This window comes from Eleginops maclovinus, chromosome 20 (genome assembly GCF_036324505.1).
Source record: "Eleginops maclovinus isolate JMC-PN-2008 ecotype Puerto Natales chromosome 20, JC_Emac_rtc_rv5, whole genome shotgun sequence".
Lineage (NCBI taxonomy): Eukaryota > Metazoa > Chordata > Actinopteri > Perciformes > Eleginopidae > Eleginops > Eleginops maclovinus.
In genome coordinates this window covers 20,307,288-20,595,645 of record NC_086368.1, presented here as the reverse complement: position 1 = coordinate 20,595,645, position 288,358 = coordinate 20,307,288, and the positions used below count along the sequence as shown (strand labels likewise).

Genomic DNA, 288,358 nt, shown 5'->3' with positions numbered 1-288,358 from the left:
GTTGCTTCGCCCAGTAAGACATCCTGGTTGTTTAAGTGAAAAAGTATCATCTTAACTTGCTACAGTTTATTATTTTAAAAGGCCAAGTTTTCATCACCTATTTCTATACACTGCACATCAGTAATTTATCTGTAAGCATCTCTTGTCTCTAAGAAATGAACCTTCCCAGGCCTGCTGTGTGTTTGCCAGCTCGTGTTGAGGTCCATTGTGTTGAGTCTGTGAGGCAGCTGCTGAAGCATGATAATTTAGAGAGTGAACGTGCAGCTCCTCATCAACACTCTCCAGCCCTGCGTCAATGATGGGAATTGTTCAGACACATGACTGTTGAGGTAAGCCTTAAATTACGAGTGCTTCATTTGTTGCAGGGTGCAACTAAATATGAGAAACGACCGGTAATCTTAAAAAGGATTAAAATTGGTATTAAGCTTGCAAATATTGCTGTCTGTTCAGGTAAGACTAAAAACAAACATCTCATTTGCATCAGCTGTTGGTCAGACAGTGAACAATCGCACCAAACAAATACTTCCTGCTTTCGCAATAGCATTTCACAATTATGTCATCTGGTGTTAAAACACAGAATTCTTGAAACTATTCACAGTTAAACCCCTCAAAACACAGAGTACATGAGAAATGCCCAGATGTGTTCTGTCATTAGTCTGTAGACACTTTTGATCGATGTACTCAAGAGCCCTAAAATGCATTGGGGCTCTTGCAACTTTCCAGTGGTGGACTGAGAGGTAGACATTCAAAAATGATTAACCATTTGATACATTAATTACAAATGATTTTGTGTGAAATGAATGTCCATTTTAAAAGAAAAGCTTGGGCGATGTAGAAGACTTATTTAACACTTTTAAATCATTTACATTTGGATCCTAATTGTGAAGGAAGAAATTTGATTCAGTATATAGAGTAACGTTGACTTGTGTTATTCAACAGTATAACCCTAACCCCTAACAGGAGATTTATTTACCTCAACATAAACACTTAATTCAGTAGCTTACATATTTATTATTATTGTTTATGTTGCAGAGAAGAAAAGTGGGAATTGTTCGTAGAGTGGACTTCGGAGAACACACGGTAGGTCTGTTTATCAAGTCAGGACTTTTGAAGCTTGGGGATTTGGTTGAGTTCCAGACGCTACTGGTTGTGTTCGGGGCGAGGAGCAAAGTATTACCAGAACATTTACAAAAATTGTTTGTTTTTAGTTCGGAGGATGAGGACCGAAGAAGGAAATTTCATTTTAAGCATCAGTATGCACGGACTACTTTAAAGCAGATGTATATTTCAGTGGTTGGAGTCAAACTGGGGAATTGTCTACAGAATGATTTAAAGGGTTGTATAAATATTTTTCAGTTCAATAAAATGTATAAAAAAAGAGTAACTAAACTTTATGAAGTGGCAGGTAATCTGTTTCCTTAGTTGATTGTGAATTAGTGTACATGTCGCTTGTTTCTTTTCTCACGTTACTGTCAGTATTTGTTGTAAGTAACTATAATTGACAGATCATCTATTTTGATTGTTTACTTATGTTTTGAGTAAGGGGCAGGAAAAACAAGATGTATTCTTCTCCCTGCTCCTTTTCGCTCATGGAATGTGTAAAGAGTTGTGTTTTTGAATGTGAATTGATTTTCTTTTCTTTTTTTTTCTGATGTTGTGCACCATCATGAGCGGAACCCATAAAAATAAAATGAAATGAAATGATGTAGTATGCAGAAAATGTGAGTATGCACATTCTAACAGTACCCGTACCAACCTCTCGGAACTACATTTTCCTGTGAGACTTGTTGCCTCTTCAGGCTTTGGCCAGCTCTCACTTATCTATATGAACACAATTTATTTTATGGGTAAAAGTTGAATGGAAAAGTGCCCAAAACTACAGATCAAACATGTCTCTCAGGATCATCATGGCATGGCTCCAGTCATCATCCGTACAGTTTGTTCCCCTGGTATCTCCCATGTGTGCTGCATCATGGGTAACAGCCAGATTCTGTATGCCTTCAGGAATTCCTCCCCTGTTTTCCTACAACTGTAAAAGCACAGTCCAACCATAAGCTCTTTTATCAGGTAGTCCTTCAAGGTGTTGTTACTCACAAGTCAATATGTTAACCTCTTCTTTTAGTTAGAATTCCTTTTCCATGAAAACAGAGATAGTTCTTTCAGCTGAAAGTATATACTGTCACTTGTTTGATATGAAGAAATCAGAAAACTATGTTTAAAATATGGTCAAGGGAAGATGGTGACACAATTTCCTTCCAAAAAATCGGATCGAATCAAACCAAATGTCAGAACTGTTGGAAAATTGTATTTCTGGCCTCTGTCCTGATGAAGGCTTATGAGTTTTCCAGAGAAACATATTTCAGTCCCTTCTGGCTTCGTAGAAATGTTGATACCATCAGAGGGAATAGACCAAGCACATAAGGGTTCTCTCTTCATTTTATTTACATCTCTTTAATTAAGTCTATTCTTGAAGACATTTTATATAAATAAGACACAGCTTTGTCTCCATCGCACTTTATCTGACAAGAAACTTATAAGACTTTAACTGTTGCACAGATTAAACACAGAGCAATATTAAAGGAGAGGAGGAATAGCTGGATTCAAGTGTAGATGGAGAGGAGATTGAAAGTGTCTGAGATGGGAAGAGTAAATAGCTTCAAGGCAGATGGTGAGAGAAGGGATAATCAACAACAGATGCCCAAACCTTAACACTTCCTGCATACAACGAGTGTAGAGCCACAATAACTGTTAGCCAGGTTAAATTAAATCCTATTTTCATTTGAGTTTCGGTCCATTAGACCCTGGCAGTGCGGGTGTGTGCTGACACAAATCAAAATATTTAGTGATGCATGAACTGTTCAGGCAGGAGAGGCTGGATAATCCTGACAGGAATGTCTGCTGCTCACATGATAGAAACGCTCACTCCAAAATATTACATACATGAAAACACTCACAGTAACGCTGAGTTTTATATTTAGAATATTTTTGTTGATTTTAAAGGGACAGTCTTTGTTCTACGACCCTTAGTCAGAAATTCCACACTTAATCACTTTCTGGTAAGAAATGAACAAATCTACAGATTTAAAACAAAGTTAGGTTGTTTAATAAAGAGTAGCATTTAACAGAATCAATCTTATTTCCAGCTGGAAGGCCAGATGTTGGCAGCAGCTTTTGCTACAAGATCTTAACCTCGTCTCACAGAAACCAAAAGTTATTTATACAGAGTAGCAGTAAAAAACAAAGGGGCTGACAATGGTCCAGTGGCACCCTCCTGTCTGTCAAATGCTAGCGAACAGAAGGTAGTGTATTCAAACTGCGAGAAAATCAACCCAAGATATAAAAATGTAAGTGATCTACTTAATCATGTTCAGTTGTTCAGTTGTTGCCGACACTGTCAAAGTGGTGTATCTTAAAAAGGTCATTGCCTTGATGTTTAAATGCTTTATATCTGGAAGTGTTTTTAGTAATTCTTCCCTAATATGGTGGATATTTCAAAAGCCGCATCATAAGCCAGACAGTCTGTAGGGCTATCAATACTGTTCTGCAACTTCGCCTCAAGTGGAAAAACAATATTTACTGCTCTCAACACCACCATCATGTAACCCTTGCTTTGGATAGGATAAAACTCCCTAAAAATAAAATGTGAAGAAACCTCAGGAAGAGTAACCGAGGAGAGATGTGCAATAGAGGTAGAGTACAAAATAACCACCACAATACAATTACAATCAAAATGACAAAAAGGGTACATATGTGAAGGAAACGAGGATGTCAGGTGTCTCCAATGGAAACTTTAAAAGAAAGCAGGCTGCACAATCACACTAAGCTAAAATGAAGCACACTATCCACACAGGTAAAGGAGAATAGACAAGCACAGAGACCAGGGGAGATGCTGAATCTCCTGGAGGACTGAGATCTAGATTCAAATATGAGAAATGTTGCACAGACACCCCAGAGAGTGAGAGAAGGTCCCAAGGCAGCAGAGAAGCCGGAGCATAAGAAAAAGGGAGTAATAGAGAGAGGCAGACAGCTGTGCTTCGGGACACAAACAAACAGAGGGTTATTAAGATGCAGAGAGCTTTCTGTGTCCCCACCACGCATATTCCTTTCGCATTAATAATCTGTGTTTAATTCTGGAGAAAGGTTGTTATGTTTGCATTTGGGGAAACAAAATCAATTGGATAAATAAATAAAAGTACCTGCAGTAACTGTATTTTCTCCTCAGAGGTTTGCTAAGGCGGAAAGAGGATTTCTTCATAAGGCTTAGCCGGGAAGCAGCTGGTTTACAGTATTACAGAGATAATCTTACCTTCTTTCAAGTTTGAGTTTTTAATTTGATTCTCTACTTCAAACCTTAATGAAATGACTGGCTAGATATCCTGAACTGCAATTTGCTTAGGATGATGAATAACATTAAAAAAAGAAGAAAATATGAGGGAAATGTTTATTAAAATTTCTATTAGATGTAATAAATGGACTGAACATATATAGCGCTTTATCAGATTGTGAGGCATTCAGACACCTCGAGACACAGTTATTCACAGACAGTGAAAGGAAGGAAGGGGACATGGTTAGCATCTTGAATAGTCAGTGAATTCTGAAGTGATCTTTTTAACTTACACAATAGGACTTTGCAATTCAACTTCCTACTTTGCAAAGAATTCACAGTAAACAACTTCGTCTCGTCAATAAGATCTGTGGTGATTACATTTCAGACATAACCACAGTCAAAGAACCCCACCTAAAAAACAGAGCTTGCAGACAATACTTTCGTAATCAGAAAAACCCTTTTGGAAGGTCAACAATAATACACCACATCTCTTATTGTAATGGACAACAACAGTACAGAATTTAAGGAGGTTGTCTCAAGGGAGAATTACAATAAGTACAACAAAGATTAAATTGTGTTGTTTGCAAGGGATTAGGATGCCCTTTGATAATGCATTTAAGTGCTGGTGGCTTCACAAGCAGAATGCATTAAAGAAAACATTTCATTAGCACATTTCTAACCATTCTGAAGGCTTTGTGATAGTGTACTTACTTTAGAAGTAGCTAAATGCTAACATCGTATGCTGACATGCTCCCATCACAACACTATCAAGCTGATTAAGCAACAATATTTGGGTCTGATGAATGAAGCCAATGTATTCAATGTGACTCCACATATACAATTTACTGTATGATGCTGGTGTTTAGCAGGAAGAATGTTTTAACCTGCATTAAGATATATCTCTCTTAACAAGTTAACCCTCTAATTAAAGATGGATTCTCAGGGGATCACTAAAGGAATCTTCCTTTGCAAACAATGAATATCAAAATGTTATACAAATCCATCTACTGTTTTAGAGACAAGTCTAACAACTAAGTATATTACCATCATAGCGGCCTGTAGATTCCAGTAATAATCCTAAAATGTTTCAGTAGTAACATCTTATAGCTTTAATGAGTTAAATACCATCTCCATCTGTGTTTATCTGGGTGCGCCGCTTTCCTCCTGCTGTCCAAAGATATGCGGTCTTACCTGGAAACTCTTAATCACCCGTATCTTAACATGTTTGTTTGTGTTTAGATGCTTTTGATTGGACAGTAGGGCTTTATCATGTCCATAAAATCAGGAATGTGGTGAAACAGTGAGTTAAAAAGGAATGTGGCTGCATGTGTGGGATTGTGTTTTCTACACTGCATATATCACTTTAATCATCAAACACTGTTGAGCAATTCAACAGAAACACATTCTTACAGCACTGTCTAGTTGTGGGTTTGAATCTGTTTGGCTGCAAAAATCTATTTGGCGTTATCAACAATGCATTTCACGCATGAGTATTTTTCATCATCACATATCATTTCTCATTAGACCCTCTCAGATACTGCCAAACAACATGTTAATTACATTGTTTACCCCTGCAGTGTTTACAGTATGTTTCAGCAGATCCCACATACCTCATAATAATGAGTAAACACTAGCTTCCTAACTAGCTTTTACATAAAACAAGTAAATTGTCAGTGTGTGTGTTTGTCTCACGTCTCCTTGCAACCCTGTCTCCTTTCATATGCTACTAATTTGTTTTGCAGAGTATATTTCAAGGAGACTGGGTGACATTGGTAGAAGCCTTGGTCACATAACATCATTACCAGAGAGAAAGTGGCTGATAAGACAAAGCAGGACGACTACTATACCTCACATTTCATCTCACATTGGAGAATCTTTGAAAAACAATAATTATCCCTTGTAACACGGGGTAAGTCATGCATTTCCGTTGATATGTAAATATTGAGCTCTGAGTCAAGGTTCGGTTGGTGTAAGTTCTGACTCGTTAATGACATTCACTGGATCTCTCTGTGGTCCGTGAAGCTAATGCTTTGGATCAATGGACTGTGAAAAGCTGATTTTTAAATCCCTCTTAATCTGTTTTCACTCATCAAGTGAATACCTCCTGAGAAGATAAGCAATATAAACACAGATATCTGCTCAGTATAGTTGATCAATTACCCCAAAAAACACATCTATGTTAAGAAAGATATTAGCAGACGACATTTTAAATCACAATGGAAATTACATTTCTGTGGTGTGTAAGATATTTGATTGAATCACTTTCTCTCTAAATCTAAGCATGGAGATACTAAATGAGTGAATTTAAATATACAGTGGTATGCAAAAGTTTGGGCACCCCTTAGGAAAACCACTGCATCAGTTTGTCACTTGCTGAGCTTTTGAAGCAGCAACTTCATTTTAACATATGTTATACCTTATGGTAACAGAAACATCTCAGTAGTGAAATAACTTTTATTGCTCAAACAGAAACATGTTTATGTGCATTCAAACAAAAATAGGCATGTGCATAAATTTGGGCACCCCTAAGAAATAATTCCATTAATATTTAGTATTGCCTCCTTTTGCTGCAATAACGGCCTGTAGACGCCTCCTGTAGCCACAGACAAGTCCCTTAAGCCTGGCAGGTGGTATTTTGGCCCATTCTTCCACACAAAACGTCTCCAGTTCAGTCAGGTTTCTTGGCCTCCGTGCATGGACAGCCTTCTTCAAATAAATCCATACATTTTCAATGATGTTAAGGTCTGGGGACTGGGATGGCCATTCCAGAACATTGTACCTGTGCTTCTGCATGAATTCCTTGGTGGATTTTGATCGGTGCTTAGGATCATTGTCCTGCTGAAAAATCCAACCCCGGCGTAGCTTCAACTTTGTGACTGACTCTAGAACATTCTTGTCAAGAATCTCCTGGTACTGTAAGGAATTCATGTGGCCCTCAACTTTAACAAGTTTTCCAGTACCTGTGCTAGCCACACAGCCCCATAACATGATAGATCCTCCACCAAATTTTACAGTGGGCAACAAGTTCTTTTCATTGAATGCAGTGTGTTTTTTTCGCCATGCATACCTGTTCATGTTATGACCAAATAACTCAATCTTGGTCTCATCTGACCACAGTATTTTGTTCCAAAATGCTTCTGGCTTGTCCAGATGTGCTTTTGCATACCTCATGCGACTCTTCTTGTGATTAACACTCAGGAAAGGCTTTTTGCACATCACCCTTCCAATGAGCTCTTCCTGGTGCAAAGTACGCTGGATTGTGGAACGGTGAACAACTACACCATCAGCAGCCAGATGTTGTTGTAGTTCTCTGGAGGTGGTCTGTGGCTTCTCTGTGACCATTTTCACCATCCTTCGCCTGTGCCTTTCCCCTATTTTTGTCGGCCTACCACATCTTTCCTTCACACGGACTGTTCCTGTGGCCTTCCATTTCACAACTACGTTTCTGACTGTGGAGACAGACAGTTTAAACCTGTCAGATAATTTTTTGTACCCTTCTCCTAATTTATAATGTTGGATTATCTTAGCTTTCAGGTCAGTGGAGAGTTGTTTTGAGGTCCCCATCTTGCCACTCCCTAAGAAAGAACCTAGGCCAGGCACAGCCAGCTATTACCTATGTTAAATAGCCTTTTTCATGATTGGTTCCACCTGTCTTTGTAATTGAAGGTCTAATGAGCTAATCAAAGCAATTTTGTGCAGCAACCTGTCAGCTATAAATCCGTACAGGTGTTGAAATGAATGCTATTTATAAGGGTGCCCAAACTTTTGCACATCCCATTTTTTGCATTTTATTTTATTATAATAAAACTATGTAATGCTACCCTAAGAATTTTGGTCTGGAAAACACTAAAACGTCTACATCTTTGTAGGAAAACAAATGTTGTTGCTGTGATCTTCTATTATAAAGGAAAAGCAAATTGTCATGAAATCTCAGAGGGGTGCCCAAACTTTTGCATACCACTGTATCTTTAAAACTTGTTCTGATTCTACACTATAGTACATTTTCTTCATAACTTATATGGTCTCTAAAATCTCTCTTATTTAGTAGGTATATTCATTGTGTTTGCTATTTCCATTAGAAATAATACACATTTTCTCATATTATAGAAATGCATGTGTACATATTGCACAGAATCTAATTACTGCCTGAGTTCCTTAGAGTCATCCTCTTTCACAGCCACAATGACAGAGCTTTGTGCTATTGACACAGCTGAGCCTACACCTGTCAGCTCTACTCCTGGTGCAAACGAGGTGCCTTTGGGTGTGTGTGTCCTGTCTCTGTTGTTTTTCTCCCGGAGTACTGTGCACCTCTGGAGATCTGTCCATCAGTCTACATCGTCTCAGTCTAACATGTGTTAACAACAAGCCCTGTGGAAGTGATAAAGCCCCAGTGGAGGAAGAGGGCTACATAATAATCAGACTGATAGTCTCAGCAGGACCATGCAGGATATTTGCAGCGGGACTGCTTGGACATATTTCCATGTAAGATGTCACACAGCAGTTGGGAAATCGCATCACCGTTATCACTGTGATGAGAGAGATTGTTGCTAAGCCTGAGATTTCAAAGGCTGCATACAAAAAAGTATCTTTGTGGGATTTATTGTGACAGTTGGACTGTTAGCATTGTGTTGTGAGACGACTTACATACAACTGTCAGCAGTGTGTGCACCAAGCAAACTCCAAACTCTAGAAACCATCTACTTAAGGTTACAAACACTACTGTATACCCTTTAATTATTGTGAGGGAATTTTTGGCTTGGGTAGTTAAACTTTGACACAGTTCCTCATTTTCTCCTTCACTGTGTATTTTCCCATGGTATGGGCTAACGGCCTTGGGGTGCTGTTATCTCCATTAAGAAGGGGCAGCCCGGGCACCTTGGAGTTGCCAGTCTGTGACCGAGCACAAGCTTCGATTATAATAGTTTATTGTTCAGGGATGTCTAGAAACCCTCCTCTTCTGGAACGTAGGTTCCCTGGCACGCATTCTTTTCTATGGACGACAACTTTAGGTAGATTCAGGGTCCATATTTGTTTAGTCTCGCTGATGAGAAATGTTGATTATACAGTTAAAACCTCAAGCAACAGAAGAGTTCTTCAAAATTTGGTTTGGCAACCGCAGTATCACCTCGTGTGCTGCAGCAAATGTCTTGTCAATTCTCCGGCCGTAACTTCAAATAAACCATCAGTGTTTGCCATCAAGTTCCAGCTCTCCTGTGTCTCTCCTGAGTTTTGTCTCCATTGCTTCGGGAGTTTCCGTCACAATTATGTTGAATAAAGATGCATGTTGTGTTTATTTATTATCTGCATTTAATTTCACTTTTCACATAGTAAGTACTGCCTGCCTTACATTCCATTTTATCATGTAAAATATATTTTAGCTAAACAGAGTTTTTAAAAAAATGTTGCGATAGCAAAAGAAACCCCAGCCAACAAGATAGCTAACTATTGCTAAAGAGTTGTATGAAGTGAAAGTGAGATGAAGCTACTGCCCCAGCTAGCATTAGCTAAAAAATAAAGATTGATCTGCTGTTTTCTCATTTGGTCTCTCTGATAAATATTTGTGACAAATATATTAGAGGATCGGTTTGGTTATGTCACATTGTTAAATGCAGCAGCAGCTAAATCAATATGATAAAAAAACAGCTATATAAGTTGGTTGAAAGGTAACTACTAACCTAGGTTAGTTATCATGCATTACAACCATCCAGCCTGAAAACATTGAACCCTTTTTTAGTTTTACCCAACTGTTTAGTGAATACAATGTACAATTAATTCAGAGATGAAACATGCCTGATGGACTGCATGCACTTTGTCAGTGAACATAAGCAGACATCATAGAATTACATTTTTTTGTTATCAGATTCAATATTGTAGAGTCATAATGAAACCACCCACACACACACACACACACACACACACACACACACACACACACACACACACACACACACACACACACACACACACACAAACACACACACACACACACACACACACACACACACACACACACACACACACACACACACACACACACACACACACACCTACTGTAAACCCAATTCCTTTTGCCGCCGAAAAATGCGACTTGCCCAGCACACTGTATGTCGCTGTGCCCCAATTAAGATGATAGAGAAAACACTACAGCAGTTCTCTAACAATGCTGGTTTTCATGATGCCCATTACATCATCTGTGTTTGGCTCATTGGTAAGGGAAGGTGGCCGTGGACAATCAGTCGGCACTGCTGGGTTTTGTAAAGCCTCTTTGGCATCTGCCAGCCTGTTTCGTGTTTGTAGTTACAGCAAATATGATGTCTGCTCCTGTGCTGTGTCCTGGAAAATTAAACGGCTTCAGAACCTGCTTCTGGTCAATAGTATAGCTGTGATTGGTACACGTTTTTGAAGGGGGAAAAACAATGTTTGGAGAGGGATTTATTCTCTGTGTCGTGAGCATTGGCAGATGATATTTGTTCCAATGAACCACAGCAGATGGAGACCTTAAATGTAAACATAGTTAACAGGAATGGAGAAAAGTGTTTGTTCTGTCTGCTTGTTGGTATTTAATGTAGCTTTGGATTTCAAGATTTTCTCATTTCAAATTTTACTTTTGATTCTGTGTTATTGTTAAATCTTAATTTCAAATAGTTTAATAATGCTATTATAATATTTGTTACATTTATACATATAACGTTAGCTTAATAAAATTGTTCAACCTGGTGAAGATTTAAAGTGTGCACCATTTCAAACCATATCGCTTAGTTATGCATAAACTTTATTTATAGTATCATTATCAAAAAATCCTGGATAACCCCTTTAGGTTAAAAAAAATGTGTTGTAAAAGTAGAGGATGGATTGATAAATGGATTTAGTGAAAAATAATACCCCATAGTATGTGTCTTTATAAATGTAATATAACTGAGGGACTCCATGCTCAAAATAAGACAATAATGCGTTATCAAGCTCTGCAAATGCGAAGCTCTCACTGGAGCCTATAAGGTAAATTACTTTTAGACTACAGCAAGAATTTTAAAATAGTACCCGCTGGAGGGAAAATGTGTTGGTATAAACCAAGAAATATTCCTTTCCTGCCTCGCGGAGCTTATGCTTTTGAATTCCTTAAATAGATGTAAGATTTCTTGATAAATTCTGTACCAATCCTCTCCCTTACACCGTGTTGAGTTATGAGTTTGTTGTTTATCTTGGCACCCTCCATCTATCATTCAGATGAGTCTCCAGGGAAATGTGTTCACTCACAATGACAGGATGTTGTGCATTAGTGGTTGGATGTAAATAGATTTATTTTTTATTTATTTTGTCACATTTCTTCACTTTCAGCTTTTAATCTCCACAAGGCATTGAAATTCCAGCCCTAGTCATTGGCAGTTCAGATTGCTCAAAGCACTGCTATTCAAATAAAAATGATGGAAAATTAGCTATTTTTTTCCCAAGAATAAATGTATACACAATTAAGCAGATTATCTTTGTCAGCATTGTAATTTGTGTTGTAATTTCAAATGGTGAGGTCTGAAATTGTAACCGACTGAGTACCCTTCACTTTCCTCTCCTTTCCAGGTTTGCTGAAAACCTGCTGAAACATCATCTCTAAAGTTCGGTTTGTCCAATCAAATCTACTGAAGAAACAACTCAGTAAAAATGACCTGCCCTGAATATATGAATCTAACAAATAAACAAATATTCTTAGGTTAAGGTGATTATACACTAATGCCAATAATATTGTATTGCGAATTTCCCTGCTGTGGAACGAATATAGGATTTCTGATTTGTAATCCTATATTCCAATTCTGCAATAAATTTCCCTAAACAATATACACTGGACCTTTAAATAAAGGTATGACTGTCTTAAAGATGCAACTCGTTTACAATCAAACAAATAATTTATCCATTCTCTAAGCTATTGAAATACAATGATTATATTATGTAAGGAATTCTGGTTTTGTTCAGTCCCTGTCAAATAGATACTTCAAAGATACAGACTCTTAAACTCTACAAATTCTATATAAATATCACACTGCGTCATATTTCTAAGCTCACTTTGCCACTTTAGCATGAACTCATCTTCCAGCCACTGTTCAACAGTTAATTCATAACCCAAACATTGGATTGAAATTGATGCCCTAGCCAAGCAGACAAAGTAATGTAGCTACTTGAAAAACAAATGAACAATTTTCTAAGACAACCAATCTATACTTTTGGTAGTTTTGGGAAAAGTTTGCCTTCTCATCACTGTGTAATAACAAGAAAGGCAATCATTGTGATCTAATGCTGGTGTGATTTGGCTGCAGTTTAGAAATAGCAATTTACTTCTCCCTAAGACCAAATCGCAAAATTGCTCCCTCTCAGTGGAGTACTTTTAGAGATGCTGCACCAACATATTGCCTGCTGGCTTATTGTGAAATCCTACTGTGACCCTTCTCCTCAATGTCACATTTTTCTCCCTTAATGATAAAAAAAATCATGTTTTTCTTTATGGAGTTGAAGTGGGCAAACTACAGTTGAATTGTATTGTTTTACTGCTATTCATGAGGAACCTCTGACAACATGATTACTGAGGCTATAGCATACTTGACCGTTTTATGTTGCCGACAACCTAAAATTGTCTAAAGATCAGTTTGAAAGAAGAGTAATTTGTGGCCTCGAGAAGGAAAGAAAAACAAAAGCAGATTGTTCTTTAAAGCGCTTCTGATACATCGATTACAGAGAAACTGGTCAAAGGCATTCAATAACAGCAGTCTTCTAAACTAAATTCATAAAATAGACACAGAGACAAGCTTCTAATTTACCAAGACAAATCTTTGCTTCTCTCATTCTTAGACTAAAAACACCCACTGGCTTTCCATTTTAATCACAAATGCATTCAAATCAAGATGAATCAAAAGCAAAATCTCGCTCTGCATTAATATATCTCCACTCAATCACTCCTTACAAGGTCAGTCTGCACGTCATATTTTAGATAAATACAACCAGAATATAAATGAATTAAGCACCCACAAGAAAGCCTTTGGCATGATAGTGCCCTCTAAAAGATATTGCTGGGTATAATCAGGGTGCGATTTGACAAAAAAACAGAGGGGGGGATGTTTTTTTTTATTTATTCATAGACAAGAACATTGGACTTTTAACTTGCATAACTAGGGAGAAAAAAACGCAAAAAGTAGACAGGCCCTTTTTTCGGGTCCGTGGATTAGTCCCCATCACAACATGGCAAAACTTTTAATAACCCATAGCCTACATGTTTCTATTCAACGTCACAAAAACATGCGTACGCACTAACAGGCAGAAAGCACCATAGAACAGCATCAATGCTCTCCATGAAAAGACCCTCCAATTAACTTAAATCAAACACTCAAAATAATTCACTAAATAGCACAACGTGCTGTCAACACTCAGGGACAGGTCTGGAAAACTAGACAAAGTAAACAGTCGGCTCTGGTGACAAATTTGTGGTGGCTTTTTCGTTTTTCCTATCGGGGCATTGTCTGCAGCATTTCGGCCCTCTTCTATCCACAATTCTGCAAATGGGTCCTGTAAAGTAAGATGATATGCTGCTCTGAACGCGTTTCATGTTTGGTTCAGCGCTGTTTTTCCTGCGAAGTTCCCGCACAAAAATGTTACAATGTTTTTGTGTTCGATGACGTTCAGAAATATGCACCGTCTGCCAGAAGGCTGCTGAATAGCCTACTCTGATGTAAAGACACTGAAGATCGTTAGATTTCAAGAGTTTAAGTAGGCTAGCAGTTAAGTTGCATTCATCGCTATCAAGGGGGGGAAATCCTTGTCCCCACCGGAGATAAAAAATAATTTAGCAGAGGTAGGGATAGGAAAACCAGAGGGGGGGAAATCCTCACCATCCCCCCCTACAAATCGCACCCTGGAATAGTATTTGAATAAACTCAACACTCTCATGATTATGCATTTTTAGTATACAATGTGACATTCACTTTGATTGCTGTAAAGGTTGTGCTCCAATCAAAACGTTTTAATGGTCGGACCTTTAAACGCTTCACCTTCTTTCACCCTTTTTCTCTCACAGATTTTCAGGCTTTTGTCGGCCAAAACACATTTTCATAACCAAACACATCACAGATATTAATTTTCTAGGTGAAATCCAGGCTTAATTGTAGAAGGTTCTCGTAAAGAGAAACTCGTTGAGGGTAAAGTGAGCCATTGTGGGCTAAAAATGTGGTTTGAATGCCTGAAAGGGCTATCGAATTAGTCCAAAGTGAAACCAATCACACCTGATAAAACTGTTTGTGTGTATGGCTGTTTATTTTCTAATTTTCAAGAATAGTTTGACATTCTTGGAACTATAAAGCTTAGTAAAAGCACTGGAAACATAATGAAACTACAACCTCTGTTGTAATTAAATATGCCTACAACACCTCTATAGCTTACCAATCGAGGGCCACAGCCTTGCATCTGATCCACTGTCTTGTAACTCAATCCACTCCGCCTTTTAGCATTTATATTAATGTTATGAAAAGTGTATTCCTATGTCCTACTTATCATAGTATTACTAATGAATCTGCAAATTACCAAATATTACAACTGTTTTCTGAAGTCATTATTCAGTTTTCCTTCAAAAGGAGGCTCACATTTCGACCAAATTACTAGAAAATCTGCAAAAGCAAATGTGAATTAATATTCATTGGTGCTATGATTTGCTAGAGTCTTATTGCCTCTGTGAGGTTTACAATTAACCAGAGGGGACCAGGATGTCACTGCCGATGGACAACAATAACTCCTGCACAATATCTCCAGTATAACCACAATGTGTCGTTCATGCATTTTTTTTACCATTTTGCTGAAGGTCAATTTCATTAAGAAATGTGCTGAGCTATGAGGAATCTGGTAATAGCACTCTGATGTGAGATTAATTGTGAATTGCAAACGCACCCACACAAGTCTGTGTTGTCAGCGGATAGTTTATATACTTTGTTATGGCGGCACGCTACATTCTGCTGAAGAGTCCACCCACCATTATGACTCCGTCCAAGCTGGCTGCACATGTATTAGAATCCCAGACAATCAGTGAACTGAAACATGCTTTAGTTTCAAAAAGAAAATGCTATCAAAATATGTTTCAATGAGAAAAAAAGTATATGCATGATAAGAAATAAAAATCAATAGGATAAAAACATTGGTAAAAGTCAGATGGAGGATAAACAACATGATTTCCACAGTTGCATTCTTTACCTCTCACTCTCTCAGTGTTTTCACTCCTAATTTACCTTTTCCTCACTCACCTCTCAACCCCCATGCTTTCATTTTACAGCTCCCTTTTTACCTCTATTTCTTTCCTCTGGCTCCAGTATCGACTCAGACAGACACAGAGCTGAAGCTCATTGTCATGCTGCACATTGCGGCACTGCAATTGAACAATCTCTCCTACCTGAAATGTTAGAGTGACCTCCACATAGATCTGTGGTATATAGGGATGTCATTTGTTGTTTTGTCCTTAACTTTTTAGGCCAATTCCCACACAGTCACGACTTTGCAGTTTTCCTTCAGGTCTAGACAAATTCTCACCAAATGTTTTGCTGAAATAAACTGTAATGAGGTTTTAATTATGGTTTTGCCTCACATATTTCCATCCATCCATCTTCTCCCGCTTTTCCGTCAGGGTCGCGGAGGTAACAGCTCCAGCAGAGAGCCCCAAACTTCTCGTTCCCTGGCCACATCAACCAGCTCTGACCAAGACGCTCCCAGGCCAGCGAAGAGATATAATCCCTCCACCTGGTCCTAAGTCTACCCCTCGGTCTCTTCCCAGCTGGACGTGCCTGGAACACCTCCCTAGGGAGGCGCCCAGGTGGCATCCTCACTAGGTGCCTGAACCACCTCAACTGGCTCCTTTCAACGCGAAGGAGCAGCGGTTCTACTCCGAGTCCCTCCCGGATGACTGAACTTCTGACCTTATCCCTAAGGGAGATGCCAGCCACCCTGCGGAGAAATCCCATTTCGGCCGCTTGTATCCGAGATCTAGTTCTTTTTGGTCATGACCCATCCTTCATGACCATAGATGAGGGTAGGAACGAAGATGGGCCGGTAGACAGAGAGCTTTGCCTTCTGGCTCCGCTCCCTTTTCGTCACAACGGTGCGGTAAAGCGACTGCAGTACCGCTCCCGCTGCTCCGATTCTCCGGCCCATCTCATGCTCCATTGTTCCCACACTCGAGAACAAGACCCCGAGATACTTGAACTCCTTCACTTGGGGTAAGGCTTCATTCCCTACCTGGAGTGGACAGTCCATCGGTTTCCTGCTGAGAACCATGAACCATGGAGGTGCTGATCCTCATCCCAGCCGCTTCACACTCGGCCGCGAACCGATCCAGTGAGTGCTGAAGGTCACAGACCGATGAAGCCATTAAGACCACATCTTCTGCAAAAAGCAGTGGAGCAATCCTTAGCCCACCGAACTGCAGACCCCCTCCCCCACAACAACGCCTAGAAATCCTGTCCATGAATATCACAAACAGGATTGGTGACAAAGCGCAGCCCTGGCGGAGGCCAACCCTCACCGGAAATCGTTCCGACGTGCTACCGAGGACCCGGACACAGCTCTCGCTTTGAGAGTACAGAGATTGGATGGCCCTGAGTAGAGACCCCCTCACCCCATACTCCTGCAGCACCTCCCACAATATCTCCCTGGGAACCCGGTCATACGCCTTCTCCAAATCCACAAAGCACATGTACACCGGATGAGCGTACTCCCAGGCCCCCTCCAGGATCCTTGCGAGAGTGAAAAGCTGGTCCGTCGTTCCACGACCAGGACGAACACCGCATTGTTCCTCTTCAATCTGAGGTTCGACAATCGGTCAGACCCTCCTTTCCAGCACCTTAGAGTAAACTTTCCCGGGGAGGCTGAGTAATGTGATGACTCTTTAATTGGGACACACCCTCTGATCCCCCTTTTTAAAAAGAGGAACCACCACCCCGGTCTGCCACTCCTTCGGTACTGTTTCCGACTTCCACGCAATGTTGATGAGACGTGTCAACCATGACAGTCCCTCAACACCCAGAGCCTTCAGCATTTCTGGGCGGATCTCATCCACCCCCGGGGCTTTGCCACTGTGGAGCTGTTTAACTACCTCAGTGACTTCCCCCCGTGAGATTGGAGTTGATCCCCCTTCATACTCCAGCTCCGCCTCTAACATAGAGGGCGGAGTTGTCGGATTCAGGAGTTCCTCAAAGTGTCCTTCCACCGCCCTAACACACTATCAGTTGAGGTCAACGGCGTCCCATTCTTACTGTACACAGCTTGGATGGTTCCCTGCTTCCCCCTCCTGAAGTGTCGGACGGTTTTCCAGAACAACTTTGGTGCCGACTGAAAGTCCTTCTCCATGGCTTCTCCGAACTTCTCCCACACCCGCTGCTTTGCCTCGGCCACGGCTGAGGCTGCTGCCCTTCGGGCCCGTCGATACCTTGTCACTGCGTCAGGAGTACCCAGGGATAAAATATCCCGGAAGGCCTCCTTCTTCAGTCTGACGGCTTCCCTGACCACCGGTGTCCACCAGGAGGTCCGAGGGTTACCGCCCCTTGAGGCACCTAAGACCTTGAGACCACAGCTCCCCGCCGCAGCTTCGGCAATGGAGGCTTTGAACACCGCCCACTCTGGTTCAATGTCCCCAGCCTCCACAGGGATGCCTGAAAAGCTCCGCCGGAGGTGTGAGTTGAAGGCCTCCTGGACTTGGGACTCCTCCAGACGTTCCCAGTTCACCCGCACTACACGTTTGGGCTTACCAGGTCTGTCCAGAGGCCTCCCCCGCCACTCGACCCAACTCACCACCAGATCGTGATCAGTTGACAACTCCGCCCCTCTCTTCACCCGAGTGTCCAAAACATGCGGCCTCAGGTCCGATGATACGATAACAAAATCGATCATGGACCTTCTGCCTAGGGTGCTCTGGTACCACGTACACTTATGAGCATCCTTATGTTCGAACATGGTGTTTGTTATGGCCAATCCATGACTAGCACAGAAGTCCAGTAACAAACCACCACTCCGGTTTAGATCAGGGGGGTCGTTCCTCCCAATCACTCCCCTCCAAGTGTCTCCATCATTGCCCACGTGTGCGTTGAAGTCTCCCAGCAAGACTAAGGAGTCCCCTTCAGGAGCCCCATACAGGACTTCTTTCAGGGTCTCCAAGAAGGCCGAATACTCTGAACTGCTGTTTGGTGCATAAGCACACACAACAGTCAGAGTTTTCCCACCTCCCATGACCCGCAGGCGTAGGGAGGCGACCCTCTCGTCAACTGGGGTAAACTCCAACAAAGCGGCGCTCAACCGGGGGCTTGTGAATATCCCCAGCCCACTCGGTGCCTCACACCTTGGGTAACTCCGGAGAAGAATAGAGTCCAACCCCTATCCAGAAGTAAGGTTCCAGAGCCGACGCTTTGCGTAGAGGTGAGCCCCACCAGATCCAACTGGTAACGCTCCACCTCCCGCACAAGCTCCGGCTGCTTCCCCCCCAGAGAGGTGACATTCCACGTCCCCAAAGCCAGCTTCTGTCGCCTGGGTCTGGTCAGTCGAGACCCTCTGCTTACACTGCCACCCTTCTGGCAGCGCACCCGACCCCATCGTTGTTTCCCGTAGGTGGTGGGCCCGCGGGACGGAGAAGCGGAGGTGTTGCCCACGTTGCTTTTTCGGGCTGTGCCCGGCCGGGCTCCGTGGCAAGCCCGGCCACCAGACGCTCGCTGACGAGTCCTCCTTCTGGGCCTGGCTCCAGAAGGGGACCCCGGGCTTCCTCCAGGCCGGGTATCCTCGCTTTCAAGTTTGTTTGTCATGAGATCTTTTGAGCCAATCTTAGCCCTTTACCTGAGACCAATTTGCCATGGGAGACCCTACCAGGAACACAATGTTCCAGACAACACAGCCCCCAGGTTCATCGGGGCACACAAACCTCTCCACCACGATAAGGTGCTGGTTCTCGTAAAGGTGCCTCGCATATTCAAACATTAAAATTAAGAATTACATAGAAAAACCTATCCTCTTGGGAGAAAAAACAAAAAAACATTCATGTCACTCACTAAAGAGAGCTTTGCTGAGAGCATGTCATCACCTATGAGTGTCAGCGGTCGAAAGGCCTGTTATTTATAAACTTCAAAGGACACTCCTAAATGTCACTATAGAAGGACTCTGCTCAGGCCCAGAGATCACAAGCTAAGTGGATTGTTGGCTTGTTGACATTTCTACCACATCGTCTGGCAAAAAAATGTCAGAATTAACACAAAAGGACAAAATGCATTTATTGGGGTTTTTTTTTGTTACTGAGAGTTAGAGAAGATATTAAAATATGGAATGCTAAGTCTCTGTCTTTAAGCTAAGCTAAGCTAAACATCTCGTGGGAATTGTGTTGTCCTCACTGCAGTGTAGCAACTGTAGCTATACAACCAGCTAACTCTGATGCAAAAAGACGCCGAGTCTTAGTGAGCATTTTCTTGCTGTTTACTGTGGCTTCCAACATCATCTTTCATGACAGAGTGAAAACTGTAACAAAAGAATAAAGTTTGACTGTTGTAGCATAAATCTTGTAATGAAATATACCTGTAAATATATGTAAGTAAAACGTTGTAACTAAGTGTATTTTAACATTAACTTATTAACCTAACAATGAATTTGTACGACATTGCCTCTAGTGCTAACAGCAGATGGATTTCACGTGCATACATTCAGATTGTTCACTTTCCACTCTAAAGGTAATGGCCGTTCTAACCCCAAACTCCCAGAACCAATCTAAAGCTTGTCAAATTAAAAGTCCCTTAAACATTTTGCCTTAATGGCAACACAGGAATAGCTTTTTTACTTAGCATACAGACATGACACTGTTATTGATTTGCTCGCCTAAATCTCAGCAAGAAAGAAAATGCTTAAAGAATGGTATGAATGAATTGTGAAAAGCGATACTGTTGTTAGTTTCCTTTTATTTTCCTCAGCCTCCACTGGCTTTGATTCTGCTGTGAACATAATTTTGCTCTCAGTGTGTTATGATTGTTATGTTCTGTTGAACTATTAGAGAGCTCTCTCTGTTTTATTCTGATCTGTATACAGCCATGGGGGTCTGATGTTTGTTGAATATTTTCGATACCAGGGTAGCTGAATTCAATTTTCATATTTTCTGCATTTCACCTGATTACCATTATAATGGCGGTGAAACCAAATGTCCTGAAATTGTCTGTGCCCTTCTCTCCCCAGGTTGGTCATTGTGTCTGTAATACAACTGTATACAACTCTTTTGCAGCGACAAAGGTCAGCTCGGCAGGGCTCCAGACATTATGTTGGTTATAGATTGCAGGTCATGAAATATTCTAACAGGACATGAAGAAGGCATAAGAAGGCCTTCATGTAACATCCATCCAGGTGACGTTTAGATTTGAAAATGTTGATTAGAGAAAGTTAAAAAAAAACATGAATTAGGTCTTGGTTTATCTAAACACATAGAAAGGCGTATCTCAATCCTGTGACTAATTCAAAGCAAAAGAAAGTGCTTGGAAATCATACAAAAAGGTTTATTCACTTGTCATATTGTCTCTCTCTGCAGTGCATTTCACCAGTAGGGAAATTTGGAGCATATGAAAGAAAAGAGTGATATTATTGAGAAAAGAGTGAGCTGAAATGTTGGCGGTTTGGGCAGCTGCGGGCTCCAGCGGTGTTACCACTGTGTCGGTGCTCTGACATTTTTCGGATTCGTCACTGCCTCAGAGAACAGTCTTACCATTCATGCAGAAACACACCACCGTGACGGACTGCTCCTCTCCAAGGAACCAGAATCACATTCTCAAAGACTCTTCAGCTTGCTCCTGTTTTTGACATTTTGATAAATCTATCTCAGTGACTGACTGTGTATTGTATATATTTTCCTCTGAGGTTACGCCAAAGGATATTTGTTTGGATGTGACCTAACATTCACTGTTTACAAGTTTGTATTTTCTTTGTCAGCTTGTCATGTTTCACTATGTGCTCATTAACAAAAGGCTAGTTTTAAAATGTCACAAAATAATTTATTAAGGATGTTTTGACAGCTATTTTTGTCACATTCTGGGTTTGATGGCTGATGAATCTGACAGGATAATCTGTTTGGTCCTTGAAAAAAAATGGTGAATATAACATTGTGAAATGAGTATTAAAATACGTTTTTGTCATATGGAGATAGGATATATTTGCTGGGAACTGAAACTCTCGTAACAATGAAAATCCAAAGAAACGAAGTTGACAAAAAAAAAAGCCCCCAAAAAAAACACCTGCAAATATATCCTATCTCCATATGCACCACCAAAGATAATTTAACAGATACATTCACAAATACATAAATTATATACAAATGATACGTTTTCAGTCATATGCCAACACTTTCAAAAATAAATATATATTAAAACATATGGTGGTTCATATGAAGTTTCAGCCATTAAGTGGAAGGAAAAGGAAGAAGAGAGATCTTTGCACACAGATAAGTGACACGGATGAATCCACTTAGGTTGCTTTAAGACTGTGTCCTGAGCCAAGGTCACGATTACTTTGTTGTGAGTGAGTTTATCATTTTAAAAGATATCTCTCCAGAGCTCTTATACAGCAATGTATAATAAAGCAAAAGGCTTTTGAGTACCTGGACATTGTGCAGTGCACTTGAGATGAGGATGAAAGACATCTTGATGGCGAGAGGAGGAAGAGTGAGAGCTTTGACTGAAGGGTTGGTTGATCTTATCTGTTGTGTTGAACAGCCTCTTGTTGCATTTCCTACTTCCCAGATGTATGACTTCCTGAACCCTCCCTGCAAGCTTTATACCCAAGTAAGTGTCGTTAGTGGTCGTCTCAGCTGTCCCTAAAAAAATTGTTAGTATGGAAAACTATTCCTAAAACTTAGAAATTAACTGTGAGTTTCAAAGTGTTAGATGGGCCTAGTTTTAAGACAGGTATTTCCTAATGTTATAAGAATGCTAATTCCCTCAATTTTACATACATTTCCTTTAAAGTTGAAAAAAGTAATACAAATGGCTTTGTGTACATTATCAACATTGAACAGAACATTGTTTTCTATCAATGAGCTCAGCCTTTGGCGCACGCCGGAGAAACAGTCCAGTATATGTCTTCCATCTATTATTATGTGCATAAAACCCTTTATCCTTTCCTGGACCGAGGCCAGTTTGTCTAATGGGTGATTCCATTAATGTTACTGATTTTCAGGGGAATGGTTTCATTTAGAAAAATCCTATCTAGGAGGGTAAACAACAGAGTAGCCCCAGGGACCGGAGTAGGGCACCTCTAATCCTGATGTATTCATCCAAGCCTATCCTCTCTGGACCCCATTGCCCCCGTTGGCTAACCGAGGTCAAAGCGCCGGGTTGTTAGTGAGAATCCGCTATTATGAAGCTTCATCTCTAATGAGGCCCACTAAACTCACTGACCAGCCAACCAAGACTCACTTACCCTCTGGTTTTCTCTCTTCTGCTCCTTTTCTCAAAACAGTGTATTTGCCAACTAACAATCGGGAGTATTTTAGTAAAGCCAGTATTTCAGCAATTTTCAGGAACTCCCTTACAGTATAATCTTCTAATAAATGCCAAAAGTCAATATGAACTTATTCATTTATAAACACAGTAAATATTTTTGGGTTACTTTCGCAGAAATGTCACCAAATTGTAAACATCTTAAAAAAAACAGATGTTCATTTTGTAAGTATCTTTTCAGTTAATGAAAGTATGGGTTCCTGAGAAATATCTTGTTCAGTGTTCAGTTTTATCAAAGAAGTGCGACGATGAAAGTCGGTAGCCTACATTTAGTTTAAAGCACCTTGCAAACAAGAATAGCCGGTTTTTGCAGGTATTGTAAAACATGGTCACCTCGGGCTACAAAAAAACAAGATGGCGACAACCAAGGGGGCAAACTTAGGGCATAAAAACTGTAGTTGACAAACCAATGGATAACATCATGGTGGCTTAGTTGAGTTGTGATATGCAGTCTATGTGAAATCTGCAGTAAACATTCCTACCACTATTGGTATTGTTTCAAAAAGAATTACAACAATGAAAAAAAGAAAACATTCAATTGCTTTTTAGTATGACTGATATTACAGTCCCATTGGCACTCGTATGAAGAAATCCAAGCTTGACAGGCCATCAGTGCCTAGTTAGTGTCTAGTTGCTAAGCTACCATTGGAAACCCATCTTTCGGAGGGCAGGATTTAAGGAACAGTCAATTGCAATGAGGTTCCCTGATGTAATGCCACGTTCAATATACCGTATATGTTTTAATAAGTAATATTTTATAGTTTGTTTATTTTTGAGTTGTCATACACAACCAATATGCTTCCGAAGTGTTTGACTTGTTTTGTGAGACTACAGGTAGTTCTAAGGAGGGCCAACAACGAATTTTGTCAATCCTTGTTGATTTGCTATCGCTCTAAGCATCATAAAACTCTAAAGCTGGGTTATTTATTTTGCCACTTACAGGCGATCACTGGCAGCAGGTGGAAAAGACACACATTTCCTTGTTTGCCTGGATAGGGGGATCAGAATTACAGCTGTGCCAATAATCCCAGAGATTTATGGCAGTGTATGTGCACCAGGCACATCAACATTAAAAGACTGTTGAGATATTATGGAAGGGCAAAGAGTGGATAGGCTGCAAGAGAGAGTGAGAAAGGAGGGGGAAGTGATGGATGGGAGAGAGGTGGAGCAGGGAGAGCCAGAAAGGTGAAAGGGGGACAAATAAAAATGAAATTATGAGGAAAGAGGCAGAGATGAGTTGAAATAGAAAGAGAGGGGGGAAGGGTGCACAAGGACAGTAAGATCAAACATGATTGTAGGCCTTACAGAATGGGTGCACGTTGCATACAGTTTATAAGGGAAACCTAATGTGTTGTTGACAATGTTCTAGAATTCAGAGTTCCTCCATTGTCGGTTTAACATATTTGAGAAAGACAACCAAGACCTGTTTTGCTACTCTTGCACAGAAAAAAACCATTATCCAGATTGTCCCTTACTCTTACTGTTTCTTTCTAACAAACAAACACACACACACACACACACACACACACACACACACACACACACACACACACACACACACACACACACACACACACACACACACACACACACACACACACACACACACACACACATTTCCATTATTTTGTTTCTTTGTATTTGTTTCACCTCTGTGCACCTTTGGACAGCTCAATAATTTCTAGAAGCATTGTAGATCCAAGCACTTGCCCCCCACCCTTTCCAAAAGCTGGCAGTAAGGGAAATAAACAAAAGTGGGTAATAGAGTTATCACTTCACATTTTGTTTCCTTCATTTACTGTTGATGGTATTTGTGACTTGGGTCTTTAATCCTATTACGACAAATTAATTTCCAGTGATGCTTATTATGAATTTCCGAGAGATTTAAGGTAATAATTAGTCCACATGGCAAATCACATTAGTGTAAGGCCACAACTCTTAATAGCACAAGAGATTTTGCCCTCAGTCACTCAAGAAAAACACTAAAAGGAGGCAAGTACTTATTTTTAATTGGTCTTGGACCTTATGTGTGTGGCAGTAATGTTAATTTTAAGGGAGATTTGCACTAAATAATGAAATAATTACACAACCTATACCGTGTACAACATCCTCATCCTGTTCAATTATCTTCCAGCCCTCCTCAATGACCCTCTACATCACTGAGGAATATTATTCCTGCATCCACATCTCCCTAGCTGGCCTTGAAATCACTTAAACTCCTGCCAGCATACAATATATGCTTTCAATTCCACAGTCCTCCAGACGTGCTGTTGTATCTTGAGATAATACAGGGATCATACAGATCCAGGCATAATCCTGCCACCTCCTGTCTGTGAAGAACAAATCGATGAGTCATACAGCGATCAGACAGAGGCTGCAGGATGTGTGAAAAAATGGGCATATCATTAATTAATTAATTTTGTTTGTGTGTGTGTGTGTTTGTGTGTGTGTGTGTGTGTGTGTGTGTGTGTGTGTGTGTGTGTGTGTGTGTGTGTGTGTGTGTGTGTGTGTGTGTGTGTGTGTGTGTGTGTGTGTGCGTGCGTGCGTTTGTGTGTGTGTAATGTAGGGTAAAACCAGAAACCTGGAAAAAGGAAAACATCCAGACATCATGTTTTCCACTAGCCTACTATTAGATTGATTAGATTATTTTCAGAAGGTCATAACTCACCATCAGCACAACGACGTGATCGAAAAGCAAATTTGAAAAGCAGAACAGTAATCTGTAAAAATATGGTTTTCTATCAAGGTTTTCTCAAAATGTGATGTTTAAATAAAAGCCTTCTTAACATGATATATCACAGAGTTACAGACACAGTTGCGATATTCCTCTCTGCTAAACAGTAAGACAATGTGGAATGTTTATGACCTAAGATGTTCTGGCAATATTGATGCACTTTGTCAACGCTGATCTGAGTCTGCTCAGTTACTGGCAGAGGAAAACGAAAAAAGCTTCAGTCAAGATGCAAAAACTTTAAATCAGCCTACTGTGAATCTGAGCCAAACTCATAGGCAGCAGGCTGGGTCTTTTCTATAGACATCCCTCTTGATTAAATAAAAACTAACATACTTAAGTGTTCTCTACATTCTATTATTGTGAGTCTTTTTTGGCATAAACAACATTCAGTCCGACAACTCACATGTTTCATTGATATGTTTATTAGAAGCAGTATAGTTTAAGTTTGGCGTCTAGGCTCGGGCCTCAGCACTCCACATATTTACATGGAACATTGAGTGATGATTAGATAACTAACCCCCCTGAGTCTACAGGTGGATGCTGGGGTGGAAGCTGGGGTGGTGTTGGGGCAGGCGAGCATTGGCAACATGAACGTATTAGCAGCGAGGTAAACGCATTAGCAGCATGGAGGCAGAAGTAGCAGCCGCATTAGCGAGGCAGAGGCAGGTAGATCTGGCAGCTTAAATTGAGCGCCAGATTTAGGAGACTGTGTTTGGTTGGTTGCAAGAGTGGCAAGGGGCATTATGCGAATGTATCAGTAGAGCTCGAGACTGCCTGAACTAGCTCGCAGGCTTCGCCCCATTTGTGGCACCAGTTTAAAACGTTCCTGTTTTTTATTGGCCGATTGCCTAGCCCCTGGTATTTTTCGAGAAACTCCTCAACCACAAAACCTTATGGATACACATAATGAGTTTAGAGGAAAAACCCCAACTGTAATGTTATCTTTGTTCAGTCAAAGACAAATCCACAGGACATGATAAAGACTAAACAGCGGGCCTCACAGTTCAAATGCACCTGTATTAATTTACCATCACCTCTACAGCTCACTGATTATCATGTTGTATCATTTGTTTAATTTGCACAAAACTGACTTGTGAAGGCAACAAGCTACAGACTATTTTTGACCAGATTCAGTGATTTCCTGCCATCTCTTGTGTCAGCTTCCCAGTGACGTCACGGTAATCAGGCAAATGTGCATATTCCTCAAAATGTCAAACAATACCTTAAAGGCTGTTTTACATCTAAATGCAGTCAGGCAACTGCCTTCTCTCATTAGTCTATCAAATAACAAACTGTGCAGAAAACAGAGTAAATGACTGCCTTACACAAGGCAATGTTCCCATTTTATGTAATTTATGCAAACTGGCAGAGGATTTCAATTGATCCATTTTTGCTGTAATGGTAAGTTATTAGGTTTTCGTATACACAGTGTTCTCCAGTAAAGTACAGCTCAGACTGTGCTAATACTGACTATTTTCGGCTGGATGGGCCTGGAGTGGCTGCCTGCAGGGCTACAGGAAAACAGTGTACAGGCTCCCTGCAGTCTAATCTGAGGAGATGAATGCTGCTCCCCTGGAGTGAAAGAAAAGTCAATAGATGTCTGGATAACATGTGTATCTGACACATAAAGCTGACTCGTAAAACCAGGAACAGAGCACCACACTCACGTACAAGTGAAACAACAAGTGCACAACATACAACACACTAAAGATCAGGAACAGTCTTTAAATGACCAATCATAAATTATAAGACAGGCAATCTGCTTTCCTCACCATCCTGAACTATATATTCATTTGTTAAACCACTTCTTACAGATAACTGTCCTGAGGCTGAAATATATTAACCTGCCGTCAGAGACCTTTTTACAAATGGGATGTAGAAATAAAATATACACCCTTTGACTGATCTCCAGTGCCCTCTACGTTTAACAGCGTGCAGCTAACCACACACCATATTTATGAAACTTTATATTCTTGCCAGGCTTGTGTGTTGTAAACTGACATCTTACCTGAGTGCTTAAACTGGATATCCATCAACATTTGAATAAGATCCCAGGAGAAGACTCATCTCACAGCTCACTCAATCAATCACCTCTGAAACCTCCATAGCGCATACATTTCTGATGCTCTCTGCTCTATTTTTAGATATAAAGCACATGGTTGATTGATCACAAATGTTCCCTTAATGGGGAGTTAGGAAACCACTTTCAGTTCCTAGAATTATTTTTCATTAAATTGTCTGACAAAAGGAGGCAGCAATTCATTTTTGGGTGGACTTTTCTTAAGAATGCAATTGCAAAGTGGAATCAATAACCACCGGCTATAAAAAAAATAACAGCTCAAATTACAATTAAATGGGTTGGTGTTATTGCTGTGCAATTGCACAAAATGTGAATGTTGAAATGCCAAACACAGTCCCTTTCTATAAGAGAAATAGTCCAGATGGTAAGTGATGAAAAGTGCAAACGTCTGTTGAATACTCAACAGACGTTGAAAATGAAATCTGACTTTGGAATGACGGGTTGCTCTAAAATGTATAAACTTCCATTTATATCCTTTTTTGGCAGGATGGAGGTAGACATCTGAGAACCCAGGGTGAATATGGCTTCTGCTAGATATCCATAGCTTAAGGGAGAAGACATATTTTTAATTATTTTAAATTGAATCATATTTTCTTGGTGTCAATTACACAACAGTTTATAATTATGGACTGAAAAGCCCCGAGCTAAAACTCACTCGAAATATAATTACATTTTTTGACTTTAAATCATTGTATTTAAAAAATCAAACACAACTATACGGGGAGAACAATTTTACGTGAATAGATGATGTATAATTGTCCTATGAATCTCATAACACATAAGCATCTGATTTTGAAGGCTGATAACACATCGTACTGATACAATGGTAATAGACAATAACAGAGTAGAACGTTTGGTACATTGGATGGTCAGATTGATTCACCTACAAGGGATGTTAATCTTAATAACTACTGTTTGACAGCTACTGACATTTGATATGAACAAATGAAATGCTGCAAATGAACTGCTCTCATACCCTTAGTCTCTGGTTTCATAGTATTGGACCTCCTGGCTCTTCCTGTCGTCTGCAGCCACCATTTCCTGCCTGCCAGCACCTTGAACAGACAAGCCATCTCACAGCAAATCACAAGGCGATGTCCAAGTGAGTCCTGCTAAGTCTCCGTCATTCAGCTCAATCCATCTTTATTTTCGACATAGAAGAATACATTGTTATGACCATGATTAATATCACAGGACTGAGTAAACTGACTTGTGAATGCAGCAATCTACACAATATTTTTGACCAGATTCAGGGATTTCCTGCCATCTCTTGTGTAATATCACAGGACTGAGTAATACACTATATCTCAAAAGACATCATGAAGATGTCATTGTGATCATTTTTCATTCATTCTGCATGATTGACTGGTGTATAAAGCTTGTTAAGGCATTCAGTCTCTCTCATGGATCCACTCTCTTCTCAGATGTTAAGCTTGGAAGCTGCCAAGTGTTAAAACCTGTTCCAGCAAAAGGTTACACACAACCAAATACATTTACATGTAGCAGAAGACTGTGAATTTATTACGAGTATATTGGCTGAATTCACAAGGCTTATTATATTACCTATTGATGCCAAATGCTAATTCAAGTTATATTTCTTTATTTTTTTGGGGGTGTTAATTAAGATGGAGAGCCACTCATCTCGATTTTACCAGTTTAATTTAATCAGTCAGATAAATAAATAAAGTTACATTCCAGAAAATGTGCCCAAGAAGGAGGCAATTTCAAAAAAAGAATTGGCAAGTTCACTCATGGAAAACATTGACATGGGAACCACCCCATCTGGTGCTGCAATGCTGTTACTGCAGACACATAAGTTGTGGATCTTTTTTATGCACTGCTAGTGAAAATAATGTACTGGCTGGGAGCACATAATGGGTCTGAGGATTTTATGTGGTTTGTACATCACTGTGTTTTATGCAGAGCGGTATAATTTATAGTTAAAGGTCACCTGTTATGCAAAATCCACTTTTTCATGTCTTTTATACCTACGTTTGTGTCCCCTATGTGTTAAGACATTCGGAAAGTGTATAAGATTCTGTCTGTTTTTGTCATGATCCATCTATATATTTACCTGTCTGAGAATTAGCTGATCAGATTTTGGCCACCTTGTGATGACACAATGTTTGTTTGGGTTGTGAGATCATTGGACATTAACTAACCAAGGTAAAACTAACCACCTAATCACCTGAATTTCCTCCTAAAGCACCTTTGTTTTTGTTTTTTAAACCAAATATTTTGCAGAGGGACATCATCAGCAGCAGCTCATTAGTAGTGAAAGCTACTTTTAAAGATACTCTCCATTGGAGATTATACTTTGCTAACAGAAAGTATAGCTAATTTCCAATGGACTTAACTCACTGCAGTTTAAATTATTTGGTCACAGGGAAAAACACATACAATGGCTCTGTTTTATTCAAGTGTCCCAGTAAGTCATTATGATATGATGGATACTGGCTCACTGTCTCAACTAAGTGGGGCATCGTTAATGCTACAACTAACACCAGTCATTTTTCTAAATAGACAAAAATAACCAAAGTCTGACTGTATACCCCAGAAGAGACTCCAGGTTTTCCTCTGTATATCAAGTAGGTACTGTACCATTTCACATTGTCTCTGTTTGCATATAATACAAGACACAAACAATGGATATTCAATTGCTAGTTTATTAAAAAATAACATTTAATACGTCATGAGACAACACTGTACATTAGTGTGTGCAGGGGGAGCATAGGTGTTCCCGAGAAGACTGTGAGTGTAGGGTTGCTGGTCGGCTGTGAGGACGTGCTGTAGTTGTCTCATGCTGCATTCATCACGCATTAAGGGTTCACTGGTGTGCGACCCAGTGAAACGACTGAGCTGACACACTCTGAAGGTATTGTCACATTTTATTCAGTTCCTCTTCTTGCAGGACTTTCAGATGCAAATTTCTATTTTTCTGCAACAAGCCGGGACAGATTCCATGAGAAAACTCACAAACCCTGAGTTTCTGACTTTTGAAAAAGCTGTTTCAAATCAGACATTAGTATTTCTGGTATGCCCTCATGTTATGAATGCAGCATTAGTCCTGAGAGGAGAGAGGAGACTGTAGGGTAAAAAAGTATCAGTCCAAGGTGGGCAGTGGAAGTGTGTGATTCCATGACAAACCAATCATCTCGTCGGAAAATCAACCAAGGCAGCTTCAATAAATACCTCCCATGTGAATGAACATTGAGGTGGAAACACAGGTGAACATAAAACATTTTGCAGACTGAGACCCCTGAAGAACAACAGAAAGTTCAGCTAACACTGTACGGCCCTATTATAGAGTGAATTTCAGCACCGTCTTAGACAGATGCAATAGTGCGCATCAAAAAAAACAAAAACACCAGAGAATCCAAAATAATGGAAGATTTGGTGGTATTTTACAAAATATCACATTTCATAAAATAGTGGTGCCGTCTCACAATAGATCGATCCATATTTCAATGGACCACATGAAGAACTGACAATGTGAGATGGCAGTGTTTTGCTCTGCAACAATGTAACAGCACTCAACAAGTTCAAATAATGACTAAGAAAGGAGGTAAGTGCAAGGTCAGACTTCTTGTGTAATTCATTCAAGTCCACAGTTTCCAGCTGCATTTCAGTGGCCTTTTGTTCACCTGAATTTAGTGTCATTGTTTAATTGCTACATAAAAAAAACTACTGGCAGTTTTAGTCTTAACCAGATGACACACAGGTTACATTTGTCAAGTCATTAGTTCTCTATTAATTGAGAAAATGGGGATCATTCCATGTACTGACTTCTCATTTTAGGACCTAAAATAAGTATTACAAGAAAGATGTCAAATCAGCAGATTTAAAACTCAACTGTAGACTGATGAACATGAAATGACTGGTTAGTATTAAGCCATGACCGTGTTAAACATTGTTGCATTTCTTAATGCATATCAGTTTCAAGGCATAGTGGAAGACTTCATCATGCTAATTATGACTAAGGAAAGTCTACACAACTCAGAAAAGTCTAGCTAATAACTCAACTCTGTTTTTAGAGGTGTTATACTCCAGTTACAGATAAAATAATTAAGTAGATGAGATACTAAACTGGGTAATACAACTTGTATTGAGGGAATATGGTTTGGAGAAGTGTTAGATAAGAAACCTTTAGTAAGAATTGCAGAATCCCTAGTTCTTAAAAAGTAGGAAGAAAAAAGCCTTTTTTTATTGGCAGCGATTTTAGCTTTTTGTAGGTAAGTATCCCTTATCAATAGGAGTCACAAACTGGATAAACACTCTAACATCATTGCCCTGAAAAATACGTTCCCTCGCGGCTATGGGTCTGGAGATGCCTTTTGATTTTGTCAGAGCGGCTGAAGCATTTGCCACACACTGGGCAACTGTATGGCTTCTCCCCAGTATGGATTCTCATGTGTACCTTTAAGTGAGCCATCTGTGTGAAACCCTTTCCACAAATCTGGCAGCGGAATGGTTTTTCTCCCGTGTGACTACGCTGGTGCTCCTGGAGTCTGCCAGAGGAGCTGCAGCATTTTCCACATACTCCACAGCGGTAAGGTTTTTCTCGAGTGTGCACTTGTACATGCACATGCAAATGGCCAACATGACTAAACGCCTCACCACACACCTTGCAACTAAAGGAAGACATGTTGCCTTGTAGGGGAGATTTTTGATGAGGGCATTCTACGGCATTGGCTCCTTGATTGCGCATGTGAGAGGCCTGCCCTCTGTTAGCGCCAGTTCCATTTCCCTTAGCACCAACCATCTGTCCTCCATTGTCTACCCCAATAATGTCAATGTTGTTCTCATTTGAGCAGTTTGGGTTGACTGGTGCGAGTGGCTGGGCGCCGCTATTGGAAGAAGTAGAGCCTCTGTGAGCTCCTCCACTTTCCACCTTCACATGTCTGGAGGACCCCCGAGATGCAGGATCCCTCTCCCTGTTCTCCACACCTTGACTCTGAGGAAGGTTGGATGTGTGGGGGCCTTCCTGGGGATATTCATTTCCAACACGTGGAGGAGTAAACATGTTCTCTGGTGTGCTGCAAGAGCCATGGCCACGAAGCTGATCATCTCCTTGGTTGGCTCGGAGATCCCTTTTATCCTTAATCTGAATTGGGATGCGCTCTTCATGTCCCATGCTGGGACTCCACTCACGACGAGGATGCTCACCATCCTCCTCTTCCAACAGTGCCATGGAGGGACGATCTGAGAACACAACACAAGGAAAAGGCACAGATGAAAATATCCACTTCATTGCTTCTGGTAAACCACCCATTCACAACAAACATTTTTAAATCAAAAATGCTGAGCTGAACTTACTACCTTGTTAACTTAAACAACAACAAAACAAAACAAATATATTTACAGACCTGGTCCTTTATAGGTGTATGATTCTATGTTTTCTTTGAAATTTTTGATCCAGTTTCCAACATTATGTGATAGTTAAGAATATTTAAACTTTGAACAGAAATGTCCCATTGAAATCTGTAACAGTGGTGAAACAACATTTCTTAGTTCTAACTAAGCTGCCCAAGAAAGAGTACAGTATTAGTGTTTGCCCCAGCATATTGTGTAGTCTCCTGGATCAATTATCAATTAAGCTACAAAATCATGGGCTAAGCAATACTTTATCATTTAATGTGTTTAATGTTTAAGTCTTATACAAAACAGTCCGGGGAAATACCGGGGAAACACTTTGTAACGGTTGTGTACCATTATTACACAGAGGATGTAACTGTGATATTTAAAACTTCTCAAACAAAAGACAGATGTCAGTAAACATTTTGTACAAATGATCTAAACGTAAAAGTGATTGGCGTATTTACACTAAACAATGGCACCTTGGGCAACACTTGCAGCAGTTTCAGCCATAAGTTTACTGTGTGGTTAGAGTTGTACTATGTTGGAGTAAACAAAAACAAACACTGTGACACAACAAGTGATTATTGTGTGCCGTTGTGTGCAGTTGTATCTTTGAAATAAATCATGAATGAGCACACAGACTACGTATAAACGCACACTAGTATGCAGTTTTAGCTAAATGCTAAACCATGTCGGCTAACCTAGCTGGTTGCTAACGAACAAAGGTTGCTACGCGCTAGCCGCTCCACAACAACAGCAGCTAAAGTCAACTAGCTGGATAAAGTTAACTTGTTTGGAAGTGAGTCAACATCCTTCTGATAGTATTTGGTGTGTTGTGACATTTATTCTGTAGGTGGTCATTTTAATTTTACTACCAAATGCCACCACAAGACTTGGCAGACAGTACATAAAGGGGCGCAACTGCACTGTTAGCTTTCTGCGGAGCTAACCTGGCCATATTTCGATCCCAGCGTCTCGCAGCCTGCGTCTCAAATGGTCGTTCTCCCGCTCCCTGATAGCTATCTCCTCCTGGTATTCCAAAATCGTATCCTCGACAGATTTATATATCTCCTGTGCAGCAAGCATAAGACGCTCAGTCAAAAAGACGTTTAAAAACTGCAGTTTGGTCATTTTCTTGGGTTGAACGGAGCCCTCGCTGTTCTCCAAAATGGACCAAAAAAGATGCTCGACCCAATCACGTGACCCGGAGTTATGTCTTCTTCGTTTGCTCCTTCTTCATCGTACCCCCAAGATTGTCTCTGACCCATCCATGCTGTGTCCCCACTGATTGTGCTATATTTCGGTGTTGTAGAGTCGACTGATTTGGGTTAGTTGTGACTTTGAGTGGGGGTAACGTAACAGTACTTAGTTCACTGAATATGGTCTTACACCTGCTGCTATCGCCGTAACTTGAAAAGTACCCTTGTGTTGTGAACAACGTATTATGTTTTATACTAATGCACTATGCCCTTATAATAGGAACTTGTTGACATGTGGCTTGAAATAGTAGTTGAACATCAAAAGTCCTTTTTCAATAAGTCTATGTTATTATTTAACCTGTCAAAAGTATTCACATGGGCCTTTTAATATTATAATAATCTTAACAGATGGTTATCACTGCTGTGGTTCTCCTCCCAGTGCAAGCACCCGCTTTGAACCAGCTCTGATACACGAAGCCCAAACAAAGCATTTTATATCCTATTTTGAAAAAGTTCTATCTGAGAAATAAAAGACGTTTCAAATACAAATCATCACACTTGAAAAAAACAATTAACACCTATGCAATATTGAATAGCAACTGATGTAGCCAATTAAAAAATGTGGAAAATACGCGATTTTTTAATGTTACCGCTACTTTTGCTGTACATTAACCTGTATATTTCCTCTTTATATTTGATGCATTAAAAGTGAAACATCTATTCAGCAATGCACAATTTCCTGAGTCTGATGAAAAATAAATAAGAACACACATTGAAATGAGTACATTTAAGTTATAGATTAACATTTAAGTTATAGATTATTTTTTTTTATCAATAATTAATTATTTTGTTAAAGCGATGCCATGATCTGGAAGTCTTGCTTGGATTTGATTACATTTTTTTTTGGTTTTATTCTTGTTTTGTGTTCACACAATATGCAGGCTATTTAGAATTTTGCTTAGTAGCCCTATCTTTTTTAGTGACCTAAAAAATAGCAAACAAAACAACGTACAATAAAAAAAACAGCACAAAAAACAAACAAACAATGAAAAATACATGTTGAAGTATGTTTTTGTTCTTAATTTATTTTTAAAAAGATCTGTCTCTGAAATGATTAACATGGTTAAACGCTTAACGCTGGAACACTTGTACTCCTGCTCGCCAGGCGGCGGGACAAGTACAGTTGCGCTGACAAAAGCGGAAATTACGTAGCGTCAAACTTGCGCACTGCTCCACGTGTGAGCAGCAGAAAAGGCACATTGGCAGATCCGCATCTCCACCATGAAGCGACCAAGTAAGTGCGCACTGATAGCGATGTTAAATATATATGTAAGCTTATTCAAAAACAACCTGCTAATTCTGTAGGATTTGGTTGATTCTCCCAGCTGATAAACTATCTGTGTTGTTTGCAAAAAACAACGTTTGCCAGTCTGCTTTAGCCTCGTTTTAAGGTAATGTTCACTGACCGACATTTAACTATTTTTTTGTTTTCAGAGTTAAAGAAAGCAAGTAAGCGGGTGTCATGCTCCAAACGCTATAAAATACAGAAAAAGGTAAGTGTCTGACTTTAATTTAAAGATAGAGGTGGCAGCTTTTTTAGACCATGAGGCCTATGTGAACGAGACTGCTAACCTTAATGCTACTCTCATTTCTAACTCGTGTACATTTAAAAAAAGGAATTTAGTTACATTTTGTTTTGTGTTTAGGTCCGGGATCACACCAGAAAACTAAGAAAAGAGTTGAAAAAGAACGGAGGACCGAGCAAACGGCCGAAGAAAGATCCCGGCGTGCCCAACAGCGCTCCCTTCAAAGAGGAGGTCCTCCGCGAGGCCGAGCAGAGGAGGCAGGAGGTGGGCATCGTGCATACTATATTCACAATAAACAGAATATTGGCCAATATACAATATCAATGTGACATGAAACAATTACATGGAATACATACACTTCAACTAATGCTTAACCAGTATTTGTAAGTGTACCCTTCAGGTGTTCACATTCTTTAAATATAATTTAAAGATGTTGTATTTAATTAAAATAATTTCTTTCTTAAAGATTGAAGAAATAAAAGAGAGAAAAAAACAAGCTAAAAAAGTTCAGCGGGCCCAGAAGAGAAAAAGGGAGAAACAGACCGGAGAAAAACAAACAGAACCCACAGCCAAGAAGCCTCTGAAGGTAAATACACAAACATATTTATTCAGTAACACATTTAACCACTTTAATAACGTTCACCTAATTTTATTGTTTTGGGTGTTTTTTCTTTTCATAGGAAGTGGTTGAAAAACAGCCAGAGATACAGCCCAGCCCATTCAAGGGCACAAAACAGTACCTCTGTTCTGAATTAAATAAGGTAAGACTTCAGGATCCAGGCATTGTTTTTTACTGTAGAAAAAAGGTTTTGACCTGATAATCTTTAGCCAGATCTCCCTTTCAGGTAATAGATGCATCTGATGTCATAATAGAAGTCCTTGATGCACGTGATCCACTGGGGTGCAGATGTCCACAGCTAGAAGAGGCAGTGCTGCAGAGGGAAGGCAACAAGAAACTCCTATTGGTTTTAAGCAAAATAGGTAAATGGCCATTAGATGCTGCAATTTCATTTAAAGTCGAGACATGCACACTGACGAGTGGTTTGTGCTCTATTGTGGATTTAAACGAATGATGGCTTGTCTGGACCCTAAATGTTGTCTTTTAATAATCTTTTGTTGTAGATCTGGTACCAAAAGAAAATGTGGAGAAGTGGATACAGTGCTTACAGCTGGAGTTTCCAGTTGTGGCGTTCAAAGCATCAACACAGATCCAGCACAAAACAGTGGTAAGGGGTAACATTTTACACATTTGTGATCAATAACACCTGTTTAGATTTGCAGTGGTTGATCCCAGTTGAAAATTATTTTGGAAACAGGTTAGCTTTCGGATGCATTTACCAATACTAGTTAAAGTAGTACATCTACTCTTTTAACTTGCACATATTTGCTGAAATCAACTTTTTTTGCAGCATTTATAATTTCTATTGTCAGAATTTAAATGAATGGCAATGCAGATGTATGAGGGGTTTAGAACAAACTGCTGCTAATTTTGTTTTAATACCTTATTGTTTTCTGGAGGACTGAGAAGGTTGAACAGCCTGTGCAGTGCTGTTGTAACTGGTTATAGCCTCCAAAAGTAAAACACTAATCACTCAATTCAGTGGCTCTGTCATATAAACAGAGCTGATGTGTAGTGCGTTTGTGAACAAAACAAAGATATATTTTCCAATACATGCATGCTGTTGTTTTCACTGACTGCTTCAGCAAATGGAAACGCAAAGACAACTTGTTGATGGTACTTAAAAGTATTTCTTTTTTTTGTGTGTCATTAGCGAGCCAGGAAGAGCAGGATAGTAGCCTCCAATGAAATCCTGGACAGATCCCGAGCAGCAGCCTGCTGTGGAAACGGGTGTCTCGCTGAATTCCTGATTAGTTATGCTGCTAAAACAGAGACTGAGTCTTCACTCAAAGTGGGCGTAGTGGGTAAGCACAATAAAAATGGCGTATTTAGATCTGTGGTATAAATAGGCTTAACTGATTATAGCCATGTTAATTTCTTTACATTTTCTCAAAGTGCCTGATCTGAATGCTTATGTGACGCAATATCCTTTTTGCCTTCAGGTTTTCCAAATGTGGGGAAAAGCAGTCTCATCAACAGTATGAAGGGGCTCCTCGCATGCAATGCTGGAGTCACGAGAGGCCTCACAAAGTGAGTGACAAGCTCATAATGCTAACACAACTAAAGTTTATTTCTCTGGGATTAGTATCACCGTGCCTATTCAGCAGAACTATAAATTGCAAACATGTACTGCGTTAATGTGGTCTTATGTACAAAGTTGTAATTAACTGAGTGTATTTCCTGTTCCCACCCCCTCAGATCAATGCAGGAGGTGAGCATCCAGAAGAACATGAAGCTAATAGACAGCCCTGGAGTCATGGCAGCACCGTCCAACCCGCCAGCCTCCATGGCTCTGAGGAGCCTGCAGGTGGAGGAGGGTGAGGTCAGTGTGCTGGAGGCGGTCCGGACTCTGCTCAAACAATGTGACCATAGCCAGGTAATAAGCATTCCCATCACTGGAGACATTTATTTTTGAACAAACATTTTGTTTTTATACATTATTGTACTCTGGAGGACTGAGAAGGTTGAAAAGCCTGTGCAGTGCTGTTATAACTGGTTATAGCCTCCAAAAGTAAAACACTTACCACTCAATTCAGTGGCTCTGTCATGTAAACGGAGCTGATGTGTAGTGTGTTTGTGAACAAAATAAAGATTTATTTTCCAATACATAAATGCTGTTATTTCTCACATGCATGCTGTTTTCCAGTCAAGGGACTTTATTAATTTCAGTTACCTCATGGTTTCAGATCATGCTTCAGTATAATATCCCTGACTTCAGAAACTCCTTGGAGTTTTTGACGTTGTTCGCCAAAAAGCGTGGATTCCTTCAGAAGGGTGGAATCCCTAACACAGAACAGGCAGCCACGGCTTTCCTCGCTGACTGGACAGGGTGAGTTTTTGTTTGCTGAAGGATGATATATTGCATCAGTGTGGAAATGAGGACAAAAACGCAAGTCTGAATAATATGAAGACTTCTAATCCAACGCTGATCCCAACACTGTCGAGCATAATGACAACTATTTTAATGCAGAGAAGGGAGTGCTACTGTATGTCCATCTCACAGAGCCCTGTCTTTGTTTTGTTGTTTCCTCAGAGCTAAGCTAAGCTATCACTGTAAAGCATCGGAGAACCACACCCTCCCAGACTACATGTCCGCTGCTGTTGTGGCTGAGATGCAGAACGGCTGGGCTCTAATATTCTAAAAACAGGCAATGAGGAAACTCTGAAAGGTATTGGGCATTAAAAATAATAGGTAGACCATCCGTGTACTGTAGCTATAAAACAGTCACCTCTGCCTGTGGTGTTGAAAACAACTATTTGCTTTTTTTTCAGATGTGAAATTCCCAAGCCAAGCCGGCAGTATAGGGTTCACCTCTAAAGGTCCGACTGCCGGCCTACTGAGTATCGACGACGTCTCTGAAGAAAAACCTGCTGATGCAGTTTCAGAGAGAGCAGAGCAGATTGTTGAGAATAATCAGGTAACTATAGAAGTGATTTAGTTTTTTCTTTTAGAAACTGCCAGAATACACTGCTGCGTTTTAGTTGTGTTAGCTGTCTGGTCTCCTGGAAATGAGGACAAAAAACGCAAGTCTGAATAATATGAAGACTTCTAATCCAACTCTGATCCTGCTGTCAGGACTTTTCTGTGCATCCTGAGGTTTTTTGGACTTTACTTTTAACTATCTGCTTTTCTTACAGCCTGAACAGACTCCAGAGGAGGCGAATGAAACAAAAGCCGATGAGCCTCCTATTAAAAGTAAGTTCTGGTTTAACAATGAATATATTTATTACCAAAAGATCTCCACGCATTATGTTTATGGCTTACCTTGTCTTCCAGGAAACCCAGGCCGTGTGCAGTTCGAGTCTGTCCCCATTGATATCAGCCTCTCAACAGCAGGAGACGCCTATGACTTCAACACAGATTTTAAATGAGCTTTGCCTTCTTGGTGTGGATGAGATGGAGACCTTGACATGTTGGCATTCAAGGACAAGCTGACTGCAAGAGGGACTGTCGAGGTGCCTTTGACCCCATCCTGTCAGGCAAAGTTGATTCAGAATGAATTTGAAGTTTAAGTGGTTTTGCCCTTTCTTCAAATTCTGAATCTGGACGACATTGGGACAATGTCCAGGCGAGGACCGACCTTTTTTACCCTTGACGTCTTTCAGTTGTCTAGGACTAATAACTGCCCAGAAAATGGACATGAAAATATCCAGACTTGCTCTCCCAGATATTGTCTTAGAAGTCCAGAGGTCATTTGTAATAATGTGTGCTAAATATTGTATATAGACTATGTACTATAAATGTAATAAACCCTTTACAAAGCCGAAATAATTTATCACTGTCTGTCTTCCAAAACCTTGAACATACTATATAGCAGAATCATGCTGCGTTCTCCTTGTGACTTGTTTTTAATTACCCTTTTCAGGAAGTATTACTAAAAACATAGCATGAGCTGCAAATGGCTAATCCTGAATGATAAAAATGAATTCAAATGACTTTTACTACACACGATAAATATTTACAACAGCAAGGCAAATGCTTTTCAACATGTAAACAAATCAAGGGGATATAAGGCTCTATAATGAATAAATTCAACCTGTGAGGCAATACAATACAGAATTAGTGTTCATTTATAGAAGTTATAATTCATAGGTGGGAAGAATCAAAATATTGCAAATCCCACTAAATATTTTTTAAGTAACTTCAATGTTTAATGGAAAGTCTGCTCAACAGGGAAGGTCAGGGTGCCCTTGACCATATGTCAAGCAAAGTAGATTTCTGAATCATTTTAAACTTAAGTGGATTTGACTACTCGGTTGTGTCTTTGTCCTTTCTTCAATTTCTGAATCTGGGAGAACTTGGGACAGTTTCCAGACGACTAACCTTTTTATACTAGACCTCTTTCAGTTGAGTACAAATCAGTGCCTATCAAATGGACTTTATCTACTGTCATTATGGTGTAGTGGTCATGAAATTATCCACTGACCTCTCCGTCCAGATGATGGTGAAAGATCTACAATGTCTAGAGGTCATTAGCAATTGTCATGCAAAATAATGTATATAGACAATGTCCTATAAATGTAATAAACCCTTTACAAAACTATCATTTGCATCTTATTCAAAACCCAGAATTTACCATATCGCCTAACCCTAACCCTTCTTATTCTGTTGCTGCTTTAACTACTGAATTTCCCCACGGGGATTAATAAAGGTACATCTTATCTTATAGCATTTTCATGCTGTTGTACCCTTTGAACTCCATTCTTCTTGTGACCCCTATATCATACCCCTTTCTAGGAAGTAATGCAAAAAAATCATAGTATGATCTTAAAATTAACAAAATCTAAAAGAAAACATTTAAATGATAAAAATGTAAGTTTATTTCACGTTCTATACAAAGGGTGACAAATATTTACACCAGCTTGGCAAACGCTTTTCAACGTGTATAAAAATCCCAACAGGATACTACAATGCATGGTAACATTTGGTTAGTGGTCTGCATATAAGGTCGTATAAAACCAAAAGTGTGTGAGGCAATACAGTACAGAATTAGTGTTCATTTATGGAAGTCCTAATTGATAGGTGGGAAGAATCAAAACAGTGCAACTTAGCACTAAATTAATATTTAAGAATATTATAAAGAGGGGGATAGAATGAATGTTTGAAAAGCCACATACAACAGATCTACTATTAAAAGGATCTTATTAATGGAATTCATTTTAAAACAAATTATCCATAGGAAATATTGAATTGAGGTATCCACATGAATAATAAATTGCTACAAAGCTGCATGTAAACAAACCTCCTTACACCATCATTCCTTGGGACTGCCTCAGTTATACATAGTTTTCTTTGCAAATGTCATTACTGATGTCAGGGATTAATCAAGGGCAATCTCAAGGGCACTGGGTTTCTGGACCAAAAAGGGCAGTATTTGTGTGCTCTAAGTAGTTATAAGATGCAATGAGTATAAAAAAAAAGAAAAGTGTGCAAGGTGAGAGAACAGGTCCACATGTTTGACAGAAGGAGCAGAGTTGGTAAGTGAAAAAGCCTTATATAGTCCTGAGTTATTGCAAGGTGTGATCATGCCGGGACAGGGCGGGCTTGGCTGCTCAGAAATTCCTTAAAAACAATTTTTCAGTCTATTCCTCTGCATTTTTACGCACTGGATTAAATTTTCCTGTGGGGTCTGGTATGAACCACTTGTCCCACACATCAGAAAAGGAGGATGTTCTCCCCCAGGGCTTGTAGTGTCCATTCCAGTGGAGGAGTTTGGCAGCTCTCACAAACTGTGGGGAGTAACGGTTTCCAGCACCTGTAGAACCTGAAAAAACACGTTTTTGTCATCATATAAAAATATAATATAACAATGTCAATACTGTTGATTGTATTTTGTGTCCAAAAGATTTTAACCTGAAAACGTCCTAAAGAAAGAAACGAGCTGCAGTTTGCAGTATAATTAAACTGACCAGATCCTTATACCACAGAAAACTGCCTTAAAATGTAGGTTAAAGGATTAGCTCAACATTTTGGAAAGTACAAATAGTTTTCAAGAATTATAGGGGAAGATGGATGCCACTGTCTTATCTGCTGAAAAATGTCTTTAAAAAGCTTCTCAAGCACAAGTCTTGGGTGTTTACTCATATGCCCAGTGTTGTGATACACTTAACTCGGGATATTATTCCATTCCCTAAACTGGCTTCATAATATGATTAAAATAAATAAAACAGATAGACAGTAGATAAGTTACTGAAAAAGATTCCACTGTTTTTCCAGACAAAAATCTACCAAATACATTTTTTCTTTATCAAATTAAATAATCTTTTTTAGAGTAGGTGGACTCCATCATTTAGAAATCTTTCCCTGGGGCTGACAAGTCTTTGCATCTTGTAGTGACATACAGTATGTGGCATGGGACTACAATTAAGTTAAAAGAAGAGCCGTTTAAAAAGACACAATTCAGAAATACCAGCGCATTTTCTGTCCTCAAGCTATTGTTACATTCCCAGAGGACAATATGATAGATGGGAGTATAACACAAACCTTACAGAAAATAACAATTGGAATTGTTTTTGTGTAACATTTGATCTAGAACCTGTGCTTCATTGAGAAAATGTTCTAGTATCCTATCAGTGAATAAGCAAATCTTACCAAGGTGCCTGACGTGCCACATTGGGTCGATCATGGAGTGGCGTTTGTAGAAAACAAGGAGGAGTGGGGGGGTGGTGATACTCTCTGCCAGTGAGTTAGTGTACAGATCCTCCCTGAGGAAACGAAATAAAATGAGCCTAATATAAACAGAAAGAATCCACTAGTCTTTAATTCAGCCATCCTTTCACCTGTGTGAGTAACGTACCGTGTGTTCAGTTCCATCCAGTGCTCCAGCTGCTGGGTGATGTTCTGGTTCCTCCACTCCGTCAGGTTGGCAATGATGACCCCGGGGTTGAAGGAGCATGTGTTGGCCCTCATGCCAAGATTCTTGATAGCGTCTTTTTTGAAATCCAGGAAACCTATATAGTTATTCTTTTGGAGAAAATACCTTAAATAATCAATAATCACATTTCACATAGTGATACTCTTTGAATCTTTTTACACAACTGCAAAAACTCTAGGACTCCAAGAGATGGCCCACCTGATTTCCAGCCCCTCGAACAAAGCCCTTAGAAGATGCTGAATCACAGTCATCAGAAAAGGCAGCTGCGTGTCCTGGTTTGAGGTTGCTTTCATAAAGCTCCTGAATGTCCCCTGAGATACAGAACAACAGCAAAATGACACTTAATTTGTTTACAGAGGGTATTTTTCTTACTGCTTTGGCATGTATAGTTACTACAGTTAATGCTCGTAATTGTTGCATTAAAACCTAATTTCCTGAATTAAAAGTGGCTGTAAAATAGTCCTTTACAGCAACTTTACAGGTGGTGTCTTACCTTGTACAATAATATCATCATCCAAATAGATAGCTTTATCTGCCTCAGGGTAGGTATGCTGGTAGATAAAATCTGGCAAAAGTCAACTGAAAAATAGAACAATAACAATGTTTGTAAGTGACAAATATTCACAGTAACAACAGTGATAAAACCTTCCATTGGCTTACCGGTTTGACAGCTTCCAGCTTCTGATGATCTTTGGATATTTTCCCTTTGAGGAGCTCAGGCTTGAAAATAACAATCTTATATTTAACATTTTTAAGCCGTGTCTTTCCAAGCCACTCACTGTTGACAAGGAAGAAAAGGTAATGTAAGACAATGATTATTTATTTTTTTACAATTTTTTAACTAAAGACTTCTGCCCAAGCCAATATAAAGGGATGCAGGTAGCAAGTGCCATGGTCTTACTTTAAGTGATCCACTGTGTCATTCAGAGTCACTATGGTGAACACAACATTGGCTTTACTGTTCTGGTAGACACTGTTCATGGCAGCAACCACAGCCCCCAGTCTCTCCTCAGCAGCGGTGATGAGGACAGGGATCTCCTCTCCTGTCCTCACAGTCTCTAGTCTAAGGTCTGAGGACACCTCAGATTCAAAGGGAAGAACTATCCCTGCATCTGCAGAAAAAAAGACACATTTTGTATTTTACAAACTACTATGGTTTTATTTTGATGCACTGAATACGTTTGAGAAGATTTTCAAACAAAAACATACCTGATATTATGAGGCAAAGCTACAAAGCTGATCTGCATACACTTCACCAAATACAAAATAGACATACCTGGATTTTCCAAATGTAAAATGTCACTTAGGTTGAGGAGGTTTCGTTCAACTACGATCAGGAAGGCAACAGCAAGCAGCAAAAGGATGATCACGTTTACTGAAAAACAGATTAGCTGATGTTAATGATAGCTGTGGTGCATAACTCAATTAAACAGTGGCAGTGTGGTAAATGTGGTAGCCAGTTTGCCTCTGTGTTCATTTCTTTATTGTTTTTCATTCTCACACAACATGCTTCCCCTACACTGACTCACCTCTCCTCATTGTCATGAAAACGGCCAAAAAATAAAAGAAATGTATAAAACCTCAGAGTAGATCTGAGTGCAGCCCAGGATGCATTAGCTGGCTAATGAGGACTGAGATGAACCCGAATTGCTGCTGCACCGATGCGTTGTGTACAAACACACCGGGACCGTCAGCCAACTAGTAGCTTTTAAGCGGTGTCCTCTTTTGCTTAAATTTAAAATGTATCCAGTGGAGGTAAAGGTTTTTCTTTTCTTTTTTTTAAGAAGAGAAGACAGTAGAAGTAATACACGCTGAAGCCAAACTGCCAACTCAACAGCAACAGGTTTGTTCGCCAGCGCAGATGCACATAGTAATAGGTGCCCCTGCGTTTGCCTGATTGTAAACATGAATAAGCTTGCTTTTTCTAGTACTTACAAAACTAATTTTAAATGTAATGTTACGTGTTGATACTATTGTACGACATGGGATACAAGTTAGACATTGTATAATTAAACATGCATAGTTTTAAGTCATGAGACATATTTACAAAGGTAATTTAGGCAGGCAAAGCTTTTCACTAACAGCAAATCAATTGTGTTAACAACGCGCCACACTTTAGCCAATCCCCGTTTGTTATAGATCTGTGAAGCTGCGCAGACATTCAGGATGATTTTCTATATTTGTATTCCTTTATTTGTTCAAGAACTTATATGAACATCATATAATTTGTATTTAAAAAAGCAGACGTCAGGGGCAGGCATATAAAGTGATAAAAAAAAACATAAAAGAAAAAAAGAAGAAAAAAACAGTTTCATATTTCAGATGAAATATTTGTTATATACACAATTCGTTTTGATTGCCTTTTCATTCATACTACATAAATATTGATACTACAATGTTTTAATTATTGTTTAATAAATATTACAACACCCAGAAGTACTATGAGAAGTACCCGGATGGGTCCTTAACAACACGACGTATATTCTTCAAACCGGAAGTCATCTACTTCGGTTTGGTTTGCACCATATTTTCTCCGTTTGTGCTTTAATTTACTGTGAAAATATGCTGTCTATATTCAAATCCATACCGTCCCACATGGTAAGAAATGTTTATCCTTTTTGACGTGTAGAGATATTATTTTGCAAGTTATTAATTCATGCTTTTGTATCAAGCTAACGGTGAAAAATATTCCTAGCTAACCAGTGCATTGATAGCAGCTGCTAGAAAACGTTGTTACATCCTTCCAAATATATGTTCACCGACCATCCAATGTCTCTGATCCATTGTGCTAAACAGCTAAACAACGCTATTAAGCAACTCTCAAGTTTTGTCGGTTATTTATTCTACAGTGGTGGACCCACTAACTCCCTTGTCTCAATCTGTACTGATCTTTGGAATTTTGGGTTCTTTTAAGAGAATATTGGTCACCAGTTTTTGCTGCACATTTAAGGTTAATCTAACGAAAGCAAGAGTACAAAGACGTCAACAAGCTTGTTATGATGCTATAAGAAAATTACTTGAGCAATAGATGTAGTGCAAGTTAAATGTTTGTCTTAAATCTTGTGTTACTGTATTTTCCTTTAAAATAATGATAATGGGCTTATCAAACCAGGTTTAGTGCTTCCCATTCCAGTTCTTAAGATATATGTATACTTTTCTCTGAATATCATTTGTACTCAAATACTAAACAACATATCTGTTTAAATTATGATGGTCTTGTATATCCTTACTTGTCCTGATCCTGTAAAAACATTGTTTGATGCTTGATAAATGTTGCCTAAATGATGTTTTCCCCTCCCTGGTGTTACAGGATTATAAAGGCCAGAAACTGGCTGAACAGATTTTCCAAGGAATAATTCTCATCTCAGCGGTAACTAACTATGACACATGCAAACTAGCAATTTAAGGATTCCCACTGAAATTCTATTCATATTATTTTTCACTCATGTATTTTTGTCCTCTTTCCAGGTGATTGGATTTGTGTATGGTTTGATCATTGAACAGTTTGGATGGACAGTGTACATCGTCTTGGCTGGGTTTGCTGTATCCTGTGTGGTAAGAATCTTTCACCACTTTCTTTTTGCAAAGCAAGGACATATAAATGCGATGTTATGCACTCAAAATTATTTAACATGTTTCTGTTAAAACCAGACAACGCAATATAGGACAATTAGACACATTCCTTGCTGTTTGTAGCAATGTGTCGCAATAGATACCTTTTCTTTTAACTGCAAACCAAATCTACCTACGGGTACAAGTAAATAACCTCAACCTGATTGTTGGCTGCCTTGTCTCATACTGTGTGTACTTTTAGGGGGGCATAAAAACAGCCAACATTACATAATATATTTTTCTGTCCTTGACTGTAGTTGACGCTGCCTCCATGGCCTATGTACAGACAGAATCCTCTGCCATGGCAGCCAGCTATACCAGAGACCAGCGGGGAGCCAAGCCAAAAACCTCAGGAAACCCTCAAGAAGAAGAAGCATAAATAACTCAGAGCTTTCCTGCCCGGCGGTTAATACATCCTTTATATCAGAAAACATTTGGAATTTTGTTTTACAGTCCACATCTGAAACATTGAGGATGGAAACATTGTTACAGTGTTTTTCAGTCAATAATGAAATACTGTCCAAATAATAAACATCTGATTCTCTGTTTTATAAATGGATGTTTCATGTGTATTTTTCTACCTGTATTGAGTGTGTTATTGTACAGAACGATGCACTTTTAATTAGTGTCTTTCTTTATTTGTCACTTTAAATGAACAATTTGGTTTATTGTGGTTCTTGACATTTAAAACAAAATATCACATTTTTGAATTTATTAGAAAAAGATTCAAATGTTAATATCTACAATACATCTACATTACATTATGTTGTGTTCAAGAAAATAGAATACAGCGAGAACAGGGAGATCTAGTGTTCTAAGGAACAGCATAGTGAAACAATTATTGAAATTCTAGATGGATTATAAATAAACGAGTATCCACTACAGAAAGTAGAAAAACAAAGAGTGCTTTAACATGACTCAACATCTGCATAGACATTCTGCAAATTACAGCAGGAATTAAGAATTCTGTTTTTAAAAATGAGGTAAAAGAACTTGACATAGTTAGTAACAAAACATTGCTCACACTTGAGCAGCTGCATTGTGGAAACTCAATGACAAATCTACAAGCATCAATGCAAAAGCTTGTTGTTTGGGCAGGCAACAATTCATATTCAGGAACAACAGTAACAGAGTTGAAAGCTGAAATATTTCTCCCATTATTCTCTGTTGTATTCAGGAATTTCCTCTAAACCCTGATGGCAATATCCTCAAAGAATTTCAGCTGCCTCACCATCACAGCATAAGCTTGGTACTTCTCATCTCCCATCTGATCACGAAGGCACAGCTGCAGTGAGAAAAAAGGATGCTAATTTATCATTTTGGAAACAAAGGACCGCTGGATTACCTGGCTTGACGTCTCAGACAAACTGATTACACTGTCCATGGACAAGTTATTGTTTTCTAAGGTGTGATATGGACAGAATATCATACAATATGATCTTAAATATAAAACCAATTTGAACTAAGAAGTCAGTTTATGGATATCGGGACTCTTAACACAAAGAAAATGAATGCATTGACCTCACCAATGCATCATAAATCTGTTTCTGTATGTATCTTGTACAACGCTCTTCCATCTTTGGGACTTTTCTGGGGTATATTTTTCATTAAACCCTCATACCTATGATTTGATGTGATTTCTTTAAAATCATACCTCTCGTTTGGTGTCGTCCTCCACCTCCATGATTTCCAGGACTCTATCCAGCAGCTTGACCCCCAGGCCCTTCACCACATCTGTTCTCAGCTGCTCTATGGCTCTCCTGATCTTGGCTGGACCGGACGACGAGCCTTTACAGAGAAGCTGGTTAAACACAAAGAATCTACAGAATGCCTTAATGATAAAAAAAAATTGTGTTTGATCGAAATGTCTTACCTATTGGTATTTCACCGAGTGACAAGTTCTCCGCATCCTCTCGAGCCTTCCCATGAAGCACCAGGGTGTCTCTGTACTTTCTGTTCAGTTTGAATTCAGGCAACGAGGTAGAGCTAAATCCCCCTTTGTCCACCTCGATCACACCGTCTCCAATATCCATTCCCAAAGTTTGGGTCATCATGTGGACTAAATCCTGCATGTCACTTGAATCAGTCTTCCTGCAGATTAACCATGAATCAATGTTATACAATGTTAAAAGGCAAATATGTTTACATATTTATATGTAATATGTCTTTTTAGAGATTTTTTTTAATGAAGAGCCGTATGCTCTTACCTTTCCCTGCAGTCTCCCTCCAAGCGTTCTGTGGAACTTGTGGATGAGCTGCACTCGTCTTCATCTGACCTTTGCTCCGGTAACTTATCCTGCTGTAATAAAACACATCCCTCTATTGTGGCGGACATTTCACAAACACTTCTGTTTTAAAATCACAGTAAAACTATAATATTAGCCTCACGAGGGCACACGCAGCCTTTTTTCCCCATTCTAATCGTCATCCAGAAAGATGGTGTGTCAATACCTTACAGTTGATCTCAGTGAAAGAGGCTGAAACAGATCTGGTATACAGAGTGCTTTTGGTGCTCCTCCTTGGTAGAAGTGACATCATAAGATGCCCTTCTAACAGCACTAACGTCTGTAGAAACGACAGGAAAGTTAGTATTTGACTCTTTTTTACTATGATTTTTGTGTTTGGGTTTCAGGAAATCACCATTAGCTACCTGTATGGCTGGAAACCTCCTGGGACTGCCTCAGTCTTCTCCTCTCTCTGGCAGTGAGAGGACGATCCTGATAGTACAATTTACAAATGATTATTAAACTGCATTTATATATATAACCAATGTATCAAAGTCACAACAATAATCAGGGCAATAACAACGTTTTAATTTAGTTTGGTACTCCTTTGAGCTTTTATACGTTACAGTGCACAAGTGGAGAATAACTCTCACCTGTGGCAGCGGCAGGAATCCGTCCTTAGAGGAGCTCACTGAGCTGGAGGTTGCAGCTACACTGGATTTCTTGCTCTCTGTGCTCCTCCTGCTCCTCTTCGTTATCTTCACGGCTGTGCTCTTAACAGGAGGTGGAGGTAAAGGTCTCGGAGCAGCCACCTTGGACTTACAGGAGGCAAAAAAATAATAAATGAAAGTGTAATTAAGATAAATTAGCGTTGATTGTTTTGTTATTTTAAGTCTTACGTTTGTCATATTAACTGGTTGGAACTGCAGAGAAATCTACTGTATTTATTAAAGAGGCTATTTCAAATATGATTGTCAGTTTTAGAAAACAGTATATTTTATGGGGGAAACTTTTCTTTATGTTTACAAATGTTGTCCCAAGGGGCACTGGCCTCAGGAATCCTCTAACAGACATGCTGTGAGATATCTTGTGTTTTAATCCACAGTTGAACAATCCTTGCATTTATATATCTTTACCTTTTCCTGATCCCCATGTGTCCATCTAATGTCCCTGCCTCTGTGCTGCTGTGACACAGACGGTTCTGATGAGAGGAACAGGGGAGTTGGGTACTGAGGGGTCTGACCCAGCTTACTGGCTGGTAAGGGAGATTCTTCCCGAACAGGCTCCTAAAGAGACACAATAACCCTCTTTAGTCAGTGGCAAAAATCAACAGCAATAACTTCCCACATCTGGGAGCTTGCACAGCATTGTCACACAGTCAGCTTAAGGGCTTTAAAAGAGAGCAAGAAATGTAATGCTCACCAGTGTTGGAGGGAACGGCTCTAATAGCTTTTCAGTAGATTCTAAGCTTTCCTACAAACACAAATGACATACATAACACATATTAGAAAAATGGACAAGAATTATTCATGAGAAAAACAGCAAATATACTATATATTAACAAGAGCACCTACTTGTATGTCAGGGGTATTGTGTTTGGTCGGCGCTCCCTTGAGCAGGGTGATGGTGTCACTTTTATCGTCCATATTAACTTCCACAACAACAACTCCAAAGTTTTCTTTATTTGTTTTGTGTGCAGATCTCCTCTCGGGTGTAGAAAGAGCCTCCTCTCTCTCCGCTTCCAGCTTTGGGCTCTGCATGTCAGCCTCTTTAAGTAACTCCATGGTATCCTCCTTATTATCCACACCTGACATATGTTTCTCCTCACACACAGAAAATGTATCGGCAGGGTTTGGCGTTGCCTGTCGATGATTATCCAACAATCCATTGGCTGCCCTCCTCTCTTTTACTCCCTGACTGCTAACACCTGATACAGACTTCAGAGGGGGTTTAGCAGGGGAAGGAGGTGGGGAGGGATCTGGTTTCCCTCTTCCCTGGCTGTGCACACTGTGAGTCACAGGTTCATTACCTATACGGGGATGAGTCACAACGGATGGGGGACCCTGCACTTGTCTCTTCATTACGTCCTCATCCTCCTGACGTTGGACATCAATATTGATGTTGCTGATGGTTGCCATGGATGCAATGAGAGCGTCAGGGGAAGAGGGTTTGGGTGATGGAGGTTTTCGGACCGGAGAGCGATCTGCGACGCCGTTCCAAACTTTGGGTTGTTGTGATTTCTCATCTTTCTAAAATGAAAGAGAAAGAAACAAAAGACGTATAAACACTGAGAATTCCTTGTCTGACATTACAAGTAAAGTTATTAGAGCAATCTGCTAGATTCTGTCACAGTCAGGATAAAATCACACAAAGTTGAGCAAATGCAATAGAGTCCATGACAATAGTATATCTAAGCAGACAAATTCCATGAACAAGCATTTGATATCAAAAACTTGCGGTATTCTAGTTTGCAATAAAGCATGCTATTGGAAATGACAGGCTGCTATTCCTATCACAAAGTTCCTCCTCATACTGACACCTCCTTGTTGTGTATACCTGCATGTTTCTATTAATCTATTATATGATGTAGGAGGTATAACACAATTATGGGATACAATTCAATACATGACAACACAGTAATTCAATAAGTGGTTGAAAAACTGTGGGAATAATCTAAAATATTTGAATTTCATAGTTCAATTGTCTGTGTTAATTGCAATTCTCGAATCAATCACCCGTTTGGCCCTGGCTGGAGGTGCATGCTGGGGACTTTTCTCAGGTTTTGGCTGAGATGACACCACAGAAGGTCCACTGTTGGGTCTACAATCACCGATGCCCTCTACAGCTTTCTTTCTTGACTTGGCAGTTTTTCTGTTCGGAACCAAATTAAACACAAACATGTAAGAAAATATTATATTCTGCTCAGGGCTAAATAATAAAACATATATCTGACTGAAGTAGAAAATAGTTCTAGAAGATGTTTAGCAAAATGTGCATACAATGAACCGCTTTTAAGACATTAGAAATAACAATTGGGCAGTCTGCTGTCATTGCCACCCACTCTTTAGTGGCCTCGAGGAACATGGCAATTTGTCGTTTGATGTAGGGCTGCCGGAGGATCAGTTTGACATCAGGCCTGTCTTCAGGTCTCTTACACAGCATGCTCTTGATCAGGTCTCCCAGCTGGGGATCATACCTGCTGGGCATCTGTGGCAGCTGATGATAAAAACAGAGGGAAATGTTGTAAATCGTTGGGAATCTGTTGTGCCATAAATCATACTTCAAGATTATTACTATTATTAACATTCAAAAAATAATGTGCTGTATAACTGAGATAAAATAATACATTAAAAACATGAAACCTACCTTTCCTTCTACAATGCGATAAACCAGTGAGTTCATGTCCTTGGCATTGAAGGCATGTTTCAGTGTGGACATTTCATACACACAGCAGCCCAGGGCCCATACATCTGACTAAAGAAACAAATAACATCCATTTGTAAAGCATTACTTTGACAATTCACAAATTACCTACACAGAGTAAACACAGACAACCATATTACCTTGTGGTTATAGGGTTTATTAGAGAAGAGCTCTGGACTCATGTAGTAAGGGGTCCCTATGAGTGTGCTGGCCATGTCATTCTGGTTCTCTAACACTCTTGCAATGCCAAGGTCCCCAACTTTGATGATGTTGGTCTTCGTCAGGAAGATGTTTTGTGTTTTAAGGTCCCGGTGAAGAATGTTCCTCTCATGCAAGTACTGCAAAAGAATAACCACAACAGTGACTTCAGATGTCCCGTACTAAAACAAATTATATCTGACCTTGCATGATCATAAGTACCTGGAGAGCCATGGCTATCTGGACAAACCACTCCACCACCTGCCTCTCAGGTAACAGTTCACCCTTCTGCTGTTTGAGACGGTGGTAAAGGTCACCGCCTTCACAGAAACCCATGGCAATGTAGAGCAGGCAGTCATCTCCTTCCCAGGACTCCCTGTACGTCACGATGTTAGGATGTCGCAGCTCGGACAGAAGCTGTGCCTCCTGCTCTGCAGAACGCCGCTCCCGCTTCGACGATGTGGTTAAATTCAGCTTCTTAATAACATACTGTTGAAGAAAGAAAAGGCAAAATGACTGTCCCAGATGGATGGGAGCTATGGAAAGTACAGTATTTTTTTACACTTTTAGGAACCAAAATGCCTGGCATAAAATATGAAAAGTTACCATAAGGTGGGAAAACTAAAGCATTTCAAATCAGATTGCTAAATTAACTAACATCACCTTCAGTTCTCATTTACAGTACATCATGTCAAGTTTTGGCAAAAGGTCAAGAGAGCAATACACCAAGGATTTTTGTAATTGTTTTATAGCCTAGTTTTCAACTACAAACGTCGATTACAAGAGGGGGATAACAGTCCTCATCATGGTCAGGAAAATAATCATCCAGCTAACGTTTAAGTTAGATGGGTTATGATAAGAAAAATTGTTGTTATCAGAAATCCTTTAAGGACTGTAAAGGATTAGAAACAAAGACTTGAGACAGCTGTCATACTGAGTGTTATTGTCCTGTAATAAATAACAACATACATTATATGACATCTGACGGTTGTTGTTGTTGTTGTGTTTGTAAATATCAAACATAACGTAAAAGAGCGTAAACACATGTTATGTTTTAGCATACTTTAGCTAACTTTAAGCTAGTTGAGGCTTAGCTGAGTCTTTGTAGAGTCAGGCCTGGTGACGGTTTTTAGCAGCACCAAAAATTAAAGCTACGTAGCTTATTTAAATGGTGGTTGGCGGTATTGGATTCCACAAGCACACTTCATTTCTCACCTGTTTTCGGTCTGTTTTGTTTTTCACCAAGTTCACCTCCCCATAGCTGCCTTTCCCGACGACCCTGATGAAGACATAATTATTCATTGTTCTTCAGGAAAATCTTCATAACGCGACCAGAAACGCTGAAGACATTACACAACATGTCCGGGAACAATAAGGGTTTTATTTCGTCCAATACCCCAGCTGCACAGGCGAGATAAACCTGTGAAATATGTTGGTAAAACTTCGCACTAGGTCAGTGCCAGCTATGAGGTTTTGAACGCAGGAAATCAGCAGCGGATAGTTTTTCGTCACTAGGCAACTGTCAGCACCCTGCCGACAAAGCTGAGAGGGACCCACTGCAGCAGAAACAATGCCGTGTGCACCACAGCGCTCCCAGCGGCTAAAGATGAATACATACTTTATTAATCCCCATGGGGAAATTCACTGTCTCACTCTGTTGTTGTTAACATAACATTATCAGTGTTTGAGGAAGTATTCAGATGCTTTACTTGTGTAAAAGTACCAATACATTTTTCTCAAAATACTTAATTACAGGTTTAAGTCCTGCATTCAAAATCTCACTTGAGTAAAAGTACACATGTATTATCAGCTAAATTGACTTAAAGAACAAATACATTAAAAGTAGTCATTGTGCAGAAAAACTGCCTTCTATGTGTGTCATTATATTTGTATATATGAAATGTCTAGATAATATTGTTGCATCAAGTAGTATTTAACTGTTGTAGACAAACAAAGTTCTGATTGACTTTTGTAAAATATTAAAATAATTTCTGACTTAAAGAGTCAACCATTTTATATTTTAAAGGTGCATTTTGTTCAAAGTAGCTAAATTGGTGAAATAAATGTAGTTGTTTAAAATTACATTATTTAGTAGAAGTAAAAAGAATAGAAGTATGTGACTATAAAGAGGGTTTCAGCCTCCGATTCTACTTCTACTTCTAAAAACAAGCATAAAATGGACCTGTTTGTGGCCATGTAATCCACTAGATGGAGCACAAGACCAACTCAATGTGAGACAATCTATCTAAATTCACCATACCAAAGTCTGCTTGCAACTGGCAGGGTAAATGAATAAGGTCCTTTAGTATAAGCAAGACAAAACAAAATATTTAAAATGTTTATATTAAGTAGTTTTAAAATCAAATCAAAGAATTGAAAAAATAGAACAAATCAATGAGCCTAAAAGAGCTCTTTGACTGTTGTAGCAGTACCTCAAGAAAGCGTCAACATTGCTGCTACCAAAACTCTACTACCATCAGCCTACTATTACTAGTCTACCTCTCTTACAGGCTTATATTAGGTATGTGAACCCGTTTTGTAGCCTTTATCTTTGTCATTGTGTGTGACCTTTACCTCTGGATCAGGTCTAGATATTAAATAAGTGATCATGTGATCCAGAGTTTTAGAGATAATCCCTGCAACTGCGAAGCCATTGTCATTGTCACTGTGAATAATCATACCATAAATACTTTTCTACAACCACAATTCATTTGGCAGCTTCCCTTGATTTTCATCAATATATAACAAAAGTGCCAATACAAATATGCTGAATATGGGATATGTGATTAAGTGTACCAATCTGATTAAGATTCAAATGTAATAAGTGCCAGAGTATGGAAAAAGTTGACTTACTATTTTATAGAATATTTAATTGTTCTATCAATCTGCACAATGAGTATTTTTACTTTTGGTGCTTTAAGTATATTTAGATGCCAATCATTTTGAATGCAGGATTGAATTACTTGTCACAGAGTTTTACTACCCTTTGGTATTTTTACTTCTACTTAAGTACAGGATTGAACTGTGTTGAGTACTTCTTCCACCTCTGTTTAGTTTTTAGCATATGGCCACCGGATAAAACCATTAAGGCTGCTCACCGACACACTCGCCTCCTGTTATACTGTAAGTGCAGCCAGAGTGTCATGGGAAGGTGACCAATAGTGTGGCAGAAATGTTTACCTGTGTTTACAGCTCGGGCTCTTATTGGTCGGTCTGCCGCCCTGCCCTGAGGTGACGTCAGGAGGAGCGCTGCTGGTGAGGTTAGTACAGATTCCGCGTGAGAGCGCTCCGAGTTGTGGAGAAGGACAGACGGACGGACAAACGGACAAACGGCTGCTGGACATTAGCCACTGTTAAATTTCAGGTAGGAATGACTGCTGCTGCACTGTCATGACACAAACTTTTAACTCTGATTCTCAAAGGCTAGACGGATGTTGGAGCGTGGATCTTTGCCAAGGTTTTTTTGGCAGCCCGTCTTCTGGCAGCGTTTATCACTAGCTAACCTTAACAAGCGCGTAACATGCACTCATTTTCGTTTATAGGAACGTTTAACAACTCTCTGAGAGAGGTTTATTGACTTTAAAACTATATTTCACTGGAGGCTGCTGAAGTTTACTGGCAGTCTCGTTATGTATACTGTCACTCACATGCAGAGTTGTGTAACTGAAGCTGCAGTTTGTAAGATCATGGACTGTATGAGGGATTGAAATGACACTTTTCTTCTTCCATGCAACTAATATAACTTCATTGCTTTCTGAATTATTGTAACCTAAGGTCAAGCTTTTGTCTACAATATGGTCTGACCACATAAAAAGAGCGGTGGTGTTATCATCAGCCTTCATTGCAAAAATATCATGCAGGGTTTCTCAGTCAACATGACAGGATGTGTATTTTTACACCCTGACTTATAGCTCATTTCTTCTTCCCTCTTTCTGTTTCTCTCTTTCATACACAAACACCTTCTAATCTCTTATGGGAACTTGTAGGAATAAGTCTGCTTATCACTTAAAAAGGTCACTTTTAAAGAAGATTTACAGACTGTCTGTTAGTCCATTTCTCTGTGTTTGTCATTGAGCCAGTGGATGCATATGGAGCGTGGACCATGCAGAACCGATTATATAGGTAATCAATAGATAATAATGAAGTGAACAAGTTATTAAACAGAGAATCAGGAACTGCCTCTTCACTGCTATCTCTCTGTTTAAACACTGGCTCGCAGAAAACACACTCGCCCACCACAACAGAGACCTCAGTTCTTTTTCAGTTCAACCGTTTGACACAATGAATCATGTTTTGTTGTTGTACTAAATGTGTGAATGGAGTTTTTTTTTGTGCTGGCTCCAGCTGCATGCATTTCACTTTGATCGATGATGTGTTTATCTCCTTCTTTACAAAGAGAGAATAAAGCCATTAAAGGGAAACGTAACACTTCTCTGATTTAGAAAATACTATTACTGTCCTTCAAAAAATGCATTATACTCTATGGTACTTGATACAAAACCTGCCCAGCCAGGTGTGAAGAAAATGCTCAGCTTCAGGGCAGTTTTCAGATGATAATGAGGGTAGTGCCTTTAAAGGTCTGAAAGCATTAAAAGATTTGAGATGTTGCTATGAGCATACCCTGATAAAGCCCTGAAAAGAGTGAATACGTTTAAAATCATTACGCAAACTAGACATATTTGGCTTCCAGTGTATTCAATCTGCTCTACAAGGAAAGCAGTCCGTCGACAGTCTTGGTCGTCTTCTGCTGAGACATGAGCCCTCAAGTTCACACAAAACAAGTGATGTGTTCAAGAGCAGTTGCTTAAAGTTTGTCTGTTAGTATGTTCTAGGTTACTTCGTGTGTGTAGTGTTGCTGAAAGTTTTGACATCATTAAAAACACGATTTCACACTCACACATTTACCACATATGATTTTGTCACCTTTAACTGTGGTCGTGTGTGTGTGTGTCTGTGTGTTTCTTCTGTCTTCGGCACATCACAGGAATGGGAAACCAGTGAGTACTGCGACTATCTTTTGTATAAACCTTTGTGAAACGAATGAATGCTGCATGTTACATACTAGTCAGGGTTTGTGAATATAATATCATGCATCTTCTCCAGCCTTTTCAATCCTTTTGCTTCTTGGGTTTTGAGCAGCTCATCTTCACCCGTTGGCCAAAAGTCATGTCATCAGTAGACATGCATCGGCTGTTTTTGGCCTTTTTCATTGGATACCTGCATGTGTCTCTCTCCTCTTCTCACCCAGATTTTTAAATGTGCCCCTATCTGCCCCTGCCTGTCAGTAACTTGAACCTTAAAAAAAACAGATCCTTCTTAATGAACATTGTCCCTTGAGCGCTGATTGCTTGACTTGTTTTGTATGAAATGTAATCTAAAGTTGCATAAAGTTAAACATATATGGATGTTTGAGCCATTGAAGTGAAATCCAAGTGTTTTGAAGAATGTTTAAGTGTTTGTCAGTACATTTCTTGTCGATTTCTGAAATGAAAATACCCAATGACGATCAAGGTTTGATGCATTTAGCTAGATTTTAAAAGACTATGATGTTAAAATGAATGTGATGTTCAATATCAGCTGTTCTCAGTGCATGAATTCAAGTGAATCTCTACAAATCTCCATATGAACAAAGTGAGATGCTACAAACAAGCAGTATATCAGAGATGGTTTGACAGTTTCTCTGGCTTCAGTATTTTCTCCAGTTGGTCTTGTGCAGTTCTTTTTTGGCCTAAGGTTTACAAGGCCTACTCTGTTGTTTGCGACACGTCTTCAATTTGTGAATTGAGTCTGTAAAATGAAGCTGGAGTTGGATTTGAAAGTCTTTAAACAGGGTAGTTGTGTTTTGAGTGACATCAATTGGAAATGAAGAAAGTAAAACTCAACTAAAGAGGCTGTAATCAGGGAATGATTGATATTTGTTCTTATTAAACCATTAACAAATGATTGATCAGCACATAATATGTATCTGTTGACCAGCTAGTCAATTAGTTCACCACAACTCATCTTATTTGTCACCAGAAAGAACCTCAACATGCCAGAACATGCACAACTGTCCTGTTGGGCAGGCATTGACGCAACATTTGGAAAAATAAATCATGCTTGGTAATGGATCCTCAATTCCGAAAGAAAGAGACTGGTGTCAAGTTGAAGACGTACTGAGGACTAGAGTTACAGTGCGCTATGTATTGTTGGTTGGGCCCCTACTGTAGTTATTACCTTCCAGCGACAGAGAGCTTTAATTGTGCAGATTTACCAGCAAACATTTGACTGGACTTCCTCTTACGGCTTCCTCTAAGCACGTTGCATGCTGCTTTACCATGCCATGTTTAGAAATACTTCCTTTTACTTAAGTTGCTTGAAATGGCATGCAAAATGCAGTAGAGGAAATGATGAATGATAACAATTTGAAATGTAATCCACTGTGCAATGGTTACATTGTTCAGATGCTGTGTTTACCTGATAAGGTTAAATCATTGCTTTGTGTGTGAGATATGCTGTTCTTATTCATATCCAATAACACAACATGGATGCTCTTGTGTTTTTGTTGTGGTTTTTTTTATTATTATGAATCAACAGCATTAAGCCATTCAAGTGACCAGAATGAATTCCACCTAAGCTGCCACCTGCCATTAGACACTAACGCAATGTCGACGCTCAGATACCATAGCAGCTGCTTTTGGTTTCCATGACGACACGTATGAAGCTGACTTCTGACATTAGTGAAGGCGCGAGAGGGCCAACGCGTGTGTGTTTGTGGGTGTGTGTGTGCACAGTAATCAGTGTCTGCCGCTAGCATAGGTCCTGTCCTGTTAACATTCATTCTGAGATAACAGCAGCCCAGTGCCAGTCAGACACACACTTCAGCATTTTAATGAGTCGACTCGGAAATAATAGGAAAATGATTAATTGTGCTATTATACAGTCTTTAACAAAATGGCTCTTGTACAGTTGAGAACAATACGTTACATCATCTCATGTAGACAGACCGTGAAGTTGCCAGGCAGGCAGCAGGAGCAGAGGAGGAGAGAGGCGCGCTGATATGAACAGGGCTATTTTAGTCCTTCAGGCCTCCAGTTAAAGGCACTTTCTGGGTTTAGATGATGATAGCTGTGACAGCAGAGAATGTCATGAGGACAAACATCTGAATGTTAACTTCCTCTGAAAAACATGAACAAGGGAGACAAAAATAATTATCATTCTATTGGGTTTTTTTAACTTTTAAAAGGTGTTTTTATGCTTTACACATCCCCTCACCTAAGCTTGAGTATTATTCAAGCTCAGTGAAGTCACACACATTACAGATAAGCTGACATTTTATATACTGATAAGCTTGAATCTTATAGAACTGTGTGTGTGCCTCTGACAGACACACAATTTGGTCTGTTTCAGTCATTAAACGTCTGACAATACCGTTATTACATAAGGGTTTTATGCAACGGTTAACCTGCCTGGATGTGGTAAAAAAAAAATGGATCACTATATTGTTGAACTGACTCCTAAACCTATTAGATAGTGACCATGACTTTTACCCTCTCTGCCATAAATTCCACTGTACTCTGAATAGGTCATAAAGATACTTGTCAGAAAACAGAGAAAAATCACATACATTCACAGCAGCTCTTCTGCACTCTCGGCCATGGTGCAAACCACTTTGCATTATGCTGAAACCCAAACCACCCAAAGTGTCATGACTTGCATTGACAAGTATTTCTGTAGAAATTCCTGTGACTATGTTGGTCAATATCCAGTATCATACGATATGTTCTGTGTGCGTTTGAGACCGGAAACTGGATTTACCACAGTCTTTATGTCACATCCGACCCATGCAGCGGTGTACATGTACAGAAGTAAGGTGCTCATGGGTTCCCTCGACAAAAAAACAATGCGATTCCTCCATAGGATTTTGGAATATTGTAAAAAAAAAAAAGAGTTGTGGAAAACGAACCTGTTTGATAAATGGACATTTTGTTCAGCCGGGTAATCTCCAAATGTCTACCTTACTTTCATAATGTTGAAATCATAAAGCAAAAATGCTAACGTTATTCTATAAACGAACTACAGACAAGTACAGCAGGGCCGCACGACTTCAACGTCACGCCAACTTAAGATCATTTCAACTGACTTTCAAAAATACAGATTCAAATTGTACAAGTTGAAGCGTTTGTTTTAAGAGTCTGCAAGAGCGAAGGTACTTGCTTTCAAGCAGAACATGGGCAAACAAACTTAGCAGGAGTCTTTACGTGTTCGGCGTAATGACGTACACGTCCTCGACAACTTCTGTAGCCATTTGTTAACAACCATCGTTTTTCAGACACATAAACTCTTCAAAAATCGTCAGTGGGGGGTCACTGCTGATGGATTTAATGTTGTAGTACAAAACGTGATCCGTCTCTTAAATGTTGTGTCGACCACAGACCTTATTTCAAGCTATTTTCCAAAATCTTAAGGAAATCCCTTTGACTCTGAGACGAGAGAACCGGAAGTGGTAAAATGCTAACTCACTGGGTTTTAGGACTCGTTCCTGCACCGCTCTATGATCTGTTTGTCTAGCTGCTAAACTCCCACCTTGTATGTTTAGACCACATCCTTGCCTGAACCGGTTTTTAAATAGTACACTTTTTGGCATAATGAGGTTTAATTTTGCTGAACAGTTGGTTGTTAAGTTCTGTTCATTGTGCGACATGAAAATGAGGAAAGTACTCTCCTACAACGCACTGCAAACACCTGCCCACAAAATGAAATGCCTGCTATACAACAACATAACAATATTGAACACAGAAATGGGACCTGCTTCTATCTACATTTTATTTTTTACAAATGGTTAATGTACAGTACTTTGAATTACCTTTATGTCTGAAGATGCACTGATCATAGGTCAGTGTTTTCCAATATGTTATCATGCATTGTATTATTAGTCTGACATCACAAGTGGCAACAACGGTAAGAAATACACTGATGTCAGTAATCCAAGTTGTAAGAAAAACACAAATCCAATTCTATTCACTGCAATAGAATCAACCAATTAAGAAAAGTGAGCAGCAGTATCAGCAAATTGCTGTATTTCATGCAGGTACGAGGGGGAAACAGATCAACTTTTGGTATTAATGAGCTTTTCCTCTTTCTCTTTTCTTCACTAGTATTGTCTCGGACCGTAACAACAAGAAGATGCCACTGGGTGACGATTGCCATGCCTGGAAAAAGAAGACCACAGATGTGAAGGATCAGTATGACTTCAAAGAGATCCTGGGAACGTAAGTGTGTCAGTGCCAGAGGCAAAACAAAAACCTCCTTATGTTTTCAGCATAGTATGATGTCTTTTTCACACTCTGGGAAACATTGTGCACTGTAATGATGCATTCAATGCTCATCTGAAAGTCAGATCGACAAAAGACAGAACATTTGCATTTGTTTGACTCATCCCAACACTTTTTATAAACTGTAATTCTAGTATTAACGTGTGTGTGTGTGTCCCTACTGTACAGCAAGTACAGGAGAATGTGTGTGTCCCCACTATGCCACAAATACAATCTTACTGGGTGTGATACCTGCATTTATAACAGTACCTGCTTACAAGCTTCTGTATTTTGTAAACGAGTTACAGCTCAAAGTACATTTATGCTGGGCTGCTCCTGTCAGAGTTCCTAAAGATGAACAGCTCAATGCTTAATTGGACAAAAGAGCCTCTAATGATGGGAAGCTGATGTTGTGCAAGCAGCACATATGTGGTAACTGTGTCAGCGCATAGCTAGCAGTAGCACCAACGCTGTTCTTCTCATGGCTCTGTAAGTGTAGTGGCCCTGAGTTTGACTCCTAGTTGCTATATTAACACAAAAAGCTAAGTTTTTGCTTAGTAGAAACACACAAAGCTCAATAACATAAAAAACAAACAATATTTACAGCAAAAAAAGGCACGCTCTCCATGCATTTTTCTCTGTACTTCGTTTATACACAACAATACAGTGAATTCATTGTTTAATGAGCACCACGACAGATCCTGTGATATTATTTTTGGGAAAACCCTTTAAAATCAATAGGATAGTTTTTGTGATGTATTTAGTCTAAAGCAAATGAATATAGAAACCCAGCAGTAGCATTTCAGTAGAATAAGAGCACTGCAATGTATAGTGAAGCTTATGAAGCCAGAACTTTGTTTACACTGCTTCATCAGAAAAACCTTCTCCAACACAATGTCAACAAACCACGACAAAACAGTACGTCCAGCGGCTGATATTCCCCTCCCTGCATGTAGACGAAACATTAGTATCACCTCTTAAGGAAGGCAGTTCCCAGTTAAACAGCACCACTAAATATACAGTCCCATAAAATACCGTACAGTTGAGTCAACACCTCTGACACTGTGTCAACGAAACTGGCCCTTATTGATAGCAGTTATTGAAGGAGACATTAAATTTTACTTGTGTACTTAATACAGTGGTAGCTCTCAAGGATATGTCTAAGGACTTGAATACAAAGGTCTACTACAGCTAAACTTCACAAATCGTCAATATTTGTGATGGTTATGGCCAGCATACTGCATTTTTCTACATGTGGAAATATACAGACATTCTTAGTTGTTCGTTTTCCTTGACATCAGTTCAAGCTTTAACTTCTTGCTGGGATGAGTCATGCTACAGGTTTGTTCAACAGTAGAGCCAAAAACAAGGTCTTTGTATAATCTTTCTTTTTTCTTCACTTCAGGATCCATTTTCATGTTGATATAAAGTATTTTAAAATGTAATATTAAATGTCTATAGCCCTATTTCATTATTTTCCCCATTTTAACTGACAATGCCTTGTTGTGAGACACAGGCAGGTTCAATCCCACATCATCACTTTTTGAGAGGACCATTTACTGTGCAGTACTGTTAGGATTTGTCTCTGCTGTGTTGCTTTTCTTACTTGGGGTTAAAGTGCACGAGGGTATTCCAAATGATTATGATTTTTAAAGCTGTAACTCGTTTGCTGCATCTCTCGAGCCGGACTAATATGGCAATCTATTTATATTTATGCAAGATAGCCGTAACGTAATTCCTGTAGCTATACAGTACACTTGTCCAAACCCAGATGTAGTTTAGCACTCTCCCCAATAGAGGATATTCGGTCTGCAGGATCTTTCTTGCTCCCTCAGGGGGTTGACTTTGACAGGAGATATTAGAACCTTAATTGGCCCTTGATGAAGGAATTGCTTTGGGTGTGAAAGTGCGATATTAATGCTAAGGCTCTTTGAATTATCGCTCATCTATCATAGGTGCTAAGTGTCATAAGACAGGATGTTTATCCAAGGTGTCTCATTTTATGCTCCCTTCACAGTGCATACACCAACATCCTTGTTAGTCTTGGATTAAGTTCTGTGAACACAGACTGAATCCTGGATTGCATTTGAGTGTGTTTTGTTGGTTTATTAAATCCAGTCTTACCCTATTTAGTCACTGATGCACAGAGGGACCTTGCTACAAAAGTATGTTGAAGAAGCGTACCCTATTTCCTGTCTGCAACACTCCAAGATAAAATCCCACTCAACAAAAAGAGCTGCCAAAGCAAAATAATTTGATGCGAAATGTGCAATAACTGGCTAAATGTGCACACCAATGACAATTTTTGGCTCCGTCTGTTCATCTGTAGCAGGATAATGTAAACATTTCCGGCTTGATGTTCATCAAAAATGGTGGAAAGTTGTAGCATGCAAGAAAGAACTCATCAAATGTTAGAGCAGATCCGAGTCATGGGGCAGATTCACTTCTTATCTTTTACTTTGGTTAACAGGTTGAGATAGGGTAATCATGAATGATGTGGTGTTGGAATAATCTGGAAAATGACTGAAAGTTTCCAGTCGTCCACCTGCTCCCAGTTTTGCGCTGAGCTTGTTTATGGAGAGATCACCAGCTCACCGCATCACTCAGCTGTGCGCCACATTCATTTGCTGTTGCTGGATTGTTGTCTTGGTAACAACAGGAGACACTTTCCATAATGGACTCAAACAGTCACTATGGAAACAAAGTTTTTGATTTGCTATTAATAATCCTCCAACGGGTGCATATGTGTGCATTGTGCAAGAGATGAACTGGCTCTCTCTTTGACAGGAAAACGACACACATGCAGTAATTTCTCTATAAATGTGTTTCTGTTTCTGTAGCCTCCCTCACTGATATTTGGATCATTGAGGAGATGTTTCGTAGGTGCTACAAACCATGTTAAAAAAACCACACAAACAAACAGTTTAGCCTATCAATTAATCTGTAATAATGTTCATTCAAAAAAGTGTCTTTACTTGAAAGAATTGACTGATTTATTATCTTGTATCTTTGTTAATATGTAAAAAATACATACATAGAACATGTTGACATTTGACATATAAATAAATAGTTATTATATTTGACTATTTCTTACAAATGTCTGACCTTTGTGACACAAGTTGAAGGACACAGGGGCTTAAAAACAGACAGCGGCGGGATGTTCTATGAGTCTCCAGCCGCTGCCACGTGTTTTTTAATCAAAACAGATGGGAATTAATAATGCACACCCTGTCACTGCAATCCACTCAAATCCTCTTTTGTCTTTCTTTTTTTTCTCAATTCTGTTACTTAATGTTAATCTACCCCTCCAACCCCTCCTCTCTATCCCTTTCTGTTTGTCTATCTCTGTCCAACCCAGCCCAAATCCACATCCCTGCTGTCACAACTCCAGCTCCCTTTTGGCTCGCCATCCCAGTCACCTTTTCTCTGACTGCTTACTGGTTTCACTCTGGGTTCCTGCCACCGTTTGATTAGCAGCTTAAGTTAAAGCTTTTATTGTACGGGACTCAGGACACGTAAGGCTGAAACAATCATTTTCAGAGTTATCATCACCAATAGTATACAGTCAAATAACATTCTACTCGACAGTTAAATTGATAAAACTCAGAACCTCTTTATCACAACCGGCTACTATTTGTATAATTACGGTTGTTCACCTTTTATACCCTATCATACAAACACACACACACACACACACACAGACACACACACACACACACACACACACACACACACACACACACACACACACACACACACACACAGGCACACACATCCATCCAGACATTCTTGCTTGCAAGGTTTGAAATCTATATTCATATGTAAGCTTTTTCTATTTTTATCATCTTATCTATGTCTCGCTGCTAAAACCAATTGCCCCTCAAGGACAAATAAAAGTTGATTCCCTTGGATTCCCGGCGCACTGCTTGGCTTTATTTCAAATATTGATTAACCCAGCACTCTTCAGCATACAGTTTGTTGTTCAGTATATCATCATTCAAGCCTGACAGCTTATTGACTCACAGGTCATATATTTTGAAAATGAATATAGATATTGTGTGTTTTTTTGTTGTTGCTGCAACTCTGTTATATTAAAGCTAAATCTATTTTTAGCATGTTTTCATTTCCATCTCAAACAACCAGCCCACAGGTCTATGACAGATGTTGTCATTAGGAATAAATAATATTCTGAATCTTCATGTCCTGTGATGTGGATATACTGTGGAGAACATTATTATAAAGAGACTTATATTGTATCATTTAATAGTTCCCACACTCTGCTGCCAGCTTTTGTGATTTTTCTGCTGATAAACTGCTGATCTTTCTGTCATTTAAATCAATGATGAGAGCAGAGAGGGGAAATTCCCAGCATACAGACCAGAATATATCACAAATAGAGACATCGGGTATGGGGGGAAGTAGAGTGTAAGGGAGCGTGATGTAATCATCTAAAATCGTTTGCGCTGATGGATTGGCCTGCGCCTGTTTATGTCACTCGTGTCGAGCGGTGACCCAGTCGCCCTGGACCTCGCTGGCCGTATGATCATTTCATTGGCCAATATTGATTTGGGAGGAGTGGTGTGTGGATGAACATGTGGGCGAGGGACAGAAAAAAACTTGTTTTGTTTCTAGTTGTGTGTCTGTTCTTTTCTGCACTTTTTTACTGAATGTCCACGAGCGCCTATGTTTGTAATTGCTGGTTTGTAATTGTTCTGTTTGTCCTTCCTGTGGGCTTCTCTTCTTGGTGACCTTTGGCTCCAGTGTTCCCGTCTCTCTCTCTCCCTCTCGAAATGAACAAATAACATCCATTCATCACACATGTTTTTTTTCCCTAAGCAAGGAGCCCTCTCGTCCACAAGCTGTTATTTTTATTTCCACAGACACACCGCTCATTAAAACATTTCTCAGGCGTTTTCTGTGCATCACGACTTCAGAGTGAGCTAACCTTCCACATTGCCTTTTTAAAACGTATTTAGTGAATAAAAGCCCACAGATATGAAATACCCCAAGCATTAGTGTTTTATATTTTCATTAGATATGTTTGTTGATGTTTCTAATCTTTTACCCCAGAATCCACACAGATTTGAGTTTTTTAGTGAATCATAATTTGTTGGGCTGGGATAAAATAGTTAAAAGAGGAGCCTTTTGCTCTGCTTGTGCTCACTCAGACTCTTAGCTACATTATACAGGTTTTAATGCTGATGTACCACTCGGGCTGAGGGCTCTCTGGTTGTGAGTGGAAAGGCTCAATAACTCCACACTCATTAGGGTGTGTGTGTGTGTGTGTGTGTGTGTGTGTTTGTGTGTGGGTCTGCATGCGCAAGTGATTGTGTGTCTACTTGTGTTTGCTATAGCACATGTCGCTTTGGCTTTGACTGTAGCCTAAAGTCAAACCTAATTCAGTTAAATTACGACATGAAAAGTAATGCAGATTCTTTGTACATATGTGTATATGTCTAGGTAATGTATCCTTTTATGTGCTGGAGAATCAGAGAGGTATACTGCACAAACAGCCGAGTGATGGATGTTACCGTTTATAAACAAGGTGAAGGACGTGATAGCGTACGCAGTGAGTCACTAATATATCTAAAGGAGAATTGTAGATGTTTGATGCAGCTGGAGACTTCTTTATCCATCTTTTATCTCTATTATTAATAATTGTGCTCTGCAGGACATGAGTACAATTTAGGGTACCACTTCAATGAAATGTACATGTTTTTTGGTCTGAATATTGAAGATTTATTTTCATTATGAAATAACTGATGGTTATAGACGAGCCGTAACTCCATAAAATTCTTACATTGAGACATACTGTAACAAGCGAGGCATGCTTTGTTTGTTTGATAAATTAATACAGAATGGCTGTTGGTTCTCTTCTCATGCTAAGCCTTCATGTCACTCACTAGAAGACAAGATTAGTAATGGCAAACGACAACTGTGGAAGTTTTCCTTTTGAATCAAGCGTCAAAAAAGCTTTAAGCATGATGTGACCTGCCCTTCTTGAGTCCTGGAATGTGACTATAATGCAAATGCACACATTGCGATGTAGATGCTGATACAACATATCTTGCAGCCCTGTTATTTACAGTATGAGCATTCTACATTGAGAACTTATTTATTTTGACATTTTACCAGAAAAGGCTTATTGTGACAAAAATAAAAACATATATTCTTAAGCATTGGTATAATCAAACAAATCATCCTCAACAACATCATAGTGTGTTGTGCATTTTTCAATCATGCAAATAACACTATACATCATATTACTGCTATGACTGCCTGATACCTAAAAGACAGACTAGACCTTTCATTTAAAAGTACTTTTGTAAAACTTAATTTTCTCCATTGCTGTGATGTCTTACCTACCTGATAACCAGATATTCGATAGGCAAAGCAGCCTCTGACCACCCACCCATCTGCTACCTTACTTTAATGTTGGCACGCAATTCCAAAATTTAGACGAGTTGCATTCTCGGCAAGAAGCCCAGAAATGAGGTTAGAGGGAATTTTAGCCCAGATTGACTTTTCGTGTACTATTTTTGTTGCTTCTACATTTTTCAGTGTTTACGAGTCAGGGTCAAATACATCAAAATGACGTTTAACAAAGAGGTTCCTCCGACAAAAGGAAACAGCCACCTTTATAGGGCGGATGAGTCTCCCAGCATGAGAGCTGTCCCACTTCATCTATTTTTCATCTGTGTCTCTCTCCATGCTTCTCTTTTTCTTTATGTCTCCTCCTCTCTGCCCATGATTTATATCATTTAAATGTTCAAATTCATCCCATAGTATTACTGTTTTATTACACTCATCTTCACTTTTGTTAATCATTTTCTGTTATTCTAAAAGTGTCTCCCAGATGCGCACTACTGGCCTTTCTTTAAAGGACTGAATGATTTTACTTTTCTTGCTAAGCTTTTCTTTTGTTAAACATTTGATTGTGTCCAAGCTGTAGGATTAGATAGTGCTAAGACCTTCCTTCATTAAAGGGGAGGAGGCAAACATGGTGTCCTCGTCCTCATGTGCTGGAGCTCTTTGCACATGCAGGACAACACGTTACTGTGTCTGTCTTTGTAACGCTATCTCAGCCCCTGATAAGACCATATAGGAGTTATGAGTAAGGCTTCTGGCATGCTGCTTTGTCTGTTCATCTCTCTCTGCATCCTTTTTGATTCAGAGCTTGGACATTTTTTGGTTACATTTAAGCTAATATGTCAACCCTAATAAGAAAAATGAAGGAAAATAAAATAAAGTAAGCTACGGATTCCTTTTGACACTCTTTGTATTACAGTTTAACCTTTATTCTTACAAATGACAACTTGAAACGATTCCCAACCCAATCCTGAAAATCCATCCCTGCTTATGGCACCATCAGCCCTTCAGCCCTGCCCTGACCTAATTCGAACAGAAGCCTGCGTCTCAGCACAGCACAGCTCAGCATGGCATAGCCTGCAGTTCCTGGAATACACACAAACACACACACACTCATGCGTTTATTTCTACTGTCTGGCCCACTTATGCATCTCCATCTGCTCACAGCAATATATCCCCCCAACAGTTTTAAGTACACTTGCAGGCTTGTCATGTTCATCTTCCCACAGTCTTTTGCAATTTGTATAATCCTTTTTTGCCCATCTTCTTCTCATTAAAAGCTGCCCACATATCAGCAAACTGGCTTGAGAAGTCTTTCCTTGTGCTTTTTATCTCTGGTCGTAGAAGTCCTAAAGGAGGCAAGTTATTGGCTTTGCAGCGTAATTACAATCCACTTTACCACAGGGATATTGGTTTTTTCATGTCTGTATTTCAAAGCAATTCCTTTCATCATTTGGACTTGCATCAGTGGGAAGTTGGAGCCATTCTTTCTTTACATCCAATATAAACCACTTGAAGTTTGGTTTATTGAGTCGCTTAATGGCTAATGTGTGAACATTGAATCATGTTTCGGAGTTTTTGTTACATTTCCTCTGCTTTAAGCTAAATGTTTTCCTATAGAGGAAAATGTGTGTTAATCTTGCTAGATCAGTGGTTTTCAAACCTTTTTTGTCCAAGGCACACCAAAGACCAAACCGAAATCTCAAGGCACCCTCTATAATACATAGTATCACTGTTGTAGCAGCCAAAATCCTATAAAAATAAACTTCAAATAAAACGGCCGCTGAGGCACCACTTAGCGAATTGTACGCAGAGGAAGGATGCAAGTCCAGACAACAATCTCCATTTTGTACATTTATTTCCATGATCAATGAACACACTTTCCTATTGATTCCCTTTCTCCTTTCTTGCCCGAATAACCCTGGTTCAAACCATGTGCCTACTGGTGCCCTATTCCCACCACCCCCTGTCTCCATACAATTACACCAGGTGCCCTGATCACCCAGTGCCCAAACGTGCCTTCAAAATAAAAGCCTGGAAACTACAACAAATAAATGTTTGACTATAATATAAATGAAAATATAGCTCCAACAACTGTTATCACACTGACTATTTTTTCTATATTGTGAAATAAGTGTGTAGGACAAAGTACCGATAAAGTAAATTCAGAATGCACTAGGCCTAATTGTTTAAAAATCCCACGGCACACCAGGAATTGTCTCACGGCACAACAGTGTGGTGCGGCACACCGTTTGGGAACCACTGTGCTAGATAATCAAGGCAGACATGCTCAGTTGTTCTTTCCTTGGTGTTAGGCATGTGAGGCATGTTGTCAAAACTTCTTTGCACAAAAGACTGGCCTATAATGCTGCTGGAATGTATATTGTTTATAATTTTGGGACTGAAATGATAGATTCACAGACCATAAACCAGAAATAATGAGTTAAACATGGCTAAGAATCTTTGTAGACATTCAGAGTGGATTATAATCCTCTGTGTACATGAGCGTCTATGGTTTCTGCTGTCTTGTGCATCAGGAGACTTTAGATGTAAGTCTCGATTTTTTTGATCCCGTTAAACAACCACAATATCTGTCACACACTGGCCATTCAAAAAGTCAAACATGTAAACCTAGATTTAAAGTTGTTACATATTTGCAAATGTGAAGTTCTCTATAAAACTTTTGAAATATTGCTTGTTTGTAATGGTTCATGGTGTCTGAGATACACACCAGATGTCAAAATGTAAATAGTTAGTTATTCTGACATTCAGACTCACAGATGGTCAGAGACGTTTGCGAAGTACTTTGGGGAGTCAGAGTCAGAGATATCATGGAATTCCAGCGATGCTGTCGCATTCACCATACTCTCTACTGGATTTAATGAAATAACTATTTATGTTTCATGTTTCATAATATAGTCTTGACTTTTCCTCTTGGGGAGCCATACTTTGGAGTGAACAGAGGTCGGAGATCAGCCAAACTATACAACTACAGAGTCTAACGCACCAGCATCATGGCAACACTCTATTCAAGGGATCATTTAAATGTGAGTTAGCATAACACAAAGGTTGAAGTTGTGCAACGTTCTTCAATACCAGTATCAGTGGCTAGATTGTTTTCATAATAAATATGGCCCGACCAGGCAATGTTTTTTTTAAATCAATAAATTAAACTAAATTCACTTTCTTGCTTCCCAGAGTATATCCAAAAAAAGCTATGTTTAACCCCACTATATGTATTAATAAGAATACTATATGATAAATAATTAAAATAACTTAGATTAGTGTTTGACTACATTAGCTTAAACCTGCATTTGCTGATTTATTTGGCCACTAGGGGCAGTATAAAGAGGTGTAATCACAACGTTGATATATTATCAACATAAAAAGATGATGTTGCAACAGCTTTAGTTTGCGAAGGCTCCATAGAGCTGAGGTCTGCTGCTGAATGGGGCCATAAGTCTTTGAGGGGATAGACATATGTAATTTAATCCATCTTTTGTGCAAAAAGAGCAGCTTTAAAGTCTCATTTTTTTCACAAAGTGGTCCAAAAAATCTTGTGCTCTTAAAATCGCTCACCAATATTATGGATTACTTAATTTAGAATAGATATGGCTCTTTTATAGAGCGTTTGAGTGTTAAATGTAACTGTAGTTGTTATGTGAAGTGTTAATTCTCAGATAAGGAGTGTCATTGTGGTTTGTCTTTGCAGATCATTGTGTTTGGACGGCCCGCAGAGCAAATATGGTCTTTTTATGTTTCAGGGCCAGAATCTCAGTTGGGTGTCTTTCTCGTTCTGATTGGACCAGATGGTCCATCCCTATGTCTCTCTGACCTTTCGTCAGTTACCATTTTGTCATCTGTTACATACCTTATTGACCAACTTCTCAGCAGGAGAGATGGCACAATTGGTTGGAGTTTGAAAATGTGTTTTTTAATAACAAAAACATTACATGGCAGATAGACGGGGAAGCTCCATTTTCTCAGAACACCAAAGCATACGAGGAAAGCTTCCATTTTTATTTGTATAATTAAAATCATTGGCAGAAACATCTATATATAAAACAGCAGATGGTAACAAAGCACGACATTTTCTTTTCCTCAAAAGATAATTAAAAGAGAAAAGAGTCAGAGCAAGCCACAGCTGCAGCAGAAAATGGCAGTAACAGCGTATCGAGAGAGGGCCTTGCTTGGGGGAAAAAGCAAGAAGACAGTGCAGATTGTGTTTATCTTGACGGCATGCAAATTGTGTCAGTAATAGTCTTTGTTGATGGTATCTATGGAAATCATAGAGAGCCTGCATGGCTTTATCTGTTTAGATGTAAGTACCGCCTTTTAAATTAGTCTGCTATTTAAATGTTTGCATCTTATGTCATGCGACCGTGTATGATGGCACGTGAGATCCTTATTCTTTGTTTATTAATTATGTTGATGAAGTGATACATGGGATACACACACAAGAAGAAACTAAGCTGGGATATAAGATTTTTATTGCCAACATATACGTTGTATATGCTGTGCATATGACCAATAAAACCTTGAAACCTAAGCACACCAAGTCTGCATCTTAAGCAAGCACCTTCGTGGCAGACATAGGTGAATTAACTGTGCTAATATTTGAAATTGTTGCGTCAAAATACATTTTTGTGGTTGTTCATAGTACAAAGTGTTGTGTAATTTTTGCACTACAACAATGGAATATATGTTTTAACTGGCATGCAAATATTGAATTTATTTGAGGCTGCACATGTTTACATTTTGTGGCTGCCTGTCTGTATTTACACACATCTGTAACGTATTTGCACAGTGAATTTCTGCGAACACGCCTTACTGTTTGGATAGTGGCAGTAAGCGTGTCTTTATTAAGGGTTTAGTGGCTAATAGCTGCGCTGTGAACCTGGGTGTGTATTTGTTTGTGCATCCTCTTCCTGGACACACACTGGTCTCATGATGGTGATAAGAATGTCCTGTTAGGAACAGGAACAGCTCAGCAAACACAGTTGTTTACTTTATAATCCAGTTGAAACCATCCCCAGGATTAAGCTCCCAGCAAACTCAGCACCCATCAAATATTCATCACAATTATGCAATTTTTTCTGGGCCTGCACTGTGTCACTGCCAGGGTAGAAATGTACCTTTTCCCTCGACTTTGCCCTTATTTTCTGTTTCTGTGTGGAAAAGTGTTCACAGGAAATATTTATTCCTCAGGATTCAAAAGTGTTATTGCTGTGATATCTCAGCATTTTTATCAAACTTAACACCTGAGGAGTATCTTCCCCATGCTTCCCAAGTGCTAATGAAAATTGTTGTAATCTCCGCTTTTATAACTTAGATGATACAACAATGTGTTGTAATTGGAAGCAAGTGGTATTGGCAGTAGAACTAAGCCGAGCACTGCCAGCTGTCAGCTTTATATAGTTATTGCTATTATGCCCATACCTTGTTGTATGGCATGTGCTTCATATTCCACAAAATACAAAATTCAGCTTGTTGTGTGAGAGTGTTGCTCACAACGACGAAACTGATATGCTGCAGTTCTATGACAGAAAGCAGGAAGTATTATTATTTTACTCTTAACCATTGTAATGTATTGTTTTTATTTAGTTGGAGGCCAAGTATGAATGGGGCGCATAGTTAAAATGTAACTTTGCTGCCCTCTTGGCCTGGTCACATTAAAAAAAGAGATTTTTTGAGAACAATCTCAATTGTTTTTTATCGGATTATATAAATAAACATGAATAGATGTACAAGGCCATTTGGCTACAGGAAGTTGGGGGTTGAAGACTTCTGTTTCTGATAAACAGACTTAGTCTGCAGCTGATCTGATCTGGGCATGTGGTTTCACTTCATTTTGGGAATAATTTAAGGGGAAACATGTTGCAATGTGCCATCACAAAGCAACTATATGCCACCGTTAAGGGTTTGCTTGCACACAACCAAACAATGGGACTATCTACAGTCCAAAGACGCATTAGTGTTCTCAGATCATCTAGTGTTTGTGTGAACCACTGTGTGACACTTCCCCAGAGCCCCTCAGTGGGAGCATGGAGAATGTCAGCTAAATCCTCCAGATGCTTTAGAGGAATTTGCAGCACTGACAACCTCCTCCACACAGCTGGATTTCTGCCAAAGCTAATGGCCTTTCTGTGACAGTTTTACTTTCTTGTTGAGATGTGACCACAAGGCCTAACTCCCAGGATAATAGTTACTTTGATCAGTAAGTGGGTTCTGTGTTTTGTTAGCTTTGAGGTGAATAACACCAGAGAAGTTGTATGTGGGTTACTCTGGATCACGATTGCTCAAGGAGCCAGTGTTTAAATATAAACTGTAAATGAAATCCTACTAGTAGTAATAACTGAAATACTAGGAGTAGTTACCACTTGTTAAACTAGTGCACCTTTTGCTATATCTATCTTTCTGGGTATGTGCTTTATTTCTGACATCATTTACAGTTGGCTTGAGTTTCAAAATGTTAGGGTTGGGGTCCCTTGTGAGATCTCTTGATATCCAGCCAGAGTCAGGGGTGTATTGTACAGTATTTCTTGGAAATTGTTGCTGCTTTTCCAAATAAAACCCATTCATCTGCTGTGGCAAACTTTGGGAATCCCACGATGATTGTAAAATGTACAAATTCAAGTTGGTATGTATGAACATATAAAATGGAATCATCAAATGCACCTTGTTGGTTTTTGGTTAGGAAGCCAATGTAAATACTGCAGCACCAATATAAACATTTACAAGTCAGAAAGTGCATGCTTGGTGCGCTTTCAAAAGACACTCACTTATTTTCCTGTTAAAGCTCTCAGATTGTCTGCCTGAGGAGAAGAGACATTTTTCCATTTTAGAGCTAAGTAACACAGGCGTTGACGTTATGGGGGAAAAGAAAAATCAATAAGCATTAAAGTACCGCCAATGTTTCTTACTAATTTTGGAACAAGAGGAGGTTCTTTATTGTTGTTTTGAAAATGCATTTACAGCATGATTAATACAGATGTTGTGGTCTGTAGGTCATGCACTTTCTTTTCTGCTCACTGTGGCCTGGAGGACACACGCAGTCCTTCCTTGTTTGTTCCGTAAAGCTGATAAAGTATCTACACATCGAGTGACTGGATGTTTGAGGTTCCTCTCTGCCCACACATACAGCTATATGTGGCCAAAGAGATACTGTAAGACAGCTGACATTCACCCCCCCAAAGCTGTTTACATTACATAACCTGAGGGGATGTTATTGAATTTAACAGTTGTCCCAAATCCACCAGGACTCAGTGCTGTAAGGTGGTCTGATTCCCAGCAGTACTGCAAAGAATCCGACTTAAACTTTCCTGATTTGTTTATAGATGCAGATGCTGCCAATGTTTCTTTGGCAGCGCTGTAAGTATAACGATTAGATAATTGCCTGTTCCAAAACAAACATGCGTATGTTCACCATGAGTTCCGTGGTAGCAAAACATTAGAGGAAGTATGAGTAAGATCTGATGCAAAAACTTCCCTGTAAAAATACAACCACTTTCATCTACAAGTGATGCTCTCTTCACATGAGGTTTGAATGGTGTTTGTTACTGCATGACACTCCTGCCATCTTCCGAGCTTTGAATTACAAAGAGTGTGTGCCTCCTGCGGTTAGTTGGTACATTGTGTGACAGCCAGGGATGTAACGATACCTCAGCTTTTTAAATGTATCGACAGCAGACTCGTATCATAATACATAACTGGGAATGTATTCAACTTTGACATTTGAACTTGCTAACTCTGCAATCACAAAAAGTCTTGAGTTGTCTGGAAATGCTGACCACTTTTAAGTTACACACGAGAGTCTTACACTTTCCCATCTCCACACAGATGTTTTGCATCGGGGCTAATTAATTGAATGCCGACTTTATTGATGATTATCAGTGAAGTAAGTTGAAATAAATGAAAGAAAGTGACCTCTTACTATTAGAGCAGAAATGAATGGAAAACATTATAGCGACTCATTTTTCATGTAAAAGATGGAGATTACCTGCATTTCACTGTTTTACATATTAAACTGAATACCTCTGAGTTTTGGACTGGCCTAATAACTGGAATGCCTACTGACTTTTCTCTCTTTATATATATATTTTTAAAATGAATTATTATTTTTCTGACATTTATTGACCATACAATTAGTCAATTAATAGGGCGATCGGTCAAAGTTTAAAAATAATCGTTAGTCGCAGCCATAATAGGAAGTCATCACAAGACATGATGAAGTGCTTGTGTGTTATTTAAATGTGTCACACACAAACATTAGACAAACTGAAACCCACAGTGGCAGTAAGTTATGTTGGTCCTAACTTGTTCTGTGACTGCAGCATTGTTTTCAAACTTTGCTCCCACTTCAATAGATCAGTGTTTGTGTTTTCTGTCATGCCTGTACCATGTCTCATAATAGTTTTTGTACTAATCTGCTAGTCTAAGGTTCACTGGAAATGTATAATTGTGGGTCAGGATTCCACACAGTTGTTATAGAGTTTTGGATCTGAGTCAATAAATATCTGGACCTCAGCCAAAATGCTTGTGGTTGTACGAAACATTTGCCTCTACTGTTAAATGGGCCATGGGAAAAGGCAAATCTAAAAGCTGCTAGTTTCACTTCTGCTGCTTTATTTGTTTTACATTATTGATTTCAGTTTGCAGCGAAACACTCAGAGAAAAAGAGAAAGAAATGTGGTTGTTTATAATACATGGCGTCAGGGCAGACTGAGACGCTTTGCATACTTCAGCATGTCGCACCCTAACATAAAACTGTTGAGCAGTGTTGTCTATGTACACATATAACATACAATAATAGATGGTTAAATTGGTTCCAAAATGCTGGATAAGTGATCAAGTTACTCTGAAATGTAATAATGAATGGAGTTAGCTACTATGTTATAGTATTTTATCTGAACCTTTCTCCAGTGAACTGTATGATACACATACCTTTGTCTACAGTAACAAACTGAGCTTGCCAATAATTCAGTACTATTATATTTTTTAATATCTGTTGCTATTAAAGCTGAAAAAAATGTGCGCTTACTTTTTTGAACTGAGTCATTTTTCATGTAAAAATGTCAAAAGATATGGAGATTGCCTGCTCTTCACTGTTTTGTAACATATATTAAACAGAATATCTCTGAGTTTTGGACTGACGACAAAAGATATTTAAGGGATTTTGAAAAACTGAGATGAAAATGTTCTTGAAAAAATCCTAAATTGTAGCTCAGATACCACACAGTCTGTTCAACAGTGGCCATCCAATTGATTGATGGGTATCAGAAGTAAAAGCTTAAAATGTCAAACAGTTTTGGGCCAGTATAACACAAGCGTTTGTAATTGGTGCTTCAAAATCATCCCACAAAGTTGTCCCCTTTCCAAAACTTGATTCATCAGCAACCCAAAGACTTCAACAGCAGACTGAAGTTAAAAATAAACACAATCTGGCATCAGCAAGTTCGACTTTCTACCAGCACGTAGATGCACAAACGTTTGGACCAATTAACATCAAAGCAGGAGGTTCCCCGTTTTTTGTCCACTATGTCCCAGAAGTATATGAATAGCTCTGCCTAAACACAGGAAGATGAATGGACTGAGCGCTTATGGACTGACCTGTGTGTTTGTGTTTCAGAGGAGCTTTCTCCGAGGTGGTCCTGGCTGAGGAGAAGAGGACCCAAAAGTTGGTGGCAATCAAGTGCATCCCCAAGAAGGCTTTGGAGGGAAAAGAAAACAGCATCGAGAATGAGATCGCAGTCCTGCACAAGTAGGTGGACTTTAAGCATTCCGCAACAATTGACCCTCAACTTATTTTTAACCTGATGATTCATGTTCTTTTTAAGTTCATTTTTATTATATTGTTATAACATAGACATGCACTTCTAAAACAAAACCTGGGCATTACCTCACATCTGAAATGTTAGCCACAAGTTTCAAGATGGTACATTTTCACTGTATCTCCATTACTGTATAAAATAAGTTGTATCACATTACTAGATATCATATACTTCATCATATATATCATGTATGCGTCATATTAACTAACTAATCTAATTTCATTTGATCACTGTAAGACTTGGATCCACATTATTAATCCAAGTATTTAATACAAAAAGGACCAGTTCACTTAAGGTACTGAAAGTAACTCAAACTGGTATCAAGCCATCAATGAGAAATTCAACACCAGCTTCTGTTTCAGAAAGCAATCACCTGGTTAACCTGGAAAAACGCCACAACTGAGGTTGAAGAGTGGTTTCATTGGAACTAGCTTCTACTTAGGAAAAAGTTTCCGTAAACCTGTTTAAACATGTTCTGTGTAATAACCCGGAAAAAAACGTTTTTTTCTTGTAATGTTACGACCGGCTCGCAGGCCGCAACAAACGTGGGACACGCACACAGGTTTTAGCGAGGACAACCTCAAATTTATTAACAACAAGTTACAAATGCATGCTGGTCAAAGGCACAGGGTTCCAGGGGAACGTCAGGAAGATAGTCATGGAGCGACTGTGACACCAGGCAGCTGGGCTAAAGTAGGTCCTGGGGCACTGGCCAGGTTTCCCCAGTTAGGGTGATTGGCCTCCTCTGCTTCACCCCCCTCCAAAGACCTGCAACGCACAAACACAACAAGCAACACGCAACAGGCTGTGTGGCTGTCACAGTAGTTAAGGTGAAACAACCCTTTAACTTCAGAACACAATAATGAAAAAAAATCAGTGAACTTATTTAGAATATTCTATTGAAGATGACAGTGTTCTGTTTTTATGATCCTAACACAGAAAAGCAGCGTACACTTTTTTTTTTGTTGTTGCAAAAACAAGTGTTTGCGTAGTTACGATGCCACCTACAAAAACCTCACATGATTCCTCCTCACCCAGCTCACGCTCTTGTCCTCTCAAAAGATTCTCTGTTTCATCATAAAGACAAAGCGAAGTGACGATAACGCTCCTTGTAACTGTGGAGCGTTTCACACGCAATTCTCTTCAGATGCGGGCAATTACAGGCCGTGGTGAAAATGGCTGATCTACATCGGGTCCCAAGTTATTTTTAGAGCTCTTGTTGCCTGGGTTACAGGAGACACAACTCTCGCCAATATGCAGCTATGATCCCTCCCGAGGTGAGGCTGGAGGAATGAGAGTGGTGGGGGTTAGTTAGCAGTTATTATTTTGACAAATGGAGTAAACTGAGGTAAAGTTGACCTGAAAATCGTGGTTGGATTGCTTTGTCTGAAGTTTTTGTGGACTCGTACAAAGACTTCATTACTCATCCTCAACTCCCCCTCGGTACTCAGAGCACAGGCACGATCCGACCGTGGAGTATTATATTGAAGCTGCTCTAATCAATGTTTTAATATTAACAATGGATCAAATGACTACATGTAATGGGAAGGGCATGACTCAAAGTGATGAAGCCACAGAGATGTATCAGTCACCTTCAGCTCTGCAGTCTTTCAGATCATTGTGATGTTCAGACCGTAAAAGCCGTCTTACGGTCTGAACATCACTGTTTGGATTCACCCACAGCTCCCATCCGTCTTTTTCCCAGCAGCATTCAGGAGTAAGTTACTAATACTTTGAATACCCTTAATTGTAAGAAAAAATCAAGTTTGTGAGGTCTTGAAATGATCTCTTTGAAAATATTCAGTCATTTCAAAGGTGTTATAAGCAAGTTGATTCAATACAACAGCAACATTGAATTGACACTGTAACCCCCTTACCCCCACCACCCCTCATGTTTTTTCTGTTAGTAATGTTGGTGAGCATTGTCCATGTGCTTATATATGTCTAAGAAGAAGAAGCAAAGTTAAACCCAGCTAACAATCAGTCCAAGTATTGATAACACTAATTATCATGTGTATTTGTTAACATTGAATCAAACTAATCTCATGTATTGAAACACATTTCTAATGTTTTCGTATCCCTCCCCACAACCATGAAGGTTTACATTGAAATAAAGTTTTGTTTGTTTATCTCGTACCACAGCAGATAGTGGGCACACAAAAATGTATTTCTGTTGTAAACACGCTGAGAGGGAAAGGGTTGCAGAACATCATACTGGCCATGTCATGTCCATCACCTATAATTCCTGGGATCAGCCAAACCTGTCGTCATCACTGTCTTCTCTTGTAATTTCTCTCACTATAATTGATCTGTGTTTATTCAACAGTTCCTTGTGACAATGTTTCGATAAGAAACAAGTTAATTTGTTATGATTCATAGTTTAATGGCCCCTGTTGTGTTGGGTTAGATGTTTCATTGCTGTTTGTAAAATGGTTTTCCAGTCTGATGGGAGTTTGATATACCGCTATTGTAGCCATATGATACCATTGGTTAGCTGGCTGTTCATCCTCTTCCCATTTTTAGACCAAATATTTACTCAAACATAGACATGTGCAAATATAGTGAGTAATCGCACCATGCTTAGTCATTTGTAGCCGAGCCAATTAGAGGAGTCGGTGTGAAGTTGCTGTGAAAGCTCTTTCGAAACTCTGCAAATACTTTTTAACACTTTTAAAATAACATGGCTGTATAGCAAATCTGCCTCTAAAACATGGGCGCTCTTAATCAATGCATGACTCCAAATGATTGAGTGTTTCTGACCACCAGCCGTGTGTGTGTGTGTCCATCCCATCATTCAGATCCATGTGTAAAATGTAATTAATTTGTCCTTGAAAGTGTCGTGAAAATCCAGCCAGGAATTTTTTTCCATAATTCTGACAAACAAAGAGAGCTGAAAATATAACCTCCTAGACCACTTGTGTCAGAGTTGTGAGAACCAAATACAAACGCAAACTAGGAAAACGCAAATCCTAAAGCTTTGTCATATAAATAAACATTTTAATTATTTAAGCAACACATTCTGGATTAAAGAATCAGCAGATCTTCACTCAGATGGTAACTCTGTTGTTGTTGACTATGTTCAGATCTACCAACCCTTAAAAGTCAGCATTTAGACTAACTATCCAACATAAATCCATCACAAACCCACCTGCACAGAAATTCAAATTAGATGCACCTATACTATTGTATATTTGAGCACTTACACTTCTCACTAGGCAGGTTCAATCCTTCACTGGGTCCATCTCTGCTTCCAGACAGAGCTAAGCTGGTGAATGAAGGTGTCCATGTACTGTTACAATCTGGATAAGAGTCATTGCTGTAATCCAGTATGAGCTCATGCTGACTCATACAGCGTTAGATACAGTGCAGTGCAGCACATGGCTTTGTGTAGTCTTTGTTTTCTTACCTAGTCAACTCAATAACCCTCAAGCACCCAGTCCTACTCCAGATACTGACGTTAATTGAAAGATATATTAACAAAATGTTTAAAGAATTGGCTTTAATGAGTTGTATAAGACCTAAGGAAATGCATCTACCCTGTTGGTTAAACCTAGCACTTGTAATTTGACAGTACTAAATTTGTGAATGACATGATTAAACAGACACATATATCCAGGGCTGAGTATTATTTGTTATATTGCATGCCAATATAACACCTGAATTATTGTATGATAACAAAACAATGTGATAACAGCTACGTAGAACAATAATAATTTCTCAATATGCACTACTGCCCCTTTCAGTAAGTCCAAAACACTTCAAATTTACCAAAGCTGTACAATATCGAAAACAAATTGGTGACCCTTTCATCCAGTTTGTTATACATACTACATTGAAACATGTTTATGAGTCACAAAGCTATAAAGTCTACTTGCTTAGTATTTTCAAAATGCAGAACTGTTGTATAGGACTGGATCGTACAGGTGTTGCTAATAAAGTGGTCACTGAGTGTAATACATGTATTAAACACACAGTTACCATACCAATCTCCATGTGGTGAGTCATCTTTCCACCCCTGTCACACTACCCATGATTCTTGAGGGGCAGCAGAGCACCGAGCTCAGCCAATTAGGAAGCTGAATGCCAGCACACATGTGACTGCTGTTAGCTATGCCTGAGACACTAACCTACTGATCCCTACCTAAGAAATCTTTCAAATACTAATTGCGAAATAAAATGAAATGTCGTTCCTTATTTCTCATCTCTTCTCCTTCGCAGGATCAAACACGCCAACATTGTTTCTCTGGAGGAGATATTCGAAAGCAAATCACACCTCTACCTCGTCATGCAGCTGTAAGTATTCACATGTGTGTGTGGGTTTGTGTCATTCCCTTTTGTGTGATGTGTGTGTTTCTAACTCGCTCCCACACACTGCACGTCACATGCCATTAATTGCACTCTGTAACACACACACACACACACACACACACACACACACACACACACACACACACACACACACACACACACACACACACACACACACCCAGAACGTTGTACCTTGCTTACTCATGAGCACCAGTGGGGAGTTCGCCCTCACACCTGCAGCCTGTCAGCCTCCCACCTACCTCAACCACTGAAATGTCAGAGAGAGAGAGAGAACGAGAGGAAGGACCGATCAGGATCAGAAGCGCTGGTAACTGTGAGGCTCCAGAAAACATCAATCATTTATGCATTAATCACCGTCAATGGCAAATCAGAGACAGAAACGACAGAGGGAGGGGTGTAGGGTGTACATTCAGGAATTTATCTTACAGTAAGCATTTCCCCATTTCCCGGCAACCTATTTTTTCCTTTCATAAAAAACACAATGCCACAAAACAATGTTAGCTTCTACTTTGAGAACAAGAAATGCCAGAACGATAAATGCCAAAACAATGCTTCATTTCTTTTTTTGTGTTCTTCCTATTTATTTTTGCTTCCTCAAAGTGTGTATGGTGCGTGTTTGTTTTATGTCTGTGCGTGGGAGCGCGCTCTGCTCAAACAAACTGCTTCAGATTTCTTGGAAATAGAGTGAAGTCTCCATCTAGTGGCTTCTTTTAAAACATATTTTTTAATTAGCTTTTCTTTTAGAAACTCTAATAAATACAAGTGATACATATGTGCCAACTGGACACAACTCCCATACTCCGTCACAAACAATAACAGCAATTTAAACCTTTAGCTCTCTCAGTTAATCAGTGGGCTCCATCCAATATTGCCCATGTTGCAACTTTTTCTGTATATCCCACAAGCGTCTCCTTGTTTTATTCAATAAATCTCCCTCTCATGCTCCAGGGTGTCTGGAGGGGAACTCTTCGATCGTATCATAGAGAAGGGCTTCTACACGGAGAAAGATGCCAGTAAGCTCATTCAGCAGATTCTGGATGCCGTCAAATACCTCCACGACATGGGCATTGTGCACCGTGACCTCAAGGTCAGTCAAAAATATGATTGGAAAGATAGCAGACACTTAAATGTCACTGACAATTTTTAATAAAGAGTGCATTTCTGTGATAAGAAATGCATTATTTCTGTATTTGTGTCAACATTTCTGGTTTTGTCTCTCCTGATGGCAGCCAGAGAATCTGCTGTACGACAGCATGGATGAGGACTCCAAGATCATGATCAGTGACTTCGGTCTGTCTAAAATCGAGGGCTCTGGCAGTGTGATGTCGACAGCGTGTGGAACACCTGGATATGTTGGTAAACACATCAGAGACTGTCTGATATTTGAAAATCTGCTTGAATGAATCATTTTGGGAACACTGTAGCATGCAATATTAGCACAATGTTGGTACTGTAATGCATAATCTTTCATTAAACGCCATCCACAGCTAATTCGAAGCTCATAGAGATATTCAAAGTCATGAATCAGTTTAGCTCAGTTAAAATAAATCCAGTTTAATTTGGAAATTACTTTTGCAACCACAGCCCTACTCTGATTTGACTTGCATGCTTAAATACAAAATGACATACTAATAGTGCTGCCCTTGCATCAGACATCATTTAACATGTGGCTTGTTTTCTTCTTTCAGCCCCTGAAGTGTTGGCTCAGAAGCCCTACAGTAAAGCAGTTGACTGCTGGTCCATCGGTGTCATATCCTATATTCTGTGAGTTTTTAAAACATAAACCTAGCCAAACACAGGAGGAATATACTGTATCTCTTAAAGTTATGAATGTATAATAGTCATCCGTTAGTTATGTGTGCTGCTGACTGCTTTTATAACTTCATTGAATGTCATTTAAATCTCCTAGTAGGAGTCATCTCCTTGACACCTGTGATCTGCTGTGTGTCTCAGGTTGTGCGGCTACCCTCCGTTCTACGATGAGAACGACGCCAAACTGTTCGAACAGATCCTGAAGGCAGAATATGAATTTGATTCCCCTTACTGGGACGATATCTCTGATTCAGGTACAGTATTTCTATCAAGCTGTTTTTTATTGACTTTTATCATAAAAGCAATTTTTACAAACGTATTATGTGCATAAAGATCTTTATTAGTGTATTTTTTTTCGAGGGTTATAACCTAGTAAAGGACAAAACAATGATTCAAGCAGCATCATCGTTTTGAAAACAACTTTCCAGGTCTCAGGTTAGCTTGTCCTGGGTCTGTATGCATCCAGTAATTAACGGTTGCTACAGTAACAACCATTAATCTAAGATCATTAATACGGAGTCCTCTCCTGCACCTTCTCCTTTAAGACCACTAAATACTTGTAACAGCTGCTTGGCCCATTACTGCGCAATCAACAATGGAGTTTTCCTGTTTGCAACACACACACCCTCTATAGGAAGCCAGGACTCTTTAGTATTCACCTGACTCTTATTACTTTGAGCGAGTCTTGAAAACAACCCAGAGACCACCCCTACCCAAGATTTTGTTGCCAGACTCAGTTTTTTTATGTAGTAAATGATCCAGACCCTGCCTTTTGACCTCACAGGTGGTTAGCCCACAAGCCAAGGCAGTGATCACGTGTTTCTCCCCGTCCTGGCTCTTCTTGTTTCCCTGCTTTGGCAAGGATATCTCCAACATTAGGAACAAATTATACAAATTATGCAGCGTTCACTTTTTCTGTCATATTAATTACCTCAAGATGTGTTTTTCTTGTTAATACAATTGAAATATGATTACATCAGAGCAACAGGTATCTTTTTTAGTATTGACTTTTTTCAACCTTTGATTACAGCTAAAGACTTTATCGTCCACCTGATGGAGAAAGACTCCAACACGCGTTACACCTGTGATCAGGCTCTGCAGCACCCCTGGTACTGACCGTCCTATAACTCCGCTTACCATGATGCTGTTTAAAACCTGGATACTCCAACTTCAGTGATTTACTTGTTTAAACTAATCCAGGTTGAGAGTATTATGCATCTTGGTGCTTATGAATATGTGACTTCTACCGTTGGCACACACACTCTTTATGTTTCCGTACCCCTTTGTTTTTTAGGATTGCTGGGGACACTGCTCTGGACAAGAACATCCACGAGTCTGTTAGTGCACAGATCAAGAAGAACTTCGCTAAGAGCAAGTGGAAGGTGAGGCATACCTCTAGTTTATCCTGGATCCAATCTTATTTGAAGTGTATTACTTGAGTGCACATGAAGTTAATAAGCGTTAACTACAATAAACATTCCAGTCTTGTTGTAAACCTCAGACACTACAGGGAAGTACAACACATTTTTTTATACACACAAGTTTACATTTTAAATCGCTAGAAACATTATTGGTCTGTCACAAATATTAGGCCAGTAGTGTCAAACAATGGGACCCCATCAAGGGTCGCATTATGAATCCATGGGGCCAGGAGATGATCTCCAGTGTGGAAAATAAGAGAAAACAAACCCCAGACATTAGTTGTTGGTGTATTATTACATATTTTACTTTAATTTTTGCAAGTTTATACCAAAATAATGTACAGGGCTGGGCCCTCTGGATAATATTCAAATTAAACACTCTGAGAAGGTATATTTAGATTTCTTTGTACACAAAAATATCAGCAACCACTGCTTTAGTCTGCTATGTGAATCCCAGTTAGTCGACTTTCAGTTTCAGATGAATGTGATACTACAGTTTTCTCATTTGAATTCTATGTGTGTCTTTTTCTCTGCAGCAAGCATTCAATGCCACAGCAGTGGTCCGGCACATGAGGCGTCTCCAGCTGGGCACCAGTAACGAGGGACCCAACCCCACCCTGCCAGGTACCCGCTGTAGTTTAGTTTCTAGTGTTGCTGTATGACCTCAGCAGCAGAGTTATTTGCTTATCTCACACACTCACTGTTAAAAAGCAACAATTTAGCCACATATTTGATGGCTCGAATGACAAACGCTGATGCTGATAGCATGTCCTCTCTCCCTCTCAGAGGATTGTTGTGAGGGAGGGTGCCCCCATGACGCTGATGGCGATGCTGACGCTCTGTCTACATGCACCTACCGCTGCCACCCGACCAGCAGGGTTTGATCCCAGCGGCCGCTCCACTTACTTGCCCAATAAATCCCAGTGACTTTCCAATTTTAACCCCCATTGGTGGAACCGGAGGCACCATCTCCCCCTTGTCTGGTTGGGAATACAGCGTCGTTCCAACCTCTTGCCTGCAGGGGGAGCACGCCTGTCCAGCCTGAGAATGAAGACCTAAAATAGGATGAAAGGAGGAGTAAGGAGAGGTGATGATGATGCACAGGAGGATTACTTTTTAAGACGGTGCTGTTAGTTTGGGATCAGTTTAAAAGGGGGAGAGGGTACAAAGAAAGGAGGGGAAAATAACCTCCTCAACCAGCATGTCAGGGGGGATTGTTTTTGCTGAGGCAGGACAGAGCTTGTTGGACACTGTTTACTCATGCTTTTCTGTTCAACCTGTCTCTTTGTTTGTTTTATTGTTTTATATGTTTTTGTGTTGATGTCTTTTTAACCTCCTACTGTGGAGTGTAAATCCAGAGACGATATCTGCATGATCAGGAGAGAGTTTTCCCCATGCATGTTTTAGAAATATACCCGCTTGCAAAAATGCAGTACGATGCAAATTTGTTTATGGTGGAAAGGATTTTTTCATATGTTCCCATATTTAAAATGAATTTCACAGGAGTAAATTGTATGTCTTTAAGTGATGCTTTTAGACAATCACTAACAGAATAGTTCATATGCAATGAACACTCCATTTATCTACTATTACACCTTTCCTGTGGTGATATAGTGTTTCCATGCAGCGGTAAGGCTTCTTGAGAGTAAAGGGCTTCTCCCATCTCTGTTCTCAATCCCAAACCTTTCTAACAACTCAAGCACAGGGATATATCTTTGTCTAAGGTGCCTTTAGGATATACAGTATGATGAGTTTATTTTTGGGTAGCTTCTGAAATGTGTTGTCTGTTCCTTGAAGCACAGGCTCTTTAAGTAATATTTTCTATGTATCACATTGTAAGCTTATAAATGCAGTTCTATGCTTTTTGCTGTGTTGTAAAGTACTGTAAGATGAGATGAAAATAAAATATGTGCACTGACTAAATGAAAATAACATCAACAATACTATATAAAAAAATAATAGTGTTTAAAATCCTTAAATTCATGTTTTTCAGGAATATTATTTTTGCCAGCCCAGTCACATGACACATTCAAGAACTATGTGTGTTCATTTGGATATAAATCCTAAAATATAGTTTTTGCAAGCCTGAAAAAGCATTTTTAATGATTGGGTCAACCAGACAAGGCAAAGGCAGATTGTGTGAATGCAAAAAACTAAATTTAATATGCATCCGTCGCCATGTACTGTAATCATTTCGTCATTCCTATCCTTTACTTCTTTCATTCTTTCACGGGCACGATTCCTCCACATGCAGTCTGTTAAGAGAGGAAACCTGGATTAAAGAATGTGAATATGCATCAGATTGACTCATTTCATCTTTACTGTACATCCATCAGTGCTTCTTATGTTTGTATGCGCATCAAGCATACACACATTATTCTTTTTTCACTCATCCAATCATTTAAAAACCTGTATAAACACATTTACAGCAGTGTTGGCTCCTTTAGGATGCAAATTGCTCACTGGAGAATAGGTCTGTAAGAATCAGAAGTATTGGAGCTTTATTTACATTGTTCAATCGTCTTTAACTTATTTTGAGCCTGTTAGTCAGGAACTAAGGGATTGTCCAAGATGGCTCACAGATTTCTATTCATTCAGTGAGGTGATGCTGAAATGTTCCACTGACATCAGCTTCATTTGTCCTCTGATCACTCCAATCACATGTTTCTTATTAATCGTCTATTTTTCCAAAACAGCAACTTACACATTTGGTATTGATGTGATTTGCATGATGTGGCTTCAAATGTGCCAATCCTATGATCAATAATGAATAGTGTGTACACTGATTGTGATAATGTAACAGTTGCCATGAGATGAGTCTAAACGGAGAGATTTAGTCTTTTAAGAAGTTGAGCAGGCTTTTCCAAAGTTTGCCATGCAGATGGGTAAAAAGCAAAAAAAAAATTGTTATTAACATTTCAACAAAGCTTCAAGCAACACGTTCAATGTGCTGCTTCAACATGTTGGAACTTTATTCTGAATTTCTATTGTGTTGTTGTATATATTTGGACAGTAATGTAACTTGTGACTCCAAAACTGTAAAGCATAAATTGGAGAGTGGTTTATTCATCTGGGATTTACAGTGTGAACTGTACTTGTTTTAGCGTGACAGAGGATGACCCAAACAAACACAGGAAAGCTGATGCATAGTGTCTGCAGATTTATTAACGTCCGCAGGCAGACAATATCACAATTTATCTCCTGATAATGAAAACAACTCTGCTAATGTGACATGCAGTCACAAACACAGTTGGATTTAATTACAGCTCCTGTAGTGTGTCTACTGATGAGGGTTATTGTTATTAATATACTACGTTGAAAACATACTCCAGCTCCTTCGTTCAGCACACCCAATCCCAAAAATACTGAAATGAAAATGTTTCCCACAAACTGTAAATGAAAAACCTTAAACGAGAAAAGTGTGTTATAGTTGAGCAGTGAGTGAGGATTAAACAAACAAGCCTGACACAAAAGTGATTTTTTTTTTTAGGCAAGGAACCCTGGAAAAGGAAAAGATTTTGAAATTCCAATCTAATGAAATAAGTGACGATGAAACACATAACCAAGAACTGTCCTATGACCTCACCACTCAACCACCCTGTAGGAAAATAGCAGAAGTGATATGACGTGCACACATTTCATTTATGCATGAGACAGAAGAAAGAGTTGATTTGTGTGAAAGCTTCTTCTGTAGAAGATGACATGTGTAAGATAGGATGTGTCGTGTAAAGAGGAGTATTCGTACCATAAATATGTTGCCTTTTAGCAAATGCTGTTTCGGGCTACAGTCTGCTGTTTAATATTCATGCAATGCATCATGGGATGTTGAAAAGTGACAATACTGCTCAGTGTGAAATCCTGCTTGAAAAAGATTTATAAGTAAAACATACATTAAAATCCTTGTCTATGCATAATGAATCTGTCTGAGTCCATGTTTAGGAGAGAAAGAGCACATTTTGTAATGTAAAGCCAACCTGGGCACCTTTTACTGCTACTCTGCTAGGTTAGCTACTCAGCTTTGTTAGCAGGAGTAATTTAGCTGTATTTATTCTCCATGGCTAAATTTGTGATGCTGCCTTGTTAAGGTGGGAAATAACTTAATATGAACATTATTATTATTTAGTTCACCAAAATGTATACATTTTGATTAGTACAGGAGACAACTAGTAGGGGAATCAAAGTGGCTCATATCAGTCAATGCTAACTGTGTCTAGCTCCTGACTAGCTTTGTTCTGTTACACTGTTAACATAACAACAACATAACAAAACGTGCTGCTGCCTTTAAATTACATCTTATTATGGCGATAAAAACATGTTCAAATGGTAAAACAAATGTCTACATTTAGACTTGTGTAGTTTTAGCTTTGTAAGGCAAGATCACAATTTCTTTTACTACTGTCCTTTGTCAGAAACAAAAAAAGAAAAGCAAGAAAAGTTAATGAAATAAAAGGAGGGATACTTTTCTCAATGGTAAACTTCATCAACTATTGCTTTCATGAAATTGTGTTGTGGCTTTAGAGGTTTGTCTTGAATGTTAATTTCATAGTCTGCTACATGCGTCCTCTCCAAGGAATGCTGGGTAATTGAGGCTTGTGGTCTCGAGCATTTGCGCTGCAAGAGACCAGAGAGCAGAACGAGATCGTAAGTCTGGTGGTCAACCTCATTCAGGAGACAGTAGACAGAGTAAAAATGATGCGGTCAAACCAGAAACAGGGGCCTTATTCAAAAATAATGGGAAATAAATTAGGTAGAGAGATGTGGTGTTTAGATGTGGACAAATGGAAAAAAACAAATTGAAACTTTACCAAGAGTGAAACTTGGCACTCTTTAGAGCACTAAATCTAGGATGGGACCAGAAGACATTTTAGGGTTGACAAATATCTTTATTCTGGGTTTAATTTCCCCTAATATTATTGCAGATAAAGATTGTGCTTACTTCACATCCTGCTCTTATCATGGAGCACTGTCGCCTATGCATGCATGGAATGTGAAATAGAGACTTGATACTGAAACAGCCAGAAGTACACTCTTGGACTACGCCCGACTCGCAGCTTTATCATTTGCATAATAGATTTATGTGAGCGAGGTCAGCAATAATTTAAAACCTTTGTCTAATGAGCACCGTAAGCAAATTCCTAGTGTGCTGAGAATTGAAATTGGCTGCTTTCAAATAAACAATGCACAAAATCCCTATCATAGCTACTTAAATTGAATGCAGAATTTAGAAATGTAAGCAAGTACGCTGCCATGTTACTATTTGGAAAACACTGCAGTTGTTTATTACTGGCAACAATCTTACTTTGTTTATTTAATCAGCCATTTGTTACTTGAAACTAAATGCTAACGTCAACATGCTATAAGGTTTACAATGCCAATGCAAAAGTGCCAATGCTAGGTATAATGTTTGCCAAGTTCACAATCTTAATTTAGTGTAAGCACATCCCCATTGGTTTGAAATACAGATAAACACAAAGTACAGCTGAGGATGAATGTCATTTTGAAGGAAGTGAGTCATAAACACATTGATTTTTTGACCTGTTGATGACGGTGCTTGATAAGAGTCAGTGGAGTATAATTATCCTTAATGGGGACGTCAATGTCTCTTAGCAATCAGTCCAACATTTAACTTCAAACCTAAATGTCAATCTCATGGTGGAACTTGAGGGAAATTCAGAGGATCACTAAAGTCAATCGAATTCATCCTCCATAGGCTGAATCCTAACACAGTTTAATGTTAATCCCTTCAATAGCTGTTGATATAGTTTGGTCTGGACTAAAGACGTGGACTGATGAACAGAACAACATCGCCACTCCTGCTAGCAATGCTAAAACCCCTAAGCACCTGCTGACTGTATTCTCAAAGGTCCACAAATCTTTGACCATCCCATCCAAGGTGACCCACTGCACCCAGTATAAATGTATACTGTATAATTATGAGATTGACACCGTGGTCAAGCTGTAAGGTAACTTATAATGCCATCTTTTCGGGAAACCCTGTATTAACCAAGTATTATTCAAGGTTACCTGTTTCACCTTCTGTCAAAGGTTAGGGTTTGAATTGAAAAGCATTGTGTGCAGAGCGAAAGAGCGAGCACACACACAACCCTCCTGTCTGTCAGCAGGAAACCATTGTGCTTCTGTCTGTCAGTGCTCTCGGGAGATTTATGTGTCTATTATATCTACGTCGTCCTTCAACATTTGTGCTGTCCTAAAGGTGCGGAGAGATTTCGCTATTGTTGTTGGGCTTTTCCATTTTTTCCATTATTTTTTGTGCAAAAATGTTGCGTGGCTATTTTGAAAATCTATACTGACCTCCCTCTATTCGTCTAACAACAGATTTGAGAGAATAAAAAACTCCATTCATGCCATTAAAACAGTTCATATTGAAATTGATCTTTTATTCATAAAAGCACCTGAATCACAATTTTCTCAGTTCTGCCTCGGCTCATGGCTGAACTTCATAAAACTCTCAATGGAGAAGCAGACAAATAAAAAAAACAAAAACTGTTTCGTGGAGGTAACAACAAATTAAATGACATGCCACGTCTAGTCTAATATTCAGTTTATTTGCAGACGAGAGGAGAACTTTCAACATTTTAGATGAAATCTCATCATGCTGCACAAACTGTCATATGACATTTTGGTAATGTAGGTAAAGCAGTGTGCGCTGATTAAGAGAAGTTTGAGGTTTTGCAGGGGCTTGTAATGATAATATAATAACATAAACAAAACACACACACACACACACACACACACACACACACACACACACACACACACACACACACACACACACACACACCTCTACAATTTTCACAGTTCACCGTGAACTTTTCCTTATGTCTCAGCTTTGCATTTGTTTTGGATGCAGCATCAGATAGCTACGAGGATCTTGGCAAAAATATTTTCTTTGGACCAAAACACGGAAAAACAGACAAAAATCATTAATGTTAAAAGATTTTCCAGTTCCATTTCTCCTCGGCCATTTGGCCTCGCATTGTTTTAGGAGCAGAACCAGGTTGTTTGAGTTTGAGCAAGTCAATGTCCCCTAAGGTGCTGGAACAAAGCGGAGAGGGAGAGACTTAACTACCCAGTGAGATCACCCTCCTCTCTGTGGCCCTGGAGATGAGTGACATGCAGTTTGTGAACAATTCACTCGCTGTGAATGACTCCTTTTAGTAGATCTGAGTGGGTGAGACGATGGGAAAGAGTTTTGCTACAAAGTCCCAAAGATTATTTCTTCAAAGTTTGCCCAGAAATCTCTTCCTGAAACTAATGGACTCTTAGCCTTCTCCGAGGATTACTGCAGCAGCACTCCTGAAGCCAAAGCATCGCAGTTTTATGAAAAGTTGCAGACCCTCAAAGTTCTGCATGACTGTGCAAACCACAGTGGGTAATAACAAACAGGATTCAAAGCACGATGGAGAGTCTCTGGCAATATGAGGATAGCCACTAATTTTCCACTTTTGGAGATATTCAGCCTGCAATTAGGGTCAAACATTGCCAGGAACTTGATATCCATGTTACGTGCATTAGTAATACATCTGATACTGGCCTTTGCTGGAAGTTCACCCCCAAGTCTGTCCGTCAGACGACCACGACAGATGAAAAGGAAACACAGGGTCAGGAAGAACACATGAAAAGAGCAGCAAAGATGGCGAGGAAAATCATGAAAGAGTGTTTTTTTAAAACCTTTACACATCTAGAATAGGATTTGACTGATTTATTTTGGGAACAATGGATCAAAGCAGACATCAGACAGGATGAAGAGCGGAATTCTAGGTCATCTGAGGTCACATTGTTGGTCGCGCAACATGTGAAATGTGTTTGAACGACTTCCTGATAACCAAGTTTCATTCCTTAGCTTGATCGTTTGCCTGGATCAGGTCATTAGTCCAAAACAGCTGTTACTTTCATGAGTCATTTTGTTTCTGTTCACATTTCACTCATTTATATTATTGCATAAGTAAAATTTTATATTGCTAAACTTGTTATTCAATCCGTGATGTGGAGATAAGAGCAGTTCTTTCAGCTTTAAGATTAAACAACTTCTGCTCCAAGTCTGTGCTTCCAACTTTCAATAAAACCAGCTTGAGAAATACCACCCAAAACTTTGTTAAATTGATTTCCAGATGCCATATCTACCAATCCTTTTCATACAAAAAAACACCTATCCTGCAGGACTGTGCTTTTTCAGGAAGAAATGTAGTATGTTTAACTAAATGCCCAGCCCTATTTCAATGATGGTTTTGAACCAAGGTGCAAACAGTGCTGCAAATTAAATCTGCTTTACTATTTCTATTAAGAAAAGGATTCAATCCATTTAAATTACAAACAACAAATACATTATACACTCCAAATACTTTCAGTTGAGTTGATATGATGACTCTTGATTGTTCGTAGGTGTGAATGTATCTCTGTCTAGAGTTTCGCCCACCTTTCACAAAATACCTGCTGGGTTGTGCTCTTGAGCAACCATAATCAAAACATTAGAGTTTTTATATGGTAATAATTGAAGGGTGTTTAAAACCTGTGTCAATTTATTGGAAAGGAAAGTTTCTTTTGGGTAAAAACATCTTTGTTTTATCATGTGGTTGTCCAAGAAAAAACATATGACTTCAGGTTATCGGGTCACCCCTTTGTTAGAATCCCTGCTGGGAAGGGTGATGAGATTTCCTGCCTGTATGGGCAGCACCTGGCACTGGGATGTGTTTTATGGCACAGAGATGGTTTAATGGTTTTGTTTGTTCTACTTTATAAGGCTGTATGTAACTCATTGTAGGGAACTGACTTATTTAAGGCGCACCATGTGTTCACTCATTAAATATTTCTAAGAGGTTGATTGAGAATAGTGTGTGTGTTGTCTCATCAGTCTGGACAGCAAATGATCTTAAGATTGAAGTTGCTGTAAGACACCCTACAGCCTGATCTTATTCTTTGAAAACTATGAGAAAACATCACATGCAGTGCCTAAGGAAACAGAAAAAAATCCTCCCTAATCACTCAAAACGCCGTCAACATTCAGACTGGAAAATACAGCATCATAAACGCAACATACTCTGAGTCGAACCATTAGACATAAAAACAGCCAGGCAGCGCTAACTACAAACACATGAAGTGAAATTCCTCCTGCTTGTCTTGTAGACTTTGTCAGCAACCCAGACAAAGAAAGGAATAATTACATGTGAAAGATGGAGGCAGAAAGAAAGGGGGAAGGGAAGAAAAGAAGTATTTTGTTTGTGAAGCTAAAACACATTTGCCTTTATGACAAAATGAAATGCATACACATTTAATCCTGAGGTGAATTCAAGCCCAAAATAACATTTTTTGTGTCAAGTTTTTAGTCAAGAACTGTGGTAATGACAAATTGTGATCCATAACTTGGCTGTGCAAAAAGAAAAATACTAAGTTCACATTTATTAGCTCCATAAATTACTGCATTTCTCCCCATATGGGCTCTCAAGATGTAGTTTACACTATGGGGCTAAGGCTTGTGATTTTAGTTTGAGGGGAACCGCCATGGTCTCTCGGGGCAAACACACACATCAGTCATCCTTATTGAAACAGACGTGGACAGGCAACAATGAAAAATCACCTCCTCCTCGCCAGAGTACGGTTGGTCAAGTATGAAAAAATGATGAGGAAGCGTTTCCACTCAAATAAAAGCAGTGTGTACAGAGGTGCGCGGTAATGTTCACTTCATGAAGCAGAAGACCTGTGCCATTACATGCATGTCTCATCTTTTGTGTGCATCCCTTTGACTAGAATGAAATGAGTATAACAGGATTTTAGTTTAGTTAAATGTATTGCCATTAAAAAATATGGTGCACACATTCACATGCTCCTACGGATGGCTCCTAATGACATTGGTGATCCATTTACCATCAAGTAAACATCAATGCCATCAGCCTCAGCTTTACTTAGAGTGTAATTAGCAATCTCAGCATGATAACACACTAATCTCAGATTATGAACATGGTTATTTGTAAACTGGCTTTAAAATGTGAATGATAGCACTGCCATAGTGAGCCTAAAGTGCAGCAGTACTCCCTTGTGTGATAAAGGATGCATAAACCAACACTTTTGGCACAGACCAGCTGCTTATATAGTAATACTGTAAACAAATGTGGCATCTGGAAGCCCTTTGTATCCTATAACAAACATAAAACACACTTAACAAAAACAAAGTTACTGAAAATAACCATATCAGAGTAATCAGAGTAATCTATGCCCCACAACACACAACAGACAACAGACAAGGCCTAGTACGAAGAAATAACATTATAAATAAGATGGATAAAAAAAAAACAGTACACTTTATGGCAGTAAAACAGAGAACCCCTTTAAAAAATATATATTATCAGAAGAAAGAAGATATTGAGGTGGAATAACGATATGTTAGCATAAACGTTTACCTTTTAGCTTGAATCACAACTGTGCAGCCTCACAGAGCAACTCGGAAGGTTGTGGAGACTTTTTTTTATTTAACAAGGGTGACTAATTGAAAACACAAAGTGCAGGTTTTCTTTTCCTAAAGGAAACACCAGCAGACCGGAGTAGGCCTGTTACCTACAGAAACATTGGAGCCAATGGCAGGTTAAAGATTTCAAAGTAAGAAAGGTCTCTGGTGGATTTCTTCATGTGGAGTGATGAATGACAGCGGAGTAAAAGACTTAGGTGTAGCTGCTTGAGAAAAACATGAACAGAAACTGAGGTTAAAGAAAAAAAAGAAAATATATAATGTATTGACCAGTCAGATGCACTGGGATTGTCAATACCAAAATAAAAATGAAACCAAAGTAGGCAGAGAAAGTAACGGCATTTGAAAACATAAAATAAGGCTAGATAAATAAACTGTGTCCACAGATAGCCGGTCCTGTGGAGGGGACCACCACTGTGTCGTGGTAGTTCCTGACATCTGTTTTGCAGCTTGGCTCTGCACAGTGGTTTATGTTGAGAAGGCAGTGTGTGTATATCATCTTTGGCTCCGGTCCATGGGATTTTGACAGTTGACTGCAGGCTAGGTTGTCTGATGCAAAGATTTCACAGGGAGAATAAAGAGCTAACTAGGAGACAAGACGAGAAGCTGTTCGCTGCAACACTTTCCCGCTTCGCTCCACAGGTCAAACGATGCGCGAGAGGAAAGCTTGTAAATGTCCGCCTGGTGTCCAGCTTAACTGCAGTATAATCCTGTGAGAGTTCCTGATGTAAAACATGTTTGAAATGTGTACATTTTTTTGTTTCTCAGCAGCCATACAACCCTGCCTCTCAATCCCCTCACTTTTATGCCACCATATGGAAGACATTTGGTTCTCTTGGAAATTATGTGGAAATTTTCATCTGCCAAGACGATTTTGCATCTTAAATGTTTCTGTTTTCTCTCTGAAAGTCCACCGGACGTAAAACTGGATAAAAGTTTGAGTAGAGAAGGTCAAAATAGGGCCGATTCATCTTTACGATGTATGTTTCCTCTAAAACTTGCACCAGATCTCTGAAAAGGATTGATTTATTAGCACTGAATCACAGAAACCATATTGAACATGTCATACAGCATCAGACTGGAATACCTGGAAAGCAGGATCGAGGTTAAAAACCTTTACTACTTTGTTTTGGTGTTTTGCTCGACGCATTTATTCAGCTGAAAATATCAAATAATGTTACACTGTTGTTGCACCGTGACCAGACAAACTGTTTCAAATTGTTTCATGAAACTGTAGCTGACTTGGCAGATCTGGAAATGTCATGAAGCAAAACAAACAGGCATAAAGACACAAGTTTAATTCATAATGAAAGGTTTGTATATTAAGAGGCTCTAATTTGTGGATGTATTACACTGTGATGTTATGAAGCCAACCTCAACTGCAAAAATAAAAAATAAAAACCAACCACAGAGGAAGTTTTATAAAATGTCATTTATTTAGTGAAGAAACTGCAATAACTGTTGGACAAATGAGGATGCTATTGGCAGCGCAAACCATATGTCTGCTATTTAGAGAAAGCAAAAGTTATAATAAAAGTAACTACTAAAGTTGAATAATATAAGAAACATTTTCATTTCTGACGCAGAAAAAGCCAGGCTCACTGGCTGATCTAAATGAGTGCTCAGCACCCTGTTTTCAAATACAAAAATGACACTTTCCTTAAGCATGATGTGTATGAACACACTTGAATAAAAGAAGAACTTGTGGAAAAGGCACTTTTGGAAAGAATTCACACAATTGTAAAAAGCATACACTCTGGGATAGTTTGGGTATGAATAGATACAAGTAAATGAAAAGCAGGTAGAAAATAATGATGTGACGTAATGTTTGGTAGTGCAGCTTTTTAAACTTTGGCACATCTGCTACTCTGTAACTCATATAAACACTCATAGCATATGAAATCATCGTAGCATAATGAAAAAGACCCGGCATGTTTATATCACCTTGTTCTGGTCAAAAGAGCTGATGAGAACAAGATGATATATAAAGAGCTTGAGTTGGAGCATTTTGATGATGCTATTTCTGAAGTATGATACTAATTCTAACATGTACGCAATGCATAGTGTGTCCAGCACAGAAACAAACAAGATATCAAATGTATCAATGCTTTGAAATTGTCCACTTAAAGTGCAGCTGCCAGCTGAGAGCTCTGTCCAATGTTTGGAAAGTAATTGTGCTGCCACTGAATTGAACTAATAAAAAAGCCATAAAAGGCAAAAGTTGCGGGGTTAACATAGAATTAAGTAATTCAGAAAACATGGTGAAATTGGAAAAAAAGGGGGGAAAAGAATTAAGAGTTGAGGAGAATTACATGAAGAACTCTTTACTCCTGTGAAGCCATTTTAATCCTTTATCCTTAATCTAAATCCTTAAAACAGGTCAAGTGAAAGCCCTGTTCTTCCAACACACACACACACACACACACACACACACACACACACACACACACACACACACACACACACACACACACACACACACACACACACACACACACACACACACACACACACACACACACACACACACACACACTTAGACATGGATATTCTCTTCTCTTTGTAGGTGACATTCTCAATGGCAGAGGTCACTTCATCAGGAAATAGACTGGAGTAAAAACATTTGGTTTGTTCCTTTTGACTGCGCATATTAATGATGTTAAAGATATACAGAAGGTAATGAAGTGCTCTGTCTTTTTCCATGTCAATTGTACTGTTTTTTAGTGGAGAGGACCTTTTTTAGTGGCTGGTCCCTCTGGTCCCTTGCAGTGTCCTGATCTGGGTGAGTTTGGGACGTCTTTGACCCGTAGAGCTGTTTGAGGCTGAGGGTCTGCTGCTCCTTGGTTGTTCCCCGCTGGGCTTGGCGTAGCAGACGTTTCATGGTCTTCACCTTTTCCCTCAGGTGGTCGTTCGCTTTCTCCAAGGAGCGCACCTTCTGGGAGAGAGCCCAGGCCTTCTCCTCCTCCTCAAACAGAGCTTTCTGCACCGCAGAGCACAACAGCTGTGAAAGGAAGGGAAAATGTTCTTTGTTATACATTTTTTAAAACAAATACATGTGAACAAAAAAAGCGTTCGGATCATTTGATGAAGTGCACTGCAGGCAAAGGTATGTTTAAAAGTTCATGGTGAAGTACCGTGCCACAAGCTTTCAACAGGTTAGTCCCAGCGGGCTTTTGCTGCTGAAAATCACCTTAGAGTTTGAAGTATTTGCAGTATTTTACTGTTTTCAGGCAAGGTTTTATGTAGGAAAAGAAGCCAGTAAAGTTGGGTTTCTATTTCTTTTTTTTATACTTTCTGTTAACAAAATAGATTGAGTTCTTACCAAAAAGCTCGGTCTAAAGGTACATTTAGCAAAAGCCTTCTGCAAGACTGACGCAGGCATACCGCATGAGAGCTGCACGCCGCCTAACTGACGTGCCATCAGACGCGATTGCTGCAAGAATCCTGGTGACTGTCGCACAAACTTCATATTGCCAGTGTGCTATGAGTATGACTTAAATTAGGCTGTCGAGGTCTTCAGAGATGTGCATTTTTTTAAAGGATTTGACCTTATCTTTTGCAAGACTTCAAGAGGATTTTTGCTCTTCCTTTTGAATTGAATCATATACAGAGTCTGTGGATCATCTTAAATAGTAGTACCAGATTTAGTATGTTTTGCTAAGGTTTATCACGTAGCACCTAACAGACCTGCTGTTTTTTGATGCTGGATTTCATTTGGATAAGTCATATGAGAAAATACATCTGGCATTCTCCTTGGACTGACAAGAGCTTTCAGCATTTTTTACCGTTAGTGTGTGAGACGGTCAAATAAAGTGACCTTTTTTTGAGTGCTTGTTGCGTAAAATGAAAGAAAGGGAGGGGGGGGGCGGGGAGTCAAGATATTCAATAAGTATGTTTATTTAAGTGATAAGTCATGGTAATATATAGAGTTCAAGAGTTTGCATACTGTACACTCTTTTTGTAAGGGTGAATTTATAAAAGCCGTTGACAGCACATTGTTGCTTTAGGAAGGGACCAAGATAACTCTGAGTGAGAAAGGTTGCTCAGTCTGTTTCAGAGAGACACCACTGCGAGATTAAACCCAACATGTCTGCAGTCTCGACATCCGATCCAAAGGCCGGAACCTTTTCTTATAGGTGGAAAAATGAGTTCAAGCGGCCTCTTTCTGCATGCTTCTCTGCCTGAGTGTGGATTTCCTCCACAGATCCTAGTACTTCCACATGGGGCCAGCGTGAAACACTGATGTATATTCCCCCTGCATAAGATAACAATCACCGAGGGTTTTGAGGAAATGTTAAAAATGTGTGGCTGGCTGCCGGCCCACATCACTGGTTAGAACATTACTTGTTTTAATATTAGCTATGGATTTTTCCCATGTGCTCCCACTGATGTCCCATAAGTGATTTAAAGAGGTATGAAACTTTCTAATGTAAATTATGAAGTTCACGAGCAGAACAATCAAGTTATGTAAAGCAGGAGATGTGCCACCCCAAGTGTGATTATCACTCAAACACAAAACATCTTTATTTGGTCCCTATGTCTACGTAGGGTTATTTCAGGCTAAGTTACTAGACAAATACTTAGGTAATTGCCCTTGAGAAAGTCTGGAGCCGAGACATAGATATACCATTAAACCTGACTCTGGGTGGAAGACTTGTGATAAGCTTTAGTGTTTTCAACATGACATTCACAGCAACAGACAAGAAAGGCACAGGTGTAATATTCCCTGTTTAATAAAGGGGTAAAAGTAAACCATGAGACATGATTGACATCTAAGAAAATACAATAAATGTTCATGCTCTATGTTAACTGACTCTTTATGAGCAGCAATCTGATGTGCCTTTGTTTCCAGCCATCAAGTCAGGACAGTGGAGTCAGACAGCCTGCTAAAGCTTATATTTCTGCCAACGTGTTTGGACCACAAAACTGTGGGAAAATGCTTAAAATAATGTTTTTGTTGCTGATACTCTTCGATAAGAATTTGAATACATGCCATGTGATTTACTTTGGTTGACTGGATTATGGGATGCGTAAGAAATGATCCGTTCTAATGTGATTTTAGGTTGGTTGCCTAAACAATGGTTGCACAGTACCATAAAAAACAAAGTCTGTTTTTATCTGGCTAGGAGGAAATCTAATCATGAGAATAATGTAAGACAGCAGCATTGATATCTAAATGTTGCTCTGTAATTATAATCACAGGCCTGACCCAAAAAGTTGCTATGAATGGAAATAAAAACCATGTTTTCATTCTCTTAATCCATGAAAGATTTTTGCTTTTATGAACAAAGTAAGCAAATGATTGGAAACAGACAGAAGAAGACTGACCTAAATTAGGGGGATAAGGCAAAAGGGTTTAGATTCATTAAAGGGGATAAAGCAGTGGCAATTGACTGGAAACCATTTATATACTGGCACATGAACTCTGGGATGAGATGCAGGAAACTTACAGAGTCAAGGAGCACCAGGTGTTAATGTTGCCAATAGTGTTTATGTAAAATGAGCTTTCACCAATTATACATCGGAGCTGAAGTTTATTGATTCAGGTCATTTTTTCATCAGCATTGAAAAGAGCAGTGACCTTTAGATACTTTAGCACTGCAATCAATATGCATTGTCCTGCCTAATCCTCCAGAAAGTGTTTTGTGAAGGATTTACTTTTACGATGTATCCACTTTCCCTGGTTTTTCTTAAGTTAGTAATTTTCTAACTTTCCACAAATTCTTTTCAGTATCCCTCAGAGGATGGACATAAAAAATACTGTTTACATAAAAAGATAGAGAGCTGATTTTTCCAGTCCAAAGAAAGTGATCCAAGTAATCCTCGTATTTATTAAAAAAGTATTATTTATCATATATTTTGGCTATACTTGTGTTCTGTCCAACGAACCTTCACAATTTCTATTTAATTCCACCTAACTCGATTGTTGAACATTCATTTAAAACAGCATTTGGTTTTTGATTCTGTGTGACTGAGAAAATGATCCATTAAATAACAAAATGCCAACGAGCTGGCAAAAACAATGTTGTTTAAAGTAGTTTTCCTTTCGACAAAGTAAGTTTTTGCTGCGCCAAAACCTCAGGAAATGTGTGTTTGGTTTCTCTTGCATTAATAACATATTTTGCTTGCCAGCTTTTTCACAGTATTCCTTTGAGAACAACAGGATGTAATATTGAACCCTTTTATTTGTTTACCACAGTACTTTGGGCTATTGTGGCAATCTGTTCCTTTTTACCAAACCATTTTTCTATCAAAAAACGAATCCAAACATATGTCCTTATTACTGAATCAGTTTGAAAAGATCCTTCAAAACAGACAAACAGCACCAGGAAGCTGTTTGTGTCCTGAATGGGCTACATACCCGGCTGTCCTCCTGGGCCTCCCACTCCGGGGTGAAGCTGTGGACCTGAGTACCGGACGTGCAGTTGGAGAACTGGAAAAGGCTGGCAAACATGCGATGGTTCTCTGCCGTGTCGGGGAATATGGGATCCTGGAAGTTTACTCCATGAGGGATGATGTTGTAGTTTTCATCCATCCTGCAAGACAGACAAGGAAGAGATTGTATTGGTTGTGAACAAAGGCCTAAATTAACTAAAGTAAAAAATTGTGCATGTGTAAAACAGTAGGGCTGCACCTAACTATCATTTTATTATGAATTAATCAATTCATTAATTATTTTGTCTTGTCCGAAAATACTCTGGAAAATGTACGTCCCAGTTTCTCAGAGTCAAAGGTGATGTCTTTAAATGTCTTGCATTGTCAGTCCAAATCCTAAAAAAATCTGTTTACTATGATAAAAATCAGAGAAAAGCAGAAAATCTTCAGCATTTTCTGCAATGTTTGCATTAAAAACTACTAACCAGAGTAGTAGGAAGGCAATTTATCTTATTGTCAATTGATAAATCAATAGGTTGACCAATGGCTGCAGCTCTAAAATAAAGTTTATGTGAACCTGTACCTGTCTTCAGCCGTCCTGTAATAACTTGATCACTCAATTGAAAAAGGTTTAAATGTCAAACAGATAGATTTTTACACATTAATCCTTGTAAGGTTGCATAATAACCTCTATGGAACATTGGTAGCAGACCTATTTTTTATGCATATTCAATGTAGATTGAGTCAAGCCAGCAAACTACAAGCCAACTGGATTTACTGTGCATGTTTCATATCTTCTCCTAGGATGTGAAGTGTGTGAGGGAGGAAGCCTTGGAGCAGCATGTATTCAAACATCTGGATTCCATCTTGCATCCCTCGAGGGACCTCAAAAGATGGTTGTCCCCATCAGAGACCATGTGTGTATGTGTGTGTGAGTGTTCGTGCATCTGTGTGTGTTGATGGAGCTCAAAGAAAGCTGATGTTTTGCTTCAACAGAAAAGGTCAACGGTCGGGTGTAAACACAGTGACCAGGAGGTCAGAAGGACTTGTGTTGATTCTACGATGATGGATACCTTACTAAACAGTCACATAAAACTCTTTTTTACTATGTATTGATAACTTTTTCTACATTTTTGGTACATAGGCAGCCAATGCACAACTCAAAGCATTACAAGAACTTGATTGTGAGTGTGTTTTTTTTTGAAAGGGAAATATAGGCATAGGTTTTTTTTGTAAAGCAAATTTATGGCTCAAGCAGAACAGTCAGCCTGTTTCATTTAAAGGTCCTGAGGGAGATCCTGAGTTGCATTTTTCTTCCTGCTAGGCTCAGATTTGTCCTGTCTTTGGAGCTTATCCTCATGATTGATTGAAAAGACTATTTTTGTCTGAGATAAGTGTTGTTGGGGCTTTTGTAACAGGAAATAGACATCCACTGGAGACTGCGATGTGAACTTTTCAGTTTTAGCTGCAACATACCGAGTCTGGGACTCAGTGTTTTGGAGCTGCCACAACAACACTCCTTTGAAACTCAACACTGATGTGTTTTAGGTTTACAGTTTGAGGTGGAGTTTCACTTGAGCCAGAATGCCACAGAACTGGACATGAGAAAACAATTTGTCAGGCCATATCTAATTTCTTTCAGTTTTAATGAAAGTTGACATGGTGATACATTGATGTTTAAAACCACAAGCTAAATTAAAATTTCAAGTAATAGTTCTGGCATTTTGGGAAACACTTATTTTGTTTGTTGATGAAACTTAAATGAGAACATTGGTAGGCGTACCACTACTTCAAATGTATAAATATAAAGCTAAAACAAAGAGATAGTTATCTTAGCGTAAAGACTGGAAACAGAGGGAAACAGCTAGCCTCCTCCTCCCAGTTTTAATAAAACTATCTACCATCACCTTTAAAGTTACCTGATTAGCTTGGTACATCTCATGTTTTTTTAATCCTGAAGAATAAAAAAAAGAGTTGGAGACCATCTGGGCTATGATTTCTTTTCCCATAGGGCGACATGACTGGTGGGCTAAAAATCAACTCAAAACGAAGAAATATGCAGGAGCAATTTTCAGGAGTTGCTCCTTCCATTCCCTGCTAAACACTGGTAAAAGATCTGCTTATGTTTACTGGAGCAATCATTGTGTCTTAATCATCATCTGGTCCACACTTAAACACAAGTGCTTCAGGAAGTTTCCGATGGTGGTCGCCGGGCTGATTAAGGGGATAACGTCCGGATGTTTTCAGCAACACAACAGGGGACAGCAAAGTCATCCCTGGAGGGGTAATTAACCAGAACCAGTGAAATCATCTAAAGAATCTTACAGCCGTCATTAGACACAACAATACACAATCACACAATGTGTGTGATTCAGTGAATATAATGTGCAACATATGCCATAATGAATACTATTGTGGTTGGCCCTGCTGCTGCAGACCCTCATTCGGCACAGCTGAACATTAAACTTCAGGAATGCTTTTCAGTGCACCCCTCTGAATATGTAACTCTTCATCTGTTTGAGAGAAAAAGCTGAAATATCGGTGAAGGCCTGTCAGCACACGTTTTTTCCTTCATCCAGCGGCAAACCAGTGTGTTTGAGCAGAACAAAAGGTGGTCCTATACCATCAAGCTTTTTGGGAAATGTCTGGCTCTGTAATTACACTGGCTGGAATGCAATAGACGTTTCCTGAGTAACAGTGTTGTTTCTGTCAAACACAGACATTTAAGTATTAACCTGCCACACACTTCTTTGAAATTTGAGAGTCTGAGCATTTGGCAGGCTATTAGATATATTAATAACCTAAAAACTGCTTTTGACTGCAAAATGTCTCAATATTGGCCAATGATTGATTGAATCCTCCTTGGGTCCTTTCGCTTCCTTCTGTGAGATCTTGAACAGGTCTGAGGAGTTCCTGGTTCTCATTGGACAGGAGGATGGGCCAGGAGGATGTGAGGTCAAATTTATGGATGATGAACATTGGACACATTGTTTGGCTCCACTTACTGTATTGTCAAGTGTGCAGAGGGACTGATGGTGGATTATTTGTATATGAAATCATCATCTAGTTTTGCCAGGGACAACTCAACATCTAATGCAAAAGATTACGTACCAAATTGCTAGGCAGTTCCCTTTCCCAGTTGGTTACTATCAAATCATTAACCTTGTGCAATTCAAGGATGCATTCCAATAAATGGAGGCAGTCATTTCATACCGCAGAGGGAAAAAACTGTAGTTAAAAAATGTATAAAGCTAATGGAGATTTTTTCAGCAACATTTTGTAAGCATTGTCTTTACTCTCAAACAGAAAATATGGTATAGTAAAGTAATACACATGGAAAAGAGAGTGCAAGTCCATGCCATGTCATCTCATCATATTTATATATTGAAACTTAACCCTTATGGGTGAAGTACATTAATAACAGGGTTTACATAAATGGGATTACACTTAGTGTGTATCAGTTGGAAATTAATGTTGAAGAAAAGTTTTGGGAATATTTAATGTGCTCACCTTAGAAAGAAGTAGTAGTTGTTGTTTTTAGTGACACTGTAGGAGAAGCAGGTGAAATAGCCCAGGCCAGTGACATTGAACCTGGAGCCAGCAGGGACCTCAAGCATGCTGCCCCACGCCTGGTCGCACAGCAGCTCAATCTCGGCGGAGAAAAGATGCTCGTTGTCGGATGGCAGGTAGTTATCATACACATTGTAAAACTCTTTGTGCAGTTCCAACACCTTGGCAAACACTATGATCTGTGCCATCTCCGCACGGCACGCTTCTGTCTGAGGTCTCCATTCACGGGGCAGCTGACATCCCAATCTCCCATCAGCAGCCACTGCTGCCACCATAATCGCCAAAATAATCCACATGATCCCACAGGAATAAAACGGCTGTGTCAGGCACACCGATGAAAACGATGCTGCAGATGAATGAAATCAAGAAAAAACGGCAGTGCTTCTACTCCATGTAGATACCTCCAGTAAACATGACTCAACTAATATTTACAGTGAATCAATACAAACAAAGGTTTTACACAACAAAATAGTCCAGGGCAGTTGGTAACTTCTCTGCTTTGTGCTGCCCCTCTCCCTCCTCCAGCCACAATACCTGCGATCAGAGGATCAGCCCATTCAGCATCCACTGTAGAAAATGTGCCTCTGACCTTTGAAATGACACCAGCAGGAGCTAATAAAGCGTATGCATTCACACCTGCGGGAGGAATTTCCAGATGTTCTGAAAATGTACAAAATCCTCAAGTTGCAATGTTGTGAGTTTATGCATTTACTGCAACAAAGAACAATCTTTAAGTCTCTATAGAAAACAACGACTAACAAAGACTCACTTCAGTACAAGTCAGTGGCGCCCTCTAGCGACAAAATGACACTTTGGTGGAGTACAATTTAATTTACAGCTTTTATACCGTTTTAATCAAATGGATGTTACTACTGCAACTCAGTGACTCCAATGCTGCTGATGGAATGGAAAAATCAAAAAAGTAACTTAGTCTACAGCTCATTTGATGGGAATACAATCAGGATTGTCTGTATTTTACATTTTGGCATGTAATTACATTCAAATAGAAGACTATGAGAACATCGTTTTTGAACACAGTCTAAAAGCTACAGAGCATTTGGATGTGATTATTAGGACATATTAATCTCATTGGGATATCTTGTTTTAAGCTGGTATAAAAATACTTGATTTAGTTATATAACTTAATCAACTAAATTGAACAGGAATTTGACTTTGATTATGTAGGATAAATATTGAATGTTGTCTATGCAGTTATAGTGCAAGGTGGCAGCATTATCAAGTATCAAGTTTTTAATGTCTTGAGCATAAAAGTATGGTCGGTCTCCATTAAAATAATATATTTTAAATAATCTGTTCAAATCTATTTACATTTTAATTACTTTGTGCTTCCCTTTACTCAATTGAACTATCACATAGAAAGCCTGATTTGCCAAACACTCAACAAGTGGGTTACAGGCGCAGGGAAAAGATTTGACTCGAGGATATCCTGATAATTATGTCATTGTTCCTTCAACTCTGGAATCACAATCCTTGCATGTATGCTATGGTGGCAGTCCAATTTAGTTGAGCAGTTTTGTTTTTTCGTTGTAGGGAATCAAACGACAAGAAAATGAACTCATCAACAAGTACTGAATTTTGAAATTGACCTTTAATAATAATAATAATAACTGTTCTCGCCTATTTAACATAGGCACAAAAGGTTCTCCTCACTCTCACAAGACCTTTAAAACACTGTATACTGATAGTCAAGGTATGTATACCTCACACTCCCCACTGCTCAGTACAAACCCATTGTCCCATTTGGAATGATCCTCGGAGCCGGGTGGGCGTGGGGATTTCTCAGGTGACAAACACAAAGTTCCCGGAGTTTTTAGTGGGCTCAACAGTCAAATTTGTGAGAGATGAAGAGTCTGCATGAGGACATGGCTGCAACAGTACTTACTCTGATGTTCATGATCCCCTACATATGCGAGGGAGGTGAGTTATTTTATGACACAGAATGAATGAGAAAATGCAATGTCTCTGCTATTCTTTGAACAATTATTACCATAATTGCATATTTCACCTGTTAATGCTTAAGCACTGCTGAGGAAATCGACAGCGATGGACTTCCTTCAGAAAACAAGAGAGAAGCGAGAGTCTGAGTGTTATCCCAGAGGCTGCAGCTCAGAGGCCAGTGAGTCTGGAGAACTGATGGAAACAGAACATGTTGGATATGTAAGTTTTTCATCTATCATTTGTATTTTGTTTCCCAATTCCCTTTTTTATATCATCTTAAATACTTGAATAATCTGCTGTTGTGCGGATGAATAGGCTATTAAACCAAGGTTTACATTGTTTTCTACACCGAAACCCGGAATTTCCACTTATGATTGAAACAGTTGGGTGGTCAATGTTGTAGCAAATTAGTCATAGTTTTTTTCAGGTTTGGGAGAATCACAATCATGTTGTCAAATGATGTCCCACTAATGTAATTTAGTGTTCAGATCAAGTAAACAAAAGGGAAAAAGTGCCATCAATCTTTTTATGTATCTGGGTCTTTGCAGGGAAAGAGATTATGCCTATGAAAGTATGAATAAAGGCCATGTGTGTCCAAAACCTGGACTCGAGGGATGAGAGGCGTTCCTCTGTTCGACAGGGATAATGTGTAACTCAATCAAGCAAGTCACTGAGGCATCGACCATTACCGTGTTCCTACTTAACAGGCTTGCAATGAGAAGAGAGAGTGAAGGCAGGCCATTAACATCGACTCTGTTACTAAGTGCACCTGCTACAAATATCAGGTGACAAGCATGAAAGCCAGCAGAGAGGTGGAATGTGATTAACTAGGATTTCTGTCATTTTGTAGGACATTAAGGTACATGTTGTTACTTTGTTGCAAACAATGTGTTCAACTACAGCCTGCCATTGTTGCAAGGAATGTATTAATAAAATGTATTTATAGGAGGAGAATTCAAGCCTGCTGTATAATGGAGATGCTGCTCAGGAAGGAATACACTATGTAAGTTTGGTTTAAAATCTCACCTACATTATGTTGTTATTTATAGATAAATATGAGTTATTTTACACGAGAAGTGTATGAATAAACCTATAACAACAAAGCCTAAAATCACTTTCATCTTGTAGGCCATCCCTGGAGGAGAATCTGTGGCGAATGACGGATCTGGGATGTAGCCGAGAGTGAAAGAGCAACACAACTATGTTGTTGTTAGTGTTGAGGGAAGCTCAGCTTTCCTAAAAGCTTTCGGATACCAAGGGCAACGTTGATTGATTGTATATTGGTGAACAAAGGGTACATACAAGTAACATGATTTGTTTAAGGATTAATTTGCATGCTCTATTTACTTGTTGTTTAATTTGTTAACTCCAATTGTTATTGACTTAAGTTTAGTACTTGCTGTCTTTAGTTATTACAGCTCAGCATGTGACTTGTTACTGAGATGGAAAGTAAAACGTAGGTATCCTTGTTAGAAATTAGAAAATGTTCTCAATAAAATATCTTTATCAATGTATCCATATTAGCTACGTTGTCCAGTATATTATAACTTTTGAAATATATTTGAGCAAACATAAAGCTTATAAACGTTTGAATAAATAAGATGTATATGTTATGCATGTTTTCTGTAACCTTTTTTTTATTAAAGGGTCTGGAAGAAATTAATCATTTATCTCTTGGAAGTTTAGGATTCTTTTTAGGAGGTTTTGAACCTGTGTGTAGTACTCCCTTTGCAATGTGGACCTGTATGTCTGGTATGCAGTCAGTGTCACTGTTGTTGTGTTGGTATTATTATTAATCCATCAAGTTAAAACAATCCAGGGAAATAGCACTAACCTGTAAGTCTTCACACACTGCCAGGAAAAAGAGCAGCTCGTTTCCTGACCTGTATCCTATATAATTGCATGATTATTTAACTGTGGATGTTCTCTGAAACAAATAGGCATAGTATTGCCCTCTGTGTAGTTTCTATTTATAAATCAGAGGAATGCACTAATCACACAGATGATCCATCTGTTTCTCTTGTTTCCAAGTGTTTCACATTTGAAGTACTCTTACTTAAAATATAAACGACATAAAGCTGTATTTCCTAAAGGATGTCACATGCTGATCACGGGCTTTGGTCGACTCTGTTTCCTCGTATAACTGGACAGTTGATCAAAACAATTAATGGAGGGAGTAATTAGTCAAATATAAGGAGTTAAATCTTCTTTATTTTAATGACTTATTTTCACATTTGCAATGTCTTCAAGTACAAACTCCTTTCTTTTATAATCTAATGTTATGCGTTAATAATTGTAGCTATGCACAAGAGGCAACAGGCTACTGCCTCTTTAATGCTGCCTTCAAGTTCTAATCGTACGATCAAACTTTTGCAACTCAAGCAGTAATTATTAGTACTTTCTATACAACATGCACCCAATCATTTAAGCTATTTTTGGATTATATTATATTTGGGAAACCTAGCAGCAAAGAGTTAAGTTGTGCACGATTATAAAGTGGATAAGGAATAATACACATAGAAATTATCTTTACAATTTATATTGTACATAATATTGTGTTAAAAGTTGTTCCATATAATACAATATCCCTATATTTACTGTCATCACATCATGATACACCTAAAAAACAAGAAAGTTATCACTTTACTATTTTTGCTAGTAAAACAAAAGTATCTGTAATTTCCATACGTGTCAATATATCCCCATTTTCCTATCGCACGGAAAGGCAGCATAATAACCAACGACAGTAACTGTTACGGCTTGACACTTTAGCTTTTAGCCTGCACACAAGAAACAGCTTCGGTCGTTTAAAGAAATTGCCTTTCACAATGTAAGTGATTAATGTTTATACAAAAAGGTTTTAAATTGCAAATGTTACACTGTCAAACTTGCGTAATGTAGGCCTACCGACCTTCCCGGTAGTTTGGTGAAACACGATCATAGGAAAAAAAGAAACGCCCAAAAGTTTGAAACTAGCAGCAACAAGTGCTATGGTCGTAGTTTTGAGAATTAAGCTAAGCTAACTATTGAGAGATGTGTTTGTTTTCCCTAAACAAACGATGTCCACTTAACTTAGCTAGTTAAACATCGCTAGACAATTAAAGTAAGAAATAAAGTGCCGGCTTGTATCACTTCCACAGCTGCGTATCGTTAAATATACATGTTAGCTTTATGCTAACCTAGCCTTTTCTCCGTGTTCAGGCTGTTTGTTTGGTGGAGCTAGCTACGTGGTTACTTTAAGTTTTTAAAACATTTCGTAGTTACATTTTAAATGTTGCAGCTCTGATTGGGAATTAGTACAAGTTAAAGTCGGTAAAATTAGTGGTGAAGTCCGTTTTAAGCAGAAAATGTATTGTAGCTAACCTTAACGTTTGTTTGTAACGTGAATTAACTGACGTTATATGAAGAGGTTATTTAAAGTGGTGTAGCTAGGACTTAGTGATGGCCTCTTTTTTAATCATTTACTGGTTATATTCATGTTACAATAGAAATAGAGAGTAAGAGAAATCAAAATCTCTTGTTTCCATTCACACCCAATTTAAAAGTACCACCCTTAACACAGGAAGTATGTCTAAAAATAAGAATACAACGTTATTTACAGTTTGCTCGTTATTTTACAGCCCTAATTAAATAGTAAATGTTTGGATAGTATTATTCCTTGCTGATGTTAGTTCCTGTTTTCAAATGTTTAACATATTGTACCCAATGCACTAGTCGTAGGCTAAGTCAATGGGAGTTATTTTTGGTTTTGTTTAATCAAAGCAGACTTGGACAGTGTTATCTTAGGAGACATGCGTTTATGATGTCAGGCTTAGAGGAAGCATTTAATCAAGATAAGTCATTAATTTTCGTCTGACTTTGCTCAGCATTAGGTGATGCAGTCAGCTAACGGTTCAGTGTGATGCACATTACACTCACTACACTACACATACATGACACGTGACCGTAAGCGCCTAATCTGTAAGCCTCACAGTATTTTTACAGTTCACTAAAGAAACTGCCAGTATAGCCAAATTGATATATTGTATATGTTTTTATTCTGTAAATAATACAGTATGTAAGATCTGTTCAGTCATTGTGTGTTAAACTCTCGAGTCATTTTTAAAAAACTGTGTTTACTAAAAGCCTGTTATCTCTGGATAGTTACTAGTTCTTGCTCTCATATTTTGATGGAAGAATATAGGCTTTTGCTATCATGCTCTTTTCAACAGGTTGAGTAACTTTTATAAGCAATAATGTCCTATAATACAACTACTCAGTCTAATTCTGTAACTTCGGTCTGTTTGTTTTACATCTTTGAACATATATGTCACCTTTATGGTCATGAATGCGAGAGAGTCACAAGAATCTGCTTACAACCATCACTGGAACCAAAGTGGCAGTCAATACGCCTTTACATGGAGGACAGGGCACTTTAACAGAATGAAGTCATCATCCATGTTAAATACACATTTGCTATTTGTTGTATGATTGTCTGATGTGTAAAATGCCGAATAGAAGATATGGTCATTCATTTGGAGTAGAAATTGTTCAGAAAAGGTCTGAGAGATGTATAAAATACAAGTTGCAGGGCTGGTGACATTACAGCAAGAATGATGAACCAGATCCGTAACAGACAGGCTGGGTATCACGAGAAAATGCCTATTTTGAGAATAGATTAAATCTGTTCTGAAATGAATATTTGTAAATCGTTTACAGGTTATTTACAGCTTTCAAATCTGGTCATTTTTCCTCCCCTATTTTTCTTAGTCTACTTTGATAGTGAATAAAAATGTAACTCTGGATTTTAGACTTTTGGTCAAACAATTTAAGTCATTTTGCGGCGTCTAGCTTTTCACCAACCAAAAAATGAACTGAGAAAATATTCTATAGATTAATCAATTATGAAAATAGTCATTACTTGCTGCCCCAATTGCTAGATGTCTGATGTTGAATATTTGTATTTGTACTTGCCCCCACCTCTTAATCATTATCCACCATAGCAGTGATTGTTTTTTTCTTACTTTTGAAAAGAGTTGTCATGAGTTGTTTTTTTCTTAATAATAATGTAATAGTTCATACATCAGCACAGTTTCCAGTTCAGTGTGATGTGTTCCTATGTCTTATAAAGCTAGACGGTAAGAAAGAAGTGACTTGAGCTCACCATAAAGTTCTTTTGTCATTTTTAAATCTCGGTCACCTGTTTCATACCTTGATAACATATGAGTATTTACGTTGGAAGTTGATACTTATAAGTAAAAAAACCATAATTAATGTTTTGGTTTTCTGATGTATTTCAGTATTCATGGGTGTGCCCGCTTGCTGTGTGCACGAACAGTTTTGCATGTAAAGGAGTGGGTTGGAGTGATTCATCTACAGCTGTCTTTAAATGTGGAGGTAGAATTTTTATTGGACACTGCCTCTTTCCCAGAGTCCAAAAAAATCTTGTATACGCTCTACAGTTTGGTGTTATCACCTCAAACCTATCTTTCCACTTCAAGTTTCCTATTGTCTAATTAAAAAAGAAGTGTAATTATCCGAGAGCAATTCTGGCTCATGTCAGGGGGGGGCAGTAGTAAACCATCAACATAAAAAAGAAGGTTTTACTGTGTAGCAGTGTCCATCATGGTGGTTTGAACATTAGACTGTAAATTGAATTGTAAATTAAATAAAAAAGGGATATAAGCTCATTTACCTATGATTTAACAATATTTAAATGGTTTTGAATGTGATTCAGAAATGAAATCTAAATATAGCTTAGAATAAGAATGGATAATCGCAGTTATGGTTAGGCTGTTTGCTTCCTTTATCACCTGCCTGAACAGTTTAGGTGCAGAATGAGTGAAATTGTATAGAAAACATTTTCCTGTAAAATCCAGAAAGCTAATATCTACTCTTAATTTGTCATCATCTCACCAGGTCAGCAGCCGGTCCAGAAGGTGCTGGCGCCGCGTCAGGCAACAAGCGCTTACAGCAGACCCAGGCCCAGGTGGACGAGGTATGGCACATCTCTGGTTTCTGGTCTACCAGATCCGGTTAAAGCTCCACACACTGGTTGATAATGAGGATAATGGCAAACTGTTTCAATTTAAGTATGTTTTATTATTAGTTATATGCAAATTATTGATTTTTTTGTTTATCCTTTTTAAGGAAAGCTCCAACATCAGAGACCACTCTTCACAATTTGATATTTCCAATTTCAGGGACACAATCAGAGGCAATTATATGTAGTCTGCCTTTCCCAGTGTGCGTCATTTATCTCACCTCGCCAACTGTTGTTATTGAACTCCTGCCCTCCCCCCCCTCCATCTTCAGCCACTATGTAACTGCCAGTAACTGCCAGCTTCCATAATGTCTGTCTGAAGACTTGCATAACCCTTGGCAACGGCGTTATGAATCATCACAATTAGGAATCGGTGCTCTCTGTTGCTCCACCTTCACATGTCCCCTCACATGCCAGATACATTTAATTGTATTTAAAAACCATGCCAGTGAGGCTACCCGGGGAGAAAAATGGCTGCTAAATCACACTCTTTCTGTGTTGTTAATCCACTTTACTGTTCTATTTGTCATTTGCGTCCCTCTTAATTTTCACCCCACCTACCCTGTGATTTAAATAAGCATGTCACCGAAAGCTTCCAATTGGCTGCCCGGGGTTTATATAATCAGTGCCACGGTTATGTAACACCTGCATGGCCCAGCACACTTCTCTGCGCCCCGCCTCTGTTTGAAAGGAGGGGCGGTTGTGAGGTTTGTGGATCAATGGAACATATAGGTTATGTGTAAACACAATACTGTTTGTGTGTGTACGTTCACATCTGCCTGGTTTTATTTTATTTATTTTTATGAAGCAGAAGGTTTTTAGTATCTTTCTTTTTACCTTGAACATCACTGTGTCTATATTGATGTGGTTTCAGAGGTTACTCATCCCTCACAGCAAACATGTCACCATTCTGCATAATCTATGGATGCGCTTAGACTCTATTCTTATATTTGTCGAAAAATGTTGTTGTTTAGTCAGGATTACCCAACATCCAGGTCAATCACACCAAGAGACATTTAAAACGTACCGACACCAATTGTTTTGTTCTTGTTTCTGTGTTTGTGTGTGCGAGTAGGTGGTGGATATTATGCGTGTCAATGTGGACAAGGTGTTGGAACGAGACCAGAAGCTGTCTGAGCTGGACGACAGAGCCGACGCCCTGCAGGCCGGAGCCTCCCAGTTTGAAACCAGTGCTGCCAAGCTGAAAAGGAAGTTCTGGTGGAAGAACTGCAAGGTGCCTAGACACTGTTTAGTCCAAAGAACACTCAAATCCAATTACAATGTTATCCAAATGCACAATTATTTCCCACGCAAAATAATAAATACATTTTTGAATTCAAAGTTAAAATGATATTGTTAAAGTCAGATTTTAATTGAATCTGCAATTATACATCCTTATCCCAGTTCATGTGTGTGGCACTGAACATGCTCTACCCTTACCTCTTGCAGATGTGGGCCATTCTGATAGCTGTCATATTGATCATCATTGTCATCATTATTAGTGAGTATCAAACCTGTGGTAATAGACGCTTCTTATCGACAACGTTGTTACACTTCTTGTTATTTTAATGAGTTGCCGCTCATCCCGCTTAATATGAAGTTGAACAATTTTACTGAGATTCGATTTAAACTGGGTTGTTGATGTTGACATCTAATAATAGTGTTAAGATATACTGTATATTACACTTAAATTCTAGATGCTTTTGTTAGTTTCTACACTAACATTCCTTGGTTAAACATATCTTCTTACTAGTCATTCATCTGAAATGTTTTTACCTACTTGATTCACAGTTTGGAATTGCTCCTAAAACCCCAACAAAAATGAGAAGAGGAGGAGGAGTGGAGAATACAATGAAGAAGAGGAGAACAGCACAGTTCATATTTAATCTCTGAGGAAGTCAACATGCCATTACTGGCAACTGAGCTCCACACAGTTTTTCTCCTGGCAGGAGATCTTCATTCCTTGTCCTGGTTTGCCCTCAGTGTGTGTGTGTGTGTGGGTGTGTGGGTGTGGGGGGGGGGGGTGTTCACAAATGTGCCTGAGTAAGTGGATGTCACCATACCAGAGTTTAACCCTGCATTACTACGACATACCAGACATCTTTAAACTTTTAATGGAGTTTTTTGCAACTTGCCAAAGACAGCAGAAACATATAGAAACAGGTCAATCATTGAACTTGAACTCAACAAAAACATATGAAAGAAAGAATAAATAAGCAATCTTCAAATGTATAAAAAAAAAAAAGCGCACACACATACTTCAAACTCAGGACTAGAATTGAAACTTGCGAATGTAAACTCTCTTCAACTTATATTGACTTTTTTATGTTTGATTAATAGCCATTGATTTGTGTGTGCCAGACTAAGAGAAGTGCCTTTGAGGATATACTGGTCTGTGTTAGTTTGTATTGTAACAGTCACCCTGCATATCAATGAATACATGATCCCTTTCAGACGCATACACATTTGTACTTTTCAGATGCCAATTTTTCTCCTCATTTTTAAACAAAATGTTTTGCTATTCTATCATGTTTTGATCTAGTGCTGTGCCCCTTCTAAATGTGCCTCTTGGTCTCTGGTATTGCTGCTTTCATCATTCTCAAGAACCAGTCATTCAAAAAATGTCACACTCAACTCTGTGTGTCTTTGGCTCCTGGGCAATACATCCGCCACGATTTATATAGTTTTATCCCCTAGCAATTTTAGAATAAATGCTTTATTTAGCTGCAAACGCTCACACAAATATGGACAAAAGAAGTTAGCATGCTGTTTCAAACACTACACAGTGTGTACATTACACACCCCCACATATATGTTCTTCCCTTGTCTCCCCAGAAATATGCCTTCCAAGTGTGAAGTCTATTGTATGAACGGTTTTTGAGGAAATTGAAGGACAGACAGACATTCTGACAGAGACTCCTTCCATTATAGTTAGACGTCTCAGTCAACCTGGGAATGATGGGATGAGTTTGCCTTATTTTATTTATTCACATGGTTAACTGTTAATACCTTTCTCTGTGTAAGATGTTTGATTTTTGGATTGAATAAAGAGGAATTTCATTGGTCACCCGACAACAAATAAGCTAACCAGTAACACACTGTTGAACTACCTGATCACAGCTGTCCATCTTCCTTTCACAAAGGACTTGGTAACCATGAACTAGTTTGAGCTTGTGTTAAGTGCCTATATGTTAAGACTCACAGCTAGGCAAGAGAAAATGCCACAAAGTTAAAAAGTGCTACACTGGTTTAAGAGTTGCAAATGGTATCAATCAGGTGCCATGAAGTTTGCCTTTGTTATATATTCAAGCACAAAACTTAGGAACATTTAGTGTTAGACTGATGCCTTAATAGGTTTCTCCAATGGAGAACAGCCATGCCTCACTGATCATATAGCAGCCAGTATACGAGTAGTGCCTTCTGAATGCTCCAACTGTACACACCTGCTGCTTGCTTTTCTAGCTGAGCTTATTAACGTTTTAATTAAGTCTTCTGTTTAGTCACACCGGTGTTTATTCCATCTGATCGTGTGGTATTTTAGTTTAATTGTGCCTCTAACTATAACTTCTTTTTTGTTTTTTTAGAACTAACCTTAGGGAGACAGTAGTTATTTTTCGGTCTCTGGGTTCACGGCTGCTGAGCATCGTAAGTGTTTGAGTGTAGAGAACAACTTGGCACACTGGATGATTGCGTTCCCTGCTGTTGTCTTCATCATCATCAAAATACATTCATTTTAATATTCACTCATGAATTGCATTACTGCCGGGACTGTTGAAGTTGCCTTTCCTGTCGTTTTTAAAACAGTGGTTATCTAGTTTTTACAGTGCATTGTTGTTACTATGGTCACTAAAATGAATGAAGACGGGCCAATTTTTTTGGGGTGATATATCCATTAAAGAAATCTTGAAATATTTTGGAGAGCCTCTGAAAATGCTTAAACACCTGTTTTTTATCACAGATGTGTGGAATAGTCATCATCCTCTCCTGTCTACACCAGTCATTTGAGTACCAGTAACATTTGGATAAGTGCCATCCTACTCTCTCCCTAAATGCCTTTTGCTTGAATAAAACGTTCAACTAAAATAACAAAGCTGCGTCTGTGTATTTATTTGTTTCTGGTAGCTTTACTCTTTCCAAAAGCAGCCGAGGGACTTGCATTGACTGAGTATTGTTTCATATTTATAGATGACTATATTATATAATGATGTACTTGATTCCCTTGTTGGACTCAGACAAAGGCATGTTTTCTCCCAATTTCAAAGATCCATTTGGTCATCCATACTGCTGAGCAGCGCATTGGCTTTCAGCTGACTTACTGAAAAAAAATAGTTGCATTATTGCTTACACCATCTGTCAACTGCAGGTTTTTTTCCTGTGAGCCTTCATCCTATTTATTATCTAGTCTCAAACAAACCCTGTATACCAGAGGATTGGCATTGATTAGTTGTCCTACTTATTTCAGTGGTCACTAATATTTTTGCACTTAATTATTTACTTAATAGTTCTCAAAAAAGCAGAATGCCTGCAATCAGTACAGTTGAATTGATCCTCATGTGGACCTGAGGAAAACATGTCAAGCGCTTTTAAAGATTAAGACCTTTTTAAAGTAACAAACCCAATTTAGGACTGCAAATAATGATGACACACTTGGTTTAGAAAGAAAACTGTAAAATGTCCATTACAATATCTGACCACTTTTTAAATAATGTTTTGTGTGATCAATTCTCCAAAACCAAAGGATAAACAAACTAATACAAGCCATGGTTCACCAGCACATGCACAAAAAGTAGCCTAATGATCATTTAAACTTAACACAATTAATAATGCCCATCTCCTTGTGATTCTTGACATTTGATAGAACAAAAACAAAGTTGTATTTGTCTGACAACCAATTAAGTGGTTGAAGAAATCAAAGTCAACATCTGGTCACAGAGGCATCAAGATCGGCCAAATAGCAAGCTCGATTCATTCATTCAGTGATAGACCGGTAGATGCAGCCTGCAGCGGGATTTGTGTACCCTGAGTTGTGTAACGTTGAGGTCCACGTGAACCGACTACCGAGAGCTGGATTTCACAGCCCGCTGTGTTAGCCACGCCCACTACCCCGTTCTCTGTCCAATCGCAGGACACAAGCTTTAATCGGCTGTCCAATCACCGTAAAGTAGGCGGGGTTAATTGGTGTGGTTTTCACGTTGCACAAATGTGTCAAGCACCACGGAGCAAGTGACGATTTAGCTAACGTATGTGACTGGGAAAGCTTAATCAAATAAACACAATGTATCTGATATAATTTAGGTTTGTGGGATATTGAAGCGGAGATACGCGTGCAGTCGTTAAGGTAAATATTTCATCATAGTGTGTTGTTAGCTTGTTGACTAGACACTAGGCTAGTTCACTTCGCCCACGGAGAGAGAAAAGTGGATGTAAACAAATGAAATCGTTGTCTTGCATTATTTAGTCTCACTATGATCGTGTGTGTAATATGTAGTTTTAGCTTCCTAAGAGCAAAATATGACTGACTGTACGTTATTCTCAGTGTGCATTGCTATATAAAGAGTGCAGAGCTGATTAAGTGTTTGTTGCATGTCAGGGTGCATAACTAATTACTTACAAATAGTTGCCTATGTTGCTTTGATACTCTCATCGCATGAATAACTAGTGCAGTTGTCATGTAAAGCAGATGACATTACAATTGGAAGCCCACTTACAGTCTTTGTAGAGCTAGGATAAAAAATGTACAATTGTATATGTTTATTAAGACTTCTTACTGAATGCCATTTGTAACTGGCCATGTGCATGACACTGTGCCTAATATTGTCATGTTATAAATGTCATAGTGGTGGTTGTATTTTACTTTTCTGTGGAGTAGTGGCTGTTTTAAGTCTTAAGGTGTATATGCTGTCACGTCAGTGGTGGTCACTGGGTTTCTTGAGGTAACTGGGTTCACAGATAGGGGGTTGTGAACTGAGAAATTAGTGTCAGGTTTGTTGTGAGTGGAAACAGGCAGTGGGCTGAGGTTCACGCTAGATCAGCTTTTCATTTTTCTAGTTGATGTAAACAACCAAAACAGGTACGCCATGTTGACTCTAAATCCTCTTTCATGTCTTTTGTATTTGTGCCTTTCCTTAATTGTACTGATAATCTTGTCTGTTGATGTGACCTGTATTAAGGAGCACTTAGTATATTACTTGAGATCCCTTGAACCCTAACTCAGGATAGAACTTGTTGTCAGGATTTAGGCAGCAAGTGTTTACACCTAATCTTCCTATGTATTGTGTTTTTAAGAAGATTTTCAACAACATTTATTGCCAAGTAGGTTTGGAGCATACAATAAACCTATTAAGAGGAAATAAACATGCATGCAAAGAACATAAATACAGGATAGAAAATTACATTCCAAATATTAAAACGATGCTATCAAAAATACATACAGTGCAGCATGTGTGCGTTTTATATAAATATTGACATAAAGGTTAAGAAAGACCACATTTGCCAGTCTATAAATATCATTATTGTGATTTAATAACCAAATGTTGATGCCCTGGAGATGTATAACCTACCAAGCTTTTATACCAATTTTGCAGGAATTGAATATTTGTTGTTTGTGCATACATGCAAGCAGGGCACAAAAATAGCAACAGCCATATGCTGGTAGATATGCATGCTCACCAAAAACGCAATGATCTGGTTTGAGTGGCTGGTAAAATTTGAACATTCACTAGACATTTGGTCAGTGGACAGAGAAGTAAATTCTGCACCCTGATTGCAAGTTTGGTTCAGCTGGGTTTAATTCCACGAGACAAGGTTTTAATCAGGAGATCTGAGTGTGTCTGAGGGGCTCTTTGAAATAACAAGATGAGTGCCTTAATTGTTTTTTATTCATCTATGTTGTTTCATCCATTTCCACTTTCATTTGACAGAACCAGAGAGAACATACTGAGCGATCAAACAAACATTTTAGAAACATTTTGGAGACAGATAGTTGACTTGAGGACATCCAAATCAGTGTTTATACCTGTATGTATTTGTGTACATATTTTCTGTATCTGCTTAATACCTATCTCTGTGTAAGATGTTCTCCTTTTTTGTTTTTTTCAACAAATAAACAAGAGTGCAGCACTGAAACAGGCGTGGAGGGAGAGACGAAGAGAAACAGTACATAGCTGTACTTTGACCTGGTGTTTCAATGTAGAAGAAGCTGTTTCAAATTCCCATTTGGCTTGAATTATGAATACTACGCTTTTATGAGAAAGCATTACTGATGTATACACATCATTAAAAGTGAAATAAACATAAATAAATGTAATTTTTGTATGTATGTTCTAATCAACAGTTTTGAGATTGGGAGAGAAGAAGAATTTAACTCACACTTTTGCTCTCTGCAAAATAAAAAAAAGTACATATTACAATGGCCTCAGCTCACGACCGTGGCCGTATCAGGTCAGTGTGTACGCTGTAAAACTAAGGCAAGGCCAAATCTGTATTCATACATCACCGTGATTAGGGGTTTGCGTCTGTACGTCGTACACACACACAGTTTCTCAAGGATGGCTTATACGCTCCAAATTGAGCAAGCTGGTTATGTAATCTTGCAGTGACAACCTGCTTGTTGACGCAGGATATTGTCACTGCCTCCTGGTTTTATCTCACAGTATGACTCCCTCCAATGTCTGTTTCTCACCTACGGTATATTGCAGTTTATTTTGTTTTGTTTTGTTTATTTTTTATAAATAAGATTAGGATAGCTTAGAAGTTGTAAAAGGCAGTTAACCAGAGAAGTATTTTTTCCTTGTGTTGAGTTGGATTTCCAAAAAGTACATTATGAAATATAAGAATTTGGAAATATGAAAACTGTCTGAATTCAAACCCATGTTTAATCGGTCACTCTATATTTACAGTGTAATACGACGTGTCACATCTGTGCTTCTGCGTTGGGTTTGAGGAAATGTAATTTAATTTGGATGAAAGATGTCTTTCTTAAAATGTCTTATATTGTGGTGTGTAAAGACAACAGTTGTACCTGGTGTTTGGGTTATTTATGGATGAAATGCGGCCATGTTTGTGAATATGATAGGAATGAGTCAAAAAGCAGTGAGACAGTGAGATGTTTTTTTACACTTGGAGTTTTTGCACCCCCATACATTGGTGTTAAATATTGGGTAATATTAATGATACCTCTGCGTGATAGCTGTGCCTCATACGACTTCCAGTTTCCAGGAGGATTAGAGTATTCAGTGTGTTCACAACACATTTGTTTTTCTTGGGAAAAAAAGTGAAAGGGTGAAAGAGGTTTCTTATGATCTCTCTTTATTACCTTTATCTCGAAATGCTTAAGGCAGCTCCCCACATCCAACGTGTAGCACTGATTATATTATCCCTTTTGTCAACAGATGGAACCCATCCCTGTTGAACATGTGAAGACCCCTACTGAGGACTTTTATTGGACAAATAACTATTGATGTGTGACCGAAGCGTGGAGATGGCTGGAGGTGACAGCGGTCCAGATGGGGAGGAGCCTGCATTACCATCATCCACAGGAGGAGGTGGAGAGGAGGCGCGGGGGCTGACAGGGCATCAGGGCGAATGGGATAGGATAAAGCGCCTCAGGGGGGAGGAGAGGGGAGATCCAGGTGGAAATGATGGGCAGGAAGATGAGGAGATGACCAGCGGATCGCATGACCTCTCTTCCTCGGCCAATCACAGCCCTAGTAGTGTGACCGGATCAACCTCTGTTTCAACAAAGAGGTATTAGCCTGATTACCTGAGCTCCTACTTACTAACCTATATTCACATCAAACCATATTGTGCCAAGTCGATGCCATGTCCCTTCATTAATCTGAGAGCAAGTTCTAAAATGCTCCTAACGACCACCAGTGTCTGTAATTATGGATGTGCTTCCTGACACCTTTTACTAACAGTTTATTCTAACTTGGGTTTTATTTTTGTTTCTCCGGCTGTTTTATCTATTATAACATGTTGTCACGAAGTTATAGTTAAAACTACAAATAATCAAAAATTATAAATCTTTTGAGCGTCCCACAGCGGAGAAATTTACAATTGTGAAACATATGACCAGTAAGATATTCAAACAGGTTGTAAAAAAGCCAGAATACTTACCATTTGTTTAGAAGAGGTCAGAAAAGCCATTATGTGACAGCATGTATTGATGTGTCTCTGTAAACTGTGATGAATATTTACAAACAGCAGTTTAGGTGGTAATTTTACCATTCACTTGATTCTAAATACTACCGTTAGCTTGAAAAGCTCTAAATGGTTTAAGGCCATTTCTGATCTATTGTCAAGAATAAACTCCCTGAAATCAGCCACAATTATCATTTGCTAAAACACATCTGTTTGCCTCTATAAACTCTGATGGTGTGTGCTGCAGTGAGATCACAGACGACAGAGGGCAGTCTCAGAGAGAGGTAATGGTTACAGTGGCTGAGATGAAGAAAAGGATACCAACAGATAAACGCAGTCGCAGCAGAGCCAGCACTGTGGAGACCCTGCATTACGCACTCAACTGTGTCAAACAGGTGCAAGGTAAAGTGGAAACCTTGATAACGCTAACTATGTGTCATTTATTTCCTTCAAAAATAGTATTTTCTTCAACAATGATTGACCTAATTTGGTGTTGTTTCAAAGCAGAATGTGTTGTTGTGTTTTTCCTCTGCAGCCAACAGTGAATACTACAAACTGCTGATGGGACATGGCCAGGATAAGAGGAGTGATGTCACTGTTTGCACCCTGGAAGAGTTGGAGAGAGTCACATCTGAACACACCCTTAAAAACATGGTATGAACTCTAATGCTACACAACTAGGATGTTTTCACAGCTGTTACTTTTTAAATCTGACTTTCGTTTGATTTCCCTTGTGCTGCTATTTGTTAGGGCATGTTTGAACACAGTAATCTGACTCTGGAATCACCATAAGCGTTGTATGTGTGTAAAGAAACAAAACCAAGGGGAAACCAGTCTAAGTTAACAAAGTAATCAACTGATTTGAACCAAAGCAAACATCTGTAGCTGTGAAAACGCCCTTACACTTGCATCTGTATACCTGCACATGTTTATTTGCCTCACACCTGAGCGTGTGTGTGAGTGTATGTGGGTTTACTGCCTGTGTGTGTGCGACTTGATTTGCTTGTGTGCGTGTAAGTTTTGGATGCTTGCCGATGTCAAGTTTCTTACAAGATCAGCCAATTCGCCTGTGCAACCCGAGTTTTGTATTTGTAATTGAACAAGTTTCCTAGCTTTTGTGATACACAAGGTTAGCATAAAAAAAGAAGTTATACTTTAAACAAATAATGCAAAAGGTGAAAGGATACAGACTTGTAATCAATACATAACATTAAAATATTCAAAACAGTATGTAGTATTCAGAAACTTGCTTACTTCCAAATAAAATGCATAGATGTCTGTGAAACTAATTTTAAATGTTGTAAATAATAAATATAATTAATAAATAAGATTTAAATGACCTTAATTCCTATCAATAAAAATTATACTTACAGATTTAGTCTTGAAAAAGGACTACGATAACACTTTCGCTTTGTTGAGCAGGATGCGATGTGAGGTCGTCTCTTCTGCAATCAGGTCAATAGTTTATTTCAGAACATCCAAACAACATTTGAAAGACTTTCATCCTTTTGGCTATACAGTTGCGATAGAACCCAACAGGCATCTAGTTCTATGTTGAAAATGCAGTAGATATGGTTCTCTGCATCATAAATAACCACAAAACAATTGTTATGTCAAACAAATGTATATAAGGAGAAAGGCTCATTTTTACATCATTTCCATGCAATTACAATTCATTCATGTCTTATGAGTGTAAGTGGGAATGCTTCACCCATTGTACACCTACTTCGTTCAGAATCGGAAGAGTGGGAGGAGAGGACTGTCCAAGCACTCTGAAGATCATCTGGATCGCTGTACAATTTCCATCAAGAACTGACTCATCTGATCGACTTCTCCTTGAGTACAGTATTCTATTCCTGCATTTCTCAACGATTGCTCTTATCCCTTGCAGGACCATGGAGGTCCCCCACAACTGGCTTGTCAGGTGATGACAGCTTGGTAACAATCACATCAATATAAGGAGGTTGTTGAAGTTAATGAGATAAATCACAGGTGGCATTGTTATATCCAGGATCTGATTGGTACATCTTTGACTTCTTCACCAGTGGGACAGGACCCCTCATGCGTCTACCTGGAATGTCAAGAAGGAAACTAACCGTTGTGACTTTGCTTGACATACAATCTGCATACTTAATTTTTCGCCCAATGACCCCATCGTTCACGAAAGGTATCATTGAACGTGCATGATGATGTAGGTTTCAATCCTTTCTGTCTTTTTTTCCTTCCAGCTTTCTCTTTCATGGTGAGTGAAGATCCGCACAGCTCTTGGCCATAGTCCCTGTGTGGGGCCCATATTGGGTTCTGGTCCACTTTACAGCATTTGCGAAGGGGAACATTACATGATACAGTATGAAAAGCCATAAGGATAGCTCATAACACAGTATTCATATCATACCATTGATTACATCTGTTGTCATTTGTATTTAGTTCAATGACGTTTTTTTAGCAGCAGACTTCAGGTGGTACTACCACAGGAAGTTATTGCCCATAAATTAATTTGTAATTGGTAATTAATGCACAAGCAATTAATATGCTTCTTAGATATTCCACTAAAAACCAAAAAATCATTTAATCCGTATAGTGGCATCAGCTGATGTTGCACCAGCCTGACATGTGCTACTACTAAAACACGTTAGCCGTTTATTGTACCAAAAACACGTTTCCCCCTCGCACCGATACACACATTACATGGCCTCACTAATCCCTAATCCTTAAAACGTGCACACACACACACACACACACACACACACACACACACACACACACACACACACACACACACACACACACACACACAAAGCTTACCGATGAAAGGGTTCATTTTTCTCCCTAGGATAAACAGTATGTTAAAGTAGCATTGCGCTAACAGTTGGTCAGCTAACGACAGCTTGACAACAAACTTCCCGGCGCTTCGTCCCCAGATAATACGAACTCTCACACTTGTAGTAACCTTGTAAACATACACACTCGCACAAACACACATTCTTGTACTTACCAATTGCAAGATGCAGCCTGTGTCCAAAGCACTGCAGTCTGGTCCATTGGTTAAGTCCCATTGCTTTGACCATATTTGAAGCGTTGTCTGTTGTTATGCACGTCTGGGCCTCTTCTTTTAGACCCCAGTTGGCCAAGCACTCCTTCAGCCCCATGGCAATATTCTCCCCGGTATGGTCAGTGGGGAAGTATGCTGTCTGCAGGCAGCGGCTACACAACTCGAAGTTGGCGTTGACGAAATGCACGGTCAAACTCATGTAGGGCTCGGTCGTTCTGCTTGACCACAGATCAGTAGTTGACGCATAAAACTCCGTGTTTTCCAGCTCATTTACAACTTTGGCATTACATTCTGCGTAGAGCTGTGGGATGGCAACTTGATTGAAGTATGTGCGGGAGGGCAGAACATACCTCTTATCCATTGTGCGTAGCAAACGTTTAAATGCGTCTTTGGTCACGGTGTTTACAGACACCATGTCCTTCGATATGTAAGTCGGGCAGTGGTAATCTCCTTGTGTCTTCGGCTAGTTCTTTCATAAGGCGTCACACTGGCGAACAATGATGTTATTGTTGGCTGTTTTGCCGAAGTATCGCTGCTGCTTGATGTTTCACAGTTCTTTTTCGCCATGCACTCATCATACAAGTTCAGGTGGTGAATTCTCAAGTGGCGATGTAAATTGGTGGTATTGCCACCCGATGTAGCCACTTTTACACGACATGTTTGGCACAACACCTGTTTCTGGTGTTCATCACTGGCCTCAAATCCAAAATACTGCCAAATGACCGACGTGCTGTTTTTCTTTGCTATTAATTTCGTCGGCTCCGCTTCTGCTCCTGCTTCAGCCATGCTTGAAATTGAATGACGAGCTACACACTGACTTGGGTGGCGAACACGTGATCTGGTCACGCGCAGCCTGCAGCTTTCTGATCAGTAGCTGACACAGAGCCTTGGGCATTCATGTGAAATTATTGACGAAATTATTATTATTGTTCTGCCCTCCATAAGCTTTTGGTAGCTTTGGGTTTTATATGTGGGGAAATACTGCCACCTAGTGGACAGTATTATTTACAAAGTCACACAGGTTTAGTTTCTTTTTCATTGACGAGTTGACCTCAGTTAGAAGAGCACACGGATTCAGCCACTGCCGAAATTCCTCCTCGAAGAGCTACCTTTTCACGCGTGAGCTTTGGACATTATTAGTCTGTAAGTGTCTATCATTTGTTAGTACATTCAATGCCATGTAAATAATTAGGAATATACGATGAATATTAGTTTCTACATGCTCTATGATAATGTCACTTAGCTATGCTAGCTCTCGTGGTATCATGCTATTATCTTCGTGAAATTTATGTATCCTTTGTTTCTGTTTGTTTTCAGTTTTACAAAAACGAATGTCCTGTATAAATACTTGCTTGGTGAACAAAGTAAACGGAAGAAAAACCAACACTTCTTGCCTCGCTTGAGTTCATCAACTTTATTTATTAGACGACAAATTGTAAGCTAGCTATCTAGTTCTGCAAGCTAGAGAACGCAGCACGAGGACTGCATAATTATTAATATGCACCAAGCAAAAACCGCAGCTTTGACGATCCCAAAATCGTGTTGTCTGAGATCGCGATTTTCGGTCCAAAACGATAGATCGTTCAGCCCTAGTGCGTGCGTACATCTGTGTGTGTGTAGGACTCCTTTGTGGTGGTCTTCTCCCTGTCGAGCGGCAGCGTGCTGTATGCGTCAGAGCAGGCTGCCAGCATCCTCTGCTGCAAGAGGAAGTTCCTCTTGTCGGCCAAGTTTGTGGAGCTGCTCTTCCACCGGGATGTCAACGTCTTCTACTCACACACCGCTCAGCCATATCTGCCGCCCTGGAGCAACTCGCATACAGGTGTGTTTGAACAATAGTTGTAGTAAGTTGTAATTTGCTTTTATTTATGTTTTTCTTTTTTTATGTGATTTTTCCATTTATGGTTTTATTGCATTTCTAAAATCTTTAAGGATAATATTTTGTTATATTTTATAAAACAAATAAGAAAAAGGTGAAGAATATTGGATACAGCACTTGTAATAATTAAATACATTTATAAATATTAACAAAACAGATACATGTTAGTATATTCTAAAGACTTCTTATTCCAGGATATATTTAAATTCATGCCATATTGATGTCTGTGATAACCTTAATTTTAAATCGTTTGTTCAAATATGTGAATATATATATATATATAAATATGGCATGAATTTAATATATATATATATATATATATATACTACCGTATTAGTAAATAAAAGGACTTGGACGATAACTAACTTTACTCTGTTCTTTGTCTCTGCAGCAGGAGTTCTGTTCGACTGTGCCCAGGTCAAGTCCTTCTTCTGCAGAATCAGGTCAATATTTCCATCCTTTCAGAACATCATCAAAAGACACTTTTTGAAAGCTTTTCCTGCATCCTTCCTACCCCACTGGACCTCATACAGTTGCAGATAGAACAACTCTGCATACAGATTTACTTTGTTGAAGAATAACATAGATATGGCTTTCGTCTGCATCCATTTAAATGAACTCCGGTTTTAAACAATTGTTATGTCAATACAGTGTTTTATATAAGTTGAGTAAAGTGGCTCATTGTTTACATCATTAATCACAGCAAGAATTACAATGTATTTACATGTTTTAGGGGTGGTAAAGACCGTGAGGGTGAGATGCGTTACAACCCATTTCGGGTAACACCCTACCTGCTGACGGTGCAGGGAACAGGAAGCGGTGTGGAGGAGGAGGAGCTGTGCTGCCTGGCACTGGCTGAACGCATCATCTCTGGATACGAGGGTACAATTATGCACATCAAGAACTGCACACATCTAACAGCCTTTCCCAATGAATAGTAAACAAGTTTCTTATCTACTTCCTTTGACATTTCTCCATTTCTCTGACATTGCTCTTATTCCCTCGTGCAGCACCCCGGATCCCCATGGACAAGCGCATCTTCACCACCACACACTCCCCCGGCTGTGTGTTCCTGGAGGTGGATGACAGGTTGGTAAACACAATCACAATCAGAGTTTATAATGTCTGAGAGTGTTGAAGTTAATTTGATGATTATAATCCACAGGGCTGTGCCGTTGCTTGGATACCTTCCCCAGGATCTGATTGGTACATCGTTATTGACTTGCATTCACCCGGACGACAGACCCCTCATGCTGTCCATGCACCGGAAAGGTAAGGAGGAAAAATATACCTCGTGTTTTGTGGATTTTGACTTTGAACATAAAAGTTATTGGTAGATTAACTTAATAATTGTTCCCCCTATATCTGATCCACCTCAGGTTTCACAAAGTGTTGTTTATATTGAACGGTCAATGATGCATTCTGCTACATCTTCATCCTGTCTTGACTTTTTTTTCCTCTTCCATTTTCTCTTTTATGTGTAGTGTTGAAGTATGCCGGCCAGTCTCCGTTCGAGCACTATCCAGTCCGCCTGCGCTGTCAGAACGGAGACCACATCACCTTGGATACCAGCTGGTCCAGCTTTATCAACCCTTGGAGCCGCAAGGTGGCATTCATCATTGGACGGCACAAAGTCAGGACGTAAGTACAAACAGCACAGCATTAAACCATTTTGTTAGGGGGAGGATCAAATCTATATGCTTCATTAAGGTCTGTGGGTCCCTTATGAGGATATGATTCATGGCTTTGATTCATGCAACGTTTACCAATTTAAAAAATGTTAGGACATTCCCAAGAAATATGTAAATGAGTCCTTCCATTTTGCTTCACATCAAAAAATCAGAAAGCCCTGCTCTGCTGCTCTGTAATATTTTTCAAAGCAGAATAAATAAATTCCACCTTTGTTCTGGGGCAGTTGTGATGTGTGAAATCTAATTCTTGGTTTCTGCTTTTCCATAAAAAGTTGAAATCATTCTATTCCGATCATTGAATTGTTTGGAAGGTACATCAACAGGCAGTGACTGAAAAACGACTGAATAACAGCCTGGGTAATTGAATTCATCTTTATAGCACCTATAGATTGTACATTCAACCTCAACCCTGGTTAATTGGTCTGCTTTAATCCGTGTGTGATTTCTTACTTATATTTTCCGACTACAGTAAGAAGGCTTTTAAAATGCATGGGTCTGTGAAGAAGAGAGAAAGAGAAACATTATGGCCATTGCAGAAAAACAAAAGCCAGGGAAACCTGTCTTCTGCTTTTGTGATTGTTGTTGTTTGTTCTTCAGTTTGTCTTTCTTGGTTTTATACAGAAAAACAAAACAACATGGCCATTTTTTCCCACTGTTATACAATTTGGTTTTGAAACAGAACATGACAAGAACGAACAATATGTGTAGGGCTATATAATTAATTATGGTACCTCCCATTTCAAATGCAACACCTTGAAGTGTTATGTTTTTCAGTGTTCATGCTTTCTCTGTGCTCAGGAGGAGGTTTTGTTATTTAAATGTCCTGACCTGCAAGTGCTGCTACAGCAAAATGCTGGAACAGCACTTGTGTTGCTCAGAGCAGCATTAAATTGAAATAAATCATGTCAAATTTGAGTGAACTTTATTGTCTTTCTTTACCAGGAGTCCGCTGAATGAGGATGTGTTTGCTGCTCCTACTAAAGAGGATGTCCCCGTCAACCATGAGGAGATTAAAGATCTACAAGCAAAGATCTATAAACTATTCCTGCAGGTACATTTTCTCAAGTATCATTATTTGATGCCCATTTTTGGCCTTTTTTAAGAGATTTTATTGCTAAAATATATACATGATATATTAATTGATAGACAAAGCCAGTTGCAATCCTAGACCATATGGATTTCTGTAGATGTACAGCCATTGTAACATGTACCAAAAAAAAATACTTTCATGTGATTTCTCTACTTCCAGTTCATTAGCATTTAGCACAAAGTGAGCACAAGTAACTCTCTATCAGACACATGCAACTCTTCTTGCTGTTTGACTTTTTCTGGTACCTTCACTTCTTTGTGTCTCTTCTCCGCAGCCGGTCCACAACAATGGTTCCAGTGGTTACGGCAGTCTGGGGAGTAACGGCTCTCACGAGCACTACATCAGCATAGCTTCTTCAAGTGACAGCAATGGGAACCTGTGGGAGGACTCGCGCCGGGAACCGGTGAGACATCGCAACGACATCACTCACCGGGAAGCCAGGGGAAATGCTGCTGCCGTGGATACTCACGATGATACATTGTCTGTATTTTTGCAGGTGACTTTGCACCAGATCTGTGCTGATGTAAAACGAGTCAAGAGTTGGCGCCAGCACGCTTATCTGGGTTACAATCACAAAAATGCTCTTCTTGGGAAACGAGCCACAGGTAATGCAGCTCTAATGACAAAACCAAAACATACATTTAATGTTGTAACAGGTTGAAGTATAGTAATATTGCCAAAAATGATTCTTTATGCCTGCAGCACGTCTGCCCCCTGCTGTTTCCAGCCCTGAGGTTGGGGATCACGAGCAAAGCAGGAAGCAAACATACATTCCCTCCTATCAGCAGATAAACTGTGTGGACAATATCATCAGGTATGTGGTAGCAGCATCATAATGCCAAGGATCCTTTGAGTTTATAACAAACTAAAGGAACTTTCTTTATTCAACATCCAAACAAATGTTAATATACCAAATCTTGCCTCAAGGCCAGTTTCCATACAGCTAAATAACATAAGTAGAAGAAAACAGCATAAGTACAGTTAGATTCAAAGTGAATACAAATAGCATCAGTGTTGACATTGTTGGTCCTCAAAAAGCCATTTCTTTACATTACACTAATATTATGAATCATATCATAGTACCCAGTTAATTGTGTGCCATTGTGTGTTCCAGATATTTGGAGAGCTGTACAGGCCCAGCCCTCAAGAGGAAGAGTGACTCTCATTCCTTCTCTTCCTCATCCTCTACCTCAGAAGACAACAAGCCTGCTGAAGCCACCGACACCGCTCGGGCCCGCTCGGATGGTAGAAACACACGACATACACCACACAGTTTACTACTCGTTAATCATTTTGGTAATATTTTTTTCAGAAACAACATCAACTGTTATACTTGTTTCCCCTCACTCTTCAGTGGTTTTGGACAGTGCGGCCTCAGGCACTCCGACATCAGCTGCAGTTGTTGGAACACCTCTGACAGACATCACAATGTCTACTAAGGCCATGAGTGTAGTCTCTGTCACCAGCCATTGTTCGTACAGCAGCACCATCGTCCATGTGCCACAGCCTGAATCAGGTACTACATACTGAATTTATGTTTTACCGTCATTCTCTTTAGGTATTCTTTAAAAAGGGACAAAAAGGACACATAAACCATCTTGAATGTCCTAATTGTTCTCCTCTCAGAGGCTACAGCACTGGAGGACACCCCAATGGGCAGTGAGCCAGCTGATGCTGCTCCGACCTCTGTCCGGCCCGCCTCGAGCCCCGCCACAGAGGAACCAATGTTAATAGGTCTCACCAAGGAGGTGCTGTCAGCTCACACCCAGAAGCAGGAGCAAGAGTATGTGGATCGATTTCATCATCGTATCCTGCAGAGCCCCTACAGCTCCTATCTTCAGCTGGACAACGGCTCCATGGCTCACTCCCACCAGCCAGGTAAGCATTAACTTATAAATGTCCTGTAACACGTGTGGATCTTCTAAATATTGTTTTTTAAACTAACCTCAGCATCTACAATAAAACTTATTTTGCATCCTTCTCAACTCAGGAGACTACCCACCTCCATTGAGCGCTGGAGGGATGAACCGCCCTCGGAGGGGGAAGCCCAGACACAAGCACCACAAACCCCAGGGATCCTCAGACAGCTACGCTTCCCTAGCTGGCCCTCCTCGTCGGGTCCCAAACTCCTCCTGGCCCTATTCAGAGTCCTCCCAGCCCAAGATAGGGGCACTCTACAGCCAAACATCCCCTCTCCAGGCGCAATATTTCCCCATGATTACCCAGCCTGGTCCGGGGCAAATTACCAGACTACAGCAGCTGTCTGGAGGAACCCCCATGGTGCTGCAGCCTCCGGACCAAACCCAGCTCTGCTTCAACATCATGCAGGCTGCTCAGAGCCTGCCGGGCAGTCAACCATTCCAGATGGATCATTTCCATAACCTGCACAATATTCCCAACTTTCCCAACATGCAGCCCATGGCTCCAGCACTGGGCGTCAACCCGTACATTACTCCGGTCATGGCTGTCATCTTGCCCAGTTACCCACCATTCACTCCAGGGTACCCCCTGTCCACTTCTACTTTGCTGCCTCATGCACCCATCACCATGGCAGGCTTTGCTCTTGGTAACATCCCGCTCCCTCAGCCCCCGTTCCAGGCCCAGCCAGGTCCCCTCACTCAGACCAGCCTCAGCCCTCTGCTTTTGTCACCCAGAGCCAGCTCCTCTGTCGGGGAGGAGGAGGAGGTGGCTGGGCCTCAAGCTTTATTCTCCAGTTCTCGCTCCAGTTCTCCACTGCAGCTGAACTTGCTGCAGGAGGAGCTGCCAAAGCCGAATGAAGGGCAGAGCAGTACCGGGCTCAACCATGCAGAAAGCCTCTGCCAACAGGATGCCAACCAGGTCAGTCTGTCATGCATACCCAGTATAAGATGATAAAAAGAACATATCTCTCCCATTGTTTTCTAAGATATACTTTGCTTAGTTCTGACGGTTCAACCTTTGCATTGATCAGGGTGATAACCCCAGTGGGTCAGGGAACCATGATGCCCAGTTAACATCCAGTGAGCTGCTCGACCTGCTGATGCAGGAGGATGCCAGGTCTGGGACCGGCTCCAACGCCTCTGGGTCTGGAGAGTCCAGAGGCTCCCTGGGATCTGGATCTGGCTCCAATGGAACCTCCACCTCACAAACTGGTGAGAGGGAAAACACAAAACTTTTTTTTTTTAAATCAATCAATTGTACATCTTAATACACTTGATGATAATGCTAGTCAGTGATAATGCTAGTCAGTGCTCAGGATCTGATTGAGGCAGATTATTCCTTGTTTTACAGGCAGCAGCAACAGTAGCAAATACTTTGCCAGCAACGATTCATCGGACACATCCCGAAAAGCCTGTAAGAGCCAGGAGGCACCGGCAGAGCAGCAGTGCAGCTTTGACAGTCGGGCGGAGAACTCTCTGTGGGGAATGATCCAGCACACACCTGAGCGGGTCATGATGACGTACCAGATCCACAGCAGGTACATTAGCATTTCCATGATGAACAAAACATGACCTCGAGCTTACCATTAGCATCATAGCTTAGTCTCTCAAACCTGGTTTTAACATGACTAGTAGTAATGGGCTGTACTTACAGTAGTCAGGGTAGCTGCTTAAGACGATGCTGAAATTTAGTCGACAGGTGCCCTCTGCTGACTTGATTGTGTAACAGTTTAATCCTTTTATGCAATTCCACCTTCTCACATCAAATTTTTTAAATGTATTATCTTCTAAGATTAATACAGTAATAAAAACAAAAGCAAATATTTGTATATCATCTTTCATATAAGAAACACGTCACAAAGTGCTTACCAATTAGTAGAAATAGGTATAAATGAACATAAAATAGAACATATTTAAATCAGTACCCGTATTTGTTGCATACAGACAGTATGTTGCCGTGAGTGCACTACCAATCCCAGATGTGACCTAACCTCGCCGTCTTTGCCTTGGATCTCGTCTTTTCTCTCGTCCAGGGATCAAAATGAGGTGTTGGCGGAGGACAGGGAGAAGCTGAGGGTGCTTCAGCCCCTGCAGCCATGGTTCAGCTCGGAGCAGAGACTGGAGCTGGCAGAAGTCCATCCCTGTATCCAACAGCACATTATCCCACAGGAGATAGACACACAGGTAGGGGCCTCCACTCACACACACTCATCAGCAACATATTACACTTTCTGCTCAACACATGTTTTATGAATCTTTGCGTCTTATAGGGTTGTGTGAGTTGCAACGCGGGACAAGGGGTCAAAGTGTCCCCTCCTCCTACTGCCAATGAGAGCCCATCCTCTCTGGAGATCCCACAGCAGGACTCAATCGTACCTGTACTGGACTCTTGAGGGAACCCCTAAAAAGTACCAACCAGCTCTGCCAGAAACCTTAAAAAACTCCCACCATGCGCCTCCCGAACCAGAGGAGTCGACCCCTATGCTTTAGTTTGATGTTTACCATGTATTGTTAAGGCTTTAGAGACAGGAACAATTTCTAAGGACCGGAGGAGATAAAGGAGCTTTCCTCTCAGCAAGCCTAATGTGACTGCCTTTAACGGACCATAAAAATGATACCTCTCTCTTTGTAGTGTTCATAGGCCCTTGTAGGGGTTAAGTTTGTATTTAAAACTGAACAGAAATCGGCACAATGAACCACCTGACACTCAATGGAGGAAGATGTTTGTTGACCCTAAGCATGAGCACTGTGTACACACAGACTCAGGTTGGATGTGTGACAAAGACAAAGACAGTGCAGGCCCTGTTTGAGGGTCAGAGCACACAACAGACTCTTCTTCAGAGACATAGAGTGCTGTACGGATACCACTTCAACTGCACAGAAACGTACCATGGTTGACCCATGGTAGACATTTTTGATGGACACTTACACAAACACACATGTTCTGCTCTGTTCATAATGTTCCTGTCCTAGTCCTGTTAAGTGATTGTATTTGAGATGTTTGTCTATTCCATAGGGTGGATTTTCTCATGTCTAGAACATCTGTTTTTATGTTCGTCCAACTCAGAAACAACATTAGGAGTTCAAATTGAATTTATTGCTACAACACAAACTCAACCCGACGTCGTGTACCAGCACCCCACAGTTACTTCAACTTACCTTTAATGTAAAGACACAGCTTTGATCCAAATGTCCTTAGATCCGGGGTTTACTCACTGGATTTATTTCCTCTTTAGACTCTGTTTCTGTTGACTGGCTGTTTGTTTGTTTGTGTGTGAAAGAGAAAGACAGAGGGGATTTAAATGACCCATTTAAATGTTGTTGCTAATTTTTTCATACTGGCTTCAGATTGCAAGTGTGTGAGGTTTGATTGAGTGTGTGAGTGTGAGCGTGCAATCGACGATGCAGTTATCCAAAAGCGCAAGACAGAACAGGGTTTTCTACCATTTTTAGATTGAAAGAATATTACAGTACAAAGTATTTTATAGAAAAAGGACACAAAACCAACTCCACAAAGAGTACAAAACCAACTCCACAAAGAGTTTAAAAACGCCATTTGTCTTGAATTCAGGGACTTTTGTTTGTGACACAAAATAATGAATAAATGATGTCGTAACATGCTCTTATGTGTGCCAAATGTTTTTAACATTGAATTGAAAATCTGATTGTGACCTTAAAATCAGAAGGCAGATCTGATCGTGGCCATAATTATAATTACAGCTACAGGTAAGTAGTAAACCCATTTATTTTTGGGTTGAATTTTCCATTTAATTTGACACATCAGACATACTGACCTTTCAACAGCTGCAGCTAACTACATTACAGATTGCTGCAGTGCATTGGCTTTACTGCTACCAAGCCGCAGTTATTCTCATATTTGTTGTGTAACCGGTCATTTTGGAAATAATTAACAAAACATGTCATTCAAATTCAAAATAATCCAAAGTATCTTTCTCTCAAATTGTAAATAATGGGCTGAAATTCAGTTTGGGAACCACCAAGTATTACATTGCCCTTCATTTGACATATAGTAGAAAAAACAGACGTAAATAGTAAAAGAATGATGGCTAAATTCCTATTATTGTGCATGCTGGCTCACTGTGATGAAATACTTGAATAGAGCAAAGCTTTTGTTAATATTATTTACATACTTGCTTTTCCTAGCCCGTTACCAAACGTTTATTGAATACAAAGAGACAAATTTAGCCCTTTAAAAAATCACGAATAACCAACATCAGTTAAAATCAGCATCACACATTGCCATTTTAATAAGTGTAAAAAGTAACATTACACAAAAAAACAGTATGAGCATCAAAACAAAACATTGTTTACATACACTGCTTCATTGGTCAGTTGGCATAAAGCATCATAGCATAGCAGGAGCTACTAAGAATACAGCTTCAGTTATGCTTCAGTCCAGTCAGTTAAGCAAAGATGGATATGTGAGTTAAAAAAAAGAAGAAAAAACTGTATCTTTTTACGCTTTAGGTATAATCATCGAAGCAGTATCAAATGAAAATGTACTCGATCACAACTTTATTTATCGTGTGCACACATTGCTGCTTTAACAGACACAGCTCTGTTTAAAAGTCCCCTCTGGGTAGCGCCAAAGGGTCCATGTCCAGATGTTGTAGTTTGATCAAGTAAAATGAAAGAAAATGTAACACATTTTTCTTGGTCTCTAGTACTTACAATTCAAACAACAAAAGGCCTCAATGTTGGCTTTTTAAAAAACTGATTTTTTTTGTGGTGGGGTTAAGTTTGGAGTGCAGCTTCTGGACCAGCCAGTGACTCAAGTTTCGCCATCTATTTGTCTCTTCCTCATTTTGAAAATTTCTGCATCTCTGGAAAGAAGTAAAGGCACATTTGAAGTTAAGGAAAATTGAAAATGAGACATTTGTTTTTCATGAATCTGACTTTGATCTTTGTTGTGTGTTACCTTTGTCAAGATCAATGACTTTAGGCTGAGTGTTAGTGTGGACCTTCTCTTTCAGCAGGTTGTTCTTGAATTCTAAAATCACACAGGAGGAAGTCAAACACACACAGTCCAGACAAAAGCCACTTTCTTCATCTTTCCTTACCAAGTCTTGGCTCTCCACCAGACTCCAGACTGCTCACATTGACATCAGTTATGTCCATCTCAAACTCTTCTGAGGTGCTTTCACTTCTGCTGGACCTATCACGGTATGATATAGACAATTGAGTGTGTTAAACAGTAAGACATTAATTATGTGTGTTTTCTGTGTTCTCACCTCGTGGATGGTTGTGAGTAAAACTCTGAAAGTACAAGAAGATAAGATGAGATTTACAAATGTTATTTCAATGTAAATTTACAGTCCGACTAAGATACAGCAGGTCAGACCTTTGGTTTTACGTCTGCGTGTGATGAGGATGATGATGAGTATAATGAAGGCCAAGAGCAGGAAGGAGGTGAGGACGTAGCCCAGCGGCAGCAGAAAGTAGTGTCTCTGGTCGGGCAGGATAACATTGATGACTCGTGGTGATTCAGCCTTAGTGGTGTCTGAGTAATGCAGAGTTTACAATAGTCACCATTTAGTAATGAAATAAACAATACCGTACTGTACATAGAACAGAAATGAGTAACACAGAACTTCTATTTACTTTTCGATTCTGGTAACAGTTACCATCTTGACACTACCTTAACTGTGGTCCAGACATTCATGGTTCCCTATTCATGCATTTCTAATTACTCTCATTTTCCTCAAGAACAACCATAATGCTGTGCGTGGAGTGAAATGTCTCTACAGCTTTTTGATGGGTTGTCATACAATTTGGGACATGTCCTAAAATGTTGGGACGTATCCTAAAATGTTGTGGTCCTATGCTAGATGAACTGAAAGGACTTCAATCTTCCCCTGATTTAGCATCAGGTGTAAGATATTTGTTTATTGAGATCTGATTGGATTCCATAATGGATACACGGCTTAATTTGTACTATTTATTCAAGGAAATCCTTTAAAGAAGATGTTGTATTTCTTGTATGAAATAAATAGCTGTTTAGTTATCATCAAAGACCAACTGTCACTTAGTATAAAATAACCCTTTTTGCTAACTATTTCTCTGTTACCTATTGCTTTTAGACACTAAGCACACCAAAGAACTGGGCTGTTGAACTCAAATTAATCTTGACTTTGTTCCCGAGGAAATCTGTAGTTTGAGTTTAATGTGTGTTTGCAGTGGAACACTAATGCTAGGAGATATCAAGCCCAACAAAGAAAAATGTCAGTGTGTGCATGTGGCTGCTTGTGTGTGTGTGAGTGTGTGATGCCGTGTAACCTTTACCACCTTGCAAATTATGAGGCAGCAAGGAATAATAACGATAGGTGATATGTGCGTTACTGCTGAGTGTTGAGATGCATGATGGGGTTGGGGGGTTAAGTATCTGCTTTCATTTTGTCTTGCTAAAAAAGTGCAAGGCAAGAAGCAGCTGTGGACCTCAGACTCAACACATTTAAGCCAAAATGAGATCAAGACAGAAAGTCATGCTGTGATTTACTTTTCCTGGCAGTAAAACACAGAAAAGAGAGGGGAGGAAGAGGAGTGAAGGAAGGACAGAGAGGGTGGAACAGAGGAGAGCCAAAGGGGTGGAAATGGACAGCAAGATGTTTCTCCAGAGGTTTGCCTTGAACAGTGAAGCCAGAAAAGACCTTTATCCCAAGAACACAAATTTAACATGCATTATATGCGGCTGTTCATCGCAAGTACATGAAAACAACATGTTCATTACAGTAACACTACAAATCCCCTGATCCTTTTGATTAGTTTAAAGACTTTGTATTGCTGACTCTTGCTCGGATGTGAACATGTGTGTTCTCCTTGCTCAATCTCTACTGACAAATAACTCTGATGGGTGGGAGAGACGGAGGGAGGGAGGGAGGGAGGGAGGGAGGGGTGACCTACATCTCCTCTCCTCTATTTCATCAACAAACTCCTCGCCAATGTCCTTCACTCTCTCTTTGTGTAGCTCCATCTATCTCAAAAACCTCATTCATCTCTGGCTCCAGCTGTTTGGGTTGCCAGCTGCCGCCTAGATGAATCAAACTTCTTGTTCTGGTCCGCAAAACTTCAGTAAACAGTTCTATTTATTAATAAAAAAAGATGAAAAATAGTGAGAAAAACAATGAAAAAGAGTGAGTGAAAGAAGCGGGATGAAAATAAACAAGCTGAGCATGTGGGATCCTCGAAGGTGGAGACAAACAGAAAGCTGGACAGGGGGAAACTTAGCCAAAGCCAACAAGGAAGCAGACAGTCAGAGAGGGAAAACAGTTAGACAAACTAATTCTTACACAGAGATAAATCACTTGTGCATCTTGTTTCTAACCAATACAATTACTGCATTATTACAGCTCGGGAGTAAGAGAAAGATTAATTGTGTGGGTAGATCTTCAGATACAGTCTTTACACTGTATCCGAGAGATTCCACCGAAATGAGATCGGAGTTGGCACGCTATTTTACACACACACACACACACACACACACACACACACACACACACACACACACACACACACACACACACACACACACACACACACACACACGCACACGCACACACACACGCACACGCACACAACCACACACACACACACAGATGGACTTCACCACAGGCATTTCTCATTTCATTTCTAAACCCCTCTCAATGATTTTCCCACATTGATGCATCTGCCGTTATGAGCTTTGCTTCAGTAACCTACTGGAAACACAGACTCTCTCATTCTTTAAGAATTTGAGGTAGGCAGCTGGCATGCCAACGTGCCAATCCTCTCTTCTTCTCTCTTTCCTTTCTTCTTTCTGAAACGCACTCGGAGAGACATTTTTTTCCGACAGGTCAAAGCACGGAGCAATGGGAACTTAACAATTCAGAAGGGAACAAGCAGGAAAGAAAACGGATAACAGACAAAAACATATCACTTTGAGCAGCAAGAAAGTAGCAATAAAACATGTCTGTTGAGAAAAAGTGGAGAGCAGGGGTGAGAAGAAGGTGCGAATTGCGATGAGGGAGTGTGAGTGGTTTCAGGGGCCTGGCGTCAGGCTGCAAGATGTAAATCTCACATGAAACAAACAGAAAAGTTTAAAAAACTGGGTTTTTCTCCCCCTTCTCCTCTAATGTTTCCTTACTCCGCGGAGAGTGAGGCTGAGACGAAACATAGCAAGGATAAATGCGGACAAAACGAGAAGCCACAGACGGGGGAATGAGGGAAAGAACAGATGTGTGTTACTTTATCCTAATTGTACACATGATAGTTCACATCCACTAAGTCATAAAACATCCCCTCGACTTAGGCACTAGTATGTGAGTGTGTGTGTGTGTGTGTGTGTGTGTGTGTGTGTGTGTGTGTGTGTGTGTGTGTGTGTGTGTGTGTGTGTGTGTGTGTGTGTGTGTGTGTGTGTGTGTGTGTGTGTGTGTGTGTGTGTGTGTGTGTGTATGTGTTTATACATAAGTGTGTGTTACCTTTGTCTTCACTTGGTAGTGCTCTGGCTGGCAGGGTGGCCTTAATCACCGGTGCTTCCACTGTGACCTGAAACTCTCTTCTCTCGTGCAGACCACAGTAATGGTGGTGGAGATGGCAGGAATACATTCCCTGGTCTGTGGGCTGTGTGTTAAATATACATAGACAAACACACATATACACACATATTATACTGAATGTGCCTTCATTTAGAAGAATATGTGATCTAAATGTTATCAACAACCACACCAGAATAGATTGGTTTGGATGTGCACACAATCAGAATTATTCTATTAAATGTAATTACATAGCATTATGTAATAATAATGTAATGTAATAATATAACAATCAGGGAAAAAAATCATGCACGTGAACTTTTTCATGCAGCTTTTCATGCATAGCATCCTGAAACAGTTCTTCACATTGCCAGCATCTAAAGGGCAATAGAGTAAAACAAGCCTGTGTTGTCAAACAACAAACAGGGTTTACATATGTGCTCATCATTGAATTAAGCAACCACTTTCATTTTATTCATAAAAGCTAAGAAATGATCTATTGCTGTCTTGCTAGGATCAAAGGGTTTCTGTAACATTAGAGCTAATTAAACCTACATTGATGCCTTCAAACATGATCAAGAACAGAAGTGGTGTAACAGTCAGCTGAGTGTTGCCTGAAGCTGACACACTGACTGGTGTGTGTTTTCTGATTTATGAGCAAAATCAGAAAACACCAGGATTCTGACATTCCAAAGATGTGAGTTTTTGCTATAATTACATACAACACCAAATGGACTGTTGTGAAGTCCTTTTGGGCAGATCTCGAATTGTTTGGTATGTTACTGTTGTTATTGTCTTGAAAAATGTATGCAGTTGCTCAACTTACTATTACTGCCAACCTCATTTCCCAACAGAGTTGTTAAGAGCTAAATTACTAATGGAGGTTCCATGTGTTTACACACACACACACACACACACACACACACACACACACACACACACACACACACACACACACACACACACACACACACACACACACACACACACACAGTAACATCTCTCCAATGGGATGTGTACTTCTTGCCATACGCTGTTTTTTTACTGTAGCTATGTACTGACACTAAAGCACTAAAGGGCTCCTGTGTTTACTCTCCTTTACACACCTGCAGTTCAGATATGGAAAGGGAAAAGTCTCCCTCTGAGAATGCTTGACTGCTGATGTTCATCTTCCTCTGGAGGAATAGCGTTCCGTAGTTGCGCTGCTCTCCGGAGGCGTACAAATCCACCAGGCGGTCGGCACGGTCGTGGCGGACTCCTGGGGACTGGCGGTCCCAGTGGACCACCTGGAGGCCACCGAGGTAAGAAAGGTTACATATTTTACGAAATACCACATGATCTCTTTAAATTAAAAGAAAATCTAGACTGAGACTCATACAAACAAACTCATGCACGTCACTCACTTGCTGGTCCTCCTCCTCCTCGCTCCAGTCTGTCCACACATTACGTCGGTTGATGCACGGCAGCACCACAGTACTACCAAGCAACACCACATACACCGCCTTATGTCCATCCCAGAAACGCTGCTCTTTACGACCTTTATGTGCAACAAAAGACAAATTGAGTCAGCTTTGAATCTGCAGCGTTGAAGATTGAAGTGCTGTGTGATGCTCACGTGATTTGGTGATGTTAAGCTGCACTCTGATTGTCTCGTACAGGTGGCAGTAGAGATGATGGAGGTTGCAGGAGTACAGACCTCTGTCATTCATCGTCACGTCTATGATCACAAGCACAAACACAGAATATTTATTATCTATTTACCTACTGTAAAATACTAGAAAACTCTGTTCATGAATCTTGTGTGCTTTGCATTGCATCCAATTTTTCTTTCAGCTGCTTGAAAATAAATCATGGCAGACGTACAAGAAGCAAGCACAGATGTTAAGAAAATAATCACTAACCCATTTCTGTTGGAAGCAACTCTCTTTGTTGTGTGTGAACGTTGCAATTGTCCCTCAAGAGTGCAATTTTTAAAAAACAGCAGGTTTCTGCCGCTTGTTTTATGACACAAAGACCACCTCTGGTAACCACACAGAAATAAATAACTGTTTGTGAAATGATTGGTATGTAACATTCAAACTAAATCTCCTGAGATGGGATGCATCGGGATCTGATCAACAAGTGATGACCAATTTCTCTGTTTGGAAAAAAAACTTAAACAAACAAATACATACATTTAGACAATTGTATGGTCACAGATGAATAACTAAATAATCTTTTCCTGTGTTTTCAATTTTATTCCATACTGGTATACACCAAAACTAATGGCAGGCTTGAGGGTAAGTTCATTGATCCTAAATATGGGTTTATTTAGTTCACTTAAGAGGGCAGCTGTGAAAATGCTAGACATAAATTACATGTGACATGAAGGTTGAACTGAAATGAATCAGACCGACAAAGTAATAATGACCGTCACATATTGAGACCAATTCACCAGCAGCTACAGACATGAGAGTGAAAGAGAGGTTGACCTTTGATGACCAGGGAGAAGTTTCCATCCCTGAAGGCTCTGGGGCTGAGGCCCACCCGGCCCTGGTTGTAGGAGTTGTAGATGCGCTGGTCCCCTGCAGAGTACATGTCCAGCACCCTCTCCATGGCGTAGTCTGGCCGAGTCCGGTACATGTCCCAGTGCACCACCCTCTGCCTGTCCCTCAAATGGTCCCTGGTCCACACCATACGGCCGCTCACACACTGTAGCAGCACTTTGGAACCAGCGGGGGCGCTCACATTGTACCCTGCCACCACCACACTGCTGCTGCTGCTGTCAGACTGACCTGACACTAAAGAGAGGGAGAAGAGTTTACACACTGCGACATACAGCTTCTAAGTCCCTAAATACAAATGCATTTATATGGATCTTAACTGCACACACAAAGAAAACATACCTGCAGAAAAGAGGCAGGCCACGACTGAAATAGAAACAGAGGTAGTGAATAAAAAAATCACTTAAACAGACGCTGTCAATCTGCCACTGCAAGTTGTGAAGAAATGTATTACTCCTGCATGTTGGAAAGCTCTTTAATGCAGAGTCAACTACAGCTCAAGTTGGTTGAATTAATAAGATCATTCTGGGTCATACAATTAAATCAAGTGCCAATTAACTGAAGCTTTAAAAAAAAAAAGTGCATTGTTAAAAACAACAGTTCAAAGCACACTCAAAGCTTATAATGATAATGTGCAGTAGAGCAAAAGGGTTTTTTGGACCCTGAGTAAGTAAAACTCATCTGACAGGAATGTGCTTGAAGCAGGAGGTGGACAGAAGGAAATCATCAGGTCAGGGCTGGCTTCAATATTTATCTCAAAAGACTCAAAACATTCAGTTTATAAATGTCAGCAAATTATATTTTTCAAATAAGCTGATAAAATTTTTTAAATATGCAGCTTTAAAAAAAGATATGGGAAAAATAGTACATTTTAATCTAATCCATCCAAGTACTGGCAACCAAAACCAATAATGATAAATTAAGAATGCAGACTCTTGGATGCACACACTACACATCTATTCAAAACAATGCTACCCTCACCAAACTCTAGTCTACTTACTGTGGATCAAGAAGAGAGCCTGAAAAATGATGTCCTCCCTCTCGAGCTTCATGTTGACTGCTGTAATGGTGAGCAGAAATGTTAAGGCGGTGCACCTGGCAGGCGAGCCTGAGGGTAAGAAAACATGCAACCTGTATCCATCCGCAGCAGCAGGACTTGATTTGGTCAGATATCAGTGTTTAAAGAAGAAACAGACAGCACCGCGTTTAGGCTGCCACACAGAACCAAAACAGGACCAAACTCAACTGATCCCACCCGGGAAATGAAACCCGACACCGGCCTGCATTTACATCCCCTCGCCTCACCGAACTTAATTTACAAAAGTGACTAAAGAATCTTCTCTAGGTTTATGAGCAAAAAAACATCAAATATTGCCAGACTATACCTTTTAATTGAACTTTGCTGCATTTATCAAGTATAAGAATATAGTCATAATAATACTACTAAAAATATGTTGTTGTTATAATAATAACACTAATTAGTTTTTATTTTATTATATAATAATCATTATTGGGCTGTTAAAGTATCTAAATAAAACAAGTTTTTTAATTTTTTTACCAATGCTTGATATCTGTAATAATATTTATAGATCTGGACAAATCGTCATCAAATACAGACCATTTTGAAGACCTTCATACCACATTCACTGTATTAATTCAATATTAAGCCATTTTCTCTAGTAAAGTAACTCACTATCCCAATATGTCCACCAAGGACTGTATAGTTTTCACTGCCTTGTTCAGCTCAGAGACGACCCTTAGTGGCTGATGATATGCTACGACTACACAGGTACTACATATTATCTAAGGGTGTCTTTGTAACAGTATTGCAAGGTGTATTTCTGCAAGGTGTTTATCAGTTTTATGCAGGATGTTGACGGTGGAAACATTAGAATATGTACTAGATTCTACACTAGGATTTATGCTATAGCGACGTAATGCTCATTTCTAAATTGTTCCTATCTTAAAACGGTAGTTCCCATACCGGGAGTCGAACCCGGGCCGCCTGGGTGAAAACCAGGAATCCTAACCGCTAGACCATATGGGACACATATATACTTAAGCTGGCAGTGTGAATCCAGAAGTTACCCAGTTCAACGACAACACTCAATAATATAATAATAGGCTTTGCATCAATGGGGAAACCATTCATTTTATTAAGATTATTGTTATTATCCTGCTCTACGTTAACTAAAGAGGACCATGTTTCTAAAAATATCTCAGTTTCTATCAAGGCCAATGGTTAGGTTTTACATTCAGTTATTTATTTTTTTAATCTGTGATCATTTTTGTAGACGTAACTTGCCTTATTTTGTAAAATGCAAAATTGATCATATCTTTTATTTTACATCAGAATCAACTTATTGTATATCAGGCAGTAAAACTCCGACTTCTAGCTGATAAAGCGGATATTTAAGATGTTATTATTGATATTCAGAGACAGCGCTGCACACGCGGAACTTTCGTTTCAGATTTGTTGACGTCCGGCGCGTTTGGATGTTACACCTCAGACGCTTCCCCTGAAACTAGCGAACTCATTCAAGGGTTTGTTACTGGAGGTAAATGAGTCTAACAACTACACTTATTTAAAAGAATGTTGCTAAATGGTCAATATATGTTCTTTTAAATTGTGTTATAGTCTCCGTAAATCAAGGTTAGACTTAAATAAGTTGTTTCCTGCGCAGTTTGAATGATTAGCTGCGTCAGTTAGCTAGCATGCTTGCTCGGTATCACAGCTAACTTTTGGCTAGCAATCACCCGGTGTCACGGTAAACTCGGAGCAAGGAATTGTCCTGATCGTTTATAATTGTTTTAACTATTTTTTATATTGCTGGATTCTCACATAGTACACGCTTCTCTTTCTGCAGGTCCTGTGTTAAACGTTGAACGATGTTTTTGACAAGATCGGAATATGACAGGTAGGTGCAACACAAACTGCTTTGTCATTAATTGAGCTCTTATCCATGTGAACAGGAACACTTACGAGGGCATAAGTGTGCTAAGATGTTGTTTGGCAGGTCGATGTTGATTTGTAGTGTACCAGGAAATCTGGAAATGTTTCTTTTTCATGCACTTGTTTTAACGTGCTAGTTGTTTGTTGGAGCTATGCGCTAACCTTAGCATCAAGCTAGTCACTTCGCAACAAGTTATCTTTCACTTTCGGTATAGCATTTCCTGTATTAAAACCCAACAACAAGGAAAGCCCGTTTTATATTAAAATGCTGTGTTAAAGACTATTCTTGTCATAGTAGGCCACAAAAACATTGCATTCTTGGGACTGAAGCCTTAAAACACTAATAACAACAACATAATGCTAAATAACGTTATATACACTTGTAGGCATCACAAGTTGTTTTCTACTATTGTAGAACTGATAACCATTATTACTAATAATAACAATATTGAAAATATTATATTATATATATATATATAATTTATATTTCTCTTACAGAGGTGTGAACACATTCTCTCCTGAAGGAAGATTGTTCCAGGTTGAATATGCCATAGAAGCCATAAAGGTGAGTATTGCATGCTGAATCACTTTAGGTGGCCTATATACTTTTTCTGTGTGGTATTTGGACTCAACTTTAAAACAATGTCAACCTCCTACGATCGTAAGTGTCTGGTCTGCTTTGCTTTCCCAGTTGGGCTCTACAGCCATTGGTATCCAGACATCTGAGGGGGTGTGTCTGGCTGTGGAGAAGAGGATCACCTCTCCGCTGATGGAGCCCAACAGCATCGAAAAGATTGTGGAGATTGATACTCACATCGGTAAGTGGCAAGACAGTCAGACAGACTTACTAAGCCTTGAACCTGGATGCTGAGCGAACTGCTTGAGTGTACTGCATGTTAACTTCAGACTGTCATTTTCTCCTACAATAATCATGAAGTAGACAAGCAGCCATGTTGGGAGAACAATCTCTCTTCTTCCAAATATTCTGCATTTTCAAAGTGTGTTTAATACATTTGAAATGCTATGCATGTTAAATAAAGTGTAATGATTTGTGAAAGATTGGGGCAAATTGAAACAGACTAAAATGAAATGCAGACAACAGAGATCTGCACTTTTTATTAAAAACATACGGTTTTTACTTGTCTGAGATCCAAACGATGCAACATAATGGATGCTTTATCAACAATGTGCAATCATTTGTTTGATTATTGCCTTATGTTTCAGTAACACATCTTTCTTGCATAATGTTATTCCCTTAGAAAATATGGAGAGACATTACATTTATTGTGTTTGATCATGCTGATTGATGCTTTAGGCTTAAACATAAACAGGACGGGCATTTCATACATTTTCTTTCTTTCCATCCAAAAGGTTGTGCCATGAGTGGCTTGATAGCTGATGCCAAGACTCTTATTGACAAAGCAAGAGTGGAAACACAGGTATGACTGCCAAGCACGGTAATCTATGAGCAGTTTACTGATTTTCTGTTTTAACTATTAAATAATCTGTGTGTATATATATTCTTCCACAGAACCACTGGTTCACTTACAATGAGACGATGACAGTGGAGAGTGTGACTCAGGCTGTGTCCAACCTGGCGCTGCAGTTTGGAGAGGAGGACGCTGATCCTGGTGCCATGGTCAGTCACCAATTTACAAATCATGGAAGCAAACAATTTACACAATCTCTTGTGTATGTATAAAAATGTGCAGGCATAATAAATATTTCATTCAACTTAAAGTCAAAAGAGTTAACCTATTTGACAAATTTTTGTATGGAATTCTCATCTACTCAAACTTTAATCCAGTTATGTTTTTTGTACTTCAAAGGCTTAATGTTTGGTGATATTCTAGTAAACTAGTGTAACGTGTTCTTCTCATCATCTACACAGAGTCGACCATTCGGTGTAGCACTTCTGTTTGGAGGAGTTGATGAGAAAGGACCCCAGCTGTACGTATACAATACTATTTGTGCATTTAACTTTAGACTCAGCAGGAGCATGGTCACTTTTAAATTCTTACTTCACAGATTCTTAACTGTTATTTGTTTATGAATGAAGGTACCACATGGACCCATCAGGAACCTTTGTGCAGTGCGATGCTCGGGCCATCGGCTCAGCGTCTGAAGGAGCACAGAGCTCTCTGCAAGAGGTCTACCACAAGGTACTGACCAATGCTTGTTTATGTTAAACAGCAACAGCTAAAATATCATGTTGATAAACTGATATGTTATTTGTGACTTGGTAAATTGCCTGATTGATGGGTTGTATATTTTCTGTTTGTCCCTCTCTCCCTTGCCAACTGACAGTCCATGACATTAAAAGACGCGATCAAATCGTCCCTCACTATTCTGAAGCAGGTGATGGAGGAGAAGCTCAACGCCACCAACATTGAGGTCAGTTCTTAGTTTCTCACAAAGCCAATGATAATTCATTATGCAATTCAAGGTGCTTAAAAGTGGGATTTAAAAAAATGGTGTAGTTGGGACAACATTGCCAATGCCCAGTGCAATTATTTTGTTGTTTGAAAAATAAAACAGTGCACATGTTAAATATGTACGGGACAGAGAGTGTGTAAATCCTCAGGTTTTAATTCAGGCTTTCTGTTTCTGTGTCTCTCCTGTAGCTCGCAACGGTAGAGCCCGGGAAGACCTTCCACATGTTTTCCAAAGAGGAGCTGGAAGATGTTATCAAGGATATCTAGAGCAGGAACACTCGGAAGTCCTGGTTGGAGTTCTGGGCAGGAGTGGAGAGGACATAAAAGTACATCTGGGCTGAATGTCACAACACAACCACAACTTTCCATCAGCACATTCTCCTTACTGCATTCAGATTATTTTTGGATTGCATGAGAAGTTTCTCTTTGTAACGTGCTAATTAACTACTTGTCTCTCAGTATCTGAACAACTCTGTACAGCAGTCTGACCAGTGCTTTACAACTGAGTGGCAGGAAAACAGTTTTGGCGGGTGGGGGGGTGGGTATTTTTTTGTTACGAATCAGTAAAATAAAACTGTTGTATTCAGAAGCTGTCTGACTCTTAATGTATTTCTGGTGTTCTTGTTGTTTTCATGTCATGGTCCCCCCCTCTAAGCTATGTATTGTTCTTTGTAAAACATCACATTACAAGTAACACTCATAAACAGGAACGTTTGGGTGTAACAGTGAGCTCTGGAAGTTTGTTTACAAACAAAAAAGCTTTTTGAGTCACTTATTTGAAGCAAAAGAATATTGTAAGGGTTTAAGAACCTGACCGTTTCAGTTACCCATATCGCTTTCCCATGGTGTCCCATCACTATACTATAAAAGTGAAAAATGGCCTCCAATAATATTTAAAAAGAAAAAAAATGTGTGTGTATACAAATATATAATATGTATATGCATATATACACTGCCTGGCCCAAAAAAAGGTCACACTCTAATATTTGTTGGATCGCCTTTAGCTTTGATTACGGCACGTATTCGCTGTGGCATCGTTTCCACCAGCTTCTGCAATGTCACAACATTTATTTCTGTCCAGAGTTGCATTCATTTTTTGCCAAGATCTTGTATTGATGAAGGGAGATTCGGACCACTGCGCAAAGTTTTCTCCAGCACATCCCAAAGATTCTCAATCGGGTTCAGGTCTGGACTCTGTGGTGGCCAATCCATGTGTGAAAATTATGTCTCATCCTCCCTGAACCACTCTTTCACAATTTGAGCCCAATGGATCCTGGCATTGTCATCAAAAAATCCATTGATGGAATAACCTGGTCATTCAGTATATCCAGGTAGTGAACTGACCTCATTCTTTCGGCACATAATGTTGCTGAACCTAGACCAGACCAACTGCAGCATCCCCAGATCATAGCACTGCCCCCACAGGCTTGTGACCTTTTTTTTGGTTGGGCAGCGTATATAGATGTTTATATATATATATATATATATTTTATATCTATATATATAAAGTGATTTCCTAAACTAGCTTTTCTTTTTTTGTGTTCTTTTTATACAGTCTTGTGTATTTCCCCCCTGAAAGTTTTCAAAATTCTAATTAATTAGAACTAGATCATTTTTTAAAGATGACTGAAACCCACTTACAAACACACGAAATTGAGGTAATGAGTAAAGTTGACTATTTAGGATCGTATTCTGAACTATTTTAATAGTTATATTTGTGCCTTAATTACAGTACTTCATGTTTAGGAACTGTTAAAAATAATGGCTAAAATAATCACATTCATAAATTATTTCAAACATTCCTAAAGGAAACGTATCCTCTTGTGAAGTAGGAAGCCTATAATCCAGACTTGTTGTTCTGCTTTACTTCAGTTTCTTGGAATTCAAATTCAAGGAATAAATTCTCCAATTAAAAAAATAAAACGTTTTCCCGTTCACCGCACAGTCTTTCCACTAGGGGGCAGCGTAACACCAGCAGACCCCTGACATCTCTGCTGTGGAAGATTCCCGCCGTCCAATCATCGTGCAGCTTATTCTGCCACTGACCAATCACCTGCCCCGGTGCATGGGCCGTTATTGAAGATGCATTTGGTGATGAGGGGGGACATGTGGAGCCAACTGTTGGGACAGAAAAGCTTCTCGCAAGTCCAAAGTTGGGCAGTCTTCTTGTAAACATGATCTCGGTGTCTAGCATTTTGGCGCTCGGACTGTTTTGGTCTGCTTTGGGCACAGAGGGAGAAAACTTGTCAGGTTTGAGGAGGCTGCAGAGGAAGTTTGGCAGTGATGAGGAGCGACATGGTTTAGAGAAGTCGGAGCTCTCGAAACGCAGCGCTGGACTGAATGAACAGACATGTACAGCCCTGCATGGAGTAGAGTCAACCCTGCAGAACAACACCCACTCTGTAAGTGACTTGTTAAGGTTTATTTTTGAACCACCATAACAACATTACACGTTCTGAAGAGGGGAAGTAGCCTAGTATAAGCTAGCTAAACTCACAGGCTACTTCCAATGTGCCTTTGGTCACATGGAGCTGCAAATAGTGTCCACACTTTACATTTTCAAATTACACCATCAAACAAACTAACAAGTTTAGATGATACAACATGAACTTTTTAACTGCAACAGTGAATGCTTCTGTATTCACGATATGAAAGCTATCTAATGTTAAAATATACACATGAATAAACCATCTGTATGACTACTGTTTAATTGACAAAACAAAAAAGTAGTTCCTAGCTGTTTTAATATTTGATTAATCACAAAGTCGAATTTGCCTCCACTTTGGGAGTTTTTGCTTCTCCTTTTAGTAAACTGTAGTCCAATGAATATAATTGGGAGGTACACAGATAGACAAATTGTCACTTTTCTTTTTTACAACATGTATTTGATTAAATATCTCAAATAATCAGAGGGAAAAAGTGAGTGATTGACGCATAGTTGAAGCTTTAGTCCATTTAGGAATGACTGAAAGAACATTTGCATATATTGGAAAAGGTGAAACTGGCACTTGTTTTGATAGAATAACTACACTGCTTTTGGATTGATCTGAATTAATGCAGGTTGTCAGTCTCTTACCTACTCCATTCTGACATTCTTCTAATGTTATAGGGTGTAATAAGGTTATTGTTAATTGTTTGGTCTTTAACCTTTCACACGATAATGAACAACAGCTGCTCAACGTCTGAGGAGATGTCTTTACCTTGTTTTTTTCCACAATATAATAGACCACAGTACACCTTCTGTTATTTTAGTACTGGACATGTTGTAATAGGAAGGACAACAACAACAACAACCCAGATGTCCAGAGGAATGTTGAAGAATAACAGGAGCAGACGTGGTCCAAAGCTTCAAAGCTCCACAGGACAGTCTTCCTGTTGTGTGTGTGTGTGTGTGTGTGTGTGTGTGTGTGTGTGTGTGTGTGTGTGTGTGTGTGTGTGTGTGTGTGTGTGTGTGTGTGTGTGTGTGTGTGTGTGTGTGTGTGTGAGAGAGTGATGGTCGAAGTGTACGTTACATCATCTCTGTGGCCACAGACACCTGGGCTAGCTTTGAGCATGAAAACGATTCGGCGTGAGAGCAGACCCCTCCTGTGTCCTCGGGGGCTTTCTCCCTCACAAACATTCCCCACGATTTTTCAGCTTGACTTGACCTGAGCGCCACTGTGGACTGAAATGTTCTGTTATCAGAGCTGCGGGGCTTGATCACACAAGGAATTTACTTCAGTCGCTTTCACTCCTTACTTTATTTTGTGTAATATGCCAGATCAGACTAATCTAACTTAGACTTCACAGGATGTGTTTTGTTAACCAGTCTGAGCTGGTTTTGAAAACTAGCTTGCTGTTACTTTACGATTATTTTTCCCTCCTCACTCCATCCCGTCCTCTATCCCCTCTGGCCAAAAGGTCCTAGAGAAAAAACATGTTCTGTTTTCAGGTTGAAGCGTAACTGGGTGGCAGCCAGCTGTGGGAGCACCAACAAAAGCAGCAGAATTAGTGTTCCACATGGTGGGTGAGAGATAGAGGGAGAGAGAGAGAGTTATGGAAAGTATGGGTTTGTTGATATACAGGGAGAGATATCCAACGAGAGCAACAAACTGGGGAAAACAGAGAAGCACTGTGAGGAAGAATTGTGTTTGTATTTTAGATTGTAGAAGTTAATTACGTTGTATTAATTGCATCCACACCAGTGCTAACAGTTGATTATCATCCATAAAACTAATAGATGTTTGTAAAGTCAAATGTTTCCATCATCAAAAATGCCATTTCTTTGCTGGTTCTAGCTTCTCAAATGTAACAATTTGTAGATTTCTTTCTGTTCTGCATCCATGTAGACTGAATCCGGGCTACAGGCAATTCATTTCTTGATTAAATGTTTGATGTATAAATATTAAAAAAACAGGACATTGAGTCTATAACCATGCTTGAATCTCTGTGTAACTGTACACATGCACACTTGTCTTGATAACATTCATATAAAGATATATCACTAATATGATCAGCACATGGCTGGTTTTCTTAAACAATATATATAATACTACCCAGCTTACCTAACTAACCCAGCATCAGAGGATTGGTGTACACAGCTTCATGTGTTTAGATCAGAGCCAAGAGAAGTTGACCTCCTCTTCTGAAGTTCTGTGTGTGTAAACATGGCGGAAGCAGAAAGGTTAAAACCCAGAGCAGAGGGAATAAGGAGCTCATTGTGTTGGCGTCCGACTTCTGAGAGGAACTCGCTGTGCTCCCACCCACCAGCAGTGTGTATCGCTGTGTCTGCATGGACATATGTGTGTGTCCGTTCATGTACAGCAGAGTGGGTAATATTCACTTCACTGAAGTTCATCTTTGAAAGTCGATATACTGACACACACCTGGAGTGTCATGAGCTTTTGAGCAGATGAAGTTTAGAGGAGCAAACCCTTAAATTAAACATGGGATGCAGCATGAGGTCATGTCTGGTTTGTGAGGCCACAGAAAAGCAGGGTCAGGCATTTATCTCCTCACTCTTTTCACTGACTAATAACTCAAGCATCTTCTTTTTTCTTCACTGTCTCCCTCTGTGCTTCTGCTATCCCCATTACAGAACAGGACATAGTGGTTAATAACTTTTTCCCATTCTGCTTAACCCTTCTCCAGCTGTTTTCACTCAGACACAGCTTTACCAGTCTTTGCTCCATCTGACCTTTTTTATCATGCAGTTGTTGGTTGTTTTGGTTTCAGTCTCAGTGAAGCTGTAGCCGGTAAAGCATTCAGCATTTGTCCAGTCGGGGGTTTCAGGGGAGCAGATGTGGAAAACATCCTGCAGGTTGGACTCAACACAGGTGTACAAGCTACTGACAGAAGCTTCAGCAAAGACTTTATCCTAAAACAGTCACACCATGAAACCTGCTGACTTGCACCAACCTCGACAGCCATGTTCAACAATGTGAGCACAGTCCATGCTTTTGCCAAGACAACTTTTGGGTTTATTTTCCTTCCTTTCTGAGTTGTTTGTGTTGTGATACTGTCCAGACTTAATGAATTTTCTATGTTGTTGTTGAATTTTTATATGTTGCAGAGTAGGGTTTAGGTTTGTTGTTGACACACATTTTTGACGTTTTAAAAATTTGATTGGGATACATCAGCCAGGAGTCACTTTTTGAAATAAATGCACTTCCATCAGTATGAGATGTTCTTTGTGTTTTCTAACTACCATATTTTACCATGCTATGAAGCTCAAATGTAAAGGTAAACGAGGTTCATGATACATTGGCTAAACATGTAGCATTGTAAGAATGATAGCATTGCTAACGTTAGCCTTTAGCACAAAGTGTACAAAATACAGCATCCCAATTCAGCTAGCATGGCTGCAGGCTCTTAGCGTTGATCAATATTTGTTCCATGTTTGCATTTCCTTATTGAAATAGTATATAATTTGAATGGTTTGACACTTTTTCGTAAAGTTATGATAAATAAAGAAACTCTTATTTATTTTGGCAGAAAGATATTTGTTCCCTGAATCAAAATCTGTTAGATTTGAAATTCTTACTTGCCTTGTACTTATAACAAACAAAATAGGTTTAAAAACCCAGTCATAGACTTAGATATATGTTAGTTGTCATTATAAGACCATGAAATTGCTTAGTTTATGATATAAAACTGTAGTGGTCATGGTTCTGTCACACTAATGTTGTGGTTATTGTCATAGTAGTATTTTTATGGTTGTTAATTATTATAATTATGACTCAAAGCCGGTTGGCGTGTTAAGATGGGATGACACAGGAGTATTCATGGTTTACCCACATTGATTTCTTAAATATTATGAGCAAAAGTGGATTTTTGTGCATAAACTTCAAGTATGACCATAACATTGACTTTTCACCCATATCTAAAACCCATAATAACACTATACTTTTGAAGGATTTTTTATTTCACTATAATCCTTTTTATTACATGGAAACAGAAAAGCAGGGATACAGGGAAATAGATCATGACATGAAACAATATTCCCTGAAAGATTTGAAGCCAAAACACTGATTTATTTGTGTGAGACTGTTCGGACGGTAGGACTCGTCATGCTTTACATTTCTAACTGAATACCAGATTGACTAAATGACTGCATAAGAGCGGAGGTTAAGTTGTCAGGCAATAAACCGATTGAGATTAAAGAACCGTTGGATGCAGGCGAGGGTGTGATGAAGTGATTTATGTACAGAATAGATGGAAAGTTGTGTTCACACACTTGGATAGCCGCGCCTGGCCAGCTTCCACTGGACCTGTTTACAAGGAGTTTCCAGCAGCCAGACCTGGCCGTCTCCTGTGGCTTTATAGAGCTGTGTGCAGACTCTTCGGGGCTCGGCTCACCTTGTAAACAGCTCTGCCCTGCGAGAAAAAGACAGGAGGGGAGAAACCTTTGGTGGCTAAATATACTGCTGAACACTTGAATGTCACTCTGGATGAATACACTGGAGTCTGGCAGTCAGTGCACTTGTTGTGAAATACAAAAGTTCAGGACCATACTTTTCCACCAATTACATCTAATATTATGTAACACTGAGGTTTGTTTTTAAATGTATTATTGAAAAAGAAAACTTCTGCACACTGCAATCTTTAGATAATTAGAAACATCACTTAAAAAGCAAATGCCTTTTTTATTAGCAGCGTTCCTGATCCTCATAGTGGAGTATTGTGTATATATATGTATAATCTTACATTTTCTCTTGATTGACATAAAAAATATTTTAAGTACAAAAATAAACTTAAACTGTTGGACATTCCGTAGTGTCAGACGTGTGTGTGTGTGTGTGTGTGTGTGTGTGTTCATGTGTGTGTGTGTTCTTGCTGTGCTCTGGCCATGGATAATTGTTTTGTTCTCTGGCCTCGGCTTTGTCATTTAAGCGGGAATGTAGGTCACACACGCAGAGTGCATCCAAATGGCCGAGTTACTTTGGACAGTTAAAACAATTCACTGTGTTAAAGGAGGGACGGAAACACACACACACCCACAAACTCTCTTGTGTTTTTTATGTTTTAGACTAAACTGAATTTCCTTCAGTCGATTACTTACTTACTGCCTGAAATATTTTCAAATAATCATAGTCAAGGCACATTGCGCAAGAATGCCTGGTTAATTGTTTCCTAAAACCTTTTTTTTTTCTTGCTTTGCAGTTCACTTTCAAAGTGAGCACCATGGGTTCACTGTCCCTGGCCTGGGTGGGAGACGGTTCAGGGGTGAGTTTGTTTTCATGACTGAAAATATATGAATTAAAAGGACAAATATGATGAGAGATTGTTGAGCGATCCTGCTTTTTCTCCCAGGTCCTGCTGGTGTTGACAACATTCCAGGTGCCATTGTTCATGATGCGTTTTGGCCAGTCTAATCTCTACAGGAGGTGAGTTAATACCCGGTGCAAATGTAGCAGTTCATTATTGTTAGTCATAGCTGTGGTCAGAGGGTCTAACTGCAACTGTGTCACTGTCAGTGAAGACTATGGGAAGACGTTCAAAGACGTGACTCACCTGATCAACCACACCTTCATCCAGAGTGAGTTCGGCTTCGCCATCAGTCCTGATCACTCTGGCAAGGTGAGCCAAGTGTTCACATACGGAGCTTAACTTGGCCTAAGTGAAAGAACATTCCTTTGCCTTTTAATAACACAGGAAATAACAACGTTCCAGTCTAATGTTATGTTATTAGTGCCTGAAGGACATTTCATCTCTGTGTTTGGTTTCAGGTGATTCTCACTGGAGATGTGTCAGACATCGGGGGGTTTAAACTGTTTCGCTCTCAGGACTTTGGCATCACCTTTGTTCCAACCGACCTGCCGTTTGAGCCCCTCATTCAGATGCTGTACAACCCCGGAGACTGCAACACACTTGTGACGCTCAGTATCATGGTAGCAGCTTTCAATCTTTAGACCAAACCAATCGATTTGAGTTTAAAACTCAATCTACGTTTCATAATTGGATTGTGGACTTACACAAAAGTCTATGAACACTTCTTTACTAACTGAGCCGTTTCCCTGCAGTTCGACCTGTGGCTGTCCGAGGACTTTGGCGTCACCTGGAGGAAAGTCCACGACAGTGTTTGTTTGGTCAGATGGTGAGAGTTGTCCTTTACATAATCTGTCGGTTATGTAATAAATTATAAATACACACAAGGTATTTGAGTTGATGTTGGTACTAAATATGTAACAGATGAAATACTGACGAACCTGGACTAAACAATAGGGAAGACAATGATGGGAGGGGCTGACCACGTGTTTGAAAAACAATAGGTTATTAGTCATTGGCAGTTAGTGATTGGTATTCATTTATTCCCTCTCCCTTGACAAACCTGATGATTAACGTCATAGCTACTAGAAAATAAAGCGCTGAGGACTTCATTGGCGTACTCTGCACACACACAGTAGTAAATCCATAAACTATGAATCCAGCTAGAACAATTTAAGACCATGCTTTTAAGGTCAGGCTGCCCTCCTTAAGTAAAAGAGAAGAAAACATAACATCTCCTTCTCTGACCCCACTCCTCTCCCTAATCCTATAGAATGTAATACTTTTATACATGTTTCATTAGTCCCAAAGAGTACTTACCTTCTATAAGTCAGTCATTTGTGTGTGATTAGTATCGAGTGAAATATAAATTGTGAAAGTGGGTCCTAAAACTCCTGACAGGGTGTGAATCAGCATATTTGTCTCCACACAGCCTCCTTGTGTCCACACAGCCTCCTTGTGTTTTATTTGTCCATTTATGTTATCCCAGCTGTTTTTCTCACCACAGTTTGGATCAGTCTCCTGACTCTGCTTTCATTTGGACACCTCGAGTTCATATGGTGTCAGCCTGTGGTTGTGAGCGCTGCATTGTGGGAACATTTTGATAGCTCTGTGTGACCACAGCTGTTATTTAGACCCCAACCTAAATTGACAGCAGAGAAAGGGAGCTGAGGCTGCTGTCAGAGTGAATCATGAGTCAGCGAAGGCATTCTTATTCAGCCCACAGTCCTTGAACCGGCAGAATCTTTGCAGTGTGAAAACCTTCGTCCCCTTTGGCAGCGAACACAGCCAGATTGGTTGGAGCACAGCCCGGGAGGGGGTTTGATGTTTGCACCGTTTGCAAAACACAACTATAATCTATGATCTCTACCATTTCTCAAAGTCATTTAAATTTGAACTCGAAGACTCTAGCAGTCATAAAAAATGTAAGCACAATCAGATCTTTTCTTCATTCCTAATCTGTTTCTTAATTTCTCTCACATATAGGGGTCCAAAAAACAGCATCTACTTCACAACAAACTACAACGGATCCTGCAGTAAGTGAACACAGTTTATTCACATATTTAAAATCCTGCATTACATGTACTAATTCCTCTTTCTTCCTGTTAGAAGATAAAGGAATGCTGGAGTTAAGGAAGACAGAAGACTATGGTCGAAGTTTCAAGACCATTGCGACCAGAGTTTTCTCCTTCGTACTGGGAGGGCGCTTTGTTTTTGCCTCCATCATGACTGGCAAGGTATGTGTGTGTGTGTCTCTGCAGGTAAATGTTTCGAAATAATGACTCAAGGGGCAGTTAACCCATATTACAAAACGTATCATAAAAACAAGCGGTAGCTAACCTTTGTGGACTCTAATCACAGATGCTGTTAACATGTGATTTGTATTTAGATAAGGAAAACATGTCATATCAGAATATGATTGATTCAGGCAGGCAACTAGAGGTAGTAGCTCAATTTGGTTACTGTAGCTAATCAAGTTTTCTCAGAATTAAAAAAACAATGAAACCTGTCTATGGCCTTGCTGTCTTTGGCGCTAACATTTTCCTCTGTGTGTGTGTGTTAGGGTACAAAGCGTAAGATCCACATGTCGGTGGACGGAGGGAATGTGTGGAACATGGCTCAGCTTCCTACAGTCAACCACGAGCAGTTCTACTCTATCCTGGCAGCCAATCAGGACATGATATTCATGCATGTGGATGACCCTGGAGGTCAGAACCAGTGAGGATGCTGCTGATAGTGATGATGGATGTGGATGAAGATGCTGTTTACATGATGCTCATGATAAACAAGAGTGTTGATAATGCAAAATAACCTCCATTTAAACAGCCGGTTAGATGTCCTTCAAAAATACCTAAGTTTCTCTGCAGGCGTCATCAAGCAGAAGCCTCTGGGCTGTCATACAGGGTTACATCCAAGTGTGTGTGTGTGTGTGTGTGTGTGTGTGTGTGATCAGACTCAGGTGTTGGAACCATCTATGTGTCAGATGACAGAGGAGCCGTTTTCTCCAAGTCTCTGGAGAACCATCTTTACACGACCACAGGAAGCGAAACCGACTTCACCGCCGTTACTTCACTCAGGGGCGTCTACATGACCAGCGTACTCTCAGAGGGTGAGTCCGCACACGGAGTTGTACAGTATGTGCTTACTGCTTACACATTTATGACGAGTCTTGGGGTACTTTTTTATCCACATTTTAAAACATGATATAATTTATTTTCATTTTAAGAAACAGTAGTTAGTTTCTCCTTGCCGCACTAGAACATCACAGTGATGATGTAATAGTGTGTTTGTAAAAGTTAGTAAACCATCCGATAAGGTTTCTTATCCTCAAATCTCTTTTCTTTTCTACTTTTTAGCTGACTTATTGTACTATACAACAATGTCACTTTATTCCAGCTGAATGCTTTTTATAGATACCCTTTTTATCGTGAGGTAAAGTTTGTCTGTGGTAAACAAAATGGATATGCACATTTTTATATATATTCAAACAAATTATTTTTGGGAGTTTCAATTTAGAATCCTTCCTTGCACTCACTATTTAATGAGTCCTTGCTAATCCCTATAATTGAAAATAAAGTAGACTAAATGTTCACTGCCATTGATGCCAAAGATTTTCGATTGGTTTATTTAGTCGATATTCAATTTTCTCACCATAGTAAAATACACTAACACCAGTTGCTACATAGAAGGCAGGATATGCGTCCAGGGATTGGGTTTAATATTTGTGTGCCCATATGGATCCTGAATTAAAGTGAATGTTATTGACTGCAGGTCTAATGGAGACAGTGATCACCTTTGACCAGGGAGCACAATGGCAGCCGCTGCGCAGACCACAGAACAACCAATGTGTAACCTCGCCCTCGACCGGCAGGCCTAACAGAGTGAGACAAACACTCATGCAAAATATTAAGTTTTATCTTTTGAGTATTTTTTATTACTTCTAGAGTGTTTTGTTTATTCACTTGGCTGTTTGAGTCTTTGTTATTGTATTAGATCAGTTCTGTTTCTAAGGACTTTAAGTGTGTGAGGGTCTTCATTTGTACCAACTGAATCCTGTCCTTACAGTGCAGACTCCACATCCACGCAGCCTACAGCATCAGCATGTTGATGAACGTCCCCATGCTGCCTCTCTCACAATCCAGTGCTTTGGGCCTCATTGTTGCCCATGGTAAATAAATACAAATGTACAAATAAATCATTTTCTGTATGGTTAGATGTTTACTAACACCTTTGTCCTGCATTTCATCAGGCAGTGTTGGAGATGAAGAGTTATCTTTCTCACCTGATGTGTACATGTCTGATGACGGGGGCTACTCGTGGACGTTGGCTCTCAAAGGCCCCCACCATTACGCTATAATGGACTCTGGAGGGCTGCTGGTTGCTGTGGAGCACACCAACTCTCCTGTCAACCAGATCAAGTGAATATACCTACAGAATGTATAATAATAGTTAAATCACTCCTAAATAAATTACAAATACTTATCCATCATCTAAAGCAGGGGTGTCCAAGCTTTGGCCCGGGGGCCAAATGCGGCCCGCGGGGCCTTTTATATAGGCCCTCAGCAAATTCCAAAGTATAATGGAATATGGCCCCAACCTGAAACTTCTGTTTTGTTATATTGTACTTCTTAAATACATATGTCAAAATACATTTCACAGTAGTATTGTGTGTGTTAATAAGCCCACTTTTCAAATAAATTATGTAAAAGTTGAAAACATTTTTTCTAACAAATCTAAGCAGCTCGTAACAAGACTAAAAAATACCCTTCCTAGTTCCTCTTATTATAACCAATCTGAAGATTCTGTTTTAGGGGTTAAGCTGCTCACAAAATAAATGAAACCCTATGGACAGCTATGTTGTAGGCCGTTGGTTTTCTTAAAGGATTTTCAAGTATCAAGAATAATTTACCTACATTTGATTGATTTAGCTAACTTATGAAGCAATATACCTCACCTCTAGTAAGTGGCCCAGCCCTTCGTATGTTTTTCTGATTGTGGCCCTCTGATCTAAATACTTTTATAATATAACTTTCATAATACTTTTAAGGAGCTCTGTTACGTGCCTCCATAACCCAAAACATTTATCTGGTTGCATCTCACTATTTATTTAATTTGTTATCTTAATAGTTATTATTAGATCAAACAGTATTTAATTGTATTTCACTGCACAATATTTAATCTTACATTCTGTTATTCTATATTTAATTCTATTTACATGTACATAGAATCCTGCATGTACTTTGTCACTTTTCAACATTCCATGCCTAATTTGGCTTATTGTGTTTATTTATTTTTCTGACATGTACTGTATATACTTCATCTGTAATACTTGTAGACTGGTCTAGCAACATAACCAAACACCATTTTACTCTCATTTAAACTACTCATTTCATTTAGCTGTTTTTTTATTTTTATTTTCTTATGTCCTATTAATAATATGTTGCATTGTTGGAAGAGCTCGGGACCCTAAGCTATATTAATATAAGATTTATAATGATTTTATAATGCATTATCTAATAGCTATTCTGAGGTATAGGCAGATATAATGCATTACAAGTACATAGTCATTGTTTGCTTTAATTAAAGTGAAATGAATATCAATAAATCAACACAGCATTGTAGCACTAATGTATTTGTTTAACGGGTCATAACAGAAATTGAATTCCTCAATTTTGCCTCCCACACCCTCAGGTTCTCAACAGATGAGGGGCAGTGTTGGCATACGTATAACTTCACCAGCGACCCGCTCCACTTCAGCGGCATGGACAGCGAGCCCGGCTCTCGCTCCATGAACGTCAGTCTGTGGGGCTACAGGAACGACTTCAGTAAATGGGTGGTGATCACCATAGACTTCAGGAAGATCCTCACCAGAGACTGTGAGTATGTGGCCGGATGAGGGTTTAACAGGAAGAGTTTTACCTCTTGACTTACTCGGTGCTTGTGTATATGTGCAGGTACTGAGGGGGACTATGTGCAGTGGCTGGCTCACTCTGCAGACCCCAGTGGATCGAATGATGGCTGTGTGCTGGGCTATAAGGAAACCTTCTCACGCTTGAGGAAAGACTCTGTCTGCTGGAACGGGAGGGACTATTCCGTCACTAAGAAGCTGTCCCCCTGTCCATGTACAATAGATAATTATCACTGGTACGTTTTTGTAAAATAATAAAAAAAAGATGAAGCCATCTTGCATTTAGTGTTACCGTAAGAGTAATGGAACCATAATTATTATTTGTCTCACAGTGACTTTGGATATTACCGGCCAGAGAACAGCTCAGAGTGTGTGGAGCAGGAGGAGCTCAAGGGTCACCCTCTGGAGTTTTGTTTAAATGGGACCACTGAACAGCTTCAGACCAGCGGGTGAGAAGGCCTGTTTTTATCTTACTCTCTCTTTCCTCAGCCCTAAATATAACCTTGTATGTTGACCTTTCCACCTCACTTCCAGGAGCCTGCTACAGATTATTAAGTTGGATGTTGTTCTATGAGAATGTAGTAAATAATAACATAATAAAGGGTTTCTTAGTTAAGTCACTAATAGAGTGTTGCAGGAATAAGTCCTTAACACTGTTAGCATTTTACATTTCCATGCCAGTTGCAATTACACTACAACAATGTCATAAAAGATGATCTTGCTTAAGTGTAAGTATCTTAAACGGTTGTTTTCCAAAGATCTTATTTTCTGCAAAATTTCAAAAACCAACAAATAAACTCAATTTAGTTTACCTGCTGTCTTGTCCTGCCCTGTGTCATTTTCTTTGCGATGTTTCCTGCCTCACATGTCTCTCTCTGTGTCTCTTCTTACATTTAAGCTACCGGAAGATTCCAGGAGACCGGTGTGAGGGAGGTTTTCAGCCAAAAAGGAAGGAGACAGACCTGGGGAGGATGTGCACCAGCAATGCCCTTAGTCCAAATTCTCTGGTCAGTTTGGCTCATTCTGAGAAGTACAGTAGATGGGCTGAAAAGACAGTCAAACATTAGCTACATGACCTGAAAATCAGAAGGGGCCCATCTGATCTTTGACATGGTCAACAAGGCATGTGTTAGTTATATAGTAAGGGTGTGGCATGACCCAATATTTTCTAATGACTGTTTGTTCACATGTTATGACTTGAGGAAGATTATTGTCTCTTCTCTGAGCTGAAAGACATCATGAATGTTTTTTTCATTGCATGATTTTCAACTTTTTTTTCGGCATTTCTTCAAACGTTCTGCCTTTTTCTGTTTGTGTAACTCATTACAGACTGAAGAAAGTTCACCAAACACTGCTGTCATAGTGATGGTTGTCATAGTGATGCTTCTGTCGAGTGCTGTTGGTGGCGTTTGGCTGGTTAAGAAATATGTCTGCGGAGGACGGTCAGTTAACTATGTTACTTCTTTCTACACAGAAATAAATGAACACTGTTAAACACTGTCTTTCATCTCTGTTTGTTTCTCATGTCCTCCTCAGGTTCCTCGTGCATCGATACTCTGTCATGAGAGAGCATGCTGAGGCTGATAAAATAGAAGGAGTCGATGATATTGACACACACTACATGGAGACAGGAAAAGCACAGTACAATGAAGACTCGGATCAGGTATCTGATTCAGTGTAAAATTACTTTTTCAGTTCTACTTTGTGATTATGTTCTCACTTATAAGCCTTGTTTGTGTTTCTCCACAGGACCTGTTAGAATAAGGCGGACATTTCTCCCTCAAAGGCTCTTCAAGACTAAATTTAACGCAGTCTTTCTGAAGCCTGGGCACTTGTGGTGCTCCCACAGCCCGATTAACACATTCTTTTTCACTTCTCGCTATCCCCTGGTGGCTGGAGGACGCAGCAGAATCTACCATGGCTTCCTTTAACCAGTTGAGACTTTCATAAAAAAGGTTGAACCGGTGGTTTGGGGAGGGGGACAAACCCAGTGCAGAACAAAAGAAAGCTTCTGGCTTCCCTGGAGAGCTTTTGTAGTTTCTGTCACAAAGAGTTCTGCAAAGACCACTGAGTCTGAATACATGCTCTGTATGTTCCCTTGCATGCTGACCTGAGAAAAGATGGCCTTTCATATCATGATGCACTGCAGAAGCATATTACAATGGCTAGATATAAAGGCTTACTGAACATTTTACACAATAAGAGTTAGGGAACTGCTAGGCAACAGAACACAGAAAGTAGTTATCATACTTTAGCTCAGAAATACAACTTCTACTTTTTTAGAAAATAAGAGACAGTGCTTAATTTAGACTAAATTGTAACTTTTATCAGCTTCCAGATATATAATGCCCAATATAACAATAATAAATTAGATGGCTAAAAGCAAATGTTGTCTTTGATGTTAAGTGCCTTGTGAAACTTTTGGAATAAATGTTTAAATGGCCCGCCATTGTAGTGAAGACATAAAATACAAACTCGTTTTTTTATACAGAGCAGCTTCTAACAAGCAATATTATTACTCCCCTGTATGTGTTGTGAAAAGACTTGAATATTTGCCAAAGCACTTTTATTGCGTAGTTTGTAGAGGAGTGAATTGTAGAGGTGAGGTTGTAGAGGTGAAACCTAACCTTAGCCCAGCATTATAAAAAGTATTAAGGAAATGCTAACTCATCTTTTTACTTGAACGTTCTGCTTATTATTTTTTGCTTAACAGGGTGCACCAATATGTTGCTGTTAAATATTCTGATTTGTCTTATTTGGCCGATATTTTCTCTACATTGGCAAATTCCAGCTTCCATGCCAATCTTCAAGATAATCAATCGTCCTCTAGAGAACATGTTGGTTTGTTCCTGTTACGAATATGACAGCAGAAAAACAATATTTAAAATAAAAACATTTCCAGAAATGTACTGATACTGCTTTTTTAAAGCTTTTATTTGCCAGTCTTATGATATATTGGTGCATCCCAACTTAATAATATAATAGATTCTGCAAAATATCCACAATAGCAGAACTTAATTTATCAGATCAATGTCTGGTTGCCATAAGCCTTTACTTTATGAAGTTTATTGAGTTGTATCATTTTCCCAGATGACATTTCACTGTGTTACATACATTGTTAAGATGATATGTTAGATTGCAATCATTTCTGTTTTTCTGCAATATAAAAACTGTAACTTTTGATGTGTGCAGGGCTTTTGGCTAATGCTTGTTTTCTCTAGCAGAGTCAATATTATCCCAGTGAATAAGCTATTGTAATAAACTGGCATTTTCTCAAGGACTGTTGGGTGGACTTTGTTAGATATGAAAGCAAATTCATATGCTTGATGCTTCTTTATTTACACAACTGTCAGTAAGAACAAACCCAGCTATTTACTGAATTCAATGATTTATTGTTGCACTGTATCAACAGATCTGTGAAAAGTTGCATTTGTGCCTCCTTGGTATTTGGGCAATGAGTTGTGATCTTCATTCCGTCTTGTTTTCTTGACTGTTTTCTAGAATATCAGAGAAAAGTATCTCTGAATAAAACTATTCTGTAGCACAAACTGTTTATAGCAATGTCTGCATTTTTTTTAAATGAAATTACACATTCTCTCTTACATCTGTTCAGATATGCTTGGGTGTTGTTAATGCAAAATGTTTATAATTGCAACAATACTTAAGCAACTTAAAAAAAAAGATACATATTTTTAGTAGTTTATATTATGTTTATATCAAAGTAAATCTCACTTAAATGTAATCTCTTTTATTTTGATTATTATTATTGCATAATAGGTGAGAAGTATTACAACTAGCCTTTCTGTTCAAAAATACTGCTGATGTAATTGTAAACTTGAATGGCTAAAACAATGTGCAAAGCTCTCCTTCATGTAGTCCCAACACAACTTTAGCTACAAAGGTAATAAAAGATGATGGAACAACCCCTATGAATTTATAAACAGGCCTATTAGTTATTTCCATTATTATGGATTAATCTGCTTAATATTTTCTCTACAAATAAATAGTTTGGTTAGAAAGGTGACTTAAATCATTCCAAGACTTTCAGCTGTACATGTATTGGCTGTGGGGTAGTTTAATTGATTTAATTTTTTAGTATGAAGAGATCTGAATGTGCATAGAATTTAGTGATTTAACCGTCTGTTAAATGAAGTGAAGTAAAAAGTAAAATATTTCCCTCAGAAATGTATTAATTATACCTTGAAACCTTGAAACCTACATACCTCAAATGTGTACTTAAGTAGCCTGCAGTACTTGAGCATTATTCCTCATCTGAAATATTGGAAATATAACTATAACAACTACAATATCTATGACTACCTCAACTAAAGTAAGCATTACTTACCTACCAGGTACTTCACACTTACATCTAAGCTCTTGGATAACTTGCATTACTCTCTCAATATGGATAGTGTTATATCAGACTGTCACTATAATGCTTTTATCAAACGGTAGGGGGCGCCACACTCCTGGTCTATTGTCTGAGCAGCCGGAAGTTCTTTAGCCGCATTCATCGTTTTGAATCTGTAGTTAACTATGCTAACTGTGTGTTGTTAGTTAGAGAGCGCTAGAGTTAAAAACGCCAGCCTCCTTAGCTATATACATATTTATATATACATTCACAGGGTGTTGGTGAGTTGTAAGGCGAGAGGAAAAATGTAACTAGCAGCTGGGAAGTCATGTCCACTCTTTACGGTGAGATAATTTTCAACGTTCAGGAAATAGCTCGCCAGCTAAGCTAGCTAACGTTAGCCCTGTCGTTAGTTAGCTAACTGGCACGTTTACGAGTAACGGTAGCGTGTTTGTCACCTGCCAGTGCTACACAGATGTTACAGTTCACATGCCAGTAGCTGACAAGGAATGCTATTGTTGTGTGTTTAATTAACATTTCACCCTTTTATCCAACGTTTCGTGACAATGCTAATTGATAATGTTGGCCTTGTTATTGAAAGACCGTTCATCTTGCAAAATATAACAAGTTATCAGTAGGATCCATCCAGGCAGCCGTCTGCTACGCTTGACATTTTGCAGTATATTTAGCTTCGATCACATGCAACGACAACATTTGGTAAAATATTTCAGCCTTCTAGGCGTTGCCTTTTAAATGTAACGGTATTAGTTAGTACACTAAAGCCAGAGGTGGAAACGGTACTTGGATATTGTACTAAAGTGAAAGCAAGAGTGTAGGAATTCTGTTACAAGTAAAAGTCCTGCTATCAAAATGTTATTTAAGAAAAGTATAGCATTAAAATATGCTTAGACTACCAAAGGTAAACGTACTCATTATGCAGCTTTTCAGAATAGTATATATTAGGGCTATATGTTTAGATTTTGAATTATTTATGCATTGAAGTGTTGGTAAAGGTGCAGCTAATTTGAATAACTTTGTATACTGCAGGGCAACATGTATATTTTAATTCCAGATCTGCTAAGTATTTAAAGGTATTTCATAAATGTAGTAGAGTAAACATACATGATTTACCTCTGAATTGTAGTGGAGTAGCAGTACAACATTGAAATGCTTATGTATATGTAAAGTATACGTAACATAAAATGTAAATAAGTACAGTACCTGAGTAAATCTACTTAGTTTCTTTACACCAGTGACTAAAGCCTACCATAGAATGACACAAAATAAACTTGGCCTCCTAGGTGTTAATGTTACATGTTAGTGAAGATGTTGGGATTCTTTAGAAGATGCTCGTTGATTTAAAGGCTGGTTTTTCTAACATGTTATAATTCTGTCTTCCAGACTTTGTTCGTTTACTATGAATTCCCTGTCAGCCGAGCCTCCGGCGTCAAGCTCATCATGCAGGACGCTGCCTGGAGAGGGAAATCAGGTACAGTTTAACAAAAACAGTGACAGCTTTATTTGCCAGTATAATTATCCAACATCACATGTATATCTACTTCATATTGAAAGCTAAATGGTGGTACTGCTTTTTCCTGCCCAGGTACAACCAAAAGCCCCTCTCCTGCAGATTCTGCGTGTTGCCGGAGCTCAGGAAGAAGTCTTTACACTCAAAGAGGTGAGCTGCCTGGTGAAATGTCAAGCATGTTTGTTAGTGTGCAGCCTGTTCATCTGGTGTTATTTGAGAAGTTGTTCTTGTGTTCAGCACTATGTTCCTATAGGTAAAGATGTACCCTGTAGGTGCCTTTTTGAGCTCTGATATCCTGTATTTTGTGTAGGTGATGCACTATTTGGGTCAGTACATCATGGGGAAGCAACTGTATGACAAACAGAGGCAGCACATAGTCCACTGCCAGGACGACCCTCTGGGAGAGCTGCTGGAGGTGGAGAGCTTCTCCGTCAAAAACCCGAGGTAATTATCCGCGACAGAATTTAGCTCTTGATTATACGTCTTTAAAAAGAATGGTCATTCTAATGTCTCATTCTTATTTTTCAGCCCGGTGTATGAGATGCTCAAGAAATATTTAGTTGTGCTTGGTGATTCTGGTAAGTTACACATTAGGTTTTGGCTTTATACATTTGTTATATGAAATGAATTTTCTGTCAGGGGGTTTCATGAAAGAACTAGGAATGTATGAATATATTTTGTACAGTACATTGAACATTTCTGTTGACCCTTTGGGTTGGACAAACACAGTATTTCATTTCTTTAACATGCCTTTATTTAAAAGGAAACATCCAGAGGTATATGGTGAATATCCACACATGTTTCAGCCTTCTTCTTACATACATTGTGAATGATTGTGATAGTTTATGCAACTCTTGGGCAATGCGTGGATCAGAGCAACAGCGTTCAAGCTTGCCCTAAAAAGCTACAGAAGAAGGCCTTAGTGAGAGAGTGTGTTATGCTATAATTAAAGGGTGGGGGTGTCTTTTTTCTGTTACTGTGTCTCATCTGAAATGCAGACGCTGCAGAGAATCTTTCTGTGGGCCGTGAATGTGTAGAGGGCGGAGTGGAGGATCGTGGTCAGGTAAAACCGAAACATGGTGCTCAGGAGAAACAGAGACCCCAAACCTCTCTCCCCTCGCTACACACAGCATTTGATACATAATAAATAATAATAAATGATACATTTTTATCATTCGCGTCGCACAACAATCCCAGTGTTTGATTGAGACCAGTAGGCCTTAGTGTGGCGGGTCACTCTGACGCTGAAGCAAGCTGCTTGTGTGTAATGAGGAGGGGGGGGGTGTAAGGGGCTGCTGTCTTCGCTGCTGTGAATTTGTACAGAGTGGCACCGTCTCTGTACAACCCCATGCCTGGTTTGGTGTGGTGGTAATATCTGCACTCTTTTGCGATCCACCAGCACCACCCAGTGGATGGGGGGGCAGAGTCACCCTCTCTGTCTGTCTCAGAGTTCTCTTCTCTGCTCCGAAACTGGAGGATCGCAGCTCCTGATCCAGCCACAGGCCCTACAATAACCCACCCCCCGTGTTCCCTCACCCTTTTTCCGACCCTTTTCAAAATCCACCTCAAAGCACCGACGTTGTCCAACCCTCGATGAGCTGAAGCCAGTTCTTGGTCTTTCCTCACTGGCTTTATGAATGAAATGATTTACTCTATTTCAAATCCAAACACGTTAAAAATTATGCTCTGAGATTGTCAAGTCTGATTCTGATACATAATTGTTTTTTCAAAAGTCCATATTTATTTATTAATTAGCTGGGATAGTGATCAATAGTAGACATGAGATGCACTCTTAATCCTTTATTTCCGTTTCCTTTCTCTTCTTAAAACATCTTCATTTCTGATGGATCATTTTTTCCATTTATATTTGTTCCAGTGTATATCAGTCACTACTTTAAAGGTGTTTTTTCAACTTTGACTCACTTGTTTCCTAACTGTGTATTTATGTACACTGGCTTTCCTCCCTCACCTGTCTCTATCTTTGTTAATTCTCCACATGGTTTTAGCCCCCATTTATCTTATACATTTGTTTTATCCCCTTCCCCACTGGCCCGTACCCTAATTGCCCTGCCCCCTTGTTCCCTTTACCCATACCCAGAGGCCAACTTGAAAAGGAGCTGCGAGTCCTCCTAGTGCCCAGTTATGGCTCTGTGTTCTAACTTCTGTCCTTCACATGTCCCCTCCAGATATGTGGAGGTGTGGTCAAAGCAGGGCTGGAGGCTGTCAGTGCTGCGCCTCTCCTGCAGACCCCCTCCCAGCGAAGACCTCGGGAGCCAGACGATGGTAAACAAACAGTCAATTTATAAGGTGCAATTCTCCCTGGACAAGACCCGCTCAAACTGCTAAATTCTGAACCTCTCCAGACTCCCTTGAAGGCCTGCCACGGTCAGCCTGCAAACGTCCAAAACTTGATGTTACTTTAGACGAGTGGGACCTATCTGGCCTCCCCTGGTGGTTTCTGGGTAATCTCCGTAGTAACTACAGCCGCAGGAGCAATGGCTCCACTGACATCCACACAAACCAAGTAAGAAACCTCATGTGTTGATAGAAAGTTCAACTCATGAGTAACTTTTAGTTCAGGCTAAAGCTGGGAGATCTCAAGCTTACAAACACTTTTCAGACACTTGTTGGAATATTGCACAGTTTGGAGTGTAACAGTGGTGGTCTGACTGATGTGTCAGCTGTCTCCTGCTCAGGAGGAGGACACGGCCATCGTGTCGGACACCACCGATGACCTCTGGTTCCTGACAGAGGGTGGGAGTGAACAGGTGAGCGTGGAGATGAAAGAGGCTGCACTGGAGGAAGGGAGCGCAGGAGAAGGGGAGGCGCTACCTGACGATGATGATGGAGTAGGGAAGGAGGAGAAAGCAGATAAAGAGGTAGCGTTTGTTTTATCTTTATTGCTCAGGCTCATATCACCTTTTTAATATTTTGATAATAGAAATAAATGTGACAAAATATGAGGAGATGTTTGACTTAATGTCTTGCTTATATTTTATTCAAGATGCAGGAGGAACTAGAGGAGGATACGCAGTGTCTGAGCGATGACACTGATACAGAGATCTCCACACAGGTTTCTATGGGTTTTTTTTCTCACTCTTTATTGTAGGTTTTGAATAAGCCATTGATTAAAACTCAAATATTGCAAATGCTGACTTTGGATGTCCCTTCCCCCTTTTAGGATGCGTGGCAGTGCTCAGAGTGCAGGAAGTACAATACGCCGCTCCAGAAGTACTGCGTGCGCTGCTGGGCTCTACGTAAGAACTGGTACAAAGATGTCCCCCGACTCGCCCATTCCCTCTCCGTTCCTGACATCCCAGCATGCAGCTCTCTCACCACCCATGATGATGAGGAGGATGACAGTGACGCAGGCATTGACGTCCCAGACTGCAGCAGGACGGTGTCCGACCCCGTCATCCTGCCCTCCCACTCCACAGCTGACCGCCCACTGCCCACTATGATTTTAGGGAAAGGCAAGGGGCCCTGGCCCTCCAGCTTTCTAAATGATGAGCCGCTTTCAGGAGGGGAAAGTCAGGAGAATCTGGGCATGGAAATTGAAGAAGTAAGGCCGGAGGCACTGTTGGAGCCTTGCAAGTTGTGCCGAGTGCGACCACGCAACGGAAACATAATACACGGACGCACGGCTCACCTGCTCACCTGTTTCCCATGTGCAAGGAGGCTACACAAGTTCCAGGCTCCTTGTCCTGGATGTGGGAAAATCATTCAAAAAGTTATTAAGATGTTCATTCTCTAGAAAGTGCTCACACATCTGCCATCTTCTAGGGACCCAACAACATAAAAATACAACACCCATTCGACAGTTCAGATGCACACACACACACACACACACACACACACACACAACATGCAACTTGCTTTAGAGATACAGATACAGAGTTAGTACAAGTATAGCACTTTGTGAAGCTTGCTCGTGGTTTCATGGTTTACTTTACATCACAGTGCCTCTGAAGTATTGATAGAAGAAATCTTGGACATGATAGTTTGTCATACCATATGTTTGTTTTGGAGCCACAATTTAAATAAGGAACATACAAAAGCTAAAGTATTTATTTATTTATGAGAAGATCACCTAGGTGTGTTCAGTTTGTGTGAGCTTTCTATTATATTTCATGACGCCTCGTTCTTCGGGCTGTGAATTTTCTCTTTTTTTTTTGTTGCATTGAATGATGATTGCTTACCTTAGTTCTGTTAGTTCTGTCTGATTTCTTTCCCCATAGATCCACTTGAGTCTTCATCTGGACAACATGGAAAGATCCGTGCAGGTATTAAACTACAAGAAACTTTCATTAGGATCTTCTAGGCCATTTTGGACCCATTTCTAAAACTCTTTTTATGTCCTTTTAGGTATTATAGCTCTTATTTCAGTTGTGAAGACAGGATTGAAGGAAAGAGTCCTGAAACCATCCTCACGCTTCTCTCTCTCTCCTCAGCATACTTGAATGTACAATACAGATGTGGTGGCTCAAGTCCTGTTTCTCAACATAATGTTTTAAAATGTAGAATTGAATTTAACTCGCTTGAGAATGCACAGCTGAAGTATTTACTGTAATTTCCACTCGGGCTAGTAATTTGATGTTTAATATGTATTCAATACCATATTTACAATTGCCAAGTCTCTGATGACAGGTATGCCTGCAGTAAGTTATGTCTTATAATTGTTGGTCAAATTTAAATGTTATCTTTCAGAAAGGGTACTTAACATCACTTCCTGAACGTATGATCATTTCCTGTATATTCAGTATTTAATTTATTTATGATTCAGTTTATAAGATGACCATCACCTCTAATGAAGCAAAAAGGCTGCATGTGTTACAAAGCTTTATGGAGTTGTACAGCAAAATATTCTCTGAAAGTTTAAGGAAACAGAATAAGTTACTAAATGTGCCCTCGTTAAATGTGTAGTCGGAGGTTTTATTTCAGCGTTACACTGCCACGTAATGACTCTGAACTTTAATTTGTATATTATATATTTTATGTTGATGGTTCTATTAGTGTGTGTGTGTGTGTGTGTGTGTGTGTGTGTGTGTGAGAATGAATAAATACAGTATGCTCGAAAACGTTCACAGGTGAATATCCAATGACAGTAAGCATTCAATTCTTGACTCTGCGTTGCGTAGAGGGAATGTCATAGCTCTTGGTCTGCTCTTTACATGCGCTTAATCTTTCAGCCAGCAGGTGGGGAAGTCTCATAAATGTAACTCGTGCCCACTGACGCTGTACAGTACCAGTAATAACTTGTAATGCATTAATAGAGCATGCCTCCCGTTGTGACTAGAGCCGTTGGGAGAGCTATATAAGAGCTATATTCAATTAATGTAACCTGTTGTGTTTATCGACATAATTGTGCATCGAGGGAAATAAAGCTTTGTCTATATAAAGACTGTAAAAAAAACAAAATTGGCTTAGCACGTATTATAGAGTTGATACTGGTTCTAAATGAGGACTTGCAGTTCTAACTAATGAGGGTTAACATGGTACAGCTTATATGGTTGTTTTTTCTACCTGTCGTGGAATAACATTAAGTTTCTTGAAGCAATAAAGAGTTGACAGCTGATGTACAATACCCACTGTGGCTGTGTGTGTGTTTTGGTTGAAGAGTAAGTCATTGTATGACAGGCCAGCTGTCATGTGTCCTCTCCTTCTCTAGCACCTGCAACTCTCCTCTGCTTACTTACTGTCTTGCTTCCTTATTTTTGGGATAGACACCCTATCCTCCAGTCCAAACTATTTGTTGCTGTAACACTTCTCCTTTCAAACGTGCATAAATACTGCAGCTATATTACCCCAGGGTGTTATATAGATAATATTACCCATTAGGGAATACCCTGTGTGTGCAAAGAGGCGTTCTTTGATTCTATCCACCTTCTGAAACAACACAAAGGTTGACGAGGTGTTTCAGGAAATATATTTCTATTAATACATTTAAAGGTGATTGTAAGCCTTTATTTAAAACACTTTTAAGCTGTTGTTTGACTCACAGTGCTTTAAAATGGACATGCTTCTTTGAAAGAGACGAGCACTCATAAACATTGAAGGGAGCTTTCAGACACTGGGTAAAAGTTTCAATACTAACTGTAAAAAATACCCAAATACAAATTAGAGTCATTTGGATATTATCAGTAAATTGTATTCGTGTATCAAAGTAATTGTACTTGCATAGATGGCTTTTGACAGTTACTAGTATATAGTATATAGTTAGATTATTATTCTTCATGCATTAATGTGTGAGCAGCTTTTACTGCGTGGAGCCATCATTGAACTATCTTTTTTTGTATATATGACTTCAACTAATGACTGTATGTTAGTTAAATCTACAGCAATAGATTATGTTATAACATAACATCCTAGTTTATGAAGTACAATGTTCAAACTGTTTTAGTGGAGACAAAAAATAGAAAAATAAAATGGAAATACTGGAGTGAACAATGTCCTTAAATAAGTACTTTAAATACTTAGTTGAATTCCACCACTGGCAGATATTACGTGCCGCCATCCTCCCTCTGATTTTCCCCTGAGTTATAAATGCTCTTGACAGGCATACTTGCTTCCTCTCACCCTGTATCTAAATCAAGAAAGGCATACTGCTTTGTCCGAACGTCACAGAGCGTACACACGAAGCATGGCATCACACCCCTGCATGGTGACATGGCAGCCTTACAATGGCACGGCACAGGGAGTGGTAAGGGATCTGCATGTTTCCATGGTGACAGTATCTCCATCCAAGAATAACTTCTCACTTTATCCCCTATGGCGTATGCAATACTTCCTAGAGGAAAATAGTTAGCATCGCTCCCGTGTTTGCCCATTTTTATCATCTTATTGCTCTGACTGGCTCTCTTGTTCTTTTGAAGCAGCTTTATATACACACAAGTATTTCTGTGTGACCCTCTTCCGGTGTCCTTCGTCTGCATACCTCCATCCTGTTTACTCTTCTTTGCTTTCTTCTAATTGTGTGTCTGGGTATCTGTAACTGAATCTTTGTAGACAGGACCTTTCTCTCTCACCTCCACACACACACACACACACACACACACACACACACACACACACACATTTTCTCTCTGTTGTGTCCGACTATTTTGTCGCTCCAGAAACCAGGATGCTAAATTAGTCTCCCTGCTGACATGGGAGAAGGTCAATAGAGCCAGAGATACAAAAAAGCAATAAAGTCTATTAAAAATAAGAGAATAAATAAGGGCGTAATGATAGAGATGTGACACAATAACAGTAGTTTATAATAGAAAACATTAAAGTGGTCTCCTTGTGCCTACAGCAGGAGGTCTGAAACAGAAGACGATATATGGTAGCTATGCTGAATGGATATGGGTCATAGCTTCTGCATAGCTACTCAGATCTCACAACATTGCGCTCATATACACATCACTCGCCTTAGACAGTTTCGGCGCGTCTCCTAAAGGAGGTATGCAGATTGTGGTTTACACTTGTAGAACATCAGGGTGTGAATTGCCTCCTAATTAAACTAAATAGATTTTATGAGAGCCTGGATTTAACCTGTCAGATACCTTTCTGATTTACCTCCAGCAGAACTTGAGAACTTTGAGTTATCATAGAACCCGTGGCAGTACTGGAATATATGTCATGTAAATAATCTGGTTTATGTGGAGCACAGGTTATTTACAGTGAATAACTTCAAGGGAATGTGCTGCAAAGTATGTCAGTGGGAAGTGGGTTATGTACGTAGGCATGAGTATGTATGTGTTTGTCCATGTGTGCTGGAGCCTTGCAGTGAGCGGGATGCCAGTGCAGGGAAGGGCAGCGGAGGGCTCAGGGGCTCAGTCCATTCCTGTGATTTAACATGACACCACTTGCACTAAGACTGCGACAGCTGCATATGCACATGCCGGCCATTCTGTTTGCTGTAGGGGATTACCCTCTGATAAAAGCCCCAGTGAGCAGCAGCATGGCTAGGCTACAGAACTACTGTTTCCCCCCTGACTTAGAAAGCTTTCTGCAGGCCTCGAGAGCCCTGTGAAAACACAGGTGTGGGCACTTCATTCTGAACTGCAATGAATGGGAGTATTCTCCCGATGATTAGCCAGGCCGTATAGTGTCACATCACCTTCAGGGTTCAGTCATATGGCACAGCACTGTAGCTTATGTAAGGTTTATTACTCAACAGAATCAGTGGGGCATATAAAGCAGGTATCTAATAGCTTCTACTCATTTACCTCAGAGAGATTGATTTGCTTTCATTGTGTATTGATGGGCGGGGTACGCTGCCCAGAGCCCTTCACCATTAAAGTTGTCCAGTGTATTTTTATTTTATTATTCGTCAGTATAGATCACCAGAATCTAAAAGAAGAGAGCTCTGTATGAAAGTTCAGTTATCATGGCGACAGTGTGGTAACAGTCTCCGGGGCGACACGGTGGGGCATCTCTTGCTGTCACTATGGTGACAATGTCCCCTCTGAAAGGCACTTATCCAGTCCACAATATTGTTGCATGAGTCTAGACTTTAAACACGACAATGCATCCCAGGATTAATATAAAAACACCTTTCCCTTCCATTTTCAATACTGTACACTCTTTAAAATCTGTATCCCATGTACATGTTGCTCCTATAGCAACCATCATTATGTACTTAGATGTTTAATAATAGAATAATGGTTAATCATTTTGTATGATGACAGTAAAGTGATTGATTTATATTAATTGCATTATGTACTGCCTTTTCATAAAATACTTATTCATTCAAAATACAAAAAAAAGGTGACCATGAGTCCCATTCGTCTTGTTTCTCATGTTTACAAGTTAATATATAACAATGCATTAAGATGATATAATGTATTTTGATACTAATTTGAGGGAAAATTGGAAATGATTAATTGGAACCCTTCCAATTCAGTAATCCTAAATAATTGCTATACCTAAGGAGTCGTTTCGTTGTGTTTTCGCCTTATTTTGTCTCATGGAAAACACATAACATAAATGGGTTTTTTAGATGAGAAATTAGTATTTATTTTTGTTCAAGTAGGGGTTGAACCTAAACCCTGATTGCTTTTTTTCCAATCGTCACACATTTTGCTTAGGACTTTTCGCTGGAGAACGAAGTTACTTATACATTTGAATTCAAAATAATAAAAGTCTCAGATTTTCTATATATAGGGAATCATCAAGTTGTCTCATTGAAACTCTAAGGTTATCAATAATAAAATACAAAAGCTGTACAATTTATCATCAAACACTCTTGCTCCTGTAGCACATGTAGTTTTGTGGATACTGTGTGTCATATTGGATCTCACTGGGTAGAGGTCCTTGTGTATCCCCCTTTAATCAACACTACTTCACTGTTGTTATGTTATTCTCCTCTTACATATCTGAGATTTCCCGACTGCGCTCAGATGACAGCTCTCCAGGTCAGTGATGATCTTGAAGCTAACCTGGGGTTAGGAGGACTGATCCTTCTCCACTCCTCCCACCTCCTCCCCCTGCTCAGCTGTCCCACAATGTGCTGCTGCTTGTCACCGAGGAGAAGTGGAACAGTGTTGCCAGTGACAGGGCAATCCCTGTCACATACAGGCACGCACGCACACACGCACACACGCACACACACACACACACACACACACACACACACACACACACACACACACACACACACACACACACACACACACACACACACACACACACACACACACACACACACACACACACACACTTGCAGAGGGGGATATTGATTAAACATTTTTTTTGTTTTTTTGCTTTAAATCACACTCTGGCCTTAAATCAATTTTGTTATTTGGTTTCTCTTGAATCTTTTATTGTGCCATCAATAAATGTTTGTGTTTTAATCAAAGTGATATCTGATTAATATTCAAATATATTTTAGGTTTTGTTAACTCGTTGGTGACCACGTACAAACTGTTAAAATAAATAGTATCGAAAACAAAAAAATTACACATCAAATCGATCATCTCAGTATCACTTGAGTTAAATTGTGTCTGATCATTACTTTGTTGGTTTGACTTCCTCCCTGAATAAAGGATTAAAGACAGGTACAGTATCTGCAAACAGTAAATAAACACAACCTTTACTGCATCTCAAGTGCTCACTTGAAAACGCTGAGAGGGGACTTGTTCCTCAAACAAGACACAAGTGTGTGCCAAAAACGTCTAAAAAACACGCACACGCGCAAGTTCTCTAGTTCTGCTGACAATGGGTTACGATGACAGAGGGTTATGAGTGACTCTGACACACTGCAGACCCCCTCCCTGCTGTCCCCCCGAGAGCAACACAGGCGTCTTTGTACTCGCTCCACCATCAGTGACTATCCATCACAGACTAACCTGACAGCCCACCGCAGTCCTGCGCCAAGCCTCCACTCTGCACTCTGCCTCAACCCCAACCCGACCCGAAGCCCAGGACGAGACCACGGGCCAGTCCTGCCAGACCGCTGCCTGCAGTCCCAGAGGGTTCCTGTCTGTATAACAAATCATTTTATCTTACATTGAGTGGGATACTTTCACTCATAGCTGACAGGCAAAACAAATAACATAATTTGAATTAAAAATTGAACATTCAACCTACAATACAAATAAAGAATGAGTCATATACTGGAATAGGTTATAATAGAATGGAGTGGTTAATTGAGAAATGTAGTGATTTACTTGCAAAGGGCCTACAGCTTAATCCCTCAAACCAGGCTCCAGTAGAATATAATATGCTGTGTGTTTGTCATGCTTGTTAAAACTGTTTGTGTGTTTCCTTTAACATATACTGTATGTAAGCCTCTTACACACCTGCCTTTAATAAAGCACGTATTACAAGTCTTATAACAAGATGTTAAAGGTCCTTTAAAGGCTTTTTTCCTCAGCAGAAATGTTCACTTGTGACAGCAGGAAAAGCACAGGTGTAATTCATTACAACGATTACAGCTGTACTGTAGGTGTGCCAGTAAGCTATTTCCCTTGAGCCAGCATGTGCCATACCATGACCCTGGAACTAACATATTAAACACAATGCACCTTTAATTAGCATTATTAATGACGCCTGCTCTTTTTTAATGTCAAAATGCTTGCCATGACGCATTTATTACAATGCTCTTTATATGGGACTTTGAGTGTTGGATGAAACAGCCCAAGATAAAATAACTCTTGGTCTGAAGAACTATGTTTTGTCTTACAAAGAAAAACATCTAGTAAACATCTGAAGCATTGTGCTGTATCTAAGGTGCAGCTAGTAATTAGGAAGTAATCAGTATATGAGAAAATACATGAAGTCACAAATATATCAATATACTTATAACTACGTACTTAAAGTTTATTTTCTAATTTCACTGTGAAGTGTAAAAAGGTCATTAACCAACAACATTGTACCGTTCTCGTGACAACCTTGTCGTTAGCAAATGTTACAACACTGCAGTGATTCTACAGCAGTGTACAGTATATGGATGAATAACATTCCCGCACTATTTACTATCTGCATTGACACTGGGAGATTTATAAACAAAAGCTGTAGCTATAAAGGCTAAGTGTAAAGACTGGTGCTTAGTGTGTATTTGAGTTTTCAGGGGAGCTACTTCCTCTCAAGCCCTGGTTAATTATGTCACTCTATGTGTAAGAATAAAGGAAAGCTGAAAATCTGGGACAGAAAATATTGGAAATGAGCTAGTGAAAAGGATTAGAGTGGAGGTTAAAGGTCAGATAGCTTCATACATTACTTTCCATTCCACTCTAAACATTACAGTTAAATAAAAAATGTTACTTATGCGTTTCACTATTCTAAAAATCTATCAGTGTGTTTTGTTTCAGTTTTGTGGCTCCACATTCATTCCAGCCTACAGAACCTCCTAGCAGTTGTGTGCCTCCACATACCAGTTTAGTTAAGAGTTTAGTTTTATGTCTATACAACATTTCCTCACTTCCTCATTTTATCTTTTATACATTTATGTGAAATTATCATAACTGGAATATGGATTCTTGACCTCTGGACAATTTATTTTTTAAGTGACCTTGACCTTTGACCTTTGAATTTTGGCCAATGACAAAATATATCTAATCAGATCAGTCTAAGTTGGTGCCACATTTGAACTAAGTCCCACCAGGCCTTTCTGAGATATTTCATTCACTAAAATGGGATGAAGGGATATACACACAGTAAACATAAAGCCTCCGGCCCCAGCTGTCACTGGCACTGAGGCATAAAACACATTTTGAAAATAAACATATGGTAGTAATATGGGATTCACAGGGATGCAACACATCTCACACTATGCCTGTCATTCCAGGCCACTTCTCTGCTGACAGAAGTGTGTATTTTGGATGTTTGTTCATGCTAGAGGAAGCAATTCTGAATTAGCTGCTGAGCTATGAGGTGAGACATGTCCTGGAAGGATTAACACCCGGTGGCTAGGCTAACACCGCCACTAACTGAAAGAGGTCAGGACAATGAAGGCCCCATACCACTGCATGGAGGTCTGATTATTGTCCCTCGATTTCTGAGAGTAACGGAACCCAGTGTCAACTCGGTTCTCAAATTACTGTAGCTGACTATACTCTTTCCATTCCTGCACAGGCCTGTCTGAATGTGAGTCTATTATTTTCCCAAAGGTCACTTGCATCACCCTGTGCAATCATCTAAAAAGGAAAGTCAGAAGATATGAATGCAGTTTCATAAAATCAAATGCCCAACTATGGCATGAGTTTTCATGGCAACAAAGCTTTTACATACTTAATTTTGAGATAGAAGATAACTCTGAACCTTCAACCACAATACATTTGTATCTGCGACCAAGTTTAAAGTAAACACTAGGAGCAAAACAACTTGTTGTCATTGCTTATCATTGTAGAAGCGACAGCTGTCTCCAGACTGTCCCCACATCCCCCTCCTCTACCCCCATGCCAGGGGACTTTATGCATGGTGTCATGGAGGGAGACGCGAGTCTGGGATTAGCTCATTAAGGCGGACATCTTTGATCCCAGGTTATCTCTCCCATTTCCAGGGCAACCTGATCATATTCTGGCCTCTTAAGACGCACACGAGTGCACACACCTACACAAGGGCGCATACACGCACACCCGGGCCTTAAAGCCCTAGAGAGCAGGGCCCAACAAAGATGTGAAGTGTAGATGTGCAGCAACAGCTAAACGTCGTGTCAGGTTTCTGGGGGCTCGTGCTAAATTTAACCCTGTGATCCTGCAGCAGGCAGAGGGGTTTAAATGCCAGCCTACAGTTGCTCCACACCAGTTGTTCTCCACACGTCTTCCACTCATCACAAACTCAGGCCGGGGAAGAAGACAGGCGCACACACGTACACCCTGACACACACTCTCCAGGCGCAGAACCAAACACCACGTAGCGTAGAGCACTCCAAGGGGAAGCAGGAATCTTTGTCCCATTTCAGATCACAGCGTTGTCCAGCATGGAGCTTTTTGAGACCAACCCTTACTTCTTCCCTGACCAGCGCTTCTACGAGGGAGGGGACAGCTATTACCCCTCTCGCCTGCCTGGGGGGTACGACCAATCTTCCTACCAGGATAGGAACTCCATGATGGGCTTGTGTGGGAGTATGTCTGGGGGTGTTGGAGTTGGGGTGACAGGAACAGAGGATAAAGCCTCTCCATCCAGCCTGTCCCCTCACTCTGAGCCCCACTGCCCGGGTCAGTGCCTGCCCTGGGCCTGTAAGCTGTGCAAAAGGAAGACGGTTACAATGGACCGTCGGAGAGCGGCCACAATGAGGGAGAAGAGGCGCCTGAAGAAGGTGAACGAGGCCTTTGAAGCTCTGAAGAGGAGCACCCTGATGAACCCAAACCAGAGGCTGCCCAAGGTTGAGATCCTGCGGAGCGCCATCCAGTACATCGAGAGGCTACAGGCACTGGTGTCTTCACTCAACCAGCAGGACACTGAGACAGGACAGCAGGGACTGCACTACCGACCCAGCACGGCCCAGCCCAGAGTGAGTAGGACCGGGGAGGGATGATGAAGCAGAAAGTCATGTTCATGAATGAGAAAGAGGCCAAAATGATAACAGAAAGATAAAACGGGAAAATCAACAAAGAGGCGGAAGGTGTCAGGATGAAATTTTGACAAAGAGATACAGCACAAAGACAAATAATGGAAAACATGTGGCTATTGTCAGACTTGATGAACCTTAAAGCCTCTTTCAGAATTGATCACTGTGAATATGTTCTGAGATTTTGTGGGATATTTCCATCGATCTGTTCAGGCATAGAACAAACAGATTCACTTCCTGTCATCATGTTGCAGTCATTTTACATTTTCAACATTATATTCCAGTTGAAATGTTTCAGACTGTAGTATATTCATTTTTTTAAGGTTAAAGGAGATAATAATACCAAAGTGAAAAGAGAGATGCTAATGGTTCGATCTCATTAATGTTCAGCTGTGTTTGCCAGAAAAGTGTACTGAGATACTTTTCATTATGTACATTTACCTCTGAGGGGGTGTGTGTGTGTGTGGTATTTCACCTTAGAGTTTGCTGTCTGGGGCAGGGTGTGTCGTGTCATAACACACAGTGACTGACAGCGCCTTCTGTGTGTGCATCTCCATGGTAACAGGTGTCGTCAAACGAGCCCAGTTCAGGCAGCACCTGCTGCAGCAGCCCGGAGTGGAGCAGCACTCCAGAGCAGTGCACGCAGAGCTACAGCAGCGAGGGTGAGTCCTGTTCACACACTCTCATTACAAATCACAAACAGATCCGTCTTTACTCAGACACTTAAAGTGTGCCCTTTTTCTTTTTAAAGATCTCCTGAGTGCTGCTGACTCTCCAGAGCAGGGGAACATGCGCGCCTTGACCTCCATCGTGGACAGCATCACTGCAGCAGGCTCATCGGTGGCCTTTTCTGTGGACATTTCCAAGTAGACCCTCCAACACTGCGGACCCATAGGTGCACATAGAGCTACAGACAGAGATAATTGGCTAATCAAACTGATAACCGGTTCAATTTAATTTATTTTTCAGCTCTACTGATCTGAGTGTCTTATGCTAAAACTTTAAAATATATATTCTGTAATTGTTATTCCGCTGATCAATGGGTCTGCTAGCCAAACTGAATTCCTTCTGTTCTCAATGAGGCCTTATTCCCTTTATTCCCTGAGTTATCCTGCGGTCCAGACCTATCTGCCAGAGCCGCATGAGCTTAGTCTAACTAGAGATTCAAGGACTTTACTGCATGAACCCAAAAACTAGTTACTAGAGCTGACCTCTGTCAGGCTTACCTTCAGCATGATACCGCGACAGAGTGATAAAGCCTGGTTTTCTCCTTACTTAATTTAAGTCTTTCCTCTTTTTCGAAATCTTTCCCTGATCTTTCATTCTTTTTGTGTGTGTTTTTATGCTTAAAAAAAACCATGAGTTTATTTGTGGGGCCAATATGTACCATGGCAGTTTTGACCAAGATCTGCTTAATTTAAACTGGTTATGAATGCTAGTGATGTAAATACGTTCCCTTTTTCTACAGAGTGGTTTTGCCATTTTATTTTTTATTTTTTGCTAACTTATTTTTGACTTTTATAACTAAGATTGTTGTGTATTTGTAGATGTTCTGAAAAGTGATCTTTTCTGTCCAATTCTTGCAATAAAGACTGTTTTCAATACATTATTTGTCACTTTTCTAAAGTCATAATTTCAGAGGCTTCAATTACAAAAAAATACAATGGTGTTTAAGCCCATGGCTCACTTTTGAAAAACCTTGCATGTCTTCGGTGACATTACCAGAAATTAGCAGCAGTTAGTGACCATTTTCAATCACCTGGCTGTGGTTGGTCTGCCAGTTCTTGGTTGGCTGAGCTAAAGCAACAGACTTTCTCTTTATCTCACTTGTGTTTGAAGCAGTACTGGTTTTGAAGGTTACTAAGGCCAAACTGAAGAAGGGTGATCACAACAAATTACGAAGTTTAACAACAAATAGAAGTTCCCCCATTCAACGGGGTAAAAAAGGTATGTGTTCATAAAATTTAAGGCGTAAGAGTCCTGCCTTAAACAGGCTGCGTGACAGGGGCTAAAACAGATGGTGCTTATTGCTTGAGGTGCCTCCAAGAAGAAAGAAAGAAAGGAGATGTTAGAGATTGTAACTTTAGCTACCAACGAGACAGGAAAGACTCCGATGAATTCACAAAGAAAACAACAACCAAAATATTTAAAAAACAGCTTTACTTATGTCTATATAGTGTCATAAATACAGTTCACTTTTTTAAATAGCCAAATAATAAAATCTTGATTTGTCAGCATTGTTTCACACCTGGAATAAAGACACAGTACTCATAGCTGCCACATAGCACATTACACCTTTTAGACACCTTGAAAAAACTCAAAAATTAAAAAAAATAAAAGATTGTACACCCATCCAGCAGTTCACTAGTTCATATGCTGTGTTCTCATTGGATGAGGAGTTGGTCAGCCGAGAGTACTGACTGCTCACTGGCACGTCTCCATGGCAACTAAATGGGGAGGTGACGGGACGGGATTAGAGGAGTCCGTCGCGTTGAGCAGTTTTTACGTGTTTATCATTGGCTGATGTTGAGCAGCAGTTTACAGTTTGATTTGAGAGAAAGTTAGGAATCAACAGAGAGGAGCTACAGTGTTCACACTACCCATCCACAAAGAAAAGTCATGGTCACATGGCTGGGGTTGGCCTTTCACACAGATGTTCTCTTCAAGTCTCCAGCAGAGAGACTTATTTGCTCACTCATACACACATACACACTCTTCATATTAAAGGATTCTCTCTATTCTAGGCTACATAGTGTCATACTGAAGGCGAGAGAGGCGAAAGGAGGAGAGGTAACAGCTACATAGTGTCAAAAGAGGAGGAGGGGGAGGAGGAGGAGGAGGAGGAGGAGGAGGAGGAGGGAAAAGGAAAGAACAGGAGAAGAGGCAAAGAGAGAAAAGTCTGGAATTGGACCCATGAACCTGTGAAGAGTCCTTGTAGAAACACACCCCCTCTTTAGTGAGACCCTCCCACTAACGATTCACACACTTACAGCAAAAGACACACAAAGGTCTGACACGAGAGAAAGAGAAAGAAAGAGGAAGAGAGAGAGAACAGTCACTATCGAATACAGGGCATTGGGTTTCATACAGCAATTATATATTATTTTTCCATATATATTTCCAATATATATATATATATAATATTTCTATAAAAAACATAAGTCATCCATTTTATGTACAGAGACGATAAATGAGTAATACCTTGCATAACCGGTAGAGGGGTAATGTGCAGTGGGATCTGCCATTTATACAAGTATTCATCATTCCCAAGTCCAAATCAATGACTTATCAGCATCCCTTTAAATCTTTTATTTTTACACTAACCAACTTTTGTTTAGCCTTTGAGGTGATGACACTGGGAGATTGGTTTAGACTTGGTCATGTTGAGAGATTAGAACCACGACAAGAACCCACAGCTGAGACCAGGGGAGCAGGAGCACAACACCACAACAACAAGGCTACTGGGAGCACTGGGGTAAACTGGGAGAGACAGGGACGAGTCTCCTTTACAGCAGCGAGCGCAGCCAATGAGCACTCTCAAGAGTTCAAAGGTCAGAGTTGGCCTCTGTATTGCACGTGTCCGAAGGAGAGGTGAGAGGTGAACGATGGGAGGCGAGGCCGGGCGACAAAAGGGGTGAAGACCCTTCCCCAGTGGCACCCGGAACTCCCTCTCCAGATTTGGCATATCACTCTCAAAAGGCCGCAAGCATGTGTCCATATAGGTAATGAGAATGCACTGGATAGAGAGAAAAAGGACAGTAAGAAGGAATGAAAGAACGTGAGAGAAAGATTTAATGTTTGCTCTGATGTGAACAATAAGATTGGAAATCTTCATTATTTGCTTGAAGCTGATTAATGACAAAAAAGTATATCTTAAAATGAAATCAATCACATAGCAGAAATCAACATAATGTGTTGTGCAATAATAGAAGACATAATAACAATAATTTTGATCAGTTTTTATTATTTGCCAAATATGTTCCTGATTAATTTAGTTTGAGTAGCCAAGGCTTAAAGTAATTCAGTATCATCATTAATAGACTTTGAACAAACCTATGTCCTGTAAAATCATGATTGTGTGTTAATTGATGATTTGATAAGAGGCAAAAACTCACACCTTTCATATTAAAAAATGAGTACAAAAGCCTGCATCAGTAAAGTTAGTGTCACACTCCTCCCTCATGCCACAAAGCTGGGCAATGCTGGTTAAAAGCACCCTGACCTGTAAGTTTAGCAGTTTGAGGAAGTGTTTTGTTAGCTTACCTGTTAGCACTAGCGCTCCTGTTAGTAAGCAGACAGAAGTTAGCATGAGTAGGTCCGCACGGCCGAGGGGTCGAGTCTCGGTGATGCCGGTGGTGGAGCTTGAGCAGACGTGGCACAGAGTGGTGGACAGAGAGGACACAGCATGCAGTTAGTCAGTCAGGACAAGCACAAAGAAGCACAAAGATACATAGTAAAACATATGAGGTAGAGGAGATGTTAGTACTGTAACACACCTTCAGGCTGGAGATGTTTCTTGGCCATCAAGTTCACAGAGGGCGGCACTGACATCGAGGGCATGCGGAAGCCAGCAGGCAGCGTTTCCATGGAGCCCGCCATCATGCCCATCCCCACCCCTCCCTCACGCGCCCGAAACCTTTTGCGCCACGATGGAGAGCGTCGAAAAGACTTGTCATCCCCACTCTACAGGGAAAGGGAGAAAGGCAAGGTCAAGCATTTCAATATTTTTCAACAATATTTGATCAAAGCAGCAGCTTGAGAGGTCACCTCCTCTAGTCGACGGTCGGTCCCCAAGGCTAACAGGTTGTTGAACTCCCTCTCCAGCACCTGCCGTGCCTGAAAAACAGCACACACAACCTCTGTGAGCAGGAGACACAGAGACGCTGTAAGCTTACCAAAGAGGGCCAGTAATGAGCACGAGCTAATGGCAAAATGTCAATGAAACTCTTGGAATACCTCGATTTAACAGAAGTACCTTCATGTTTTTAGTTGATCCGTACATATGAAACATCCGGGCAAGTAATCTGAAGCCTTTGACAGCTATTGAAAACAACACAGGCCTCTTTATCAGAGAACGACTGATACAGACTCTGAGGCCGAAATAAGTGTTGGCAGCATATGGCTAGCACTGGGTAGAAATGCTGACTGCACACAACCTGCACAGTCACCAAAAAGTAAATCAACCAATCTCATAAAAACAACTGTGACTGTTGGAAGATGGACTGGTTGCAGATTGCCCAAAAGGCCAGCCATAAGGTTACAGTCCTGGGAGTTAAAAGTGTTGAATGTGAAGCAGGGTAAAGAGTGCTGCATTAAAGACCAGGATTGAGTAAGCAGTTTTGCACTTCCATCACAAATTCAAGAGGCTTTTTGGTTAGAGGCCTGAAATAATGTCCAATAATTGTGTTCTATGACATAAAATATGTCTAAAAACAACCCCACCTGTGGAGGTTTGGATTTAAAAATGGGTGTTGATAAATGTCTAATGAGACTATCATGCTTCATTGTGCCGAACACAAGTCTGCCTTTAGATCAGCCGTGGTGAATCTGGTGCAATTAAGGTTAAAGAAAATCACATGGTGCTCATTGGTGAAGATTATCCTACTGGAAAATATGTGGATCATAAACTCTTGTAATTAAACAATTTTCTACTATAAACAAAAATACAATGGTGAAAAAATCCAACTGACTTTTTGTCAAGGAACCTGGGCAATGCTTTCTTTCTTTTGGGAATACACAGATCCTCAGAGCTGTCTGTTGTCATTCAAATTTAAATATATATCATATTGGTATATTTCTAGTGTTTATACATTTAAAATTATTTTGAAACTGCCCACTTTCCCCCTGCACGTTGAGCGTTAACAGTTTCCCTCTAAAACCACCTGTGTGTTCTGCATAGGGATCTGCAGGATGAGTGCGAGGCTGCTGTAGTCGAAGGTTTCGTCCAGAGAGAGGAGAGCTCCGTGGATTCCACTCTCCAAAAGGTTACCGCTATACTCCCTCAAACCAATGGACAGGACCCAATGGATCACCTGCTCATTAGTCCACACCAACACATCTAAAGAAAAGAGAGGGGCTAAAACTCAAGGTACAGTAGCATAATGTTTATAAAATCTCAACACACATCATGACCAGCAAATTAGAGCAACTTCAATTAGAGTAAAGAAAGAGAAAGAGAGAGACATAAAGAGATAATGCGCATGTCCACATAGTGTCAACTCTCTGGCACACTCCCTTTGTTCATTTAAAGCACAGCTGTCATCCAGCTTTCCAAATTGGAACAGGCGGTGTTGTCTGCATGTGTGTGTGTGTGTGTGTGTGTGTGTGTGTGTGTGTGTGTGTGTGTGCTTGTGTGTGTGCGTAAACAGGGCAGGACTCTGATTTTAAATGACAGCTGAGTCAAGTTCATGTGCAGAACTGAAGGTCAAAAGGGCAAGAGGGCTAGATAGATCTAAGTGTTGTGTGTGTGTGTGTGTGTGTGTGTGTGTGTGTGTGTGTGTGTGTGTGTGTGTGTGTGTGTGTGTGTGTGTGTGTGTGTGTGTGTGTGTGGACCTCTCTTGGTATGTGGAGCTTTGGATCATAAGATTTCAGCTGGCGTTTTGACACTCTAAGGTGCAGCTGTTTCAGTGCTGTATGCCAAATTGACAACATCAGGCAAAACCACTAGGTGGCCCAATGAGACTGTGGATGTGTGCAATCCTTTGCAGTGTGTTTGAATGTGTACTGTATAAGTGTGTGTGCTTGCTTTTTTGTCACTGTGTGGTGTATCAGTGTGTTTGTAAAGTATACCTTTCATGTCGTGTTGGCTGTCGTCTCTCCGGCGATCCAGTTCTTTCCTGTCATAATTGAGTCTCTTCAAGCACATAATCCCATACTGCAGACTAGCCCTGGTATACACACACACACACACACACACACACACACACACACACACACACACACACACACACACACACACACACACACACACACACACACACACACACACACACACACACACACAGAAATACACACAAACATGAAGGAGCAAACAAGCTCACACACAAACATAGAAAAACACAAGTACATGTGCATCATTAGCCTTCTCATCTCCATTGCTAATGTGTCCAGTTAGCAGATGAAAGGGAAGCTGATCAAAGGGCTGCTCAGCTGTACAGACCTATGGAAGCTGTCCACCATCTTGAGGTGGCTCCTCAGGTCCTTCTTGGTCAGGTGGTCCAGCATGCGTGCGTCCACCAGACACTCCATGAAGTAGGAGCGGTACTGTGGCAGACCGAGGCTGGGCAGCCATTCATTTCCTATCCATTCATGATTCATGTCACCATACGCCAGAGTCTACAGGGAGGGGAGGACATAATGTTACTAATTTGTTAAACAGGAAAAGAGAGACTCCTCTTTTTATATATACATGTAGTGTCAATGCGTACATGGATGTGGGACTGTTACGATACAATATGCTTTGCCAGTAAAAGCTAAGGAAGTGGTAAATCTACAACTGCCACAGCGTTGGATAAGCTTTGACAGCGAAAGCACAGGTGTGACTAATAACATTGGAAACGCTTTTTCTATTTTGGTGTTGCAGGTCTAGGGCTCTGTAGACATTTTTTCACTGCAGCACTATTCACATAAAATAGCAAAAATACAGATGTTTAATCAAGTAAATTAATAAAAGTGCTGTCTATTTGGTGAAGTCACCCTGAATCTGTTTGACCACAGCAGTAGAGAGCATTAATTAGTATCGTTGGGAACACCTGTGTTATCGAATACAGCTGTGCTTTTTCTTTTTAACATAAATAAGCACTACTGCATAGGACATTAGAAAATGCGCACCTCATCATTTTAAAGGCCTTGCACAGCCGCTCATGCTCTCAGTCATTCCCTCTCATCGCACCTCTGCTCAGATTTATGTTGGTAACCACATAACTCTATGCACCAACAGGACGTTTAACACGGATAAAACACACAACTGCCAAAATATAGGAGAATTGCCTTACAGTATGTTTCGAGCAAACAAATGATCAGCGTTTGCCTTGATTAAAGGCTTAATTCACTGTAGTATAAAAAAGACGCAATAACTACGATTTTGGCCAACATTCAAACGTTTCCATTTTCGTCATCGAAAATATTTGTTTCCCGTCAAATATTTTGTCTCCTCTGCTGCCTCTGTTTCCACTCTGCTGTGTGCAGAGCTTAATATTGACTATGAGTTGGCGGCCCTCTTATTTAATGAACACATTTCAGTGTATGTGTGTGTGTTCAGAGTGCGTGCAGACAGATGTTAGCAGATCAGCGACCTCACCTGTGCCCAGCTGCCCTCCTCATTATCCTGAGTGGCAGCGTGGTTAGAGACAATAAAAGGTTCAGAGAGACAGGGGATAACTAAAGACACACATATTGCACATTCAGGAAATACACCTACACAAAACTGTAGTTAACCTTTATTGCACATCTCCAAAACTCGTATCATTAAGTAATCGGTTATAACAGTTATATCCGACAACCACATACAAATACCAGCATGAGCACAATAATGCGTTAGTGTGTGATAGTGTGTGTATATAAAGGGGTCTTCTGGGAGATGACGTGTGTGTCACGGTGGGGACAGTGTGAGGGTGAGAGAGTGTTGGATGAGGGGGATGGGAGGGGAGCACCCAGATGGTACTGACCGCTTTGGTGGAGGAAGCCAGGTTCTCCATCTCTTCATGAGTCACCCACACATTTCCGGAGGACTGCTCAGAGGACGAAAACACACACCCGAGCACACACACCCGAGCACACACACACACACACACACACACACACACACACACACACACACACACACACACACACACACACACACACACACACACACACACACACACACACATGCATACAAAAGCAAGCATAAACACACAAAAACGCACCCAGGAATGCACTCATGTGTGTATTTTCACACAAACCCTCCCCCATGTGCACACACACACCGGCAAAGACAAACCACACACACACACACACACACACACACACACACACACACACACACACACACACACACACACACACACACACACACACACACACACACACACACACACACACACACACACACACACACACACACACAGACAAACATTGTGTTGAGTGATGCCAAGGGAGGGAGTGTATTTCAGGCAGGTAGCTTGTAGCTATATGTGGCACTTTGTGTGTGTCTGTTTCCCACAGATCCACATGCAATTTATGGCAGCGGAAGGGTCTGTGGTCTGAACAAAAAGAAGCAGCAAAGAGTGAAGAGTCCTCACCCCAGGGTGCAGAGTGAAGGTTGAGCTAACAGTGGAGGATGTTCTGAGTGTTTTGTGTAGGGTAATGTGTTCACATTCACAATCCTTGGCTTACATTATTGTGTAACTCCATGTGCTAATTTATTTTTCGACTGTTTGTGTATGCAAATGTGTATTTGTTCATATTATTTTACCGTTCTGGAGGTAAGGGGTGCTGACGGGCTGGTGAGGGAAACCATTTCCTGGATGGCCAAGCGCAGTTTGAGTCGGTGCAGAGGGTTGCTGATGCCAATCTCCCTCTGAATCTCTGTGTCAGACAGAGCTGACATGATAGCTCCGCTCTTCACGTTGGCACGACAAGCTGCCACATACCACGCTGGCATTCCCACCCACAGCTGGAAAGAGTCATCAAGATATTCAACGTCACCAATATTGTCACCATAAATGGTCAGATGGAAAGGGGAAGGGCCTGCAGATCAGGCTATGATGACAGCATTTATAGTATGTATTAGATGTAGTAATACCTGACTTAAAGAAAGCAAGAAAGAGGCAGGTTTGTAAAAATGTATGAATTGTAGATATGAGTAGATTAAAGGAGTACCTCTAGCCAGGAGACGACAGTGGGGCCATCCCAATGAGCAAATGGCAGGCCTCTTTTCCTGGCGTCTTCCAGAAGCTCGTGTCTAACGAGGGAAGTGAGATACAAGAGAGAAAACGTTTGGTGAATATAATTAAATGAACAAAAACACAGAAAGAAAGGATGCTTTTACTTTTTCTTCATCCGGCGATCCCTCTCAGCCTGTGTGCCCAGTTTTCCCAGAGTCATAGTGTCACCAATGGCCATGTCAAAGTCTGGAAAACAGCGCAGAAGTGTTCAATTGTATCTCTGCATACAAATCACACTGCATGAATGTGGGATACAGTATGTAGTCTGAAATATACCTGTTAAGGCCGGTAGAGGCTGAACCTCCCTGCATACAGTCTGCTCCATTCGACCCTTCTCCTTCTTCCCAAACAGCCGGCCAAAAGATGACTTGATGCCTTTTTTCTGCTTGCTGCAAACAGTTAAAACAGAAAAAGTTGTACTACCCTAAAATCTTCAAAATGTGGTGTTTAAAAGATTAAGTAGACACATGAATTAACCTGACAGCAAGTCTGTACCTAATGATGCTGATTTATAATACTGTGTTGCCTTCTGTGTGTGTGTGTGTGTGTGTGTGTGTGTGTGTGTGTGTGTGTGTGTGTGTGTGTGTGTGTGTGTGTGTGTGTGTGTGTGTGTGTGTGTGTGTTTACCCTCTGCCGTCCTCTAGACTGCCGGTGAACTGGGCGAAATTGGTTTCTAGCCGTAAACTTCGGGGGGACGAGGGGGGCGATGTTTCACACTTGATAGTTGCTTTGTCCACTTCCACCGGAGACTGCAAGAGTCAGACAAGAAACTCAGCTCAGTCACAAGAGCCACAGTCAGAGAAAAATAAAAAACTTCAGTTGTATTTGCAAACTCACGGCTACTTTCCTGCGGTGTTTCCTCAAGTCGCTTGGCTATAAAACAAAACAACATCCAGTTACTGAAACAGCTTCTTTTTTTTAATTTACAATGAACACACTGATGTATGACATGCAGAGCTCTGACCAGAGTCATGATGCCTAGATGGTGGCTGGTGTTGCGTGAGTGGTGTTTAGGTGTGGAGTGGCCACTCGTGGGAGGGGAGGAGGAGGATGCCAGAGACTGGGCGGTGGCAGAGGTGGGCAGCGCCCGGGGTCGAAGCGTCACGTTGAGTCCGTCCATGCTGCCACTGTTCACGCGAGACTCAATCTCGTCAGAGCGCAGGTCTGCTGACTCCCTCTCCACCTGGATCATCCTGCACACACACATTCACAGTTTAGTCTTTAATACAGAACGACCCATCTCTTATAACAACACACACTTTGTATTTCTGTGATAATGTGTGAAGCTAAGTATAACGCTCTTTATGAGGAATCAAGCGTAAAATACGTTTTACTAAGTTTGTGTATTTTTTCAATTTGCTAAATTACTTAATTTATCTTTCTTTGGAGCAATTAGTATTTGATGTAACGTTTCTAAATGAGTAAATAAGTAATTGTTTTAATATAAGCAACATAATATTTAATATTTTACTTTGCAAAGTTTTGATTCATCCTATAATTATTAGTGTTTCCATAAATGATTATTATTGGGTTTTCTAAGTGATTTTATTGATCTTTTTTTTATTCCTACTAGTAGGAATTGTATCTTTCTATTAAACTATTTTTATCAAATCAAATCTAATCAAATCAAAGTTTATTTGTATAGCCCAATATCACAAAACACGTTTGTCTCAGTGGGCTTAAAAGATTAAAAATAAACAACAACATTATAAACAATAAAATTACAGCAAAATGAAAAGACAAGATAGTGTGTAAAGTACAAATTGAAATAAGATACCAAAAATCTTGAAAAAAACCCCAATGTATTTATTCGACATACACACATATATGAAAGATCTTGTCAAATAGCCTACTGCATTTTATAAAAATATCTATTTATATACTAATAGCATTCTTTTTCTCTCTTCCAGGGAGTCTGGCTCTTCTGCAGCATAATCAGCATCTATTTGCATCTACACAGCAGAAGCATATTCTGAGGTGTCACACGAGGACCTGTATTACTGTAAACTGCAATAGACAGCATCCTCTTCCAGCAGGAATAAAACTGAAGAATGAAGAGTTGTATCGACATGTTATCATCCTGATCAAATGCCACTATCAGCTGTTGGCTGTCTTTATTTTGCTGCAGTATCAACATTTCCCATTTCTTGTACAGTAATTATTAGTTGTACTGCCTTGAATACTGCCATCTCCTTTTATCTGTATCCTGTTTCTCGCTGATGCACTGACCCACTTTTCCCACGGGGATCATGAAACTGTCATGTGCTGTAATATAATGTGCCTGTACTTTGTCACCTTATCTCTTCATTGATAGCATCGAGCTGCTCCTGCAGCATGAGAGCCAGAGTCTGAGCGTCAGATTGCCCGCTGGGGGAAAGCAGGGTGGAGCTGACGTCATCGTCCATGTCAGACTCTGCCTCCATGTCGCTGCTGAGGAGGTGGCTGACACTGCCGCGGAGAGACGGGTAGTCCTGTTCAAACACAGCGCACACCTGGAAAAACAAACACGTGAGCTTTAACATCTGTAGATGAAGTCCACATCTTAAATACACATACACTACATTCATCATGAATACATTTATTAATGCATACATTTAAAAATACAATATGACGTTTGTGGCCAGATGTGAGAAGAAATGGATGAACAGGAAACTTACATCAGACAGCATGTCCATGGCAGCAGGTGAAAGAGAGACAGAGAGACAGAGAGGTTAGTAGAGAATGGCAAGTTAGGTAGCCAAGCACTTATTAGCAAAGCGGACATGAACTTAGATAAAGCATTGGTAAAGAGCTGCATGTTGTTAGAAGAAGAAGAATTTACACATGATCTTATGCAAGTCATCCTGCTTATTGTATGTGTATGTGAGAACTGCAGGGTTGTTTTAGCGTTATAAAGACATCAGTAAGACCTTGTTTGGGTCGTCTCGTAGCGCTGACATTCTGCCCTTCTGAGCCCTCCTGATCACAGTTGTGCTGTAGTGGCCATCTTGGCCCTCCACCACAGAGAAGCGAAGGTCGCTGGCGCTTCCAAGGTGAGACCTGAGATAATCACACAACAGCTTTCCATCAATAATGTACACAGCAGCATGTTTCAGAGTGTGTATATGAGAGAGCATGCGAAAAGGAGGTGTACTGTGTGTCTGTGTGTACCGAGAATGAGACACATCTCCAAACGCTCCACTGCGGCGTTTCAAGTGGTCGATTTCATTTCTCAACTTCTCAATCTCTCCAATCAGCCGCTCCTGAGGGAGCGAGGGACATTATGGGCAGTTAATTCAAATGTCTTACTTAAAGTGTAACTTTCACATAACTTCACTCACTGCATACTTTTAATGAATGAGAAAAAGTGGGCAAGTGGCTAAAGGGGGGGGGGGGGGGGGGTAGGGGGGGGCTGTTCCAGGAGTTGCTCAATTATAGTACATGCCCTGGTCTCTGATCAGTGGGATTAAGCTAATTTTGAAAATATATATCCAACCAGTCAAGTCTATTTCAGCATTGGTCTTGCAAGATTCAGGTTTTCATTTATTTTTATAAAATTCGACGTGGACTGAAATTATATAAAAGTAGCTGTGTCCTGTTTCTCCAGTGTAATAATATCTGGTGAGGATTTGGAGTCATTATGTCACATGACATGAAAGCTACTGAAAGGAAGTTAGCATTTTACAAGAAGCTGAAGAATCTTATACATATATTCAAATCCAATTAAAGAAGTGGTGTGTCCTATTTATACAGTGAAGTAATACTATCTGGTAAAGTGTATTAGTGTATTAATACATTGCTGCATTGATTTGGAATAACTGGGTCAAGTGATAGAAAAAGCTACTGGAAGAAAATTTGCCATTTAACTTAAATTAATGCTACTTTTTCATTAAAATACAGTATGTGAAGCACTTAAATCCAATACAATTAGGAGTTTACTAGTCTTCCAGAGTAGTAATACAATTCTGCATTGGTTGAGAGTCACTGGAGATATTTCTTTCACTGATTAGGTCATGCATTTGAGTCGCACTGACCCGTGTGTGATGGAATTCTTCAAGCTGTTTCTGGCAGTTCTCGAGATCCTGAATGAGGGAGTTCTAGGCAAAAGAAAACATGACAGAGCATCAAAACAAATCTGTGTTACCAAGTAGAACATGCACTGTATGTTCTGAGAGGCAATGACATCTGCAATATGAGCTGCTGCTTAGATAAATGTATGTTTGCAGGCCTTGCCTTGTCCTCCAGGGCAGCCATGCGTTCTTTCAAATGGAGCTGCAGTCTCTCATTGGACTCGGTGAGCAGACGATCCACGGTGTCAGACAAGCGCTTGTTGTGCTCCTCATTCATCTTCTCTCTCTGACGAGCCTGGTGAGAGAACCAGACGAGGGGGCGGAATGACTTCAACAAATGTTCTCTTTTGACACAGACTCCATTTGGATGTATTTATGCAGCTAATCAAGCATGGATTAAAGGATGAAGGGTGTATTTAGCCCTAGATCACCCGCTGCCAGGTATAGGTCCTCTTGGCCAACAATGGATCCCACAGCCAGAAGGATTTAATTACAGTAATATACGTGACGATTGAAAAGGGTTAAACGCCTTCCCTTACATGAGAATTGCTGGGCTTAAATATGCATCCTACAGTCAATTTAATCAGATTAACACACACCAACACAAATCTGCATCCTTAAAAAGCCCTTCTGACTAAATATAGCAAATGATAATAAATGAGATCACACATGAAGTGAAATTTGCCTTTGCTTGAATTATCCAGTCTAAGGATAGCAGCCAATCAGTCTTGTGGGGCGGGCGGTTGCGGCAAGAAATGTGTACTCGGTTCAAAATCATGCAACAGTGTACCAGGAAAATGGAGAGCTCTTCACATGTGTGTCCGTCCTGTGTGTTTGTGTATGTTACGTATGTGCATGAGTGAGCACGGAGCCATGAGTCAAGGCGTCCAACTAATGTGAAGCATCAGCTTACACACAGAGAGGTCGGAGAAACCCTGCAGGGCTGGACACACACACACACACACACACACACACACACACACACACACACACACACACACACACACACACACACACACACACACACACACACACACACACACACACACACACACACACACACACACACACACATACACACCCTTCCAAGTTCTTGGTTCTTCTCCTCTAGTTGTGACTCCAGCTGTCTGAGCCGCTCCTCCACGTTGCCATGGCGCTCCTCAGCCTGCAGGGGGAGACACCTACATGTAAGTACAACTGTCTCTATAAGCTCTGTTACTTTGCTCAATGTCCACCTGCATCAATATTTTGTATATGTAAATAACTGATGCTCATCTCAGCTATGGTTTCTACAGCTGTGTATCTGTGTGCATGTGAATGTGTGTGTGTGTGTGTGTGTGTGTGTGTGTGTGTGTGTGTGTGTGTGTGTGTGTGTGTGTGTGTGTGTGTGTGTGTGTGTGTGTGTGTGTGTGTGTGTGTGTGTGTGTTGCCTTGGAAAGTGCAGCCACTCTCTGTGCCAGTTCAGCTTCCACCTCTGGCAGCGTCTCAGCCTTCCTCATGGTCTGAGCCAGCCTCTGCTCTGCCATCTCCAGCATCTCCTGCAACTGACGTACTTTCTCATCGCTCTGAAACCCACACAAACGCAAAGAAACAAGAGGGACATTAGTGCAATCACAAGAGAGGTTTAATCAGTGCAGTGCAGCCAGTGAGAAGAAAAGGGCACAACGCATGGGGTACAAATACAGGATGTTTTTCTTGTATTCCCCATGTGGAGCTAAACTCAGAGTGACCCTGAACTACACATGAACCTTTCAGCAGGATGTTTCTATTGCTGGCTCACACAAGGACTATAATATTCATTAATACCTTTTATACATTGACATACCTCTCAAGAACTGAAATATTAAATTGTTGAAATACAGAAAAAGATAGCTTAAAGCAGGAATCCATATCTCAGACAACACCATTTTTTGTGTCACTTTACAACAGATTATGATTGCAACATATCCTAGGAAGCCTGATCCTAGCAGAATAATGACATGGCACCTTTTCTAAATATTCATTTAGTCCTTAATGTCAGGCTTCATTAACTGATTTGTGAAAAAGCTGCACACTGTGTTGTTATTTTTCAGACACTGGTTCCCTGTGTAGTATGGCTGGTGGCTGGAGTGTGTGTTACCTGGCGGTGCAGTGAGTCCTTGGTGGCCAGTTCATTCTCCAGTTTGTCGTTGAGGTCATGGATGTGTGTGGTCTCCCGCTGTGCAGCCAGGTAGCGTTTCTCTAGCGTTGTTATCCTCTCCTCCATATCCTCCCTCTTCGGGTGCAGACACACAAAAACAACGAAAAACAGAAAATCACGAGACAAGCCTACATCTACTTTATCCCTGTATGACTTAATTTCCCCATTTTACAATTTAATATACATACATCCATCCATATAAGCCTTTATAGTATCTTGGAATTTTGAAGTTAGTATACAACACATGCTGCGCAACCTTTCTAGCATTTAGATATTTCTTCATTTCCATTTTTGTATTCTGTGGCAATAGTGACCATTGACAGCCATCCTGTAGTCAGTGTGCTATTACTATTATAGCATCTGCGCTAACTGATAATACTTATGGATTGCTTTACCATAAAGCAATAACATCCTTTAGGAAACCTCTTTTCACATTTTCTGCATTCAAAAATAATCTAGTATGTCATTGGTAGCTGCTGGGTAAAATGTAATAAGACAATTATGTGTTCAGCCAATTCTCTGCAAATGTAAGGAATGCCAATTAATATGATATGAATTAAATAATGATGGTATGTATAATTATAGAACCAGGTTTTTCACACAAAAAAGAGTGTAAAATGAGTTTTTCTGTAACCTGCTGTTCTCGGTGCTTGCTCCCAGAACAAACGCACACTTCCTTTACTCTCACCTCTCTCTGTTCCCTTTGTTGTTTGATTGACAGCTCCTCACTGCGGCTCAGTTCTCTGCGTGCATTTGTGAGCTCTGCCTCAAGATCAGCCATGCGACCGCTGAGAGTGGCGGAGTGCTCGCGGCTCTGGGCCAGCTCCTTGTTGGTCCTATCCAGCAGCTCCTGAAGTTCGGACACCCGGCTGCCTTCATCGTGAGCGTCTATGGAGCCATTTGGCAGTCTCTGTATGGTGGACACACTGAATGAATCGCACAATATGCACCTTCTCACATTAAAATGTATTATATGAATAAGAGCCACATAAGAGTAGGGGGATATTATTGAAAGTTGTTGAAGAACTGATAGAGTTGGATGACCTAGATATGAAAGTGATGAATGTTATGCATACGAGAGTGGGCTGTGTGAGGTTAGGCTGCCATGTTGTTGTTTTGAAGTTGTTTCCCTTCTCTTCACATCTCGAAGTGCAGTTAATTCTGGGGCCTTAATTAAACAAACCATCGGGGACTCATATTCAGACAGGCAAAACAGTGGGCAGCAAAAGTTAGTTGTACCCCCCTGCTCCCTCATGTTCCACTTTTGCCTGCTCATGAATACCTTATAGAAACATAAACATACACAGAAACACTGCGGGGGAATAGCGCTGAATGGACTGAGGCTGTGTAATAAACACACCTGGTGGTGTGTGCAATTGTGCATAATTCCACTGTGGCTATAGAGAAACTCATTAGATTTACTACTAGGGACTTTAGAAATAGCATTGTACATCCCCATGTGACGGACAATGTGTAGCAGACATAAGGTACAACATGGGCCTAAGGTGGGTATAGTCACGGTTCCTCCTGAAAAAACACATGTGGTCATGATTTTATGGTATTATAAATTAAAATATCCTCTAATTGCAACATCCCGGGGCCGTGACTCTCAGCAGGGCAGCAGGCGTCTCAGATAAATGTCCTGACAGAGTGTGTGTTCACACAGCTCACACTTTAGGACATCTAAACTACACTCTTCCTCCCAAAGCTCGCACTTTAGTCAATTCGCTCCTCATCCCTCCCTCGTCTTCTCTCATCCTGTCTTAATGGTAGGATATTGATTACTCCTTTAATAGGACTACTGTATATTGACTCTGCTTTTTTAGATTTCTATATCCTTAGACCAAAGAAACAGGAGCCACAGTAAGAGGATCTTTTTCTGCTCCCACTCGGCTGCCGGCGCTTTCAGAGGAGGGCGATTTCCATCAAGATACAAACAGGCCCTTCTGTTTAATCACAGGGAGGTTTGTTACTCCCTGAGGATGGACTCAGACACAGTTATATATAACGTGGGCTTGTTTCAGGGCTGGCCTCAAAAGATGGAGAACTGGGCTTGAAAAAGAGCATGACGAGTTGAAATGGTATTAGAATTACAATGAAGTTGATGGAAGATTCATAAAACATTTAGCTTCACTAGCCTATTTTGTGTATGTGTGTGCGTTAAGAGTTGTGTTCATGTGCGGCAGAAAGACAGAAATATGATGAAAACACAACTACTGACAGCCAGACAAATAATGTAGGCAGATAAAAGCTAAAGCACAGAGCAGAAAAACAATCACACAGCCAGGAAGACCTTCCATGTAGGTTTGGATCCATCTGTTCGCTCCACTGAGTCACCATCCTTCCTCTGTCTCACCGTGTTCAACTGCAGTTTGAATTAAAAGGAAAGAACACAATGAGCAAACTCACACATTTACTGCCTTTTCCCTCAATGAATCCAAGAACAAAACTTGCTCCAGAAATGACATATTTTACATAACTATAAATATGAATTATGCTCAGAATAGAGGCGGGAGGGTGGCTTCTGTGGGGGTCTGCTCCTCTAATAAAAATGTAAGATCAGTGGCAGCTTTGACTTAAAAACCTACATAACCCACTGGGAGTCTGCTTTCACAGAGTCTGCTGTGAATATTAAACATATTTTTTATCTTTATAATGATGTCTTTAACGACATTTTAAAATAAAAGACTACAGAAAGACAGTCTGTCTCTGTGCGTGTGGGTACTTTGTGTCACCCAGTGCAACACTTGAAGCATAAATCAGATCAGACTGGAGGCCTCAACAGATGTCTACAAGGGACTGAACAGATGTTTCACTCACCAATAACCACACACACACACGATTGTTCACACACATCCGCACACCTTACCTCTTGTGTGTTTGCCGCTAGCTGTCCCTCCAGAGTGGACACCCTCTCCAGAGCCACCCGAAGCCTTTCACGTACCTGCAAACACACCAAGAACACACACTTCGAGACAAAGTCCAAACACTTGAGGATACTCACACAGACTTATGTAGAAGCACAATCTGGGTATCATTAAGAAACACAGAGGAATTTCATCTTGAAAGAGAGAGCGTTGTACAATTCATGTCTTTATTGCATTTGCTATTATACCATTAGGGCTGTACAATAACAATGTTTCGACGATGTCCCTAGAAGATTAGAAAACATGAATTAATTATTATATTGCTATCATTCAAATCATCTTTGTTCATGGTATGGTCTCTTTCTAGGCAGACTATTTACACTCAAAATACAAATACAGACCTGTATGTACTAACAGCAAAAAAAGAATGCAAACATTATTCAGATAATATATCACATTGCTCAATATTTACACAATACAATATTTATATTTTATAACATCTATCAGGAAACCCAATTTAGCTTTGTGTACTGGACATTTAAAAAAATGGTGTGACTCAACTCACCTCTGGCTGGCAGAGAAGTCACTGCTCCATAGTTTCTCTTTTTTTAACTGGACTTATAAATTCAGACTGTACATTTTACATTTATATTTAATTTAATATGCCATTCTTGCACACTAAATCAGAATCAGAATCAGAAATACTTTATTTATCCCAAACTGGGAAATGTTTTCATTGCAGCAGCGAAATACAAAATGAACTAAAAATAAAATGAGAAATATACAAATGTACAAATAGTGCAATGAAATGGAATATTAAACAACTATAATGTAAATGTACAATGTTAAGTGTCAAAGTGTGCATGTTATGTCCAGTTCACAAGAGAAGCTATGGAGCAGTGAGTTGTCTGCCAGCCAGGGGGGAATTATTGTAAAGTGTTATTGCAGTGGGCAGGACACTTTACAATAATTCCCCCCTAGCTGGCAGACCATAAATGTAAATAGTATCCTACTTTTATATTGTTTTACCTGTAATTAAGCCCTTCAAAAGTTTTTTATTGGTCAGATTGTTTACAGATTGTATCTGCACGGTCTTTATATTTTCAGTCCGGTTTAGCTTCTATTTTGATTTGTTTGTATTAAACAATTGGTTGTTTTCTAATCTTTTTTTAATCTCTAATAATGTGCAATACTTTGTTCCACATGCTGCTGCAACAAAAACATTTCCCAATTTGGGATACATAAAGTATATATTATCTTATCTTAGGACTCTTTACTTTATGTAAATAAATAAAAAATCTTCTACTCTCCCAATCTGCCGAGTGCTGTCAATGCCATCTCAAGACTTCCTCCAGTGTTTCACATTTGAAAAACTCATGATGCTTTCAATAACAGCTCTACTAAACCAAACTGGACAGCAATTATTTTAATAGACGAGGACTACACATTTCTTCAAGACACCAAATAATACAATGTGTGTGTGTGTGTGTATCCACCTTTTCATCCAGAGCCTTGTGGTGTTCAAACAGTGACTTCAGAGCTTTGAGGACCTCCACCTCACTGGAGACTCCAGATGGTGGGGGTGCCTGTCTCTTCACCACTGTCATCCTCAGACTGCGTTCGTGACGAGACACCAGACACTCCAGGTGCTCCAACAGCAGCTATAGCACACACACACACACACACACACACACACACACACATACACACACACACACACACACACACACACACACACACACACACACACACACACACACACACACACACACACACACACACACACACACACACAGAGTGCATGCAACCAGCAAAGAGAATTTTAATATCGAGATAAGAAACATTGTTGGTTTTAATCATCATCACAACACACACATACCCTGGTGTTGTTCCTTTCAGCTTTCAGCTCAGATATTTCTTCCTCCTTCTCCAGCAGCTGCTCCCGGCATATGTTCAGCTCCTTCGTCAGGGTGGCAAACTCCTACAAACACATACACACACACACACACACACACACACACACACACACACACACACACACACACACACACACACACACACACACACACACACACACACACACACACACACACACACACACACACACACACACACACAGGTTAAAACTGTATCAGGGTTCAAAATAATGGGTTCTAGTTTTGTGAAACTGAGCACTTATGCAGCTCTAATCCGAGGGTGCATACACATCTGGGCGTGGCTGACAGGGTTTTGTTTTTTGGGTGGCAATAGCACACTCTTTGACTTAGAGATGCACAGGATGTGCACATTGCTAGGACCTGCAGGAGGAGTACTTTATCAGCAGGTAAGGTGAGGACAGGCTTAAATAATGGGCAGTTCAGGCTGGCTTCTCCTAAAAGAAAATTTGTTGTCCGAGGGAAGCTGTCTGGGGAAAAGCTCTCTGTGCACCTGCGATAAGAGGAGAGGACCGAAAAGGCACTGACTATGCTATCGGATCTGAATAAATAAAACCTCAGCTCTGCCCACCTCAGCGTCCACCTATAGTCTTTTTAGAAGCCATAACATTAGAGTGGCAAATGCAAAAAGTAGTGGCTGTGTGTCTAATTGGGAAAATGGTCGAGAACTTATTTACTGTTTATGCAAAGTACAATCGAAAAAGGTTCAGGGTTTTGACTTTTCTGATGTTGAAACATATCCACAGTGTGTTAACTGTGATTGAATGACAACAATACAGCCTAAATCTGACAAAAATATGTTAATTATATCGGACATGATGCAATTCAACAACTTGTATTCCTATAACAAACATGCAGCACTGATTATGAATGTTTAAACATATCTTTTGATGGTAACAAATACAATTATGAGCTGTTCTGATCCAAATGCTTTGACACATTTCATCCTACTGTCCAAACAGAAATAACAATGACATGAAAACAATGTCATCTTACGCTCTCTGATTATCAAACACATCCATAAAAGCCTGTTCCCACTGATGATAGAGGAGGGGCTTTCCATTATTATACTAAGAATAGATCATTCAAAATGACAAGCTGTGTAAGAAAAGTGTATTTCACTTGAGAGTCATTTGATTTATTGATATTCATTCAGCACGCTCCTTAATTTTGACAGATGGCTATAAACTTTACTGAAGCATTTAAGCACTCCAGACTTTATAGCCACATTTGAAAAACATGACCAATGAATGGTTTCTGGTTGGTTGAGAACCAGTCAGTGTCATAAATAACATGTTTAAAGCAATTTTCAGTTGAGCATCTAGTCATTTTGTACCAACCGGTGGCAAGGTATCGGGTGCAGACGTAATTGTGAGATACCTTTGACCTCCATATTACGCAATATCATCTGTAACAGTTCCATTTTGAGGTTGAAACAAAAAAATAATCAAGCAGTTTTACGGTGCAGAGTGAATACATACAATGAGCTTTAAGGCCTTATGGTGCAAGGACAAGCTCTAACAAGTCATTTTTTCAAGTGTGTGTATGTGCATTATGACCTTATCTAGTTTCCTCTCAGTTGTGTCCCACACTGTTCAAGATAGCAGCAGCACCCTTTCACAGCTCCACAAACAACCAGGGATTGCAAATTGATAGACATGTTATGCTCTTATGGAGCTGTAAAGAGGAGGCCCCATTAACTTTAATAGATTTGGGAGAAGGCTTTGATGGAACTGCAGCACTAACCTGCTGCGTGTTTGGTTTTTACAGTAAATAAACTTTAATAGCTTTTGCCTGGCAGTTTGTCATTTCGGTGTGAACTAGGCCTTAAGGCAGGGGTTCTCAACCTTTTCAAAGTTGAGATCCTGCAGTATAATCAGGCTGATGTGTTTGTTTTCTCTCAACCTGACCCGCCTAAAATGCCTTGTCATAAACTCCATGCACAATTGGACTCTCAATCAATAAAACTCATTCCAAGGCAAATTAAAGGCAGTGCAACGTAAAGGCCTTCCCCAGACTAAAATATCGTATTTCAAATGTATTACATTTAATAATAATTTTCTCCAGAACCATACAAATTCTTGGGTTGGGACCCCAAGGTTAAAAAAAAATATTTTAAGGAGCATAGTAATAACATAAAAAAAGATAAGCTTCACCTGCTCTGGTCTGGGATTAGAAATTCTCCACATTCTGTCCTGCTCAGAAAAATCATAGCAGCGTACAAATGTCCTGACAGAAGTCTCCTCAGATCAGTGGAAGAAAGGAGGTGAAATGTCCCTCCCTGCTTTTGTCCTTCTTGTAAAAATAATATTTCAAGATCTTGCTGCTATCTGAGCAGTCACATCTTCTGTTGCAGGATGTTTCCCACTGTCCCCTTTCTTAATCCACATGCCCATTTTATTTTATTCCTTTCTTTCTACCATTGATCAGATTTAGGGTGAGAGGTGCTGCTGTGTGCGTCAGAGATCAGGCCGGTGTCACACAGTTTCTGCTGGAAGTAAATGTTTTAAATATAACCTGTGGTGTGATCATACTTTCACAGAGATTGGTGTATATCAAAATGTGTGCCAGTGTGTGTGAGAGTTTGATGGTGTTGTGTGCGTGTGTGTGTGTGTGTGTGTGTGTGTGTGTGTGTGTGTGTGTGTGTGTGTGTGTGTGTGCGTGTGTGTGTATTGTTTGAACATCTCTTTGTGCTTTGTTAGCATTTCCTGAAGGCTTGGCTTACGACCAAACTAATATCCAGTGGCATGCTCTCTATGCTAGTCTGAAACACACACACGCACACACACGCGCACACACGCACACACACGCACACACACACACACACACACACACACACACACACACACACACACACACACACACACACACACACACACACACACACACACACACACACACACACACACACACACACACACACACTCAGACACACACACACACACTCAGACACACACAGCCGTGACACTGCACTCTCTCAAACTTCTCACTGACTGGAATTGAAATTGTAAACTATCCCAAATAAATAAAAAGAAACACACAGAAAAAAAAGTGGACTCTTGGTTGAAACATGCATGTAAACACAATAACGAATGGTCAATCAAAACGATGAATGTCTAGTTTTCTAAGAATATTCAGGATCAAGAGCAAAACATGTCATATGGACAGATTTAGAAAATGGGTATCCCTCTGAATTCTCCCTGTGGTTTTGATATTTGTCCTGTAAACTGACCTGTTTGCAGATGTTTTACTCTACTATAGGTATAAACTAACATTGCATCAAGTGGGACAAGCAAAACACACGAACAGTACACTTAAAAGCAGACACACACACTTACAGAGTACTTACTGTACACACACAACTCACACAAAACAAACTGGGTCTCTGTTGACTCTGCCCATCACACAGAAAAAGTCAGTGGAGTGGGAGGGGTCGGCTGAAGAGGGAAGAGAGAGGGAAGGAGCATCGGGAGGGAAGGGGGAAAATGGGTCAGCGTGTTCATTTTACTTTCCCTTATTCCACAGGGGCGCTCCAATAGACAGGAGCTCAGCCCAAATCCACCAACAGATGTTAGCGCTCACTGTCTCTTTCAATCAGGGCAAAGAGCCTCAACAGGCAACATCTCAAGCTCTCTAGTTCATCACTTCATCCCTTCATCCTGCTGCCTTTCAGGATTTCTCTGCATCTCCCCTATAACTCAATGCTGGAAAAAAATGGAAATCCATGCCAAGTAGCAATAGTAAAGAGGTATGAATACGTAACCTGTTTTGAGATGCATTCACATTACGTTTTGTACTGTTACCTCCTCTGCTAGCTTGCACCGCTAAATACAGCTGTGATCTGATTGGTTGCCCGTCGAGAGGTCAGCGGAAACTTAGTCAGAGTTAGAATCATTTGAACTTTGAGAGCAGGGTTCTACAACATTTTTGAGGTGTGCGCGACGCCAAGGGTAGTGTTTTTTCGGTCTGGTCTGGCAGGCCTGCTTTCTTGGCATTGACAACGCCACGCAGAGGCGTTTTAAGATGTGAAAGCAGCTTTAGAGTTTACAAGTGATATTTGGAGAGTTTAACACATCAGTGTCTAGACAAAATAAATATCTCTTTAATTTCTCATGAGGTCTGACACCTTCCTACTGGCAGTGTCTTCTGCTGTTATTGTCTTCTCCACACCCACACAGACACACAGACACACAGACACAGACACAGACACAGACACAGACACACACACACACACACACACACACACACACACACACACACACACACACACACACACACACACACACACACACACACACACACACACACACACACACACACAATCCTGCAATCGTAACCCCCACCAAAGTCGTATGAGCCAGAAGAAATCCTGGGATGCTTATTGAACCTCATACAACAGTCAGATACAGAGAGCGGCTCTGACAGCACAATGTCAACATATGTCAGAGAGTGTATCATATAGAGCGAAGAGAAGGTTTTGGGGCGTCTGGAGTAATGCTGCTCCTCTGCCTCCAACCATAATGTGAGATAGCAAGTGGTTACCAAACAGTGCTGAGCCCAGACATTGTAAAGGGATTTCTCCCCTTCGCTTCTTTAAGCAGTTTGGGATTAAAGGATGGAAAAAATGCTGTGAAAGTTTGTGTGTGTGTGTGTGTGTGTGTGTGTAGAGAGTGAGGCATAGAGTTTGGAGCAATCAAATAAAAAAAAAGTCCAACACAGTCCAAAAAGTTCATTGTGTGTGCACTTGCTTGTATAAGCTTCATGGTACCTATTCCACAACTGAACTAAGTATGAAAGTGTTGCGTATATTTTGCACGAATATGAACACTGTAATGTAAAAGGTAGAAAATATACATTTTACAACATAATAACTCCACCTTTTATTCCAACAATAGTGCTGCGCTGTTAAATGCAAATACACAGTAAGTGTGAATTTCTATGTGGATGTGTGGGTTCGCCTCAGACAGGTGCTTTAGCAGTCATCACGAAGGACGTCATCATTTTTGAGTTTGCCAGTTATTTTCTGTTTGCCTTTCAGCAGTAAAGCTGTGGGTGAAGAAACTAACTGTGAGTACTTTAAGGACCTTGTTCCTTCATTTATCCGCCTACAGTTATTCTAAAAGCAACGTGCAGCAGTGGAAAGAACACTATCATGCAGAATTGCTCCTAATGTATCCTGCTGAAGCTGCCGCAGTATATCACGTCTCTTCTCAAAGGTAAAACTGCTGGTAAATAGAACAGATCTCAGGATTAGAAATACATAAACAGTGAACATGAGAATACTTTATCTCAGTGCCTTGAATTTATATGAATGAAATAAATTACATCTGATTTTAAACTGGAGGAATTAAAATGTTGGACCTTTTAAGTTATAACTGGTATTGAATTCAATACTACTTGTATGTGTTTCTGTGGAAGTGGCTGTGTTGTTGGTCTTATCTCTTTATGAGTTGTCTCAGGAATTTATTTCAAATTATCTGAATGAAAAAACTACAAAAACTTCATTAAAAAACTGCATACAAAAAAGTTGCTCTTTTAATGAATAAACAGTTCCTACATTATTGCTGTGAAGGGACATCTACAAGTTAAAAGGTTGGAAAACTGTGAGCATTGCCTCTTTTATAAGACAGGCATGGATCTACTACAGATAAAATAGGTGCCATAACAGTGTTACTGCACTCAAAAAACAAGCATTACAATTAAAGGTGTATATGTTACTACACAATCTGTTGTCTTATAAACACTTTTATTACACAAGTTTTTCCATCGACTTTCTGTTTGCTTTCATGCACCGTATAACTGTTAGCAGGAGCTTACATGTTGTCCTCTACACCACGCTGAAGGTCATTTAGGAAAAAACAGGAAAGCACTCACAAAAGTAGATCCACACAATGCAGGACGATGAAAAGGGGTTACAGATTTAATACACTTTCTAAAAAACAACTAAAAAGGGATCTATTGAAGATTATAGATCCTACCTTTAAAGTATGAACGCACTGAGGAACCAACAGCCTCTAACTTCATGGCAACTTCTTCAATGTGTGGGTAGATTAACAAGCCTGGACACTGAAGCCAAAACAAATATAAATCAATATCTGCTAAAGCCCGGGAAAAGGGACAGTGTTTCTGCGAGCATCATTTGGTGGGAGGAGAAGAAAATATGTGACTAAGCAAGAGAGCAAAGAAAAGGAAACTGTAAACATGGCTTTTAACTGATTCACACATTGTATGATTCACAGGACTGGGTTGTGGTACGTGATATAATTTATGGTAATCTGAGGATGGTTACAGCCCGAATGCACCAGCAGTGAGGGAGTATTTTACGTTTTGGAAAAGGCCAGCAGTCTCTCTGCTAGAGTGAATTCAGCATGTTCCCTGAGAATAGAAGTAGGCGTTAATTAGCAGTACTGCCTTACTAGAAGTCACCAGAATCTTTTTTGTAGCTTCTCCTGTCTTTCCTTCTGTCATCCAGAAATAATACCCAAAAAAAAGTCAGTTATAGGAAATACTAAGTCAAGATTTCACTCGGGTATCTCAGCAGACTTTGACGGATTGAATTGCATATTGTATTGTGACCCAGAAAACAAGCAGAAAGTGTGTATTGTGCGATTCAACAGCAATGTGGTATAGTTGCTACAATGCAGATTCAAACAGGGAATTATTAAAAAATAAAAAAGACTTCACCACAGAAATGATCTTTCACTGTGGAGAGGCAGAGAAGGAGGAGTAACCTCATCAGAGATCTCATAGAATGACTGAACTTCTCTTCACTTGCGCCCACCAAAAGACACTAAATTAACTCTGATGCAAATCTCTGTAATTCACTAAGGAGTGCCACAGTGAAGATGAATGCAGGGCCGGGAAACGGAGAATGAGTGAGTCCCCAGGGAGAGTCAGATATCACAGCTCTGTAACTCTTCACCACTGCAGAGAGAGCGAGGCGGGGAACAGCAGAGAGGTGGACTCGACCTTCCTCTGACAAATCTTACACACACACACACACACACACACACACACACACACACACACACACACACACACACACACACACACACACACACACACACACACACACACACACACACACCACCACAACACCTTGCCTGGGTGTTGGCCCCAAGTAGGTAGTGAGTAATCTGTTGCCATGACACCACCCCGCACACTGCGGTTGTAGCCATGGTAACTGCTCATTAGGGAAGTGAAGTGTTTGAGCAGCATGCAAACTTCTCATCAGGTGAACGCATGTCTAATGCGGGCGCTGTAACACAAGCATGCACAGCGCTGCTGAGGGATGTTCTGTCTGTGTGAGGGTGTGACAGCTCTCGATACCGGCGGGGATGAAGCCGCTGACTGCAGCACTTGACAGATCTCCGCCCTGACTGCAGGAACAAGTCTCCATGCTAACTTTTCTTATAGCATCTCCTTTCAGAATGCAGAACATAGAAAGTAAATAACAGGAAAAAAATGGTTGTGTCTTTTCTGCATAATCATTCTAGAGGTGGAAGAAGTACTCAGATCTTGTAGTTAAGTAACAGTTGAAATACCAGAGTGTAGTAATACTCTGGTACAGGTAACAATCCTGTATTCAAAATGTTACAAGTAAAAAAAAAAGTACTCACATCTAAATATACTTAAAATACTAAAAGTAAAAGTACTCATTATGCAGATTGGCCCATGTCACAATCATATATATTATATGTTTTGATTGTAATTATTATTGATCTGTTTATGAACGCTGGTAAAGGTTGTACTAATTTGAATTACTTACTTTTTTGTAGGGTAGGTTGTCTATGTTACTCGGGGTGTAACTAAAGTCTTATTTAAGTGTTGGTCATATTGTTTATCATTAGTCTTTATCAGCTACATAAATGTATGTACATGTATAAGTGCAATATTTAACTCTGAATTGTAGTGGAGTATAAGTACAAAGTATCAAAAAATGGAAATACTCAAGTAAGGTCCAAGTAACTCAAAATTGTACTAATTGTAAGTGCTGTACTATGTATTTAGACATGTACAGCACTGAATCATTGTGAGTCAAATCAGCCTATGTGACGCACATTAAGGATCATGCATAACTGACTGAAGCAACGCCAGCTCTGGACTCACAACAGAAAATGCGCTTGGCTTGAATACAATGTGGTAAATCCCACTTTGAACACCTGGAAAAGAGAGGATTTCTATGTGAAATATTCTTCATAAGTGACAGTAAAAGAGTTCTTACCACTTTGGAAGGGATTCAAATGAAACCTGGGCAAAAACCCAATAACACACCAATGTAAAAACATGCATATCAAAAGTTATTTAATACCCTGTCTTTTGTCCGTCAAGTTGATTGACGCAGCAAAAGCATTTTTACTGCACAACTGTCTCTCTCTCCCTTACTGATTTTCAAATATCATTTTCTTACGGTTCAGCAACATTTTTTTTTGTAAAATCCTCCTGGCAAGTTTCCCAACTTTGTTTCCTCCTCTGCCCATTGAAGGCCCACAATAGTATCCATTCATTCATGTATCCCTCTTTTCTTCATTCAAGAAAAACATAACCTGCACCAGGAAGAGAGACTATGAAAGAGAGGAAATAAGATACATCCTCTGCTCGGATCAAAGGAGATACATAAAGAGATTTTGTTGTGCATCAGCAGAGTCTGTCTGTCTGTTGAAAGCATGCTGCAATAAGAATACAGTAAACCAAGCATGCACACCAGATACAGAAATACAGAGAACTCCCCATTAGTGCATAAACAACACTCATATCTTGTGTTTTCTTGGACAATTAGACACGTAAAACATGCAACTAACCATTGAAAAGCCTCAGTGGTGGGGGTGTGCCCATATTTCTAAACCGAGGTTCAATCTGCATCACTGCAAAGCATTAATCATCAATCACCAGTTGAATGAGGCATGTTGGTGAAAAGGAGAAAGGAGGAGGAAGAGGAGGAGAGAAGGCCATATCTCAGTCCTAGAAAAGAGTCATCAGCACTAAAATCGATACTCAGGCAAGGACACTTGGAGACCACAGAGAGAGCTGTGTGAGCTGAGACAATCCTTCACCGTAACATCTTCAAACTGCACTGGTGCTGCTGAGTCCCTACCTGGTACATGTAGGTGTTAAAGTGGGTCCCATTCTGAAGGTGGATCTTCACTGTTGGGTTCATGTTGAAGGTTAAACATATCAGATCCCTCAAACAGACCCCCCATAAAAAGAGAGACAGAAACAGTCAGAGAGGACGAAGAAGAGAGGGTGAGTCCTATTCCACACTGTGAGTGTAGCTGGATGAGAATCCTGTGCTGCTCCCTACGCAGTCTGCTGTAACTGCAGCCGGGACGAGAGACAGCAGGGACGAAGGGTAAGGAGAGAGAGAGTAAAGAGAGTGTAAGGAGGTGGATAAACAGGACAGGCAGAATAAAAGGGAGACAGCGGGGGTTGAGGTAAAAGGATGATTTTGATCAGAGAGGAAGACAGGATGAGACAGAAATTATGAGGAAGTGAAGAGGAGGGGCTGCTCGTAGTGATCAGCTGATGGAGGAAGAGGCTGGGTTTGGATGAGGACTGCTGGGGGCTAAAGCCACCTGTTCTATATTTGTACACACAAACACACACACCACACACAGGCACATGAACATTCAGGCACTCAGACAGAGTTTTAAAGTACCATTTGGAACTAATGGCAAGAATTAGCATGAAATTAAATGCTCTATTTCCTCCCAATAAAAAATAAAAAACTCAGTCACTGCTTACTCAACACAAATTCAAGAGACCCATTTTTCCTCGAGCATGACATTGTGCGCGCTGATTCTTTCTATTTATAAATGGCAGTCTGTTTCGTCCCTCCTCTCTCAGTAGGATTTCACAGTGCATGCACTTCACCAGAGCTCTGCAATGGATGTCATTTAAGTCGTCATTTATAACCTCTCCTTGTTGTATCACAACACACACACACACACACACACACACACACACACACACACACACACACACACACACACACACATACACATACACACACACAGTTTACTGTTACTCAACAAGGGGACTCTACTACAGATGTCAAACCATTTTTTAAATAATATCTCATAATGTAATAAAACAAACTATAATGATGTCACTTGAGTAATGTAATATTGAAGTTTTAAAACTAATATCTGCAACAGAAAACCTGCATTTCATTCATTGTGTGGATTTTTAGACATGGGCATTTAACTCAAAGGGAAGGTTCTACAAAAGAGGTTTTTCAAATTGCATAATGGGAATTGTTTTTAAGCTTGACCCATATAAGCCACTTAATGTCTCGACCACTGCTCCTTTGGCTTTGACTATTCTTCTTAAAATATGTGTCATGGAGGTCCCTGAATCTCAGAAAAAAAGACAAAATAACCGCGATTCGATTTCATTCAGATTTCAGTCATATTAATGCAGGTTTTTGTTATTTCACTGATGGTGTTGCTCACACTAGCACCATGCACTGTTACATGTTTTCGGGTTCTGATGTGCTTTGTACAACAGAACATGTAGAGAAATTATTATGAAGCTATTCATAATACACCAGGAATGATGTATAACTTGTACTATATAAATAGTTTGATTGATGATATATTTTTATCTGGTAAAAAAACAACAACGTTCAAAACAAATAAGGGAAACTTGCAAGATTTACTTGGATTTTTGTTAAATTATTGACTCTGGAGCGTTCTAACTTGAGCATACTTAACAGACAGCACACACACTTATATACCAAATATACCCACTTTTAACTTATTATTGATACAGTACCTGACCCTGTATTAGCGCACCGATAAAGTTGACTCTAATTCCATTTCTGTGAAATACGACTCAGCTAAAGTGGTTTAGCATGGGGTGCAATGTTGTATCTCTATGATTAAGATATAAGCCCATGTCTAATTAGTTACAGCTGATTTGACTGTTCATTAATTTCTCCTCTTTATTTGTTCATTAATTCTCATCCCTCTATTCTCCTATGCTTCATCACTCGCAGCGCTCACCCACACACCAACTCTGTGCTCTGCAGTCGGTATCAAACGTATTAAAATGCTTCTTCAACATCACAACTATTGGGAGTGGCAGTGCATCAATGTAGAAAAGGAGAGTGAAAATGATTTTGGGTCTGTGGGTCTACTTTCATGCACCTGGTTGTCAAGGAAACTGGGTTCACAGGAGAGGGAGAGAGCAGAAGATATACAGTGAGACAGACAAGTCCCTACACATCAAAACATCTCTCAGAGAGTGTGTGGTGACTTCCAGCATTAACCACAGCGTTACTTCCACTGAGTAGCCAAACACAGCGGTCACTGCTGCCAGCTGATTAAGTGGTAGGACAGAGACCCCTTCTGGCAGCTCATGGTGCTCACACGAACTAGTAACAAACCAACTTGTCATATCTAAAAAATTTCATACAGAAACACGCAAATATGCCAGTGAGGAGGTATCGAGTGGTTTCCAAACAGAGAGGAAGCTTTGAAATGCGATGACAGATTATACATGCTCCAGGATTTAGTAGAAAGAACAGCAGGGAAACAAGAGGATCCAGAAGGACTTTTGTTTTCATGTATGGAGATAACACCTCATCCTTGACATCAGTGGGAGCCAAACTTGGCAGATCCTGATTGTCAGATTTCAAACAAAAACACATTCAAACACAAACTGAACACACAGATGCAAAAACACACCTAAAAACACACATGCTCATCAGCACTACTGTGAAAAAGTCCCAAAACCTAGACACAATTGAAGCAGCATTTTCCTTAACAGGATTCACAGAAGTCTGGGAGACCTGTGACTATTTTTTTTATCTGACAGCCTCTCACAATTTCTTTCTCTCTTTCTCGCACCTCATTCTCTCTTCTCCTGCTGCCTAACTACACTTGATTACTTCTTTCACACTCTATCCACTCAAGCACCGCCATGCTTTCTCTCTCATCCTCTTTCCCCCCTTCCTTTGCCCTTCCTCTCTCTTCCTCTCTTCCCTATTTTTGTCAAGCGTTGCTAATCTCAGCTGAACCTTCCCTCGACGGAGAGCAGCCATTTTACATCATAACATAACATGGAGCAGAGGGCAAGGGCAACCCCCCCCCCCTCCCCATGCCACCAGCTCCAACAATCAAAACCAATGCACATCCACAAATGCAAACACATTTTAGTGTGGGAGAGCAATGCTTCCTCACTAAGTTTGAACCACAAACAAACAAAAAATAAATATGGTCTACCACCAACCTTACTGCAAACTGTGTTTCATGATTCATGTCAAACTGAGACAAAGACAAGATTGTATCTTTAACTACAAACCACCAACATTAAATAAATGCCCCATTCAAAAATGTATATTGAAAATGTAATTATTTTCTCTCAGGAAAATCTCCATCAGTGTCCCTAAAACAAACTTCAGTGACAATTTGCTTGGTTTGTCTGAAAGTCTGTCTTACAGTACAGCACCAAAAAGGTATAGATTAAGATAAATAAAAAAAGAAGACAAAGAATACCACCAACCCATTTAGTTCTAGGAGCTGGAACCAGCAAATCTTTGGCATGTTGGCCGGATAAGGCAAAGAGTCTAGGCTAGCAGCTCTTGATGCTATACTCTAAGCTAAATGTTAACATCTACATGCTAACATGCTCACACAACAATTTTCATATGCTGGTTTCATGCAAGTATAATATGTTCATTGTTGTATAAGTTTACCTCACTTACATTATCGAATGAGCACTGAAACAAAGTACGCTTACAGCTGAGACAGATGGCAATTTCATTTATTTTGCAGGAACATTAGCTAGTTTGGCTAAAGATGTCTGAAAGGTTCAAAACCAGTTGCAGATGACAGGTTGATTAATTAATTAATTAATTAATCATTTCGTATTCTTTTTGTTAAAACATGAGGAGGAGGATGTCTTTCAAGCCCTGAGTAGTGTCTAGAAAGCCTCCTATCAGGTATCAGATGGGGAGCCTGAGAGTAAAACCCCAGGGCAAAAAGTCTAAGCTTCTTGCTTCTTAAAACACTACTAAAATCAAGTGACTTTGATGACCATATCTGAATTTACTGAATCTACTCTAAGAGCTCCTCTTCATTACATGAATGAACAGAGCACATTTCAACTCAAATTGTAACTGTCAAACTGACTGAAGTTACACATTTGTATAATAACATTGCTTTCCCCTATACAGATAACAGACTCTGTCATCACTCTGGGAAAATGTATCCATCTTTTCCACCTTTCTCATCACTTCATTCTCTAGTTCCTCTTCCTTCTCCTCACCTCATTTTTCCCCAGTCTCTTGTGTCGCCTCCTCTCTTCTAGCCCTGTGTAAAGCACCTATGTCAGCTCTGTCTCTCTCCCCTGCTGTCCTCTTCACTCAGTCGGAGAGCACGGCTTACCTCTCTCCCTGTCTCCTTCACTGTGTCCTCCTCAAGCTCCCAGTCAGCTCAGAGGGAAACCTATTACTACCACAGTGCACACAATCATTGCAAATAACAGGCACTGTTTGTATCCCAATTGACATCTCAACTCTCATGCAGCACCTACTGTTCATTTTCCATCCATATGAGCATATTTTATTCTCAGATATTCATAAGAAAATGTTTTGGTATTGTACCTATTTAGAATAAAAATAGCAGGGCTACATAAAACAAAGAAAAATCTATGTATGTTCTGGCTGCAAACTAACAAAGCCCTATTCCTAACTGATTCATTCACTGCTAACACACAATCTAACACACATATACCCCAGAGACCATACACACACACACACACACACTCAGGCCATCCCAGCTGCTCTGTTTTGCAGATGAAAGTGTATCTAGAGGAAAGCAAGAGATGCACTAAACACAGCTGTATTAATATTAATTTTCACTTTCAGAGTAAATAAACTGCTCCAAGGGTACCTCCTGCATAATTTTCAATAATCTCTTCTCTTCCCAATCCTTCATGTAGTTAACCGTCTGTGAGTAATGAGTAGCCTAGGTGTTGTTTGTGTGTGGAGGTCAGGAACGCTGCTCTTGCCCTTCACAGAGTGCAAACTGCAGCGGCAGGATGTAACTCTACACCAGTCTCTGTCGTTTTTAGACTGAGACACACATGGATGGAAACATTGAGGGTACGTGGGACTGGACACAAAGCAACTATCAGTGTAAAATCCCAATAGTAAACATGTAATTGTAAGAATACAGTGGATGTTAATCATTGTTAGTTGGACTTTAGCAAGGCGAGCCCTATACATGGTACAATTCCTTCTTGTTTTAAGAAACAAAACATATTACAGGTGGGTTCATAACAGGCTGTGACAATGATGGCCAATCATACATTCACTCCTTTTATTCACAGTACTTTTCCCATCATGAGGCATTGAACATGTGGGAAACCTAAGAGTTTAGCTCAGTTTTGTTTTCTGGAAATCATTCAGTTTAGTTTTCAACCTGAACAACAATCACAGTGCTCATTATAGCCACATCTACCTGTACTATTAATAAAACGAGGAGCAGGGGATCTGTGGTGGGGTATTGTGGCTTCATAGTGCCAAAAAAAGACCTTTATTTAAGTATAACTTACTGTCCTGACACACATTTGTGTGCCTAGCAGGCAATAAAATCAGCATAATCATGTTATGGAATAATTACACATATTATTAAACCCACACTGACTGGGATAGGAGAATAACATAATAAGAAACAAATATTATCGATATGAGTAACCAAAACACAGTGGTATATAGCTACAGTAAGGACACGATTACACTAGGTTCAATTTAAAATGAAGCTAATGTGTCCATGTATTTTCTTTTTTATAGCTTTTTCTAGTTGACTTTTTGAGTTCTCTTTACAAAATTAAGGTTAATCTATTCGACAAAATGGTGGACACCATTATAAGTGGACACGTATATTTGTTTGATGCTTAAAATAAATATTGCCAACCATGTGAAAAAGACCAATGTGTACATAGATAATTGTTTTAAAGCTGCAACTATCACATCGAAAGGGGCAAAAGGCTATAACAACATCTCACAAAATGCTCTCATTTCTTAAAGGTCCTCTATTATGCGAAATGCACTTTTTATGTCTTTTATACATGAATATGTGCCCCGGTGTGTAAGGAGACTCACAAAGTGTCAGAAAATACAACCCTCTCTCTTTTCCTCCTTACCCACAAAACTGGGGTACAAACGAGCTGATCCAGATTTGCTGCTGATATGACATCATAACCGAAATGTGAGCTGGCTTTACATTGAATTCCTGGCAACAGGGAGGTGCACAGACATTTGGAGGGGCTCTTGCTCTAAACTGGAAAAAGGGCCTCCCCCACCCCCCGAAAAAAAACACAAGACCTTTTGAAAATTCAAAACTGGTTTTTCATGTAAAAGGTTCAAATGAAAACACAACACTTTCATTGTAAGTGACACTCAGTTGAGCTCATAGTGTTACAGAAGAAGCCTCCTGTTGGGAACCATTTCAATGAAAATCTTCAGGACCTCATTGTTGTCAACAGGGATCTCTCTTTCTACAGCCAGTAGAAGATCAGACAGACGCTCTTGACCACATCGATTTCTCAGCCTTGTTTTGATTATTTTCAGCTTTGATGAGCGCAGTACTGCATTGCATTGTCCCTATTCTGTCCTGGCTGACAGATAGCGAACCAATAAAAAGAGACCCAGTAGCTTTGGTTGAGGTTGATTTACTGAATCTTCTCAGTTATGTTTTTTGGTAAAACTGCAACACAGATGAACACACACATATTACAGTACAGATACATGAAATACACTCATTCACCACAAATGAAGCTCAACAATGAACTAAATTAGCCATAGCATCTTAACTAGCCTCTTGCTAACTGTTAGCGTCGCGATTAGCATTAGCATAGTTAGCACGGTTTTCGTAACTTAAAATAAATGCCTCAACATCACCTTAAAGATCACAGTGCCATAAAACAACTAAAATAAACCAAGTGCATCTCTACTCACTGTTAGTTCCACTCCAAGGTTTAACTATCCGACCAAGAGGCCACTCATTACGTTTTGCTTGAACGTCCTTTATCAAAACAATGTCACCCTCCTGGAGGTCAGGCTTCTCCGTGGTCCACTTCCTTCGTGGCTCTCAACTTCTTACAGATGACACACTTGAATATGATGCTAGAGATGAGTCTCCTCCCTCCTACTATCCAGACACCAGCGGTGCGCAATGCACCCTCTGTGAAGTGGCGACCGTGGTGGGCTACCTTATCATGATAGTGTCGGACCAGGAGAGTGGTCACATGATGGCCAGCTGGCAGGATGAGTGGATGTTTCTCTTGGTCTTCCAAATCTGCCCTGTGTTTCCGACCTCCAACTCTAATCAATCCGCTCTTGTCAATGAAGGGATCAAGTTTAGCAAGGGGACTTTGGCAGTGAACTTTGATGCCCTGAGTTAGACACTTTAGCTCCTTCTTATACACATCCTCTTGTACTGCCTTGCAGATGTGCACCTTCACTTGAGAGCGCTCTGTGGTGAGCGGTTGACCACATTGATGCCATCCCTTACATCTATCAGTCCTTGCCTCTCCAGAGAATGACTTAGCTACATGAACAAGACTTGCCATGCCTCTTACTAGACTCTTCCAAACAGAGAAGCGTTCGAATCTTGTTGCTCCAAGAGACTGCTCTGTTACCTTTGGTTACAAGACAGGTGATTTGGGGTTGAATGTCTTTGTCTGCATCTGGTTGCACAAGCTCGACTGATTCTGCCTCATCTTCCTGACTTAGACTTAGCTGACTGAGAAAAGGAGGGCCAAGCAACCAACTGCATGAGACCAGGTGAGCCGCTGGAACTGACCTGGTTCCATGGTCTGCAGGGTTTCTATCAGTCAACACGTACTGCCACTGTTTTGGTTCGGTGGAGCTCCGAATGCGAGCTACTCGGTTAGCCACATAGGTATAGAACCTCTGTTAACTGTTGTGGATGTAGCCCAGCACAATGCGACTGTCTGTAAAAAACCTGACTGCTTGCAACTCTATATCTATTTCAGATTGGATCACTTCTGCCAGTTCGACCACCAAAACTGCTGCGCACAACTCCAGGCGTGGTATGGTGTGCATGGGGTAAGGAGCTAGCTTGGATTTTCCCATTACAAACCCTACATGCCATTTTCCATCAAAGTCCAAGGCACGCAGATAAGCTGCAGCAGCTATCGCCATAGTCGAAGCGTCTGCAAACACACATAGTTCTATCCATTTACAACATGACATAGAGACTGGAATGTATGCTCTCTGAATGCAAACCTGTTCAAGCTCAGTCAAGGAGTCAGTCCATGCCTTCCACTGTGTCTCTTTCTCCAGTGGAAGAGGTGTGTCCCACTCGTACTGTTCTGAGGAAACGTCTCTCACCAATGCTTTGCCTTGCACTGTGATGGGGGAAGCGAATCCAAGGGGATCATAAAGACTATTTACCGTGGACAGCATGCCTCTCCGAGTAAATGGTTTAACATCTCTCGACACTTTGAAGGTGAAACTGTCAGTCTGGAGTTCCCAGCTTAAACCCAAACTCCTCTGGAGGGGCAAGGGGTCTGCTCCAAATCTAGATCCTTAAAGTCACTTGCTCGTTCTTCCACAGGAAAAGCCTCCATGACCTTTGCGCTATTTGAAGCTAACTTGTGAAGTCTTAAGTTGGACTCAGCCAGCAGGGCCTTGGTTCGCTGCAGGAGATCGATAGCTTCCTCCTCCTTGGCCACTGAGGCGAGTCCGTCATCGACATAAACATTTCTGAAGACGAAATGCTTTGCATCTGTACCATGTTCGGTCTCTCCATGTTCTGCAGCTTTCCTCATCCCGTATGTTGCTACAGCTGGGGACGGACTGTTCCCGAACAAGTGCACAGTCATCCAGTAGTCAATGATTTCCTTGTCTGGATTATTATCTTTATACCACAGAAACCGAAGGAAATGGCGGTGATCCTCTCTAACCTTGAACCCATAAAACATCTGTTCTACATCGGCAGTGACAGCTATCTGCTCCCTCCTGAACCTTAGTAGAACACCAACTAGAGTGTTGTTGAGGTTGGGTCCACTGAGAAGCATGTCGTTCAATGATGTTCGTTTGTACTCCGCACTGGAATCAAAAACCACTCTTATTTTCCCAGGTTTCTGGGGGTGGTATACACCAAAAGTCGGCAAATACCAACACTCCTGCTCGCGTTGTAGTTGAGGAGCTGGTTCTGCCTGGTGGTTGTCAATGACCTTCTGCATAAAATCAAAGAAGTGTTCTTTCATGTCAGGTCTCCTTCTGAATGAGCGTTGGAGAGAAGGAGTCTCTGGGAGGCCTGTTCTCTGTTATTTGGAAGGGGCTTACGAGGGGAACGAAAGGGTAGCGGTGCCACCCAGTGGTTTTTGTCGTCTATGTATACTTCCTTGTCATAATTCTGAGAAAATCGTTGTCATCCACTGACATGGCTAGTTTGTCATCGTCAGGTGTTTTCTGAAACACACTTTCCCCCAGACCATCCCGACACGTCTCCTGAAAGATCTCCTCACTGTGCGACGGCGTTTGAAGACTGCACTGGGTCAGACTGCACTGGGTCAGACCTTTAAGCCTCTCCTTTATATGGATGCTGTTGGTGCATGGCTTAAGGAAAGAGGAGCGTCCATTTTGAAGGACGTGAGTCTTGTAGGCGTTGACTTCCTCTGTCTTGTGAGCGCCACCTAAGCATAACTCTCCAACTATGACCCAGCCAAGGTCAAGGCGCTGGGCGTACGGTGAGTTGTGAGGCCCGTTACGCTGTTCCCTTACTTTATGCAAGCTCAAAATGTCTCTGCCTAACAGAAGCAGGATGGGAGCACTGGCGTCAAGCGGAGGGATCTTATCAGCCACTGGTTGGAGGTGAGGAAAATATTGGGTGCACTCAGGGGTTGGGATCTCTGATCTGTCGTCAGGCAGGTAGTTGCACTCCAACAAGGTGGGAAGTGTAACCTTGGTTCTCCCGTCAAGTGACTCCACTATGACGTTACTCGCTTTCCTCCCTGCAGTCTCCACTGTGCCGGAGCATGTTTTCAGAGTGTAGGGGGATGCACTGCTATTAAGGTCTAGTAGATCAAAGAATTGTGATTTTACTAAAGACCGGTTGCTTTGGTCATCTAGTACTACGTACACCCTGTGAGACCTACTTGGACGGTCGGCGTGGGAAACCTTGACCAAGCAGATTTTTGAGCAGGATCTGGGTTTGGGGGCACCGCCGCATATCTCGGTGCACTTGGAGGTGACTATAGGAGGTGCAACATCTTCACTCTCCCCGCTTTGCATGTCCTCAGGTGAGTGTTCAGCCTGCCCACCAAACGACCATGGAGCTGGACCAGGCTGCATCACTGAGGTATGTCTGTCACTCTCACACTCTACACATTTAAGCGTGGTCTTGCGATCTTTAGCCATATGCTTGGTGCTAGCACAACATCGAAAACAGATTGAATTCTCCTTTAAGTATGTTTTCCTGTCATCAATATGTCTTCCTCTGAACCACGACATTTTGACAGTGGGTGAGGTTTGTTATGTATAGGACATTGTTTGTCCGGTTCATTTTTCTTCACAGATGTACTAGCCTGAGATGCACTAACTGCGGCAGTGACATTAGTTTTCCTAACTGTCCCAGCTGATTTTGGAAAGTATTTTGGTGGCTTTTCCACCTTGAATTGACTGGGGGTAGAGGAAAAGTTAAATGCAGAACTGGGGTCGTTGCGGGTCTTAGCCTGGGAACATACAAAGTCAACAAAAAAGCTGAATGGTGGGAAAGGGACATGGTAATCCTCCTTATATCTGGATCCCTGTGTGATCCAGCGTTCCCGCAGTGAGAAGGGAAGCTTTTCGATTATTGGATTCACACCTCTAGCTGTGTCCAGATACATGAGTCCAGGCAAGAATCCCTCAGCCTTTGCAGCTTCTAGCTCTTTTAACAAGTCACCTAACTCTCTGAGTTTGTATGTGTCCTTGTTAGAGATAGCTGGGAAATTATCTAATTTTTTCATTAGCGCACTTTCAATCACCTCTGGGCTTCCGTATGTGTCCTCCAAGCGCTCCCATACTATTAAAACACCTGCTCTAGGATTATTTACATGTACTGACCTTATCCGCTTGGCTTGAGCTGATGACTCGGGCCCGAGCCATTTGACCAGTAGGTTGAGCTCTTCCTGATCCGATAGGTTTAGCTCCCTTGTGACTGCAAGGAAAGACGCTTTCCATGCCCAGTAATTTTCTGGACAATCATCAAAGGCAAGGAGCCCAGAGCTCACCATCTCTCTTCTCATAAGATACTGGGCTAAGTCAGGGGTTTGAGGTGATGAAGGTGAGTATTTGTTGTACTGGGCAGGGTGAGGGGCTGGAGGAGTAGCTGCTGTGTATTTCCTTTGAGTGTCAGGAGTAACAGGTGGATATTAATGCTTTGACAAAAATACCTTTGGGGCAGGGGGACGATCATAGCATTCATCAGTGACAGGTCTGCGTCCAGTTTCCTCCTTAACGGACTCGTACAGTGACTCTTCGGGTTTTCACAAGAGTGTCTTTTCCCTCATTTTCGACTGCTGCTGCTGCTTAAGTTCGAATATTGCTGCCTCTCTTGATGCTGCAGTAGCTTCTTTCTCTTGTTTTAACACGTGAAGACTTGCCTCTATTGAAGCCTTTTCTTTCATCATGGCTGCCTCCTTTTCTGCAAAGGACACTTTAATTTTTGCTGCTTCGGCCTTAGCTCTGGCCCTTGTCGCAGAAGCGCTGACCGATGTCCGGGTTGAAGCTCTGGAGGACTTGTGTGAAGCTGAGACTTGAGACCTCGTCTCCAGCTGAGACCGACGTTCTTCGTGGTCGCTCATCTTGCAGTGTTTCTGCGTACTGTTCACAGTTGTTTAATTGCCTTTTCCCGCTGTGTGGATAACATTTTACTATTCTGTCCTGGCTGACAGATAGCGAACCATTAAAAAGAGACCCAGTAGCTTTGGTTGAGGTTGATTTACTGAATCTTCTCAGTTATGTTTTTTGGTAAAACTGCAACACAGATGAACACACATATTACAGTACAGATACATGAAATACACTCATTCACCACAAATGAAGCTCAACAATGAACTAAATTAGCCATAGCAACTTAACTAGCCTCTTGCTAACTGTTAGCGTCGCGATTAGCATTAGCATAGTTAGCACGGTTTTCGTAACTTAAAATAAATGCCTCAACATCACCTTAAAGATCACAGTGCCATAAAACAACTAAAATAAACCAAGTGCATCTCTACACACTGTTAGTTCCACTCCAAGGCTCAGACAACCAACTCTCTGTGGTGGAGCACTCTCTATGAATGAACACTGAACACTGAAGGTCCTGGTAATTAAAGCTGCAATAACTCAAAAACACCACCAGGGGGAAACTTACTTTTTGCAGTCACTGAAAACTCAAAATCAATTTTTCAAAATCCGACACTAGAGGTAATAAATATTATATATATAATACGTAAAATGTGTAATCACACACTTAGCGATATAGAACATAAATAATAAAAACTTACCTGGTTTAAAACACTTTTGTGGTAATACTGTGTGGAATTAGTTCACACTGAAACGAGTTATTCATTCTGAATTTTGCAAGCAATTACATACAAGAAGACAGAGAAGAAGTAGTAGAAGAAGAATGAAGCTGCTAACGCTAAGGCTACAATAATTGTATTGCTGCGAACAACCACCACGCCATTGAAACATCAACGTTGTTATAATTTTATTTCACCTTGCTATGTGTTTTTAACGCATATTTGAAAACGGGGACATTTCAAGGGACAGATTGACCCGCGGATTGGCCACCAAAGCCAGGCAGGCATTTGGTATGATCACCTTAGCGGTATGAGGCAGGACTCGGAGGGCTTTCCTTTATTCTCAGCTATCAGATTGTAAACAAAGTCACGTGACTGGGGCAGTTGACAGCGCTGACGAGGTGTGTTTCCCGCAGCAAGACCCTACAATACTAATTGTGGGCTTATCATGTTGATTCGGCCACAACAGAAACAATTTTAAACTGTTGCTCTCTCCAGAAGGGGCAGCCAAAAAGGGCAACATTAGCCCGTACCTGTGCACGTCCCTGCCTGGCAACGTCCCACCCACGTGAAACATCCAAACCTATCGTCCGCAATATACAGTCGCGAGCTGAATCCCCTCGAGTTGGCAACTCTGTGTCTGTGTATTCAGCAGGATGTCTGCAGAGGGACAGGAGGGAGTTTTTGTATACAATACACATAATGTCACTGTTCTAGATGCAGTGTTTCAGAAATAATGATGGATGTGGTTTTGAACATAATATGGCGTTTAATCACGGCAGCTTTTAGCTGATTTCTTTAGAAACTTCTCTCTTCAGACAGAGAGCTGCATGCGCTACAAAGGGGCGTGGCCAGCTTCAGGTCCGCTCAAATTTAAAGCGACAGTCACAGAATCAGCACTTCAGGAACAGGGCTGAAATAGAGGGATATGAGGCATGGCTACAATGGGTGATCTGTTTGGTATTTTGAGCAAAACACTTCACAGACATATTTTGTATAGATATTGCCCTACAATATATTGTAAAAAAATAGCATAATAGGAGATCTTTAAATCAAAATATGTCCTATTAGTGATGCTATTTCACTCCACATCTTCTCACCTGGGTGTGAAGGTGCTTGTGAGCAGTGGCAAGGTAGAAACGATTAATTTTACCGTTTAATACTAAGTCACTCTTAGTCTCACTCTCACAACATTTTATCACTCATTGATTGAACCATGGGTACCTCAAAGTCTTAAATCAAGTCTACCAGCAATATAAATTATTAGAACTGCTCAGTGAACATCATAGTCTTCGGGAGTATCTACAGTATTTGTGATGGTTTTATGATTAGAGATGGACGAGGAGACAGAGAATATAGCATGAAGTACTTTCTCTTATTTCCGGTTTCCTAAAATACTCCTCTTTTCCTAGCTCAGAACACACACAAGCACACACACACACACACACACACACACACACACACACACACACACACACACACACACACACACACACACACACACACACACACACACACACACACAACACACACACACACACACACACACACACACACACACACACACACACACACACACACACACACACACACCTCACATAATGGAGTGGCACCCTCTCTGATGTTTATTCATATAGCAACACATATAAAACCAATATAGCAGGTGTAAAATGAAATCGAAGCTATGTTTAGGAAGAGATGATGGAAACACACACACACACTCAAAAATATACAGGCAATTGCAATATTGTTTGACATGGATTATAATAATGTGGCTCTTTTGCTAACCTTATTATGTGTTAGAGGGTACACTGGGTGGGGGATATAGCACTGTACATCAGGATATATAAGGCCACACCCACACACACACACACACACACACACACACACACACACACACACACACACACACACACACACACACACACACACACACACACAGCCCTTTAAAAGTGATTTGCCTCTAATCTGGTCCGTACTATGATGGCCATGGTATGAAGTATTGCAGCCTTGTGTGTGTGTGTGTGTGTGTGTGTGTGTGTGCTCATCCATCGCAAGGCCCTGGATGATTTATTTATGAAATGTGATTTTTCTTTCTGGAGCTCTCCTGCCTTGTAACTCAAGCTCACACGCTCATTGCTCAGTCACTCACACGCGCACACACACACACACACACACACACACACACACACACACACACACACACACACACACACACACACACACACACACACACACACACACACACACACACAGCGGTCACTCTCAATCATACTTTGCTGTTAGCCTGATGTACAGTATTTGCTCTACCAAGAAATGATTTTGTTTATTTTAGGATATGAGGATTTAAATCCGGTGTGTGTATGTACATGTTCCGGGGCTTGGGTCATTTAGTGTGTGTGTTTGTGCCTATATTGTGTGACTTTGACTGTGTGCGTATACAGTACACGCTCTGCCTTATTTTTTCCACCAGTTTAATCCCTCACAAAGTACCAGTCCCCCTCCTTATGACTCATACAGTGGCGTCTCATTTTTGAGTATATGGAAGCTTTTTATGTCTCAGTGTGCGTGTGTGTTTTGTCGCATTTTCATAATAACAATAATCCTGAACTGAATCAGGGATGTTCTGAATGTAGTTCAATAATAGCTGTATGTTTTGTAATATCTGTATGGTCAACTTGTATGCAGTGCACTCTCAAGGCCAGCGAGGAAAAAATGGAAAGAAGAGGAAATATTTATGTGAGCGGGTGTGGCACGGATTGCGTGAGTAACTTCTCTGCCACTTCTTTGCTCTTTGTGTGTGTGTGTGTGTGTGTGTGTGTGTGTGTGTGTGTGTGTGTGTGTGTGTGTGTGTGTGTGTGTGTGTGTGTGTGTGTGTGTGTGTGTGTGTGTGAAGTGCAGAAAATCACACTGAGTGACTGAGTGAGCTCATCTGTTCTCGGGGTCTATAAATATTGTAGATGCCATGTGCCTGCAGTGGACCTTCTCGGCAAGCTACTGTATGATGTCATCCTGGCAACCCTCTAACCAACACACACACACACACACACACACACACACACACACACACACACACACACACACACACACACACACACACACACACACACACACACACACACACACACACACACACACACACACACACACACACACACACACACACACGCACACAGCTGTGCTGCCAAGGCCTTATATCCATGGCAATGCTGGGGTGTGGTAGGTAGGGTGCAGAGCCCACGGCTGTTTAATGGATGCAGCAGCTCAAAAACCAACATCTTCAAACTTCCATATTTCCTTTCTTTTCCCTTAAAATGTATTTCCCATTGTTTCCTCTTCTCATTCTTTCTGTTATCCCTCGCTTACGACATTTTTTGGAATCAAATTGTGCAATTCATTATAGTGTATTTACTAATGTCTCCCTCCCATCAGCCAATACCTATAATTCTTTTAATATTGTGATGATGAGGTTAATTCAGATGGTCACTTTCTGTGTTGGATTCCAGTTGGATTTCTGCTGTGTGTCTTTTAGACAAAAGATTATGATCAGCAACTATTTTGATAATTATTGAGTCCTTTTTCAGGCTAAATTACCAACATTTAGTACAGTAATTTGAAACCTTAGACGTTGAGAAACTGATATGGTTATAATTTGTATTTTTTATAATATATACTTATAAATTATGATAATATATAATGATTATATTATAAAATATGAACCAGTGTGTTAAATAGAACAATATTCAGTTTAATTTTACAAAAACCCTTAGAATACCAACAAATATTCACACAAATAAGCAAGAAACCATTTACCATTACAGCCTAAAGTGGAATGATTGATTATTTTGAATTCCACTTCCTCTGTGATTCCTCTGTAAAATAAACCCACACCAAAAAGGCATCAACAATCTGTCTGACAGTGACTGGTTGTTTATACTTCAGGTTAGTTGTGATTCTTGTTGTACTTTGCTATACACATTTAATTATAGCTTCCCAGCCCAAGGTGATGGGACAAAGGAGCAGAGGATGAGACATGCAATACATCCAACAAGGTCTTCCTGCTACTTCCTGTTTGTTCCCCGCTAATCCCTATGAGCAGATATGTTATGAGTGTGGCAACGGGACAATAATTGTAGTATTGGAGGTGTTAGTGTTAAGTATGGGTACTTTGGGAAGTAGTCTTATATCATCCCTTGCTGCCAAAGTGTATATCATCATCAGATAGTCGGTTGATACTGGGATTGTTTCTCTACTGGTCCATCTGCTTGTACCATCCTGTCCCAGTTAAAAGGGGATTCCTCCACTTAGTCCTTCTGCCAGACCCACTAACACACTGAGCTGCTCAGCTTTGGCAGATGATCAGAAGCAGCTATCAAGGTTGGAGCTTCACAGCCAAATGAAAACACACAGACACACAAACAGAGAAAGAAACAGCCCTAGCTTCTAAGTGGAAAATTGCCTCTTATAAATTTAGCAGCTTGCATCCGGTATAACGATTTTAGGGTTTTGGCAGAGCATGCAGGTCAAGTTTATACATCATGTTAATTACATGTTAGAAAACATGTTTACACTCGCACACAGACACACAGACACACAGACACAGACACACACACACACACACACACACACACACACACACACACACACACACACACACACACACACACACACACACACACACACACACACACACACACACACACACACACACACAAAGAGTTGCTGACAGTTGGTGTCCCATGGGACAGAAGGTGTCAGGAAGTCAACATCCTCCCCTCCCTCCCCCCCGTTTCCATGGAGACCAAATTTGCAGGGCTTTGAGAGGTGAGGAGAGACAAAACCCTGAGTCTGCACGTGAACACACACGGACACACACACACACGGACACACACACACACACACACACACACACACACACACACACACACACACACACACACAAAAGACATAAAGCATACTGTAAATTGTTTCTGACAGACAACAAGCAGAGATGTTAAGTAGGTTAAAGGACAGACAGATGCTCTGCAGGACAATGATGAATATAATATGTTGTGTGTAGATGTATGAAGATAATTGTGGGACTTGTTGGCAGCGTGCCCTGAGGGTGAGGGGGAACACCGTAGGGACAGATATTCCGTTGGGTCAGCAATAACAGGCGCCAACTGGAACTGTGGTGTATTTCCACCAGGGTGTTGCGTGTAGTCTTTATGTTTGTGTGTGTTAGTGTGAACGTGTGTGATGACGATGCAATGCAGGTATGAGATGCCATTTATAACACGGAGGGAAGGAGAAACGTTTTTGTGATGACAGGAATAAAAATAACTTGACGACCGATTGTGATGATCTTGCAGTAATACCAAATGACCGTTAGTTGACATTGGAAGCAAGGACTTCAGCTTTTATAATTCTCAAGAATCTGGAGAAAAATAGTATGCTAATTTGGCATATAAATAGCTGATTTTCAAGAATGAAAATAGATAATGAATTCCCTCTTGTAGAACTGTGGAGGCATTCCTCAGGGTGTGCCAGTTAAAATGCTCTAAATCAGTCAGACTGGAAGGATTTAAGCAGCTGTTAATGAAGGTTTGCCAGTCAACAGCAAGTGCAGTTGAGCTGAATTAACTGTTAATCTGTAACTGGCTGTAAAGATGGATGGCTTGTTAAACAGTAGGAATATGAAACTCTACCGATGACTTAAAAAAATAGGGCGCGTCCAATAAATAAATACTTAATCACATGATGATATCGATATTGCAGCATAATCAGGGGCTCCATTTAATTTTGAATTAGTCATGGACAATGTATATCCTGCTTTCTGCATTCTCTTATTATCACTTACCCTCGCTCTTCAATATGTTGAGTTGTTTACGAGCAGGGAGGTCTATTACTGTAATTTAGCAACCATGGAAACAGTAGAAAGTTACAGAGAGCCAACTGAGGGTGACATGTTTTTACAAAGAGTGGGAACAGGAAAGAAATATTTTAAAGAGAAGTTATGGGAGTGTGTGTGTGTGTGTGTGTGTGTGTGTGTGTGTGTGTGTGTGTGTGTGTGTGTGTGTGTGTGTGTGTGTGTGTGTGTGTGACACATGCCACAATGAACCCACTGCCCTAGCAATAAGTCCACAGCCAATCTGGACCAATTAAACACAAATCTGTATGTGTGTGTGTGTGTGTGTGTGTGTGTGTGTGTGTGTGTGTGTGTGTGTGTGTGTGTGTGTGTTTGAGTGTACATTCCCTCCAGGATAGTTCCCCCCCCGGCTCACGCAAGATGGCAGAGAGTGGAAAAAGAAGTAAAAGAAGGGAGGAAGAACAGAAAAGATTAAGAAAGATGAGAAGATGATGCTGACAGAAGATGCTGACATGCCGGAGCTAAGAGAACAAGACGTGAAGAGAGGAAACTGAGGATCAGATAGGAGAAGGCAAAAATGAACAGATCGCAATGACAAATGGATGTGACTGAAACTGGAGAGGCAAAGGATGGAGAGGAGTAAGGGAGGATGGTGGCGGAAGTGAAGAAGGGGGATGGGAGGAGAGATGGCACTGTCTGATGCAAGCTGCAGAGCTTCATATGACCTTTATGTAACTCAACTACAGGCACTTCCTCTCTGTCTCTGTCTATCTCTCATTCACATTGTCTTGCCTCATTCCCTCTCTCATTTGGAAGAGGACACTAAATGGTGTCTAAATTAAAACAGCTCACCACAAGGGCTTTTAGCCGTCTTCACTGTACTTGAGCAAAAAGGAAGTTGCGCCAGTACTTATTAATATTGTACACAGTAGTCACAATTCAGTTTCGATACTATATTTACATTTTACTCAATATATATGGTCTGCTAGCTCACAGCTTCCTTGCTAGTAAATCAGGAGTGAGTGGCAAATGTTTCCTCATTTATCCAAGGTTATGCATGCATTGTTGTTTGGCATTGTTGGACTAATATGTATCTACTTGCCTAAAGACCACAGTGAATATCTTGCATCAAACCCACTTAACTGCACAAAAACAACAAGCTTCCCTGTTTCATAAAATACTAGTCAACCAAGAAAAGAAAACGTATAATAGAACTGGAAAATGTTTGTGGGATCATAATTGTATTCGAGTTATTAAGTTATTAAGTCGAGTTATTTTGAAAATCCTGTTGACAGGCAGTTGAAACTATGAGCTCAAAAGGATGAGCAGCTATGTTAGAAAATAACTTTTTTTTAACTTGAAAAGTCAAAGGACCTGTGTGCATAAAAACATTTAAGGACCACCATGAATTCCTAGCAGAATTTTGGTAGAGGACTTTACCCATACTCTGCATAGACTTCAATGTTTGCCCTTTCCTTTGCACATGCAACAAAGCATTAACTAAGATCCTCATTTTGAGAGGTTTCTAAAAATCTCCCTTTATAGCATGTTTCGAACGAAAATAAAAAATTCACAACACAGATCCTGTATTATTAAATATAAGCAATTGGCAAAACATTGTTATTATTGTATCTGAATTTGTATTAACTATAATTGCCAAATGCATAATAAAATACAATACATATTCATAGACCAAATAACAACATTTTCTTTATTGAACAAACATAACTGTTTTTGTAGGATTAGAACTATTATCACTAACAAAATAAATAAACTAAAAAAACATAAAGTTTATCTGGGAGCAAATTAAAGTTTTCTCTACTTGCAAGGATTGGCTATGCTTCCTGGCCCTGTGTGTCTTACAAAGACAGCCAAAATGACTGTGCTAAACACTCCAATATTAAATTCATCTAGATAAAAAGGGCTATAAGCATACCCTATTATATGTTATATATATTTATAGCAAATAGACAGAGCTACCATCAATCTAAAGACAAACAGAATGCTGTTGACCACAGGTGTCCAATTATCCAGATCTAGGCCATTTCCAATTGCATATACCGACAGCCTCTTCCAATTGATGAGCATTTCTCAGTGTACTAATATTCTTTGTTTATATTCCCTACTGTCGAGGCATGTACAGTGAGTGAACTGCTTGGGGTTTAAACCAAAATTGAAGAGTAGAAAAACATCCAAGATAAAAATGATGTCACTGACACGGAGCCTGTGTTTTATATTTTAGGTCTACTTGGAGTGCTTACTTGGAGGAATGGGTAAGTGTTAGCATGAGTAAATGAAAGAGTTATTTGAGTGTGGAATTGAGAGCAAGAAGAGACGGTGCGTGGCATAAGGCAACTGAAAAAGAGAGGGAAGAAAGCGGCTCAGTGTGAATGATGTTCATCTTGCGCCGGGGCAGGCCACGTCACAGCCCCCATTATTCTAATGGGGCACCACAATGCTTACTGACCTTCATCATCGACAGAGCTAGCCAGGCAGATGACAGTGAGTGTTTGCTGCTCAGTTATTCATACAATTACAAGATGTGGGAGCGGTCCAGGCTATTAGCGTTGTAATTAGATGAACTATATGGATTTTACAACGCAATCACAAAAACAAAATGTTTCCATGGTACCATTGAAAGTGCAATACTGAGACATGTTTACTCACATACACACAGATATAAACATATTCTCATGTAAACATGACAACATGTTCTCAGGCTACAAATGAGATATGAAGAACTAGTTCAATGATCTGATTTAAATTGATTCAATGCACACACGCAATTGCTATAGGAAATATACACACATAAACTTCCACTTGATATGTTAATCACCCTGCCCAACGTTTTGAGATTCTTCCAGCTCTTATTTATCAAACCTAACAACAAGAGACTGAAATCAATCACAGGCTCTATTCCAACATACATATAAATATAAAATGTTTTAAAGAATGTCGAGGTTTGTTGCAAAGTCCCATATCCTTGAGACGTTGATCGGCCCTGATGCAGTCAGAGCAAAGCTGCAAGTACAGTGAACTGGCTGGGAGATATGAAGCATTATCTGACGCAACGATAGCTAACTAATAGACCTCTCAGCACACACGCTTAAAGCCATCAGCACTGATAAGACAGACAGCGAGTGAGCGCAAGAGATAGAGAGTAAGTGAGACTGAGGAAAGGAAGAAAAGGCGGGCAGCGGGACTTTGAAGAGAGGGAACAGATCACTGTGTTGGTTATCTTAATATGGCTTCACTGAGTCAACTCGAGGGTAGTCTTGAAGTGATTTGAAACAACAGGTTCTTGTCCTTAGCAGGTAAAAAAATAGACAGGAAAACTACTCAATCAAAAGATGATAAAGGGAAGGGGCAGAACAACTTCCTCTCACAAACTGAAAGACACAGGGATAGAGCTTGTGTGTGTGTGTCTGTAAAACTGTTTGAGTGTCTGCACCAACCCACACATCTGTGAATGGAGCTGGGAGTAAATGAATAACAGACTGCGGCTTGGAAGTGTTGTAGGTGGTGCTGAATAAACGGGTCGTGAATTAATACAGAGACAAGAAGATCTGAGAGCTTTCTGAAGATGTACCAGAAATAACTTATTAGTTTCTCCAGTATGTACTCAGTCTGCCTCAGATAGGCTCTATTCATTAGTGTGAAGTCGGTGTATGTCAACATGTATTTATCAAAGCCTATCCTCAGAACAGAACGTATTCTGGGGTCTGGCCAGCGATGATAGCACTCTGAGCTGGCTAACATCTTATTCATAGCATACATCTTTCTCTACGAGACAAATCCAAATCTGACGCTCTGTGTGTGTGTGTGTGTGTGTGTGTGTGGGTGTGTGTGTGTCTTATCAGCACAGTCGGATACTTAGAAGACCATTAAGTGCTGACTCTGTGTGGGCAATTCATCACTTGGACCATTTTCTTATGCAAGAAATCAATAGCTCTATCGTCTGTGTACCAGGAGTAACTAATTGAGTATGTGGCAATGATAATATTCCATGTTTTACAGCTGGTTTCCTTTTTAAAAAATGTTGTGCTGCATTATTTATCATTACACAGAACTTTACACAAATGTCCTGTCTGTATCCCTGCATTTAAACACAAGAATGACATTCCTGTTCAACCAGTAGGACATTCAAAGCACTTATTGACTCATGTTTTCACTTCCGAATCGGTGGTTTAAATTTGAAGATGAAAGCTAAACACAGATAATTGTCATGAGACTTTGTAGGTCCAGACTGTGTAGGTCCCATCCACTCGAGAGAGCATTTCAGAATTTTTAAGCTATGGTTTTAGCTAACGGACCACAAGTTGGTTCAATCTCAGGCCTCTCTTAAAAAAAAACTCCGCTGACCCCTACGGTAAAACGCTCTGACAAAGTCACTGTACACTTCCTGAGTAATCAAACAGAAGATGAAGACTTTGCGGAATAACGTAATCATAAAAAAAAAAATGAATTAAAAATCTAAATAGAATTGATTTTTGATGTTGTTTAGATAATTGAATGCCTTTTAAAATATGTTATAAATCTTATTGCTTTACTACCAAAATAACATATCCATGCCAGAACATTTCAAATAATTGAAACCCCATCTTACTGTCTTATTGTCTAAAAGTGATGTGAAATCCTAATCTGTCATTTTCTGTCCACTCCTCAAAACATGGGGCCCCATAACCTACATTAAATCCTAAATGGCAACAACTCTTTATCTAATGAGAAACATATTATATAATATTAAATTGTTCTAAAATGATTAAATGTCACACACAGATATATGATCTATAACCTGTAAACCAAATAAACAAAAGTTTGTGCTCTATAGCCTAAGCACGTAAAATGCCTATGTGCATAGAGAAGTATATGCTTCATACCAGCCATTAAATACTGTGCCCTTTTACCAAATACTGCATTTCATTTGTACAACTCTCACAAATCTCTCTCGTTTAAGAGTGTTTCAGTGTATGTGTGTTTGTGTGTGTGGGTGTTATTGACAGTCAGCAGCGGGGGGTATGTCAATGTTGTGAGACACTGACAAGCTCTATTTTATGGAGCAGATGAAGCATTTTGATTTACTTTAAATCCCTTTAAGGGTCCAGCAAGGGACTTAGCTTCTGATGCCGCCGCCTATGCTGCGGCTGCTTAAGTCCCTTGCTGGGAAAAACTGGGGTCTAGAAAATCCAGTTACTCAGTTACTCAGTACTCAAACATATAGAGTAAGAGTTAGCAAAAAGAGACAGAAGGAGTCAGGAAAAAAAGCAGAATCAAGCATACCTGACTGTCCCCAGCAGCGAGGGACATGCTCTGGTGATGGGAAGAATGAACAGTCGGTGTGTGTGTGTGTGTGTGTGTGTGTGTGTGTGTGTGTGTGTGTGTGTGTGTGTGTGTGTGTGTGTGTGTGTGTGTGTCTGTTTCTATGCATATGTGGGTAACATTAGAGTGTATGCCCTTGAAGTTCATAACCTTGAGCGTTTAGACCCTGCCATACTGTTTCTAAGACACACATTTGGCCTTCCTCACCTCTACACCCAAAGTTCAATAATCATTTCCGCCGATGCCTAATCTCCCATTCTTGGGGAGTCGCAGCACGGAAGGTGAACTGACAGAGTTCCAATAGTGTAGTTGTTAGACATGGCAGGGCTGCTGTGGGCTGAATTGCAGGCTGGGAAACTTCTTCTCACATCCTCATGCTCCTCTTCCTCTTCATCCTTTCTCTCATTTAGTCCTTTCCAACCCCCCTCCTTCATTACTCTCGCCATCCCCTCTGGTGGTCCTGCAAGTCCAATCACTCTGCTCTTATTACCAGGGAGAGGGAACACACACACACACACACACACACACACACACACACACACACACACACACACACACACACACACACACACACACACACACACACACACACACACACACACACACACACACACACACACACACACACACACACACACCGACTGTTCATTCTTCCCATCACCAGAGCATGTCCCTCGCTGCTGGGGACAGTCAGGTATGCTTGATTCTGCTTTTTTTTCTTCTGTCTCTTTTTGCTAACTCTTACTCTATATGTGTGTGTCTCTCTCTCTGTCTTCTACTCTGCCTCTTCCTTCCCTGACTCTCCTCTTACCCGATTAGCCAGGGGGACAAATTGGCGCCCGGCTGAGCTAAATGTGCCTGGTGCTGAGAGCCAGATGGTACTGGCAGAGAGATGGAGGGAGCGAAGGATGGATGCTAAGAGATGTAGCGCAGAAGCCATGGTGTGGCAGGGCAGCGTGGGGGAGCAAGCTTTGCACACTAATAATCCATTAGTGCTCAGGGGCCCGAAAGCTGTGCACAACTCGTTGCCAGGAGCTTGTGCTTGAATCAAGACTGGACAACATAGATGAGTGAACTTCAGAGTAGAGGAGGAAAAGACACTGACAGTGAGGTAAGGCTGTCTGGATGCAGCAGGAGCAGAAGAGAGGAAAAGGAAGAAGCAGAGAGGTGTGATGTCAGTCAGCTGCTGGCAGGAAGATATTTTGTTAATTGGATTTACATTCTTTCTTTCTTCTTTCTGAGGTCATTTGAGTTTCCCTCTTTCTCTTGCACGACTATGGGATCTGTCTGCTCATAGTTAGGTGCAGAAGCTCTCTGACTGATCTAACAAAATGGGGAGTTAGGCATAAGTGATAAGTCAATTCCAAAATCTGAAAATGAAGCAAAATAGCAAAAAAAAGTGAGGCGCAAGCAAATACACCACCATACTGGATTTGAACAAACCCCAAGGTAAGCTAACAGAGAAAGAAAAAAAAAGGAAAGGGTGATTTAGAAAATGAATTGAAACTTTTGGCTTGTTTACATTCTGCCCTGGTTATCTGACTGATTGTGTTTCTTTCTCTTTTTGACTTCTTTTGAGCAATTCCAAGATCAACACAAATTATATCTTTCCACACAGAACATTTTGCAACAACCAATAAGGGAATCAGACCGACAAGCTGAATCAATAACCCAGGGTTTTGGTTAAATCTTCTTGCCTTTTTTTTCAACTTGACCAAAAACACTCTTTTTAAGAAAGATTTCAGATGGTTGGGCAAAAGCAATGGTTTGTTGCCGTTATGGCTGAGAAAGTGCACGGGACAACCTTGGTGGTTGAGTCCATCACTCTTTCTTTCCATCTCACACTCTCCTCCAATTGTGTTCCAGAGTTACTTGGTGACATTCAGCCGCGCACTTCATGCTCCACTTTCCGCCACATCAACCCAAATTCCAGTATTTTTCGCTTACATAATGTGCAGCATAAGATTTGGACTTCAGCAGCAGACCAATGAGATGAGGTCATTTTAAACTGATTTTGCCCACTCTCCTCAATATTCTCCTATCAAAAAAAAAGTTGCCTCAGCCATCCATGCATAAGCAACACGCACCATGGGCATGCTAGCTAGCACACATACAAACATGCAGACTCTGGATGACAAGTAGATGCAGCATGTTGACATTTAAGAAAACTAGGGAAGTGTGTGTGTTTGTGTGTGTGTGCGTGTGTGTGTGTGCGTGCGTGTGTGCGTGCGTGCATGCGTTCGTGTTTGTGGGAGAGAGTTATTATTTGTTACGGATGGATGCAGATGTGAAGAAGAGTTTTGTTTATACCATACTGAAGGACTGTGTTTGTATCAGGATAAGATCAGGTCACTTCAACAACGCAGGGGGGCATGGAGCTCTAACTCTTTCCTCTGCAGTGTGGTACATTATCTCTGTGACACACACACTACACCTGTAAGCAAAACACACCTCCAGTACAGTTACTATGATGGCCGAGTACCAAGCCTGCAAGACTCACTTCTGCTGGCCCTCATTCAAATAGCATGAAATATTGTGCTTTCTATTAGATGAGCAAACTTTTACCATATAGGACCGCATTAGGGGTATTACAGTAGGCCCATATATTTCATTTCTTGCAAAACTAGCATTGATCAAGGTTTATATGAACTGTTTCTTACATTAGTACATTCAAACCCATCTTTTTAGGGTTATATCATCATGAAGTAAATAAATGGTATTCCTCATTAGTTCTCCAATGTTCTGCCGTGTTTCCACTGCATGGTAACATTCTGCTCGGCCCCACTCACTTTTCTTAGTAGTTGCTTTCCTCTATTTCATTTTTTTCACGGCAGATAGTACCCCCTCTGTGTATGTCGGGGGAACAGCTGATTGCTGGAGCAACGCTGCTTGAAACTGCCGTGACATACATTTGAATGGCACACTTCATGAATCTGTTTATTAGGCAAATAAATAAACATAAAAACATATGCATCAATTAATGGTTTTTTTTTGTTGTTGTTGCTGACATCCAATGAGGAGTGTGCAATATTTAATATTGGCTAGGTTTAATTGACTTGCAAACATCATTACCTCATTACATTGATATTATCACACAGTATGTCTTAATTCGGTATATGTGTAACTCCAATCTACATTTAAACCAAATGACAAGTTAACTGCTGCCAGGCTGTTATGTTTCACACAGACACAGGGTGCTTAAAACTGTGAGAAACTGGTATAACCTTCCCTCCCACATTAGACTGTGTTGGCAGTGCGCTAAGGTCTGCTGCAGGAAGGGACAACAACTGTCTGAGGGAACAGATAATGGACTACTGGGTTATTGATGAGTTGGATAAACAGAGTGTGAAAGACGGAGACAAATATTAGAAAGCAAGAACAAGAAAGGAGGAAAAATTAAGGGCGGAATGAAGAAAATAGGCCAACAAACAGGAAAGATGTGTGCATGTTTATGCATGTATAGATGTGTGTCAGTGAGGACGAACAGGTTAGAATTTAGAACACAACAGGAGTCAGGTGTTGTTTTGGACAGTGTGTATGTGTGTGTGTGTTTTTTTTTTCTCTCAGTATTTGTATACTGGCAAAAATAGCCAGTGTTTTCTCTGACTGGAACAGGTGTCCAAACAGCACAACACTCAGTCACACATCCACCAATCAAACACAACATGAAACTCATATCACACCATGAAGGCACGCACCTCTTTGAAAAATGGAGGATTAGAGGCTATGCTGTTATCTCACAGGGAGAATTTCTCAGACTTTGGAGAGCTTGCATCCGTGCAACACAAGTTATTATACTGCGGAATTGGTGGAGTTCCCTTTGAAGGAAATGTTTGTGAAGTGGGGTTGTATCTGTTACTTATCCATAGGGAGTGCATTACCTATGGTGGCTGACAGTCAGGCACACCCAACAGGAGTTATTGCACAGAATCAAAGTATTAACCAGCACTGCTGTGGATGGAGGGCAGCATCAGAACCTTTTTTTGGCAACCTAAAAGAAAGTCCACTCCCAAAAAAAACATTAGAATTGTATGATGTATTTTGACTACTTACACTGCTCTACCTTGCCATCAGAAAAAATGCTGTTATTTTACCTCTCAGAACATTGGTGTTGCTGATTTACCACTGCCTCGGTTGGGAATATGTTTTTGTTATTCTGTGACTTTTTTGTTTTGTTGTAAGTTTATCTCCCGCAAATTTACCAATAGCAATTACACTATATCACTGGGGCTGCCATTTGAATATGGTATCTTTATGAGTCCTAATATTGCACAGTTAATAATAGAAACAAGTAATAATATAAAAATATGTTGCTCAAAAACACACAAAAATGGAAGAGGAACAGTGACCTGCTTTGTTTGACACACAGTGTTCCCCCCCTCTCTGTATTACACACACACACACACACACACACACACACACACACACACACACACACACACACACACACACACACACACACACACACACACACACACACACACACACACACACACACACGCACAGTCTTACAACACATTTTACCTGACAGTGTCGGAACAATTTTTCTCACACAGAAAAAGTAACAGGCATTGTGTGTGTGTGTGTGTGTGTGTGTGTGTGTGTGTGTGTGTGTGTGTGTGTGTGTGTGCGTGCGTGCGTGCATAGCGCTGAGGCATACATACATTTAGAGAATTGATGCCATGGTGATATGGGTTTATGCATGTTTAACAATGACGACATTGAAGAGAATTGAATCTTGAATCCCTCACACAATTTTTTTGTGTGTGTACAGTTGTGTGTATGTGTTTGTGTGTGTGTGTGTGTGTGTGTGTGTGTGTGTGTGTGTGTGTGTGTGTGTGTGTGTGTGTGTGTGTGTGTGTGTGTGTGTGTGTGTGTGTGTGTGTGTGTGTGTGTGTGTGTGTGTGTGTGTGTGTGTGCGCGTGCGCGTCGGTGGATGAGAGAAGACATAGATCTGACAGTTCTAGGTCAGACCAGTCCCATGGAGTCAGGGAACCAGAAGACATAACCAAAACAAAACCCAAATACACAAACACACACACGCGCGCACACACACACACACACACACACACACACAAACACATACACACAGAGGTTATGTACATATTTGAAGATGGCAAATGTCAGGGAATCGGCAATAGAACAGTGGTTGGATTTGGGCAAAAAAGACTGCCTTACCCTCATACATCACCCTACACCTTGGGAGCAGAGAGATCTGAACACACACACACACACACACACACACACACACACACACACACACACACACACACACACACACACACACACACACACACACACACACCTCATATAGCAAGCAACACACATAGACACTGCTGACTAGAGGGCTACACAGGAAAGGCGGTGGGAGCAAAGAGGAAGCTGTGATGTTGTATTGTAGTCCTGGGCATGAACACACTAACCCTGGTCACGTGGAGCACAGCCTCAAGTCAGCCTAATTACAGTTCAGCAGACAAAAACTGAAATCAATTGGGAGTAGTATCTCTCATTTCTTAGTATTTCATCCACTGTCCATTGCATCATCTCTCCGCTCTGTGGCTACTCTGGATATGACCACTGCTGTGTTTTGTGGATGAGTGGATGTAGACATTCTGAAAGAGAGAGACAGCTTATGCATGTGTGTGCCAGTCATAATGTCTGCATCATGTCCCTGAAGTCTCTGACTGTATAACTAATACTTGTATTATTGCTAGAATAAAACATTACGCTGAACGAAGCAGGATTATAAAACAAGCATGACAGCCTCTTCCCACTCTCTCTCTCTCTCTCTCCCTCTCTCTCTGACACACACAAATATGTAGGCATGTGTGCAAGCAAGCAGCCCAGGGCCATGTACACTAGGAAGCGGCCATGTTTCTTTCACAAGAGGCTGCAGTGAAGCTGTCATCATCAGCATGGTTCTCTCCCTCGCTCTCACACTCAGACACACCATTCGATGACATCATGCAACGCATTTAGACTAGAGGGTCAGAGGGTAACACAGCTTTATGTGCTGAGGCTTCATTGTCGTCATGCTCGGTGACTGCAGCAGCTCTTATTCAGCTCTCTGTCTCTCAAACACACACAAACGTAGGATACAAATGTCCAAGATATCTCAGATGTCCCACAATCAGCTTATTTCACTCCCATTACCATTGACAGGCAGGTCACCGCATACAGAGGTGAGGCTGTTTCAATCCAGATAATGATGGGAGGGCCCTGCCCACCTCTCTGGCCAGCAGGGCTCTCAATAACTGACACAGACCTCTACAGTCAACAGCATCATTATTCAAGTAAGTAAAAAACTCCATCAACCTCCTATTCACCTTTCTATTTACTGCATTACCTCTCTATGAGGTATTTAGATCCTCCTTTCGGTTCACTGCCACTCATGAGCTTTTGAAGTCATATGTAAGTAGCCAGTAAAACCCTTTTCATCTTTACACTTATTCTTGTGGTGATATCCCAGGACATGCAGCAGTTTTAGTGAGATTCCCCAGAAGGAGAGTAAATCCAAGCTTACTAAATAAAAAGCTGCTCTGATGTCTTCCTTTTAAATTAAATTGTCATTTTCAACCTTTTCAGGTCTAGCTCTCACAGTGGTACATTTGATGTGTTACCATGTTTCAACCCAACGGCACTATTATCAGGGAGTAGTGTAATTTAATTTGCTCCAAATCAGTCAGCATCAATATTGCCTTGGCCGCGACATTAACCTGCTAGACAGCCCTGAGGCAAGGTGCTCAGATAATGTTAAATGCCCACTTTGTGTACAATCTAAGTTTCTTTTTAGTGTGGTGAAGCTGCCTTTAGCTTCTTTGCACCTCAAATGTGGTAAAAATTGCTCAGAGTTAACACAATGCGCGATAATATCAGATAGTGTATTTCAGATTCAACATTGCTTTTAGCTAATGTTTCTTTAAATCAAACCTAATCAATAATGTTTTGCTATGTGAGCTTTTGGTTGGTTTATTGTTTACATTAATCATTTGTTTCTTGTGCCTTCGACTATGTAATCTGTAAAGCAATTTGACTTGCTTCTGGATATGAAATGTGCAATACAAATAAATGTGCCTTGCCTTACTAAAACCTTACCTGGCTCTAAAAGTACATGGAAAACTGACAATGGGAAACATTATATGCAATAAATAAGCACGAAACTGATATAATGAAAGTCTTACAATTAGATTTTAACACAGTGACACTTGATGCCGTTTTTAGGGCATTTTGTAACTACCCAAATCAAAATTTTAATGACATCACTACAAGCTTTTCGGGTCATGGGGTTCAGGGTTCTGACAGTGGTAGTAATCCTGCAGCATCAGTACCAGATATTTTAAGATCATCACTGACATTTCATCTCATGACATAGTCATATATAGTCACAGTATATATCGTTAATAAAGGCTACCCTTTGACACAATGTTATTCGTCTCAACCAACAGCCCGACCCTTCCTCCCCCCCTCCTGAGGCCGAGAGCTCCTCACCTGAGGCAACGCGGCGTTGATCTGCCGCTGGAGCACGTCCCTCTCGTGCAGCGCCCCCTGCAGCTTGGTCTGAGACTGGATGAGGGTCTCCTGAGTCTCCCTGAGGGACTCCAGCAGCTTGTCCCTCTCGTCCAGCATGTTGACCATCAGCTGCTCGAAGTTGGCCTCCTGGTCCGAGCCGTTCGGGACGCCGCCGGTGCCTCTGGGAGGACCGGCCGAGTCTCCCTCGCTGATGGTCGGCATCACCTCGCACATCATCTTCCCAGCACTGTGGTCTGGGCAACGCTATAGGAGACTGTCGCTGTCTGGATTAAGAAGGGGATAAACGCGGGTTACAAGCCCGATAAACAGACTTACAAAACTGATAAGAGGGCCTATTAACGCCCCGTAGCAACCGTCAGCCAATGCAACCGTAAACGCGCCTCAGTCCCAGTGCATTTCATTTCTCGTGCAGCAAACGTGCATCCTTAAGCTTTACATCGCCTTACCTAATCAGAGCGATTGAAATGATGAGATGATGGTTGACCTTTCATCCATATTAACCGGCGTTGTTTCCACCCCGTGAGCAGATCCGCCCTGCCCGGCGCGCCATGCACTCACATGTAGAAATCCCGGCGTGATATGATTGACAGCTCAGAGATAGACGGGTACGTTTGAAGGGGTGGTTCCCGCAAACACGACGATCATAGCATATTGGCACGTAAATGAAAAAAACTGGGAAAACATCCAAGAGAAAATGTTTTCATCTGCGCCCTTAGTCTTGGGGACAGTGAGAGCGAGTCTTATCTGCATCCGCCTTCTCCGCTTCCATCTCTCCACACACCGCCACCGAACCGACTCTCACTCCTTTCCATACTCCTCCCACACACAGTCGCTCAGCCGCACACACACACGCGCGCGCGCGCACACACACACACACACACACACACACACACACACATGCACACGTGAATCTGCAGTTGTCACTACCAGGCTTCAGCCCTGGAAATATGGGACCAACTCACAGCGTTCAGCCTATAAGCGTTTTGCACCACATGCGCGTATACAAAAGAGAGGACTGGAATAAACTCACTAATGTCACAGCATAATCTCTAAACTATGCCTTAGTGTCATGCTTCTGCAGTTAGCACACACTTGACCCGTAGCTGGTAAAATGATGTAATTAACTTTTCACATCAGCACCACTAAGCGCGTTCATGCTCCTGAGACATGATGCGCGTTCTAGAGAGGCATCGTTTTACCCAGCCACAGAGGCAGGCTGTGCGATAAAAGCGAGCAGCGTACCCTGCAGGAACTGAGAAGAAGGTGAAGATTATAAATATTAACAGATATGTTTTACACTGTTTTAGGCTGTGCAATAAAGTTTGGATTGGCATCCATTCCACAACACATAGGCCCTGAAGTATAGCCAACATACCCTGTGCCAGTGACGCAGAGCCTCCTTTTTGTTGTTGCATGGTTTGTAGTTTTGTACTATAGTAATGACAACTAACTAACATTAATTGCAGAATGGTCATGTAGGTTACTTTTCAGTGAAACATCGCCTACCTTAATATAAAAATACACAAATCAAACATACTTTTATTCAAACACATTTGTTCTTAAGAAATTATTCATTCTTGTGGGGTTAGAGTTACTGTTTTGAATGAATAAAAACAAAAGTAAGTACGATTGTGATTAAATGACAATCTAAGTCTAAAGACAAACTAATTAATAACCTTCATCGGGAATTGATGATTAAAGAGCAGACTTAGGACTGACCACAGTTTATTCATAAGTCTGGGTTAGTTGCTGCAGAGTGAACTGTAATGTGCCATAGACAAAACACATGACAATACTGTAAATAAAATTTATTTTGTATTAAATCGTGAAATATCATTGATATGATATGGATAAATAAACACTTACTGAATAATATTGCATCTCCAAGTTTAGATACAAAACATATCAAGAATAATAGAAACAGTGATGGATATCTGTCGCCACCTAGTGGATTGGTTTATTTGTTTCCTTTAATTAACACAGGTTATGTTTGGCAGTTACGTAGAACCTCCATACGGTAGAACCAGGAATTGGTATGTGGAGATAGAGAAAGGTTTATGTGTGTGTAGTTTTTTACATTTTTAGATCAAATTGTTGAAGAGCAAGGGAGATTTTCGTTTTATTGGCCGACCTAGGTGCAGTTTAAGGTTGGGTAACATGAGAATAGATCTTGTTTTTGATGCAAGAGATGTTAGACTATGGTCTGATAAAAAAAATAAGTAATCTCTGCCAATGTGTAACTTCTCTGACAATTGGTTGTTTAAGTGTAAGCCTAACTGGCTCAGTGATATCTGGGCAGCATTAATGGTATGCATATGTAAACTTATTAAAAGCACAGTGACTTCCGGTGGAGGGAAAAGCAGATGCAAACAAATATCTTCAGTAAATCCAGAATCTGGAACTAGAAACACCTTTCTGAGTTATACACCTTTCTGAGTTATACTTTCAACGATGTTTCACTCCAATTTTCTAAACTATTGGTAACGATAAGTCATTGTAATGCTTGCAATGACCAGCAGATAGCAGCAGAGCTTGAAAACGTCAACGATAGTCTCGCGTTACTTGCAACGTCACGTCATTCCATGATGGCTGAAGATCCTGGCGGAACATTTTTCAATTTCTCTCTCATTTTTCTTTCTTTCTTTCTACCCCGGCTTGCCATAGCGACATGGCAGAACCAACAGGCCCGTTAAGCGTCCACAGATCATTTGTGTCGATATGCCCAAGAAAGGGAACCGAAAACGGCTGAAATTTAAGGCAGGGGACGTTTGTTCGGAATCAGGTAGGTTACTTTTACATTAGCAAGCAAGCTAACTTTAGCCCGCCCACTGTTAGCCCGGCTTCCCTCTTCTGTTTACATAATCGAAATGTTATTATGTGTTCAGTGTTAAATGCATAATAGTTAAACGTAAGTACTTGCCACGGTCAACTTTACTGTTTCTTTCCAGTAACGTTATTAGCAAGAGCCAAAAGAAAGATACCATTACATGTTTCTCAAATGACAGGCGGGATGTTAGTTACCTAACTTACTGCCAGTAGTGGTCATACAACTTACGGTCTGCAGTGGTCCTGTCATGTTTATCAATAAACATCTCTTTTAACAGTATAATCACAAGACAATATTTCTGTTATTGCTAGTGACCGTTGCTGATTATGCTGATGCCGACCCAGCCGTTGTGAAGTCAGGGAGGCTGAAAAAGGCTGTAGCAAATGCAGTTGAAAAAGAAGGTAAGCTGATGTGCATTAAGGCACACCACACAGACATTAGACAAATAGTTACCACCGATTCTACTTTTGTGCCGTCTCACGTTGCATGCATATTGGCCAAAAAGTGGCATTTGAACACGGCTTAAATGACTGCAGCGAGAGACGACGCCGCACTGAGTCAATATCCTGTATCTGTGTCACGTGGGTATCACCAACCCTCGCAGTCTTTTAAAAGGTTTTAGTCCATTTAATCTTTTGGCAGAAGTGAGCGCGAAAACAGATTATGACCATAGACTGTATGATTAGGACTGATCCTTTCGCCAAATAGTTACCCAAGTAAATAGTTGATCCATTTGAGAAAATTGACTTAGTTTGATACCAAATGTTCTGATCTCACTTTCACATTTGCAATATCTGGCAACACAGTGCTTACACAAGAGGCAAACTGTTTGAATTCTTAAGCAACCTTCTGCAAAATGTTTTTAAATGCCATTATTTACCTATATTAGTACTGCTGAAAATGTTTGCTGGTTTGGACAGATAATTTAAGTGCTTTTTTTCTGTGATTCAGTAAAATTACTGTGCGGCCTAGAAGCATCTCATGGTGCTGTAGAGGAGGTCCTCTCGTCTTCACTGAGTGTCACAGCCAATGCTTTGGACAGCAGTGATGACCTCGATCATGAAGAAGATGGAGAAAACGAAACTAAAGAGGCCAGCAAGAAGAAAAACAAGAGGAGAAAGGGTATTATTTGTATGAATTTTTTTTAGAAAATGTATGAGATGAAAATGGAAGACTAAAGGTTTGCATGCTTATTTTTTCACAGAAAGCAGTGAGAGCAGAGATGGGGGGCAGTATCCAGTGGATATTTGGTTAATGCTTGCCTCCTACATCCGCCCTGAGGATGTGTGCAGATTCGCTCTAATCTGTAAGAATGCCTGGACTGTCACTTGCACTGGAGCTTTTTGGACCAGGATTTACAGAAGGTGAGATGGTTTTATTGATGTGAAACAATAAATAAATGGAGGACCGTATCCATAGTTAGCAGCATGTAAGAAATATTGACAAGATAAAGTTTTGCATGTGGTCAAACATGTTGGCAGAACATTGAGTAAACTGACACTTTGTTTAATTAAGATGTTTTCTCTTACCTTTCATGTCCTACAGGCACTACAAGATTAATACTGACCTGCCGTCACGTCTCCAGCCTGACTGTGTTGACAGGATGGGCTCTCTACGTGCGCGTGTGATTCGCTCCCTCTTCCATTTCTATGAGCCGTTCAGCTTGCGTGTCTCAAAAATTCCTGCCCTGCCAGAATCTACGCCCACAACCTTGCTCAACTCCAAGGTAAATGAGTTGATTTGTAGTCAGTCACTTAACTATACAGACTTTGTATTGTTAATCTTTGTAATTATAGAACTGCCTTTTTCATGCAACTCGCTCATGGCTAACCAAGCTAATCAGGCTATCCACGCCCACCCATGTTAGGCTTTGTAAAGCCAGGGATCTCAAAGGCCATACTGATTGAGACTAAGTTTGCTGCATGATTGAGTCCCTAAGGGAAGTGTTTGATCTTAACTTTATATGTTTACATCCACGGTAAACAGGGATTGACAACTATATATTTGATTTGTTTTCATTAAATCTCATTATTTTATTTCTAAATGTTGGAAGTTATATGCTTTGTTTCCTGTTGCAGTGTTTACTGTTCTGGGTCCGAAAGATGTCAGGGACTCGGCCTGAGGCATTATGGGAGTTCAACTTCAAGTTTCTTAAGCAGGTAAGAAAAACATTGTTTAAACCAAATGCACTTCTTTCGTTTTGATAACCTTTTACATAGTCAATCATTGTTGCTGCAAGTTTATTTTCCTGTCTCTCTGTGGTCATTTCCCTCCCAGCCGGGACACAGTAAGAATGGTTGTGCCAAGTCCTTGTGCATGCCCAGACAGTACGAAGATGTCCACCTGAACCCAGACTCTGACTGCTACATGCTTCAGGTCACTACCCTCAACTTCATCTTCACCCCTGTGGTCATGGGCATGTCGCTGTCCCTTGTGAGTAATTCAATTTATTTTAAATTTTTAATGAGGCCGAGGGAGATCATGTTTATGACTGTGACTCTATCAGAGTTTATCGGTTTATTGAGGCCACATAAAAGATCAGAATGGATAAAGACAGACAGTCTTAGGCAAATCACTTGAAACCACATTCAGAATCTCTCCACCTACTGGAAACATATCTGACATGTTATGCTTACAACTGTATTTTTATCATTTGCAACAAATCTGCTTTGGCTTATATTCTCTTCCGCACAAAGGTTAAAATAGCATTTTGGATAATAGAATGGTGTGACAACTATCCTTATCTCCTTTTCTAATCCAAACTTGTTTGTTTCTCTTCTTGTAGTTCACAATCAATGTTAGCACAGACATGCGCCACCACCGTGTCCGTCTGTTGTTCCAGGACTCTCCGCTCCGGCAGGGGAAGAAGAGGGGGGATCAGAACGGCACCCACGTGGTGTTAGATCCTGTACAGAGTGTAAAGATCATGGACTGGTGGCACCCACAGTACCCCTCTTCAGCCTTTACCTAGGAGCCGTGCCCTTCAGGCAGAACGTCAATTCAACGAGAAGTCTGCAGACATCTTATCTTTACTTCTGGGCCATGGATTAGGTTCATTTACTTGTTTTGGGACTTTCACTTCCCATACAAACTTTTTCAAATTTGTTTTTAAAGACAGTTAACAGTTGATGGCCAACGATGGGATGCAAACCCCATTGCCATTTTCAAAATCAAACATTATTGCATGCCCACCCACCACTGCAACCTCCACACTTAGCGTTTAGTGTTAAATCATAGTTCATCCCACATGTAAATCGTGTCCTGCAGAATTTTTTGTGAGATTAGGCTTGTTGTATATAAAATCAAATCTGAGGAATATTGGCAGTACCCATCGACTCTTTGAGCACTAATTTTCAGAAGAAGTTTTAGGAAAACATGACGAAGTAGGGCTGTGGAATATGGAAAAAACATCCAAAAGATAGTCTGAAAAAAAAAATATTTCTAATATCTGTTTATAAAAGAAAAACTACCTGAGACAAGTACTAGTTTCTCATTCATCAGCTGAAAGAGATCAAACTTCAAATTACTTTGCATTGTTAACTCAGAATGCACTGTGACCTGATCACATTGATATTTGATAGATGATTAGGTCCGATCAGTTGCCCAGCCCTACATATATGCCAGAGGAACGTGTACATTCGAGCTACCGGTTGCATTCAGAGATTGACAATCTGGCGTTATTTTACATTTGACAACATGTTGCAGATTGAACCTATATGTCACACAAGTTTTTTTTATTTTTAAATTGAATGAATGGGGTGAAACATTTGTTCTGCCCTCCCTTTTTTTTATGCTCACTCTAAAATGTTGCCAATAAATATCTTTATTATGAGTTTTGACAAAGTTGCATCAAGAAAGTTGTATTCTTTTAAGATCCTGTGTTTTGTTGATATATTTAATTAAAGGCAGCCACACTTAGTATTATGTAAATATTAATGACACCGTATTTCACAGAAGGGGTCAGAGAGATGATTTACCTCTGATGTTGTCATCTACTTATCTGCTGATCTTTGAAATGTTTTAATTTCTTGTGTGTTTTTGGCATTTTATTTGTCTCCGTGCTGACAATATGAGCCATGTACCAAGCTGTCTCTGTTGTACAATCACGTTCTCAAATAGTTGGAAGTGGTCTGTCTCCCGCGTGTGAGTTGAGTCATAGCAATCACATTCTGGATTTTTATATGCACAGAGCTTTCATTTATATCAATTTATCCATCAATCAGACATAGTTGAAGCTTTTGAACCTTGATTGATTTGCATCTGTACATATACTGTGAACGAAGGAATATTAAATTAACCATAAACGTTTCACAATGATGAAACAAAAGTAGAAGATAGCTGAATGTTCTGGTTTGCTGCCGTTGTTTGTTTTATCATATGAGTTGCATTGATAGATAAACTTACTACACTGAAATAAAAACTCAAACTGCCCATTCAAAATGCTTCCAGTCTTAAATGTCAGGAAATGGTGATTAACATTAAATATGTTTTTAGAATTTGCTTCCCTCTTGTTGTCATACTGGGTACTACCAGTGTGCTCTAACTAACAGAATAAAAAAACGCTCTCCTTCACATTGCTTTATACGTAGAAATAAGTGTACTTGCACCAGTGAAACATGCCATATTTGCTTCAGACAAGTGAAACAAAACAGCACATTGTACAGACAGTTGGAAGGCCTATTTCCTGAAATACAGCTGTGTTACGTCAAGATGGTATTTACAACTCCACAAATAAACTCATGCCTGCTGTCAACGTTCCGGCTATATAAAACAGACAGAAATGTGAGTTTTGGAGAAAGACATAGGTCAACGTTATGTAGTCCCTATTAATTAAGGACTTTCACATAATACACAAACTAGCCTCAAAAAACAAAGATAGTTCTCTAAGACAGTTTCCTTTAAATTGTTGAACACTTTAAGAATTAAAAACATAATAATATATTGTATTTTATTGTATTTGACATGGTTCCAATCCAATCACTGCATCCCAACACTGATAAACCACACTTAAACAGGAACTAAATTAAATGCCTCATTAATATGAAACAGTATGCACTGAAAAAAGAGTCTCAAGTGCAGGTGGTAAAAAGCAATAAAGTTGTCTGCCTCTTTGGTCTTGGAAGTCTTCAGCTAAAGTTAGAGGACACTGCAGTCAACAGGCACAACGTCATCGCCTCAAAATACCGGTCGGTCCAAGACATGAGGAAAAACTACATTTCCCAGAAACCCGTGTGCGCTTAGCCATTGGTGGGGGCACAGGTGACCACAGACTCTCTGAGTTATGACAACATCTCGACGGACAAAACGAAAACAAATTAGCCTCCGAAGTGCCAGTGGTGGTACACGCCGTAGCATTGTGTGGAAATACAGTGCAACTTTAAACTCTTAGGAGCTTTTGGTCCTCTTAAACACGCGCTTTTCACCCGATAGTGGCTGCCGTGTTCGGTTTTGTGAGAGCGCATGAAAGAAGTGGGCACGCACTTTTGGTGAACCTGACTTCTTTACTTCGGTCTGTCTGACCTTCAGAGCGGGTAAGTGATATTTTACCACCACCACCACTGCAAAAAAGCTTCTGGAAATACAACACTAACTCTAGAAACCCCCGGTGAGCATTGACTCAAAGTGCGTATTTCCAGATTTACATGCAAAATAGAGCGAATTATTTAGTTTAAAATGAAAATGATTTAATGTATCATCAGTCCTTTGGGAAGGAAGGCATCACTGTCGTTCTGCTAAATCATCGCAAAGATAGTTAAAGAACACTTTTGTAGACGAGAGATGTAACGTTAGCAAAATGCTGACAGCTACTGTGCTCAAACTTAACACAGCATCACAAATCAAAGTGCATCATTTTTAAAGTCTTTGTTTCCAACTCATGATTATGTTATTATGGATCCAAATGTAATACTTGTTTTAAAATGTAGACATTTAAAAGTTTATTTAAATATAATAATAAAAAATAATGTACTTAATAGTATGAATATAATAGTGCACAATTTCATTTAGGTGGTTGCCTTTTTGGACCAGGACACTACCACTTTGGGACCCACTGGGTTAGACCCTAATGCACCACTTTCCCCTTTTCACTGTCATCAGTAGAGAGCTCTTGCCATTTATAAGCAGCGGCCAGCCGGTATCAGTAACAACACCTCAGCATCGGGTATGCTGCTATGTATAAGCTGTGACTGTAAACTGTACAGACTATACTCTGCTGCGTATTCAAGTACTTGGCTTTAAAGTCCTGCATGGTGCAAACACAAAAGTAATGGAGGCAGCACTGACTATTTATGCCCCCTTTATCCCCTCTGATGCATAATTTACATACTGTGTGTTTATTATTAGTGTGCCGGCATGCAGAGTGAACTATTTCCATAGCCTGATGCTTTCCAGTAATGCAACATACATTTTTTATTCCAGTAATTATATTTGACATTTACCGGGAGTTTAGCTGTGATTTTAAAAGAAACCTACCATGATAAATGTAAATGTGAAGATTTACTACGGTGAAGGTCTAACCTTATCCCCTCCACATTCTGTCTGAGGTCTGTAGGTCTGACTGCCTGTCTCACTAGATTATGTGGACCATCTACATCACACCAACCAAGTGTTTGATATTTCACCCTGGTACCTGACCCCTGACCTCTCCAACCAGCCTCTGTGATCATCCTTTAAAAGAGAACCAAATCATGGTCAGAGTCAGAGCAGAACGGTCTTGCTAGGTCTGGTCTAGTTTAGCTTGTAACTGTCACTGTTCTGCTTGTTTTCATGACTTGACTACTTTTTGTTTTTATTTTTTGTTTCCCTTGAGATTGTAGCAAGATCAATTATCTAGGGTCCATGTTGTGTTACAAGATTTTATGATGACAGCTCATAAAGTGAGAGGCCCAAAATAGAACATCTCTAGCACAGCAATCCCATTAAACTATGTATATGATTATTTATGACATAGATTGTGAAATAGGGCTTTCAAGGAGCTGAAGCGATGGAATCCACACAATAACCAAAAACAAGGGCACTATTCAAACAGTCAGCAATTAATAATCCTTTTAATGACAATGTATAGGTAGAAATAGGCCAGTAAGGTAAATTCCTTTAAACTCTGCTTTCAGTTGATTTTAGTAAAATTAGTGTTTATGGGAAGTTGCGCAGGATCACTGAGGTCACTCAAATATGGTTTCTTGGGGACATGTGTATTTTCCTTAATGTGTTTCGATATAAAAGACAGACATGTGACACTGAAGGACACGAGAACTTCCAGCACTTTGTTGTTCGCTGCCATGGAGACACAGATGGGCATTCACATGCATGGGGGCAGGTTCAGCTGCAGGTCTCAGGATATAATGCGTTTTTTGATGCAGGAGAGTAGTTTGTTTGGCTCGGGCACACTCAGTAAATGCGTATTAACATCCATGAATATAAACGCACACAGACACTGAGTGAATGAGCTGTTGATGTGAGTTAAGGCCATAGTAACTGGAGTGTATTTAAAAATGATGTAGCACGCAAATGAGTTCAGCAGTTATGTAGTCACATGGTTCAACTGGAATTATTGTTCTCCTGGACAGATAAAATAACTTTATCCTGCTATCTTTGATTGGTTATCTCCGTCTCTCCTTTTCATCTCCTTTATCTGCTTCTCCTGATTTAAGTGAATCCATGAATTGATGAAAAATGTCCCTTGTGTAAAAAAGATAGATCTGCTCTATTGTGCACTGGCACAAAACTGTCTGGAAATGTGACACTAATGTAGTGCTGCTTCATACCAATACTCCAATTTAAAGTGAATTATTTCCTCGTTATTTTATCATGTGCCTCTCGGCGTAATTATATAATATTCTTAAGAATGCCTCTGAACTAAAATCCTGTCAAAGAGATCACAGAAGATGACAGTAACAACTGCCCGCAACATAACGCGGTATCAGAACATCTTTATTAAACACACTTTTGACGTAATAACAAGTTGTGTTAGAGAAAAATGTATGATTCAGTATGTCTGTGTAGCTGTTGAGACCTTATCCTGCTAACGCTCTCCCTCTTTGCCAACACAAGTATGTGAACAGAATAGTAACAGTGAAGAATGGGACAGATGCACATAGAGGAGTCCTTGGGGTTATTGAGTGCACAGTACGAAGGGTCAGGGGTTAGTAAACCGACTGAGTGGTGAGGTCATTGTCAGCAAGGTCAGAGGTGACCGGCCACTATGTTGAGCAGAAGTGATGCCTGGAAACTAATCAAACTCTCTCCAATAGAACCTTACCCACAAGCAAGGAAAAGATAGTCCAGTCTCTAGCACTACAACCGTCTTCAGAGGGGACCGTTTTGTCCATATAAATAATATTGTAAAAACCAAACTACTGGCTGGATTTGAGCATGTCTTTTCCATTGCTTGTGTAACTTTTCTGTCTTTGAAAGTGAATAACCTTGTCACACAAGTGCACACGTTAGCAGAAGCTTTACATCCTGTGTGTATGGAAAAGTGTGCTGATGTGTGTGTGTGTTATGTTTTGAGCCTCATTGGACTCATGTCCGCTTGAAAGTGTTGGAGATGGGGTTAATTCTCTTCAGGTAAACAAAGGCAACGGGACACACGGGCACACTGAGTAGGTCCATGGATGTACTCTAGTGTGAACGAGCATCAGGTGTGTGTGTAAACACAGCTTCCTCCATACGCCATATGGACAGATCTCTCGTGACCCGGACAATGTTTTCACCCCTTCGTGACTGGAGCCGGAAACGGAGAAAGGGGAAGTGTCTTTATGGTGTTTTGGTTTTTCTCTAAAAAATACTGTAGGAATTCCTGAAAACTTTTCAAGCTTAGTCTTTTTAAGCCACAGGAACAACAATTACCGTCTGTTATGTGACAACATGACCCATGATCTATCAGATGTGAGCGTGGGTGGGGCATTTTGGAGGGCATGTGCTGAGTGTGTGACTCCACTTCCTCATCTTATCACCATTCCTGTGTTTCATATCCTCTTTTGACTGACAGACAGTAGAGATGGTCTTACGCAGTCTCGCTTTTCTCTTAAAGAATGGCATCTCTGCTGCATCTGTGTGCACCGACTGCAGCTGGCCTGTTGTGTGCAGCTGGACAGTTTGCTTGTTAGTGTGAACTGCAGGGGTGAAGCTCGAAGTGTGCATGTGTGTCTTTGTGGAACTTTTGCTCTCAGAGAGGCCCACAGTGATTTCATAGCTATATTTCTCTGTATTAAGATGTTCATCACCTCTGCTATGTTTTTAAGACCTATTACTGTTCCCAGATTAACACACTAGATGTTGATAGTATGACTTTAGTATAACAAAGCCTTCAAATCGGATTGTATTTGCACATATAGGAGAAATATAACATACAGTGGGGCAAAAAAGTATTTAGTCAGCCACCAATTGTGCAAGTTCTCCCATTTAAAAAGATGAGAGAGGCCTGTAATTTTTATCATAGGTATACCTCAACTATGAGAAACAGAATGAGAAAAAAAAATCCAGGAAATCACACTGTAGGATTTTTAAAGAATTTATTTAAACATTATTGTGGAAAATAAGTATTTGGTCAATAACAAAAGTTCATCTCAATACTTTGTTATATACCCTTTGTTGGCAATGACAGAGGTCAAACGTTTTCTGTAAGTCTTCACAAGGTTTTCACACACTGTTGCTGGTATTTTGGCCCATTCCTCCATGCAGGTCTCCTCTAAAGCAGTGATGTTTTGGGGCTGTCGCTGGGCAACACGGACTTTCAACTCCCTCCAAAGATTTTCTATGGGGTTGAGATCTGGAGACTGGCTAGGCCACTCCAGGACCTTGAAATGCTTCTTACGAAGCCACTCCTTCGTTGCCCTGGCGGTGTGTTTGGGATCATTGTCATGCTGAAAGACCCAGCCATGCTTCATCTTCAGTGCCCTTGCTGATGGAAGGAGGTTTTCACTCAAAATCTCACGATACATGGCCCCATTTATTCTTTCCTTTACACGGATCAGTCGTCCTGGTCCCTTTGCAGAAAAACAGCCCCAAAGCATGATGTTTCCACCCCCATGCTTCACAGTAGGTATGGTGTTCTTTGGATGCAACTCTGCATTCTTTCTCCTCCAAACACGACGAGTTGAGTTTTTACCAAAAAGTTCGATTTTGGTTTCATCTGACCATATGACATTCTCCCAATCCTCTTCTGGATCATCCAAATGCCCTCTAGCAAACTTCAGACGGGCCTGGACATGTACTGGCTTAAGCAGGGGGACACGTCTGGAACTGCAGGATTTAAGTCCCTGGCGGCGTAGTGTGTTACTGATGGTAGCCTCTGTTACTTTGGTCCCAGCTCTCTGCAGGTCATTCACTAGGTCCCCCCGTGTGGTTGTGGGATTTTTGCTCACCGTTCTTGTGATCATTTTGACCCCACGGGGTGAGATCTTGCATGGAGCCCCAGATCGAGGGAGATTAGCAGTGGTCTTGTATGTCTTCCATTTTCTAATAATTGCTCCCACAGTTGATTTCTTCACACCAAGCTGCTTACCTATTGCAGATTCAGTTTTCCCAGCCTGGTGCAGGTCTACAATTTTGTCTCTGGTATCCTTTGACAGCTCTTTGGTCTTGGCCATAGTGGAGTTTGGAGTATGACTGTTTGAGGTTGTGGACAGGTGTCTTTTATACTGATAACGAGTTCAAAAAGGTGCCATTAATACAGGTAACGAGTGGAGGACAGAGGAGCCTCTTAAAGAAGAAGTTACAGGTCTGTGAGAGCCAGAAATCTTGCTTGTTTGTAGGTGACCAAATACTTATTTTACCGAGGAATTTACCAATTAATTCTTTAAAAATCCTACAGTGTGATTTTCTGTATTTTTTTTTTCTCATTTTGTCTCTCATAGTTGAAGTATACCTATGATAAAAATTACAGGCCTCTCTCATCTTTTTAAATGGGAGAACTTGCACAATTGGTGGCTGACTAAATACTTTTTTGCCCCACTGTATGTATATATACTGTATATATATGCATAATGATCTCACTCTTATATTGCAGTTTCCCTTCTTTTAAGACAGTGTTCCTGTGTTTTGTAGAATATCCTAAAATAATTCTGATTTGCTTCAGGAATATTCGTTTTCAAGGCTCAATACAGTGTTGAAGATAGATTATTTTTTTTTGTCTGCTTCTAATCCCCCCCGAACCACAAAAAAGTGATTTTCAACAGTCGGCATTGCTGTTGTAAGTGTGTGCGACAGAACACTCCCTCTCACTCTTGTATGAACTCTGCGCTCCCTCAATAAAATGCCCTCTGGGCTCTTCTCAAACAGGTTTTCCATTATCCTTATTCCTAGTATTCTTTCCAGTGGTTGTAGACTAATGGGAATAAAAACAGTAAGGTTGTTTCAACCTTATATTTCAGTTTTGATACATGTCAGTCTAGTTTCATATGATGATATTTAAAATAAACCCACTGATGAATCATGACATGACTGGGCGAATACTGTCATGTTTGATCTTTTGTCTTTGGTTGGGAAATGATGTCTTACTCATGGGGTTAGTTATAATGCCGGGACATTTGAACTGGAATTTGACCTGTTATCGTATCAACCTATTCAGTTAAGATGGACAACTGTCCTACTTCACATTGCTATTAGCTACCTTGGGCATATTGAAGGTTGCATTGCTTTAAGTGTTTCCTGTTGATCATTTAAAAGTACAGTTCTGTTTAGGCTGTTGAGGCTTGTCTTTGTTAAATATAATTTTACAAGATTCTTTAAATGTTTGCTCCTTCCTTTGACTCATTAGCCTTATAACACCAACATTCCCTTCATGTTACAGGTTGTAGCCTAGTTAATCTTGAAGCTGTTTGTTTGCTGAAGGTAAATGAAGATCAGTCCTTCGCTGTGGCTCTTTTAAGTCTACCTACAATATTTACTCTCTTGAATCCAGCCTCTAGACCTGCCTCTATCTTTAGTTCACACTGGTGAATTTAGAAATATGCATATTTTTGTGCCTTAACTAAGCTGACACTTCCTATGATTTTCATTTTGTCATCAAAGTTGTTTCAATGTCAATATTTTTGTTTTAAACTGACTAAGTAGTCTGAAATAGGACATATTTTAGGGTCCCACTGCAGCAGCCCAGGAACTAATCAATAATCCAGAATCATTTTTTAAATTGCATGTGATTTGAACAGCAATACATATATAAATATAAAGTGTTTGTGTACATAAAGAGGAAGAAGGAGGAACTTTTGCACTTTAAAAATCAACAAACACTGTTGTAATGGTTGAATTAAGTGGCATGACTTATTTTGTGATCTTGTCCAGATAAGTTATTTCCAGAGGAGACAAAAAAATTAAAGTGGTCTTAATGGAGATCGCTTATATAAACCAGTGTGATATAACTGCACAGTTGAGGAACTAAATGGATGATCCTTCTAAAATGGATAGCTGGCTCTCTCTTTATTTTTAAAGGGCTGTTACTGGCTGGGATAAGTAACGCTGATATGCACCTTTAGTAGCATCACTGTACTCTGCCCAAGTTTATTGAAATCTTTATTGGACAATCTCCTCCCCCTGTTAGGGTTAGCTGTAGTCAGTGGAAGAATCCTCTGCGGAGGAAATGTAGTGATCTACTGTATAAGGTTGTATGTGTGTGCTGTGTGTAGAGACACAGCATTCCTTTGTCTGCACTGCTTAATCAAAAAATGGCCCCATATTTGGTCAGAGGACAAGAAATGGATGCTGATCTGGCACACACACACACACACACACACACACACACACACACACACACACACACACACACACACACACACACACACACACACACACACACACACACACACACACACACACACACACACACACACACACACACACACACAGGATGGTCTCTTGTAAACTTATCTTATTGATACTCGTTGACTTGACCTCTCCTTGAACTCTTGTTTCACGTGTTTTCAATTGTTTGGTACCTTCTTTGCTCTCCCTCTCTCTGTCTCTCTCTCTCTCTCTCTCTCTCGCTTCTTCTCAAAAGACTGAAGGGCTAAAAGGCATTCGCATTCTTCATACTGATGGTAATTAGTTTTCAACTTGCCTATCAGTTGAGAATGAAAACAGGACAGACACAGATTGAGAGAAAGACGGCCAAGGAGAGTGTATTGCTAAGAACAGGTTATGGTGTGTGGCAGCCGTACTAAAATGAATTTTTGTGTTATCTCCCAAATGCCTTCCATGCCATTTCACTGTACATAGTAAATCTCACTCAATACAAAAACAGAAATGCTGTACTTCTGGTTGGCTGGTTATTGCTCTGCTTTCTGTCCATCGCACGCAAACGCACTCATAGATTCACTTTTGTTTACTCAGTATTAATGACATTGAACTAATGTTACCTAGGGTTATCTTAAAATAAAAATTGAATGGCTCAGTGCATTTTGATTGAAACGTCCAGCCACAGCAGTCCTTATAATATCAACGTTTGATACTTGTGTATGTGTATCAATTACACATATATGCAATGTTTAATAAAAACTTATCGAGGTACAACAAAAAGAGCCACCTCATAAAACATATACCTTCTATTGATTTATAACAACGGTTTATGTATTCAGGTTAATGTATTTGCTTATGATTTAAACAGAAGCAGGCTTAATTCTCAAGCACACAACTTGAGATCACCTAAGGTCATATCATGTTGCACGTTAGGAAAGGTTATTTGTCATATGAATTTTCTGGCCAAGAATTGTTTGAACTAAAATATCTTTAACTAAAAAGGTTCACATATATACAGTATGTTTGATTCAGAGGATAATGTGTATACAATGTTATGCAGTATTTATAATTATTGTACTCACAAAATGTTAGGTAAACATACTGTACAAATAATAATATAATATAGATTGTAGACCCATTGCCTGTACCTTTGCTATAAGGTGTGTTGGCATATCGACGCTGCTGTTTGTCCTTAGCACAGCTGGATTTAACCTCACTAAAACATATCATCACAGTTGACCAACACTTTCAATACAGCTACAACCACTGTCTATGTTTTTGTGCAACCTCTTTGCAACCATAGTAACAGAGGGAGTAAAGCATGTCCTACAGACAAGTTGAAGAGGGTCTTCGGTGAAGTGTGTGTGCATGTGGACGTATGTGTGCATGTGTGTGTTTTGGTCTTGGGAGGCCATTGTCAAAAGAGTACAAGGCTGTCCTGGTCGACGATTTCCCCTCCTACACATACGCCTTATGATTGGCCTGACGCAACAGTATCAAATATTTTTCAACCAATAAGCTAAGGAGCCCGGCCCCTGGACCAAAATAACCCAGTAAATACACTGGGGCCACTATGAGAACTGGAGCTGGCCCGCTTTTGAATGCTTTGTGTACAAACAAGGAAAGCTTGTCAGCCGGGTACTGATGAACCATGCTGGCCAGTGTTCTCCTCTGCTCTGATAGGCACAACAAGCTGAGTGGCACTTTGATACCAGTGTTTGTGTTCCTGCATTCAGAGATACAGGATGGTGTCGGAGAGTTGAGATGGAGGGGTGCTAATCAGAAGGGAACTCATACTTGGGTTACATAGTGATGGAAGAGTCTTATTAACTTATTGCACACAAATGATCTGCCAAACAAGCAGCTGCACACGCTATGCATTTGGCCTTCATGTGTGCGGACATGTGTGTTGCAACCCGAGGCAGATGCATTGATTTGCACTTCATTTTATAGCTGGACACCGTGTTCTGGTTTAATTAGCCAACAGTGAGTTAGAATGAGTGGTTCACAGATTTACAATGTTTGGCGCAACAGTAGAAGTCATTGTCCTGTTGCATTACGACACATGATAAGGAAAACCTGGCAAATCGCAGTTTTGAATGTTGTACTGTGTTTGAGTTGTTGCCTGTGCTGACGTAAAAAAAAAGATGCACTAGCATGAAGGAGGTCATAGGGAGAAGTGATTGTGACTACTGTTTGATTTATTAAAATCTCTGACAAGTAAACACACATTCTTATAGTTCCACTTTACAAGCGAAGTAGAATTTATATAGGAGTAAAAACTTTTCATCAGTGACTATAAAATAAAAACTACAACCAGATGGATATAACACACTTTAAAATCTGTAGTTACCTGCATACAGATATCACTTTGTGTTTGAATGTGACAATAGCTTGGATTCATAACAGCTGTAACAATATTCTATTATTAATATAGTAGTATACTTAAAGTAAACCTTTTAGTGTAAGTTGACAATGTGATCTACACTGCATTGTAACATCTCGATTGTTCTAAAATATAATCTCTTGTGTAGTCACTTGCACAATGTTGAAACTAATCAGTGACGTCCCTGAAATGCACTAAAATCCGATTCTATCAGTCATTCTATTTATGCTGTGATTCTAAACGCCTGCTGAATAATCTCCAACACATGGACCGTGACATTCAGTATCTGATGACAAATATCTTACTAAGAAACCTTTCTTTTTATTACTAAATGGCATAAGAGTGTTATAACTACTACTGAACGGACACAGATATCAGAATCAGATATAGGTTTATTGCTCAACACATACAAATAATTTGCCTTGGTGTTTTTGGTTCATACATAAACAATTGATAAAAAGCTATTTTAAGAAAACAATACTGACATTAAAATATAGCAATATTTACCTTGAATATGGATGAAAATAAATAGCCATTTCCTGTTCTTGGTATTGTGTGAAGACTTAGTTATCTGTTGAATCTCAGAACATAACCATGTCACCATCTAAGCATGCAGGTTTGTATGTACGTTGCGTGTGGGAGGTTGAGTGACAGACTGCGTGGAAGGGCAATTAAAGAAGTAAAGATACTGATTCACTGCCGTAACGTTTCGGATAACACATGCACAAAAAAATCAGGAATTTCCATTAAGATCTATTGGTGGTTATGCATGCTTGATGTTGGGGTTCCTGTACTTAAATTGTGATCACTGCTTTAAGACGGGATCTGGACGGAAGGAGGAGTTCCACATTAAAACGAAAGACGGTAAAAAAATGGAGAGAGAGATGAGTTTCCTGCACACAGGGCTCCCGTTGTTGTTGCCCCAGACCATGACATTCAGGCTAATTTAGGGGAAGGGGGAGGAGGAGGAGGAGGAGGAGGAGAAGAAAAATGAGTAGGAGGAGGAGGAGGAGGAGGAATAGGAAGCTGAGCTTGTGGTTATAGGAAGGGAATGAAGGTGACTAAGAGTGACTGTCACCCAGCTTACTGCAGCTCTGCCTGAGGAGGGAGGAGTGTCCTCACAACCACTGAACCGGCATATGAATGCACTAGTTAGTTCAGCCCTGCCAGCAAACAACTGTGTGTCCTTGTCAGAGAGTGTGTGTATAAGCACGTGGAGGAGCAAATATCTCTTTGGTACATTATGTTGTCTTTGGGATAGTTGGACAGTTGCTGGTAAGGATCTAAGTTTATACATTCTCTTTATACTTTATGTATAAGTATCAGTGTTTCTAAATGCCTGGCTGTGTAATAGGAGCTGTCAATATGAGCTCACTTCAAACCGACTTGCAGTTGGATCAGAAATGAAAGTAAACATGTCTGTGCATATCTGTTTTTTGTAACATGAAGTTCCTTGTAAATGTGAACAGCAACAGAAGCAGTATTGTTTGAATTGCTTCTGACAGTGTTACGTTGCGTTTTGACCTTCCCAAAAAAGAAATAGGATCTAGAGGCATTGTTTGTTTATTATGCGCATGTTTATTAAGTGGAGGCATAATGTCAGAGTGATACTACTGATTCTGTGGCGGTCTGGTGGGGACACAATGAAAGTTAAATCATGAAAATACAAAAAAACAGTTCTCCAATGTTCTAATGTTGTCTGTCAAAATGCATCTATTTAAGGAATACACAATGTAAACTGAGGTCAGATAGTTGAGAGATGTTTCCTTGGGACAGAATTAGCACCACAACCTGTGACAAAACAGGATGAGTGAATGTGATTACATCTCATGATCTGATAACATCACTTACCTCAGCATTTACTTTTCGTTTGAATTATTGGGGTATTGTATGATTGATGAATGAAAAGCAATGAATTTGCATATAAAATAAGTGATGTAACAGAAATAGCTCTAGGTTCTTTCCTTGGGTTTCCTGCAGAGGAAGTTTCTTCATCACTGACAAAACTAGGAGTTGTGAAAACGTATGGACAAAAAGGGGAAGTGATGCATTGTGGTCATACTTGATGATGCAGGTCTATTGTCTTTCCTGTAATCTCCTTATGTTGTACTTTGATTTGATATGGCTCAAAGTGTTTTGGTGCTTACAATGTTGTGTTGTGCTTTCCATGCTAATTTCACAGCGCTCCCTTCTCTATGATCTGTGAACCACAGTGTCCTGAGGAGAGCAGCGTGGACATTTTCACTCTGGGCAAGGGTCTATCTTGATCAGCTATTTTTAGACTGTGTTTACAAGGTGACAGGCATAGTGATTCACACACATTGTTGACAAGTTATGGTGATGTATCCCGATGACCTTCAGAAAGTTTGTGACTGTGCAGAAATGTTGCGCTGTGAACTCTGTATGCCTGTAAATTACTCATACGTTTCTATTCTCCTCGGGTCTACCAAAAATCTAAGGTCACCGGTCGTTTTACAGCAGCTGCTATATATCCAGCGCTTTACCTTAACCATGCTACTAACAAGAAGAGGCTTTCTTTTTAATCGATTACTTCTGAGTACTTGGTTTCAACACCATGATGTAAAAGAAAAGCAACAATTTGGCATATTCATAAAAACCTGAATCAAAGTTGTCTCCGTCAACAGAATACACCTTTATTTAGTGAGTGTATACCAAGGTCTAACCATGGTCTGTTGCTCCCTTCGTTTCCGCTGTGGAAACTCTTATGTTTTAAGTTATTAAGTGTGTGTTGCACACCTGCTGCTTCCCCCCTTGAACACTTCACTGCCTCCTCTGTTTTACTTCCCGACTCAAGCTAAATCGTTGTGATTTATGTTCGAGCTATTAATTACATTCATCCATTATTCACTGTTACATTTGATAACTAACCACCTTTTCTTTCTTTCTTTTTGTCTGTTTTGTTTGTATCCTCTTCATTCCACCTCCATCGCCTATCTTCATCTCTCTCCGCACTCCCCGACCTCCCCTGCAGATTGCAATCAACTTTCTCCATCATCAAGACATGTAGTCGGCAGCATAAGCAGAGTGTATTCCCCCGTTGTGAACAATTTTTCCTCTAAAAAAGGTAATTTAACATGTGTCTATATGTGTCTGTCTCTGTGCACCAATGTGCTGCTATATTATAATGTAGAAATAGTGATTGTGGAGCAGTGCATTTTCACAGCAGGCTATCCTGATATAAATGACTTAAATATAAATGGGAATCAATATTTCCCGTAACCCTATACACTCTGGTGTGCAAACACAACCCCTGTGTGATCTTATGTGTTTCTGTTGCAATTAATACAGATGTGAAGTTGACATATAACATGACAGATTATTTATTTATAAACATGACTGTTTATATATTTAAAGCAGCAATTGACCCAGCAGAATACCAATCCTGAGTGTTTGAAAATGATCTGACTTTCTGTCTGCATGTCCGAATAGTGTTCTGTCGCCAAGTGATACAGCTGTGCGCGTGTGCGCATGTGTGTGTATGTGTGAGTTCAAAGAGGAAGGGGTAAGGAGTCCATACTTGCCATGCCAGCCATGTCACATAATCCTACCAACCTTCCCCGATCAGTGTGTGCGATCAGTGTCTACTCAAAAGCAGACAGACACTGTAGAGCAGTAACCCACATGCACACTTACCTTTTTTTGTACATGTCCTACTCTAACCCCTAACTGCTCACACATACACACGCACACGCATGCACAAAAACAAAACAAGTAAAACACACCGTGGCTCAGGGGAACAGGGTGTTCCTGAAAAGGAGAACAGAGAGCAGAGGGGTTATTTTAGTCATTAGAGCAGGCAGACCGATAGCTTAATGCGGAAAGGGTGTGTGTTGTGTGAGTGCGCATGTGCAGTGATGAAATGGCTTGTAACATGCAAAAAGCAGTGTTACTTGTAAAAGCTGTCATATTAACAGAAAACTAGACTTATAATTTAATAACCTGAAATTAGTGGTAGTAAAGCAGCCAAAGTGATTTATTCAAAGGCTTGCTTTTATTTTTTTCTGCCAAGAATAACTTAACTTTCTCCTTACCCAGCCATGACTGGGGTTTAACTTCTTGAACAATTTTTCTGATGTGTGTGTGTGTGTCAGAGCAGGCCAAGCCGAATACACGCACCAAATGTATTGTATTGAATGCTTACTCGCTGTGCCAAAATGCTGTAAGCATCAGAAATCAATTAATAATATAACATAATACAATTTGTTTCTGTGCTTGTCCCAAATGCCTTTTCAATGTGACTGTAAATTCTACAAATAAAGTCCAAAGCAGTCCTCTGCTAAAAAAGTAAAAAACCAGACGGCTATTTAAAAGGGAAATTCATAGTCAATACTTGTTATGATAGAGGTGGGTAATAATCCCTGCAAAGCAGTACAAATGCTCTTCTGGGTCGTCTTTACACTTTAGTGCAGATGACATGTAAATTATCTTTGAAATCTGCAAAGCAGCTGTGGCCACATACATGTGGATATACACATACTTTGTTGTGGGAGAGCATCTCAGTTAATGCGCGTATGTTCACATCCCTTATGTAGCTGCTCAAAGTTGGCCATTGAAAAGGCCTTTCTTGGCATGGCACAGTCCATTCTAAAAATAAACACTCCACAAATTAACACCATGTCTCTAAGCACAGGTGGCAAGGCCCCACACTGCCCCCAAGTGTGTGTACTGGTGTGTTTGTGTCTTTGATCATCTATATGTCACACTTTGCACATGTATGTATAGAAACGAAGCCAAGCACAGCATCTTTAATGTATTCCATGTTTCCATTGTCGTCTTATTGTTGGCACATATGTTTGTGACTAATCTGTGGCACAATCCAGAGATGACCTGTGATCCGGGCTTCCTCCGCTCTACATCCTCTCACTGGCTGTCAGTGTTTGAAGTGAAGGGGCTGTGACATCACAGCGCTGGACACACAATGACCACTGTGTGCTCTTACTGCGTCACAGATGCCTGCTGCTTACCCCAGTGGATGCCAGGCAATGGGAAGGCCCATGTGGGAGACCATGCTGCCTGGTAGCAGTGTGTCACCATATGATATGTTGAAGTGATATCCTGTCACTGCGTTTATTTGTGTATCATGGCTTAGTCACACTTGAAGGCTGCGTGATACACATATAGCCACTTAAAGCTTCAGATGTGTTGGAAAGTTAGATGGTGTTATGCTAACGTAGCCGCTACGTCTGCAGTCAAACTGCCAGTGACACATACTGTATGTGTCCTACAAACAGCAAAACACACTTTAGCTGTGTTTTATGTTTTGTTCTTTGATGCTGATGTTCTGTTTAGGAGTAGATAAGGATGACTTTAAGTAGTGCTGAAACTTAGCATGTACAGTCATCATTTTATTTGCCTTGCAACAAGACATATCAGCAAGCTCATGTTTGATTTGATCTGGCAAATGTGTCTGTTTCTCAACTTAAGATCTGACGGTCCAATCACAACTGTTCATGGGGATATATTGCAGGTTAGAAACAAAGATCGTTAAGAGGAGCGACATCGATGCCTAACAACTAAGAAGGTTGCAGCTGATGTGGAATTTTCTTTTGAAGTCTATCGCGTTTTCTAATACCACCTGACCAAATTGATTTGCATCTTCCAAAGAATATGACACATGAACTTGCAGATCGATCTGTCAAGCAAAGTAAAAATACCTTTTTATCTCATGTAGTTTGTTTACATTTTTCCATCATTCAGGGCTATGTCACATGTCTCGTTGCTTTGTGTCATTGGTTGGTCTATCCAGTTGTGTCCGGAGGCATTTTGGAGGTTGCTTATTAATTAGCATTTGAAATTTAGTCTCATGGGCCTTTACAGTCTATGCAGCATGGAGGTCTATTCTTAGATCTTGAGAAACACATTAGAGCTCACATCTTCCTTTGGTTGGCATTCCTACCTTCTCGATTGAGTTTGGAGATGTAATCACCCCATTTGTCTGACTTTATAAATACACTGTGCAGCATTCCACCTCAGTGTGTGTTTCAGTGCAAACACAATTGTTTTTCTGTCTGTGTACCTAAGAACTTTGAAATAGAACTACTGTTGCTACATCTTGAGAGGGCCTGTCTACAGCTCCAGATGTTAGCAGTGGTTATGGTACAGCAACAGTAGTTGTTGGTACTATAGGGTTATCTCTCCTGTGAGAAGTGAGCCTCTACCTTCCTTTTTGTTCATGGAGAGTATTTTAATAGTTTTTGCAGTTTGGAGCTGCTTGTGTGATGTGCTCGAGTCCAAGTTCTGGTTCATGTTTGTGTTGGAATGTGTGTGTTTCGATGTGTATCTCTGCATGGGAGTGTGTTTTTCATGTGGGCCATCCAATGGGCACAAAGCGGGCAGTGTGTGCCCCCTCGGGTGCTGAAATGTACACTTCGGACAACAGGCGGCTTCAGTCCTCAATAGGAGCTGCCCTTCTTATTGTACCTCATGCACAATGAGTCTTCTCTCTCCCTCTGTCTTTCTTTCTGTGTCTTTCTCTCTTTATAACCATATACAGACAGTGTTACTGATGAGAGACTGGAGGAATCAGATTTTGATTGGTTGTTTAGACCCTGATGTCTCTGTCCCTGCTCCTCTGTATGTAGTTTCTCGCATTCTCTGCAGTTACCATCAGCAGAGACTTTATAATACATTAGAAATCTAGCCCCTAACATGTTTATGTTTTTTTTACATCTTTGCAAGTTCAGACGTGCTTAGTCATGCAGGGGATTATCACAAGTCATTGCAGAAGGGGAACTGTCAATCGTGGGATTCCCCACTGTGTGTGCATGCTTAAATATTTGTGTGTGTGTGTGTGTGTGTGTGTGTGTGTGTGTGTGTGTGTGTGTGTGTGTGTGTGTGTGTGTGTGTGTGTGTGTGTGTGTGTGTGTGTGTGTGTGTGTGTGTGTGTGTGTGTGTGTGTGTGTGTGTGTGTGTGTGTGTGTGTGTGTGTGTGTGTGTGTGTGAAATAAGACAGAGGTTTTGGAAGGGGTTTATGGGTGTTCCCCATCATCCTTCTGCTCACATGATCACCCAAGAACAACAAGACCACATGACTCTCACATGACTTCCCCACCGTAATCAAGGAAGTACCTTACAATACCCCCTTTTTTTTAGGGATAGAGTTGGAGGGGGGGTGGCAAAGAGTGTTACTTCTCACTTATCTCCATCCCTGTGCCCTCTTATAAACATGAGAAAACAGATAGAACTTAAATGAGAATACATATAAAAATGTCACACAGAGATGGCCTGGAGATGCACTTTGCTTTAGTTTGCTCGAATCACAACAATTAGTTTGCTAATTCAGAAGAAAATCACATTCTGTATCTCTGTTGCTTTATTTTGACTGGTTGATTTTTTTAATAGCATGTTTAAAGATTTTAAATCAAGAAAAAACCCTCCTTTGATATATAAAAACAGCTTCCTGTGTTGTTTGATTTCTGGAATGGATCTTAAATCCAACTCGCATTGCAAAGACACAAAAAGAGCTGTAGGAACAAAATGAGACAGTATGGTTGGATAGATTATTGGTTTGCTATTTTTTCTTTATTAGGTTTTTTCTGATAAAACTTTAAAATATTGCACTGTATTTTTTATTGGCAGTGTTCTTAATTCTTAAAAAGATAATAGACACATTTGTGTCGCCTTGATATTAAAAGCCTTATGGTTTGTTTATCGTAAATACATAGGTGAGTATACACCCTTTAAAGAGAAAGATTTATTCTTGAGCCGTTTATATGAAGACTCAGACAGACATGAAGGAGACACTGTAGCAAATGCTAAGATATTAACACTGTATATATAGTTTAATTAGACTGGGGTCTGACAACATGTCTCTGAACAACTTGTAAAGGTGCCTTTTGATACAGTTGTGAAATAGAGTGCACGTGAGTGGAAAACCGGTCAAGCATCAAAACAATGTTTGCAGCCAGAGCTGTGAGCAGACACATCTCAGTCGAAAATGAAAGGACCAGGATGTATTTAGCATAACTTGAGTTGACATAATACTGTTATAGTTAGCTTACACAAAGGTAATCTATTTAATGACCATTATTTTAAATTAAGGAAGAGGATGTTAATGGGTAGTTATTGTTCAGAATGTGGCCTGGATTGTGATTTCAAAGATAAGATATTAATATCAAATTTATTTTTGAAGACTGTAATTTGAATAGAAGAGTCATTGCTTTTAAATGGTTTAATTTGATGTTCAAACACATACAATTATCACATTTGCTTTGTAAATGTGATAATTGTATGTGTTTGAACATCAAATTAATTCTTTATTCATGTAAATGTTATTGTTTGCAGAAAGCACAATGGTTTGGTTATGTATAAACTCCCTCAGACACTGAGCCTCACTCAATATTATTATACTAAAACATTAATCCATATAAAAGCTAATATCTATAGGAATAATAAACCTTTGAGATGTTTTAGTTTTCACTTTACCTCTCTTCAGGGCTCAACTCTCACTGTCCTGTCACTTCCTTTGTCCTCCACAGCTTCCTCTACCTCTCGGGCTGGACTGCGGTGCATTGACGTCGGCTCGCCCTCCCCTGCCCCCTCGCCCCCCAGCCATGGCCTCACGCATTGGCATGCGGATGCAGGTACAACAGCACTATCCAATATGCAAGCCTTTTAATAGATATAGATATCAATGTCTTTTTTGAGTGTTGTGAGATTGAGTGGCCCCTGGAGACAAAGGTATTCTGGTCAATGTCAGAGCTTTGTGGACGTGCCATTTAATTGAATGACATCTACACGCAGTAACCACTGATACATTTGGCTGTGCATGTGTACGTATATGTATCATTTCCTTTAAGGCCGGTTAAAAAGATAGAATAGAATGTGAGTCACCAGTTGTTTCATCCTATCAGATCTTTTTGTCCACTCTTAAGAAAGCAGGGGTCAGGGAAAGTGAGTGTATAAATCACAATGTTTTAATTATTATTCCTGTGTTATGTGTATTTGTTTTTGTGTGTGTGTCTGTTGTTTGTGAGTCCAGCTGATGCGAGACCAGCTGCAGCAAGAGGAGCAGCGGGAGAGGCAGCAGTTACAGCAGATCCAGCTGCAGCAGCAGCAACAGCAGCAGAATGCAGCCATGCAATACATGCAGCACTGCATGGCTATGCCTCCTGCACCCACACCAGCCATCAATGCCCCGCAGCATCACCAAAGCATGCAGGTCCCTGTGGAGGTTCTTAAGGTCAGTAGGGCCAAGATTAATTTAAGTGTACTGATATATGTGTACTGATTTATGTAGTTATTACTATCAAATCAACTACTTAATAAGGCGGGAAAAGGTAAGACACTTTTGTAAAAGACCATCACAATTTCCCAGGGTTCTCATTGTTCAAGTAGCTTGCTTAGCTTTGTTTGTCAAGAAGTCAAAGATATTTAATTTACAATGATATTAAAACAGATTAAAAAAACTATTCCTTACTATTTAATAAAATGGAACCCAGTAAATGTTTGTTATGTTATGCTTAATCTTGATATCTTAGCCTGAAGGAATTTATTTTAATTTGGCACAAACGTCCACTTGGTGTCAGTGATGAACTGATTAGACTCAAGTGGTCAAAGATTAAATGTCAGGGTCACTGTGACATCATAAAACAAGTTGTTTACCATAAGTCAAAATGAATATGTTGTTATGACAATTCACACAAATGAATAGGATCAAATTAATTGATTTTTGACAGACATGGATGTTAACACAGTAGGTTTCTATGTTTAAAGACTTATCACTTAATTGAATGACTGTTATAGCTTGTGAATGAAGACTATGCTTTTGATCATGGCTAAATTATAATCTGAAAGTTGGAAATGGCTTATAGGAAGGAAGTATGTTGAAGTTTTTGAGAGTAAAAGAAACATAGTAAGACCTCCAGACAAAATGCCAGCAAACTAAAAAGACAAAGCCCTTAACAGATCTCATTGAGAGGATTGGCGGAAGAGAGTAAAGATGTCGGTTAAGGGGGGTCTCAAATGGCCAGGGGGCTGTGGCACTTTCATTAATCCACTCACATGTTGCTGAGCAGCAGACAGGGCAGCAGTGTGCAGCCGAGGTGCTCAGGACTTCACTGGGCGTTGTGGCCTCTCACGCAACAGCAGCAGCAGGGGAAATTTGAAAAAAAAGGCAAAGAAAGAAAAATGCGGTGGAGCAGCAAGCAGGTAGGGAGACAGACGGGGGAGGCTGATAAGAGACGTTTGACATGTTTAGTGATAGGACAGACAGGAGGATGTAGATAGTCTGACAGAGACTGATAAAGCTGAAGTGACATTTTGCTCGATTCCAAAGATGCTTGTGTGGTTCCTTATCTTTGACGATGTGTGTTTGTGTGTATATGGGATTGCTCAGTACTCCATTATGTGCTTGTGTGTTTGTGTGGCTTTATGGTATTTTGAACTGTAAAACGGTAACTGTATGGGGCAATTTGCTGTATCGACAGTTTACTCTGTGCATGCGTGTCTGGGGTGGTGTTTATGAAATCTCAGTGTTTAGGGTTGTCAGTGACTTTCCTTTCATGTTGTAGATAAGGAGTTCTTTCTGTCTGTCCATCAGTCTCACTGAGTCGTCAGAGCTCCTGTGTTTGTTTGGACTTCCTCTGTGCTGACAGCATTCAGCCAAATAGGTTGAATAGCTACAGCTGAATAGTTGTTCCTCTGTCTCACGAGACCCAGAGCCGCTTAAAGTTGACAACCAATCACGTGTGTTTATCAAGTCTGTCAAGATTTGCTGTGAAAAAAAACATACACAGAGTAGCTCGAAGGTGGAAAAAACATGAATTTACGGCTAAGTTTCTGGGTCATTTGGTATAATCCTGCTGTTGGTTATAAAGCAGAGGGGGTTTGGAGGGCTGAGTCTTTTTCTGTAGTAATGGGGAGCAGGCATGCTTTCTACTGAGCTTTACTCTTTGATGTGAAGGAATGAGGCCAGCCCTTTGCTTTATGTAGCCACACCAGAGGATTTAGTGGCTTTACTCCTGCAGGCTTTACTACTGACTTAATGCTCCCATGTGCCATCACATTGTTATGGGACAGGGATAATGAAGTGTACATCTTAAGCACATACTCAATGTTTTGCATTTAATTGTGATTGTTTCATATATCACTAACTAAATATTTGTGTTTTAATTCAAATCTAATTCTAGTGATATTAACCATGTGCAATCATTGTTCCAATGTTGTTTTTTAGTGCTTGACATGTTACAAAATAGTAAAAAATATGGGGTATATCAAAGTCATAATGCAATATTTGCAGTGATATTACCAATATGGTCACAATGTGCTGTTGCCTTTTACTTACAGCTGCATCCTTTATACAATGTCTAATCTGACGAGCACTTTGTAATTTATGCAGTTTCAACTACCTACCTCAAAAGTTTTCCCTTTCTAAGAACCTTTGCTTTTTGGTGAACATTAAAAGTGTGGTTATATTTATATTTGTATATAAAGGGTTTTCAGTTAGTTTAGAGTAGCAGCAGTATTCAACCCGTATATTTATATTTGCTAAATGACGTCTTTATATCATGCATATACAGTACTCTTTTTACCATAATTTAGTCAAAAAGGAAACCTTAGCAGGGTCAACAAAGAATTGGACCAGTGTGCAAAATGAATAATGGGTTAAGATTTGATCCCATCCTTTAACAACCTACTACTTATACAGGTACAGACCCATCTGGAGAATCCTACGGATTACCACATCCGTCAGTCTCGGAGGCAACAGGTGAAAGAATACCTCTCAACCACATATGCCACCAAACAGGTACGTTTCTGGATGCCTTTCCTCTGCACTGTGCCCTCTATCTTATTAGATCCACTATATGTTCTGCCTGTTTTCTTTGTACAACAATCCACTCAGTGTTGCACTAAGCCACTTTGAGTCATGAACACCATCACCCCTCTCTTTCTCTCTCTGTCCTTAGACGGTCCACGCAGTAGTGGGGCCAGTGCAGCCCTCTCCTCCGACAAACATGGGTCCTACAGGTGGTTCAGCGTCCGCCCCCCCACCCCTACGCTCCCCACACATGCGCACCGAGCAGCTCATGTCAGGGAACAGCGCCCCAAACAGCCCCATGGCCATGCTCAACATCGGCTCCAGCCACGAGACAGAGGTAGGCGCCCTCAAGCAAAGGCACACAGTTGCAATACACGGTAAACATGTTATAAAGTGGAGTTTACAGGAGCCCAGATTGAACAAATATCCTTGAAATGTCCTTAATTACAGTCTTATATAACTTATGAGGATTGAATATTGCCCCCAAAGTGACATTATCTCCACCTTTTATGAAAGCATCTTAATGATTTCATTGCTCTTTGGTAGGCAGGAGCAGCGTTAGCAAATGCATTGGTGTTATTGTTCATGCGTATAGTTGGTGTGTGGGTGAATGAGTTGGTTAACTGGCAATAACTGAGATTGGCTATCATTGGAATTTAAATGCTCCATTATGGCCCAGCAACAGTAATTACAGCTTAACAAGTGACAGCAGAATGTAGGGCCCTTTGAACCTGGCAGACTTTGACCCACCCTCCTCCTCCTCCTCCTCCTCCTCAAACTCTTGACCCGCTTGCAACTTTGAGTCTCTCTGGGAAAAAAATACTCTTTCTAGTTGGCCTTCATGACAAAGAAGTTATCTTTAGTGACTTCTCTTGAGGGAGGCATGCACCTGCAGGTGAGTTCTCCTGCAGGAGTACATACGAGCAGGTTTCGGGTGCTTTGATAACCAAACGAGCATGCATGATAGTTGCTAAATATTAAGATGAGATGTAGACATAGTTGCATTGTTAGTCTTAAAGTTAAGCAAGATACGTCATTAAGCTTATCAAAATTACGCAAGTGACAACCAGTTTGTTTTTTCCAGATGGATGAGGTCATTGATGACATCATCAGCATGCAGTCGAATTACGATGATATTCAGGCCTACATTGACCCAATCCAGATGCCAAACACAGTGAGTAGAACCAACCAGCCAACGATGTGTGATTTCAGGAATCCTCTGTTTTTATGCGACTTTTGCATTTTTGAAACAAACTGACCCCTTTTTTTCATTTATTATTATCATTATTTTTTTGTGGGGAATTTTAACTTATTTTAACTGGAAGTCTAAGAATAGAGGATATCATTTGCAGTTACAAAATTCCTTCAAGGCTAATGTGATTTGTAAATTATATAATGTAAAGATCAGTCTTGACATAGTATAATGAGTCATTTGATTTGACAACTTTATATTCTTTAAAAAAAAGGTTAAGTAAATACTCTGAATACTTGAATAGTTTTCCAATAGCATATGTTTTTATTGTCCAGTACACAGAAACTTTTTTTCACCAAACTCCTGATTGAAGTCACTAACATAATTTGAGATCATATTTAGGTTTAATAAACAGACTAAGTAGTAGCAGTTAATTTTTGCTTGTGTGTACAAGGGGAAGATTATTTTTAAGATTACGTTGCATGGAAATTGCTTAAAATAGACCTTTTGCTTTGCAATTTTTTGTAAGATAATGACATTTTGAAAGGAATGAGAAATACATTTGCAATGCACATGCTGTAAGCATATTTGTGCTGGTCCACATGGGTCATGCACCTTTTAATGTTTAAAAATACAGAACTAAAATGATCTAGTGTTGTATTCACGGGTTTTGAAGACCTCTGAAACCCTGGCCCACTATATTTCATGCCCAGTCTGCCCTGAGAGAGTTATAGGGTTGGAAATGCAGAGTCATCAGTATTGCTGTTCATGCATCTATTCCGTCTTACTCTGTCACTGCTTTCCTTTTGTGGTTATTTTGCTTTTTTGCTGTTATTGAGATGGTGTTGGTGCAGTATTAACTTGTGTTAAACCTCAACAAGTTTTGAAGAAGAATCTGCTTTGATAAGTTGCCCGTTGTTTCTGGATTTCCTCATATGTCTTGCACCCACATACACAAACTTAGATACACATTATACACATGTTAAGTGTATAATTGACTTAAGTACTAAACATTCCATCCTTAAACCTTGCTGAACATAGTTAGAAACCGAAGAGAGGACATGTCAGACGAGGACTGTACAGTGCTTTGTGTCTGAGGGAACAAACTCCGAAAATTAACAATTAAACTGCCAGCAGTTAGAGTTCAACTTGTTTACAAGATATTTGGAGAAAGAAGGAGAGAGAGAAAGAGAGAGAGAGAGGGAGGTGGAGAAGGAGAGGGGGAGGAAAAGAAGGGAGGAGGGAGAGGGGGATGAGGGCAATTTGTGCAAGGGGAAAACAGGCTGAAAGTCCAGTTAGGGGAAAGTTCACTCTTGTTTGGTGGGGAGCGGAGGTAGAAGAAAGACAGGATCGGTGCTGCTGAGGTCAGTCTCCCAGGACAGGGGCGGCAGTGCCAGAGAGAGCTGTGAGTGCTACTGCTGCCTGAGAGAAGAAGAAAAAGAAGAAGAAACACCTAGTGAGGGAAGGTGTAGAGGATGAAGGAGATGAATAAAACGTATGCCATTGTGGAAGTTTTTGAAGGAGAACAAATTCAGCTGGTAAGACACTGAAGCGCAGTTGTATGTCAGTCTGTTTAACATGAGTTTGGTTTGTTTCGAGTTTAGCTTTCCCTCTGAGGGATCCACAGGATGCAGTGAGGGCTCTAACTCTCAGCCTCGGGTCCCTGATTATAAAATGAGCCACAGCATGGGAGTAGGATGGGTGAGGTTTCAGATCTTTTTTTTTTTTCTGCACGTGATGGGTGTTTCTGCAAGACTGTAATCAGAACTCTTGCACGTTCATTTTAATATTAGGAGCCGTGTTGGGGTAAACCATGTAATTAGGGGTATACTTATTAGCAGGTTCAACCCATGCAGGCTCAGCTCACTGTGTGGTCGTCTATCCAACTCCTTGGTTCACAAGTGTGTGTGTGTGTGTGTGTGTGTGTGTGTGTGTGTGTGTGTGTGTGTGTGTGTGTGTGTGTGTGTGTGTGTGTGTGTGTGTGTGTGTGTGTGTGTGTGTGTGTGTGTGTGTGTGTGTGTGTGTGTGTGTGTGTGTGTGTGTGTGTGTGTGTGTGTGTGTGTGTTCGTGTGTGTGGGGGAAACCTGAACAGCCTCCTGTAGTTGTATCTTATTATATTTTCTATGTGTTTGATGAGTTTCATTAATATAATTGTGTCTGCTTCCCTTTGTATGTTTTGTGTTCTTGTAACATCACACTGATTGATTAGATTAGGCAATTGATCAATCCTGAGGAGGATCAGTGTGTAAAGTCAGAGTCAGAGAGCAACTCGAAACTCCGATCAATACGTTAGAAGTGTTGCCTTTTCAGAGCATAATCACTGATCTGAAGTGTTTTTGTGTTAAAATACTGGAAACAATGCTCAGAGCCTTGTTCCCAATTGACAGACCAGTGAGCAAAACTCACCTGCTAATCCTGATGGGGATTAAAGCGGCAAAATCCATGGAATTCTTGGAATCTCAAAGTTTAGTAAAAGCCGGGAACACCACTGAATACCAGGCACAAGTGAGCAGTTCAACTCCTAAGTGTGTGTGAGTGTGTATGGGTGGTTAAACTGAGCCATACTGAGTCCCAGTCACGCTTGCTTGTTCAATTGAGTTGGATGGTCTCTTATTGTGAGAGTGAGGCTGCCAGGCAGGAACATGGGAGGTCAGTGCAGAAGCATGGAGGAGGCTTGGAATACATGTGTTTTCTCTATAAAGCATGTTATAATCTGAGTATTGTCTCGTGGATCCGAAACCTTATACGCTCATAACATTAATCAATAGAAACACATTAAGACACGGACACAAAAATGGATGAGGTTTGGTCCTTATATAATTCAATACATTGAACTAAGATTGCATTAACAATTGACTTGATGCACTGTTTAGGTTTCAGTAGGAAGCAGATAATATGTCAGGGTTTTCCCATCTCTATTTTATCATTCAAAATGATGAAAATCATCAAGACAAATGAAGATGTCAACAGCTTAACATACAATTACAATTAGCAAACATGTAAGAAACCCATTTCCTCCTCACTAGTGGAGATTTATAGTTGATTAGATTTTTAATGAAGCATATCATTTACATACAGAAGTGAGCCTGTGGAGGTGTGTGTGTTTATACGTGAATGTGTTTGATCTCACACAGTAGCCAGCAGATAACGTATCTTCTCCTTCAAGTTCTTTATCTCTCAGCCCTCATTAGCAGTGTTCACATTTGCCCTCACTTCAGGGAGTAATACACGATTTGTAACGAGACATAAAAACTCCTTCGCACTCAAACTATATGGAACAATTAAAAAGAAATTACCTCTTTTAAGCAGTCTATACAAAACTAAATCCCAGCTTTTATGCAACGTCTAAAGTGCAAGAGTTAGGAGACCACGTCACAAGTGTGAGTTCAGGAGCTGCTGGAGGCGAAGGAGAGATTCAAGCCATAAAGACAGATAAGGTAGATAGGATGATAGTCAATCATTGCTGTATGTTTGGCAGGCTGCTCTCAGGTGTGATATTATTGCATTGTCTCCTGCTATCTGTTCTTTACAGCGCACTAAAAACGAACACTAACTTTATAAGGATACTTATAAGGTGTAAGGAGCTATAAATGGGTGGTCCTTTTTAAAGTAATAATCTAAACGTTCTATTTCAATTACTTTTTTACTTTGATTAGGTCAACATTCATTCACCATGGAGGTTTTCGGTTTTGGTTTATTTGTCTGCAGGATGCCCTATTAACCTATTTTAATGAAACTTGGTGAAACGGGAAGGCACGGACCATAGAGGAACCCATTTAACTTTGATCACTCTGCATACACAAAACGTTTTTTTCACTTTTGTCAACTCTGCAAAACCATCAGTGCCTTCCGTGTGCCCTTCTAGTTTTATACGATCTGACATTGTGTTAAATTATGCACTTTGGAAGAGACAAAGATGTCAAGTGATAATCATAAAAAAGCCTTTTATAGATGAAAGTGTTTTTACGGTTTTCCTTTTGAGTCGAGCAGAACTACAACATGTCATTACTACAAGTCATTTATGCTTTTGAGGAATTTTCATTCACAAAAAGCCTGCTTTTCACTCTACTGGCTCCTTCATTATGCGAAGTGTGCAAAATGAAGGAGCCAGTAGAGTGAAAAGACATGCTTTTTGTGGACTTAAAAAAAGATACTATGTAGATTGGTGGTTTTCTAAATGTGTTTAATTTTTGTTAATGTCTGTGTATTTTGTGTGTCCTCCCCAGCTCCCACTCTCTAGCAGCCACCTGGATGTGTATACAGGGCCGGGAATGAAGGGTCCAGCCATTGCTATGACTAGTAACTCCTGTCCTGCCAACCTTACCATCAAACGAGAACTGACAGGTGCGAAAGGCAAAGTCATACATATACTTAGTTAACTATTAAGATTAGTGGAAGTTATATAGAACACTGATCACCGACAAATAGTTGAGCATTAGCCCCTAGTTGATCGCTTTTGTTTTTGCAAAGGAACAGAAGCCCGTGCGATGGCCAAGGAGAGACAGAAGAAAGACAACCACAATCTGAGTAAGTCTTTCCCCCCAGCATGCTCTTCACCCAAATTATGTACCTGCTTTTTTTCTCACTGACAAAACTGCACGTCCTAAGAAACATCTGAGCATGCACACACACACACACACACACACACACACACACACACACACACACACACACACACACACACACACACACACACACACACACACACACACACACACACACACACACACACATGCACACAAACATGCACATGCACTATAATTTCTTGTCTTGCAAAAACAGTTTTATAAAGCCTCTCACTGATTTAGCTGACATAGTGCAACTAGCAGGTGGATGGTTAACCTGGTAATTTCTGCTGTCCTGGCATTTAAGGGTAATTACCTGTGACCGTGTGTGGGCCTAAACGTTTGTCCCTTTTTGTCCTTTATCTTATATATCCATAATGCCTGGATGTATTCTTTTTTCATAAACACTACAATAACAACTCTTAGTCATGTTTACTGTTTGTGTTGATTTGACCCACTTCTACTTTTGATTTCTCTGTACTATTATCTAGGTCATGTATTTACCTTTGTCTCTTTATTTTTCTTCAACAGTTGAAAGGAGGAGGAGATTCAACATCAATGATCGTATTAAAGAGCTGGGCACCATGATCCCCAAAACCAATGACCTGTGAGTTGCTTTTATAATGCTGCCTTTTCTGTGTGGATAAAATACTTTGAATGAAATGTGTTACTGCCAGATACTTATCTATGGAAATGGCCTGTGTATACTTTACTGTGTGCATAGTGACGTGCGCTGGAATAAAGGCACTATACTGAGGGCGTCTGTCGAGTACATCAAGCGCATGCAGAAGGACGCGCATAGGTCCAGAGAGGTGGAAAACAACTTCAAAAGGATGGAGATGGCCAACAAACAAATGATGCTACGCATTCAGGTAACTCACCCACAAACACATGCAAAGAAACACAATCACAGCACCTTCACTGATATTGATGATATTGCCCCCCGCCCACTGACTGCAGGAGTTGGAGATGCAGGCTCGTTTACATGGTCTGCCCAACAACTCTCCATCAGCCCTGAACCCCACTGACCTGATGTCTTCTTATATAAAACAAGAGACCAGCCCCGAGGACAACCTCGCTCACACAATGGCACAAGCCCACCACCAGCCCCAGCACCTGCCCCAGAACCAGGCTCACCCCCAGGCCCAGCAGCACCACTTCCTCCAACAGAACCACCTCCACTCCCAGGGCCAGGTTCAGCAGCAGCCAAGGCAGCTGCCGCCACTTCCCCATCACCTGCAGCAGCCCCAACAACCCATCCAGTACCCGGCCGTAGGCAGCTCCCAGCCCTTTGACTTTACCCAGTCGCTGGACTTGTGTGATGGGATACCCGGCTTCTCAGACGGCATGTCGGGGCTGGGCGACCTGGGCGGTTTGGATGTCCAGGGCAGGAGAGACGCGCTGGGCTTCCTGATGATGGACGAGCCCTTGTCTCCTATGGGAGGAGACCCGCTGCTCTCCGCAATGTCCCCTGAAGCCTCGGTTGACTCCAGCCGCAGATCCAGCTTCAGCATAGAGGATGGAGACATACTGTAGACACACACACACTCACACAAACACATGCACAAGCACATGCTAAAGTTTTAAAATGTAAAACAGCATCAAAAGTGACACATTTACAGCACATATGACAGAAAGGATTCAGCCACCATACAAGACTTTATTCACCCGGCACAAACTACACACTTCACACAATTTGAACATGACACACATTTGTGGTACAATTTCCATTTATTTCCCCGTAACGGCACGAGCAAAAGAAGGCACAGTGCCGTCAATCATTTCAAAAAAAAATCTGTATCCTGTAAACGTTTGTGCACACACACACCAATGCATGTGAGCTTGAAACGTTGCAGCAACACTCCTCGTCAGGAGTTAAATTGAACACTTGGCCTTGTTTCTGTAAAGATGGCTCTGAATCATAATTAAACAGGGGACACAAGCAGCAGTTAATTAGATTAAAGTTATCAGATACAAGGACAACTGAGCGCATTGTCTCACATTGACAAGTTATTTTCTCCTTACATCAACCTCTTTTACGAACCATCAATGATTAAATGAGCGATAGTGAATAAAATGGAAATATCTTTACGGTCCTGCATGCATAATTTATCTGAAGGGGGTGCAGTCAAGTCATTTTGTTCCCCTTCCTCAATCTGTTATTCCAGTGATGACTTAGGCTGTAGCAGCAGCTGTTTGACAAAGATCTGTGTTAGCCTGCTAAACTAAATGGTATTCCTCCAATGACCACATTGGGAAACATTATAAAACTCATAGAAGAAGGTATATAATCCAGCTTTTTTAGCAAAGCCCCTTTAATTTATTGCATCTACCCCACCTCCAGCTATAGTTGTTGTCTTCTCACTAACACACACAGCTGTCTCCCAGTTCTACACCTTTAGCCTTGACACTGTCATGACCTTTACTGTGCAGAGAGTAGAGAAAAATGTTGGATGTTCTTCAGAATGCAGCATGTCGTCCAAAACAGTGAGGTGTCAAAATACTCAGGTACTGTAACACAACACACAAGCCGAATCAGATTTAAGCAGAAGCAGATGTTAACCTGAACGGTGTCCAGCTCATAACCCCTATCAATGTGCCTTTTCATTTTCGCAGCTGCTGCTCTTCAATGGGATGTTTTTATATGTTGGGGATCACGGCCAGGGTTTAGATTTAATATTAACTTTAATTATGCCTGTAAATGCTTTAGAGTTTGCTACTGTACCATCCATACCTCGGTCGTAGCCGGAGATAAACATCTCCTCTTTTTTCTCACTGATTTCCTTTGAAGGGCCCTGCTTGCATGAGAAGCCCGGGTGAATGAAATATATAGTGACAGTGTTTAATACTGAAAAGAGAAAGAGATAGTTTGTCTCGGCTGACTGTAGAATTAGACTTATCTTCACTGAAAACACAGCATCAGCATACACTTGCATGCATCCACGTTCTCACACAGTTCACAAACATGCAGGTGCTCACCTTGTACACAAACATGCGTTCTCATACTCACATACAATACACACCTTGAGGCTGTTTCAAATCAGCATGTGAACAAGTCTCCTGTGCTTCAGCCTCTCCCCTGACGAGAGGAGTGAAGCTGCCAACTGCAGAGGTAAAACTCAGGTCTGCTGCTGAAACTGCCACCTAAAGGGAAGTGTTATCCCACTGGCTAGTGTTCACAGTGATGGTCGGGGAAGGCCGAGGTGGACCTGAGTAGTATCTCTGTTGGTGGACATGGGGCTTGGCTTTGATTTGATTATAGCTTATGATCAGTACTGATAAGGTAGGAACAGTAGAAAAAGAAAAAAAGGTTAATGGCGATTTTTTTTGGGATTAAAATAAGTATTTGTTTTCTTTATTATAGTTTGTTGTTTATTTTATTTACGAAAGCACTGGAAACTATATTACTGTTTTGACTTTGTACATGGAAGAATTGTGGAATAAGATTTATTTCAGATGTATGCCACTAAGCCACTTAAATGTATTTACTGGTATTTGTTGTTTTAGTTTTATTTCAATTTTATTCCAAACTACCCCTCGAGCCATTTTCAGTAAGCTCACTGTATAGGCACACACAAGAGTGGAGAGCCGTTTATAAACTTCCAGATTTCAACTGACTTTAGAGAGATTAAGAGATTATGTACATTTACGATGTCATTTTTATATCATTTGGTTTTTATTTTTCTCTCTATTTTAACTTTGAACTTTGGAGCCAACTTGATTATTTGTTTTGATTGAATTCAAATTTGCTCATTTTTTTGAATGTAAGATTCACCAGTGGTTCTGGTCAGACCGAAGCAGGTCGGCGGTTTCGCCATGCCTCCTACTTGCATGGCTTTGGTTTCCATGGAGACTGGATGTCGACTGACTTCATATAAACTCTGAGCCCAGGAGTTGTGGTTGCCATGGCGTAGCATCACTGACTCTGCATTGGTCTCTGCCTGTCTGCCAGAGTCGTGCCTTTCCCCACCAGCCACAGTTTGACTGTTGTTGTACACTCACACAGACAACACTCCAAAGAGCTGCTGAGGCCTCCTCTACTCTTCCACTAGAGGGTGCTGCAGAGCAAAATACACAGGGAAAAGTGGTTCTGATTTTACTGAGAATATAAAAGGTTTTACCAGAATCCATACACTGGCTTTTGGCGTTTTTTTTATTGATGTGACTTGAGAAATGTGCCTGTGTGTCTGTGTGCATGCGTGTCTGTGGCCTTATATTAAATGGAGGTGGAAAACAATGTCTACATCCACTCAAAATGATGTGCATTTGGTCTTGTTATTAAGATTAAATGGATGTTGGACCTTCACTGTGCAGAATGATGTACGTACAGAGTTGATACTAGACTGCTGAAGTGGCAACGTTTCTCAGTGCTCACCTTAAATCTCAGACAACACATGTATAAGCATGATTTTGTGTTACAACATCAAGTTTGGCGATCACTGCATGAGATTTACACAAGTGTGATGTGGGAATTTAAAGCCTTGAGTGCAAAAACACTAGTGAGGGGGACTTTTGTGAAGGAGACATCTATTTCCGGCCATTCATCTTTAAAAATGAAGAACATTTACATATTTATTAATAAAATCTGGATTACATTTTAAGAATCATTCTTTTAGTTTATGGATGTCTTTTGTTTTTTGTGGGGAAACCATTTCAGGTACAGCTAATTATTCCAAGCAAAAATATTTGAGCCTGAAAAAAACCCGTCAATTCTGGCTTACAACTTGTTAAAGAAAGTGAAAGTCTCAGTCTCCTGTGAATGAATGCAAGCCAATATAAAAGTAAAGGGGGAAGGACTGGGATTATCCAAGGAACTGTGGTGAAGAATTGCAAATGCATTTATATAAATTGTATATGCCCCTTAAGCTTTTAGATATGTAGTTAAAGATAACATAGGAGCTGTCAGTTAGTCAAATGTAAGACAGTGAATATAAGTGACACATCTTTTGAGGATACATGGTTTAAGTAAGTGTTTGTGTCTCACTGTCTTTGTACATTTCTGTCATATATGCAGATTAATTAAGGTTGTTGCATTATAGTTCCACCAGAGAGCACTAGAGATCTATATTATAGAAGTTTCTCCTTCAAGTCTCTTCTGTGATATCGCTGTAGTCACAGAAAGGACTGACTGCTCATTTAATTAACCTACTTTTAAACTGCTACTAGGAACAAGTTTAATACAATCACATTTTTGCTTGTTCATAAATGGCGAGCACTGTAATAGGATGCACTGTATGTATTTTGTACAGAAAACAGCAGCAACTGTTTGAGATATTTATTGCACATTTTTTCCCCATGTGAATTAAACCCCCTTTCCTTAAATCCCAGCATAGCAGGACATAATTCCCTTAAACAAGTGGAGGTATAAAGATTTTGACAAATAAAATGTATTGCTGCCAATTTTGTAAAATAAACCTACTTTCTCAGAGATGGCGGCCTTCCCATTTCACCTGCCGCCTTTCTTTCTGGCTTCCTTTCTTCTCTTTTGCGGCTATTTCCATCATATCTTCTGGTGTATTAGTCCTGGGCTGCTTCAGGATGATCCATAAAACCATTTAACAGCCTTTCTTAAGTTAAATCAGGGTAATCTTATTCCTCATCCACACACATGCACACACACACGCTGACTGATGCCGCAGAGCATGTTAAAGTGTAGTGCTGGTGTCGGCAGCCCATCCACAGGCCCATTCTCTCGGGTCTTTATGATGCTAATGTACTCCCCAGTCTAATAAATCCCTGTAGAGCTGCAAAGAGTAGATCTTATGGCTCACTCCTATCGCCACCTTTTCGCCCATCTCCCCCCCCTCCAACACACATACACGCATTGCTATTACCGCAGCAGAAGTGCCTGCCTTGCACTTCCTCAGATACTTGGGTGGCTGTTTAGTAAGAGCGAGAGAGGGGAAGGGTTGAGACAAATCAAACATGAAGGTGCAATTGAAGAGATGTTGGCACGCGGATGCTGAGTTTGGCCCTGGCATAGTGTGCTGGTTGTTGAGTGAGGAGAGACACAGAAACACTCTTCACCTCTTTTTCTGGTGGTTGGACCACCTTGATGTGGGTTTGGCACAGCACCTTTAGCACCACCGTGCCCCACAGAGGGGCGAAGAAGAGGGAAAAGTCAAATAATCATTGAGGTTTCTCTTTAATCTTAAACAAGGAGCTCCATTCAGAGTTGAAGGTGGATCCTCTATCGGCGCGGGGAGAAATTACGCTTCATTCTATCCTCCTTCTCATCTTTCCTCCTCCTCACCCCAACATCTCCCTCTACCTGCCCCCCATCTCTCCTCCCTTCATGGTCCTCTGCTGGCCGCTGGGCTTGATGTGTGTGTGTGAGTCCTCCCTCCTTCCATCCCAGGGGAGCAGTGTGTCACTCAGCTTGAAGCCCACGGAAGAGAGGTGAAAGGGGGCTGATTGAGCTAATTTAGCCCCTGGATGTGAGAGCAGGAAAGGCCTCACCCTCTGCTAATAGACAGACATCAAAATGGAGATGAGGAGAGGGTGTAAGGAAGGAAAGAAGAGAGGAGGGAGGGAGGACTATAAAACTGAGACTACTTTTTGATAGATTTATCTCTTTTTGTCCGAGGGGATGTGCAGAAAACTTTTATGAACACTGAGTGACATTGTGAAGTTGGTAAAGGTTTATGTGTGTTGCCTTGAATTAAAACCTGCTGATATTACTTATTGATCCGTCCTCCTCCATTAAGGTCCCGTCAATCACGGCCTGCTTTATGATCTCTGCTGCTCAGGCCACTCACTCGTACATTCTCCCTGACAGGCAGACTGGAAGTCACACCAAAAATACTGGCTTTTACCACATGGATGGAGATTGGAGACACTTTTTATAGCTCTTGGAGGCATACATACTCCTGTAGGACCTGATGGCCCACCATCAAAAAGCCTCTAATGAAGATGGCACAGTGACACAACATCGATTTTAGCTCCATAACTCATCAGCACTGCAGATTCAAGTTTGTTCTAAAGTTTTAGGGGCACCTCTGAAAGTCTATTCATCAAAATATTTCCAAAGTTATTTTCTTTCCTTGCAATTCTTTGACTGTACACCTAGTGTGGTCACACATATGTTTCCAGTTAAGAACCATTCGATCTATTTTGGATCTCAGTTGAGTGTTAAAAGGGGTTATAAAGGCAGTCAAACACTGTGGCTTTGTCCTTTTGAAAGGTTGAAACTTAGAGCTCCAAAACACTCATCGCACAGTCGACTTCTCCTTCCTTTCTCTTTATTCTTCACCTTTTTTGAGCAACCCTCTCCTTCTTCATTCCCACCTCTCCTGCCCCTCTTTATTCTGCCGCACCTTTGTCCGTCTTCCTCTACATATTTAATACTCTTCGCTGACTCCCTTCAACCCCTCATGCCTCTATTCCTGAAAGAAAAGGAGCTCAAATTGGCTGGAGAGATGAATAATGTCCCCGCCATTAACAGTGGCATAGAAGGATCAGTCTTTTCATGTGTGTGGAGGTGAAGAGATGGGTTGCAGGAAAGGTGAGGACTTTGTGGCAGAGCTGGGCTGTGGTGCGGGTCTTTTATCATTATTTCTGACTTTTGATTGGACTGAGAAACAAGCAGAAGAATGGAGGGACATGTCTGTAGATTTGTAGATGTATGTATCCTGCACAGAGTAAGATGGATAATATTTTCAGCTTTCAATCTAAAAACGAATGTATGATAAAACTGCTTTGTCTTTGACTTCTCCTGAAAGACATGTAAGAAGTATTTTTAATGAAAGCTATAATTTAGATTTCATGAACAATTATAAAAAATAATTTCAGAGTCGCTTCTTCTTAGAGGACACTTAATGAAGTCTATATATTTTGGGTTCATTCTTACAGTAATTTCTAACTAAATGCTTTGAGAAAGTATATTTCCTTCTATATGTCCAGTAGGGGGAGTTAGTGGTCCACAACACAGTCAAAGCCGAACACCAACAAGGCCTGACTGACATTTCTTAGCAATGAAAATGAATATGTTGTTTGGAATTGCAATGAATGTCATCTGCTGACAGAAAGAGCATCTGGTGCAACCTCTGTAAAATTAAGACATGGTGTCATCTCTAAATTCCACCGGCAGGCTGCCCGGGAACATAATGGGCAAACTGTTGTTCGGCTGTTTAAATGATCAAAGACGGAACAAAAATACTGGAAGATCTTTTAGTTTTGTGGGTCGGTTGGAGTGCTGCTAAATTAAGCTTATCAGTTTTAGGATAAATAATGTGTCTGACAAAGCATTTGTCACATTTTGAAGGTTAACCACTCCATCCTTTCCTGTGGCAGCTGATGGAGTGGCTATGAGAGTGATGAATCCAGCATCTTCATAGCAGGGTTTTTTTTTCAGCCTGTGAATTTATCTTGAGAGGGACCTTAAATGATGGACAATATCATCGTCCTTGACAACCAAAAAACCCATGAAGATTACTGACTAACTAATGGTCTGGCACACAGGTTGTATTCAAACCTAAGCTCCTGATATCTATTTGTTCTTTTGCTGTGTTTGTTTCTCTATCTGCCAATCCATCCACCCAGCCATCCGCTCATCCATTCATCCATCCATCTTGCAAATCCTCTTCCATTTTGTTTGGAGTTGTTGTGAGTGGGAAGCGGTTTCGCTGAACTTAAAATATGAAGGTCGCAAAGATTTTAGTTTCTTTTTCTTCTTCCATACCTCCCTGAAAAGCAGCATAGATTATACAGCCTACAGCTGTTATCAC

General features: G+C 40.2%; 17 protein-coding genes, 1 long non-coding RNA gene and 4 other non-coding genes across 27 annotated transcripts; 14 read left to right on the top strand and 8 right to left on the bottom strand.

Annotated features, from left to right (window-relative positions):
• Window positions 1-30,327: 30,327 nt before the first annotated feature.
• LOC134882275 (zinc finger protein 768-like) lies at window positions 30,328-34,330 on the bottom strand. Its single transcript, XM_063909900.1, has 2 exons — window positions 33,968-34,330; window positions 30,328-32,861 (listed from the first exon to the last, which is right to left on the bottom strand). The coding sequence occupies exons 1-2, from the start codon at window positions 34,146-34,148 to the stop codon at window positions 31,942-31,944; spliced, it is 1,101 nt and encodes a 366-aa protein (XP_063765970.1). The 5' UTR covers window positions 34,149-34,330; the 3' UTR covers window positions 30,328-31,941.
• A 1,086-nt stretch (window positions 34,331-35,416) lies between these two features.
• gnl3 (G protein nucleolar 3) lies at window positions 35,417-40,965 on the top strand. Its single transcript, XM_063910342.1, is given in 16 exon segments — window positions 35,417-35,510; window positions 35,711-35,769; window positions 35,923-36,066; window positions 36,269-36,388; window positions 36,483-36,563; window positions 36,648-36,783; window positions 36,925-37,028; window positions 37,575-37,725; window positions 37,864-37,951; window positions 38,120-38,297; window positions 38,608-38,750; window positions 38,955-39,046; window positions 39,049-39,090; window positions 39,194-39,339; window positions 39,560-39,617; window positions 39,699-40,965. Coding segments are annotated over 16 exon segments (1,650 nt in total). The 5' UTR covers window positions 35,417-35,497; the 3' UTR covers window positions 39,794-40,965.
• LOC134883644 (small nucleolar RNA SNORA47) lies at window positions 37,316-37,454 on the top strand. The gene has a single exon (XR_010168306.1). It is a non-coding gene; the product is annotated as a small nucleolar RNA SNORA47 (small nucleolar RNA).
• On the top strand, window positions 38,370-38,508 carry LOC134883645 (small nucleolar RNA SNORA47). Its single transcript, XR_010168307.1, has one exon. It is a non-coding gene; the product is annotated as a small nucleolar RNA SNORA47 (small nucleolar RNA).
• Window positions 38,792-38,863, top strand: LOC134883642 (small nucleolar RNA SNORD19). Its single transcript, XR_010168304.1, has one exon. It is a non-coding gene; the product is annotated as a small nucleolar RNA SNORD19 (small nucleolar RNA).
• A 253-nt stretch (window positions 40,966-41,218) lies between the features above and the next one.
• Window positions 41,219-45,175, bottom strand: glt8d1 (glycosyltransferase 8 domain containing 1). Its single transcript, XM_063910343.1, is given in 10 exon segments — window positions 41,219-42,186; window positions 43,014-43,126; window positions 43,219-43,385; window positions 43,495-43,607; window positions 43,790-43,838; window positions 43,840-43,875; window positions 43,957-44,074; window positions 44,198-44,408; window positions 44,573-44,671; window positions 44,826-45,175. Coding segments are annotated over 10 exon segments (1,104 nt in total). The 5' UTR covers window positions 44,842-45,175; the 3' UTR covers window positions 41,219-42,004.
• Window positions 45,176-45,738: 563 nt separating this feature from the next.
• Window positions 45,739-47,463, top strand: spcs1 (signal peptidase complex subunit 1). Its single transcript, XM_063910344.1, has 4 exons — window positions 45,739-45,894; window positions 46,607-46,666; window positions 46,765-46,851; window positions 47,166-47,463. Exons 1-4 carry the CDS (start codon window positions 45,859-45,861, stop codon window positions 47,289-47,291), a joined length of 309 nt encoding a protein of 102 aa, XP_063766414.1. The 5' UTR covers window positions 45,739-45,858; the 3' UTR covers window positions 47,292-47,463.
• Window positions 47,464-47,605: 142 nt separating this feature from the next.
• Window positions 47,606-54,255, bottom strand: nek4 (NIMA-related kinase 4). Its single transcript, XM_063910341.1, is given in 17 exon segments — window positions 47,606-48,193; window positions 48,563-48,696; window positions 48,782-48,999; window positions 49,116-49,207; window positions 49,360-49,413; window positions 49,415-49,473; window positions 49,559-49,625; window positions 49,787-49,951; window positions 50,270-50,419; window positions 50,556-50,606; window positions 50,708-51,382; window positions 51,869-52,004; window positions 52,195-52,349; window positions 52,500-52,607; window positions 52,697-52,894; window positions 52,977-53,243; window positions 53,970-54,255. Coding segments are annotated over 17 exon segments (2,715 nt in total). The 5' UTR covers window positions 54,057-54,255; the 3' UTR covers window positions 47,606-48,094.
• Window positions 54,256-55,999: 1,744 nt separating this feature from the next.
• On the top strand, window positions 56,000-88,108 carry camk1b (calcium/calmodulin-dependent protein kinase Ib). 2 transcript variants are annotated; one of them, XM_063910646.1, is made up of 13 exons: window positions 56,036-56,118; window positions 57,739-57,751; window positions 61,892-62,005; window positions 78,045-78,176; window positions 82,465-82,539; window positions 83,524-83,662; window positions 83,805-83,931; window positions 84,264-84,339; window positions 84,529-84,641; window positions 85,418-85,496; window positions 85,682-85,769; window positions 86,345-86,432; window positions 86,595-88,108. In XM_063910646.1, exons 2-13 carry the CDS (start codon window positions 57,741-57,743, stop codon window positions 86,690-86,692), a joined length of 1,140 nt encoding a protein of 379 aa, XP_063766716.1. In that variant the 5' UTR covers window positions 56,036-56,118; window positions 57,739-57,740; the 3' UTR covers window positions 86,693-88,108. The 2 variants fall into 2 exon arrangements, with proteins under 2 accessions (XP_063766717.1, XP_063766716.1); XM_063910647.1 differs by lacking the exon at window positions 57,739-57,751 and having other exon boundaries at window positions 56,000-56,118.
• A 9,593-nt stretch (window positions 88,109-97,701) lies between these two features.
• ccdc3b (coiled-coil domain containing 3b) lies at window positions 97,702-106,862 on the bottom strand. Its single transcript, XM_063909974.1, has 3 exons — window positions 106,174-106,862; window positions 102,650-102,824; window positions 97,702-99,289 (listed from the first exon to the last, which is right to left on the bottom strand). The coding sequence occupies exons 1-3, from the start codon at window positions 106,527-106,529 to the stop codon at window positions 98,993-98,995; spliced, it is 828 nt and encodes a 275-aa protein (XP_063766044.1). The 5' UTR covers window positions 106,530-106,862; the 3' UTR covers window positions 97,702-98,992.
• Window positions 106,863-110,906: 4,044 nt separating this feature from the next.
• vamp3 (vesicle-associated membrane protein 3 (cellubrevin)) lies at window positions 110,907-117,281 on the top strand. Its single transcript, XM_063910852.1, has 5 exons — window positions 110,907-111,022; window positions 114,091-114,169; window positions 115,290-115,448; window positions 115,664-115,715; window positions 116,006-117,281. Coding segments are annotated over exons 1-5 (309 nt in total). The 5' UTR covers window positions 110,907-111,020; the 3' UTR covers window positions 116,023-117,281.
• Window positions 117,282-119,394: 2,113 nt separating this feature from the next.
• per3 (period circadian clock 3) lies at window positions 119,395-136,603 on the top strand. The gene is made up of 22 exons (XM_063911662.1): window positions 119,395-119,552; window positions 122,605-122,959; window positions 123,603-123,757; window positions 123,891-124,009; window positions 128,028-128,226; window positions 128,675-128,726; window positions 129,017-129,165; window positions 129,294-129,372; window positions 129,449-129,555; window positions 129,768-129,924; window positions 130,917-131,025; window positions 131,339-131,467; window positions 131,561-131,669; window positions 131,767-131,878; window positions 132,179-132,309; window positions 132,419-132,580; window positions 132,691-132,942; window positions 133,055-133,902; window positions 134,015-134,195; window positions 134,335-134,521; window positions 135,017-135,167; window positions 135,254-136,603. The coding sequence occupies exons 2-22, from the start codon at window positions 122,673-122,675 to the stop codon at window positions 135,374-135,376; spliced, it is 3,798 nt and encodes a 1,265-aa protein (XP_063767732.1). The 5' UTR covers window positions 119,395-119,552; window positions 122,605-122,672; the 3' UTR covers window positions 135,377-136,603.
• A 618-nt stretch (window positions 136,604-137,221) lies between these two features.
• Window positions 137,222-145,299, bottom strand: LOC134882296 (matrix remodeling-associated protein 8-like). Its single transcript, XM_063909926.1, has 12 exons — window positions 145,055-145,299; window positions 144,397-144,420; window positions 143,983-144,291; window positions 143,127-143,228; window positions 142,915-143,048; window positions 142,618-142,797; window positions 141,458-141,599; window positions 138,346-138,504; window positions 138,236-138,260; window positions 138,065-138,159; window positions 137,923-137,994; window positions 137,222-137,827 (listed from the first exon to the last, which is right to left on the bottom strand). Exons 1-12 carry the CDS (start codon window positions 145,104-145,106, stop codon window positions 137,805-137,807), a joined length of 1,317 nt encoding a protein of 438 aa, XP_063765996.1. The 5' UTR covers window positions 145,107-145,299; the 3' UTR covers window positions 137,222-137,804.
• A 730-nt stretch (window positions 145,300-146,029) lies between these two features.
• On the bottom strand, window positions 146,030-146,101 carry trnae-uuc (transfer RNA glutamic acid (anticodon UUC)). The gene has a single exon. It is a non-coding gene; the product is annotated as a tRNA-Glu (tRNA).
• Window positions 146,102-146,474: 373 nt separating this feature from the next.
• On the top strand, window positions 146,475-149,974 carry psma5 (proteasome 20S subunit alpha 5). Its single transcript, XM_063911984.1, has 10 exons — window positions 146,475-146,612; window positions 146,922-146,972; window positions 147,506-147,572; window positions 147,699-147,825; window positions 148,379-148,446; window positions 148,539-148,646; window positions 148,899-148,957; window positions 149,067-149,169; window positions 149,315-149,401; window positions 149,632-149,974. Exons 2-10 carry the CDS (start codon window positions 146,944-146,946, stop codon window positions 149,707-149,709), a joined length of 726 nt encoding a protein of 241 aa, XP_063768054.1. The 5' UTR covers window positions 146,475-146,612; window positions 146,922-146,943; the 3' UTR covers window positions 149,710-149,974.
• A 1,607-nt stretch (window positions 149,975-151,581) lies between these two features.
• Window positions 151,582-166,644, top strand: LOC134883100 (sortilin-like). Its single transcript, XM_063911247.1, has 20 exons — window positions 151,582-151,844; window positions 157,084-157,146; window positions 157,234-157,307; window positions 157,398-157,500; window positions 157,650-157,811; window positions 157,944-158,017; window positions 159,175-159,224; window positions 159,298-159,425; window positions 159,752-159,896; window positions 160,142-160,297; window positions 160,960-161,069; window positions 161,254-161,356; window positions 161,438-161,606; window positions 162,880-163,064; window positions 163,143-163,332; window positions 163,429-163,545; window positions 163,995-164,103; window positions 164,426-164,538; window positions 164,633-164,759; window positions 164,846-166,644. The coding sequence occupies exons 1-20, from the start codon at window positions 151,617-151,619 to the stop codon at window positions 164,858-164,860; spliced, it is 2,421 nt and encodes an 806-aa protein (XP_063767317.1). The 5' UTR covers window positions 151,582-151,616; the 3' UTR covers window positions 164,861-166,644.
• Window positions 155,985-158,764, bottom strand: LOC134883101 (uncharacterized). 2 transcript variants are annotated; one of them, XR_010168232.1, is made up of 3 exons: window positions 158,691-158,764; window positions 157,435-157,536; window positions 155,985-156,297 (listed from the first exon to the last, which is right to left on the bottom strand). It is a non-coding gene; the product is annotated as an uncharacterized LOC134883101 (long non-coding RNA). The 2 variants fall into 2 exon arrangements; XR_010168231.1 differs by having other exon boundaries at window positions 158,509-158,699.
• Window positions 166,645-167,586: 942 nt separating the features above from the next.
• mdm4 (MDM4 regulator of p53) lies at window positions 167,587-174,559 on the top strand. Of its 2 annotated transcripts, none has more exons than XM_063911111.1 (12): window positions 167,587-167,791; window positions 168,849-168,936; window positions 169,051-169,125; window positions 169,286-169,419; window positions 169,504-169,553; window positions 169,974-170,038; window positions 171,162-171,258; window positions 171,339-171,499; window positions 171,672-171,854; window positions 171,980-172,048; window positions 172,157-173,258; window positions 173,341-174,559. In XM_063911111.1, exons 2-11 carry the CDS (start codon window positions 168,865-168,867, stop codon window positions 172,727-172,729), a joined length of 1,479 nt encoding a protein of 492 aa, XP_063767181.1. In that variant the 5' UTR covers window positions 167,587-167,791; window positions 168,849-168,864; the 3' UTR covers window positions 172,730-173,258; window positions 173,341-174,559. The 2 variants fall into 2 exon arrangements, with proteins under 2 accessions (XP_063767181.1, XP_063767180.1); XM_063911110.1 differs by having other exon boundaries at window positions 171,657-171,854.
• Window positions 174,560-182,218: 7,659 nt separating this feature from the next.
• Window positions 182,219-184,577, top strand: myog (myogenin). The gene is made up of 3 exons (XM_063911543.1): window positions 182,219-182,914; window positions 183,537-183,633; window positions 183,723-184,577. Exons 1-3 carry the CDS (start codon window positions 182,381-182,383, stop codon window positions 183,839-183,841), a joined length of 750 nt encoding a protein of 249 aa, XP_063767613.1. The 5' UTR covers window positions 182,219-182,380; the 3' UTR covers window positions 183,842-184,577.
• Window positions 184,578-185,157: 580 nt separating this feature from the next.
• On the bottom strand, window positions 185,158-244,954 carry ppfia4 (PTPRF interacting protein alpha 4). Of its 3 annotated transcripts, XM_063911540.1 has the most exons (31): window positions 244,598-244,954; window positions 244,110-244,414; window positions 203,872-203,973; window positions 203,489-203,653; window positions 201,995-202,069; window positions 201,419-201,490; window positions 199,814-200,035; window positions 199,066-199,200; window positions 198,377-198,511; window positions 198,028-198,111; window positions 197,110-197,241; window positions 196,911-196,973; window positions 196,048-196,139; window positions 195,807-195,936; window positions 195,193-195,368; window positions 193,862-194,090; window positions 193,735-193,770; window positions 193,525-193,646; window positions 193,174-193,286; window positions 193,002-193,083; window positions 192,833-192,914; window positions 192,426-192,626; window positions 191,638-191,700; window positions 191,271-191,297; window positions 190,131-190,306; window positions 189,761-189,858; window positions 188,854-189,029; window positions 187,739-187,807; window positions 187,468-187,654; window positions 187,235-187,332; window positions 185,158-186,707 (listed from the first exon to the last, which is right to left on the bottom strand). In XM_063911540.1, the coding sequence occupies exons 2-30, from the start codon at window positions 244,365-244,367 to the stop codon at window positions 187,274-187,276; spliced, it is 3,561 nt and encodes a 1,186-aa protein (XP_063767610.1). In that variant the 5' UTR covers window positions 244,368-244,414; window positions 244,598-244,954; the 3' UTR covers window positions 185,158-186,707; window positions 187,235-187,273. The 3 variants fall into 3 exon arrangements, with proteins under 3 accessions (XP_063767610.1, XP_063767611.1, XP_063767612.1); XM_063911541.1 differs by lacking the exon at window positions 187,235-187,332; XM_063911542.1 differs by lacking the exon at window positions 191,271-191,297.
• Window positions 244,955-246,734: 1,780 nt separating this feature from the next.
• Window positions 246,735-251,550, top strand: tmem183a (transmembrane protein 183A). Its single transcript, XM_063911831.1, has 8 exons — window positions 246,735-246,933; window positions 247,290-247,379; window positions 247,930-248,100; window positions 248,183-248,342; window positions 248,524-248,704; window positions 249,057-249,137; window positions 249,256-249,411; window positions 249,764-251,550. Exons 1-8 carry the CDS (start codon window positions 246,870-246,872, stop codon window positions 249,947-249,949), a joined length of 1,089 nt encoding a protein of 362 aa, XP_063767901.1. The 5' UTR covers window positions 246,735-246,869; the 3' UTR covers window positions 249,950-251,550.
• Window positions 251,551-263,204: 11,654 nt separating this feature from the next.
• tfeb (transcription factor EB) lies at window positions 263,205-284,227 on the top strand. Its single transcript, XM_063910486.1, is given in 12 exon segments — window positions 263,205-263,307; window positions 263,309-263,371; window positions 270,595-270,699; window positions 271,098-271,298; window positions 273,765-273,863; window positions 274,024-274,212; window positions 274,960-275,049; window positions 279,294-279,411; window positions 279,538-279,594; window positions 280,164-280,239; window positions 280,357-280,504; window positions 280,593-284,227. Coding segments are annotated over 12 exon segments (1,794 nt in total). The 5' UTR covers window positions 263,205-263,235; the 3' UTR covers window positions 281,169-284,227.
• The last annotated feature ends 4,131 nt before the right edge of the window (window positions 284,228-288,358 follow it).

Bases quoted from the DNA above. Each gene is read 5' to 3' on its own strand.
- LOC134882275 (XM_063909900.1), bottom strand. From the start codon at position 34,148: ATGACCAAACTGCAGTTTTTAAACGTCTTTTTGACTGAGCGTCTTATG. The intron at 32,862-33,967 runs GTTAGCTCCGCA...TTGTGTTCTCAG, and splicing joins TGGGATCGAAATATGGCCAG to ATCGTCCCTCCATGGCACTG.
- spcs1 (XM_063910344.1), top strand. From the start codon at position 45,859: ATGCTGTCTATATTCAAATCCATACCGTCCCACATG. The intron at 46,667-46,764 runs GTAACTAACTAT...TCCTCTTTCCAG, and splicing joins GAATAATTCTCATCTCAGCG to GTGATTGGATTTGTGTATGG. The intron at 46,852-47,165 runs GTAAGAATCTTT...CCTTGACTGTAG, and splicing joins GGTTTGCTGTATCCTGTGTG to TTGACGCTGCCTCCATGGCC.
- camk1b (XM_063910646.1), top strand. The intron at 78,177-82,464 runs GTAGGTGGACTT...TCTCCTTCGCAG, and splicing joins GAGATCGCAGTCCTGCACAA to GATCAAACACGCCAACATTG. The intron at 86,433-86,594 runs GTACCCGCTGTA...TCTCCCTCTCAG, and splicing joins ACCCAACCCCACCCTGCCAG to AGGATTGTTGTGAGGGAGGG.
- ccdc3b (XM_063909974.1), bottom strand. From the start codon at position 106,529: ATGTGGATTATTTTGGCGATTATGGTGGCAGCAGTGGCTGCTGATGGG. The intron at 102,825-106,173 runs GTGAGCACATTA...TCTGTCTTGCAG, and splicing joins AACTACTACTTCTTTCTAAG to GATGGATGAAAACTACAACA. The intron at 99,290-102,649 runs GTATGTAGCCCA...TTCCTTTCACAG, and splicing joins AGGCCCAGGAGGACAGCCGG to CTGTTGTGCTCTGCGGTGCA.
- vamp3 (XM_063910852.1), top strand. The intron at 114,170-115,289 runs GTATGGCACATC...GTGTGCGAGTAG, and splicing joins CCCAGGCCCAGGTGGACGAG to GTGGTGGATATTATGCGTGT. The intron at 115,449-115,663 runs GTGCCTAGACAC...TACCTCTTGCAG, and splicing joins TCTGGTGGAAGAACTGCAAG to ATGTGGGCCATTCTGATAGC.
- per3 (XM_063911662.1), top strand. From the start codon at position 122,673: ATGTGTGACCGAAGCGTGGAGATGGCTGGAGGTGACAGCGGTCCAGAT. The intron at 122,960-123,602 runs GTATTAGCCTGA...TGTGTGCTGCAG, and splicing joins ACCTCTGTTTCAACAAAGAG to TGAGATCACAGACGACAGAG. The intron at 131,879-132,178 runs GTATGTGGTAGC...TGTGTGTTCCAG, and splicing joins TGTGTGGACAATATCATCAG to ATATTTGGAGAGCTGTACAG.
- LOC134882296 (XM_063909926.1), bottom strand. From the start codon at position 145,106: ATGAAGCTCGAGAGGGAGGACATCATTTTTCAGGCTCTCTTCTTGATC. The intron at 143,229-143,982 runs GTCAACCTCTCT...TTGTGATCATAG, and splicing joins CTTCTCCCTGGTCATCAAAG to ACGTGACGATGAATGACAGA. The intron at 138,160-138,235 runs GTGAGAACACAG...ATACCGTGATAG, and splicing joins TACTCACAACCATCCACGAG to GTCCAGCAGAAGTGAAAGCA.
- psma5 (XM_063911984.1), top strand. From the start codon at position 146,944: ATGTTTTTGACAAGATCGGAATATGACAG. The intron at 147,573-147,698 runs GTGAGTATTGCA...TTGCTTTCCCAG, and splicing joins ATGCCATAGAAGCCATAAAG to TTGGGCTCTACAGCCATTGG. The intron at 148,447-148,538 runs GTATGACTGCCA...ATTCTTCCACAG, and splicing joins AAGCAAGAGTGGAAACACAG to AACCACTGGTTCACTTACAA.
- LOC134883100 (XM_063911247.1), top strand. From the start codon at position 151,617: ATGATCTCGGTGTCTAGCATTTTGGCGCTCGGACTGTTTTGGTCTGCT. The intron at 157,501-157,649 runs GTGAGCCAAGTG...GTTTGGTTTCAG, and splicing joins GTCCTGATCACTCTGGCAAG to GTGATTCTCACTGGAGATGT. The intron at 161,607-162,879 runs GTGAATATACCT...CCACACCCTCAG, and splicing joins TCTCCTGTCAACCAGATCAA to GTTCTCAACAGATGAGGGGC.
- mdm4 (XM_063911110.1), top strand. From the start codon at position 168,865: ATGAATTCCCTGTCAGCCGAGCCTCCGGCGTCAAGCTCATCATGCAGG. The intron at 169,420-169,503 runs GTAATTATCCGC...CTTATTTTTCAG, and splicing joins TTCTCCGTCAAAAACCCGAG to CCCGGTGTATGAGATGCTCA. The intron at 170,039-171,161 runs GTAAAACCGAAA...TGTCCCCTCCAG, and splicing joins GAGTGGAGGATCGTGGTCAG to ATATGTGGAGGTGTGGTCAA.
- myog (XM_063911543.1), top strand. From the start codon at position 182,381: ATGGAGCTTTTTGAGACCAACCCTTACTTCTTCCCTGACCAGCGCTTC. The intron at 182,915-183,536 runs GTGAGTAGGACC...CCATGGTAACAG, and splicing joins CCAGCACGGCCCAGCCCAGA to GTGTCGTCAAACGAGCCCAG. The intron at 183,634-183,722 runs GTGAGTCCTGTT...TTCTTTTTAAAG, and splicing joins GCAGAGCTACAGCAGCGAGG to ATCTCCTGAGTGCTGCTGAC.
- ppfia4 (XM_063911540.1), bottom strand. From the start codon at position 244,367: ATGATGTGCGAGGTGATGCCGACCATCAGCGAGGGAGACTCGGCCGGT. The intron at 194,091-195,192 runs GTGACAAAGTAC...GTGTGTGTGCAG, and splicing joins GCTATCAATGAAGAGATAAG to GATGATCCAGGTGGAGAGGG. The intron at 189,859-190,130 runs GTCTGTACAGCT...TGTGTATACCAG, and splicing joins ATGGTGGACAGCTTCCATAG to GGCTAGTCTGCAGTATGGGA.
- tmem183a (XM_063911831.1), top strand. From the start codon at position 246,870: ATGCCCAAGAAAGGGAACCGAAAACGGCTGAAATTTAAGGCAGGGGAC. The intron at 248,101-248,182 runs GTATTATTTGTA...ATTTTTTCACAG, and splicing joins GAAAAACAAGAGGAGAAAGG to AAAGCAGTGAGAGCAGAGAT. The intron at 248,343-248,523 runs GTGAGATGGTTT...CATGTCCTACAG, and splicing joins TGGACCAGGATTTACAGAAG to GCACTACAAGATTAATACTG.